Source organism: Spinacia oleracea, chromosome 4, assembly GCF_020520425.1.
Source record: "Spinacia oleracea cultivar Varoflay chromosome 4, BTI_SOV_V1, whole genome shotgun sequence".
Classification (NCBI taxonomy): Eukaryota; Viridiplantae; Streptophyta; class Magnoliopsida; order Caryophyllales; family Amaranthaceae; genus Spinacia; species Spinacia oleracea.
Genome location: NC_079490.1, coordinates 164,443,335 through 164,731,692, shown reverse-complemented (window position 1 = coordinate 164,731,692; position 288,358 = coordinate 164,443,335). Strand labels below are relative to the sequence as shown.

At 37.3% G+C, this 288,358-nt stretch overlaps 18 protein-coding genes, 3 long non-coding RNA genes and 2 other non-coding genes across 36 annotated transcripts; 9 read left to right on the top strand and 14 right to left on the bottom strand.

Annotated features, from left to right (window-relative positions):
• The first annotated feature begins 11,702 nt into the window (after positions 1-11,702).
• On the top strand, positions 11,703-36,713 carry LOC110803075 (1-acylglycerol-3-phosphate O-acyltransferase). 3 transcript variants are annotated; one of them, XM_022008542.2, is made up of 4 exons: positions 11,703-12,440; positions 30,852-30,941; positions 31,630-31,697; positions 36,322-36,713. In XM_022008542.2, the coding sequence occupies exons 1-4, from the start codon at positions 11,790-11,792 to the stop codon at positions 36,461-36,463; spliced, it is 951 nt and encodes a 316-aa protein (XP_021864234.1). In that variant the 5' UTR covers positions 11,703-11,789; the 3' UTR covers positions 36,464-36,713. The 3 variants fall into 3 exon arrangements, with proteins under 3 accessions (XP_021864234.1, XP_021864235.1, XP_056698020.1); XM_022008543.2 differs by lacking the exon at positions 31,630-31,697; XM_056842042.1 differs by lacking the exon at positions 36,322-36,713 and having other exon boundaries at positions 31,630-31,725.
• On the bottom strand, positions 19,820-21,769 carry LOC130471751 (uncharacterized). The gene is made up of 2 exons (XM_056842043.1): positions 20,864-21,769; positions 19,820-20,783 (listed from the first exon to the last, which is right to left on the bottom strand). The coding sequence occupies exons 1-2, from the start codon at positions 21,497-21,499 to the stop codon at positions 20,505-20,507; spliced, it is 915 nt and encodes a 304-aa protein (XP_056698021.1). The 5' UTR covers positions 21,500-21,769; the 3' UTR covers positions 19,820-20,504.
• Positions 36,714-38,695: 1,982 nt separating the features above from the next.
• Positions 38,696-42,951, bottom strand: LOC110803079 (uncharacterized). 2 transcript variants are annotated; one of them, XR_008918770.1, is made up of 8 exons: positions 42,697-42,951; positions 42,259-42,456; positions 41,678-41,743; positions 41,510-41,564; positions 41,310-41,418; positions 40,647-40,767; positions 40,504-40,557; positions 38,696-38,985 (listed from the first exon to the last, which is right to left on the bottom strand). XR_008918770.1 is itself a non-coding variant. In XM_056826742.1 (8 exons), coding segments are annotated over exons 3-7 (306 nt in total). In that variant the 5' UTR covers positions 41,689-41,743; positions 42,259-42,456; positions 42,697-42,944; the 3' UTR covers positions 38,696-38,985; positions 40,504-40,555. The 2 variants fall into 2 exon arrangements, 1 of the variants encoding a protein (XP_056682720.1); XM_056826742.1 differs by having other exon boundaries at positions 41,510-41,572; positions 42,697-42,944.
• A 5,700-nt stretch (positions 42,952-48,651) lies between these two features.
• Positions 48,652-48,724, bottom strand: TRNAR-ACG (transfer RNA arginine (anticodon ACG)). Its single transcript has one exon. It is a non-coding gene; the product is annotated as a tRNA-Arg (tRNA).
• A 2,454-nt stretch (positions 48,725-51,178) lies between these two features.
• Positions 51,179-53,864, bottom strand: LOC110803076 (protein RADIALIS-like 3). The gene is made up of 2 exons (XM_022008544.2): positions 52,722-53,864; positions 51,179-51,398 (listed from the first exon to the last, which is right to left on the bottom strand). Exons 1-2 carry the CDS (start codon positions 52,997-52,999, stop codon positions 51,371-51,373), a joined length of 306 nt encoding a protein of 101 aa, XP_021864236.1. The 5' UTR covers positions 53,000-53,864; the 3' UTR covers positions 51,179-51,370.
• A 23,073-nt stretch (positions 53,865-76,937) lies between these two features.
• Positions 76,938-93,533, bottom strand: LOC110803081 (uncharacterized). Its single transcript, XR_002537388.2, has 5 exons — positions 93,328-93,533; positions 87,439-88,323; positions 85,080-85,193; positions 84,793-84,955; positions 76,938-79,820 (listed from the first exon to the last, which is right to left on the bottom strand). It is a non-coding gene; the product is annotated as an uncharacterized lncRNA (long non-coding RNA).
• Positions 87,158-90,205, top strand: LOC110803061 (transcription factor HBI1). The gene is made up of 7 exons (XM_022008522.2): positions 87,158-88,251; positions 88,423-88,668; positions 88,787-88,921; positions 89,012-89,083; positions 89,187-89,396; positions 89,486-89,588; positions 89,994-90,205. Exons 1-7 carry the CDS (start codon positions 87,646-87,648, stop codon positions 90,029-90,031), a joined length of 1,410 nt encoding a protein of 469 aa, XP_021864214.2. The 5' UTR covers positions 87,158-87,645; the 3' UTR covers positions 90,032-90,205.
• A 14,056-nt stretch (positions 93,534-107,589) lies between the features above and the next one.
• LOC110803085 (universal stress protein PHOS34) lies at positions 107,590-111,300 on the bottom strand. The gene is made up of 5 exons (XM_022008550.2): positions 110,912-111,300; positions 110,741-110,820; positions 108,349-108,467; positions 107,890-107,966; positions 107,590-107,781 (listed from the first exon to the last, which is right to left on the bottom strand). Exons 1-5 carry the CDS (start codon positions 111,147-111,149, stop codon positions 107,756-107,758), a joined length of 540 nt encoding a protein of 179 aa, XP_021864242.1. The 5' UTR covers positions 111,150-111,300; the 3' UTR covers positions 107,590-107,755.
• Positions 111,301-111,638: 338 nt separating this feature from the next.
• Positions 111,639-115,634, bottom strand: LOC130472122 (uncharacterized). The gene is made up of 2 exons (XM_056842568.1): positions 114,056-115,634; positions 111,639-113,947 (listed from the first exon to the last, which is right to left on the bottom strand). Exons 1-2 carry the CDS (start codon positions 115,632-115,634, stop codon positions 111,639-111,641), a joined length of 3,888 nt encoding a protein of 1,295 aa, XP_056698546.1.
• A 5,869-nt stretch (positions 115,635-121,503) lies between these two features.
• LOC130460531 (small nucleolar RNA U30) lies at positions 121,504-121,588 on the bottom strand. The gene has a single exon (XR_008920387.1). It is a non-coding gene; the product is annotated as a small nucleolar RNA U30 (small nucleolar RNA).
• An 11,164-nt stretch (positions 121,589-132,752) lies between these two features.
• On the top strand, positions 132,753-142,081 carry LOC110803083 (putative pectinesterase 11). Its single transcript, XM_022008548.2, has 5 exons — positions 132,753-133,153; positions 137,675-137,834; positions 138,653-138,841; positions 139,772-140,016; positions 141,714-142,081. Exons 1-5 carry the CDS (start codon positions 132,819-132,821, stop codon positions 141,904-141,906), a joined length of 1,122 nt encoding a protein of 373 aa, XP_021864240.1. The 5' UTR covers positions 132,753-132,818; the 3' UTR covers positions 141,907-142,081.
• A 4,005-nt stretch (positions 142,082-146,086) lies between these two features.
• Positions 146,087-154,540, top strand: LOC110803068 (protein THALLO). 2 transcript variants are annotated; one of them, XM_022008535.2, is made up of 17 exons: positions 146,087-146,309; positions 146,407-146,572; positions 146,736-146,830; positions 147,068-147,176; positions 147,973-148,100; positions 148,275-148,421; positions 148,651-148,796; positions 149,425-149,512; positions 149,853-150,032; positions 150,840-151,010; positions 151,098-151,175; positions 151,279-151,415; positions 151,517-151,649; positions 153,533-153,798; positions 153,884-153,944; positions 154,047-154,115; positions 154,205-154,540. In XM_022008535.2, exons 2-17 carry the CDS (start codon positions 146,461-146,463, stop codon positions 154,328-154,330), a joined length of 2,046 nt encoding a protein of 681 aa, XP_021864227.1. In that variant the 5' UTR covers positions 146,087-146,309; positions 146,407-146,460; the 3' UTR covers positions 154,331-154,540. The 2 variants fall into 2 exon arrangements, with proteins under 2 accessions (XP_021864227.1, XP_056698006.1); XM_056842028.1 differs by having other exon boundaries at positions 146,154-146,309; positions 151,285-151,415.
• A 1,580-nt stretch (positions 154,541-156,120) lies between these two features.
• Positions 156,121-160,095, top strand: LOC110803087 (probable pinoresinol-lariciresinol reductase 3). Its single transcript, XM_022008552.2, has 5 exons — positions 156,121-156,371; positions 156,482-156,616; positions 157,942-158,179; positions 158,302-158,505; positions 159,512-160,095. Exons 1-5 carry the CDS (start codon positions 156,153-156,155, stop codon positions 159,676-159,678), a joined length of 963 nt encoding a protein of 320 aa, XP_021864244.1. The 5' UTR covers positions 156,121-156,152; the 3' UTR covers positions 159,679-160,095.
• A 2,218-nt stretch (positions 160,096-162,313) lies between these two features.
• On the top strand, positions 162,314-167,509 carry LOC110803073 (phenylcoumaran benzylic ether reductase Pyrc5). Its single transcript, XM_022008540.2, has 5 exons — positions 162,314-162,582; positions 162,829-162,963; positions 165,079-165,316; positions 166,242-166,445; positions 167,100-167,509. Exons 1-5 carry the CDS (start codon positions 162,400-162,402, stop codon positions 167,264-167,266), a joined length of 927 nt encoding a protein of 308 aa, XP_021864232.1. The 5' UTR covers positions 162,314-162,399; the 3' UTR covers positions 167,267-167,509.
• A 2,034-nt stretch (positions 167,510-169,543) lies between these two features.
• On the bottom strand, positions 169,544-176,451 carry LOC110803062 (protein RER1B). The gene is made up of 4 exons (XM_022008523.2): positions 176,254-176,451; positions 175,673-176,058; positions 170,023-170,203; positions 169,544-169,945 (listed from the first exon to the last, which is right to left on the bottom strand). Exons 2-4 carry the CDS (start codon positions 176,014-176,016, stop codon positions 169,886-169,888), a joined length of 585 nt encoding a protein of 194 aa, XP_021864215.1. The 5' UTR covers positions 176,017-176,058; positions 176,254-176,451; the 3' UTR covers positions 169,544-169,885.
• A 9,625-nt stretch (positions 176,452-186,076) lies between these two features.
• On the bottom strand, positions 186,077-191,333 carry LOC110803088 (uncharacterized). 3 transcript variants are annotated; one of them, XR_002537391.2, is made up of 8 exons: positions 191,087-191,333; positions 190,860-190,956; positions 190,572-190,731; positions 190,070-190,168; positions 189,155-189,259; positions 188,035-188,083; positions 186,619-186,709; positions 186,077-186,531 (listed from the first exon to the last, which is right to left on the bottom strand). It is a non-coding gene; the product is annotated as an uncharacterized lncRNA (long non-coding RNA). The 3 variants fall into 3 exon arrangements; XR_002537390.2 differs by lacking the exon at positions 190,070-190,168 and having other exon boundaries at positions 190,860-191,007; positions 191,087-191,329; XR_002537389.2 differs by lacking the exon at positions 190,070-190,168 and having other exon boundaries at positions 191,087-191,326.
• Positions 191,334-201,221: 9,888 nt separating this feature from the next.
• LOC130472121 (uncharacterized) lies at positions 201,222-205,082 on the bottom strand. The gene is made up of 4 exons (XM_056842567.1): positions 204,902-205,082; positions 203,689-203,777; positions 202,577-203,206; positions 201,222-202,495 (listed from the first exon to the last, which is right to left on the bottom strand). Exons 1-4 carry the CDS (start codon positions 205,080-205,082, stop codon positions 201,695-201,697), a joined length of 1,701 nt encoding a protein of 566 aa, XP_056698545.1. The 3' UTR covers positions 201,222-201,694.
• A 1,672-nt stretch (positions 205,083-206,754) lies between these two features.
• Positions 206,755-212,739, top strand: LOC110803067 (uncharacterized). 4 transcript variants are annotated; one of them, XM_022008532.2, is made up of 5 exons: positions 206,755-207,031; positions 209,571-210,815; positions 210,955-210,980; positions 211,419-211,709; positions 211,802-211,968. In XM_022008532.2, the coding sequence occupies exons 2-5, from the start codon at positions 209,645-209,647 to the stop codon at positions 211,817-211,819; spliced, it is 1,506 nt and encodes a 501-aa protein (XP_021864224.1). In that variant the 5' UTR covers positions 206,755-207,031; positions 209,571-209,644; the 3' UTR covers positions 211,820-211,968. The 4 variants fall into 4 exon arrangements, with proteins under 4 accessions (XP_021864224.1, XP_021864223.1, XP_021864222.1 ...); XM_022008530.2 differs by adding an exon at positions 212,524-212,739 and having other exon boundaries at positions 206,761-207,031; positions 211,419-212,219; XM_022008531.2 differs by having other exon boundaries at positions 206,760-206,995; positions 211,419-212,739.
• Positions 212,740-215,250: 2,511 nt separating this feature from the next.
• LOC110803086 (glucose-1-phosphate adenylyltransferase large subunit 1) lies at positions 215,251-219,925 on the bottom strand. Its single transcript, XM_022008551.2, has 15 exons — positions 219,581-219,925; positions 218,732-219,027; positions 218,485-218,607; positions 218,184-218,354; positions 217,974-218,066; positions 217,780-217,863; positions 217,636-217,691; positions 217,432-217,525; positions 217,149-217,334; positions 216,986-217,066; positions 216,777-216,863; positions 216,590-216,694; positions 216,009-216,115; positions 215,816-215,876; positions 215,251-215,720 (listed from the first exon to the last, which is right to left on the bottom strand). Exons 2-15 carry the CDS (start codon positions 218,954-218,956, stop codon positions 215,619-215,621), a joined length of 1,575 nt encoding a protein of 524 aa, XP_021864243.1. The 5' UTR covers positions 218,957-219,027; positions 219,581-219,925; the 3' UTR covers positions 215,251-215,618.
• A 662-nt stretch (positions 219,926-220,587) lies between these two features.
• On the top strand, positions 220,588-226,582 carry LOC110803080 (uncharacterized). 5 transcript variants are annotated; one of them, XR_008932130.1, is made up of 5 exons: positions 220,588-223,465; positions 223,548-223,675; positions 225,512-225,727; positions 225,813-225,886; positions 226,130-226,582. It is a non-coding gene; the product is annotated as an uncharacterized lncRNA (long non-coding RNA). The 5 variants fall into 5 exon arrangements; XR_008932128.1 differs by having other exon boundaries at positions 220,592-223,465; positions 226,154-226,581; XR_002537385.2 differs by having other exon boundaries at positions 223,548-223,643; positions 225,813-226,582.
• Positions 226,583-227,205: 623 nt separating this feature from the next.
• On the bottom strand, positions 227,206-233,555 carry LOC110803072 (pentatricopeptide repeat-containing protein At2g01860-like). The gene is made up of 3 exons (XM_022008539.2): positions 233,317-233,555; positions 230,622-232,267; positions 227,206-227,670 (listed from the first exon to the last, which is right to left on the bottom strand). The coding sequence occupies exon 2, from the start codon at positions 232,165-232,167 to the stop codon at positions 230,632-230,634; it is 1,536 nt and encodes a 511-aa protein (XP_021864231.1). The 5' UTR covers positions 232,168-232,267; positions 233,317-233,555; the 3' UTR covers positions 227,206-227,670; positions 230,622-230,631.
• An 8,109-nt stretch (positions 233,556-241,664) lies between these two features.
• LOC110803094 (uncharacterized) lies at positions 241,665-243,785 on the top strand. The gene has a single exon (XM_022008557.2). It carries the CDS (start codon positions 241,665-241,667, stop codon positions 243,783-243,785), a length of 2,121 nt encoding a protein of 706 aa, XP_021864249.2.
• Positions 243,786-249,881: 6,096 nt separating this feature from the next.
• Positions 249,882-252,063, bottom strand: LOC110803084 (40S ribosomal protein S25). Its single transcript, XM_022008549.2, has 4 exons — positions 251,979-252,063; positions 251,814-251,888; positions 251,583-251,717; positions 249,882-250,193 (listed from the first exon to the last, which is right to left on the bottom strand). Exons 1-4 carry the CDS (start codon positions 251,979-251,981, stop codon positions 250,062-250,064), a joined length of 345 nt encoding a protein of 114 aa, XP_021864241.1. The 5' UTR covers positions 251,982-252,063; the 3' UTR covers positions 249,882-250,061.
• Positions 252,064-288,358: the final 36,295 nt, after the last annotated feature.

Sequence of the window (288,358 nt, the reverse complement as noted above, 5' to 3'; positions counted from 1 at the left end):
AGATTCGTTAAATAAAAGGAGAAATAGCAAAGTCAAAGTGGTTAGTTTTCTGAGAACCGTGACGCACCTCTCAAGGGTGCGTCGTAATGTGTCCCTTTTCCATGGTTTAATTGCTTTCCTCGCCCTTTTATGAACTGTTAAACTAATTAAATCTGATTGTTCTATCACGACTAATAAAGATAATATGTTGGGAAATTGGATTATCATGCTAGGTCCCTTAAAACAATCTAAATCAGATAATCGCGACCGATCTAGTACTATATGTTGCATATTGTTAAAATCAACTCAGATTAGTTTAATAGTTAACGCATGTCCCTTCAATTATTTATGCTGAGCTAGTAAGGATATCCTGCCTCTGGAGTTATCGAAGAGCGAGTACTCCTCTCGGTAGTTACAGTCCCCCGAACCCTCAATCTCTACCTTGCGGGTGTATGTTGAGAGATCCCACACCAGGGATCACAAGGGAACCTACGGCCGTCGTGGTCAAACATAATTGCACTCCCTTTATGTCACGATAACCGGGTTTTGTCAGTTTTTCTCATTGTCGTTAAAAACTGAATGGCAACTCCTATATTACTAGTCAATTGGGTGTAAACTCACAGGAATTCCAATTACACTTGATTTGACAAAAAAGAAACGTCACACCCACGAGGGACAAGGTCACGCATTAGCCTCGCGCTTTTTCGACCCCCTCACAGAATGTCAGTCACACTCTTGGGTGTAAGCCATTCACTAACAGCTTTGATCTTAGCAGGGTCAACTGCCACACCTTCCTTTGATACAAAATGTCCCAAAAATGCAACCCTTTCCAACCAAAACACACACTTTGAGAACTTGGCATAAAACTGGTTATCTCTCAATGTACTCAACACCGATCTCAAGTGTTCCGCGTGATCCTCTTCACTCTTCGAATACACTAGGATGTCATCTATGAAAACCACTACAAACTTGTCCAAATAGGCATGGAATACACGGTTTATTAAGTCCATAAATATTGCAGGGTCATTGGTTAACCCAAAAGGCATAACAGTGAACTCATAACGTCCGTATCTAGTCTTGAATGCGGTCTTTGGTATGTCATGGTCAGCGATTCTCAATTGATGATAACCCGAACGCAAATCGATCTTTGAAAAGATTCCTGCTCCTTTTAGTTGGTCAAATAGGTCTTCTATCCTTGGTAATGGATACTTGTTCTTGATTGTGACCTTATTGAGCTCCCTGTAGTCTATACAGAGCCTCATACTTCCATCATTTTTCTTCACAAAAAACACTGGTTCTCCCCAAGGCGATGCACTTAGCCTAATATAACCTTTCTCCAATAGATCCTCTAGTTGGCCTTTTAACTCATTCATTTCTGCTGGAGCCATTCGATAAGGTGCTTTTGAAATAGGGGCGGTTCCAGGCACTAAATCTATGGTAAAGTCAATAGGTCGATTGGGAGGCATCCCCGGGATCTCCTCTGGAAATACATCAAGGAATTCATTGACTACTGCAATATCCTCCGGCTGATCCTTGATCACATGATCTAGGTTTCTCATATTACATAAGAAGGCTGGGTTCCCTTTACTGACTAGCTTCACGAGTTCCATTGCCGTGATGATTCCTATGTTCTTAAGCTTACCAAAACGACGATATGACACTACTTTGACTAGGCTAGACCTCAAGTGAACCTTCTGCTTCTCACAATCTATTTTGGCTTTGAACTTGGCCAACCAATCCATCCCTAGAATTACATCTAGCTCTCCTAACTCAAATTCGATTAGGTTAGATAAGAACACGGTCTTGGCTATGGTCAAAGGCACATCTCTATGGATTTTGGTACACTTCACTATACTACCAGTAGGTATGACTATAGGCACTTCAATTGTTTCAGGCTCTTTCAACCCTAGTTTCCCCAAAGCATCTACTGATATAAAAGAATAAGTCGCACCAGAATCAAATAGAACTTTAACTAAAACGGAATTAATAGAAAAAGTACCCGCTATGACGTCAGAGGAAGTCTCCGCTTCTTGCCTAGATATCACATTCAACTTTCCTTGGGCAACTCCTTTGTTATAGCCACCTCCATTGGTGTTCCCATTGTTGTTTCGGTTCCCATTCTGCTGTTGGTTTCCTCCAGGCTTTCCATGGTTCTGGTGGTTGCCATTGCTGTTGCTATTGTTACCACCTTGGTGGTTCCTTTGGTTTCCACCTCCATTTCCCCCATTTCGGTTCTGATTGTTCCGGTTATTGCCTTGGTGGTTACCTTGGTTAGGCTTTCCATTCTTAGAATGGCCTAACTTTTGACAGAATCTACAAGTCACCAAATTTCCATCACAATCCTTTCTAGGGTGATTCATGTTACAGCGCCTACATTCGTAGGTCCGTACTCCATTCCTTCCAGACTGATTTCCACCACCTTGGTTGTTGCGATTACCACCATTGTTAGGAATTACAATGCTCAAACTTCACAAACCGAAACCTTTATTGCTCTTGTGTTCGCTCCAAAGCATTTATGGCAATTACAGCGTTCAGCATGGAGAATATACTCCCACGGTGCCATCAGGAGTTGAGTGTGAACATGTCAGCATATAACTAAGGAAGTTTATCATAATTACTGAGGTTATATTGAGAGCTAAAGTTGATTACTGATTGTATAGTATCACTCCAGAAATTAGGCGCTCGAATCATCATATCATAACCATGACCTAAACAGTCGATTGCATGCTATCTTCACACCCCTAGAGAAGATATGTGTGTGTGTGTGTGTGTGTGTGTGTGTTTGCACGCAAGGGGGTGGGGGTTAACTTTTATCTTCTACAAAGAGGCATATATTTGGCACTAATTGCCTTCTAATTTCAATTTTATCAACTTGAAGAACAGAGGAGGAATTTGAGAACAAAGAGAGTATTAGATGGCTTCCCATGACATAGTTCATTAATTCAAATATAATTTAAACATTTTCCAAGGAAAAAAGGAATATCTATCCATTTGAATAGATAGCTACCAAACGCAGATGATTTGGATGCTAAATTTCGTGACTATCTCATCCAACATCAACGCACAAGCAAAAGTGACCAAGTGAGGACAGGCGTTTTTGTTCTTCCACCTACAAATTTGTCCTACAAGGCTATAATGCTAAAAGCATAAACCAACAGTCTAAAGTTGATTATGTAATAAAAACAAGAGAACACGATATTTGGTAATGCACTTGCACTACTGGTTTTCCGCATTTGAATCCAGGGATATATCAACTAAGCAGTGAGTCAAATCGGATTCAGCTTCTGCATTGTCCAAGTCCAACAATATATACAAGCATGACAAGCACATTATCCTTCTGATGTCCCCATTAGACCACTAATCATTAACATAATAGCAAAATTTGTCCTACTGGAGTCTAATCCTAAGAAGATATACCTAATTCCACCATAACTTGGAACATATCCAATTATCTCCAAATGTTATTAGCAATCCCAATATCTATAGCCTCAAATTCAACAACCATTAAACCCCACTAAAAACTTTATTGCTTGACCATACTCCAATTCCCGCTCCTCGAATCCACAACACAACCAATCATACTGAGATGAAACCTCATCCCATTCTCCAACTCTCAACAATGAATGAAAAGGGTTAACCTCTAATTTGGACAACATGCAACAAACGGTTGGCTGATTCCTTTCTTCCAAAATAGGCATACATCGATGAAAGAATCAAACTTTCCCTAAACTGAAAATTCCCATTTCCTTTGTGCTTCTTAAAATTCCCCTGATTCTGATGGTTATTCCCTTGATTCGAGCTTCCACCATCAGCACTACCATTCTTCCTTTGCTGTAACCCATACAGGTGAGCAGCTTTTCCGTACAGGGTTTCTAATGAGGTAAAGGTCTCTCCAGACAACAACAGCTGTAAGTCCATGGTCAAACCATTCTCAAATCTTTGAGCCCTGAGCTCTTCCGTTGCCACCACTTCAGGTGCAAACCTAGACAGCTCTATAAACTTAGAATAGTATTCCGTCACAGACAGACCTCCCATTTTGAGTTCAATGAACTCTTGCGCCTTTTGCTTTTTCATATAAGGTGGGTAAAACTTGTTCCTTAGTGCGGCTTTGAATGCTTCCCATCCAAAGTTAGGTGTGGCTCTAAGGGTATTTTCACATCGTTGCCACCATAAATCAGCTTCACCTCTTAGGTAGTACACAACACTATTCACCCTAAGGTTTTCGGGGCAATTCACAGCTACAATGAGTTTATCAAACTCTCTCAACCAGTTCTTAAGCACACTGGGTTCAATCTCTCCGCTATAGAGTGGAGGCTTGCTTTGAGCTATTTTCTTAAACATTTCCCCAGCCGGATCATGCATTGGGTTGGCTCTGGTTTGAGCTAGGTCTCGAACTACCTCAACTAGTTGTCTAACCACTTCAGAAATCTCTTGGTTAGCCATATCCCTTCTCCTGAATAAATAAAAAGGCTAACTTTAATATTGGTTGGACATGACATTACAAAGGCACTAGTTCAACAACGAACCTACTCACAACAAGAACACATTTAGGCGCAACCTAGGGGAAGAGTTGGCGCCATTCTTGGGCCTTCTCACCCCACTATTCGATGCAAGTAAATTTAGATGTTTGCTAACCACCTTGCACATAAAATTTCATTGAAGAAATAACAAGTAATCCCTTTGCGATACCCACAAGACTTAGAATTGAGAATCGAACTTAAAGGATAACGAAAAAGGAAATTCTATTCTTTTATTAAAACTTCAATGAGTAAGTCTTACATCCACTAATGCCATAGCATTTATTCTCCAACTATGATAAAACTAAAACCATAAATAGTAGCTTTGCCACTTTATTAATCAACGAAAAATAAAACTAAGGATTACATTTCTCTAGAGACTAACGTCCTCACGACGATCATTTCTTTCCTTGTATTGCTCTGGAGTAAAGTCTTGATCATTAGGATCATCCAAGTCTTCTTCCGGATCCGAGTCTTCATCCATAGCCTCATCATTTTGCTGTGCCTCACTATCAACCACAATATTCTCTTCAAACTCATCTTCAGATCCACTGGATATCTCAATGGTGGGTTCAGGAACTATAGGGTTAGGATTTTCAATCTCTACCACATCATCATCACTATCCTCCTCAACCTCACTAGCTTGCTCATCATGGATCATGTCATCCTCACCATCACTTTCTATTCCTCCATAGCCCATACCTAGACCCGCAGAGTATTTCCCATCCTCATAGCTATTTTCCGCAACCTCTAAGATAGTAGCAAGAACCTCAGAGTCATACTTCCACCTACCATCACTAGTCCCATATTTGTACCAATTAGGGGTACCATCACCAAAATTCATGTCACTGAACTTGTTCTTGAGGTCTATGTAAGGGTTCTTATGGGGTAAACAATGTATAACCATACTAGCCATCATATCTTTGTGCCTAAGGTGGGGCATATTCTTGGTCGAAGCCAAATAGTCACAAGCAAACACGATCTTCTGAACATACGTGCGAGGAGTCTCATTATCCATCTTCTCTAAGTATCCTAGACTGGTGAACTTAGAAGGTAGCATTCTTAATTCCTGAAAATTCACAACTCAAAAGTCTTACTAACGCGTTTCCATAGAAATTCCAACCCCAAAAGGATACAATAAATAGTTCGTGGAGCCATACAATTTCAATGCACAAATATATGCTCAACATGAAATATGATGCAATTAATCACATAAAGCAAGATAAAACATGGTTAGAACAAAATCATGGCACTTAATAAATCAAATTGTTACATAATATGCACTCTTAGACTAATATGCCCTTCTTAGTCTACCCAATTCTCACTTGAAAATAATATTAATTTTCGAAATTAATTAAGAAATAACTCCTAACTTAGTTGAAATTATTTAAATTAAAATCGAAAATTAATAAGAATTATTTATTAATTAAATAAATAAATAAATAAATTTCGGATAAATTAAAAAAAAGAAATCCGAAAAATTTAAACATAAATTCGAAAAAAATATTCGAATAAAAATAAATAAATAAATAAATAAAATAATTCGGATAATTAAATAAAAGAATTTCCGAAATTAATAAAATAAATTCGAATTATTTTCGAAATTTTCGAATAAAAAAAATTCGGAAAAATTGATTAATTTTACGTAATAATCCAACTTTTCAACTCATTTCAAACGACCCAGAATAATTGATATTTGACCTTTGAAATATTGAGTACTCAAAATAATACGTTTTGACTTTAGGAAATTAATTTTCGAAAATCCTAAAGTTCCGCAATCGTAGTTTAAGGATTTACCAATTTGCACTACTAGTTAATGCAAAGCAGCTCTCAAACTAGAGCTCTGATACCACTTTGTAACACCCTAATAATTCCTTGCTTTTATAAAACCATTTTCCAACTTAAAATAAAGGAATTACTAAAGTATTACCGCCACCGTGATAACGGTTAAGGCTATTACCAGAATTACGCAGCGGAATTAAATGTCAACTAACTTTTAAAAACATAATTAATGAAATATTGAGGCCTCCTACAATTTGGAACCATAATGGCCCAAAACCCAAAGTATAAATAATTCAAACATTTCAAACATAATTAAAGTAAAGTTAAATAGTTCAAAATACGAAAACATGCAACTCTCTCGATCATCCCAAGCCACATGATTCCGATCAACCAACCTGCTATTTTATTCTACTCCCCACCAATGCAAGTGCAAATGATAGATCATCATAGGGTCATTAAGGCAACGACCATGACCAAAACACACAACGCACGTAGTTAGGAAAAGCTGAGTACTTACAAGCATAGAGTGAATGAAACTAAAACATGCATCACTCACTAAGTACTAATCAACATGAAAAAGTCATATAATAATAAACAATCAATCATGAATACAAGACTCGACTCTTGACTCGACTCTTGACTCACAATTTAATTAGAATAAGCTTCGAACGGGCCAAAAGAATAATCCACAAAGGGAAAAGGTGATGGGAGCCAACCATGCACCAAATATATAATAATAAAATCGGGCCATACCGAGTGTCGGGCCATACCGACGGAATTCCTGCGCATAATATAAATGAAACAACGTCTTGTATCATTAGTAGGAGTACGAGCTTTCCGGAATGACTCCCCCCATTGTTCATACTCAAGGTATATACGTTCCAAGAGTTTTGAAGCTTGTTCTGGTTGCACTTTACGTTTATTAATATTTTTATTAAAGGTGAACTCAAGACTCGACAATATGCACACAATTAATTAATAAACAACAACCAAAACAATCCTATTTTAAATGCTTTAGGACTTGTGATCAACAAGGCAAGACACTTGTGATATTACTACCATGTTCCTCCTCACCAAAGTGAGACTCCACATCATGCACATTAACATGAGGGTTGTGCCCTTGCACGACAAATCCTAATTCATTTCATACATAATATTTCCAACTGAACCCTACATGTGTGGTGGCTTACGTGAGCTAACCCTTCACATGTGGTAAAATAAATAGTACAACGAAGTACGAATAATTGGCTCAAAGTATGCTAGACATCCCGTACAATAGCATACAAATAAATAATCCATCCCTTGTATGTGAAATAAACCATACATGCATAAATATTGAACAACGTGATTGACAATGAAATCCATACTCATAATAATCCCAACATGCTTGTTCAACAATTAATCCAATAAATCCAACATCACAAATCACATGCTCGTTCACTAAAATAAACATGATTTCCACATAATGTAATTCACATCATCAACAATCATGTAATGTCATTGACAAAAGGTGTGGTCTCCCTAGACTTGTACGTACCTTGAATAGCTAAGCGTAGGGGCCACTTTACAATAACGAGCACTCAACTAGCAATCACCTCCTATCATAAAAATAATGAAACTTAAATTATTTCCATGTTCATTAAATTTCCAGCAACTTTATAAAATTTAAAACCTCCTTTAGACTTTAGAATTCAATCGTTTTTCAATAATAAAATCGTCTCAATTTGCAAAATCAATCCCTAGTACGAAAACATACTTTTTCCGCCTGTAAAATCAATAAAAATCAACACTTTAAATCTTTATTCAAATCTGAAAATATAATTGATTATCATAATTAAAATCATCACCTAATTATGCTAATCAATTGACTCATTAGGTCTAGGTTAAAACCCTAACTTGAAAATCCCCATAACACTAGTTTATTATCATAAAAATCAATGCTTTATTCAATAAACAAATCTGAAAATTCATCCTTTAATAATTAAAACAAGCCTAATGAATCACAACACGCAAATCCTCAAACCACGGTATTCATAACCGGTTCCCAGCATTTTAATTACTCAAAACAATATTAATATAATAATTTAAAATACGGAATTTAAATAGAATAGGTAAGGAAGAAGAGGATTATACCAATCCGGCCTATAGCACGGAACAATCACGAATTAGAGTGATTGGGCGAAAAAGGATTGAATAACAAGCACGAATAACACACACAAACACACGTCCGTGAGTGTGCGCGCACAACAAGGGCGACGAACAAAGGGGCAGCGACGAGGCAGCGCGCGCGGGGCTGGCGCAGCGTGCGAGTGAGAGGGGCGAGCAGGGGTGTGCGCTGAGCACACGAGTAAGGGGACGAGCAAGGGTGTGCGCGAGCACACGAGCAACAACGGCACAGCAGCAGCGCAGGGCACGAGTGCTCGCTGCGGCTGCGGGCGAGAGAGGAGAGGCGAGAGAGTGTGTGGGCGAGAGGCGGGCACGAGGCGGTGCGGTGTGCGGGTGCAGCACGAGGGCACGAGGCCTTGAGGGCGTGCGGGTGCCGAGCAAAGAGAGGAGAGGAGAGATGGAGTGAGGGGCAAGCAAAGCAAAAGAGGCTTTATGAAATTTTAGTGGTTCATTTAATGATGAGGAGTCCTATTTATAGGCTCCCTATTTTCAATGGGCTAGGCTTAGGAAAGTAGAATTGGGCCTAGGGAATTAAATGATTGGGCTAGCTTAGGACTTGAATTAAATTCTTTTGATTAGGCTCATTTAATAAAACGAATTGGACTTTTCATTTAAAACCCGAAGCCTTTAAAAATCGTTTGCAACTTATTTAATTTCCCGACTCAAGAATTAAATTCGTTTCGTAATTAATTAAAATAATAAATATTCTAATTAATTAAAATACATTAAATAAAATACATTTAAATATTATTTAAATGCTAATAAATCGTAAAATGCTTTATAAATATAATAAAATATACTTATAAATATTATAAAAATACAAGGTATTACAATTATTGATGGGATTATATATTTTTCATATGTTCTTCAAGAACCCAATTTCTCTCTTCTTTAATGGCCGGAATACCTGCTTCATTTTGAGTATCCTAACTCCTTAGACAGTGATGCAGCTCAATGCAATCGTGAATCACGACATCCCTCGCAGACCAATCTGGTGGGTCGGGGCGGATGCCTAACAAGGAAGGTTCTAAAACATCTACCTGAGTATCTGAGAGCCGAAACGCAGCATAGAGGTGGTGTTGTGTGGGTGTAAGTTAGGAAATTGAACTTCTGGTTAAAGGTGGGTCGTTTTGGGTGAAATCTTGACGGTGAGGAAAATCATGAACTTAAAAGCTTGTATTGCAAAATCTACGAAGGTTTAGATCTGTTGATTTGGAGCGAGAAAGGGTGGTTGTGGGTGTGGTTGTGGTGACAATGGTGGCGGAAGGTGGCGGTGGAGGCGGCGGAGGCAGAGCTTGGTGGTAGGGTAGAAGAAAGATGACTACATTATTGGAAAATTTGTTGGTTTTTGAGAATTGAGGCGTTGGGACGGTGGTGACAAGGAGGTGTGGAGGAGAGGAAAGAGAAAAGATAAAAGGGGTGGTTGACTGCCATGGAAGCTCCAGTAAAATGGAAGAGGAAATGTGGAGAAAGAAAAGTTAATTAAAAAGTTGATGATTCACAAAATATGACCTTCTTAGCCGGTTACTAGTCAGGTGGGTGTAATAAAAGTTGATAGGGTATAAAGGTTGGATAATTAGATAATAATCAAAAGGTTGGATTATTAACGGAAAATCGTCGAAAGGTTGAATTATTAAAAGTAATTTTTCCATCTCTCATATGAATATTTATGAGATTAATATAAAACTTGACGATTAAGTACTCAATCCGTATATGATCTTTAGGTATAATAAAGCTGTAAAACTTCTCAAAAGCTTGAACTGCGGTCTACATTTTGTTTTTCCATTCAAAGTTAATCCATCCATTTTTTTAAAAAAAATCTTTTTTTTCATTCATTTTAAATTTTTTAACCGGTAACTCCGTCAATTTGACAATTTGTACACGATAAATCCACTCCTTATTTAAATATCCCTCAATTATACATTACACATAGTATTCACTAATTATATTCACTTAAAATTATGCGTATATATCTGTGTATGATGTAATTCAATTCTATGCAAAACAAGCAAAAATAGTGCAAAAGAATTATTAATCTGAAAATATTTTTGACTTATGGAAATAAGATAAATCGATCATATATTCTTGATTCTTGAAGTCTTGATAATCATACTGTTACATCTAACCATTTTTTTTTAATATGGTCAAAAGAAATATGGATTTGGCCATATACTTATCATAAAATATTTGGGAAAATGAGTGTCATAGAGAACCATACGTCAATGCAATATAGATTTGACCAATAGACAATAGGTATCCAAACAAAGCTAAGCATGACATTACATTGACGAGGGTCAAAATTGAAAAAAAAAAAAAAAAGTATTACCCAAACGAGGGGCCGAGGGGGTGAGTGTTTGGCTTTTGTAAGTAGTAGAGAAAAGATTAAAAAAATACAAGTGTTTATATTAGGAAAAATAAATAAAGGGAAATTGATATGTGAGCATGGTAATATAGAAAATAACAAAAAAAAAAACTAAGGGGTATAATAGGGGAAAAATGATGCAAATTTAGGTGGAGTTGGTACTTTTTTTTCCGTAAGTAGAGGATACCCAAGTGTAAAGGAACTTGGTTTCTCAGGAAGTGTAAAGTAACTTATGTATAATTATCCCCTTGTTCAGATTTAGCTTGTCACGACATTATTATTAGTTCAAGTTTCACTATGAACATCATTATCAAATACCTAGATATAAACACATTGTCAACTTATTACGTACCAATGATTCAACGAGTCTTGTCACAGTGGTTATCTAAGACTTATTGTACACAGATTACAGTATAATTATGTAATCTGTGTACAATAAGTCTTAGTTTTAAATCTTTCTCCTATTTGTAATTTTATTGACCGTTGTGACTCATTCCTGAAAAAATATATTTATATTGTTAACTTATTACTTCCTCCGTTTCGCAATAGATATATCATTTCTTTTTTCACGTTTCCCAACATGTTTCTTTAAACATTAATATCTCTAATTGCGTGTAAGTAAAAATTATAAAAAAAAAAATTGATATTTGGAATCCTCACATTGATAGGAATTTAACAATATCTCACTTGATTATGTTTGTTTCTACATAATGTGAAAGAATAATTGTCAAAATTAGTTAACGAATAGTGTCCAAAAGAGAACGATGTTTCTATTACGGAACGGATGAAGTACTTGGTACTCCAATTATTATTGGAAAGCCGACGTGCACATCAATTGGACAGCTGTATTAATTGGCATATAATTGACACAAAGAAAAACGTGTAGTAGTACGGAGTAACGTAGAAACATTGAAACTGATTGAGAATTTGAGAGAGCTAGAAAGATAAGTTTAGAGTTTAGAGAGAAAGACTGAAAGAGAGAGATGGTGAACATAGTAAGTTGCTACATGTCCATGCTACACAAAATTATGAAGTTAGCAGGGATGCACCCTAAGGAAGTAGAGATCGAGCCCGGAACAGTCATTCATTTCTGGGTTAATAATAATAATGACAACGACGACGACGACAACAACGCGAAGAAGAAGTCGAGGCGGCGGCCGGCTCTAGTTCTAATCCATGGTTTTGCAGGTGATGGTATACTAACATGGCAGTTCCAAGTTTTAGCCCTAAGGAAAAAATATTCCCTTTATATCCCTGACCTTCTCTTCTTTGGTGGGTCCCACACAACAAGCAAAGCCAAGATAACTCCACGATTTCATGCAGATTGTTTTGCAAAAGGGCTAAGGAAATTGGGTGTTGAGGAGAAGTGTGTGGTGGTTGGGTTTAGTTATGGTGGGTTTGTAGGGTTTCAAATGGCTGAACACCACCCGGAATTGGTGGATTCAATGGTGGTTACCGGGTCGGTTTTGGCCTTGTCTGAGTCCATTAGTAGCAAGTCTTTGGAGAGGATAGGGTTTTCTTCTTGGCCGGATTATTTGATGCCTAATTCCGTTGAAGGTGTCAAAGTTCTTCTTGATATTGGTTCTTATAGCTTTCCTTGGATGCCTAAAGTCTTCTATAAACACTACCTAGAGGTATCTAATTGATTCTCTCCTCTCTATACTGAAAGTCTACTTACTCGTACCTTATATTTTATTTATTACACAGTATTTAATGAAACATTTAAACACAAATATTTCACATTAATATGTTTTGAAATATATTAATCGATAAAGTATTGGATTTCAAATAGGATAAATATAAAAATAGAAGGACTACTATGTGTGTTAAGTTTAGAAGAAATGATTTAGAGATCCCTAAGTTGTGATAATTGTCGTCTCTTTTGTGTGAACAATTTTGACTAAAAAACTTGTCTAGTTGTCTTGGAGGTTTAATTTTATCTCAGAGTAGGTGTATCCTTTAGTTATGGTTGGGGCCATTGGGGGATATATATCAAAATTAATCAATCATTATTATCATTTTGCCTAAAGTATGTGTACGGGTAGCCCTACCGGTATGCCGGTAGGACAACCCATAACAGCTGTAACATAGACATATACTCACAAGAAGCACCAAAGGTGCAGTCGGCATCCAGGGTTTACAAACCCAGTCGGCAGTTCTCTGACATCATCTGCCTATCAGAGCCGAAAGGGAGGATCCGGAACCAACGGGTAATAACCCGGGTCCTCCGTACAAATAACCCGTCTATATATACGGACCCCCATCAATGCCAAAGGTAGGCAATTCCAATCCAATCATTCTTATGAGCATTTATTACAGAGCTATCAGCATAATCTGACTTAAGCATCGGAGGGGTAATTCTCGGATCACCCCCGAGGCTAGTTAACGGCTTCACTGTGCAGGATCCAGTCAGCAACCTCAGTCGGGAGTCAGTCATCCTTTTCCTGTTCCGAGTCCGCCGCCGGAACAATTGGCGCTAGAAGGAGGGGACCCCCACTTGTAAGCAGAACCCACAGCCAGGCAAAACAAAAAAAAAAAAAAAAAGAAAAAAAAAAAAAAAGAAATCAATCATAATCATCACCCTTGAAAATGGAGAGTACGCAGTCAGATTCGTACAAGAGAAGCAAAAAGCAGGCCTCGAAAGCAACCCCACAGAGTACGCAGACGACAAAAACAACAACCCCATTGAAACCCACGCTATTCTCGGCAGAACCAATAATAACACCCGTCAATGACCAACCCACCCCCCAGCTAGGGAGCCAGTCGGTCGTCAGCAAAACTACGACTGCAGCAACACCCTTGCATGTTCTGGGATACTCAGTCGAGGACGACGACTCAGAAGGAGAGCCCAAAAGCCCAGCCCAGGACGATACGCAAATGCCGTCTGAACTCGCCGGTCAGTTCTCGGAGGAACAGTTGGCTACAGCAAGAGCGGTGATGGCCGCGTTGTCGGCCTTGAAGCCAGCAAGAAAGGCAAACACAGAACCTGTACCCAGGACAGTCATACACCAGACTGCAGAAACACCAGTCGGCGAAAAACGGAAGAGATTGCCGATAAGAAACCTATTCGGAGAACAGATCCTAGTGCAACAAGAACAACACCCAAATACAAACCAGGCGATTGCTCTCCGCAGTCGGCCGGAACCCATGGTCATCGAAGAGACAAGAGAAGCACCCCAGAGATACGCATCGCGCCGTTACACCATCCAACCTGCAAACTCCCCCCTGTGCGCGGACATTCTGGAGGAACCAATGGAGAAATTGAAGTTCCCACTCTGCAAGTACGACGGATCCACAGATCCGGAGGTCCACTGCAACACATTTGAGCAACATATGATGTTGTATACAGATTCCGACGCCATGTGGTGCAAGATATTTCCCTCAACGCTGCTGGGAGTGGCATCCGGCTGGTATAAGGGACTACCAAAGGGGTCGGTATATAATTACCGACAGTTAGAAACAGAGTTCATGCTACGGTTCATCAGCCGGCAGCAGAGAAAGAAAACGTCGGGAGAGCTGATGGCAGTCACCCAGAGAAGCGGAGAATCCTTAAGAGATTACCTCACCAGATTCAACAACGAGTCCACCAGCATACCAAACTTGCAGCAAGAGATAGCTGTGGTGGCCCTGATGAGAGGAATGAACCACTGCGAGTTCAAAAAATACTTGGGAAGAAAATCCTTCACCGATTTGGGAAGTGCACTGATAAAGGCCCACGAATACATCAAAAGCGACGAGCTGATGACAATCCCAAATCACTATCAGTCGGCACAGACCAGAAATGTCGCACCAAGGCCGGTTCAGCCGGCGCAGCAGAATCAGAACAGGGGGTTCAAAAAGGATGAACAGAGGAATAAAGACCCAAGAGGGAGGGATTACCATAAACAATCAACCAGCATATACCCCACATTCCATGAATACACTCCATTGAACGCCCCAAGAGCCGCAATTTACAATGTCAACAAGAACGAAAACTGGAAGAGGCCTCCACCAATGAGCGACAAACCCCGACCACAGTCGAAGTACTGCGCATTCCATGATGACTGTGGACACTATACGGAAAACTGCAGAGATTTGAAGGATAACATCGAGGATATGATCAGGAGAGGCTATCTGACACAATATAAAGCCCGACAGAACAACAACAACCAACAGAATAGCAATTGGCAAAGCAATAACACAAACAACAGATTACCATCCACCCAAACACCGCTCCGAATAGAGCAGAAAGCACCAGAAACCAGTCGGAATGGGGAGGCTAGAAACAGTGGCCAGAAGGGGCCGACAGTATGGGTCATATCTGGAGGACCGTGCCATGGAGGAACAATCAGTGGAGCCGGCAGAAGTCTGGGCGAACACCGCCACCTGGTAAACTACCACAGCACCATAAAATGGCCGGCAACCCAAGTCATGCCAAATATTTCATTCACCCCAGACGACTGTCGCGGAATTATATACCCTCACGACGATCCACTGGTTTTGGGCCTCGAAATAGCAAACTTCCCAGTGAAACGAATACTGGTGGATGGAGGGAGTTCAGCGAACATTATCTTTTGGGAAGCCTTCGTTCAGCTGAAAATAGACGAGAAAGAACTCACACGAGTCAACTATCCTGTGATAGGATTCTCCGGAGCCACAGTCTTCCCGGAAGGTAGCATCAGGCTACCAGTGCAGATTGGAGAAGGTAGAGCCGCAAGGGACCTAATGGTAGACTTCTTAGTAATCAAAGTGCCTGCTGCATACAACGTAATAGTGGGCCGGCCATTCATCCACGATGCACAAGCAGTGGTATCAACATACCATCTAACTATGATATACATGTCTAACTTTGAGAAGGCTGAAAGAATCCGAGGCAGTCAAGATTCAGCAAGATCATGCTACTTGACGGCATTAAAAACACCAGGCCGACTGACCCCATCCAGGAATATAGCAAGAGAGGCAGCAACGAAAAGACCGGCAAAGGGTCAAGCCCCAAGATTGGGGGGCGAGTCATCTCTTTTGCCCAAGAAGGAGAAAAGGCAGAAAATGGAGTCACCCACAATCGAAAGCATCGAAAAGGGGACTTCTCTACCTAGGGTAGAGGCCGGAGGAAGGTCAGAAGAAGTCGAGCTGGTAGAAGGAGAAACTGGCAGAACAGTAAAATTAGGAACCGACATTGACCCCCAGTTGCGGGTAAACATGATCGGTCTGTTGAGAGAACATGCGGATGTGTTCGCATTTTCCGCAGACGAAATGCCCGGTATAAGCTCGGAGGTAATCGAGCACCGACTGAATGTCGACAGAGCAGTCAGGCCGGTAAAGCAAAAGAAAAGAAACTTCTCAACAGAAAAAAATCAAGCAATACAGGAAGAGGTAGAAAAGTTGTTGGCAGCAGGATTTATTGAACCATGCGACTACCCAGAGTGGTTGGCCAACGTCGTAATGGTTAAGAAGTCAAACGGCTCGTGGAGAATGTGCGTAGATTTCACAAACCTTAATAGAGCATGCCCAAAAGACTGCTACCCACTGCCAAGAATCGACAGGCTAGTCGACTCCACATCTGGCCACGCGCTGCTCAGCTTCCTTGACGCATTCTCCGGGTACCACCAAGTCAGCCTCGCAAAGGCCGACAGGAAAAAAGCAGCATTCATCACTGAGGGGGGAGTATTCTGTTACAAGGCTATGCCGTTTGGGTTAAAGAACGCTGGGGCAACGTACCAAAAACTGGTCGACAGAGTGTTCGCAAACCAAAAAGGCCGCAACATTGAAGTATACGTCGACGACTCCATAGTGAAAAGCAAATTGGAGACCGATCATTTAGATGACCTCAGGGAAACGTTTGAAACTCTGCGCCGTTACCAAATGAAACTAAACCCCAAGAAATGTGTGTTCGGAGTGAAATCGGGGAAATTCTTGGGTTTCCTTGTCAGCGAGAGAGGCATAGACGCAAACCCAGATAAGGAAGAAGCGATACTCAGTCTGCCTCAACCAAAAAGCATCAAAGATGTACAAAGGCTGACAGGAAGAATGGCGGCTCTGACAAGATTTGTTAGCAAATCAGCCGACAGGTCGATTCCATTTTTTAACACTCTTAAGCAGAACGGAAAATTCCGGTGGGGGGAAACCGAGGAAAGGGCCTTCGAGAAGGTAAAAGAACATCTTCGTGCTTTACCGACGATAGCCAGGCCGGAAGAGGGCGACAAGCTACAATTATATGTGTCCGCTTCAGCCCAAACCGTTGCTGCCGTACTAATCAGTGAAAAAGACAAAGTCCAGCAGCCGATATACTTTGTCAGCCACATTTTGAATCCGGCAGAAGCAAGATACTCGCTGATAGAGAAAGTGGCCTATGCAGTCCTGATAGCCGCCAGAAAGCTCAGACCATATTTTGACGCACATACCATACAAATTCTGACGAACTTTCCACTGGAGAAGGCTTTGCAAAAAATGGATACAGCCGGCAGGCTGTTGCGATGGGCAATAGAGCTGTCGGAGTACGATCTTGAGTTTCACCCGCGCAATGCAATAAAAGCACAAGCTTTGGCTGACTTCGTAGTTGAAGCATCCTATCAAGAAGAGGAAACCAAAGCAGAATCCTGGAAAGTATCAGTAGACGGTTCAGCCGCTCAGTCGGGAGCGGGAGCCGGCGTTGTCATGATCTCTCCGACAGGAGATAAGTTCGAATACGCAATCAGATTCACTTTCGCAGCTTCGAACAACGAAGCAGAATATGAAGCAGCCATTGCAGGGGTACAGCTATGCTTGTTGGCAGATGCCAAGAGGATAGTAATGACAACGGATTCTCAGTTGGTGGCAAATCAGTTTTCGGGAGAGTATGAAACAAAAGAGCCGTCAATGCGGCGGTATCAAGAAAAACTGAAGACGCTGACAGCGAAATTAGAAGCTTTTGACATCGAATTGGTCCCCAGAGCGTTGAACACTGCCGCAGACAGCCTAGAAAAACTGGCCAGTTCGAAAACAATCGAGCTCAGTCGATCAGTAATGATAGAAATCATGCACAGAAGGAGTACGGAGGAAAAAGGAAAGGAAATAATGGTCATCACGGCAAACAAAGAGTGGTACGACGATATCTGGGCGTACAAGACGACTGGAGTTCTCCCGGCCGATATCAGGGAGGCAAAGAAAATCAAAAAAGACATATGCTGGTACGTCATATATCAGGGGCAAATCTATAAAAGAGCCTTCAGCCTCCCCCTGCTGCGGTGTTTGACGGCATACGAATCCGCAAGGTTAATCGAAGAAATGCATGAAGGAATATGCGGAAACCATGTAGGAGGAAAAACACTTGCTTTGATCTGCCAAAGACAAGGTTACTACTGGCCAACCATGCTGGAGGACGCACAGAGCTACGTCAAGAAATGCGAAAAATGCCAGCTATTTGCCCCAGTAATACGTATGCCAGCAAACGACTTGATGCCCATTTTGAATCCAATCCCATTCGCCCAGTGGGGAATGGATATCGTGGGACCCTTCACAACAGCCTCAGGAGGCAGGAAGTTCTTGATTGTTGCCGTCGATTACTTCACAAAATGGATTGAGGCAGAGCCGGTAGCAAAAATAACAGCCAACCAGGTACGGAAGTTCATCTGGAAAAACATCATAACAAGATTTGGAATACCGACAGCAATAGTATTCGACCACGGATGCCAGTTCGACTGCGAACCTATACGAGCATTCTTGGCAGACTACCGGATCAAATTCGCATATGCCTCAGTCTGCCACCCGCAGAGCAACGGGCAAGCCGAGGCTGCAAACAAACAAATACTCGTAGCCCTTAAGAAAAAGTTGGATGAGTTCAAGGGCAAGTGGGCAGACACAGTCCCAGAGGTTCTATGGGGTAACAGAACGACGGTTAAAGAAGCAACAGGAGAGAGTCCTTTCAAACTGTGTTTCGGATCAGAAGCAGTCATACCGGCTGAAGTAGCACTACCCACCTTTCGCATCCAGCATTATGAAGAACAGGGAAACGACAGCTTACTCATACACCAGCTTGATTTCCTACTAGAGGTCAGACTGCAGGCGGAAATCAGGTCGGCCGCATACAAAAACAGAATGAGCAGGGCCTACAACAAGCGAGTAAAACATAGGAAGCTGGAGGTAGGCGACCTTATACTCCGCCGGACGGCAGCAACCGGCAAAGCTCAAAAACAAGGAAAACTGACTGCAAATTGGGAAGGGCCCTACCAGATATGGGAAGAAGTGGTAGCTGGATCATACAGACTAATGGAGATGAATGGAACACCGCTGAAGAACTCATGGAACGCAGATACTTTAAGAAAATTCCATGTGTGAAGTTGTATGAAAACATGATGTAGTAGGGCCGACAGTGCCATATTTTGAAATCTAATATATGAGCTACAACTATATTCCAGGTAAACTATACGGCATAAACAAAACGAAATAAAAGGTTGAGCACATTGGCTCAGTCAGCAATGTTGCAAGATACGACAAAACGAAATAAAAGGTTGAGCACATTGGCTCAGTCAGCAATGTTGCAAGATACGACAAAACGAAATAAAAGGTTGAGCACATTGGCTCAGTCAGCAATGTTGCAAGATACGACAAAACGAAATAAAAGGTTGAGCACATTGGCTCAGTCAGCAATGTTGCAAGATACGACAAAACGAAATAAAAGGTTGAGCACATTGGCTCAGTCAGCAATGTTGCAAGATACGACAAAACGACATAAAAGGTTGAGCACATTGGCTCAGTCAGCAATGTGGCAAGATACAACAAAATGAAATCAAAGGTTGAGCACATTGGCTCAGTCAGCAATGATGCAAGATACGGTAAAAGTTAAAATCTAAATTTGAGCACATTGGCTCAGTCAGCAATGATGCAAGATACGGTAAAAATTAAAATCTAAGGGTGAGCACATTGGCTCAGTCAGCAACGAGGCAAAATACGACATAAGCATATGCAAGGGTTGAACACATTGGCCCAGCCGACAAGAGGCAAGATGCAATATATAATAAAATCAAAGGCAAAACGACGCCATTACGTGACAAATTGAATAAAAACAAACGGATAATCCATCAAGTGCATCACATAGATTTTAAACAAATACAGGGACGACAGCCACCACCCAAAAATAACTAAATGCGGAGTGAGTAGCTGCTAAAAGGCACAAACATACGCCTCAGACGGCGCAGCCAAGACGACAATAACGTTCTTGAAACAGTTAACACACGGCAAAAGACAAAGTGCCACAAACAGCTAAAAGGTACCAAAAAAGGAAATTGTTTATAAGTTACATCCGCTAAATGATATTCAAAAGCTACCAACAGACATTAACAAGTATGAGGCCGGAAAAAACTGTTGGAAGAACCACAGGAAGAGCCTGGTGATGACTGCCAAGACCGTCAAGCTGAGTAGTCTGCATCACTCCAGTAAGCAGACTCGGGAATCTCCCTGTCGGGCAGAAGGCGAGGGTCAGCATTCTGAATGACGATGTCTGGGAAGGTCTGGGTCTCCATGCCAGTCGGATCAATATGGCCACCCTCTTCATAGGATCCCTCCACCTTACCCCAGGCATCCTCAGTCAGCGTCAAGGCTTTGACGGCACAACGATGAGCTGCAGTCCACCCACCATTGTAGCGCCCCTTCATCTCCTCGCAGTAGAAGTCAGACTTCATAAATTTCTGCACAGCCTTCAGCGCCACAGCCTTGCGATCATCCTTAGCAGCTTTCTCAGCATCTTAGGCCGCCTGCAGCGCCGCATCCAGCTTGATCTGCAGCTCAGCCGTCTTCTGCTCTTCGGCCGTCAACTTGGCTGGAAGAAGCTCTAGTTCAGCCTTCCTATTGCCTGCGGCAATAACATCCAGCTCAAGTCTCGCAATCTCCTTCCGGCAGTCACCTTCAGTCCTGACCGATTCAGCAAGGTCCGTCTGAAGCTTCTCTTTCTCAGCTTGCGATCGTTTTAAACGACGCTGATAGCTCCGATAGCACTCCACAAGCTCGGTAGCAGATTGCGTCACCTGAGGAAAGTAAAATCGCTCAGAGCCGAAAATAAAAGCAAGTATAAAAAACAAGCAAGTCAAAGATGGAAGTAAAATACCGAGTACAGGTCATGCATCAACTGTGCAGCCGGCGTCTCAATCTCCTGGGGCATACCGTCGGCGGGTGTAACAACTTGGCGCAGAGACCGGTAGCCCAGTGTACCTCCGTCTTTAGGACGGTCAAAAAGGATAGACTCACCCCTCAGAACATCATTCTGCGGCTGCCAGTGCTCTTCAGCATGACCGGGAGCAGCGGCTAGACCGGCAAGAATATCCGGAGATAGCACAACAGTTTTGTCCTCGATGAACCCCCCAGAACGAACTATAACCCCATACTTAGAGGCCGAGCTGGCAGACCGGTTCATGGAAGGGCTATGCCTCGACACAGGCACAGGATGGATCGGATCGCTAATCAAATCGCTCAACACCTGCTTCCGGTTCAATTTGGACAAAAGGTCAGCATCCAAAATCTCAACCGACTGAGCAGGCTGTTCAGCAATCTTCTTTCCAGCGCCAGATGTCTGCAAGGGCTTGTCGACGCTGGCGTAGACGTCTTTCACCTTCTCCTGCGCTGTCTTCGCAGCGTCATTTTTTGACCGTTTGGGAGAACTGGCCTTCGCCTGGCTGGAAGACCTCTTCCGAGTAGCATGTCCCCCCCGACCGGTAGGAAGAGAAGCAAACCTGCCAGTAGTCATTTCGTCTTGGGCTGAGGATGTAGCCTGGTCAGCTGCCGGAACCTTTGTTCGAACAACGCGAGGAACAACACCTCGGTCCACAACGGCAGAAGGAGTCACAAAGCTGGCTGACCGACCACGACAAGCTTTCGCGCAGAAAGTAGAAACAGTGTAATATTTCTCAGCAGGACCCGCCGGACACTGTTCAGCAACCCTCCAATTCTTGTCAAGGCCGAGTGAAGCCTTGTTTAAAAGATGGTGCCCTAAGAAAAATAATATAAATAAATAAATAAATGAACGAGGAAGTCAGAAAAAATTTTTAACAAACGCAACACGACACAACAGAGATCCAAAAAATATAAACAAATACAGCAGATAACGAGTGCAGGCAAACAACTGCATTTACCAAGGGGATGTGTAGGTGCAAGACCGACTGCGCCCAAAGCGGCAGGACTAAGAATATAACCGGCAGGAGGAAGCCAAAAAGCCGGCAAGGTTTTAGGCTTAGACAGCCCAACGTCAACATAGTCAACCAGCAGCCTGTCGTACGCACGTTGCTCTCAGGGCCCAAGGTCGGCTTGGTCAAATTGTTCCATCCTAGGTTTAGGCTGGTAGAATGTACGCCGAAGGGGGTAATCCTCGGGAACAGCCATGAAATAGAAGTGGTCCTTCCAGTCCTTGCAGCTGGAGAGCCGGGGGCTCACAGTCTGACGCTGACTCTTGGTAAAGATCGTCCACCAGCCGGTATCTTTCCCATCACGCTTCAGCCAGTGCAGTTTTTTGAAAAGGTTGAGGGTCAAGGGCCACTGTTTGAATGAAAATAACCAAGTGTACGCAACCAGATTGCGAATAACTATGGGCGATAATTGAACGAGGCCGACATTCCAGGCCCGCAGAACCTTCTCAATGAACGGGTGCAAGGGAAAGCGCAACCCATAGTCGAACATCTTCGTGTATACAACAACATGACCTACGGGACAGTCGGCCACCGTTTGCTCTTCTTTCGGCACAGTCAACTTGTAGCCCTCAGGTAAACCCAAAAAGCGACCACCAACCTCAGAAATGCCGGTTGGCAACGGCCTCTTTTACAAAGTCACTATCTATCTCAGTGGTGAGGGCAGCAGAATCATTAGGGGGAGGGGCCGGAACCAAGAACGCGGCAGCCTCACCTTCGAAATTCACATCGGCGTCCAAGGCCTCTTCTTCAAACACTTGCTGCAAAATCGCAGCATCCTCCTCATCTTCATCAGAGTCGGCAATGGGCGGCGCCCTTAGCCCGGGAGACCCAGACTCAGAAGACTCCAGTATGGAGTCGCCAGGGGTGGAAGGCACATCACCACTAACGGCGGCATCAACCTCACCCGCATCATGGACGGCAGGATCCTTCCCGGCCCGTCGATTACTTGTAGACGGTTCGGCGTCTGACGGCATGACCCTAGAAACATATATATTGCCGATGTTAGTACCGTACTCCCCAAGACCAGAGCCGCCAGGCTGAGTAAATTCCCGATAATCCCGCAAATGGTACCTAACCGAAATCGGATCTACGTCTAATATCGGCTCCCAAGCCGGCACGTTATGCTCATTCGGCCTAAGCTCTCTCTCCATTCGTGCCCGCAGGCCATGTAGCTGTTGTGAGCGAGTAAACTGAGCCGCAGTCATGGGTATAAAAGGGCCGGTAACAGGATTCCCACCCATAAACTCCGCAAAAGGAGGTGGCGTGTTCGATTTTACCCCCCACCCAGCATTCTTAGCATTACTACCGGCCGTATTCCCGTCCATATTTAGTTCTATACCAGAATCGCTACTTGTGTCTGACAGATCTATCACGTTACTAACCCCAACCCTACCAGTCATGTTTTGGCTACCCCCACTCAAAACGCATGCAAGCAAAGAACATAAACACCCGACAAAAAGAGAAAGTAAGACCAGAAACCGTACCTAATTCTGGAAATTCACTCTCAAACAGCTGCAAAGTCCCTCAAACAACCCAACTGAAAGAACAACACGAGAAAATCAGACAGCCAAACCTTAACAAAACAGCAGACAACCTAAAAAAACCAGACTAAGTTCAAAACTTACCAAGAGAGACAACCAAACCCCAACGGAAAAGTACGGCAGGAAGAAACGGACAAAAATTAAGAGGAAAAACAAGAGAGAGAAAGAGAGCAAATTGGCAGCGCGAAAATTGGCAAAGGAAAATAAGAAAGAGCGGAAATGAAGAAAAAAAAAGAAGAAACGGTTATTTAAAAGAACGAAAGGAAGTTGAAACGACAAGAAGCAGATCTGGGCGGTTGAAAATATCACAACTCCCCACACTTGCCGGATGGCCGACACGTGTCCAAAACACTTTTCAAAATCTCCCGCCACGCGCATAAAGAAAAATGAACCGTCACCACGTGTCAGTCAAGGGGGCTAGTCAGCCTAAAAAGTCAAGGGGGCTAGTCAGCCTAAAAAGTCAAGGGGGCTAGTCAGCCTAAAAAGTCAAGGGGCTAGTCAGCCTAATAAAGTCAAGGGGGCTAGTCAGCCTAATAAAGTCAAGGGGGCTAGTCAGCCTAGAAACTCAAGGGGACTAGTCATTCAAAGAAATCAAGGATAACAGTCAGCCAAGAGAATCAAACACAAACATGGGCAGCCGGCATACAAAAAACCTTCCACTTAAAGCAATCAATCCTTGTCCTAATGGGGGCTAGTCGTGACATCAGAACAAGTATTGAGCTAAAAACCGCACTGTAAAACAACCATCTATAGAACAATCACACCCGTGGGGTGTTGATCGTCCCCGAGGGGGCTAGTTGTATAGGGGGCTTACCCCCAGCTTTCGCTTTTTTCTTTTTATCAGAGCAACTACAGACCGTAAAAACCAGATGTAGTCACTCTGAGGGGGCTAGTTGTACGGGTAGCCCTACCGGTATGCCGGTAGGACAACCCATAACAGCTGTAACATAGACATATACTCACAAGAAGCACCAAAGGTGCAGTCGGCATCCAGGGTTTACAAACCCAGTCGGCAGTTCTCTGACATCATCTGCCTATCAGAGCCGAAAGGGAGGATCCGGAACCAACGGGTAATAACCCGGGTCCTCCGTACAAATAACCCGTCTATATATACGGACCCCCATCAATGCCAAAGGTAGGCAATTCCAATCCAATCATTCTTATGAGCATTTATTACAGAGCTATCAGCATAATCTGACTTAAGCATCGGAGGGGTAATTCTCGGATCACCCCCGAGGCTAGTTAACGGCTTCACTGTGCAGGATCCAGTCAGCAACCTCAGTCGGGAGTCAGTCATCCTTTTCCTGTTCCGAGTCCACCGCCGGAACAGTATGTGTAAAACTCCGTTCGTGAATAATCACAAGACTTTTCTATTTCAGTCCTTGAATACTTTGTAATTATATTGCCACACTTCTTTATTTTGGTTATGAGACCACCATTTTATTCATTGTTTCTCTTCCTACTAACCACTTGCATAATTTTTAGTGTTTATCTCTCCGACTAACCACACTTAAACCAGTTCAACAAACAATAATTAAAATATCCACGTACATTAACTCTACGTGCACAATAGACCTGTTCAACGGGCCAGGTTAGGGCCAGGCCGGGCCGAAATAAAATTGGTCGGGCCGGGCTGCACAAAGATTTTAAATGGGCCAGGCCGGGGCAGCCCGTTTTAAAAAGATCAAAAAAACAATGTGAACGTCAATTTGGTTCAATTCAGCCTATATAAGTAAACAATCTTGACTTCAATTCTCTAATTGATTCAAATAAACTCTTCTCATTTATTTATTTTTAAAAAAAAAATCTTATCAAATCCGTTTTTCAAAAAATCCACCCAAAATAAATTATTCTCATCAAATCCTCCGTCTAAATCTAACAAACTTCCATTCTACATTAATTCTTCTGGTACGGATCTCTCTTGTGCCTCTGTATCTGATAACTTGTGATTCCCTATGGTAGATAATAGGACGACAAATCTCTCCCAATTTGCCCGTTTTCTTTGAACTTCAATCCCTATGGAGGCCACAAGAGAAAACCTCTACGCAAAATCTGTCTACCAAGCTTCAAGGAAGCCGGGTTAGAAGATTGCGCTGTCTCTTTTTTTGCCGGGTTAGAAGACTACGCCGCCTCTGTTTTCGCCGGAGACAATGACGAGGTTAATGGTGGATGTATCAGTGATCCTTGGATTGAAAAACCTGCACCATCGGATACGTTGGTGGGGATCGAATCTGAGTTTAGACATCCGGGGAGCTGCGCCACCGTAAAAGGTGGCGGCTTTGATGGAAATGGATAGCCGGCAAGGCGGCAAGTGAGGCAGAAGGGAGGTAAGAGGAGAGAGAGATGAGAAAGTGAGGGTGATAGGATTTTTAAAAAAAAAACACATACCCTTTATAAAACATAACCCCATTTAAGCCCTTTTAGGGCCAAACTGAACCCTTTAATTATCCATTAATAGTTAAGCCCTCTAAAAGCCCAGCCCTTTTATTAAATTAAAGGGTTGAGCCTGTTATCAAACGGGCTGGATCTGGGCTTTTAATGGGCCTCCAGCCCGTTGAACAGGTCTAGTGCACAATAGTTGATTCATTTTCAATCTAATCTAATATATATATAAAGGGGAGTTTTTTTAAGAGTTTTCGGAGCGCCACGTAGGATTTCCACGTCATCGAGTATAATTAGATTATAATTAATTAAATAAATAATCTAAGAGTCTTAATATGACAGAAATGTCAAGCAATAGATAAACATGGACAGATAATCGTATAAATATAAGACTCTTAATATGATAAAGAGATGATAAAAATTATCGTCAAGCAATAGATAAACATGGACACTTGAAACTAATATAAATCCAAATTAAAAGATCAGATTTCATCTTAAATATTTGCCTCAAAAAGATTTTAGATCATATTTCATCTTAAATATTTGCCTCAAAAGGATCGTAGAAGACATTGAAACATCGACCAAGTATAAGTTCCCAAATTTTATCTTAGAACGTTTACATTAGAATTCTACTTGCATTAAACTATATTTTTTCCGGTTATAAATATATGACTTTATATGTTCAACCCATATCTAACTATCAATATAATAATTTCCAAACAAATTCTCAAGTTTTTGTCATCATGGCTGCGTAAATTTATAAAACTATACTCCTCTTTTATTATATTTGATTTTCCTTTTACCTTGTATTTGTACTTGGATTTAACAATTATTTTTCACAAATATTTCAATTATGATTTAAGTACTCCATATGTTTATCACAATTATTATAGATGGATACGAATTATTTTTTAACAAAATTATGTATACCATGTCAATAATTTTGGATTACCGTGCATGGCACGGGTCCTATAATTGTGTCAATGGAGTAGTAATTTTAACACAATTATTATAGATATACTCAATATTATTAATTGATGAAATACAATAAAATTACAAAATAAATAATAAAATATCACAAATTAGTTATGCTGATAACTAAGAACAAAACACAAAGAATTTGCTAATAATGCAATATGCATGCGGAGCAATGGTAGGAGTATAATTTATAACTTTTTCGAAGGAAATGTAATTCCATCAACTAATGGATTACGATTCCACAACCTATATCGTATGTAGTGGTAAATGAAACAATCTATAAAAATACACTAAATAGAATATGAGGCGAAAAAGTAAGGACAGAGTGAGTCTATAGTTATACAAATTATTTATAATTATTCTGTTTAGATCACATGCATAACTAACTCGGGTTTTACCATTATCGAACTAACCATTTTATAACTTGGTTTTTCTATCAGTGACTTATGCATAAACATTTTAAATAAGGACCTATTTTAACTTTCTATTATTGCTATAATTACCTATCTGTATACGATGATATAATAAGATAAATATGTACTTTTCATTACAAACCCGTGCATCGCACGGACTTCAATACTAGTAATTATACAAATTTATATATTTTGTGGGAAACACGAGCTAGCTCATCGATCAAGGAACAAAATGCCCATAAATACATACAAATAAATTTCTGAAGGAAAATGATTTTTCAAACTCGTTCTAACCAGAGCTGTCAAAAACTGACCCGACCTGAAAACCCGACCTGAACCGACCGAACCCGTAACCGACCATGACCCGAAATTACGGTAAAATAGGTAACCCGAAACCCGACCTGTACCCGACCCGAAAAAACCGATAACCGATTTTAACCCGATTTTGTAACACCCGAACCCGAACCCGACACCCGACCCGAAAATGACCGATAACCAAACTGACCCGACCGAACAATGACCCGAACCCGATTCGATACCCGACCCGATGTCAACCCAAAACCGATTGTAACTCGATGAAACCTGCTATTGACCCGACTTGTGACAACCCGCTACCCGATTTACCCGAGTTATCAATGACACGACCAAATATTAACTACATTGATAAATCTATTTTAATTATTTATTGCTAGGTATTGAAAATTTTAACTCTAAAATAAGTTAAACAAAATTTTTTAGAATATAAAATAATTAAAATGTATAGGTTAATTATCACACCCGAGTTTGACCCGTCCTTGAGAGTGACCCGATCTGAATTCTATTTGATCTGATTATTATCTGATCCAAACTAAGACACGAACCCGAAAATAACTGTGTTGCAAACCGACTTAAACCCGACTCGATAAGACCCGAACCCGAAATTATCTGCTACAAACCGACTTAAACCCGACCCGATAAGACCTGAACCCGAAATCAAACCTGACCGAAATGTAACCCGACCCGAACCCGACCTGAACCCGGGATAGGAAAAAACCAGATATGACCCGACCTGAAATCGACCCGACCGATCCCGAACTCAACCCGAATGAAATATTGACCCGACACGACCCGACCTGATCATGACCCGAGACCCGAGATGATCCGACCCAAACCCGACCCGATGATCTGTTTTGACAGCTCTAGTTCTAACCCCAAAAGTCATTAACTTTGACAAGGTGCATGACCGACGGGCTACAACATTGTTATCTTTTATAACATATTAACATGAGATCACCTAATAGACTTCAAAAAGTGCTTAAGGCTAAAACATCAGGTCGTAAAAATAAGTAACAAGTTAACAACTTTCGGCATACGAGAAATCAAGAATTGACAATGGGACACCCAAATCACAAATATATACCGACCCCATATCTTCTTGTTAGGTACAATAGTAATTATGACTTATGAGACATTATTATGAGAACTAAATTTGGTCGAATTTAGCAATGCGTTTTACGGTTTTATTAAAAGTGTAAATTGACAAATTAGACCTTTTATACTGAAAAACTAACTAAATTACATTTATAGGATCTTTACCAAACTAGCTATTTTTAAAATTTTATTTACCAGAACGGCTAGTTTTAAATTGTATTTCCCAAAGCAGCTACTCTTTAGTTTAAAAAAAAGCTACTTTTTTTACTTTAAATTAAAAACCAATAATAAACCGGTTTGGGCTTTTTAAAAACTAATGAACCGGTTTAATTTTTTTTACATAGTGAACCGGTTTGAATTTTTTTAATAGTGAGCCGATTTACGATTTACTTATACTTTTAGCCTCTTAGTAACTTCAGAAGTTTTTATAGGGATTTGTTCGAAAATATTACAAATATAAAGAAATTAGCTGAACCGTTCTTGCGGATATGTTAATTCGACCGCTTAGATACGCGAATGCGTTGTGTTAAACGAATTTGCTTGGCAAACTCGATCAACCAAGAATTTGACATACTCTAAAACCGTGTGCGAGAAAGCACTACAAATTATGCATCAATTAGAGATGGATTTTGAGACGGATACAATAAACGTCTCAAACTTGAGACGGGTTACTAAATTTTCGTCTCTAAATTAAAATTGAGATGGAATTTTATATGGAGTTTCAAAATTTCCGTCTCAAATTTGTAATGGATTTGCAAGAATTCCGTCTCAATTTTTTTTGAGACGCCCTCCATGGTGACGCCCTATTTTCGTCTCAAATCCGTCTCTAAGCATCATTTTGAGACGGATTTGGACTATATAGAAACGAAATTCCTCGTCTCTATAAAATGATTATTTTGTAGTGAAGTGACGTGAAGGAGAAGAGTAGCGCGTGCAATAAAGGCGCCTAACAGTGCAAATTGTTGCGTATATTATTCTACAAGTCGGACCACTATCTTGCTATAGCCAATTGTATTTTTTTTAAAAAAATTACTGTATTTTCTCATTATTAAGTATGAAACAATGAATTGAATTAAAACTAATTAAAATAATTAATTAATAATTAACTTATCAATGGAGCAAGAAATAGGTAGCAATGGTGTAACTTGAGAAGGTGATGCGTCATAACAAGCATGTATAATAAAAATTTGCCCGCCATTGGAGTTGTCAAAAGTAAACGAAATTAAAATATTAAAATGGATGAAAAACCAAACCAGTTTAATTGTTTTTGCCACAAAATGAAAATAGTCATTTTGGTAAATAAATGATAGGTAGTAGCTAGTTTGAGAAATATATTTTAAAAGTAGCTATTTTGATAAAAGATCCTACATTTATTGGCCCACCTTTTAGGATAGGGTTTTTTTTTTTTTGGATAAAACGATAGGTTAATTTTAACCTCGTTACTTTTAATAAAATGGTTAATACATCTTCAGATAACTAGCTAAGCATGCATGTCTCAAAATTAGATACTTGGAGTATTTTATGTACTACGCGCGTACTTACGTAGTACTCCCTTCGTCCCTTAATACTCGCACCGGTTTGATCGGTGCGGAGTTTGAGACATTTGAATTGACTTATTAATTTAATGATGTTACTCCCTCTGTATTTATTTAAGGGATACATTTGCCTTTTCCGGCTGTATTTATTTAAGAGATACACTTGCCATTTTTAGTAACTTATCAACCCCACCATCTAATTGAATAATATATATGCACCCCACTCCTACCCCCACTCCCTAAAATGAGATGATTCCCACTTGTTTTTCTTATTAAAATATCTACTAAACCCCACTTGTTTTATTACTTTATTTCATTCAATTCTTTTTCTTAATACCCGTGTCCGACCAAGTGTATCTCTTAAATAAATACGGAGGGAGTAATTGATAGTGGGGTATTTTTTTAATATTGTTAGTAAAAATGTGTAAGAGGTGGGGAGTGGTAAGTGGAGGATGGAAATTTTTAAATATTTTTTTTGTAAAGAATAGGGGTGTAGGTGGGGTAGTAGGTAAGTGTGAGAAATAATATAATATTGATAAAATTTTCATTTATAGAAGCGGTGCAAGTATTAAGGGACGACCCGAAAAAAAAAGCGGTACGAGTATTAAGGGACGGAGGAAGAATATATGTAATTGTTGTGAACTGTGACGATGGCAGGTCATGTTTGGCAATAGGAAGGAGAGAGTTGAATTATTAGAGGCTCTCGTGGTTAAAGATGAAGACGTCACCAACCATCAATTTAAACAGGTCCGTAATACTATATACTTTGTATTTGATATTTCTTCCGTTTAATACGTACATTATTTTGAATTTTTTTTTTTTTTAATTCTTTTTTTATTTTTATCATGGAGCATTATGTACGGTCTTCACCATATTTTATTACCAATTTTTAAACTATTTTTATTATTTAATTTTTTATTTAGTTGATCTCAATATACAGAGTATATTTTTAAAGTATAAAAGTCAAAATAATACATGTATTATTGTATTTGAAATTAAAAAAATATTAATTTTTGCGATTTTGATTAACCACCATTCTTAATTGGCGATCATCATATAAATAATCCTAGCAAAAATTCCAAAACATTTTTTTATATCGAGCAAAATTATACTACCTCCGTTTCAAAAAGATCTTTACACTTACTATTTGCACGGACTCCGGTGCAATGTTTGACCGTTAATATATCCAATTATTTTTGGCAAAAAATTATAAAAATTTACATTTATAAAATACATTTTGAGACGAATCTAACATTTTGAGACGAATCTAACAAGATATCTCATGATAATTTTTGATAGGATATAATAGGGAGAATTCATGGTCAAAGTTTTGATTTTTGTACACATTTTTCAAAGCGTAAAGATCTTTTTGAAACGAAGGTGGTATGACAATAATGATTGATTAATTTTTTTTTTATCCCCCAACTACATCTAGAGGATACACCTACTATGGGGTAATGAAGACGAAATATTCAATCTAGAGGAAGCTAACAACCTAAAAGGGTACGATCCTTAACTTTTTGTTTACCTTTTTATCTTTTATTCTTTAATAGGATCTCCTACCTCCGATTCATAAATTTTTTTACAGTTTCGGAGTATTATTTGCACAAATATTAATACAAAAGTAAAAAAGTTGATTAGATATAATAAAATATGGATAAAGTAAGATAAATGAGTATAAAGGTAGGTGTGTGTAAGAAAAAATGAATAAAGTAAGGAAAAGTTAATGGAAAATTGTAAATATTGAGGGATAAGAAGGACAAGGTATGTTAAACTCACACACACACAAATATGAGGAGAAAAATATATCCTTGTATTACAATATGTACAACTATTTATACAAAGAATAGGAAACTTAACTTACCAAAACTCCTAAAAACCATAATGGACAACATTAATTCTTACATCAATTTCCTACATCAAGTCTTAGTCAATTCTTAGGTTACATTATGTTACAAGAATTCTAGCTAGTAACTCTAGAATTCATAACACCCCCCCTCAAGATGAAGCATGTAAGTCACGAATGCCCAATTTGCACAACAGAAAAGTAAATTGTTGTTTCCCAAGCGCCTTAGTCAAAATGCCAGCCAATTGATGACCAGTAGGAACGTATGAAGTATTAACATTTCCGTTAACCAACTCATCGCGGATAAAGTGATAATCCACCTCAATATGTTTCGTACGATCATGAAAAACAGGATTCTTAGCAATGTGAATGGCAGACTGACTATCACAAAATAACTGCATCGGCTTGGGATGCAAAACACCAAGAGAGAATAACACTGATTTCAACCACTTAAGCTCACATATAGATACAGCCATAGAACGGTACTCAGCTTCAGCAGATGAACGAGACACGGTAGGTTGTTTCTTTGTCTTCCAAGATATCGGAGAACGCCCCCAAAAAACCAAATAACCAGATAAAGAACGACGAGTTAGCGGACAAGTCGCCCAATCACTATCACAAAATGTCGTAAGAGAAATATGAGGCATAGGGCTTAGTAAAATCCCTTGGCCAGGGCTACCTTTCAAGTAGCGTAAAACACGAGTTGCTGCATCCCAATGTAACACTTGTGGTGCACTTAAAAATTGAGCGAGAGTATGCACTGAATAACTCAATTCAGGGCATGTCACAGACAAATAAACCAGTCATCCTACCAAACGACGACATTGCTCAGGATAAGCAAACGGCTCCCCCTCGGCATAAGCAAGCCTATGATTTTGCTCCATAGGCGTATCGATAGGTTTACAACCTAACATTCCTGCTTCAATTAAAATATCCAAAGTATATTTTCGTTGTGAAAGAAAAATACCTTCTGGACCTCGAGCAACTTCAATGCCCAAAAAATATTTTAACACTCCCAGGTCCTTCATACGGAAACAAGTACTTAAATAATCTTTAAATCTTACTACAGCAGCATGGGAAGAGGCTCCAATTATCAGATCATCAACATACACAAGGACATGCATGAAAATACTACCCTGGATATAGCTGAACAAGGAGAATCGACATAAGATTGTTTAAAACCAAATTCCTTTAAAGCGTTGGATAAATTAGCAAACCATTGTCGTGGAGGTTGTTTGAGACCATACAATGATTTTCCCAACCTGCAAACCTTCCCTGGAGTAGGCGTACTGTATCCTGGAGGAAATTGCATATATACCTCCTCAGTCAACTCACCATGTAGAAATGCATTATGAACATCCATTTGATGCAATTCCCAATTCAAAGAAACAACAACTGCTAGAAAAAGACGTACAGTCCCCATTTTTGCAACTGGAGCAAAAGTTTCATTATAATCCACACCTGGAACCTGCCGATTACCAAATACAACAAGACGCCCCTTTAGACGCTCAACAATGCTCTTATCTGTATATTTTATTTTATAGACCCAACCACTACCAATTGCCTTTTTACCAAGTGGTAAATCTTCAACCGTCCAAGTACCACTATTTTCAAGAGCATCAATTTCTTCCTGCATAGCCTTACGCCAACCGGGATCTTTAACTGCCTCTTTGAAAGAAGTCGGCTCTTTACCTTTTGTAATTGTTGTTAGAAAGCATTTGTGTCTCAATGAAAATTTATTATAATCCACATAACAAGCTATATTAAAAGGTTTACCTGAGGACTTTGATGGAGGAGGGTGAGCCTTAGTCGATGAAGTAGGGTCTATATTTTGTAGCACAACTGTATTGGTAACAAAATCACGAAGTTTCGTTGAAGGAAACTTTTGACGATGACCCCAACCAACATTCTCATTAACTATATTATTTTGTATGCCATCAACATTATCCACGTTTCCAATGGACACTGTGTGTGGATTGATTTGCTGGCTAGCATCCACTATTGCATCATCATCATGTATGCTACCATGCCTAGCATCAACAACAACATCAACATTGCTAGAATCACCCAACCTGCCAGTGCTACCCTCAACTATACTTGGCATACCATAGTTTCCAATAGTTCCACTCCCTTCAACGTCAATGAACTTCGTATCATCCCACAAATAATTTTGATTAAAATACAACTCCCATTGCAATTTTTGTTTATCAGGAAGTGACTCAATGTAAGGAAAAATATTTTCAAAAAATTGGACGACTCACAAAAAATTCATTCGTATCAAGATCATAAAGACGCCAGCCCTTTTTACCAAAAGGAAATCCAACAAAAATATACCGCCTAGATCTTGAGCCGAATTTGTCCTTAACACGTGGCCTATTTGCAGCATAACAAAGACAACCAAAGACACGTATAGAATCATATGAAGGAATTTGGCCAAACAAGCACTCATGAGGGGTTTTACCATTTAATACTTGGGTGGGAGTCCTATTAATAAGGTGAACGGCAGTGAGAACACATTCCCCCCAAAAGTACTTAGGCAATTTTGCTTGAACCGTAGTGCACGAGCAACATTAAGAATGTGCCTATGTTTTCGTTCAACACGACCATTTTGTTGAGCGGTATCTACACAAGAGGTTTGATGCAAAATCCCCTTTTTCTTAAAGAAAGACCCCATACTTAAGAATTCTTGCCCATTATCACTTTTCAAAATCTTAATTCGTTTATCAAATTGAGTTTTTACCATTGCATAAAATTCACGAATTAAATTTCCAACCTCATATTTTCCGCGCATCAAAAATACCCACGTAGCACGGAAAAAATCATCAACAATAGTGAGGAAAAAACGTGCATCGCAACTAGAAAGCACCTTATTAATTAGGTCCCCAAATATCACAATGGATTAACTCAAAAATACCAGATGCTTTATTCAAACTTAACGGAAAAGAGTTTTGGGGTTGTTTGCCCATAAAACAAACCGGACAATTAAAATCACAACCATTAGGCTTTTTACCACTAACTACCCCAGGTAAAGAAGAAATAACTTTCATAGAAGGATGACCTAAACGTCTATGCCATAGCATACTTGCATCTGAAACAACCACTTTATTTGCTTGCGGACGATCACGTGCACAAATTGGCATGAATATATAGACCCCATTAGACTACACCCCCGCTCCAATCAGGTTCCTCAAATTGTGGTCCTGAATAGTACATAGCTTGTTAGTGAGAAGAACAATAAACTTGTGACAGTCTAGTGATTGAGACACCGACAACAAATTACAGGTTAGAGCAGGGACATATAAAACATTCTCCAATAATAAACCATCGCACACCAAAATATTTCCTTCTTTCGTGGCGGTAGTACTTTTGCCGTTAGGCATACCAACAGGTGATGAAATATCACGCAAATTTGTGAATAAAGAGAGATTACCCGACATGTGATTTGAGCATCCTGTATCAATTATCCAATCACTGAAGAAGATGGTTTAGACCGATTGAATGCAACCATGAATTGAGCCCATTGCTCATCAGTCAGTGTTGGTGCACTGCTTCTATCAGCCTCACCAACTTCCTGGGTACTGCCACCACGGGAACTACCAACATTTGCAGTGAAGCCACGACCAGAATTGCGCCCACTACGACCAGAACCACGACTTCCACGGCCTGAGGCAGACCTGCCCCCACGACCACCACGCGAACCACCAACATACCATTCAGGAAATCCAACAAGTTCAAAGCACTTGTCTTTCTCATGACCTGCTCGACCACAATGAGTACATAGCCTACCACCAGAGTCTCCCACAACCTTACCAGATCTAGAATACGCCACACCATTGGTTGCAAACCCCACTGCATCGGGACGGGGGTTTTCTTGAGCCTCCGAAACAGTTTGCTTTCTCTCATCAACAATCACACGAGAATAAGCAACATTGAGAGATGGCAAAGGATCCATCATTAACAAAATGGAAACAACACTCCCAAATTTCTTTGATTCGAGACCAATACAAAATTGATGGAGCATCTCTGTTTCACGAATTTTATGTCCAAAAATAAAATAAAGCAAAGTGTAAAAGAATATTATGAAAAGAACTAAAACAAAAAATATAAAGATCATTTTGAAATGGAGGTAGTGCATAATACCTTGGTCCGGAATTAATTTGTTACTCCATATGTTATACAATGCATGATAAATTTGAACTGATAGAGTAACAACTAAATCCAAACAAAACGAGGTAATAATATGACACGTACGTTTAATTTGTCTGTTAATGAACGGTGCAGAAAATTGGGAGGGAAGACTGAGTTGCGAGTTGTAAAGAAGGCAGGTCATCTAGCTCCATTGGAAAGGCCGTGCGCCTTCACCAAATGCCTCGTCAAAATGCTAGACTCTCTGGCAATTGACAACAAACACGCTTCTGGCTAGCTTGCTACGGACTATAATTAGTTTGCTTTGTGAACTTTGTTATCTAAACTTTCTGTGCATGTCCAAGTATATAGAACCAATTCTTGTTATTCCAATTTCCAAATAATAAGTTGTACAATACATGTTTGCTCATGATCTCATTTTAGGGTAGCAACTAGCAACAGGTTTAACGTGGCCCACGTGGATTATTTTTATGTAGACCAGATTCATTTAACAATTTGTGCTTATTCAAGAGTTGCGATGACATAAACCGTGTAACTGAAAAGGAAACCCAATAATACTACGTAAGCATGAAACAAGTATTTGGCCCGAGCGATGCTTCGAATTACTACTTTTAATATATATAATAGTGTGGTGTATAATACGTAAAAGGTTAAATATGATTTCCTATTAGCATATACGCGCCCTTCAATTTACTATAACATGTCATGTCATCTTTAGTCACCATTTGGATAAGATATGGAGGAAGAAAGTTTTAGAGGAAGTGAGGGATATATTTCATTTTACAAAAATTCTTATTTGAAAGTGGTGCACCAGAGTAAAGTTAAGTCAAAATGTTTAAAAGTTACCTCAGTATAAAATATAATGTAAAAGTAATAAAAAATTTAGCAATAACATTTTTCGCTTTTATAAAAATTATCTCTTCAAGTTCACTAATAATATATAATTAAAAGTAAATATATAACCTTTTTAAATGTCTATTAATTAAAAAACATAATATAAAAGTTAATCAAAACATGTTAAAATTTACCAAAAACTGAGTAAAATTTGTCCTGGTGTACAATATATTTATTGTACACCTAGTACGTGCAAGACCTTTTGTTTTTTTTTATTTGGATACTCTCTCCGTCCCTAAAAGATTATTCCAATTCAATTTTCACGGTCTCTAAAGCACGACATAAAACGTAAAAATATCTATAATTTTACATACGTAAAATTTATAAAAAAATTGATATTCCAAAAATATACGTTGAAACGAATTAATAAGACTCACATGACTTTGTTATTTCTTATAGGAGATAATTTATGGTCAAAGTTTTTAAATTTTGATCCAAAAACTTGCAATGGGACAATCTTTTACTCCGTTAGTACAGGGAAAAAAGAAGAAAAGAATTTAATACATTATGCTAAAACAGACATCAGAAATGACACGTGTCACTTGATAGTGAAACATTTTCCCGCCAAATTTTTTTTATTCATTTATTTGTTTCAATTTTTTTTTTTTGGAAATGTATATATTTGACTTAAACTTTATTAATCTGTTGAAAATCTATCAAAATCTTTTTTACTCCATATAAACCACTTTATTTTCAAATAATTATTTGTTACTCAAAAAGTCAAATATTTTATAAAAGAAATGATCAAATTATAATTTATAATATCCTTACGTGTACGAGACCTAATCTAGAACTCATTTAAGAAATCGAAATCCTCCCTCATTGACCAAATTTGAAAAGAAAATGAAAGTTTATTTGTTTCTTTCCGCTCCCTTTCCTCACAAATGTAAACCAAACAAGGTGTGAACTGTGAAGTCTAAAAACGTCTATGCCAACGCAGAGTGAGGGGTAGGGATGGCAATCACATCCGAATCCGAACCGAGTCCGAGCCGATCCGAAGGAACAAATCCGATCCGAATCCAAGAAAAAAAAGTCCCACTCCGGATCCGATTAAAAACATCCGAATCCGAATGGATATGGATCGGATATGGAGTCTGCGGAGACTCCGACCCGAATCCGACATGAGTCCGAAACCGAGTCCAAATCTGACTCAAAATTATTTCAAAGTGTATTATTTTTCGTAGATAACTTTTTTTTAAAAGGAAATTCCTAATTTAACACTAGAGGAAAAAACCTCAAGTGCGGGCTCATTTTAAGGGGTTTAGTGCGGGCTTTTACATGTGCAGGACATGGCCTGCCCGCACTTGATGTTTCTCAAGTGCTGCCAAAATATTGGCAGCACTTGATGTTTCAAGTGCTGCCAATTTGGAAAATGAGCCCGCACTTGACATATTTTGTGCTGCCAATTTTAGAATATGAGCCCGCACTTGATATATTTGGTGCTGCCAATTTAGAAAATGAGCCCGCACTTGACAAATTTGGTGCTGCCAATTTTGAAAATGAGCCCGCACTTGACATATTTAGTGCTGCCAATTTTGAAAATGAGCCCGCACTTGACATAAAAATGGGCAGCACAAGCATAAAAATGAGCTGCACTTGATATATAAATGAGCCGCACTTGATCTAGATTTGTTATATAACCGATTTCCCTACTACATATATTATACAATTGGACTACGCCACTAGTTGATCTCCATACATCGCATAAAAAGTATCTAAATAGTATACAATTGTAAATATAAAAGTCGATTACATTATAATCATATAAAAAACTAGCATCCATAATCTAAGATTCACTACAAGAAAATATAAAAGACAATAAATGGTAATCAAGTTTGCCAGCTTTTCTCAAACTGCATTTATCTCCTCAGTGGTGAAAGACTGCTCCCTCGGATTGTTGAATACCTTAAGAAGATCGACCATCAAAAAAATATATATACTTTAGTTATATTAAAAATATTGAATCGTACAATAAACAAAAACTTAATTTGTTCATAACAACGAAATAATGAACCGTATAATAATAAAAATGATTTATTTTGCTACTAACTTTCAACTAATGAACTTAAATAAGTATTTAAACCCTTTACATACTTAGTTTTATGTTTCAAATACTCATTCTCACCTACTTTAGCCAAATTATGCACATTTAAGACTCGTTGATCATTATAGGTCACATATTAACTAAAATGGATTATTTCGGTCACAAGTTTCAACTAATCAACTTCATTTCTACTAAGTTCTTAGTGACCCCGTTTTGTAGCATTTACCGTCTCGACCTTATTTCCGCTAACGCCTCGCTTCTGTTTTGAGATGAGTGTTACAACAATATTCACCCCCCCCCCCCCTAAAAACACATTCCAGTTGTTCGATGAACTACAACTACATTCTCATACCAACTCCAAGTATCGGGAAACAAACCACATTCAGATATCAGTAGTCGTATGCATTACATGGAAAACTTCTCTAATAAAAATATAGGTAGTGGATGACTTTCCCGCCATACAGACTTTTCGGGCATAAAGTTCCGACTATCGATTAATATTAGGCATGTTAACATAAAGTTTTCATTTTTCCACATAGGCACATACAAGATCAGTGGGCATCTAATTTCATCTATTCATGCATTCACCCAGAATACAATAAAACATTAGAGTCTACCATCATAAAGCAAGTTGCTCCGGGTATACAAGGCAACAAAGCAAGTAGTTGAAGATACAAACTTACAAAGCCACAAAGGTCCACACATCATGTGTAGAGAAGTATCAAAATAATTTATTGAAGTATTGAACTACTGATATATTAACATTTAACACACATTTCCAACCAGCTAGCTAAAGATTTTACACAGAAAAAATAAGATTGGCACTCTTGACAGAGTTGGCTGATTTGCAATAGATTGTTTCCAGATCTCAACAGACTAGCTGGAGCCTGGAAGTACAAACTACTACATCACCATGCAATTCATCAGGATCCAAATAAGAAACTAACTCACTGGACAAGGGTTATCAACTTATCACTCTTAGCAGCACATATGCATAGGCAGCATAGCCACGTATAGATTTACAATTACACGCCACAAGAGTCGTTAAGGGAGAAACAGTTATCACCACAGAGATATAACCCTCAGAAATCCAAATTCAGCCTAGGTAATGATAGATTATCGATCAGTTTTGCCCTTGTGGACTCTAGGAATCAACTAAATCAAGCACGCAAAGTATCCTCATCATGTGAATGATTTCAGCCTTATTGACAGTATTAATGTTAAGTTGTTAACATCAGAAAGAGATCATTAACGCAACTTAGTAATCCGTACTCATATTTTGATTCCTCTTCAGTTTTCCTTCAAATTTTTTCAACTTAGCCATAATGATCAAACTACTTTCTACATAAAACAAAGGAACATTTAAAAAGGAAACTTACTGGTCCACTTTTGCCTTTTGCCTTGTTCATGATTAGCTCACAGAAACTGCGTCTCTGTAGGAAGAAATTAGAAATGTGAGAGACAAAATCAGGGCGGCAAAAAGGGGAACTTGTAACATAAAAAAGAGAACAAAATAACTTACATGTGGAATGATTAGATCCTCTTTTAAATATAGTAGATTTTCCACAGAAGCAATCCAGGCTTCCCGGAATTCTAGAGCAAGCTGTTGCTGAACAGCTCGTAGAAATGTCACCTTTGTGCACCTGGAGAAGCCAAGTTATATTCAGACTCTTCAGAGAATACAAAGGGAAGTACTGAACCACTATTGCTATAAATCATAAACTGGCTGAATTCTTTTTACTAGTCTGGATTACTCATCGATGACTTGTTCCATCCCAGAAGCTACAAGTAATTTCAAGAGGCTCGTCTGATATAAAAGAAACAATACTAATAATCAAAAAAACAACAAAAATCAATAAGTAAAAGATATAGGTGAAAAAGTGTATTGGATGGAGAAACAAATTTAAAAAGTTCATATGTCCTTCTCTTCCCAGTGAAAAGTCATCCCACAATGTAAGCCAAATTGAATTACTTCTTAGCATAGGGTCATTGGGAGTGGACCGTGTGGTAATAATTTAAATGAATTTCACAGAGAGCACAGAACGAATGGAAAAAACAAATTCATAGCATGCCTCAAAATCAAAAGAGAGAACAAACAGATGTATGAGCAGAGAAAATCAAGTAACCAGCAATAACAACAATAAGCTAACAGAAATCCCAAGTCCAATTAAGAAAGAGTTCTCACTGCTTTCATCTTCTTCTTCAGTTCCATTGTTATATCATCAGCAAACGATAATCGAGCATTCACTTTACTCTTCCTCTTTGAACAATTTTCTAACTGAATCTTTGCTTCCCTGCATGACAAGACAAAAGAGAACATAAGATACATGACTGGAAGGAAGAGAAACCACAAAAGTCCCTTTAAGCATACTATATTCTACTCACTCTTCCTGTAGCTTCTGCAGTTCATTTTTCACTCCCTCCATAATTTTCTTCTTAACTTTTGACCTCAACAAATTCAAAACAAGATAAATGTCATGGTTACACAACGCAGACTTCTAAATCCTTAAGAGATGGTAGAAATATTTAAAAGAGACCACAAAACTCATATACCTTCTCAACATATTCCTCCCTTGTAACAAGACCTGCAATTTCTTTCTTTAATGCAGCCTCTAGCATCTACGACAATTACAAAAAAAAGAATCAGGAACATCTACATACTCATCTTACTATAAGTAGATAGTTAGTCAATACAAAAGATTGTCATAGTTTTTTCAAACTCAATTCTGACAGATTCAGAAAATGAGTACAAGGGAGCTCAATAGTTCACATTTGGATCCAAAATTTTTTGAATTCACATTCGAAAGATTAGCAGCAGCAATGGAATGCAGTCAGTACAGACAACGCTAAACATAGAAATCATATTTTCATCACTTCACCAGAATCCCCACAATCCATCATTCAAATTATAAAAAATAAATAAGAAACAATTATGTGTGTCTAACCAATATAATAGAATACAGAAAAATTAGGTTCAACGAAACTTCAAAATCTAATAATCACAACAAAAAACCCAAAAACGATTCCATTTTGATAAACCACACCCTTCAATCGCGAAGAACCCTATAATAATAAATAAACAAATAAATAATAAAAAAAAATTGAAATCAAATGGACATTAATTGCAACATTACCTAGGCATTACTGGAACCGAATTGAAGAAGAGAATCATTAGGTTTCATAGTGGAAGCAGTATTGTTCCTGAGCTCCTCAAATTTGCAAGCTGAATTTCTCTCTGCTTCTGAAGCTTCCTTATTCTTAGTGTATCTCCCACCCCCGATGTTATTCTTTAAACGAATTGAAGAAAGCTAACTATTGATGTACGGGGTGTCCTACTCAAAATTCAATTCCAAAACAATCAACAGAAAACCTAAATCGCAAATTGCAGCACAATTGATCCTAATTGTTCCAATTTATCGGGAAGTAGAGACCTAAGTTACGTAATTTCTCATAAATCTATTCCAAAAACAACAAAAATAAAACCTAAATCTTTCAAATTAAACAAAAAAAATTAATTCGTCATTACAGTAACCAGCTTATACTAAACAAGTAATTAAATTTAAATTACAAACCTAGATAAAGAGGAGAGTCGCGGAGCTGAGGTGGAGGAACAGCAACGGCGGCGGGGTGGGGGAAGAGCAGCGCGACGCGACGGTGGGGGAAGAGCAGCGGCGATGAGGCGGTGGGGGAACAGCAGTGCGGTGTGTGCTGTTGTGGGTTTGAATTTCGCACCCAGTGAAGAACTAGAGGGGGGGAAGGAGAGAAACCGGATAGGGGAAAATGAAGTTAGGGTAAAGCAATAACCAGAGAAGAGGAAGGAGAGAGAAGTGGGAAATTAATATTTTTGGGAAATATTTTGTGCTGCTTGTTTGTAAAATAGCCCGCACTTGAGTTAAAAGGCCGTACTTGAACTAAGTGCTGCCAATTTTTTAAAATGAGCCCGCGCTTGTGAAAAAAGTATTTTTTAATTTTTTTTTTATTCTCTCAAGTGCTGCCAATTTACTAAATGAGCCGCACTTGAAGGGAAGCACATGGCGATTTTTCCTCTAGTGTAATCTAATATATTTAATTAAAGCGTATATATTTGTAATTTATTAATTTATTAGAAACTCATTAGATTTTGGTAAATGAGAAATTGGATTTCTAATTTATTTTAAAATTAAGAAATACAAGTTCTATGTAAGTAAAGTTAACGCATGATTCGGATTTGGATATAGATATGATTATGGCTTCGGATTTGGATATGGATACAATTTTTTGAGTCCGAATTTTAAATGGATATGGATGCAATTTTGGAGTCCGAATCTTAAATGGATTTGGATATGAATGCAATTTTGGAGTCCGAATTTTAAATGGATCGGATTTGGAGTTTACTACATCCGACCCGAATCGGATCCATTGCCATCCCTAGTGAGGGGGGAGTATAAACTGCATTTCATTACATTTTAGCGAGGGAATCACAATCCAATATGATCCACAAGGACCACCAGGCACCAGCATATATTCTTTGAGACTTGGGAAGTTGAGAGGAGAGAAAACCCCGCCAAAACAAACAAAAAAATAAAAAACATTTGAAAAAAATTGAAAAATGCGAGCGAAAGACGATTGAAGCAGACGATCTTTCTCCTCAACATCTATATATTGTACTAAAAGAGAGGAAATCAATGTGGTGATGACAAATATCACTCATTGATTGGCCTCTCTTATAGTATAAAAAAAATTAAAAAAAAATTTATTTTGTTAACTTTCACCTTATAAAGTATATATTTGATTACAGTTTCCTAAAAAAAAGATATCATTATATACATGGAGAATATTTTGTAAAATATTTTCTATATTTTGTTAACAAATATAAACAATATGATTATCTTTTTATAAATATTTAGTCCATTATACGAAGTATGTAGTAGGATATTTATGTACATAAATTTTTACAGTAATCTACCGATTTGTACTTACATAATACGGAGTATATTAGATTACAAATAAATTAGGAAATCAATACAATATGAATAAGATTGTATAAAAAAAGAAGTTATTGCAATACTCTATAATATTTTAACAACTAAATTCGATAATTATAGCCGCCAATTATTGTACTATTTTATATTTTAGACGTATTATATTTAGCAAATAAATTCGATAATTATCACCGCCATTGATAGAATAGTAATATTTAACTACTTTAAAAAAAGTAGTAACTTCCTTAAACATGCATGAGCAAAACTTGCGTAATCTAATCTATCTACTACGTAATTCCTCAATTTTTTAGATGCAACTCTTTAATTGTTACATTATATTTTATATTCACACATCACTCTACTTTATTTTTTTTATTTTTATGATTATTAATATTGTATGATGAACATAGTTACGTATTCCGTAGCCTTTTTTTGAGTTTGTTTAAATATTTACATAATACTACCAAGTTATCTATTAATCTATATACTATAGTAAAAGAGAGGAAATCAATGTGGAGCTGACAAATGCCGCTCTTTAATTTGCCTCTCTTATAGATATACAAAAATATTGGAAAAAAAAGTATTTGATTCTATAATTATTTTGTTAATTTGAACCTCATAAAATATTTGATTCTATTTTCCTCAAAAAAAAAGTCATTCTTCATATGGGAATTATTTTGTAACTTATATTTTCTATAATTTTGTAACAAATATGACAAATATAAGATTATCTTTTAAAAAAAAATTAATCATTATACGGAATACATAATAGGATATTTATAAAAATTTAAATGTAGTCTACTGATATTGGATAATTAGAATACAAATAAATTTGAAAATCAATCAAGTATATGTGATTAAGAGTGTATAAAAAAATTATAATATTTTAACAACTAAGTTCGATAATTATAGCCCCCATTGGTAGTACGATTTCATACGTAATATATGTAGCAACTACATTTGATATTATCACCGCCATTGATAGTAATATTTTACTTTTTTAAAAAAAAAATGTAACTTCCTTAAACATATATGAACAAAACTTGCGTAATCTAATGTATCTACTACAAAACTTGCGTAATCTAATGTATCTACTTATTTCCTCAATTTTTTAGATGCAACTCTTTGATTTTTGTACTATCTATTATATTCCCTTATCCCTCTACTTTTTCTGTTTTTTTGGTGATTATTAATACTATATGATGAACATAGTCATGTACGGAGTACCCCGTAACTTTTTTTGGATTAGTATAAATACTTGCACAATATTGTCATTTTTTAAAAATAATTTTTACTTATTTGATAGTTTAAGATTTTAACAGTTGTTACTTTTAACAACCGTGGAAATAAAATTGGCTAATCCAAAAACATGGAAGAAGTAGAAAAACAAGAAAATCAATGTGCAACTAACATATGGTCCTCTCTACTTAAAAAAGCTCCACCAATATTTTAGGTTAAACAATTGAATTATATTTTAGTCAATTTTTAACAATATCTGCATACGTAGTACTATACTAAAATAGAGGCAAATCGATGTAGAGCTGACAAAATGATATTCTCTGATGTGCCTCTCTTATAATATAAATAACTATCTTATGATAAAATAATTATTATATTTCGTTTTTATTTTACCTACAACGTACCTTCTAATTACTTATGGTAATAATCGATTATACTACAAGTTACTTATTTACTTATGACCAATAAATTTATGGAGATGTTTAAGTATTAGATGATTACTCATATGCTTAAGAATGAGTCAAAACAACCGATTATACTACTAATCACTTATTTACTTATTCTACCTACAAATGTGTATACTCTGTACTATAGTTTGTGGAGATGACAAACTATATATGTATTTATATCTATATGTTCCGTACTATACCAAAAGAAAGTCAAATCGATGTGGGGATGACAAAATGTCGCTATATGATTTGTCTCTCTATCTTATAACATAAATAATGACTAATTCTAAACTACTAGATGCAGTATCAAATTTTGTTTGTATATACTGGATGCGGATATGTATAACGAATGTTTACCTTAGATCATTTATGATTTGTAATCCAATGAATCTTTGCATGCATTTTCTGATAACCGATATAGAAAATCTTATAATAATTGAACATATACTATCAATTATATTATTATAATACTAACATCTTTCTAAGAATTAGTGTCATATAATGAGTACGGATATGAATAACAAACTTGAACTCTTAATTTTTATATTTTACAAGGTTGTCTCGAACATTTTATATGCCCAATTTTAATTAACAAAATGAGACCCGTAGCAATATTATTTTTTATAACGGGCCCTAGCCTATACTTAATCTTAAATATCAAAAATAAATTTTGCCACATTCTCATTATCGTAATATTTTTCCATAATATTTAAAAGTTAGTTGAAAAGAAAAGTGGGTTATTTATCCAATACATTGATGTCAATATTGCCAATGGGGCAGGTTTTTTGGGAAACCCCGTGTATCCGCCCCCAAATGGATTATTTGTCGAAAGTAGTGACTGGAACGAGGATAAATTTTAGATTGGACATGCACACGTTGCTAATCCTTCATCTAATTGATTATGAATATATAAAAAAAGTTACTACTAACTTACACATTATAATGTTTTATGTATTTACTCAATTACTCTAATCAGATAAATGGATTGTCAAAAACTCTAAAATAAGTTTTAAAATTCAAATTACCAAAAAAAAAAAAACTGAGTAAAAGGGGTGGGGTATTTTAGGCTGGGGTACTGGATGCACCGGAGGGGAGTCATGAAGCATGGATAAATTTTACTTTGTACCTCTCGAGACGGGAATTGAGAGTCGTGGGTATCGTTCCTATCGTGGATGGAGGGGATGGAGATGAGAATTATAGGCGGGTATGAGTATGCAGGCCTCGCCTCGCCTCAAATTCATCTCTAACCGAATAAAATAAATGGTGTAGTTAGGTGTTAAGTGGTCGGGTAATGAAGTTAATGGGGCGACTGTGCAAGTTTTCAATGTGTATTACTGTCGAAGTGAAGGGTGGATGAGATAATTAAGTTTATTCTTGACACAAGAGGTGAATGAAAGAGAAAATAAATTTATTTATTACCCTTATTTGTTTTAACTATTTTGATAAATATGACACCGAATGCGAAATAACAAAACCAACCATCATTAATTATAATTTGGAGGATAGCTATAAGATCTATTTTGATGATAATTGTCTACTGTATTTCATACTTCCTCCATATTTTGTAATTACACCATCTTAGATTTCACGTTTGTCAATGCAATATTTTAACCATTAATATCTCTCATTATACATTTGAAAAGATTATAAAAATTTGATAATTTGAAAATGTATTTCGAGAAGAATCTAACAAGATTCCACATTTACATATAAATCACAAAAAATAACTACATAAGAATATGAGAATAGTCCTAAAACCTAAGATGGTGCAATTAAAAAAAATGGAGGAAGTATAAATTTATGTTTAGATTATAAATCGTGCATCGCACGGGTATTACACTAGTCAATCTCTAATATTCAGGTAATGTATGTGGTTGTAAACCATTTGTGCTTCATGAATTTGTTAAATCGTATGTTTAATTTTCCCTGTTGATGACCTTAATCACAACTTCTAACCCTAATTTTCTACTTAATTCCAGAATTCCGCGGTTTCCGACTACATTTAGGTCTTACGAATCTATGAAGAATGAAGATAGATCATTTGTGATTCGACGGAGTTCGAAATTCGAAAATCAAGGTCAATTCAGTGATTTTCGCCTAATTGACCGATCATTAATCTCTAATATTCAGGTAATGTATCTGGTTGTAACCAATTTGTGCTTCATGAATTTGTTAAATCGTATGTCTAATTTTCCCTTTTGATGACCTAAATCACAACTTCTAACTCTAATCTATACTATATATTAAAAGCCGTTTGCAATCAAGTTCATCTGTCACGTTGCGCTCTCCCTCTTTCCTCTCTAAAGAGTCTTACTCCATGCAATTACATACAATAAAAAATAAAAATATTGTTTAATATAAGACTCGAACTCTCAACCTCAAGTTTCAAACAATAAAGACTTATCCACCAACCTATATGTCACATTTGATTTTTTTCTTTACAAACAAAATATAATAAATGACAAAATAGTAAAGAAAGAAAATAATAGACGCATTTAATCACGTTCTTTTTATGTAGTAGCATAAATATGATTTTTTATGTAATGACCCGGGATCAAAAACTAGTTTTTTACTAAATTCCAGAATTCCTCGATTTCCGACTACTTTTATTCGACGGAGTTCGAAATTCGAAAATCAAGGTCAATTCAGTGATTTTCGCCTAATTGACCGATCTTAGGGTTTTGGCTGTCCGATTGTTCGTCAATTATAGGTTAGTTAACATTTGCTTTGCATCTGTTGGTAGTTTTCTTACACAAATTTGATGAATTTTTTTAGTGATTCATTAATTTGATCTGCCTTCGATGTAAATGTATATATTGCTTTGTTTCATGCTAGTATAACTGCGTGACTGAGTTTGGTAAAAAAAATCAGACGACTTCGACTCCACTGGGGATCGAACCCAGAATCTCTGGTTTCGTAGACCAGCGCCTTATCCATTGGGCCATGGAGTCCTTGTTGCTATACTTTTAGTGCAATAAACTAGGGAGCTCAGTTTAGCTAGTTCTTCCGCTTCTTTATTGTGGTTGACTTCTAATGGGGATTGACCGATTGAACCAGAATCTATTGGATTAAAGTCTTGCTCCTTTATTACTTTCTCTACCTCCGTACTTCGTATTTCATATTTCTAGTTTTGTGAGGTTGCCCAAACATATTATGACCGGTGGCGGAGACAAGGGGTGCCAAAGGTGGGTCGCCGACCATTCAATTTTATAAAAGAAAAAATGGAAGTATTTTTTAGAAAAAAGTAAATTAATTCGCAGTAAATAACTGTTTTAATAACATGTCAACACCCCAATTAAAAAAATACAGACACCCCGGTTCCGCCACTGATTTATGACTTGTTAGTCATTGCATTGACTTTCGAAATGGACTTAAGGATGCATTCTTTTCCTAAATCCCTATTCATCCAAACTTACCTAAACTTGCATGTTAGCGGTGAACTTATCTTACTTTATTGGCACCGAACTTATTGTGGATGTAAATTTAACTTAGGTAGCCCTTAACTTATTTGAACTCGTTAGCCCTGGGCTAAGTCACTAAGCTTATGGATTTATTTTTAACTGCAAATATGGTGAGGAGAACAAGAGCTTCGGAAATTTAGAGTACATGTATTCAATATCAAAACAGTTAGTATAATGGACATGTAATATGGAAAACAGGAGATCATGTTAGAGGATTGACTTAGGACATACATGGAGCAACATGTATGCAGATTTATGGTATCCAAATATTTAAAATACTTGCTTTTGAAAACAGAAATGTTCTACTGGGAATCAATGTTGAGACGTTTAAAAAAATAGGTTAATAGAATTTCACCGTGTGGAGTTATGATTCAAGTACCGAATCACCAAATCAGATCTCCCATAGATAACCTACTCGAGATGATTTAAAAAACTCCAAAGTTTTCAGTGGGTAATCTGGATTTGTACTATCGTGAGATGTGATTCCTGAGGATTTGGTGGAGAAAGGATATTCCATGATCAATCAATTTGGAGTCGTAAACCATGTAAGGGGTATTTTTCTATGGCCAATCAGATTTGAGATGCTTCACCAAGTTCTCAAATTAGCTTTCACTTGTTAGGTTGAGGACTAGAGGGATTTGCGAAGATTCGTCCAATAAACAAATTCTGAAGAGAACTTGTTGGCTGAGTTTGGATTTCATAAAGGCTCAACTTTCAGTCAGGTAGTCTTTCACTCTTTCTTGGGACCAATGGTTTGCTAATATCAACTGTGGTTCGAGGATGTTGATATTTGGCATGTGCAGTCATATCTCATATGCCTTTGAGCCTCCACTGTTTATTAGTCTAATACAGAGTAATGATTTTCTGTCAAAATTTTGCCTGCATCATTTTACAAATGTCTCTGCTTACTAGTACATTTACTTGTGATTCTTGCTCCCAAGCCTCTACTGTACTGTATGTGCTTACTAGATTTTGCAACTTCTATACCTCCAAAAATAGTTGTTTTAATGGGTTAAAACTTAAAAATACCAAGATACATACTCCCTTGCACTTATAAGTTATAAGTCACACCACTATTATAACTTTGTGGTTTAAATTTAATTTTCTTGGAAAGGCAATTTGGAAAACAAAGAAGGACATATTGAGTTTCAGATAAGATAATAGCCCTTTCTATGATGCCAAGTATTGATTCGAATTACACATTTGAGTTCTCTGATCTCAGCCTCTGAAGTGATACACCATAGCTAAACTATGTAGTATCATAGACCTCACCTTGTTGATGGTAGCTGTTAGTGATTTGTCCTTTTGGGTTATGAGTGTGAGACTTCTTGTGTAAAAAAGGATATACACCTGTGGTTATAAGAACTCTTTAGGTTTCATGTTTTGGGTGCAACGGGTCTTGTTTTTACTTCAGCAGCTTCCTGTTAGGAGTAGGCTGTGCCTTCATTTCTTTAGACATTCCATGCCCATGGCTCATTAATGTTTTTCATCCAGTGAATGTGTGGAGTGGAGTTCTGCTTTTTGTGGTTTTGCCGAATATTTGGTCACACTGCTATTGGGTGCCTGATTTATAAAAGCTCTATCTGGATGAGGAATCTTTGTCTGATATAATAGGAGAATTTCATATCATGATTGATAAGTATCTGTTGATCATCAATAGTTTTAGGGGATTTTTTTTAATGCCCCTTTTGACATGAGGGATATGCCAACTAGGAAATTTTAACATGGTCCAAAGCAAAGTTTTTATGGGAAAAAAAAAAGACCTCTTGGTCTATTGGAGGCCAATATGACACATAATACAGTGAACTTCAAAAACATCTAGTACTTTGACTAAGGTTGAGAGAAAAGAAAAAAAATTTGAGTTCTAGATATGCTCATGTTCAAGCCTTCTCCCTCAGTTTTGGTGTCGATTCAAGGATTAAACTTTTACAGTGGATTTTAAAGTACCAAGGATAGAATGCAAGTTTCATAAAATCAAGTCACTAGAAAATCGTAGTTCTATGATACACATTGATACAACATTACAACAACCGTGGCCAAGAAATACCATTCAAACTGCAGTTGCAGGAAAAGGATAAAGGAACTTAAAAGGCTGCTCCAGACAAAATCGTAGTCGTTGCACTTGGAGTTAGGACTTCAATGCAACCTGAGATACCTGGGATGCCTGGAAAATTATGCAAAGCACAATGTTAATATTACGAACAAATTACTCCACTTATTTATTGTTTTAATTTTGTTTACATTTGGACTTTTCAGATACCTTCTTTTTATGTGTGTGTTTGTGTTGTGTTGTGTTGTGGGGTGTATAAAATTAGGGATTAATGTGCTAGATTAGGCTTCAACTACTGAATATGCAGCAATCCAGATTCCACATTGCATGCATGGACTTTCAAGGAACCTTTAAATTTAGGCCTCTGAAAGTTTTACTTGGATCGTTTATCCTGTTTAGTCATGTATAATACCGCTATTTTTCTGCAGTTCAATTTTTTTTGGTTGCAAATGAGCCACAACGGCAATATAAATTACAAATGGGGGAGGGGGATTTGAACCTGAAACTTATCGTACACAGACCCTCAATCTTAGCCATTAGGCCAAGACCTAATTGGTTTTTTCTGCATTTCATGGCAGGCCTATATTCTGTCTTTGGGATCACTTATGTATCCTTAAGGTTTTGTTCAGTTAATCATCATCTCCCTCCACCCCAACTTCAAAGAAATAAATAAAACATTAAAATAGAAAGCCGTACCATGTGTTTGCGTATTTTTTTCTCTCCTTGTCTGCTGGCTAATGCAGAGATATTGTGCTCATGAATAATTAATTGGGGTCCTTTTTTTAAAAAATAAAATAAAATAAACCTAAGAGCTGGTTTGAGCCTTCTTTTAAAAGAAATATTTTGTTAGACCTTTTCACAAATATAAATATAGAAAGTGGCGCAGACCAAAACTTGGTGGGATCTGGAATCAATTTAGGATGAGATCACATGTGAACTTTTATCTTGGACTTGAGACAGGATAAGCAGGTAAGAAAAGAATATTTTTAGATTCAGATTCTTTCTGTTAAAGTAAAGAAGCTATATTTGATAATCAAGACAAAACCATATGGGCCATCTAAACTCTCTAACTTTCCAAAATTTTGCCTATCAACGTAACTATCCTGAACTTAGTAGTTGGATCTCTGGTCCCCTTCACCCCTGTGGAATTGAACTTGTGCAACAAGGCAAATGCAACTTTAATTAACGTTGCCGTAATTACATGCATTATGTATACCGTAGTAAAAAGTTGGTTAAGGTAACTAATACATTGAATATGGATTTAACTATGTAATTACATGCATTATGTATACCGTAGTAATTGTATTATGTTATAAATTAATGGTTGTTTGTTCACTAGTTCTTATTTCTTACGGCTTTATTTTTGAATTAGGGTTGATTTGATTACAACCATATTCTATGTTTGGTGAAATGTTGGTAGAGACTAGAGATATATACCTTTGCTCTTGGTTGAAATTCATTGAGTTTCCGGAAGATTGTCTGTAATTAGGAATGGGGACACGACCTGCCTCAATCCGATTGAGATCCTCAAGTAGGATCTCATAGTGCCTCTTAACTTCATCAGCTGATTTTCCTTCGACAAGCCTGGCAACATTCTGCCAACGATCCTTGGTATCCGTGTCATACAAAGCTAGAGCCCTCTCGAATTGCTTGTTCTGTTTTGCGGTCCATGATGAGTTTATATTCCTGCTTGAGCTTATAGAGCCTGATGCCATTGTTCTATATGAGACTCGAGCTCGAGAGGAAATTATATAAGGAGATCGAGGATATATTTTAGTGGAAGATGGGAGGGTGGCTTTCACTTGTTGAAAGATGTTTCAAATGAAGGCTACTTATAAGGAATTTGAAAAGGGGTGTCAGGGGGGAAAACAGAAGAAAGCCAGTTGGCGAATCTAGTTATAAGCGAAAGAGGGGAGAAAATTGAGTGACCCGTCTCTTTTGAAACCACAGGATCCCGAATTCCACAGGGGAAGCTTACTAAAAAAGGGGAAAAGAGATAGGGGGATCTCTTCTTGATTTCTATGGACTCTTTATTTTCAACTTACAACTTTTTTTCCAAGGGAAAAACTGTTTGCTTTTCTTATTTAATTTGTTTGATATTTATACAAAAAAAAATAATAATGCTTCTTTTGTCACTGTGGTTTTAAGTTTTGTTCAAGTGGGGAAATGGTTTAAGAGAGTACTAACTTATGCTCTAGGTGGGTCACTCTGATAGACCAAAAAAGGGATGATGGCTATGTTTATTCCTTCTTCCTCTTAAAGAAAATATTCTTTTTATTTGCATCTAAGGTGAAAATAAATACTTTACTTTACTTTGTTTTGTAGATTCGTATAATTGAACGAAAATCTTATGTATTTTAAGTTAATATTGGTCACTGATGATGAAGAAATACATTTATTTCTTCTGCTGCTTTTATTCTTTCTCTATGAAGTTATCTTTCTAAGATTTGCTGGTGGAGTGGTTTTGTTGGGAGTAGGTTATTATCATTTTCTGTTATTGTCTAGGGAAATAGACTTTTTACTATAGTAACGGGAGAGCATTCCAGAGTTTTGATAGAAAGAAGTGGTTATATCATATTGCATCTTTGAATTAGATCTTACTTAATTTGGAGCTTAATTATGTCAAATTGTTCCTCGTTCTATTACCTATCACCTTATGCAATTATTTTGTCTTTTGTTTTATGGGTAAATGAGTTATTATGTAACTCGTTGTTCGGAATTGAAATAGTTACATTGGAGATTCAAAGAGCCTCTATAAAATAGTTAACGCTTCAATATAGATAGAAGTTGTTGTTCTTATAGGATATTTTGCGAGTTGGTGTGTGTGTTTGTGGGGGTAGGGGGCGGGGTTCGATCATTAGGAGGCCTTTTTTTACTCCTTGAACCAGTACGGACTGCAAACTTAACAGTTGGATGCTCGATCAAACATGCCTCATCTTACGGTTTAACAAACTTTTAATTGCAAGAGCTTTTACGTGTTGTTGTAATGCGAAGTGTGAATTTAATAGTAGTACGAAGTACTATATATTCATGAACGTGGTTACATTGAGTAGATAAATATTAATACTAGTGTTAAGATTGTTAGTTAGGGTGAAGTTTTGCAAAGTTTGGGTCCTTTTGGTTGGATAAATACGATAGTAGAAACTAGAAGAGTGGTGATTGTTGAAATTATACAATTTGTTTGTTTGTTTCTTATGTTTGTACAATATTGATCAATTTCTTTTGTTGCATGTCAGCATCTTACTTTGGCTTGTACGTGATTTCTGCAATCTTCAACAAGATTTTGTCCTGATAACTTTAAGATGAGGTAAATGCCAACAAACTAAATACTCAACCATGCAGATAATGATATTTTTATTGTTATATAGTAGCATATCGTTGGTATTTGAGATATGGATTTATTTACTCTGAAACAACGTACATTCCAAAACCATTTACTAACAAGCTTGTGTGGCCTTGGTAACTTAAATCTTGAGCCAGTTTCATGAGCATATTGTTGTCTACTTGTGAAATTAGATGTGCATGTCTTCCTTTTTGCTGACCCTATGAATTCTATTACGTGGCATAATTTTGTACATACTTAATACCTCTGCACAAGAGATGGATAAAAAGAAAACAAAAATTTCACATCTATCTCTTTCTTACATATAATTTCTTTTTATTAAGGTTATGTTGTATTCTTAGGTAATAGATCGAGCACTTAAGCTCAAATTTTCAAGGTCATTTTCTTAATACTGAAAGGAGCAAACTGTGTATCTTAATTTGAATGTAAAAATTATGAAGTTTAGGTGACAAACCTTGAAAATGGACTTCCTTAAATGATATATTGGATAATATCAATGGATATATGGAACACAACTTCCTAAATTTTTGTAATTTCCTCAAATATCACTACAAAATTATGCATCAATTAGAGATAGATTTTGAGACGGATACAACAAACGTCTCAAAATAGAGACGGATTACTAAATTTCGTCTCTAAATTAAAATTGAGATGAAATTGTACAGGGAGTTTCAAAAATTCCGTCTCAAATTTGTAATGGATTTGCAAGAATTCCGTCTCAAATTGTTTTGAGACGCTCTCTATAGAGACGCCTTATTTTCGTCTCAAATCCGTCTCTAAGCATCATTTTGAGACGAATTTGGACTATATAGAGACGAAATTCCTCGTCTCTATAAAATGATTATTTTGTAGTGTATATATATACTTCCTACATCCAATCATAAACCACTGCTTTCTTTCACTCAAAAATCTTCAAACTTTTCCAATTCCTTATAATCTTATATCTTGATCTTTAGGGATGAAATCAGGCTTATACGGGGTTGATTTTGGAACTTTAAAGCAACTTTTTCTTTCACTGTTAAATTTCAATTGATCAAGGTCATGAACTTATGATTGCTTTTATCTTGAGTTCTTGACTTATATTATTTTTCCTAGACTCTTTATATTATTTTGTGTATTCCAAGGATAGTTGAAGTGCATGAAGCTATGAACATATGTTGGAGAAAGAATATTTGATTTAATATGAGAGTATGTATTCTCATGTAACATAATATCAATCTAATGTTGTTGCTAGACTTGGAAAAACTAGTACATAATAATGTATGACCCAACCCTAATTCACCACCAATTTATTGTCCAAACCGGATTAAGTTGAGCCCAACCTACTCAAAAGTTCAAAACAACTTCTTTTCCATCTTTGGCTACTCCTAACCAGTGGCGGACCCAGCTAAGGGCCAAGGGGGGCACGTGCCACCCCCACGAAAAAAAAGAAAAAAAAAAGGAAAAGAAACCTGTGTTTCTACAGCAAGAAAAAATAATAAATCTGGAGAATATATACATATATTGAAGGACGTTGCAGTGGTTAGCCGGTTTTGTAAACTCTGTTCTCACCTAGAGGTCCCAAGTTCGATACAAACTCACCAACCTTTTTTTTTTTTTTGGGTAATTGTTTACTTCTAATTTTTTTCAACTATCACTAACCTTCTCTTCTTTTTTAAAAAAAACAAACATTTTTCTTTTTTCCACCATCATATTATTCCTAGTTCGTACTATGTATTTTAATTGGACACATTTTTTTCAAAAAGAATCACTTTGACAAGAATAAATATTAAGTACTTCAATCACCATAGTAATCATCTTATTTCATTACATTATTTCTAGACTTTTAGTGATACATTTACAAAAAAAAAAATCTCAATCCATTTGAACTTTATGGTGTCTACAATCAACTACATTAATTTACCTTATGAAAAAATGCCTTACGAGTTACCCACTTTTTATTTTTTATAACAAAAAATTATAACGATGTTTATTTACACACTAACAACTACAAAGTATTTGTATAACTTTCGTGCCACCCCTGGTTTACAATCCTGGGTCCGCCACTGCTCCTAACTATGCCTAATCGTTTGCCTATGGCGAAATATTGAGATGAACCTGGAAAATGACAAATCCTATTGTCCCAACTTTGCGTCTCTTTGTTTTTCACTCATATTTTCAAAAACTGACATGTTGGTCCAAGTTTTACTATTTGCTCCCTTCCAATATTATTGCACCATTTGTCTTTTAAGGAAGTTTCACAAATATTGCCCACCTACGAAATAAAATATTTGTTTTTACACTACAAATACCCAACATACCATTGCATGTTACTTAGTTAATGTTTCAATCACATGGGTAAGTTTGTATTTTTGCTTGTCTCTCTTACTTTTCCATTCACCAAATATCTAATGACAAACCCCCATGGTGCAATAAATTTGGAACAGAGGAAGTATATTTCCCGTATTAGGCCCAAGACTTTGAACTAAGCAGTTTCGTATAATTCCGTATTAGGCCCAAAGTGACCTCTTACCAGGGATAGAAGAACCTCGTAGTCTAATGATGTAATGACTTAGGAATTGAGAGCGAATTAAAGAAACTGACCATATATAATCTGCTCGTCATTTGATCCTTTTGATTTATTCTAATTAATAAACTTTTTAGTTTTTAGTGAAGTGGAAAGGCAAAGTTTTTAAAGACGCAATAAAGATTTATACTAATTGTAGGCTGTTATTCATAATTGTATTCCCTTTCCCAATTTATGGTATGTGGTCCTGGCTCATTATAAAGCCCTAAACAAAAAAGGTTCCTTAGAGAAGAGGATACTCCGTATAACTATAAGGGTTCTCTGTAAATCTGTAATGCTTCATGTATTCTCTTTCTTCTAGTGTCAAATCACCCCAAAAATTTGGATAAGAAGATTTACGAGTCATGTCCTTTCATAGGGCCTAAAGAAATTACACCACTAGGACCTGGTCCAATTCAGTTTCTACCCAATTGCCATTTATTTATTTATTATTAAGAGCTTTTTTGGGAAATATTTTGGCCAATATCATGCGAATAGGAATATTGATATTAGAGGATATTAGATGCAGATCAGGAGATAATAGAAAACAATGCCATAGCAAGAGGAATCATTCAATATCTTGTTGCGAAAAGGTGACAGAGATACTATGATGTTATGCTACATTCATGTATTTGGCTATTTGCTCTTAAGTAATCAGCACCCTTTGTGTATGCTACATTGATCCGCCCCTGATACGAAGTGGTAACATAATAAAATACAGAGTATATATATATATATATATATATATATATGTATACAATTGTGTTAATAGGAGAATTTACGGAAAGGAAAGGGAAATATTCTAGAGACGATCTCCCTAAAGAAGTACGTAGTATACTAGTATCATTCTCATTTATAAGGCCATTGGAATTTTTCTTTTGACTCTTGTGATTCTTTACCATTCTTTTTTTCCTCTTTCTCATAATGCCTATTCTTTCAACTACGTCTGGTATAATCCTTTTCTTTCAAAATTCTTTGTCGCTTGGATGTTCGAAAACTATCTCTTTAATCTTTATTAGTTTATTACTTACACAATTGATTAAGTAGAAAATTTATACAAAATTACACCCTGCATCGTCCATTGTTAGAAACTATGAATTCAGTGACTACTGAGTACTGACTGCCTATATCAAGTAGCAATCTCCTATTGATATATTTTGGCCTATTGCTATTTGTTTCATGGCATAAATCTCGATAGATCTTTGGCTTATTGTTTGTAGCAATTCAGGTGTCAATATGCCATTTTGAATCTTATTTGGGATTTTACGAGTCTTACTGTGCTTATGGGCTTGGTTTCATTAGTGTTTTAGTCGTACAGAGTATAAAGAATCTTTTTGCATCTTAGATTGAATAATACGGAGTACTACGATAAAAATACTTCCTCTACGTATCTTTAGTTGCAACACGAGGAAAGACATGAGTTTTTGGGTATCCATGTGATGAAGAGAAAGAAACAAAACGGACTAGCCAAAAAAAAAAAAGGAATGTTGGAACTATTTCAAAATGTCCAGACTAAAATGTACGGACGGATACTTTGATCCTTTTCTATGTGTATAAAATGTAATGGGGGTAGGATATCTAAGCCAAAATACAAATAATCTATTAATCTCTAAGCTAAGGCTATGTTCCAAACATATCTAAACTTATTAGACCGAAAATTTACTCCACATCTAGAAATTGGGTGTTGTTATCATTTGTAATACAAAGTATAAATTACAACCCTAAACTTTATACCTCACTTTAAATTACAACCCAGTAGAGTTGTCTTGATTGATTAGCCCGAAAATGATTGATTTTGGCGAAATCAATCGAATATGATGTAATTTAAAGTGGAGATGTAAGTTTAATGTTGTAATTTACAAAATAGTTTGAGGTTGTAATTGGTAAAGAGACAAAGGTTGTAATTTTACTAGGTGATGGTAAGATGGTAACCTAGCCTAAGTCTACATTGGTTCCAAAAGCATTAATACTATGGTCTCAGCTTGGTGCAAAGGATGATGGACATCATATGCTAACAAAGTTCAAAATTCTTTCAAGCCCTAGACTCATTTTACCCTAGAGCCCAATCAGGTGAAGAAAGTTGTTGTATCATCGTTTATGGGCTGAGATTGGAGTACTTATTCACTTTAGACTTATTCACTTGGGTGTTTGGCTTGTCAGTATTCACTTTTCAGTCCACTACTGTGACGAATCCAATGGTTGCCTAATTGGTCCGAATTTCCCAGGTTCTGTTCTGTCTCAAGATTTTATGTCTGTGTTTTTAATCAAAACTGTTTTCACTTGATAGACTCATCTAATTATTTGGGAATCATCCTTTATATAATTAAATTTACATAATTCAAAATTTTGCATTTGTCTACTTATCTCGTTAAATATACTATCCTCTCATTATATTGCTCTTAATTAGATTTATCTAAAGTAGCCTTAGACTTATCTAGAGCTGTAAATTAGTCCTCCTTGTCATAGTGCTAACTATCGATATTGAGCGGACAAAGAAAATATGAGATTATGTGTAGGATCTAAGGAGGATAAAATGAAACAAAAACAAGAACAAAGGAATCAGCTAGTTACTTAGTCTCTAATAATTAAGTTACAACAACAATGTTGTTAGTTGCTTTTTACATTATCAATAAAGTAATACTAACGAATCATCAACAAAATGGCTGAGTTAACTCTTATTTGTAATAAACTTGAGGTTATTTTAGGTACACTTAAATAACACACTAGCATTTATTATGAATATTTCATGTCATTAGCAACAGTACGTGTTCCTTTTTGTAACAAATTTGATATTTGTTTGAAGATCTTTCTAGACACCAATCTCGAGTTCATAATTTAAATTATTTAGATGTATACTATTGGGGCCAATTCTTGAAATGACATGAAATTAGGCAAAAGAGTTGGTTTTACATCATATCATGTTCCACTCCGAAATCCTTAGCATCTTTCCAAGGATGCATGGTAATCTTCAAATATGATTGTATGTATGTATCTGAGTTGTCCTCTTTTCTCCTTATTGTACTTCCACTACACGAATGGGCTCTAAAAAGTAATAATTTTGCAATAATAAAACATTTATGTATGTATATCAGCTTATGAAAGTTGCTAATGACATGAAATATTCATAATATATGCTAGTTTCTGTATAGATATTACCAACTATATATGCATGAAATGAAATGATTATATCCCAGCTGGATTTTCAGATTTATCTTGACTTTGTTTACACCCTACACCAGGCACCATCATAATTTTGAAAGACTAACTCTTCTAAGTGTATTGTCTTTACAGTTGGGAGGAACCCAAGCTAGCCCAATTATCACAATTCACAAGCAATGGGGGGGGGGGGGGGGGGGGGGGGGGGTAAGATCCCTTTCTTATCATTTGGCAACATCCTAAAAAGATAAAATGTTCAATGCAGATATAATTTTTGCACCAAAAGGCTGTAGATCTTGCAATTAACTTGGATCCATGTCAACTTTTGAAAAAAAATATCTCTCTTAATTTGTGATGAATTCTTTTATTTTTTGACTTTTATGCTTTGTGATGAATTTTCTTCAAGGGGAAATAATGTTCACACTCCCAAAATTGATCTCTGCACTCCCCCGTGTGAGAGGAACATTATATGATTATACATTTATACTCATTATATTGTGTGCGCACATTTATACCCGCCTTGTAAACTACAGATCGAGTAGATTTTTCTATGCTTCTGTATGAGCAACTTTGAACTCGGCCTCTATTTCTTTTTACTACAAGATGCAGCCAGTTAAATGACCGCTTTATAATAAGTAAGCCGGATTTTAGATTGAACATATATGCAAATTAAGGATTGTAGCTAAGTGGTTTCAGATTGAGCATATGTGCAAAATAGGGTTGTTTAATTTGTTGTTTGATCCCCCCACTCTTCAGGTAACTTTAGGTATGTGATCTCATAAGCCACCTGAGTACAGTGGCGGAGCCATGATTTTTGAATCGGGATGTCAACATTTTTGAATTTGGGTGTCGACATGTTGGTAAAACAGTTATTTAGTCCGTATCAATTTACTTTTTCTAATAAATACTTCGTACAAGGTATAAACATTTTTTTTTACAAAATTGGGTGGTCGATGGCCCACCCTTGACACCCCATGTCTCCGCCACTGCCTAAGTATCTGACAATGCCTTGTGAGACCCCAGACATTATTTTGAGGTTTGTTTCCAAAGTAAAGGAAATGTATGACAATCATGAGTTACATGTTATATCTAAGAGTACTGCTAGTTAGTGTATAATGTTCCGGTGTAAACTACAAGTACTTAGGCTCGGCAGTGCTAAGATGAAGGAGACTTTAAAGTTTAAATGGTCTTTCCTCCTACAAATTTCGACCTTTTTCTCTAAGCAACTTTAGACCTCGAGTTAATTTTGGCATTGGATAACACCATGAGTGACCCAAAATAGCCTCCCCACTCTAAATCATTATTACTCTGTGATGTAAACCTTAAAGTTGAAGTGATTATGACAACTCACAGCTACAAGATGCTTTGGTATGGACAGGGTTGATAGTTGAGTTTTTCGTTCTTACAAAGTTTTGGGATTTTTGAGTCCTTATGACTTACTCTACAAGACTTACAATCTTTTAAGAGTTCCAAGTAATGCAATTCTCTTATTTGTCAAGACTAGACGACATTTGTTTTCAATTGATGGCGTATCTGGCTGTAATTTCTTATTAGTTTGGTGTTATCTGGTCGTTAGGTGTATTGAGTTTCTACTCTTTTCACTCCATAATAATTGAATCATGAAACACAATTATTTAGAATGAAATGCAAGTTTATGAATGAAGAAGTTGGTAAGAGGGCCGTTGATATGATTGATCTTTGTGTCCTAAAGACGTACAGGCAAATTATTTGAGGATTTGATTTCTTGTCATGCTGTCAGTTGTTGCCTATAGCTAGGGTCCTCTCTTCCCGTCTTCATAACCCATCTTAGAGAATTTGCTTAATTGAATTTAAAACTTAAATTAAGACTTGTTTAGAAACAAGATGATCCATTGTTGCCTTGCTGGCATACGTATCGTTTCTTGCTCTTTGGTAACAAAATTATAATACTAGTTCGAGATATATAGCTCCATACATTTGTGCTTCTGATTAGATGACAGAAAACAAATCTATATCAACTCTTGAATTGTTATATAAACACCAATTTCACCTCGTAGCTGTCTAATAATATGATGATTTCATTGAGATATATTAATTAAGTAGAGGAGATTTTAAAAATATGGTAATGCAAAAAATGCTTTTTGAGTTTTGAGTGCATTTGTTATGGATTGGCTTTTATGCTCAAATGAAAAGGGGACAAAAACATATGGTGTTAACTGTTAAGTAATCTGGGTTAGAGATCCCGTAGACACCCTTTAAAACCACTGTCTCCTTTCTCACAATCACGTACCTTTAAAAAGGTGTATAATGGTAGTAGCACATACATAATGCATGTACTCCTAATAAGATGCTTCAACAGTATTTTCTTGTTGAAATAGTTAATTAATACTCCATTTTTTCATTAATTCTTGCCTATATAGTGCATGTATCCCACTTATTGGGGCTTGTTTTTTAGTGTCTCATGTCCATCTAGATGTTGTTTACAAGCCCTTCTCGTTCCTGAAAGATAAACCAAATTATTAACCAGGGGAGTTTAAGAACACGTATTTGTAGGTATATCAATAATTGTATGGTGTATACCTATACTTCTTATTAACGCTTTTGAGTTACTCTCAAAACTTCTCGTGAGTAAAAACACTACGGGGTATTATTTTGGGACATGAATAAGAAAATTTAAGGAATGCCATCAAACTCGTGGTTGGAATTGAATGAGATAGATGTTGTCTTTTATGTCGAGTAAATTGTCGTCTTCATGAGTTTATGACCACTACAATTCTTTTCTTAAAACTTATTTTAACACCTGAAAGGAATTATTAGAATGGATGCCATAGTGTGCAAAACCCTAAGACAAGACTACAGTGTTCGAGGAGATTAAAATGTAAGTATAACTAAATCATCTCTTATAAACCTAGCTTGAACAAAGCCTTGCATCATAATGTACCAAGTAATGGTTTAGTTCATCACTAAACATCTTGCTAGCATAACTAAGGGCGTTTTAAAGTGTTTTAAGAACTTAAACACAAGTCACACATCATTTGCTATGAATGCTAGAACTGTCCTTGTTTATTGAGTTGAGATAACATTGGTGTTTTTACTGAAACGATGTAAATTGTGCTTTTTGTCCATTGGAAATATGTTGTTTTAAACGATGCGTTTAAACAAAGATGAATTGTGGTGTGTCACAGGTCTCTGCTACACAACTTTGCAACTTATTCAGATATAATATTATATCTGAGGACCAACTTGAGCTTCAATCATTCACTTGAGGTTTGGATTTTCTGACTATAAGTTCAGATTATGTAGAAATTATAATTATACGTTGAGTGATGAAGAGGAAGGTAGGTTAGGAGGGTTTTTTGTTTATAATGAAAAAGCTTCCGCTGTTCTTTATTGATGAGTACTACTTCCGTTTTATAAAAATCTTTATAGTTACTATTTGCACAAATATTAAGGCAAAAGTAGAAAAGTTGGTTGAATATATTAAAATATGGATAAAATAAGATAAATGTGTAAAAATTAAAGGTGAATGGGTATAAGAAAAATATGAATAAAATAAGTGAAGTAAGTGAAAAATTGTAAAGATTGTGGATCATGAAGGGTAAGGTAGTATATTTTCATGTTCAAAAGTAGAATAAAATAAAGTGTAAAGAACATTATGAAACAGACTAAAACGAAAAGTGTATATAAAGATCATTTTGAAACGGATGTAGTATAAAGGAAAAACAGAAAGAGTACTAGTTACGAGTAAGTGTCGGTGCCGTTAATACATATGATTAACAACAAAATAATGATATTAGTAATATGGATGGATGTTTGCAACTTCAATAATTTTGTGTCAATAACTTGCGCGTAACTTGAAAATTATTTTCAACAAGGTTTCCCAACTTTTTTTTTTTTAAAAAAAAAAAATAAAAAAAAAAAAAAAAAAAAAACTTACTAAAACATCATACAGTAACTATAGAAATTGCGGCAGTTAATTCATCACATCTAGACTGGGATGATTTGACAACATTAGGAGAAGAGAGAGTTGGTCACCTGGTCATATCGTTTTCCAGTTCGATCCTCCTGTCACCCCTGGTGTTAATGTTTTTATTTTGGCATCTTCACGTGATCTTTGACAATACATGGATTGTAGGCCAGTTGACTCCTAATTTTAATATTCTGTTTAATAATTTCAATCATAAACTCCATAATAGAACTTCGTATACATGCATGCATCTATCCTCTACAGTTCTTCAATCATAAACTCCATAATGGATATGGGGAAGTTATTATGTTTCCCTTAAACTGTCTTTCCTTAAAGGGAAAGCCTATATCTTTATTACACTACTTTGTTCCTAATCCACCAACCTTTAACGGAAACAATGTAGATGGCCGACTTGCTAGATCGAGTCGAGTCACTGTATCAGTGTATTCCTACGTAGTGATATAATATTCTTAAGAAATCAACACAATTTAACATTATTGTTGGCTACTCCTTATTTTGAAAAGTCATCATGGAGGAATAGTGTTCATGTTCATCGCGAGTTTTGTGGCTGTCTACCAATCAACCTTCATAACACGTCTCAGGACAATTGTGGAGGAAAACGGGTGAAAAGAAATGAAGAACACCCCTAACACTTATGTTTGAGAGGGGTTGGCACTTTTTAGAAACCCTTGATGGTATTGTTCCTCACTAAGTACCGAAGCTTGGCAGGTGCTCTATAATACCTTATTTTTACTCGTCCTGATAAAGCTTATGCAGTACAGCTAGTGTTTTTTTTATGCACGATCTCCGGGAGCCCCACGTTGATGCATTAAAGCGCATTCTGCGATATGTTCAGGGCACCATTGATCGCGAGTTACATTAATTAGCCTTAGGCAAGACGGGCCACGTTGATGCATTAAGGTCGGCCCTCGTGCCTAAGGCTAATTTTACTAAATTTAGCTGCTTTGTCGTGTCGTGTTGTGGCTTGTCGTGCTTTTTCCAAAAAATTAAGGCCCAGGCTCGACCCACAACTTCGTGCCCGTGTCGGGTTTTTTCATGCTCGAGTCGGGCCGGACTTTTTTTGTGCTGAATCGGGTCGGGCTTCGGGTCGGCCCGGCCCACAACCATCTTTATATGAGTGGGTCGAAAAATAGGCGTGGTTATTGAACGACTTTCCCACGGATGTGGAAATCTTTATTGATTAAAGAGGGACTAGCTGGGTGGCCATAGTCGCCATTTTACTAGATCGTAGAGTCGTCATTCAGTTTTCAATGACAGTGGAGAAAACTGACAAAGCCCAATTATTGTGATATGCAAGCAATCGAAACTCAAACTTATGTATTTGACCACAACGGCCTTAGGTTTCCTTGTGTTCCCTGTCTGGAGATCGCCCAACATACATCAGCATAGTAGAGATTGAGGGTCCTGGGGACCTTTACTAATACGGGGAGTGCCCAGCATTAGCCCATGTGACGGTCCATGTGATGGTCCTTACTACGCATCGTAACGAACAGCGAAAGGGACATGTGTTATATCTACATTACTAATCGATCTGGATTGATTTTAATGCACAAGTATTAACTAAAACAACATCACAAGATGATTTAGATTAATGCAAGGAACCTATCAAGATCCAAATTATCCAGAGATTATTTTATTTGGCGTGATTAATCAAGAAGATTATGTGAACAATTTATAAGAGTGATGAAAGCAGAAAAATATAATGCACGTTACAATATACTGGAGACTATATTGCGGTTCTCAGGAACACTTACCACTCGCCTTAGTAGAATCTCCTTTTAGCTTTAGAACAATCTTTGTTGCTGATTATTAGATCCTTATTCTTGCTTTAATTCCGGCAGAGTAACCTTACTATTATCCCAGAGTTCTTACTAGATCCCCAGTTTAGGCTAGAGATTTGACTAAAAGGCTAGGCTTAGAATAAGATCAGAAGAACAATATTCGAGACGAGATTTTAGCACAGATTCAGAATACAAAGAAAAGAGAATAGAGAATTCAGAATGTCCGATAAGTGAGACTGAATATGGGATTATTGTGGATGTAACAAATCTGATAGAATTGTACGCTGAAATGTATTTGAATTGAACGGAAACGGTGGTAAGCACAAGAAATAAGCCGCGCCTGCCTGTCAGCGCTAGACTTTTCTAGCGCTGGAAGATCTATTATGCTGATTCCATAACTTTGGTTTTCAACAACTCATAATTTCTTCATACAAACTTGAATTCTAGCAAATAATATCTTGTTAGAAAGCTACGGAAAGTAGCTACCTAATGCCACCGGTTCTACATCAATGGACTTAGTAAATCGAGAGTTATGACCTAAAGAGTGGAGATCGGTCCGTTTTGGCAAGCCCAGGTAAAAGCCTTATAACTCATTCGTTTTAAGTCGGATTTGGGCTTATGATAAGTCTACGGAAAGCTTATTCCAATGCCTATTCAACAATATATAATGTGCATGATCCAAATCATAATTTATAAGACTAGCTTTGATTTTGTAAGGACGTATCATTTGCTAACGTGCTAACAAATGTATTATAAGCACTCGTCAGCATGTTTAAGTGAGTTGGGTTTACATGTGTTGTGCCCAAGAACTCTGAGCTCGGGAAATGTTATCATTCGAGCTATGTTATTATATAGCCTGAAGGAAAGCACGACATCTGCACGCGGACAATTACATTCGATCTTTCTAACGATGTAGAAATATGTATTAAGACGTATCGGGATGCAAATGCGACTAAATAAGTGTCTAGTCTATTTTGGGAAATTTTCTATTTTGGGAAGTTACTATATTTAACAGGTTCTCGTTTGACATCTTCAGTCAGTCGATGGTCGTTCTTCAGCTAATCAGAATACATGTTTAAAAGTGGGTTATAGTTTCATCATTGAACCATCTGACACATGACGAGAGGTCAAATGTAGGCGTCTACAAACTGCAGGGTTCGGTAGAGAATATAATTCTCTTAAGATATAAATTGTACAATTCTAGTCACATTAGGTTTCCTAATATAACTTGTATTGTTATAATACTATAAATATGATCAATAAAATACACTCCAATTTAAGGAATTTTCACAAATCTAATAGTTATGTGTTTGGATTGTTGTGTGTTCTACGGTGCTTTATTTTTATTTTCTTCTTTTTTGTCTTTAAAGGAACATGCCTTAGTCTCGCAATAGAGAAAAAGATTTCCAATGAGATGAAAGTTGGGCCATTAAAAACTTACATGTTTATCCTTATACATTGAATTAGAGTAGTGAAAAATGACGACCGTGACAAAAAAGGCAGACATTGCCTATTCCTGTTTTAATTTGCTTTACAAGTGCATTTTGTATTTTCTCTTCGAATAATTGTTACTACTTTGTTAGTATATTGTTTTTTTTAAGTTATCCACGTGCATATCCTTATTCTTCATTATTTGGCCTTCGTTCTCCCATGAAATAAATCTTTAAAGGTAAGAAATCAACCTCACCTTAATGAATACATTGGCTTTGCCTAAGTAGACTTAAAGCATAAGTTGGTGTTTCTTACTTGCTTCGAAGAGGGAATATGTTGTTAATCATGAAATGCTTTTGTTGAAAACTACATTGAGACAAGAGGTTTTTTAAACTAAACTACTAAAGGCTATTAGGTCTTAAATCACAATATTCGAGCACTCCCAAATGAGCATTAGGTAGTCATAATTGATCTCGATAAATTGAAGGGGTTTCAATATGAAAGACTATTTATAATAGTCTTTCATTTAGAAAAATTTATCATTTTTCAAAACGTGATGATATATGCAGTATAAAGTGTACAAATGGATTTTAAAAAACACTCGTAGATCGAGTGAATGATGAAAATGGTTCGCAACATAAACTTGCAACTATATAAATACCAAAATTTGTGACTCTTGATTTATCAAGATAGGAGGCAGTTTCGTGACTACATATGACTACCAAATTTGAGGCCTACAGTGAGACTGACTTGGTAAACAAGAATATGATGGATATAAAAGGCCACCAAGTAATCAACCGGAGGATCTTAATTATGTTATCATAAGTTGCTTTCAGTCGCTTTTTATTTTTACCACTTGATATATAATCACTGCTGGAAAGGATAGCATCATAGCATATCGATATCGTTCCTCCACCAGTAATTGGACCACATTGCCCTAAAAGTTGGGGCCCATAAGGGAAGCATAGGGGTATACATGGTCCACTTAGTACAAATCAATTCAGATCTCTCAAGTCTCAACTGTTGGTCTCGGTGAAAGAGTGACTTGGAAGATATATTTGGAGTTAAGGTGGTTAATTAGAGGCTTCAAGGCACATTTCACTTGTTATTTTAGAATTTTGAGGCTTCATTGCTTCAAGGCACATTGCACTTGCACTTGTTATTTTAGAGGCCTCAAGTCTCTAATTAAAAAAAAATGCCGATTATTTTAGAGTAAAATTACACTTGTAACCTTTGACATAAACTTACCGCTATAATTAAATTGACATCTACAACTAGTATTTAAAAAAGAAAACCAATCTTTCTAAGATGACACGTGTATTAAATCTAACAAATATGTAACTTTACAAGTGTCCCATACTCCCATCTATTACTCTCATGTACTCCCTCTGTCCCTTAATACTTGCACCGGTTTGACTTTTTGCACTATTCACATAATTCACTTTGGCCCTATTTTATTTCTAGTATATGAAAACAAATGTTAGTATATAATATAATGGTGGGTTCATTTTAATATATATTTTCAAAATATTAATATTTTTATAAATTTTATAATATATAGTTAAAGATATTGGTGGTCAAAGTTGTGCATTGGCAAGCGTGTCCAGTCAAAACGGTGCGAGTATTAAGGGACGGATGGAGTACTTCATATTCCCCATCCTTCATCTTCCTCATCCTTCACCTTCTCATTAATTCTCCAACCTTAATTATTTTTAATGCCAATTTAATTCAATTACCATTTCTTCTTTTTCCTGTAGCATTCATTCAAAAATTAACCACCTTCCACTAATAGACTTTCTAACTGATCCATTTCAAAACGGTAGGAGTTTGTAGGGTATTTTAATTGTACCCTGCAGGAATTCAAGTTGTAGTACCATCTTCCTTTTCTCTCTCTCTCGAAGCATGTTGTTCTTGATTTTTCTTGCTTAATGATGCAATTCATTTTGCAGAGAAGGACAATTTTAATGTATGGTTTCCATGCAAATAATTAAAGGTGGGGTTTGAGACTTTTAGGTGGATTTTAGTTGCATATTTTTGCTATTCTTATGGAACTTACAATAAGTTTTAGTTCTCCTATAAGAAAATTTTTGTCAGTATAGTTTAATAATTAGAAGTTTCGTCAGTAGTTCAATAGTTAGAATTTTTGTCAGTATAGTTCAATAGTTACAATTTTTGCCAGTATAGTTCAATAGTTAGAATTTGTTAATTAAGTCTTCAATTTCCTTAATTGGATAACATGAGTATAGTGGTAAATTGTAACATTTGGTGAAATAGAAGGTTTTCTCTATCTCCATCTTTCTTTGATGATTATTGCCAGAGTTGAGTTATTATTCATCCTGCAAGTTCTTACCTTGCCAATCATAACTTAAAGGGTATGACTTTTACCCAATCCTACATATGTCAATTTTTTTCTGTTTATGTTTCCTATCTCGATATACATCTCCCCGTACTTTCAGGATTAAAATGTAGATGCGGTCCAAACAAAACTAAATACAAACACTCACCCACCATCCAAATATTAAAAAAGTAAGACACATATAAGATGTCCTATATCCTAAGAATAGCCCGTGACTTGCACGGGTCAGAAGACTAGTTAACTTGATTACGGAGTACTATAGAACAATCAGGCAATCATATTTGGGTTACCAGAAAAGGGTTTACACGCTGGAAAATCTAGTAAACCCCTTAAAATAAGACGAAAATAATTTTTAAAATTAAAAATCTAAAAAAAAAAAAGCAACGAATAGCAAAATTATATTTCATTCGTTCAAAATTAGTTGATGTGTTTCTTTTCTCTAAAATAATGAGTGAGATAAAAAGGCAAAAGACATAGAATGCCCTTATCCGCCCCTAGCCCTTGGCCAACCACCCCCACCCCTATCCCAACCTCTCCTTCATCTACTTGGCTGCCACCCCCACCCCACCGACCTCCTTCCTCGCCAAAAACCTTCTCTCCTCCCAGAAAGATGGCATATTAGAAAGTTGATGTTTGCTCTTTTCTCATCAATTATTGAAAATATTGCTAAAACAACACGAGGATAGTTTTTTTTTTTAATGAGAATGTATATAAAAAAATACAAACTTTTAATTAAGATTGTCTTATGAGTATAAGAATACACTTACACTAATTTTGTGTTAATAGTTATAGTTTTCTTGTTAATATTAGCGATCTTATACGGGTCTTATGAGTCTTACAAGACTATTTTACACAAAATTAACTTTTTTTTATTATTTAAATGCCTTTTTCTCAAACATGGTTATAAACTGGAATAGTTTGCAAATAAGAGAAATTTTAAGCTGCTAACAAATGGAGTTTTGACAAAAAGGAGTGCGTTAGGAGAGCTACAAGCTTGGCAAATTGGATGGGTTATGCTTAGACTTGTCAAAAATTGACCTGATTTAAAACCGAATCGAAAATAATGGGTCTTGAATAAGATTTTGTGACCCGTAACCTGATTTCCGAATCTAAACCCAAACAACACGAAAAGTAATGGGTCAAAAACACATTGCATCTATAGTGATAAATGAGATTACAAGGTATTTTAAGCACAACAAACATGTTATTACTATTGTTGGATGTAATATGTGTTAACATTATATGATATACTTGCTACTTGTTCTATTTATGAAGCTGAAACAAGGCATACAACATCAGCATTTCAACATCTCAGCTTGAAGCATTGCAAGCTCGATCAGTTTTGCACTGTCAGCATACAGTCAGCACCCTAGGTGCACTTTCTGTTATTCTGTTATTGAAATGCTGACATCATGATCAGTTAGTTATAACAACTTATAGATGCTTCTAGAATTCTAGCTTGTATATAAGCACTCCTCACTGTAATTCTGTTATTCATTCAATCTAATATACTAAAATTCCCAAACACTCTTTGCATTCTTTTGCTCTCAAACTGCTCATCAGTTGTTCTTCTTTCAAGTTTTGTCATGGTATTAGAGCAGGATTAAAGATCCTTAGCCCAATTGTTTCTGAAATTCCGCAAAATTGTTTTGTTCTAAATCATTCTATGTACTTGTTCTTTTGAGTTTCGATCGTTCTGAATCTATCTCCTTCTTTGCTGAATCTGTTTCTTGATTTCAAAACCTGTTCAAGTTTTGATAATGGCTGCTGGTGATCACAACACTGACAATTCACTGAGAAACAATGTTTTACCTCCAAATCAAGATCCAGCAAGCATATACTATATACATCCTTCTGATGCAAACTCAGTACAATTAGTTTCTTTCAAATTCAATGGTGAGGAAGGTTTCACTAGCTGGAAGAGATCAATGCTACTTGCATTGTCTGCTAAGAACAAAATTGGTTTTGTTGATGGTAGTTTTATCAAACCTGATTTTGGCACAGCTGAACACAAGGCCTGGGAAAGATGTAATGATCTAGTGTGCTCACTGATTTTAGGGAATCTGAATGACACTATAGCCAAAAGTGTTATGTTCATGAAATCTGCAAGAGCTATTTGGACTGATTTGGAAGACAGATTTGGTTTTGCATCACTAGCACAGATTTATTCTCTTGAGCAAAAATTGGCTGAAATAAGCCAAGGAGATAAATTTGTAGCTGAGTTCTTCACTGAAATCAAATCTGTGTGGGATGCAATTGAGGAAGCAAATCCTTTACCATACTGTACTTGCAATAATTGTACCTGTAATGTGACAAAGAAATTTTTTCAGAGGCAACAAGAGAGAATGGTGATGCAGTTTATGATGAAACTCAATGATCATTTTGCTACTATTAGAGGAAATGTACTGATGGTTCCAACTTTGCCCAAGGTATCTGAAGCTTACAGGTTATTTGCTCAAGAAGAGAGGCACAAGGAGGTTTCTCAAGCTAGTAATCAAGTTGAAACACTGGCTTTTGCAGCTGAGAAAAGGAGGTTTACTGGAGATCATTGGAACTCTAGCAACAAAACTTACAAAACTGGTTTTCAGACAGGTTATCAATCTGGTTCTCAGAAATCTGGAGGAACCAATAGATTTAGTAGACCAGGATCCAACTACTACTGCACACATTGTCAAACACAGGGACACAGTGTGGAGAGATGCTTCAAAATTCATGGTTATCCACCTGGCTACAAGACTGCAAGAGACAATAAGGTTGCAGCAGTTTCATTTGGTGACAATTCTAATGACAGTGTGCCAGAGTTGCCACAAACTGAAGCATCTCCAACTATCACAGTGGAGCAATATCAGCAGCTTATGGATATGTTGTCTAAACAACAACAACAGAATGCTAATACCAATCCTAACCTGGCTATGATGGCAGGTAATGTCTGTTTACTCTCTCACACTAAATCTAAATGGCTGTTAGATAGTGGAGCTTCAGACCATTATTGTCATGATTTGTCCCAATTTTTATGTTATAAGCCTGTTGACAATCAGAATACTTACATTACTATACCTGATGGGAGCAACATTGCAGTGAAACACATAGGTTCAGTAACACTGAATGATGGTATAATTTTGAACAATGTCTTACATGTTCCAAATTTTAAGTATAATCTGATATCTGTACATAAGTTGTGTCAAGATCTGCAATGTGAGATTCATTTCACTCATGATAAGTGTTTTGTTTGCTGCCAACAAGGGAGGCTGATTCCTCTTGGTGATATGAAATCAGGTCTATACAAGTTGGGAGAACAAGAATCTGGAAAAGTCAACCCTATCCAAACACACATCTGTAATGTGGCTTGTTCATCCACAGTAGATAATGCTAAATTGTGGCATTTAAGACTTGGACACTTACCTTTTAATAGACTGAAACTAATAAATCCTAGTTGTGATGTGTCTGCTTGTTTACAAGACACCATTTGCCAAGTGTGTCCTGCTGCAAAGCAAACTAGGTTGAGTTTTTCTCACAGTAGTATTAAGTCAACTAAGCCATTTGATCTTGTACACATAGATGTTTGGGGTCCTCATGCTGTAAAAACACCTTCTGGTTGTACGCAGTTTTTGACTATTGTTGATGATTATACCAGATTTACTTGGATCCATTTTCTGAAAAACAAAAGTGATTGTGTTTCTGTTATGGATAATTTCTTGAATATGGTTGAAACACAATTTGGAGTGAAGGTTAAATGTATTAGATCAGATAATGCCAAGGAGCTTTGTGAAGGGGATATGAAGAAATTGTATCTGAAGTTAGGCATTCTAATCCAAACCAGTTGTAGCCATACACCCCAACAGAATGGTGTCGTAGAAAGGAAGCATAAACACTTGTTAGAAACAGCAAGAGCCTTATACATACAGTCCAAAGTACCAGAGAGATTTTGGGGGGAATGTATACTTTGTGCTGCCTATTTGATCAACAGGATGCCTTTGCAATCCTTGAAACTTGAATCTCCTTACTATAGGTTGTTTGACCAGACTCCAAATCTCTCACACTTGAGGAATTTTGGTTGTCTTTGTTATGTGTCCACAACCAAAGTAGGGAGAACAAAATTGAACCCAAGGGCCACTCCCAGTGTGTTCATGGGTTACTCAACAACACAGAAGGGATATAAAGTTCTGGAAATAGATACAAACAGGTTCTTTGTATCAAGAGACATATATTTTCATGAAAAACACTTTCCATTTCACCTTTATCACAAACACAAATCCACAAATATCTCTCCTTACACCAATGCCATCTATCTTCCTACTTTTTTATCCCCTACAGTTTTTGATCCACCAGATTTTTCTTCACCCACTACCATTTTTCCTCCTCATTCCATAACACCACAAGCTAATGTGTCACCTGAACCCTTCACTCCATCACCATCACCATCCACATCTACTACTCCTTCTGTACATAGTACAGAAACTTCTTCATCTTCTTCTCCAACAAATTCTTCCACTCACTCTTCTACTCCTTCTGTACATAGTACAGAAACATCTCAATCTACTTCTAGTTCCACTTCTGAACCACTTCCTTATCCCATCATCAGACAATCTGCAAGATCACACAAACCACCTGCATATTTGGATGCTTATGAATGTTTTACTGCCTCAAATCCAGACACAATACCAGTTGCTCAACACTGGTGCAATCTGGTTTCATATGTTACTTTTCCAGAGGAATTTCAAGCTTTCCTTACTCATGTTTGTGACATCAAGGAACCTTCATCTTATTCTGAAGCTGCTAAACACCCTTTATGGGTTGAGGCAATGACAAAAGAACTGTATGCTTTAGACAGAAACTACACCTGGGAGTTGGTGGAACTACCTAAAGGGAAAAGAGCTATTGGTTGTAAATGGGTATTCAAAGTGAAGCTGAAATCCACTGGGGCTTTAGAAAGGTGCAAAGCTAGATTAGTGGCCAAAGGATACAATCAAAAATATGGGATTGATTATGAGGAGACTTTCAGTCCAGTGGTGAAAATGAGCACCATTAGATGTCTTCTTGCAGTTGCAGCAAGCAGGAAATGGCCCCTTTTTCAATTAGATGTCAACAATGCTTTTTTACATGGTGATTTGAAGGAGGAAGTGTACATGCAAGTACTAGAAGGAGTTGACAATCCAACCAACAAAGTGTGTAGATTGATCAAGTCTATATATGGGTTGAAGCAAGCTTCAAGACAGTGGCATGAGAAGCTATTAACTGCTTTAGAAAAACAAGGGTTTATGCAGTCTAAACATGATTACAGCTTGTTTATTAACAAGCAAGATGGGCATATCAATGTTGCAGCAGTCTATGTTGATGACATAATCTTGACAGGGACTGATTCAGATAAGCTACACTCTTTGAAGGCTTATTTACACCAGGAGTTCAGCATCAAAGATTTAAGAACTCTTAACTATTTCCTTGGCATGGAAGTAGGATACACTTCTGATGGAATAATTCTTAGCCAAAAGAAATTTACCAAAGAACTCATTGAGTGTTGTGGTTTGGATGTATCCAAGAGAACAGTTACACCTTTACCAGTAAATGTCAAGCTCAGTAACACAGAAGGTGAACTTTATTCTGACACAGAAAAGTACAGATCACTAGTTGGAAAGTTGAATTTCTTAACACACACAAGACCTGATCTCTCATATGCAGTACAAACACTGAGTCAGTTTCTGCAATGCCCTAGAGTGCCACATATAGCAGCTTTGCACCACACTTTGAAGTATCTGGCACACACAGAAGGTCAAGGGATTTTGTTAAAAAATTCAAACAATATCAGCTTACAGGCTTTCTCAGATTCAGATTGGGCTTCTTGTCCAGATTCTAGAAGATCCATCACTGGATACATTCTTTTACTTGGTGGTTCACCAGTGTCTTGGAAGTCTAAAAAGCAAGGAACAGTTTCTAAATCTTCAGCAGAAGCAGAATATAGGGCAATGGCAGCTGCTGCTTCTGAGGTGACTTGGATAGTTAATTTATTGGAAGATTTGGGTGTTTATGATCTCAAGCCAATCACTTTGCACTGTGATAACCAATCAGCCTTACACATTGCTAAAAATCCAGTGTTCCATGAGAGAACAAAACACATTGAGATAGACTGCCACTTTACAAGAGATAAAGTCCTAGAGGGATTGTTGCACCTCACTTATCTACCTACACAGCAACAATTGGCTGATATTTTTACCAAACCTCTCTCATCTGTGCAGTTCCAGACTCTCTTGTCTGTTAACATTATATGATATACTTGCTACTTGTTCTATTTATGAAGCTGAAACAAGGCATACAACATCAGCATTTCAACATCTCAACTTGAAGCATTGCAATCTCAATCAGTTTTGCACTATCAGCATACAGTCAGCACCCTAGGTGCACTTTCTGTTATTCTGTTATTGAAATGCTGACATCATGATCAGTTAGTTATAACAACTTATAGATGCTTCTAGAATTCTAGCTTGTATATAAGCACTCCTCACTGTAATTCTGTTATTCATTCAATCTAATATACTAAAATTCCCAAACACTCTTTGCATTCTTTTGCTCTCAAACTGCTCATCAGTTGTTCTTCTTTCAAGTTTTGTCAATATGATTTTTATTTTTATTATACGATATTTTATGATTGAATTTGACTAAACATAACTTGTGTATGAAAGTTAGCTGATTTGTACGCATATTTTGTATATTTATTACCTAAATTAATGAAAATATAGTAATGTGATTAAAATCTTTCAACCCGTGGGTCGACCTGAACCCAAATGTTCTGGATCTTGGACAAGCATTTGAAAACCCGAACCCGAAAGTGAATGATCCCAACCCGAAAGTAATTTTTTATAACCTAACCCAGACAACCCATTTGATAGGGTTTGGGATCCTCTAGAGTTCTAAAATAACTTTACAAGGTAGAGTTTGAACATATCAACCATTGAATGAAAAATCAATGGTTCATATATTATCTTTCCAAAATTCCCCCTATTTTTTCTCATCAATATGAGTCATTGATTTTAAAATGTATGGTTTAGATACAACTCTACCTTGTAGAGTTTTATTAAAACTCTAGAGGATCCGGACTTAGAAGGCTAGACGCTCATGCATTTTTATTTATTTTTTAATTTGCTTTCCAATGTTAGATTAGAAAGGTTGTAATTTGGAAATTTGACATGTTACCAAGTTACAAATGTTGTATGGATGCAGAATTCAGACGAGTGAAACGCTCTACGGTCATAGAAAAATGTCAATAATCTTGCTTAATTACCAAGTTGAGTTGGTATCAGTTACTCTGATCCGTAGATAATATCGACAAGGACCTTCCTACAAGAGGGGCTAAGAGCACACATAACATTGACATGTAGTTTGTGTCAAGTAATAATTGACAGGACAAAATGATTATATTTGACCCATGGTCAAGTTAATAAAAATGAGATGTGAGGCCGAATTAAGCGCAACTTGCATGGATGTGGGGCACTTGTAGAAAATTAATAGGTGCATCCGGAATCACCGTGTACTCAAGGATATTTTTATGCCCGTGGGTGGTCTCTCTCATATTTTCTCCTTACATGTAAGGGGAAAATGTGAGAGAGTGCACCGTGCACCCGGGTGCACCTAATATGTTCTAGGGCACTTGTTGCTTCATGTTTTGCATACGGAGTATAATTTTAGGTATATTTGTAGGATATCATTTTGTAATGTACGGATTAACCAATAAATATGGGTTTACTCTGCTCATGTGGTGCTGCCGTGCAATGCATATTATTTTATTTAAGAAAATTTTGCATGATAATTTTTTTACAATGACACGTGTGTTCTTCTTTATTTATATGTATGTTAATTTAATTTCATATTTTTTTTTTTGTTAAAATTAATAATTTATTTGAAGGTGAATTTAAATACATAAAAATAAAAAAAGTAGGTAAGGGGAATTAATGACCTTGAGTCTAGATTGTACAAGAAAAATAAAAGATTTAAGTAAGAGGTATGTCAAGTTAGTGGAAGATGGGGTGGAAAATGAGGTGGAAGAAGGAAAAGGATGAGAGAGAAATTATTTTTCATTTGACCGAAGGTCAAGGATGTACATAGTCTAACAATTTATCTTATGTCAACTGGTAATAGCCAAGCATGTGTTACTGATACGAAGTATGAAGTATCTTAAATATAGATGTGCATCCGTGTATGACTTTTTTTTTTTTTTTTTTGGCTGGAGTGTATGATGATCTATTACCCTTCCCCTATTAAATTATTGAAAAGGCCATTCTTGCGTAAGAGAATTCTTAGCATGTCCTGACTCCATTAATAATTAATGACGTTTCAATTGATAGCGTTAAGAAACTTGGGAATGTAATCTTGATGTAATTATAGGATGAAGATGATGATAACATAGAAAACAAAAGCAGGGATAATTTTAAGAATCAGACGACAGTTGCTCCATGTTTTTCTGGTAACAAGAGGCCATGAAAGAAGGAAACCCACAAAGTATGGTCAATTGATTAAAAATTGATCGCTTAAACAACTAAATTTATTCGCGATCACTTGCAGACACTTGCAGAGTATGAGTCACTTCTTACGTTTTTATATACATGCACTATTCATACATTGACTTTTACTAATCTCTCCGTTTTTTTATTGGTTACACTTTTTATTTTTATCTGTTTTTTTGTTACATTTCTATTTCATTCCTATTTTAAAAACCAACCAAAATTAGTGTTATTATGTATAGTGTTGGTAAGTTTAGGTCTCAATACTCTCAAACTATCAATGTATATTTTCAATTAGTACTAGAGTTTTACTAAGAGATAATAAAATATATAATTGGTCATTGTGCGGTAATATACTTAAAAGTCCATATGTTACATGTTGACCAAGTACTATATTAAAAGACGAAAAAAGTATAATTGCGTAGAATTACTTTAGCAAACTACAAAGAAAGACAAAAATAGAATAGGTCAAATTTTTGGAGTTACTAGGAGTCTATATGGAACTTCCATAATGGAAGTCTAGCTAAATATGCAACAATCGGAAAATCTACACTATCCAAAACAATCAGAAGCCTAGTTTAGGACATTAAAGTCGCTTAGGCCCTGTTCTGATCACCTTGTTTCCACTTATTTTAGAAATATTTCAGTTAAATTAAGATCATTTCATGAAAAATAAGGGTTATCCAAACACATATAACTAAAATAAGTTTTAATAAGTTCTAATATGTTCAAATAAGTGAAAATCAGGTGAATAAAACGCACCCTTATATTTACCGGTCTATAAAAATGAGAGAAAAAAAATGATTTTCTCAAAATTTATTTTTGGCATAAATAAAAACATTTTCAAATTATATTACTTTCTTATTGAAATGGTGTATACTATTACTGCTACATAACCGTATGGTTAATTTCAGCTTAATTTACCCACATGCATCGTTGCTATGACATGTTACAATCCAACTAAACATAATATCACTCCATATATAACATGACCTATCTAGAATAATGGAATATTTTATGTTTAAATTTTAACTTAGCTAAATAGATTTGACACTGATAATGTCAAACCAAGACTAAAAAGATGTGTCTGCGTTGTGTCATGCCCACGCCTAAAACCAAGGCCTTATAGGTATGGCACAAATTGCACAATCCACCCTCTAAGAACTACGAAATTATTGGACGTCACGAGTTGATTTAAACTTCAAAACGCTCCCCTATAAAACATTTTTCAATGTCTTACGAAAGAAGTGCATGCATCATCAACTCCAGTTGCAAATTTTACCTTGATTGTTATCATTTTAATCATGTTCGACGACTGTTCAAAAATAAAGCATGTGCATATATAAAGGATTACCAGTTTACGTCAGCAGCGGCAAGAAGGCCACAAACATCCAAAAGCCATTCGCAGTCAAAATAATGCTGCTCCGGAGTTTTGATGACAGGAGCACTCTGTGTTGTGATTATTGTCCTAGAAGGGTAGAACACCAAAAACAGAACTCTTATCATGTTGTGCGCACCGATATACTGTGATACAATACTAAACCATTACTCCTACATGAAATGTGCTTTTGGCTATTACTAAACCATTACTAGAAAAATAAATGTGCTTTAGGCTATTATCTTCCCGTAGTGTCATTTCCTATCAATTTCACATGAAATATGGGGTAAAACTTTTTGCATTTGTCAATCAAACAACTCCATGAATTTTCACTTGTACATACAACCTCATGCGTAAAAATATTGCTTATATTATTGAATACACAAAGACAAAAAACTTAAAGCAATCAAATGAAACGTGATTCTTCATGAATTTCCATTACCAATCAATACTACAATACCACCTCTCAAGTAATAGGAGTAATGAATAGAAATGAAAATGTATGAAAGAATGTGGTAATGAACTAATAGGGAACGGATCAACTCACAGACCATGGATAATGACATGAAATTTTCTTACCACATACCAAACGGGCTGTACTAGAAATTTCAATTCGAAAACCATGAACAATCCACAAAGATCCTCATATTCATAATGATTATTAATCATACAACTAAAACTAACTACCAGGCAACAAATAAAGTTGAAACGAAAACAGAGGATATTTTTTCAAATTATATCCTGGGCCTCCCGGCAAATTGGCAATCCTGGTCACCTAAGATTACTAGCTCTATGCATTTAATCATTTATCAAATGAACTTGAAAGGGTTAAGGAGACAATTTATTACTGGTCATGGCATAAACGAATTCAGTCTCCCGCACATCACTTACAAGATCAATTCAGAATGACACATTCTTCAAGGTTTTTGGTGCGAATGAGCCACAAGGGCAATATAAATTACAAATTGGGGCGGGAAATCGAACCTGAGACTTATTATACACAAGGCCTTAGTCTTAACCACTAGGCCAAGATTTCATTGACACACATTCTTCAAGGTGAACAAAGAACCTAGGCGTTTTCCCAATCATATACCAACTATGCCCAAGAAGAAAGAGAAGTCAAAACAATAAGAAGTACTCCGTATTTCCCAAACGAAAGCCTTTCTAGAAAAAATATTTAGAAATTATCAATATTATTTCACCGTAATTCTAGCTATTTTCTATGATAATAGTTTATAGTAATACACTTCTAGGATAACGAGCAAAAATGGGAGACCATAACCTAGAAAGGCAAGGAAATCACAGTACAGTACAATGTAACGAAGTTAACAAGGTTGCTTGACCATTCCTAATTAATGTTTGCTCACATTCACCCATCTCTGACACGACCAACAAGTGAAATGGGCAAAAGATGACTTCCATTGTGGTCCTACGTCAAATCTTGCACATTGCTACATATTTGAACATATTGATGAGAAATTATTAATAGAGTAGAAATGAATTAAATGATTAGATCCAGCAACTCCTACCCTTCCCCACAAGTCCACGACTCCTCCCCCTTCTCTGATATGAATTCTGTTATGTAAAAATTTTAGTTCAAATCACTTATTTGTTCGATTCTTGTAATGATTTGCTTTCTTGTATCATCCATATTATTTCTGTTATGTAAAATCTTTAGTTGAAATCCACTTATTGGTTCGATTCATGTAATGGTTTACTCTCTTAGTCTTTTACCATCCATAATGATAATTAGATTGGAATTCATAAAGGGGTCTAACCTTAATTTATTTCCTTACCAAACATAAAATCTTGACCAATAATGCGAATTGCTAAGATTCTTGTTTCCAAAAATAATTGGTGTCCCTTAATCTATAAGTATCACTCCACGGTATAAGTATAACAATGACTCTCACAGTCTCACTTTATAAAATCAACAGTATATGCAATCAGTAACGGACCCAGAACTTTGGGTCAGGGGTGGCACAATGCCATAAATTTGGGTATTGACTGTTAAAAGAGGCCGAGTAACTCGTATGTAATTAGTGTTGATTGATTGCATGATGCTTCAGATTGGCTGAGAATTTTTTTTTTTTGTGCGAGGAGAATTTTTTTATCAATATATATAACTAATGTAAAAAAATTTGTACAAAATTTAAAGCAACTAATTAGGGTAGAGCATTAAATGATAAAATTGAATTTATTTTGTTCTCGACGAAGTTTTTCTTTTTTTTAAATAGTGTAATCCAAATTAATTTTGAAGGTGAAAAAGAAAAAAAAAAACAGACAATCTTCAATTGGTGTAAAATAAATAAATTTTAAAAAAAAACTAAAGCTAGAAACAACATATGGAATTATTAGGAAAGGAAAGGAATGAAAAAAATAATATGAAATGAACAATTAATGGTCAAGAACTTTTATTTTTTTTAAATTAGGGCCAATCAAATATAAAGATGGAAAAATAGAAGCAGGAAATATTTCGATTGGTATACAATTAATTAAAAACAACTAAATAGACAACCAATAAATTGGGTAGAAAAAACAAAGAAAAGAAACAAATAAGCTGATAAATGAACCAAAATTGTGATTATTAGTCCTTGAACCCCTGACTTTTGGCTATTACAATCAAGAAAAAAAAATCCTCCTAGACCACTACCACACAAGCATTTTCTCTATTTAGTTAGTGCTGGTTTTGTATATATACGTTCTACGTTTTTTTAATTTTGCATCATTTCAATTTTTTTTTTTCCGGGCGTGGCACGTGCCTCCCTTGTCCCCAACGTGGGTCCGTCAATGTATGCAATTATGCATAAACAATTTTGACTAGATTACTTAGAAGTTAGAACTAATAACTTTAAAAGTGGTTAAATATGAGTCTTGATAAGTGTCAAAACGAATTTCTGAGACAGAAGAAGTAATTGAAAGACGCAACTTTTCTGTGAACGCTATTATATTCTACAGCTGTATATCCTATAAGGAAAATATCAACAATCTAAAGGGAAGTCAATAGCCTGAATTAATGAGAGGCCTCCACTAATACTAATTAGTCAGTGTAGCTTTTAACCAAAAAGGGAGAAGAGAGGGGATCACATAGTGTACTATTGCTACAATTGCATATGATTAGTAATAACTGTCAGCCACAACAGAGGACATAAACAAGAAGAGTAGTCCCATGAAACCAACACACTCTCTCTCTCTCTCATTTAAGCCACAGGTGAGGGGGATGAGGGGTAGTAGTTAGTACTGGATTCCCTTCCCATCGGATCTGATCTGGTGCTTGTCTTTCACTGCCTCCCTCCCTCAATATTCCATCTCTAGTACTCTACCCATTCTCTCTCTCTATTATTAAGCTTCCATTCAGATCATACTAGAATAAAGATAAGATGATATATTGATATGATATGACTAAATTTGAAATAAATAAATAAATAATACTTTGTAATATGCAGTACTACTTCTACTACTAGTAGACACGTGGTATACATACGGGGGCATTTTGGTAAAAAAAACACACACAAAAAATAGCATTTTAGTAATTTCGCACAGAAAGGGTTTTTGAAGATGACAAATGTTGTTCTTTCTAACACAAATGTTGTACTTTTTAAAAAAAAAAAAACTTTGCAATGATTTACAAGTTTACCATTTTGCAATTACGAAGTATACACCTTCGTAAATATCTGATATTGATATTGCTTTTGAATTTCTCCTAGTCGACATTAGTTAAGCATCAGTGACTCGTCCTAGACTAGTATCTTCCCAAAGATTATTAGCTCTAGAAACAATGAGATTACATCGAAACTTGAGCTCCAATCACAAGCTGACATGTGTTACATGTGTGACATGTACTTAAGAGCATACATACCAATACCAATACAAAAACCAGTAATACCAAAACGTTCTAGTTTATATACTTCCAAATTTATCAATCATATTGCGTGTGTACTGTATTTTACATATACTAATATATTATACAATACTAACTTAAAGTGTATTAAAAGAAAATTCTCTACTAGGAAACTTACAAAAACTCTGCTATTATGATTTACCAGCCACTAGTGCAGAAGACCTGTTTGGCTATTTACTTCCACCATAGATTTGAACTGGACCACTATACTTTCCAAAATTGACGACTCAAACGTTTTTCCATATATTCATAGAAAGTTCTTTGCTTAGCACTCTAATATGTTTTTTAATGTAAATTATAACGTCATCATTTAAGCATTATTCCTCTGGTCTCACTTATTTTATCTATTCTCGAAATTGTACAATTTTTATTTTTGCCTTAAAAAGGGAAACCCCCTAATAGGCCCGTACTGTATTGTAAGTGTGATAAAAAGTATTTTAAAGGAGATTGTATCATACTCCGTAGCAATACAATAAACCGGACAAAAAGAAACATTTGAGTTATGCTAAATATAGCAACATATGGTTCTCAATACTAGGATTTTTCTAATTGGTTTCACCTTAAACTGTCTTGTATTCTAGACTATTAGTGGCTCGTATGGAGTATAAAGAAGCACCCTTTACTGACTTTATAGAGCATTTTTCTCTGTCATTCTGTACAAGATTCCCATCTTTACCATTTAGTCTAACCATTCATCACTACACACCTACGGAGTACATCATCATTATGTCAAAAGTAATTGCAAACTCAACCCTGCTTAAAAAAAACCCTCACTTGGCACATAAAACTCAGTATACAGTCCAAATCATGATTCCATGAATGATCCTAGGTAAAACTGGACAAGCATGCACTTCCATAATTAATGGTCATTACCCATTCAAATGTGGAAGCCCTGATTATTGTTTTGACAATTAGGGGAAAGGAGAAAAGTATCAGACTCATAGTCGGAAATGCTACGAGCTAGGAAGGGGCAAGTGAGAAAAAAAGATAATCTTTTAGAGTCGATCAAGCCCACAGATATGACAGTGATAGAAAGGTAAATATGAGAGAGAGGTCCCCTAATAATACCTTTATTTTTTTTCTTAAGGATCATTATAAGCGGCTATTTTCCAACTTGGAGAAAGAGAAGGGGGGGGGGAGAGAGGGAAGAGAGAGACTTACTAACAATAAAGGTAGGAGGGAGATTGACACTAGAATTTTCAGGGCCCAGGAGCTTGATAATGGAAGTACCCTTCATCCTCACTGGACTTGCTCCCCACCATATATCCATTTTATCTTCAACATGCCTCTACGAATACAGTATTTGAGTGTAATCTAAGACATCCTGTAAACAAAGCGAGACATATGTACGAGTAAAGCTTATATCATATAGCGTATTAACAATATATAGCATAGCAAAATATGTAAAACATCCATAGAAAAAAAATACTCCGCAAAAATCTAATTACCTAAATACGAATCAGTAACACAATAAGCACACGAGAAAATAGCAGGACGAGTGGGAAATAGGAGAGTGCTAAACTGGTAAATGTTGTTAAGCACGGAAGCGTTATCATCACATCCTGCAATTGATCACAGTAATTAAATGAAAATAATATAACATGTTAAAAATAATCAGTCTAGTATCCCTCACTCACTCACTGCACTACAGTGATACAGTTGTCAAAGGACCAACTCAACCAAAAGCTTAAGCTGATGGTTGAAGCCCCAAGATTATAACTCTATCACGCCCCCTCACATTAAAGCCCTTTGGGCTTGAAGTGTGGATGCAGCATAGGCCTCCTCATACCTAGCGCGAAATATTCCACTTTGAAAGGAGGGGTGGATGAGATTCGAACCCGTGACATTTGCGTCACGTTGGCTCTGATACCATGTCAAAGGACCAACTCAACCAAAAGCTTAAGCTGATGGTTGAAGCCCCAAGATTATAACTCTATCAACAGTCTATACATATTTTGTGCAGGTTAAAGACAAAGTAGAGATCAAGTCTATTAATAAGCCACTTAATTACTCCGTATGAAAGTACACAAAGGAGGAGCATAAAGCACTGAAGGCCACCAACTAATAGAGGCTTGTATGCTAATTCCTATCAATCAATTTAAAACAAGATGACGACACAACCTTAATTTTTTGCTAATTAGACTGAGATTCCAGGAATTGTTTTTGAGCTTTCAGCTTAAAGTGAAGTCACTTCAGCCAAACCAAATGGGAAAACTTATGTTAATCCATCAATCACTCTCTAAGTAAGCCCACAATGGGAGACATAATTAGATTGACACAATCTGCAGAATAAGTACATGAAGTAGACATCTTATCCTTCGAAAAACGGAAAAGCGAAAAAATCCTATTCATTAATTCCAAAGCGCTACGTACTAATCAATCCATAATCCTAGTAACTAAAATCGTAATCTGATTAACTAAGCTTAAGTCATTCTGATTGAAGACCTAATCTTAGTATCAAGAATGGTCCAAGATTATTTCCCTTTCATCTCCTAACATTAGTGAAAGCACAAGTGGTAAACATCAAAATTAAATTTAATTAGACAAAATAAATCATATACTCCGATCCCCTAACCAACCAAATTAAAGCTGTAATTGTTAGACGAAAACCACTGACTGACAGGATGAAAGCTATTTGTAAAACACATAATCTATATCATGATACATGATTACCAACATGACATTATGATTAGATAAAGATTTTTGTCTCCTAATTCCTAATTATGGGCATAATTAGATCCTACACCTGGAGCCAATTACATGGTGGATGAAATAAAGTTGGATTAAGATTGCTTTAACGAGCAGGTTAATAATGAAATTATCAATAAAATGAAATGCAAATTTTGGTAGATTCCTCATTGTACATTCCCATTCCCAAGTTCCAGCAGAATCTTTAACCCTAGCTCAACAAAATACCAGACCTCTCACAGCCCGTTACACCTCATCACCTTACACATCATCAAGCTGACATGTCATTAGATGGAAGCTCCTAACACCTGCCACATGTACCTAATCATGTGGGCATAAACGTAATCAAGGCCCAGACTACCCTGCAGCCTGATCACAGTGGGGCCACTACCTTACCAAAAAACCAAGTCTTTAAACAAACATGACCACAATCTGAGATGAACTCATTAAATAATGCATGCAATTAATCACAAATCACAATAAGCTTAAATTTAATCATACGAGTATCTGAAGTTCTGAATTCCGTCCAAACAAAACTATCTCTAACCCCGTTTTGCCGAAGGACAAGCCCACGCGGCAGCCATATGTCAGGAAGGTCCCACAACCCACAGCCTCTAGTTATGGATACATTCGATGGCTCTCTGCCCCAGTTGCCCCTTTCTATCTCTCTCATCTATCTACTTCATTTCTCTACTTGCCCCCTTAGGTCCCCCAATAACACAATAAATATATTTACAAAGTTTTAGGTGTTCCGGTGTAAAAAAGCTCGGTGTACCCAAGGTTATTTAACTACCCATTAGTTTATTTGGAGCTAAACAAACGAACCTAGCTTTAGGTAAATCTATCTCTAAGTGTACTTAATAACATAATAGACATACATTGGTGGAAAAAAAAAAGGAAAAAAAGGAGATTAGATTTTTTTTCTCTCTCCTAATTATTTAGATTAGTTACGTCAGATAACAGCCTCAAGGGTCGGATATCTCAAGCCAAAAGCAACTCTTTTTCTCTCTTTTTTATAAATACCCTCACTTCCTCCCATCTTTGGTCACTCAAATTTCCAGCCACAGCTTAAACTGCATCAAACAACAAAAGGGGAGATAGAAAGAGTCAGTGTAGTACCTTGCTCATGAAGAACTTGTGTTAGGTACCAAAGCATTACAAAAGCTTGCCTAATCCCTTGCAGCACACACCAACTTCCCCCCCCCCCCCCCCCCCACCTTCATTAAAGCAAAAGAACAACAAACTGTTTTAGTAGTGCATATTAAGACTTCGTAGCAACACTAAAGCAATCATTTTTCCCTTACTATTTTTGGATTTGGTAAGGCAATGAATAGAGCTTTACCAGAGATGCTGCACTACCTAAACACACCGGCGAATGTCATCGGAGTTAAGGGCATGGAGATGAGTGTTTTGGAAAGACAGAAAATGGTTCTAAAGTGGCAACAAGAGCAGCTCTTCCAAGTCCAGACAACACAGCAGCAGCAACTAAGTTGCTTCAATGACCTGAGCATGCTCTCTTTCTTTCCTGCTGAAGCACACGATTTTCATGGCGCAGACATGAACTATGGTCCGAGCTCAGTTACAACAGGCCCAACCCTAAATGAGCTTCTGAATCGACCCATTAAGGCTGATCCGGGAGGGGAAAACGGGTGGATGGATTTCGGAATGCCAAAAAGTGGGGTCAATGTCGGTAGCTTGGGGATTGAGACTGCTGAGCAAATCCATAACAGTCCTGGCTATGAGATGAATTATGGCATTTCAAGAACAGCCAGTTGCCCGCCATCAGTAGCAGAGGCAGCAGAAGCCACTGTAAAGGCAGCCCGTGATGCCAAAGGAAGAGAATCCCTCCTATCAGATCAGAAGCTGAATGGAGCAGCTGGGAGAGAGAGTTTCAAGAAGAGGAAAGCAGAAAAAAACCTCAGAACACCAAAGGTATTGAGTGATCCCACCGTGACTTTATATTTAATTCCACGTTTGATGCCAAATACGTTGGCCGAACAAAACCTGAATGCAAAAATTAAATAAATTAGAATAGAAGAATTCAGCAAATTGCAGGTCTTTGACTCATCCCTGAAAAAATCCACTCTGAATGATATGTTGCAGATAGTCGATACAGAAGAAGACAACAAATCAAAAAAGAGCAAGGGATGTGCTGAAGAGGAAGAATCAAAAATCACAGAACAACATAGCAACAGCAGCCATAACCAAAAGGAAAGTAATGGCAATAACAATGACAAGAAAAACAAAGAAAATTCAGGGTGTACGTCGAAAGATAATTCCAAGCATGATTACATTCACGTTAGAGCAAGGCGCGGCCAGGCCACCGATAGCCACAGCTTAGCGGAAAGAGTAAGCAAAACACTCAAGCCTAAATTACAAAATGTCTTCATTCTTATAAGCTTTAAGGGGGAAATTATAAATGGTGTCGCGAGTAACTAATAGTCTGCACTTATGGGTTTTGATACAGGTAAGGAGGGAAAAAATAAGTGAAAGAATGAAATATCTCCAAGATTTAGTTCCAGGGTGCAACAAGATCACAGGGAAAGCTGGAATGCTGGACGAAATAATCAACTACGTCCAATCGCTTCAGCGACAAGTCGAGGTAAACCAAGTTGCTAATGAAATTGTATTAGTATTCCTGCAACATCAAATTCTTTACTCCGTACTGATTTTTTACTTATTCATGGAACAGTTCCTTTCGATGAAACTGGCAACAGTTAATCCCAGGCTTGATTTTAACATAGATGACTTAATTGCCAAAGAGGTAAATACATATGGAAGAACTAGTCATGCAGAAATTTTCAAACAAAAAAAAAAAGACACAAAAAAGGCTGAACATAACTCATTTCTGCAACTCTTATTTACAGGTTTTTGCAGCATGCTCTACCAGTATACCAGCACTGGGGGTATCACCAGATTTAAATAATCCCAGCTACCTACAATACAATCCTATTGAACAAATGGATCCAGTTTGCGGATCCACGGTTGCAGTAAATCCAATTGATTTGGGTCTGAAAAGAAGCATTAGTGCTCCTGTATCAATACCAGAGACTTTTTTTGACACGTCCTGCTTTAATGTAACGTCCTTCTTTTCAGTTCACTGCAACCAATCTTTTCTCTATAACACTTTTCTTTCACTAATTTTGATTTGATTTGATATGAACAGCAAATTCCAAATTCTTTACAATGGGATGCCGAATTACAAAATATCTACAACATGGAGTTTCAACAGGGAAGACAACCATCATTTCCGGTACAGACATTCACAGGTAGAACACCAAAACGTCGTATTCCATTTCCCATATGATGTTTATACATCCTCATGTAGTATTATCTGCCTATTTTTAACTAAAAATATCCAAATTTTCTTATATGATTTTGGCTTGAAAAGAATACTAGTGATAAACAAAACTAGCTCATGAGGGCATATATTTTCCATGATGTTTCTTAGCATGAATCAATAACTTAGATTCTGCAGAAGGAAAAAACCTTTAGACACATGAATATGGTATTTGGCTTCGAAAAGTAGTTGATCTTCTGAGCATAGAATCAACAAGAGTGAAGTTTAAGATAAGATGGGCGACAGTTAAAATTGGGGCAAATGATCCCACACTAATTGCTAGTATCACCTCCATAGTCTCCTTAGTCCTGACTTTCATGTTTTACTTATGCAGGCACCATTGAATCAAGCAGTTTAAAAATGGAGATGTAAATCAGTTGGCCAAACGTAAAAGTTACACCTTCATTGGAGATGGATCAGATTACTTAACTAGGATTCTTTTCTGATTCTGTTTAGTATATAGGTAAATATTTGTATGTATAAAGTCAAAGGCATCGAGGTGTAAGTAATAATTTAAGCATCCATTGGCATCTGCCTTCTGCTAAATTGCAACAATTGGGAGTCCATTACTATAGTAGGTTTCATCATCGAGCCTGGTGACTAAGCCAGGACGGGGACCAGAGAGCAGAGACTAAAGTTATAAAATATCCTGATGGGGGCAGGGGTGGAGCAACAATATAGGGAGTACGCAAAGGGAATGTGAAAGTTGTATTCAATCATCCATATCTAATCTGTTTCGCGTTCCTTTATGAACTTGTGAATTAAACAACCAAGGGGACCAAGCAAATAGACACAAGAAGAATTGTGACTTTACAACAAAATGGTCCTTCAAAAATTATCTGTGGGATAAGAGACGTAGCTGATAAAGTTGCAGAATATAGCTTTTTTCGCTAGAACTTAATGATAAAATTCAATAGCGATAGAAGGGAAGATACTAGGACAGTCATGGATCAATTAAAATAAGATTTGACAACAACTTCCAAATAAAACCTGAAAACCAATGAAAATTCTCCAACAGTTCAATGCTTACTAATGGATGAGGTTGAACTGCTGAAAATCAAATTACGAGACCAATTTTGCACTAACTTATACTGACCAGCAAGTGAGGGAGGTAACAAATAGAAATCCAGTCACATAAAGCTTTTGTAAAGCTTTAACATAGAGGTCTAACATTTCAAAAGTGACCTAAAACAGAGAAGAACAGAAATGGTGAAAACCAAATAGACAAATCGAGAATTATTTAGATAAGAGAAACATGTTGCTTCTCTAAACTGTTACTTTTATCCAATCCTACTTTAGTTTTCAGTTGTCTGAAATCTCATGCAAATTTCAGTAGGTCCTTCCAGCTATGTCTCATAATTTTTTAGTAAGAGTTTCCAATCTATTCAGAATTACTGAGATTTTACTTTTTGTGCATTAAACATTTACAGAATGTATAAATTGTTGGTCTGAAGCTGTAGGCACCCTGGGGCCAAAAGCATAGGAGACTGCTTTTAACCGCGTAATTACTAGTGGAAACAATTATAGAGTAGTTGATACTGGCAACTGACATGCCACAGTAAAGGTAGCATAGTGACCCTTCGGTCATACCAACTTACCAAGGTCCTGTAAGTCAATTACTTAGCACAGATGCATATAGGAAAACACAAAATTAATTACAAACTGGATTAAACAGAAAGTGTCATCTATTTTCTCCTTCAGAGTCTTGCACGGTTTACACAATAGAACTGGCCAACTTGAAATCTAATGAAAAGCAACTCACTATGAGGGAAAATGAAAAGCAACTCACTATGAGGGGAAATGAAAAGCAACTCTTTGTGCACGTAACATCAGAATCCACAAAAACAAAATGAACAGTAACTAACTCTATACCTTAATCCTCAATTCTATCCATATCTAACACAGGGCTGTACAAAGTAAGACCTAAGGACAAGAATCTACCAGTGAATATAAACAAGCTTTCTAAATTATAGATCATCTTAAGTAGATAAACAGTGATCATCTCAAAGGTAAAAATTCTTTCGAAAACTCAAGATAGATGCTGTCTTCTATATTAGACACAAATAAATCCGGGGGGAAAAAAACAGGTTAAATAAGAACCATCAATCATCAACCGATAAACAGTGATCATCTCAAAGGTAAAAATTCTTTCGAAAACTCAAGATAGATGCTGTCTTCTATATTAGACACAAATAAATCCGGGGGGAAAAAAACAGGTTAAATAAGAACCATCAATCATCAACCATCGTCCTCTTCAAAGGCAGTTGTCTGAATATATTTATAAGAGTTTGCTCGATGATCTTAGTTTACCTATATACCTTGAGTACCAAACCTAATATACATCAACCAAATAACACACATTTTGCTTGATTGATATGTCATCTTTTGTTTTGAAAAAGTAGATAAGCCAAGGAAAGGTACAACTCGAACATAGTATATGGTTATAGCAAGTTAGCAACAGCAGAAGGCCCACAACCATAGACTGTGTTCAGATAGCATCATCTTCTTCCTAAACTGAAATCATAACAGCCTCACCTTCCCTCCCTTACAAGGCAAATATTACAGTACATAAGTGGTCCTCTAACCCTGTCAATGTTAATCACACTCTATTCTCCTGGTTTCAGCGAACATTTCGGGATGATGTTTCCATTCATTACAGTATTCAAGCACCATTAATCACTTCAATAGGATATAGAAAAGGATCGCCCTTGTTGTGTCTAATTCATGGGTCCAAGGACAGATTATGTTCCCTCTGTAAATCTACCAGTACAGAGAAAGAGTAACTTCTCTAAAACAAACACAAGATACCAAAAACTATGTGATTTCTTCAAAATATCTTTACAAAATGCAAGGAGGGTGACGGAAAAAATGGAACAGTGATAAATATCTTAATATGTATGTGCTATTAAACCAAATTCATAGCACAAACTCTTCAACAATATCAAACAGGTGCGTAAAGTGTACAAGAGTGCTAGTCCAATCTCAAAACCTAATGTTTGAAAGTTATGATGACACAAGTTTCTCAGTACAACACTACACGAGAAATATATACACGATTGATCAACTGATCACAGATACAACACCTCAAACAATAACATCGGGTAGAAACTAAAAAAGACGAATACACATGACTACTACATTAGCTAAGGTACTGATCTTATAGGTAACTTTAGCATTATTCTAGAGGGAAAACACCAAAGAAAAACTATAACTAGTTATCTAGTAAAATAAAAAAATCCATTATGCATCGTTACCATGTAGGTGTAGTTATTTGCGAATTCGCAACACTTTACAATGCAATGAGTGATGAAAACAGATAAAATTAAGATATCGACTGTGATTAGTGAGTTAAGTAACAGAAATCAACATAAATTCTATGTTCTGTAATAGAAATAGACGATTGTTAAGCTACATCGACGATCAATCACCTCAAATAAAACAGTCAAAGCATCATGAAAATTCTCTAACAACATCTGTTAAGTTCCGCATTTTATCAAACACCTAAGCTACATGCTTCCTAGCTCGAATTGTGAAGTAAAATTGTCAAATGAATAATCATAAACGAAAATTAGAACCGAATTCAGGCAATTGTTCTATAATATCACATGATTAAACAAAAAGAGAAATCGAAAACGAAAACTGAAAGCTAGGGTTTGAAGAAATCGAACCTTTGATAGAATGATTCTTGATTTTTTGATGGATAATAGCTTCAATTTCTTCCAAATTCATGATGATCGAATGTGATATAGATGTTGAGATGCTTGTGATGAAGCGATGGAGAGAGAGAAAATGGCGGGAAATTTGTCTTTGAAATTGGGGAGGAAAGCTTCCATGGTCAAACCTTTTATCTGACTTCTGTTTTTCTCGACGTAAATTGGTCAAATAGATTGGAGCCACTAGAAGGGAGAAGTTAAGAGTTGAGAACAACTGCAGAAACTTTATGGACCTTGAACAGTGATTGGGCTTGTTTGAGGTCCAGTATGTTTATAATCTTTATACGATACGAGGATATAGGGTTTTAAGTTGGGCAAAAGTTAAGTCCGGTTATTTTTTCATTTAGTCAATCCTAAAAATTGTCCAAGTATCATGTAACCCGAATATCCTATGTGGGGAAATGATAAATCCAAGGAATAATTCACTTCTTCCAAGGAAATCATCTTTGAAAAAATATGGATTTCCTTGGAAGAAGTAAAAATTTCCTTGGATTTATCACTTTCCTCCTATGTGTACTTGACTCACGGCACTCACCTAAGTCTCGTCGGCTTAAAGTTCTAAGGATTGTTATCGATCAAAATTAAGATTAAAGACTGAACATGTGCAAGATGTCATGTCATGTAGCTGATTTATTGTTATGTACATGAGAAAATTATCTATCTTAGCTATTATTGTTAGTTTTAATTTTTTAAAGTAGTGTTGTCATTCTAAGTTAATCCTCGTTCCATGTCACTGCATAGATGTTGCCTAATTGGATAAATATTGAAACCTCCAGATTCTTAATCAGATTATAGTGTTTGTCAAGTATCATAAGGCATTATTTTTGCAGAATACTAGGCTACTGGGGTATTCACCGCTTACATACACTACTATTCGTCTCGTTTGAGGTTTTCCACTGATGAACTATGTAAAGGTTTGACCAATGATTTTCATTCTCAAACGTCGAGAATTGGTTAATTGACGAAATGAGCAATGATCGCTATGCTAAGACCAATTTGGTTGCCGTAAGGCATTTTTGCCGAGTCAATTCAATGGGTTATAAATAAATTACTACTCCTTAGTAGTACAATTTGGTAAAAGAATTTTTTTGCTAATCAAAGACAACTAAATTTAGGAACTAGTCTAGGTTGATATGGGCAAGGGAAGATCTCACACCTACAATAGGTGGGTAGCTGTTTACACCGAGATAATTCGGGGTCAGACTTTGAATTTTTTTTAAATTATTAATCATACTACGTACTAGCTAAAAATACACATACGAAAAGTTGGCCGCATTGATTTTTAATGTTTTTATACTCAGTAATACGTTGAAATTTTAAATTTTAACCCCTCAACAAAAATTGGCCAAGATCCGCCACTGAATTTGGGGATAAATGATTAAACCTATTGTAACGCCAAGGTGGTAGGACGTGCAAGCACTGTGAGAAATTAAAACATGACCGACTTGCAACAAGTAAGAATCAAGAAAATATATCCTTGCATATATAATGAATATCCTCATATGTTTTTTTTTGTGCGAATGAACCATAAATGGCAATATAAATTACAAAGGGGACGGGGGGAATTGAACCTGAGACCTATCGTGCATAGGCCCTCAGTCTTAATCACTAGGCCAAGACCTCATTGGTATGAATATCCTCATATGTGTGTGTGCTGAACCAAGCTCTAATGGATCGTAAAATGAATTTCTAGTATGTGAGGCCCCTGCAACTTCTAGTGCTTTATCCGTAAAGAAGGGGTTCTTTTGCAACTATATCAAGGCCATGGCTCAAAGCATAATATCTTACAACAAAGATATGTGTAGGTAAAATTTCCAGCAACAGGTTCGCGCGTTTCTCTCTCTAGCCCTCTCTCTTGCTCAGCTTGCTTAGCAGTGACGCCATAGCAATGAAGGCTAAAGCTCGGATGAAAGCAACCAAATCGAACCATGGAAAAGCTAAAATTCACTGCACTGGACCTACTGCATCAATTCTGGATGATTCGGATACGGAAATTGGGGATTTGGCACAACCCATTGTTGATACCCAGATTGTTGGAGACGATGGATTTGGGGTGATTTTGTCACCAACGGATTCATTGCTCGAATTGCAACAACAAGCTAGTACTAGACGATCTTTCTCTGAATGGCTATCAGCAATTCATTCGAGATCATCCCCAATCCCATGGGTTGAGTAAATCGAAGGTAACCCTGTTTCTCCCTCAACTTTGCGTTTTGGTAGTATTAGGGGAAATCTTAATACGGATTTTGAATGTGCTGCAAATCATGATACGATTGTGAATAATGTGAACACTGTAAATGGAACGATGAGTGCAATTAATGTCACCATAAACAGAGTACCCATGTACTCTGGAGAATCTGGAGAAATATGGGGGTGGAGAAGGTGGTTGTTGCTGCAAAAGGGGTGTTCCTAGTTAGGTTCACAACCATGGCTAGACGCGATGAGGTGTTGGCTTCTAAGAGGCATTTTTTGACAACAAACCTGTTGTTCTTAAGGCATGGACACATGATATGGATTTCTCAAAGGAGGATTTGAGATTTGTGCCCATTTGGGTTAAGCTACATCAGCTTGATTTTAAGTACTGGGGTGAGAAGAGCCTCACTAAGATTGTAGGGAAACTTGGCACTCTTAAGCATGTAGACAGTGCTACTGCAAAGAGGGATAAACTCTTGTTTGCAAGGGTACAGGTTGAAGTGAGTGTGGAGCAAGATTTTCATGATAAATTGCAGTTCATTAATGAGAAGGGGAGTGTGACTGAGATTGGGGTTGAGTATGAATGGAGACCAGTGGTGTGTTCTCAGTGCAAGGGTATGGGACATGAGTTGGCTAAATGCAGGAAGAACATGGGTAGAAGGATATGGGTGCCAAAGGTTGTGGTTCCTCCACCAGCTAATCATGGTAGTGTGTAGGTTCAACAATTCCAACCTGTCCAAAATCCTAGTAGGAGAGTGAGTCCTAGTCCTGCTGGTATTAGTGTTGGTAATCATTTTCAGGTGCTTGGAGTGGATCCTGGTGAGGATTGATGAGTCATATTTGTATAGGGTATTTTAGGCGCATTTAGGTTGCATTAATAGGCATTTATATCATTTTAGTTGCATTTAGGATCACATTTGCATAAGTTATCGTTGTCGTACTCTATTACGCCCCGTTTGTGTTTTCTTAATGTTTCAGGTGATTTTACGGTCATTTGGATGCTTTCGGAGTGTTATGAGTTGATTTGGATGATGAACGGATGGAATGTTGACTCGAGGATCATTGCATGTCTCTAGGGATAATTTTGAGTCAACAACGAAGCTAAACGCTATTTTTCTAAGCATCAAAACGGACAAGCGTTCACTCTTTTGATGATATCTCAAGTTCTACATGTCGGAATGAGACGAATTTGATTGGGCTAGAAAGTAGACTTCAAGAGCTTTCCAACGACAGGTCACACGTCCTTATAGGCATTGTAGAACAAGAGTTATGACATAAACAAGATGGCTCGACTATCCGATTCGCCTACGGCCCAAAACGCAGGCCCAACTCTCCTCCTTGGGCGCGAAAACCAGCGACCAACCAGCGGGCCCGCTGGTTTCTGCGCCCAAGTGATTTCCGCGCGTGTTTTGGTCTTCGTGATCGTCCAATTAAATCTTAGCTTATGTAATTGTTATTTTTTCCTATTTTGTTTAGAATTTGAGAAGCATATAAATACTTCAAGGGAATGCTTTTATCCCTCATGCTTTTATTTCCTTTAGGTTTTAATTCTCTTGGAACTCCTCTCTCACGTTTTTTTTCTCTCTTTTCTTTTTCATGAACCATAGTTTTTCTACAAACTCCATTAATGTAATTCTTTGAGGTATTATTGATTTTCGTTTTTATTTTATTTATTGCTTTTAATTATGTTTTCATTCTTAGATTTGATTTTCATTGTTCGTTTCATGATTGAGTAGTTTCTTTTCTAGGGTTTGGGAATCCATGTTTATATTATGAATCCTTATTATTATTGTTGATGGTTTGATTATTCATTGATATTTCTAGTTGATTAGGTTTATATTGTTAATCTTTGCAATCTGATCAATTGTTTGATTAAATCATGCTAATAGGATTTAGAATCGAAAGATCGAATTTTAGAGGCTTACCTACAACTAGCAATTCTGATTATGTTAGCGATCGTACTGCATATGTTGAATTGAGAGTGTTAAGACCCGACCGTAGGATTAACTTGTGCTCTAGATAATTTGAATATTTGAGTTGTTGATGATGTTTTGATTGATTCTGAACTATGAACATGGTGAACCGTTGCCCTAGATCTTTTAGTTTATTTTTCTATTTATTTTAGTTTAAACATTGAATCCTAAATTTCGTGACATTGTTAGTTTCGCCATACCTTGGAAGCTAGATTTAAATAGCCATCTCTCTGTGGATTCGACCCTGCTTACCCTACTACATTGTTAGGAGGTTTCGTTAGGATTTTATTTTTGACGGGTGTACGACAGCCTATCAAATTTTGGCGCCGTTGCCGGGGAGACGGTTTTATTTTTCTTTTTAGCTTTTATTTTTGGTGAGGCTACGTTGTATATAGTTTTTTGGTTTGTGTATAGAATTCCTTTTTTTAAAAAAAATACACATGGCTTCTATTTGTTTTCCTCAATTCGAGAATGAAGTGTTTTGGAGGTATTATTATAGACTCGGAGATTTTCTTGGTCCAAATCATCTTTTTGAACAATGGGAACTATGTATGGTGATTTATGAGGGATTGAATGAAGATACAAGATTGTTGTTGGATTCCATGAGTAGTTATATATTTGTGGAGAAGACTCCAGAAGAGTGTTGGGATTTGATTGAGCAATTAGCTAGGGATACATATGAGTGGGAGATGACAATGCTTGTTGAACCTACTCTGCAAAATTTCTCTTTTCCTATTCCTCAAACTCACACCCCTCCCCCGTATTATTGTTCTTGGTGTCATTGTCATGACCATGATACTTCTCTTTGTCCCTATAGCGAGTCATATGTTAGAACTGTCAACCCTTTCCTTCGATTTAATACGCAAAATTTCCAACTCGAACCATCTTATTATGACATGAAAATCCTTTATAATGATGATGATGATGATGATGGTGGATTTTTTGAGAATCTTAGTTCATTAGAGGAAGGTTATCATTTGGCTTTTGGTACTGATGAGGAAAAGTTGGATATAACGGAGACTTTGGAGGATGAAGAATCACTAATGGTTGTAGAATCGATGGTTGAGAAACCGTTGGTTGCGAAACTTTTGGTTGACGATTTTAGTGACGAGTTTGTTCACGAGGGTGGAATTATAGGTAAAAGCATCAATGTTGAGCCTATATCTCCTTCCGCCTATGTCCCGTTCTCGCGGAGGCTTGATCTTTTTCCTACATCCCCCATGTTAAGTCTTTCGCACTTTATCAATAGGTCTCCATTCCATGATACATTTGACCTTGCCGACCTTGATGCTCATTCTAAAACGTTTACATTGCCCGAGGAGCAATTAGAGGGAAGTTGTAAATATTCCCCTTTTTCTTTTTCTTTTGATTTTTCCTCTACTTCTGATTCTTTTTCTTTTGGTTTTATTTTTTCTGTTTATTTATCTAATACCCTATATGCGAGGATGAATTTGGTTTTACTCAAGCCATACGCAGTGCTCAATGACATGTTTGCAGGGGCATTTGATAAATTACTCAAGGCGTTGGATTCTTCTGATTAACAATTTGAGTGGAGTCAAGCTAATGACTTAAAACGAGCGCTTATCGGGAGGCAACCCGATTCCTATCTTTCCCTCATTTCAATTTTCTTTATCTATTTCCATTTTATTTTTATTTGGTTAATTTATTGGGAAAAAAAAAAAAAAAACAACAAAAGCACAAAAATATTTTCCTTTGAGTTCACTTGAATTCATAATTTCCTTTTTAGATTAGTTTTCGTTAATCGTATTTATTTATTTATTTTGCGTTTAATTTTACTAACGATTTTTTTCCTTTGAGTTCGCTTAAATTCATATTTTTATTTCATTTTTAGATTAATTTTTCTTTAATCGTATTAATTTATTTATTTTTGTGTGTTTAATTTTTATTAACAATTCTAATTTTTGAGTTTAGTGGTGCTTGATTTTTTTTAGGATGTGTAGGTGCACGATCAAGTTAATTCCTAGAATTTTGATGCATCGACAAGCCTTAGCAACTCGCCCCAACACACGCGCTAACCAGCCCCCTCGTTGGCTCAGTCGCTGCTCGTGTGCGCGTTTTCCAGCGCGTAGGCAGCGGGCCCGCTGGCTTGTTAGCACCCAAAACTTGCACTTACTGCCACACCCGCTGGCGGACCAGCGCCCTAGCTGGATTTCCCTCCCAACCAAATTCAAAAAAAAAAAAAAAAAAACTCAGTCTTTCATCACCTACTACCTCCCTCAGCCTTCTCCAACATCAGTGAACCGCACCACCATTACTCGCCGTCAACTTCTCCCCACCATCAGCGAACTGCCGGCGGCGCTGCACCGGTGGTCGGAGAAGCACCAGCCAACCACCTTCCATCACCCACGACGCCCTCGCCTTCTCTCCTCGCCCATCCGCCGCACCGACAGCACCCCACCGCCAAACTCCCTCCTGCCACCATCCCCGTCTTCACCAACCAGCAGTTACGCCGGCTCTCCACCTTCACCACCGGCGGACAGCGCCACCACTTCTCCCTCACTCGCGCACGCCCAGCCATTCACCTCCACTCGCGCATTCTCCTTCCTCACCCACCTTCCCTTCGCGAACCACCTTCTTTCCAGCCACACCAGACCACCGCCGCCGGCCGCCTGCAATTCGGTGGTCGGCGCGCCGCACCACCAGCCCGCATCTGCCACCTTCCCTCCTCCTCTAATCCTCTCCAATCTCCCATATTCACCATTATTTTGTTTTTGAATTTTAAACCCTAACTTTTGAAATCAATTTGGGGGTTTTTGATTCTTTGTGGGCATTGACAAATTGTGTAGTATTGTGGCTCGTTTGCGGAATTCACGTGAGTTCGCAACTAAATTATGGTCTTTGCGATGCATACAAGATATTAAAATTTTAATTTTTCTAAAGTTTATTCACTTGAATCATTTTTTGAAAAGAAAATTGAAATTTTGATTACAATATTGGTTGTTGAATTCAAATGGTTGTCGTTGTTGTGAATATTATATGAATTATTTGTTGAGATTGGTTAACGTTTGTTGGTTGTTGAGTTTGAATTATTAGCATTGGGTGAATATTGTCATTGCTTGGATTGCTTGTTGGGATTGATCGTGGAATCTTGAATTATGCACCATCTTGGTTGATTGGAGTATTTTAAATCGTGGTTGTTGTATCATGAAAACAACTAAACCCACTAGCTATCACCCAAATCCACCACATCTATGGATAATGGTTCTTTGCGTCGTCAGTTTGAAGCTTCTGGCCACACTGCTTCTATTGTCGACAGTTCTACCGAGTCATCCTCGGCAGACGAGCCTCATCACGAGTGAGCACTTTCCATCCCTCTCCCTTGTTTGAGTTATATTGTTGCTATTTTCACAGTGAGGGCACTGTGTTTTGCTTAGCTTGGGGGAGGGATATCTATCTTTGTTGCTTTCTAGTATAGTTTTATTGTTTTGTTTAGGTGTTGTACGCTTTGTACCATCCATTAGGGGTGGGAGTTTACGTGCAACGAAAAAAAATGTACTGCTTTCCTAGTGTTATTGTTCAATTTAGTTGCATTCTTACTTGCATTCATATGTCTTTATACCCTGCATTGTGCAATTGACTTTCAAACTATGTTCGGGCTTTATTTGACTCTCTTGAACTTCTTTTGAACTTAGTTATGATTCTGAAATTCAGTCGGTCATGCTATACATTGATAACTGCTTGGCATTGTGTGAACCAATTGAATGGTATGCGGTAAGATGTTGGTCTCGTGTCAAGAATAGCTAGCCAATTATCTTGCAGGTCACCTTACTATGTGTTTGTGTGATTGATGTGACTTGTTATCGTATGATTTTGGCTTGAGATTCATTAGTAGTTTAGTTGCAACTCACGCATGCCGCGTATGACAGATGCCATTCTCTTAGGAAGCCTTCAGACGAATTTAGAAACATCAGTTCCTGCCTTTCATACCCATGTTGTAGCCTTGTCTGTTTATTGTTTTAACTCCACAAAATTGAGCCCTATTAGCCCCGTTGGTTACTTGTCCCGAATCTAGCTTGGGGGAGCTTCGGTGTTCGTAATGGTTTCATTGATGTTGATTGATTGGCACACTAAGCCAATAGTTCGTGGTTCGAGGCTATGTTTGGATTTGTGGTTCGGAAATGGTGTATATTATTGTTGGCACCCAAGCTTGTAACAGTTAGCATTAGATTTATTATGTACTTTCGATTTCATTATCTAGTTTCATTTTCATACCAAAATAAATAAATAAAAAAAAAGAAAAAAAAAAAAGAAAAAAAAAGAAGAAAAAAAGAAGAAAAAAAAATAGAAAAAAAAAGAAAAAAAAAGAGAGAAAAATCAAAAAAATATGTTTCGTTTTTGTATGTAGTCTGAAAGCTGGGAAAGGGGAATGAAGAAAGATCATTGACATTATATTATGTTTTTCCCTTGGTTATAACTTGGTTGATTGTTCGGGTTTCATGGTTCGAAGGAGTTGGATTTGCGGCATTATCACGCCGACGCATATAGTTCACATTTGCTCCCCAAGTTGGACCTTACTCTCACTTTTTCCCAAATTATACCCTACCCTTCCTTTTCACCTAGCCCCATTACAAGCTTATTATAAAGACCTCTTGATCGGCATGTTTGTTTTGTGATTGAATGAAAATCGTTTCTTGCTATTGTCATCTTACCCCATGTTGCATCATATATTTATATTCTACAAGGTATGCGGCGACGACTAGCTTGATTGAGAATAGTTTGTGGCTAAGCTTGGTTGTTTCGATTGTGGATCACGATGCTTTGTGGTTCTATTTGTATCTGAGCTAGATTTCCGTCTCAATAACTCTGTTTGATTGTTTGCTCGAGAGTTAGGTTGGTCTTACCATGGTTTTATGAAAGTCATGTGCGTCTCGTTTCTCTATCTTTGGTTTAGTGTTGCTTGGGGACAAGCAACAGTCTAGCTTGGGGGAATTTGATGAGTCATATTTGTATAGGGTATTTTAGGCGCATTTAGGTTGCATTAATAGGCATTTATATCATTTTAGTTGCATTTAGGATCACATTTGCATAAGTTATCGTTGTCGTACTCTATTACGCCCCGTTTGTGTTTTCTTAATGTTTCAGGTGATTTTACGGTCATTTGGATGCTTTCGGAGTGTTATGAGTTGATTTGGATGATGAACGGATGGAATGTTGACTCGAGGATCATTGCATGTCTCTAGGGATAATTTTGAGTCAACAACGAAGCTAAACGCTATTTTTCTAAGCATCAAAACGGACAAGCGTTCACTCTTTTGATGATATCTCAAGTTCTACATGTCGGAATGAGACGAATTTGATTGGGCTAGAAAGTAGACTTCAAGAGCTTTCCAACGACAGGTCACACGTCCTTATAGGCATTGTAGAACAAGAGTTATGACATAAACAAGATGGCTCGACTATCCGATTCGCCTACGGCCCAAAACGCAGGCCCAACTCTCCTCCTTGGGCGCGAAAACCAGCGACCAACCAGCGGGCCCGCTGGTTTCTGCGCCCAAGTGATTTCCGCGCGTGTTTTGGTCTTCGTGATCGTCCAATTAAATCTTAGCTTATGTAATTGTTATTTTTTCCTATTTTGTTTAGAATTTGAGAAGCATATAAATACTTCAAGGGAATGCTTTTATCCCTCATGCTTTTATTTCCTTTAGGTTTTAATTCTCTTGGAACTCCTCTCTCACGTTTTTTTTCTCTCTTTTCTTTTTCATGAACCATAGTTTTTCTACAAACTCCATTAATGTAATTCTTTGAGGTATTATTGATTTTCGTTTTTATTTTATTTATTGCTTTTAATTATGTTTTCATTCTTAGATTTGATTTTCATTGTTCGTTTCATGATTGAGTAGTTTCTTTTCTAGGGTTTGGGAATCCATGTTTATATTATGAATCCTTATTATTATTGTTGATGGTTTGATTATTCATTGATATTTCTAGTTGATTAGGTTTATATTGTTAATCTTTGCAATCTGATCAATTGTTTGATTAAATCATGCTAATAGGATTTAGAATCGAAAGATCGAATTTTAGAGGCTTACCTACAACTAGCAATTCTGATTATGTTAGCGATCGTACTGCATATGTTGAATTGAGAGTGTTAAGACCCGACCGTAGGATTAACTTGTGCTCTAGATAATTTGAATATTTGAGTTGTTGATGATGTTTTGATTGATTCTGAACTATGAACATGGTGAACCGTTGCCCTAGATCTTTTAGTTTATTTTTCTATTTATTTTAGTTTAAACATTGAATCCTAAATTTCGTGACATTGTTAGTTTCGCCATACCTTGGAAGCTAGATTTAAATAGCCATCTCTCTGTGGATTCGACCCTGCTTACCCTACTACATTGTTAGGAGGTTTCGTTAGGATTTTATTTTTGACGGGTGTACGACAGCCTATCAAGGATCAGGGAGATGGTGGTGGTGGGGTGAACCCACAACAGTGTGCTACTGGAGGAGGAGACTCCTCTGGAATCAATGGATAGGATCATATCTTAGAATGTGAGGGGGATCAACACCCACAAAAAGCAATGTGAGGTGAAATATTTCATTCATTCTCACAAAGCTGGGTTGGTTGGTCTTCTGGAAACTAAGGTCTCTCAGTCTAAACTGGGGGATTTGTATATAAAAATGTTTAGTGGTTGATGTTTTACAACTAATAATAGCAGCTATAAGGGTGGTAGGGTAATGGTGGCTTGGAACCCTAATGCTTTCATTGTGTCTGTGTTGGGGATGTCTAGCCAGATGATACATTGCCTGGTCTGTCCTAGAAATAGCCATAAAGAGTTTTTTTGTACCTTTGTCTATGCTTTCAATCACAATAATGAGAGGGTGGCATTGGGGAAGGATCTGTGTGGGATTGGTGGGAACATGAGTAAACCCTGGGTGGTGATGGGTGATTTTAACTGTGTTTTGAATGTGGAGGAGAGGATTGGTGCACCTGTTAGGCATCAATTTATGGTGGACTTTAGGAATTGTGTTACTTGTTGTGGGTTAGAGGATGTGAAGTCAGCTGGTCATTTCTTCACATGGAATAACAAGCAAGAGGGTAACAATAGAGTGTTTTCTAAAATTGATAGGGTCATGGCTAATGATCTGTGGATGCAACTCTTCCCTAGTGCAGAAGCTGGTTTTCTCTTTGAGGGTTTGTTTGATCATTGTCCCATGGTGTTGTCTGTGTATCCATGTAATAACACTGCAAGGAAACCTTTTAGATACTTTTGACATGTGGAAGCATGCTGATGGTTACACTGAGTTGGTTAAAGCTAATTGGGATAAGCCTGATGTGGGTACTTCAATATATCAGGTGGTAATGAAGCTAAGAAGAATGAAAGGGGTGTTCAAGCAATTGAATAAAGATGGCTTCAATGATATCCAAGCAGCTGATTTGAAAGCATTGCATGAACTGGCCCAGTGCCAGAGAGAGTTGCATATGAATCCAAATGATAGTGATATTGTTGATAAGGAAACTGCAGCTGCAAATCAATACATGATTGTGCATTCAGTGTACCTATCTTTTCTGAGACAAAAATCTAAAGAGGCATGGGCCAAGGGGGGTGATGAGAATAGTGCTATTTTCCACAAGAGTATTAGGGCTAGAGTTCTTCAAAATTCTGTTTATGCCATTCATGACATGGAGGGGAACTGGGTCTGTGATGAGCAGTCTGTGGCTAATGCCTTCTTGCAGTATTATTAGAAACTCTTGGGGTCCAATACAGCTCATAGAAGCTGCATTATGCCTGAGATTGTTGCTGCTGGACCTGTTTTGAATAGTGTACAAGGTCAATGTTTGACTACACAAGTCACTGGTGATGAGGTGAAGGCTGCTATGTTTGCCATTAATGGGGATAAAGCACCTGGACCAGATGGTTTTGGGAGCCACTTCTTTAAGGAAAACTGGCACATTGTGGGTGGGGATATTACTAAAGCTGTTCTGGACTTTTTAGGACGGGAAAGCTGCTGAAGGAGATAAACTCTACAACCATTACCTTGATTCCAAAGAACAAGTGTCCTGCCAGTGTTACTGAGTTCAGACCAATCTCATGCTGCAATGTAATTTATAAGTGCATAACTAAGATCTTGTGTGAAAGAATGAAGGTGGTTTTACCTGAGTTGATTGCTGAGAATCAGGGGGCTTTTGTCCATGGGAGATTCATAATGCATAATATCATGATTTGTCAAGAAATTGTGAGATAGTATGGTAGGAAGAATGCCTCTCCCAGTTGTTTAGTTAAGCTAGATATGCAGAAGGCTTATGACACCATTGAGTGGGATTTCCTGGAGGAAATGCTACTTGCTTTGGGGTTTCCTGTGCAGTTTGTTGCTTGGATCTTGGTTTGTGTCACTACCCCTAAATTCTCTTTGATGTTCAATGGTACTTTACATGGTTTTTTTGCTCCAAAAAGGGGTTTGAGACAAGGGGATCCCCTTTCACCCTTGCTGTTTGTGGTTTGCATGGAATACTAATCCAGAATCATGCTGAAATTGGGGCAGGAAAAAGGCTTTACATATCACCCTAGATGCAAAGCTACTAAACTCACTCATCTGTGCTTTGCAGATGACTTGATTCTTTGCTGTAAAGGTGATTCTCACTCCATTCTCATGATGATTCAGAGTTTCAAAATCTTTTCTGATACTTCTGGTTTGAAAGCTAATGTGCAAAAGTCAGCCATTTATGTTGTTGGCATGAAGCAAGCTGATTTTACAAAGGTGGTGGAGATCTCTAGGTTTACTACAGGAAGCTTTCCTTTTAGGTATCTTGGGGTGCCAATCTATTTTAAAAGGATTACTAATGCTGACTGTGAGTGCCTAGTTGATAAAATGATGGCTAGGATTAAAATCCGGAGTTCTAGGAACTTATCTTTTGCTGGTAGAATTACTTTAATCAATTCTGTTTTGATGAGTGTGCATACATACTGGGCTCAAGTGTTTGTATTGCCAAAACACACTCTTAAAACTGTGGTGGCCATCTGCAGAGCTTTTCTGTGGCAAGGTTCTTATTTTAGCTCTAAACCTGGGTATATAGCATGGGATAAAGTGTGTACAGCAAAGAAGGAGGGTGGTCTAGGAATCAGGAATGTTCAGATTTGGAACATTGCAGCTTTGGGGAAGTATGTGTGGGCAATTGCTAGAAAGCAGGATATTATGTGGGTTAGATGGGTTAATGCCATCTATGTGAAAGAAGCAAATTGGTGGGGGTATCAGCCAAAGGCTGATAGTGGGTGGTATTGGAGGAAAATTTGTGTTGTCAAGGAGCAATTGAAACAATACTATGATGAGAATAGCTTTGCTCAAATGCCTAAGTATTCCGTGAAGAAAGTTTATCAGCAAATGGTGGTGCACCACCAGAAACTTCCTTGGTGTTCTGCAGTATGGTGTAGAGCTGCAGTCCCTAAATACAGAGTCATATGTTGGCTCATGGTCCATGGGAGATTACAGACCAGATCAAGGTTGCAAAAACTGGGGATATGTGACACCTCCATGTGTCTGATTTGTGACAGTCATGAGGAAACTCACCCTCATCTCTTTTTTAAATGTTGTTACAGCAAGGCTTGTCTGATGGAGATCAAAAGATGGCTTGGCATACCAGGCCAAATTGTTCACTACATGGGTTTGATCAGATGGATTCAATGGAAGAGCAAAGGGAGCAAATTCCAGAAGAAGGTTCATTATACTGCAGTTAATGATGTAGTGTATGCCATTTGAAAAGTCAGAAACGATGCACTATGGAACAACAAGGTTCCTACTGTAATGCATACTTTCAATTTTGTGAAACAAAGTGTTATAAATAGAATTCAATGTATAGGGGTGCCTGATAGTGATACTGTACAGCAATGGTGGCAGGAGAAAATTGTGTAGTAGTGGTCTACTTGGTCTGTTTTCATGGCTGGTGCCATGTTTGGTTTTGGTCTGGCCTTAATTCAGTTGGCTAGGGTCCTTCCTAGAAGGTTCTTAACTTTGTTTCTTGGCTGCTGTTTGTAAAGGGTGTTTCTTAATCAATGAAATGATTGCTCTGATTTATCAAAAAAAAAAACATGTGTAGGTCTTTGAAACAACAAATTTAATTATAGGAAAATGAAAATTTCATTACACAGAATCTTAATTAAATGTTCTGCATACACCACACTAAACACATTACACTGATTACAGTAAATACAAACACAAGAGATCATCACAGTCTGAGGACTCGGGATCTTCTTCCCCGACTAAACTACTGATTGCTCACCAGCTTCTGCAAAGTGCAAAACAAACAACTAGTAAATCACAAGCTGGTGGAGAATTACATTCTTGGGTAGTTAACTTAAAATAGTCAGTAACTTAAGAATGGTACAGTACATACCTTTGCCAGGAACAATTACGAATGGTACAGTCTTACAGTGATGGATGCAATATTCACCAACACTCCCTTGCAATACACTGGTTGACACAAAATTGGAAATTGATCAAAGAAGTTCAAAGGATAGGAAAAACGAAAATGATAAAGGTCGCAAGTTGCGACCTTTAAGCCGTGACAATGATGACATGACAAACTTATGTGTCATGATTTAAATTGGAAACTAAAATATTTAAATTAGATAACCTATTATACATGTTACATAAATATTTAAACACATTGATTTAAATTATTTTCTTCTTTGTATCGACTACCTTTTTTACATATTTTCATAGTAAAAATATTGAATTGATAGTAAAAATAATTTGATGACGCATGGCCTACGTGGCGCTCATATGTACCAATTAGAATCTGAACTAGGAAAAAAAAAGGAATTCACGAAATGCAATAGAGACGGGAATAGACCTTTGAAGCAGTCCTCTGCCTCTGGAACCAATGATCACAGCAGCAGGCCTCAACCTCTCTGCTTCCTTGCATATCACCTTTCCTGCATCGCCTTCCACTATCCTAGCCACAGACTTCACCTGAACGTAAATATAATCCAGCATTAGTTCTCAAAATGATCCCTCAAGATAGAACGTAACAGTTGGCTTCCGGCAAAGACCATGTGGACACCCTATTGGCAACCAGTGGTATATAGGGAGTAATAAACTAATATTTATTCTTGTGCTATCGGAATTAGTTGAAGTGCTTGTTTGCTATGCAATTCCTAGGCAAGATGTTTGGTTGACATCATGGAAATTTGGAAATTCATGTGGCTTGTTTATTTATTTTCCATGTTTTGTGGGAAGTCTTATTTCCCATGAATTTCCACTTCCTCTGTTTTTAACTTTTTAGTATCAATCAAACAAAAAACAAAGTAAAATCCTCATTTCAAGGTAGTACAAAACATATATGATCCTCTAAATCAAAAAAGTGTTGACAACTCTTGCGTTTCCCAGTCCCATAATTTTTATTTCTAACAGTAGTCTTGCCCTCAAGTGACTTGTGCCCATGCGGACACAAGTAAGTACCAATACAGAATATGTTAGTATCAATAACACAAAATGACTTGTATTGGTACTTCTTAGCAAGTTTGCGTTTTTTGTACTGACATATTATATGTTGGTACTCAAGATGGTTGTATAGGTCACTTGTGTCCATATGGACAACAAACCATTGTAGGTTTAGAAATCCTCCTAGTCTTCCCTCATATAACAAAACACGTGAATTTTTTGCTATCTTAAGATGCTTAGGATTCATGGACTATAAAGACAACGATTTGGTGCCTACTATCTCTACCCGACTAGTTTTGCAAAGAAGACTTAAATCATGATGAGGCTGTTCTGACTTCTGAATGCACAATGGAGTCAGTCTCAGAATTATAATAGATGCAATTGTCAATCATGTGTACTCTTGTTCGCAATAAATTTTGGTTGCTCGTCAATCATTAGCAATACAAGAGCATAAATTTGTGTTTGTTTATTACTCCAGTGATTACGATTAGCAATTCAAAGCCACGCAATCTTTGTGGGGTTAAGGAAAAATTTAGAAACTACCCATCCACTGAATACATCATACGTAGCACATGTAATCAACCTCCAAACAAATGCGGAGTAAGGATTAACCCAAGAACTAAGGGGTGTTTGGTTCGCAAACTGGTATGAGGAATGATATCAATGTGGTATAGGTTTGCAACTTGATTCTTGATACCATGTGTTGGGTTCGATTTGGGAATGTGTTTTTTTCCTTTTGTTTGATACCTTGATATGAACCATAACCACCTCACCTAGTTTTCCAAACCCCATACCCGAGGTATCAGGTATGGGTTTAAACTCTTAAAATTTCCAACCAAACCCATAGTATGGGTTTAGAACATTCTAAACCCATACCTTATCCATTAATCCGCGAATCAAACACCCTCTAAAACATCTAATATCATACTAGCTACAAATTCCCGAAACAAACTTAAATCCTACAATCGAGATCGTAATATGCATCATGCTCTTGGTTACATGTTATTTATCGTAGCATGTTCTTTTAATTTAAAATTTAAATGGTCCCTAAGACCATGTGCATATACTACACTTTAAATTCACCTTCAAACATAATTATTAATGTTAACAAACAAATAAATATGAAATTAAATTAACATATGTGGCATTGTAAAAAACGTATCTTGAAAATTGTACACACGTGGCATTGTAAAAAACTTTTCATGAAAATTTTCTAAAAAAAGAAAGATGCATTGCATGTGTGGCAGCACATGAGCCCAAAAAAAAAAATGCATACAGTACAAAATGATTTAGCCAATATTAGCCTAAAATAATATTCCGTATGCAAACAGATAACAACTATTGCCTAGGATCCATGCAAGTTGCGCTTTATTTGGCCCCACATTTCTTTTTAATTAACTTGACCTTGGGTCACATATACGACCTGGGTCAAGTTAATAAAATTTTGACCCTAACTTGACCTTGTGTCACGTATACGACCCGGGTCAAGTTAATAAAATTTTGACCCTTACACACTGTCAACATTGTAATTATTTTGTCATGTCAATTGTCACTTGACCCAAGTAACATGTCAAGGTTGTGTGTGCTCTAATCGTATGATCAAACAAGTTACGCCACCTTATTAATTAGATCACCAAAAGGTGGTCAATTCATCTTGTTAATATGCAAGTTTGAACATATCAGGTTATCCGGAATCAATAGTAACACACATTGATGCAATTTGAAATAGGAACGTGACTATTGCATCTGGATTCTGGACAGGGAGATTTATAGTTTAATAAAATCAACAAAATGAATCTCACCATGACCGCCTGGAAAGCCTCCACCGCTAGTTTCTCCATCAAAACCTGGGTTGCTTGATAAACCTCCTCATTTTGCACACCTAAACCAAAAAATCAACAATCAAACATCCCCAATTTATTATTAACAAAACAAAAAAGTAATTACAAACAAAATTGAAGCAGAAAACGAACTGGAAGCAGCATGAACAAGGTGAATAGTGTCGGCGAGGCGGCAAAAGTGAGCAAGAGCCCAATCAAAGGCGTGCTTGCTATTGGGGCCATGATCCACTGCAATTATGACGTCACGGCCTCTCCTTCTCTCTCCAGTTTCTCTCTCTAGTTCTGGTTCATGTGCTATTGGTATTAGCGATGGTAGTTGAACTTCTCTCCAGTTGTACTCTCCTTCTTCTCCCACCATTGTTGTTGTCATTTTCTCTCTCCTTTTGGAGATTACTGATTACTGGAAATTGGAATTGGTTGTTGGTATGAGTTCAGGGTGCGCGGCCGCGGGGGTTGTAGCGTTAATTGAAATGGAAATTGTAAGGGGTGATAAATTATAAAGGAGCCGACATGGTAGACTTTTCACGCGTTCGAACTTTTTTTTTTTTTTTTAACGCAAAAGGACGATATATATATATATATTAATTAATTAGGGATAGAACCCTAATACTTACAAAAGCGAGCATGATCCAGAAAAAAATCAAATCATCTGAGCAAATCATCCTAGTCATACTAACTATTTTCCTTAAGCCCACCAAAGATAAAACTATCAAAATGAGGATGAAATGCGATTTCTATCTTAGCACCATAATCGATATTACGAAAATACTTATATTTTAAAACTAGAATTATATACATCCAAAAAGACGCCATATATATTCCTGTGAAGAATGCGTCGCCTCCAAAGGAAAGGTCCAAATTAGTTGTTGGTGACAGTATTGTTCTCGTCATCATCTTCAACTTCAACAATTTCTATATCCTTTGGAATTGTTGAACTACCAACAACAAATGAAACAAAAGCCTTTCCTTTTCCTTTATCTGTACTGTTTCCATCCTTTCCTGAAGCTTTATCCTGCATCACTTGATTGATAGTAGAAACTATGGAACCGAAGACAATTTCTGAAGCTGAAGAAGTCTGAGCTATATTGTTGATCTTTGCTGCATTTTCTTTTCTTGCATTGCACATCGCCAGAACTTGATCACGGGCATTTCTTCTCATCTCCTCTGCATATGCTGGATTTGCTTTTTCAAAATCCCCCTCATATTCCTCTTTTGCACAAGATGGAATGATATAGTGAAGCTTATGTTGCACCACCATAATCAAAGAGTGAGCTGCTAAAGCATGAGCAACTCTATTATAGGTCTTTGGAATATGAGAAAAACTAATGATCCAGTTTTCCCCCAAAAGCTGAGTAACCTCTCTAAGAACAGGACCCAATTCATGATGAGTATGATCTTTCACTTTATCCAGCAGGAGCTTAAGGTTCAAAGCATCTGTTTCCACCTCCAACTTATCAATTAAGAAATTCTTCGCAATTTTTAGACCCTCTCTCAAAGCATAGAGTTCAGAAGCCAAAGGAGAGTGAACCCTAAACTTAGTAGAAAAACCAACAAACCAGGAGCCAGTGTGCCTTCTAAAAACACCTCCTCCTCCTGCTACATTTCCTGATTTCCAGGCACCATCAATATTTAGCTTCATATAACCTTCCAAAGGTGGCATCCACTGCTTCCTAATAGGGGGGAGATTTGTTTTGATATCTGTACTCTTACCCTGCAAAGCCAAGTTAGTAGAATTCCAGTCTATAAAGAAAGAGTTATAAAGAGAGAAAGCACTTTTCATTTTGAGATCAAAAACAGCTTTGTTTCTAGAGATCCAAATATGCCAAATAGCAACAATAAAAATTACTTTCCAAGAAGCAGAATTATGGAGATTGAAATTAATCCAATCCTTCCAACTTGAATTATAAAAAGCACAGAACTGGAAATGCTCAGAGTTCCAAACCCTCTGAAAAATGAAGGACCACAGAACACTAGATTGGGGGCAATCCCTAAAAAGATGTAAGTGGTCCTCTCTTTGATGTTGGCACCTAGAGCAGATAGGGCTAATGTTCGGAATTCTTTGATTTAAACTTGCAGCTACTGGCAAAATTTCATGACAGCAATTCCAAAGAAGCATTTTGTATTTGTATGGGCATTTTATTTTCCAAATTGTTTTCCAAGGAAAGTTAGAAAAAGAAGTGGGAGAAGGATCATATAATTGAATATGATAAGCTGATTTAATCTCAAAATCACCATTTTTTGAGTACTTCCATCTTATAAAATCCTCTTCATCCATATTATTTGAAAGAGGGTAAGCAAGAATGAGGTCCCTAATATGAGTAGCAAGAAGATGTTGGATCTCATCAAGATACCACTGACCATTTCTAATGATTCTATTAACAAACCAGTGGGCTTTCAACTCCGGAATTTTAATCTCCTCAAGGGTATAAAGAGGTGCATCCCCTATCCAATGATGATACCAAATAGAAGTGTTCTTACCATTGCCAATTCCTATGATTAAACCCTTTTGAAGAATATGATTGCCCTTTAGAATATCTCTCCATAAGGGAGATTGATTGTAATTAGGCATAGAGTTTAAAAGGCTCGAATTCTTTAAATATTTTTCTTTTAAAATTCTTACCCATAATTTATCTGGTTTATCAAGAATAGTCCAACCTAGCTTTGCCATAAAGGCCAGATTCCAATCTTTCAATCTTCTTATTCCCAACCCTCCAACATTAGTAGGAAGAGTAACTTTATCCCAAGCTAATCTTGCCATATATTTACTTCTATCCACCTTGTTCCATAAAAATTTTCTACAACATTTTTCAATAGCATAGGTAATGGTGGAAGGAATTAGAGAAGTCTGCATGGCATAAAGGGGAAAAGAGCTAAGCACTGATCTAATTAGAGTGCACCGTCCAGCCATATTCAAAATCTTAGCTTGCCAACCCCTTATTCTATCCATCGTTTTATCCAACAGACCTTTGTAATTATTAATTTTTAGTTTATGAGGTCTAATGTCCACCCCCAAATATTTACCAAAAGAAGAAGAAATTTTAATGCCATACTCTCCAGCTATGTCTCTTCTTATATTATGATTAAGGGATTGGGGAAAAATTAGGGTTGACTTGGTGAAACTTAATTTTAACCCTGACATATTCCCAAATTGTTCCAGTAATGTCATTACTACATTCATATTATCCACCGAAGCAGTACTAAAAAGAAAAACATCATCCGCATAGAAAACATGAGAAATTTTGATATTTTTGGTCAAAGCTATAGGTTTCCAATGACCCTGATTAACCAAATCTTCAATCATAGTAGAAAGTCTATCCAAACAAAGGACAAAAATATATGAAGATAGAGGATCTCCTTGCCTAATTCCCCTGGAAGGAGTGAAAGAATCACAAATTTCTCCATTCCAGAGAACAGAAATAGAAGATGAGGTAATACAAGACATGATCAAATTAATGAAAAGCTTTGGGAAATCAAAAAACAATAAAGTTTCCCTTATGAAATCCCATTCTAAACTATCATAAGCTTTCGTAATATCCAATTTTAACGCCATAATTTTATTCCTCTTTTTTGCCTTATGAAAATGATGAGCCATTTCCTTGACCAAAATAACATTATCCTCTATTCCCCGGCCCTTGATAAAACTAGATTGCAATGGACTAATAATCCGATTTAAAATAGACTTTACTCTAGATGAAATAATTTTGGTGATTAATTTATAAATAGTGTTACAAAGCCCTATCGGCCTAAACTCCGTAATAAGAGATGGATTAGCAATTTTCGGAATTAGGGCTATATAGGACTTATTGATCTCCTTAGGAATTGAACAACTCCTAAAACAGGAAACACAAAAATCATAAATGGTTGCTCCCAGATCGTTCCAGTGTTTTTGGAAAAAGATTGGTTGGATACCATCAGGACCAGGAGTCTTAATAGGATCCATAAAAAAGAGATTATGTCTAACCTCCTCTATTGAAATCATGATAGATAAATCTTTGATTTCCTCTTCAGTAAGTTTTAGGTTGCTTTTTTTATTGAAAATAAAATTGCCTTGAATATGTTGAGAAGTAAAAAGACACTGAAAATAAGAAGAAGCCATATTCTTTAAAAGTAATTGATCAGTGACCCATTCATTTTGATCATTTTTTAGGGTTAGAATCTTTCCTTTTGATTTTTTAATCTTTGCTATTGTATGAAAATATTTTGTATTATAGTCAGCATATTTACGCCAATTAATACCCGCCTTTTGTGCCCAAATAATTCTCTCCTTTTTATAGATATCATTTAAATTAGCCAAAAGATCAGCTTCTAAATTAATAAGAAACCGAGAGTACTTATTACTAAGAGCAATTTGTATTCCCTCAATTCTAGCTATGATGATTCGTTTTTGTTTATTAAGGTTCCCAAAGATATTATGATTCCAGCTACTAATAGTATTTAAGAAGCAATTCCTACCATTTAAGAAGTCATTGTTAGGAGGTTTCCAATTTTGAACAAAATAATCAGAAAAATTCGGATGAGATAACCACACCTCTTTGCATCTAAAAGGGAAGGGGCCATTCACAGCACAATTATCCAAAGAAACTAAAATTGGAGAATGATCAGAGTGTATACGAGGAAGATGGTGAACCTTAGTATGAGGAAAATTGTCCAGCCATGGAGAATTGGCTAAAGCTCGATCCAGACGCTCCTGAATCAGCTCCATTCCATCCCTAACATTAGTCCAAGTATACTTACACCCATTGTAGCCAATATCCACCAGCCCCGCAGCATCCATAAAGTTGATAAGGTTACGACCTTGCGATCCTCGAACTGGTCTCCCTCCCATCTTTTCAGGTTGAGAAATAACTTCATTCATATCTCCAACAACCAACCATGGAGAATTAGGGGGGGCAAGTCAGAACGCATTTGATCCCAAAATTGGCCCCTTTTAGCTGGATTACTCGGTGCATGCATTGCAGTAACTAGGCCCTCCTTACCCAAATTCTTGAAATGGAATAATGCATGGAAATGATGATACTCCGCGTCAAAGAGAACCAAATCGACTGTATTTCTCCAGAAAACCCAAATGCCTCCCCTTGTATTCACCGGACGCACAACTCTATAATCGTGAAAATGTAACTCCATCATCACCTCTCTAGCCCTACTCCCATCCGCTTTAGTTTCCAGAAAGATAAAAATCTCTGGATGTTGATTAGCAATAATATCCTTTGCATTGTCCATAAACACATTCTTATTTGCCCCACGAACATTCCAAATACACAATTTCATTTGGGGATTGGGTTTAGGAAGAACGGAATTGATCAGAATCGGTTGATTAGGATTCCAAGACTGGCGAATCAAGTAACTCTCCCAATCCTTCCAAAACTGCTGGGCTCCCGTCCGATGAATGTCCTCCAACCTCACCGGAGTCATATAAGTGAATATCTGTCTTTGTTCTAGTGGTGGATTCCAATATTTTGCTCGCACTTGCAGTCCCACCACCTCCTCCGTCGTCTCGTACATGGCTATAAGGCGATCTTGATGCCCCATATCTTGACCTCGTGTTTCTGAATGCAAGGGTGTGATGAGAACCCCTCTTGGTAGCTGCGGTAGTGGTTGTCTGTGAGTAATCTGAGCTCGATTTGGAGGGGTGAATTCCCAATTCTTTCGATTTGCATGGAGCCTTGGTCCCACCGAGATCGGAGAGTAAGGGTCCACTGAGATGCTGAGTTTGAGAGTCGTCGATGATTCTCCTTGATACTTCAGTGAATTGAGAGTTGTGATGCTGTTCCTCAACTCCTCCCAGGTTGGTTTCTGACCCCTGGTTGTCCTGCATGCAGTGTCTGGATAAGCTGGAAAAAGATTGAGAGTTCGTGGTGGATTCATTTCCCACGGATCGTCCGGCAATTTCGGTGGGGTATTGACCGGAGCTTGACCGAAGTCTTTCCTTTTCCGTTGTTCCGCCGGCCGCCTCTGATAGGTGGTTATCGGCAGTTGGTTTAACTCCATGCATGTCGATTTGTGGGGTTGTTTGGATCCATTGGGAGAAAAAGAAAGAGAAGGAGAAGGTGAAGAATCAGAAGGGAGGGAAGGAATGGAAGAAGAAGATGAATTAAAAGATGAAGAATGAGGAGAGAGATTGGAATTTCCTTGATCCCCTTGAACTGTATTTAATAGTGAAGCAGCTGAGGGAGTTGAAGGGTTTAAAATTTCGTCCGCCAATGGAGATGCTTCCATTTGCTTTGAGAATTGAACCACGTGTTGTTTAATGTCTTTACTTTGTTCAGCTACTTTCCTTGGGAAAGTGGGTAAAATATTTTGTTCATTATTGTTAGGATGCTGTTGCTGTTCTGAGTATTGAGAGGAGTTTTTTGATTGGGCAGAAGACAACAAGGGATTATCTTTCCCATGTTGGTGAACATTAACCGAAAAATTTTTCGAGCCATTAAACGTCCCAATTTTATTTTTTCCATAGTCATTTATTCTAGAGTTATTGAAAGCTGCTCCAGGATTTCTTCCTCTTGAATTTTCCAGTTTATGCTTAATATGATAACTACTTCGTTTATTGGTGACTATTGTCCATGGGCCATAATCTTGATTATCTCCAAAATCCTCCCCCTTATTATTTATGCTTTCTATATTTGGATTAGCATTGCAATTAGGCTGAACTGTATTTTCTTTGATATGACTATTATTGTTGGTATCATTATTCTTATCTGGAAAACTACTACTACCGATATTACAAAATTGCTTAACGTGACCTATTTTCCCGCATAAGAAACACAGAGTATCAATATTCTCATAAGATATTTTTTGCCAGTCGCCTCCCACCCAAACCTTTGTAATTAATGGTTTCTCCAAGTGTATTTCAACGCACACTCGAGCATATTTGGCCCTAGTTAATTTATCTGTAGCATAGTCGACCCTTATAGGGTTACCCACTAATTTAGCGATATTAAATAAAGCATCCTTATCATAATATTCTATGGGTAGTTCTGGAAATCTAGCCCAGATCATAATTTTATCGAAATTGTTAACAGATGAACGAAAATTAGGTTTCCACTTAGTTATCATTAAGTAATGATCCAAAATAAACCACGGTCCTCCAAATAATGCTCTTTCATAATCCTCTTCCAAGGTGAATCTGAAGAAGAAAACTCATTTTCCTACATCAATGGTTTCCATAGATCCTTTGATTCTCCACATGGATCTGACCCTAGAATCCATATAAGCCAATTTAACATTAATTCCTAAACATTTGCCCATCAAGGTTAATTTCCATGGTGATCTCAATTTGTCTAAAGTATTTCTATCAAAACTCACAACAAGATTACTATCTGGTGGTATGTTTTCCTCCTCATCATTCCAATCCTTAGAAGATTGAATAATATTTTTAGCTTGATCAAACCATTGAGATGATTTTGATACTGCATCACGAAAGGAAATAAGACTTACCTTGGCTGATAGGGATTGCATAGGAAGCCTGTGATTCTCCTGCTGATTATTCGTAGTGGCTATATGATTGGAAATCAAATCCTGCATGCACTCATCTTGAGGTGAGGAAGGAGACGGCGTCTCCTCCTCCATGGGTTCTAGGTATTAGATTGATAAAGGATCAGTGTCAAGGTTTTTCTCTCTCAAGGTTTTTCTCCCTTTCTTTGAGAAATATGTTAATTATTCCTCCGTTCGAACATCACGAGTTATGCCTATCAAGGTATTAGTTCCCCGAAGTTATGCCAACTGCTGACGTGCTACTTCTATCTCCACGTGGTATAAGGAATTCATTCTGGGCCTGGGTTGAATTGTGCATGTGTTGGTTGGGGACTTGAGGGTGAGGATGACCCATCTTCAGTTGGGTCGGAGGTTAACCGGAATGTCTGCTGTGAAAAATCGGGTGGTTTGAGAGTCCAATCTTGAGGCGGGCACGTGACGGGACCCTGGTGCCTTATACCCTAGTTGGTCGTGCCTAGACCTGTCAGAAATCGACCTAACCCGAATTCGACACGGCGGAAATATTGAGTCTTGAACAAGATTTTTGTGACTTGCAACTCCATTTTGGGTCAAAATCCAAGCGAACCCTTTTTTGAACCAACCAATTAAAAATCATTGTACTAATCATTGAGATTATGAGAAATTTTAAGTGTAACACGTTGTTTTTACTATTGTTGGGCGTAATATAATTTTAACTTAGAATTATACGCCATCTAATGGTTGAATTTGACTAAATATAAAATTGTGTACGAATATTTGTTATTTTGCGCCCATATTTTGTATATTTATTACCTAAATTAATGAAAATATAATACGTGAATCTCTCAACCAGTTGGGTCGACCCGAAATCGAAAGCTCTAGGTCTCGAACAACAAGTATTTGTAAACTCGAACCCGAAAGTGACCGACTCGAATTAACCCGAACCCATAAATAATTATTTACAACCCGACTCTACCGACCCGTTTAACAAGTCTAGACGCCTAATTGTGCCTAAACGGGCCATAGAAAAGTCGTGCCTTATCGAACTCGTTCCTCTCTTCCATAAATGAGTACCATGCACAAATGTGCCCCCCGTGTCATGCTAGGCCCAAATTCTTATATGAGACTGTCTTCACCATCAACTGATGGTGAGACCAGTTCACACTTGCGAATTTAGGTATGTTACTTCTATAGTTTAGACATGTTACTTTTTTTTATAATGTTAGAGGAAGTACTTTTTTTAGTTTAGTTATGTTACTTCTATAGTTTATACATGTTACTTTTTTTTTTAATAATTTTAGAGGAAGTATTTTTTTTAGTTTAGGTATGTTACTTCTATATTTTAGACATGTTACTTTTTTATATAATTTTAGATGAGATACTTTTTTAGTTTAGGTATGTTACTTCTATAGTTTAGACATGTTAATTTTTTTTATACGGAATAATTTTAGAGGAGGTATATTTTTAGTTTAGGTATGTTACTTCTATAGTTTAGACGTGTTACTTTTTTTTATATATATAATTTTAGAGGATGTACTTTTTTAATTTAGGTATGTTACTTCTATAGTTTAGATCTGTTACTTTTTTTATATAGTTTTAGGGGAGGTACGATATTGGTTTCGCGCTCGTCACACCATCAAGTTGATGGTGTGACTGGTCTAACAGGAGACGCGCTGCATGCTAGGTCAGATCGTGTCGCGCTAGTGGGCCCTCTTACAGTCTTACTATAATTTTAGGAATTTTAGTTTTTCTTTTATGGAAATAAGGAATTTTAGTTATGGTTTAGTAATAAGCGATGTGTGGCTCAGCATGTCGGGCTCAAGACAGGTTTCTATAATATGATGTCCAAACACATCCATGGCCCATCATCATGCATGCCGTGCTAATGCTGTGCTTGACCAACTTTGTGTCGTGCTCACCCAAGCCTAGCTCTAGTCCGATCTGTCCGGAAGCACATTTGGGTTTCTTTTCCTTTTTTGCGACACGGATGTGGACTAAACTTTTACCACACACATAACTCAACTTCGTAGATGGGTTAGGTTGGATCCGTGTTGAGTTGACTACATGTCTAACTCGAATAACCCATATAGTTCTCCCCTTCTTTTTAAGTTGAACCATTTTGACATTTAAACTATTCATATATTCTACTTTGACCGGCTGACCGACTTTAATGATTTATACGAAGTAATTAAACTAAATCTAGCCATGTAAAATCTTATTAAATGAGTTGACTCAATTCAAAAATTGATTAGACTTTTTTTATTCAAGCGAATGTAGGAGCATATCAATTTACGTTTTGTTTTATGCAAGCTTGAGACGATAATCACTGCAAATTTGTTAGGTTTTTTTATGGCCAAGTAATTCCGGGTATAGATCAAATTTAGGCCAATTTCCGTTTACATTAGTTTCAGTATGTCTTGCATACAATTTGATCAATACATATTTCAAAAACGAATTTGTGGTTGTGAAATAGGGCCCCGTTTGGTAGGGCGTAAAACGTTTTCATGGAAAACGATTTCCCCCTTTTTAATCATTTTACATTGCTTGGTTGGGTAAAGGATGTAAAACAATTTTCCATGATTCCCTCAAAGGTGGAAAACACTTTTCCATTTGAAAGGGAAGAAACCACTTTTCCTTCTTTCCTCCTTACCTCCCTCTCCTTACTTCCCCTCAATCTTCACCATTTTCTCCCATTTTTCCTTCAAGTTACCAAACAAGTTTTCCCTCGAAAAATGTTTTCCATAGAAAATCATTTTACAATGAAAACGTTTTACGCCCTACCAAACAGAGCCTAGATCTCTTAACATTAATTTAATTTAAACATGATAGTATAATGGGTTGAATTTAAGACACTCACATTCTGGAGTTAATCAAACGGTGACATCATCTCTTTCCAATTAAGTTATCAATTGCTCCAATTTTTACATCAAAAAAAAATTCATATTGAACAGTTGTCAACTCCAGTTTAACCGATATAAAACGTCAAACATCTATATTAAACCATACTCGTAATAACCAGTATTATCTATCGTGTGTAAGCTTCCTTTCCACAAGATTCCAATAAGATCACACATGAAACTAGATTTAATTGGAATCAACAGCATAAAGATGATTAATATTAATTTCAAAAATATGTTTTCCGTAAAATATCTATGAATTCAGTTGAAAATCACACTTCAAAACATAAAAGGTTGACAGAAATTTCCATAAATTCAAGGAAAATGAAGTAAAAACATTGACATTTGACAAGTCAAAATGATAAATGAGATGAAGGTGCTCAGAGGTAATTAAGAATGGAATTGAAAAATATCCGCAGCTTAATAACTCGGATTAACGAGATTATATTCAATCATCATCGCACCTTCGACCTTTAGTTAATTACAGAAATTATAAGAACAAAATATAATTTGAATTCGAAGAGGAGAGATAAAGTGTGTTATTAACACAAGAAAAAGTATCGAAGCGGCTAGACATAGAGCTGGCAATGGGTTGGGTTGGGTCGAAATCAGGTCGACCCATTTATAAACGGGTTGAGATTTTCCCAACCCAACCCGACCTGTTTAATTAAACGGGTTGAGATTTTCAACCCAACCCAACCCAACAATAAACGGGTTGACCTGAAATTGACCCGTTTAAATTTATTTTCCACTTTTAAGTGTAAATTGACTTGACTATAGAATTGTGAGGTGATATTTTTGTGGTATATCTCATAGCAAAAAATAATACTTCAATATGTATTTGACATGAATCAAAACTTCAAATAATTGTTCAATGTTGAAGGAAAAATGAGAAATAAAATCTTTCAAATAACATTCAACAGATCTATATTACATACTTGCTTGAACTTAAACGGGTTAGGCGGGTTGTTTCCGGGTCGAACGTTTCAACCTGACCCAACCCATTTAATTAAACGGGTTGGGTTGGGTTGACCCATTTAATTAAACGGGTTGAAAATCTTAACCCAACCCTTTATTATTGGGTTGGGTTCGGGTTGGGTTGGTGGGTTATGTCAAATTTTGCCAGCTCTAGCTAGACATGACAAAGGGTTGCAGTAGGGTCTATAATTAGGGTTTTGGATGGGAGGTTTTATAGAGTGTGACTGTGTGAATGAGTTATATGGTTCATAATCTTCTAATGGGCTTTTTATTGGTTAGGGCTTACTTTTCTCTTTGGACCTTTGGTAAATCTACTCCGTATTTAGTTGGTTGGGTGATGTGATTATCTCTATCTCTATTATATAAGGGAAGAGCTGATGGTAATTTCGTAATCACACTTTTAGTGTCTCCAATGGAAAAGACAATAATATCCTCAGTTAATTCACAATTTAATTAATTAATGCCCCTACTAATTACAAAGTTTAACTTACAACTCCATTGATTATAAAAGGCAAAAGAGAGTGTTTAAGACTTTAAGTTGATAATCAATCTCTTATAATTACGTTAAAGTATTAAAAAAAAAATTGGTGGAAATATTAGTTAATTACGGAATTATTATCGTTTCGTTTTTTAAGTTTTCAATTTATGCATCATTTGCGTTAGTTTTCAAACTATGATCATGCATAATTGTCTCAACAAATTTGGTGGATTCAATCTATCGTTTCGATTTTTTAAGTTTTCAACTTACGCCTTTTGTTGCTATAGATCTTTCATACCATTTTCTTAACTATTTGATTAGTTACGAAGTCTTGAAATAGGTATTAAGAAATTGGTTAAAATGCTTTCAAAAAAAAAAAAAAAGGTAATCATTTTACGATATTAAATATTAATTTCTCAATATCGGCCTACATGCATTCTAAAAATCCACGCACGCATCGTGTGCATAAAAGACTAGTGTGTTGTATGTTATGACTCCATGAGTACTATCTAGACCTGTCAAAAATCGCCCCGACATGAAAATCGATCCGAATCCGACCAGAAAATAATGTGTCTTGAACAAGATTTTGTGACCCGAAATCCGATTTAATCCGAACCCGAACAACCCGAAAAGTAATGTGTCAAAACCCGACCGAACTCGTTTCTGACCCGACCGATTGAAAATCATTAAATTTATAGTAATAAATGAGATTATATATGAGGAATTTTAGGCATAGTAAGCACGTTGTTGTTACGCCATTTTATGGTTGAATTTAACTAAAATATAAACTGGTGTTGGAAATTTTTTGAATTTGTGACCAATTTTGTATATTTATTACCTAAATTAAGGCAAATATAATATGTGTTTTAAAATCTCTCAACCCGTTGGGTCGACTCGAACCCAAAAGTTATGGGTCTTGAACAAGCATTTGTAACCATCCGAAAGTGGCCGACCAGAATTAACCAGAACCCGAAAATATTTTTTTAGAACCCGACCCGACCGACCCGTTTGACAGATCTAGTACTATCTGTGCGTTAATGACACATTTTCTCTTCCCGGTGAAATCTATGGCAATTTTCCTTTGGTTATACCTTGTGCATTTATGTTCATCTTTTTTTCACTTAACCAATGAACTCTTGATCTAGTGGTTAACATTGAACTAGTGTGTGGCCCGGGCGATGCCCCGATCGCTACATTGAATAGTTAAAATTTTAGATTTTTCTTGAGCTCAATATTTGACGAAATGCATGTATACCTTAAAGTGAAAAACATCAATTAAGTTTGTCAACTACACAGACACACTACGTCAATTATCATGCCAAGTAATTTTTCAATTAGATCATCTTACAATTGTATAATTTGTTTTCTAGTGGAACTAAGTGCTTCAAATTAATAACACCAAATTAGATATAAGTGTTCCGGTAGCGGACTGGCATTTTTCACATTTCTTGACGTAGCTTTGTGCGTCCTCGAGCATGGTTGGCCAGTAGTAACCTTGTCTTTGGCAGATCAAAGCGAGTGTTTTTCCTCCTACATGGTTTCCGCATATTCCTTCATGCATTTCTTCGATTAACCTTGCGGACTCGTATGCCGTCAAACACCGCAGCAGGGGGAGGCTGAATGATCTTTTATAGAGTTGTCCCTGATATATAACGTACCAGCAGACGTCTTTTTTTAATTTTCTTTGCCTCCTTGATATCGGCCGGGAGCACTCCAGTCGTCTTGTACGTCCAGATATCGTCGTACCATTCTTTGTTTGCCGTGATGACCATTATTTCTTTTCCTTTTTCCTCCGTACTCCTTCTGTGCATGATTTCTATCATTACTGATCGACTAAGTTCGATTGCTTTCGAACTGGCCAGTTTTGCTAGGCTGTCTGCGGCAGTGTTCAACGCTCTAGGGACCAACTTGATCTCAAAAGCTTCTAATTTTGCTGTCAGTGTCCTCAGTTTCTCTTGATATCGCCGCATTGACGGCTCTTTGGTTTCATACTCTCCTGAAAACTGATTTGCCACCAACTGAGAATCTGTTGTCATTACTATCCTCTTGGCACCTGCCAACAAACATAGCTGTACCCCTGCGATGGCCGCCTCATATTCTGCTTCGTTGTTCGAAGCTGCAAAAGTGAATATGATTGCGTATTCGAACTTATCTCCTGTCGAAGAAGTCATGACAACGCCGGCTCCCGCTCCCGACTGAGCGGCTGATCCGTCCACTGATACTTCCCAGGATTCTGCTTTGGTTTCATCCTCCTGATAAGATGCTTCGACTACGAAGTCGGCCAAGGCTTGCGTTTTTATTGCATTGCGCGGGTGGAACTCAAGATCGTACTCCGACAGCTCTATTGCCCATCGCAACAGCCTGCCGGCTTTATCCATTTTTTGCAAAGCCTTCTCTAGTGGGAAGTTCGTCAGGATTTCTATGGTATGTGCATCAAAGTATGGTCTGAGCTTTCGGGCGGCTATCAGGACTGCATAGGCTATTTTCTCTATCAGCGAGTATCTTGCTTCTGCCGGATTCAAAATGTGGCTGACAAAGTATATCGGCTGCTGGACTTTGTCTTTTTTGCTGATTAGTACGGCATCAATGGTTTGGGCTGAAGCGGACACATACAACTGCAGCTTGTCGCCCTCTTCCGGCCTGGCTATCGTTGGCAAAGCTCGAAGATGGTCTTTTACCTTCTCAAAGGCTCTTGCTTTGGTTTCTCCCCACTGGAATTTTCCGTTCTGCTTAAGAGTGTTGAAAAATGGGATCGACCTGTCGGCTGATTTGCTAACGAATCTTGTCAGAGCTGCCATTCTTCCTGTCAGCCTTTGTACATCTTTGATGCTTTTTGGCTGGGGCAGACTGAGTATTGCTTCTACCTTATCTGGGTATGCGTCTATGCCTCTCTCGCTGACAAGGAAACCCAAGAATTTCCCCGATTTCACTCCGAACACACATTTCTTGTGGTTCAGCTTCATTTGGTACCGGCGTAGAGTTTCAAACGTTTCCCTGAGGTCGTCCAAATGGTCGGTCTCCAATTTGCTTTTCACTATGGAGTCGTCGACGTATACTTCAATGTTGCGGCCTTTTTGGTTTGCAAACACTCTGTCGACTAGCTTTTGGTATGTTGCCCCAGCGTTCTTTAGCCCAAACGGCATGGCCTTGTAACAGAATACTCCCCCCTCAGTGATAAATGCTGCTTTTCTCCTGTCGTCCTTTGCAAGGCTGACTTGGTGGTATCCGGAAAATGCGTCGAGGAAGCTGAGCAGTGCGTGGCCAGATGTGGAGTCGACTAGCCTATCGATTCTTGGCAGTGGGTAGGAATCCTTCGGGTATGCTCTATTCAGATTTGTGAAATCTACGCATATTCTCCACGAGCCGTTTGATTTCTTAACCATTACGACGTTGGCCAACCACTCTCGGTAGTCGCATGGTTCAATAAATCCTGCTGCCAGGAACTTTTCTACCTCTTCCTACATTGCTTGATTTTTTTCCGTTGAGAAATTTCTTTTCTTTTGTTTTACCGGCCTAACTGCTCTGTCGACGTTCAGTCGGTGCTCAATTATATCCGGGCTTATACCTTGCATTTCGTCTGCAGAAAATGCAAACACATCCGCATGTTCTCTCAACAGATCGATCATGTTTACCCGCAACTATGGGTCAATGTCGGTTCCTATCTTAACTGTTCTGCCAGTTTCTCCTTCTACCAGCTCAATTTCTTCCAACTCTCCTCCGGCCTCTACCCTGGGCAAAGTAGCCCCTTTTTCGATGCTTTCGATTGTGGGTGACTCTTGTTTCTTCCTTTTCTCCTTCTTGGGCAACAGAGATTTCTCACCCTCTGATTTTGGGGTTTGGCTTTTTGCCGGTCTTTTCGTTGTTGCCTCTCTCGTTATATTCCTGGATGGGGTCAATCGGCCTGGTGTTTTTAATGCCGTCAAGTAGCATGATCTTGCTGACTCTTGACTGCCTCGGAATCTCTCAGCCTTCTCGAAGTTGGACATGTATATCATGGTTAGATGGTATGTTGATACCACTGCCTGTGCATTGTGGATGAATGGCCGGCCCACTATGACGTTGTATGCAACCGGCACTTTGATTACCAGGAAGTCTACCATTAGGTCCCTTGCGGTCCTTCCCTCTCCAATCTGCACCGGTAGCCTGATGCTACCTTCCGGAAAGACCGTGGCTTCCGGAAAATCCTATCACAGGATAGTTGACTCGTGTGAGCTCCTTCTCGTCTATTTTCAGCTGAATGAAGGCTTCCCAAAAGATAATGTTCACTGAACTCCCTCCATCCACCAGTATTCGTTTTACTGGGAAGTTTGCTATTTCGAGGCCCAAAACCAGTGGGTCGTCGTGGGGGTATATAATTCCGCGGCAGTCGGCTGGGGTGAACGAGATGTTTGACATGACTTTGGGTGACGACCATTTTCTGGTGCTATAGTAGTTTATCAGGTGGCGGTGCTCGCCCAGACTTCTACCTGCTCCACTGATTGTTCCTCCATGGCACGGTCCTTCGGATATGACCCATACTGTCGGCCCTTTCTGGCCATTGTTTCTAGCCTCTCCGCTGCGGCTGGTTTCTGGTGCCTTTTGCTCTATTTTGAGTGGTGTTTGGGTGGATGGTAACCTGTTGTTTGTGTTATTACCCTGCCGGCTGCTATTTTGTTGGTTGTTGTTGTTGTTCTGTCGGGCTTTATATTGCGTCAGGTAGCCTCTCCTGATCATATCCTCGATGTTATCTTTCAAATCTCTGCAGTCTTCCGTATAGTGCCCACAGTCATCATGGAATGCACAGTACTTCGACTGTGGTCTGGGTTTGTCACTCATTGGTGGAGGCCTCTTTCAGTTTTCGTTCTTGTTGACATTGTAAATTGCGGCTCTTGGGGCGTTCAATGGGGTGTATTCATGGAACGTGGGGTATATGCTGGTTGACTGTTTCTGGTGATCTCTCCCTCTGGGGTCCCTCCTCTGTTCATCCTTTCTGAATCCCCTGTTCTGACTTTGCTGCGCCGACTGAACCGGCCTAGGTGCGACATTTCTAGTCTTTGCCGACTGATAATGATTTGGGATTGTCATCAGCTCATCACTTTTGACGTATTCATGGGCCTTCACCAGTGCGCTTCCCAGATCCGTGAAGGATTTCCTTCCCAAGTATTTTTTGAACTCGCAGTGGTTCATTCCTCTCACCAGGGCCACCACAGCTATCTCTTGTTGCAAGTTTGGTATGCTGGTGGATTCGTTGTTGAATCTGGTGAGGTAATCTCTTAAGGACTCTCCGCTTCTTTGGGTGATTGCCATCAGTTCTCCCGACGTTTTCTTTCTCTGCTGCCGACTGATGAACCGTAGCATGAACTCTGCTTCTAACTGTCGGTAATTGTATACCGACCCCTTTGGCAGTCCCTTATACCAACCGGATGCCACTCCCAGCAGCGTTGAGGGAAATACCTTGCACCACATGGCGTCGGAATCTGTATACAACATCATATGTTGCTCAAACGTGTTGCAGTGGACCTCCGGATCCGTGGATCCGTCATACTTGCAGAGTGGGAACTTCAATTTCTCCATTGGTTCTTCCAGAATGTCCGCGCACAGGGGTGAGTTTGCAGGTTGGATGGTGTAACGGCGCGGCGCGTATCTCTGAGGCGCTTCTCTTGTCTCCTCGATGACCATGGGTTCTGGCCGACTGCGCAGAGCAATCGCCTGGTTTGTATTGGGGTGTTGTTCGTGTTGCACTAGGATCTGTTCTCCGAATAGGTTTCTTATCGGCAGTCTCTTCCTTTTTTCGCCGACTGGTGTTTCCGTAGCCTGGTTTGTGATTGTCCTGGGTGCGGGTTCTGTGTTTGCTTTTCTTACTGGCTTCAGGGCCGACAACGCGGCCATCACCGCTCTTGCCGTAGCCAACTGTTCCTCCGAGAATTGACCGGCGAGTTCGGACGGTAGTTGTGTATCATCCTGGGCTGGGCTCTCGGGCTCTCCGTCCGAGTCGTCGTCCTCGACTGAGTATCCAAGGACATGTAAGGGTGTTGCTGCAGTCGTAGTTTTGCTGACTACTTACTGGCTCCCTAGCTGGGGGGTGGGTTGGTCATTGACGGGTGTTATGATTGGCTCTGCTGAGAACAGCGTGGATTTCAACGGGGTTGTTGCTTTTGTCGTCTGTGTACTCTGTGGGGTTGTTTTCGAGGCCTGTTTTTTGCTTTTCTTATACGAATCCGACTGCGTACTTTCCATTCTCAATGGTTATTTTTGATGGTTCGGGGGTTTTTTGTGTTTTTTTTTTTTTTTTTGTGTCTGGCTGTGGGTTCTGTTTACAAGTGGGGGTCCCCTCCTTCTAGCGCCAATTGTTCCGGTAGCGGACTTGGAACAGGAAAGGGATGACTGACTTCCGATTGAGGTTGTTGACGGATCCTGTACAATGAAACCGTTAACTAGCCTCGGGGGTGATCCGAGAATTACCCCTCCGATGCTTAAGTCAGATTATGCTGATAGCTCTGTAATAAATGCTTATAAGAATGATTGGGGTGGAATCGCGTACCTTTGGCATTGATGAGGGTCCGTATATATAGACGGGTTACTGGTACGGAGGACCCGGGTTATTACCCGTTGGTTCCGGATCCTCTCTTTCGGCTCTGATAGGTAGATGATGTCAGAGCAATGCCGGCTGGGATTGTAAACCCTGGATACCGACTGCACCCTTGGTGCTTCTTATGAGTATATGTCTATGTTACAGCTATTATGGGTTGTCCTACCGGCATGTCGGTAGGGCTTCCCGTACAACTAGCCCCCTCAGAGTGACTACAGCTGCCTTTGACAGTCTGTAGTTGCTCTGATAAAGAAAAAAGCGAAAAGCGGGGGTAAACCCCTATACAATAAGCATCCATGCAAGGTATTTCTATAGTTGATGCTTATGATATTCATGACATAATGTTTCTTCATAGTTGTCCTAATTATTTATTTTTATTTTTTTTCAAAATATTCCATAGAAAATAAAAAAATCAAATAAAAATTTAGTTGGTTTAGACTTCATGTTAACATTTATTTATAAATTAATGTGAAGAAATAAACCACAATTGGTGGTTGGTTAAGATGGTAATGAGAATTATCATTCAGACATGAGGTCTAGAGTTCGAACTTCGTTGTATTGAATTTTGGTGAGTGAATGATGTAGCGCAAAGGGAAGAGTACTACGTGACACATAGACGTTTTCCAAAACGAATAACTAAAATAAGTTATAATAAATTTAGGAAAAATGAAAGAAAGTTAGGTGTAATGTAACTTTATCTAAACATCGTAATGTCATCTCATATAATAGAGATTATTTTGCGTGTCACGTAGAAAATTCCCCCCATACTAAACACACGTAGTCCTCTTTTGGTTATCTAAATAAGGACAATTAGGTTTTTGTAGCGCCATACAAGCCTCACAACTCACAAGTCACAACTCTTCAGAAGAAAAGAATTAAAAAAAGGTTTTAATTGTAAGTTTAGAGTTGAGTTTAATCAAAATCCTAGTAAGAACGTCAAACTTAACGCAATATCTGGGATTATAACTTTATAAGTTGTTAATTGTAATCAACTCATAAGGACCGCCATTTTCCCTGTCAGATTGAAGACTTTAATTAGGAATGCAATATATTACTCGATCCGTAAAACGTAAGCTTAGAATATTCACACCCTTAACACAACTTGAACATTAAGCAAAACATCCAATACTGGTAGCTTCTTCGGATTGCAGCAATATCTTTTATCCATTTCCCCTCTGCCCCAACAATCTATGTACGACATGATCGTGAAATATGAATTCAATTTCATTAAAAAATCAATGTTTAAGTCGAATGTACATACTAATCAACTAAATTACTTTTAATTAAAATGGGGAAAACCCATAGAGACATGCCGCATTGGAGTTGAGCTGTTGAGCTAATTACGGAATAATTAAGAAGCATATAAGGTGTATGCGTTATTACTTATTACTTATTAGTATAGATTCGAAGGTGGTACACAAGAAAGGCTTGAAATCAAATCTCATTTACACATTATTTGTCATGATATACTACCTCCGTTTCAGAAATTTCTTTACGCTTTGGAAAATGTATCTAAAGTATGAAAACTTTGACCGTAAATTCCCACTATTATATGCATCAAAATGTTACATGTAAAATCTTGTTAGATTGGTCTCGTTATTCATTTTCAGAACATCAACTTTTTATAATTTTTTCACATATGAAATTGGATATATTAGTAGTTAAATATTGCATTGGAATTCGTGCAAATAGTAATTGTAAAGAACTTTATGAAACGGAGGTAGTATAAGCTAATTCCTAGTTGCAATCTCAAAAATTAGAATTTCGTTTACAAGGTGTTTGAGTGTCCAATTGGCTTCCAATTGGGCCTAGTCCCCAAAAGCCCATTGCCTAAAACATGACATAAGCTCCAACCAACAAATGGGTCTAAGCCTTATCCAAATGGCCCAAGGCCCATTTGGCAATAAATTCCCTAAACAACATTTATTACTCAAACACTATAAATAAGTCGTCAAAGCTCACAACTCAAGGTACGTCAAATTCATTGTTTTAACACTTACAATTCTCTAGAGAACTCTCTCTAGATCAGAACAAGTGATTACTTAGGCATTGAAGGGACTTTCCTCGAAAACACCCATGAGACTAGTAACTATGTCATTGTGCAGGTACATTTGGACTCTACACAATCAATCAAACAAGATTGTCCACCTCAACAAAAGGGCCTTCTATCCGAAGGCCATTGTTTCAACGCCGGAACACAAGGTAAGTCTCCTATTAAATCGCCATACGCATAATACTGCTAATGTTAGAATTATTTTTAAAAAAAACGTATATTATCTGAAACTAAAACTATTTGATTAGAGAGCATAATTTATAATGTTACAATCTAACTATTTGATCACAATGGATCAATATAACTATTTAATTAAAAAAATATAATTATTTGGTAAGAAGCTAGTCTTAATTATACATAAACCATTATATATACGGAGTAGTAAGTTTTTGTAAACATAGTTAGCAGCCAAAAAAAAAAAAAAAAACTCAAAACATGTTCATGCAGAGAATTAAGATTCATACTTCGTATTAAAAGAGCATCATTATTAGATGGATCGTTAACCTAACCAGAAAATTAACTTATGAATTACGTAAGTTAAACGTAACGTAACTTGTAGTAGTAACAGTTGAATTGGTTCAACTATTGAAGCAGCCATGATAGCACATTGCCACTTATGTCATCCTCTAACAAGATTGAATTGAAGTAGCCTTGATGACTCAAAAACGTAAAAATGCTGCCATACTCTTGGAAGTTATTGGTAAGTTATCGGCTAACTACAAAAAAGACGACCATACTTGGTACGTAGTATAATAATAACCGGCCATATATATCATAAAAGGCCAGCAATTAATCATCACATACTATCTCCGTTTCTTAAAGATCTTTACAGTTACTATTTTCACAAATATCTTTACAAAAATGAAAAAGTTGGGTGAATATAATATCAAAAGGTCTTGTGTACAATAAATTTATTGTACACCAAGATAACTTTTATGCAGATTTTTTGTAACTTTAACCTACGTTTTTGTAACTTTTATAAAATAAAATTAAAAAGTTGATAGATATACATTTTAAAGGATTAAATGATTAATTTATACATTATTAGTGATTTTGAAGAAATAATTTTTATTCAAATGAAAAATTTTATCACTAAAAAATAGATAACTTTTACATATATAAATGTAATTTTTAAGCATTTTGAGTCAACTTTTATTCCTGTGTAGAATATTTATTTTACAACACTTATAAATAAAAATTTGTGATATAATAAAATATGGATAAAATAAGAAAAATATGTAAAAAGGTAGGTGAACGTAAGAAAAAACATTAAAGTAAGAGAAAATGCGTTAAAATTTGTAAATAGTATGGGGGTAAGAAGGGTAAGGTGGTAGATTTTCATGTCAAAAAATAGAATAAAACAAAGTATAAATAACATTATGAAACAGACCAAAACAGAAAATGTAAAGATTATTTTGAAACCGTAAATATCATTTGTCAAACCCTAGCTATAGCTTGTTTCTAGCTTACGTATAAAACTACTCAAACACGCGGTATATAATACGTACATAACCACCTACCTTTGCTCAGCTCGATCGATTTGTGTACTTTCCTTGATTCTTCCTTTTTGCACTTCCATCGAGTAAGGAGAATTTTGTTTGCAAGAAATCAATCACATGCGCACATGCATGAGAGGAGCGTGTGGTCGTCGTCCTTATATTAAACATCATCTTCAACGTTATAATCCTCGCTACTACTACAACTACAACTACTACTACTACTACTATATTTTCATATTGTTTGATAATATTCTACTCTCTTTCATTTTTTACGCGCTTATTATGGCTTCTTCTTCCTCTTCGGCCGCCCCCACGGACCCTTCCACGGCGGTCCTTATTCGAGTTGATCAATCGGGTCAGGGTAACTATGAGAAGATACAAGATGCTATTGATGCTGTGCCTTCTAATAATTCGGAGTTCGTTTACATTTGGGTTAAGCCTGGTACTTACAGGTACCTACTACCTCTGTTTCATTAATTTTTTTACGCTTTGAAAAATATGTCCAAAATTAAATTTTGACCATAAATTCTCACTATTATATCTATCAAAAATTATCATGAGATATCTTGTTAGATTCGTTTCAAAATGTAATTTATAAATATCAAAATTTTATAATTTTTTGTCGTACAAAATTGAATATATTACCAGTCAAACATTATACCAGAATCCGTGTTAATAGTAAGTGTAAAGATTTTTTTGCAACAAAGGTAGTATTTTTTACATGTTTTAATGCATGATGTGTGCCCTCTTGAGGTTGTTTTTTCGCATATCAGACAACACACATATCAGCTAAAAGACAAATAGCTAAAAGACAGTCCAGACGCGGCGCCCTTTCTCATTATCATCTACCGTAGAAAGTACCATTTTGCAAAAAAAAGTATCATTTTATAAAAAAAGTACCATTCTGTAAAAAAAAAGTTTCATTTTTGTTTAAAAAAGTACCATTTAATTTTATTTTTGCCATTTTTCCTATTTTGTCTTTAGCTATGATATGTATTTGCAAGTACATATCTGATATCCGAAAATACTTCCTCGTGTCCTCTTGGCCTCTTGTAGTGTTTTTTTTAGAAGTGTATGACAAAACCATCACCTCGGAAGAACCCAATTCACGCTTAAAAAATTCTTCCTTTGGGCCGGTTTTTAAAACAACATTTCAACATTTAGCCCGGTCCATTAACGAACTGTTTGGTAAATACGCAGTAATAATAAATGTTGGTAACAAGAATGTATTTTATTTTACGGTTTTTTCATGAAATGCCCCTGAGGTTTGCAAAAACGCACCAAATACCCTCGCGTCTTTTGAATCACATAATATACCCCTATTTTTGCCTAAGTTTGCACCAAATACCCCTAAGCCGACCTTCCGTTAGTCCTCCGTTAAGTCATGTTTATAATTCATCAAATGCACCTATTTATAAACGTATTACACAATATACACCTACTTGTAAACTTATTTGCACGAAATACCCAAACTGCTTTTAAACGACAGAATTTGATTCAAATGGCTAGTCCAGTAAGTTTTATACTATCAAAAGAAAGAAAGTTGCGTAACAACCATGTTTAATACAAGTGGTCTGCAAAGTAGCTTCTACCAGTAACATTTTGAATTCTAAGCAAAGCTACAAACAAAATGAATTCACTAGTAATTCGGCCTGCTGTGCTAGGATAAAGAGTAGCAGGAGATTGTGTATTCCAAGTTGGAAAATCGAACTCACTGCTGCTGCTAGAAGAGTAAATATTTTCATAATTTGATGCAGCATTACTTAATTGGTACTGAGCATATTCCTCTGTCAAAGTATCCCCAGAAATGAAGAGCAAAAGTAACATAGCCAGTGACATATCCGCTCACCATCACCTTATAAAAATTCTAGAACTGCATATTGATTTTAAGGCCAAAATTCTAGAGCTGTATATTGACCACCAATCCACCAGAGCCACCAGCATGTTACAACAAAAACATCAGACCACTCGTTATTGAAGCTTGGGTTCCTGTTATGAAGATTAGATATCAACCAATCTCTAAATGTACCCCCCAACCTTATATCTTTGTCACTCCAATTCAGCTTCCGCCACACCAAGCGTGCAGCAGGACAAAATGAATCTCAGGTTGCACCCTTGCAAACTTTGCAATCAATCTCAATAGTTGCACCCTTGCAGACTTGCAATCAATCTCAGGAGAAAAAACCAAATCCATCCCTAGAACAGATATAGAATTCAAATTCTGGCAATTTTGTAAAGCAAAGCAAACCCAGTTTGAGTCACGAAATTGCAATTGTTTACTATAATCTCCTCCAAATTTAAGCATTTCTCAGAAAGATTAATAAGAGATTTATCAGAAATGAAGTAATTACTAGACAAATTAACTTTTCTGAGATGAGGGAGCTTCGAAGCAATCAAATCAACGCCTTCATCAGTGATCCCTAAAGCAGCACCACCACCACCAGAAACACCAGTAACGCAGTAATCATCCTTTGGATTACTTACATCCAACTCCTCCAAATTTGTGATGAACTGGGAAATAACCCCCAAATCGGAATCAGTAACAATTGAAAAATTGTGCAACTTGAGCGATTTAATCGACTTGAGAGATGAATTGGGAAATTGTTGAATCGAATTCGAAGGGAAATCGGTGTGATTAGATAGGCCAAGGAAAGTGAAATGAATTGAAGAATTGAAGTGGGTTCGCCATGGAAATCGGAAAGGGAGATATGTTTGAGGTTAGGGAATCGAAGGAAGAGTTTGGAGAGAAGTTTGAGATTTTTTTTTTTTTTGATTTTAGGTCGAAAAATATATATTAAGGGCAAAATGGTAAACTGCAGCTAACGGAGGACTAACGTCCGTTAACTCCAAGTGCATCTCATGAACAGTATGAAAAAATAGGGGTATATTATGTGATTCAAAAGACGCGAGGGTATTTGGTGCGTTTTTGCAAACCTCAGGGGCATTTCATGAAAAAACCGTTTATTTTATGGAGTAGTTGTATAAGAAAATCGTATGTCATGATGGTAATACTATTAGTTCCCTTCACCACCAATTTTTTTGTTACCTCTTTTTTCATTCCCTCGGGAAATAAGTACCTTTGTTTTCATAAGTTTCATTACCTCACCATAGGTCGGTTAACATTAGCATATACGTACTACCTCCTTTTTTAATAGTTGCATTATTTTGACTTTTGACTTTTGATCATAACTTTTTTACTGATAAATAATTAAAAACAAATATAATTATGTAAAATCTTATTAGGTTTGTCTCAATGTATGTTTTAAATATTTTTTATAATTTTTACTAATACATAATTATTAATATTGATGGTTAATTCTACGGATATTTCATGAAATACCCTCGAATTTTACCGTAATTCACCAAACGCCCATCAAGTTTCAATAATTCATAAAATACCCCTCACAAATAACTTAATACCCCAAATACCCCTTCATGACGTCATCATCTTTATAATCAACCGATTACGATCTAATTACCCACCTAAACCCTAATTAACCCCCCAAATCCCTAATTACCCCCTAATTCCCCATTAACCCCACCCATTAACCCATTAATCCACCCATTTCATTTTCTTTTCTCTCTCCCCTTCCTTCTTCCATTAACCCACCACCAACCTAAAAAGGATTTCAGCCTCACCGCCCACGAACCACCAACACCCACTCAGAAAACTACCTCCACCCAACCGAAATCAACCAATACCACCTGAAATCCAACCTCACCACCTCAATTTTTCTCGATCTCTCATCACTTCGCCCCTATCCAAAGCACATTTGTCTTCCATGACCTCCATTAACAACCAACAAAACTTGAGCATAAACCCATAAATGAAAGCAAATCAACCCCAAAAAACACCCACCTATCAAATCTCTCATTAAATCAATATCGAAATTGAAATCAAATAACAGAATTAGACTTGTAATTGAGACCGTAATTCATATTTTCACTCCTTAATTTCATTTTCTTTTTTTGTTTTTGCTCGACTGATTTCCGTTGTTTACAAAACCTCTTTTGCTGAGGCAGATACGAAACTCGGAAAAAAGCATTTTGAAAGAAGATAATCACACTCAGATAGCAACGAATGGTCGGACCAAATATATCGCCAATATCTGGAAAATAATTATTACTTGACAAACCCAATAACCTGAGAAAATCACCATCATCTTGATGATCGAAGAACATCCCCGGCTTACAATCATCAATGAACACGTGTCCACCATCACTCCCAAAACCCGGTTGCTCAAACAAGTCGGGCGCGCTAGAGATAATTCTTTAAGAATGGGGTTGAATTTCGGACTTTTATTTTGGAGGCTATTGAATTGAAGCAGAGAATGTATCCAATGATTTGGTAGAAAAAGATCGTCGTTGTCGTCGAAAAATGAGGTCGAGGAGGAAGAAGATGGGGGCGAGGTGGTGTGAGGTGGTGGCGGCGGTGATGGGGTCGAGGAGGGAGGGAAAGAAGAGGCAGTGGCAGAAGATGGGTTAGTTAGGGAAAAATAGATTAATTAAGGTAAATGGGTGGGTTAATTAGATGTTAATTGAGTTAATTAGGGATGATGACGTCATGAAGGGGTATTTGGGGTATTAAGTCATTTGTGAGGGGTATTTTATGAATTATTGAAACTTAATGGACGTTTGGTGAATTATGGCAAAACTCGGGGGTATTTCATGAAATATTCGTTAAATCTATGCGTTGACACACGTAAAAGTCAAAACGATACACCTATTTTAAAATGGAGAAAATATGATACTTCCCTTCCAAAATTACACGATACATAAACTCGATAATTATATCTCATTAGCTTCATTTTATTATCACCTACTACGTAGTCTATTTTGAAATGGAGTACTATATTGACCGTAAGGTAATTAACTAAGGAAAATGATAATGACTTTGCATTTAACTCTCTTAATTTTTTTTAAAGATTGAGGCTTAATTATGTTTTTGGTTATGATACCCGGCCTTGTTGCAGGGAAAAGATTGTTGTGCCAGCCGATAAGCCTTACATAACCCTTAGTGGTAATCAAGCAAATGACACCATTATAACATGGAACGATGGTGATCACATCTATGATAACCCTACTGTCTCTGTGCTAGCTTCTAATTTTGTGGGGCGATACCTTACATTTGAGGCAAGTTATTTTCTATTTTTCTGTCCAAACTTAATTACAGTTTACCCTTCAATGCGCAAATTAATTATTATACTGTATCTACTTGGCAACGTCAAGAATCAAGATGGTGCATGTCGTGGTTTTGGATCCTTTAGAGTTCTAAAATAACCCTATAAGGTAGAGTTAGAGTAAAATCGATCATTGTTTTAAAACAATCAATTGCTCATATGTTATATACCTTTCTAAAATCCCCCATATTCACTACAAGAAATTGTACCATTAATTAACGACGGGAAATCCCGTCGCGGAAGGTCAATAATCGTCGATTAACGACGAGATTTCTTGTCGCGAACCCGTCATAAAAGGAGCCGTCATTAATGGAAAATCCCTTCGTTAACCCATCGTAAAATACATTTGCGACTGTTATTCCCGTCTTTGTTTGGTTGTTAGCCCCGTCGCAAAAGTTTTTACGACGGAATTTTAGATATAAAATTTTGTAGTGAATTTTTCTCATCAATATCCACATACTGATTTTCCCTTCCCGCTACTACGAGCCATTAATTTTAAAAATGTATGGTTTAAATACAACCCTACCTTGTAGAGCTGTATTGAAACCCTAGAGGATCCGGACTCGCATATCATACAATATGTGGTCCCGTGGAGTACTAGAGTACATGCCCACGTACGCGCCATATTTTTTTTTGGTGTTAGCACCCGATTCAAAGGGACTAATTCGAATTCGGGGTAAGTCCTGGATACATACGCGAGTGTGTGAATAGGATCATGACTTAATTGGTATTATCACACGGAGTTGTAACGATTCTGTTGAATATGTACAGAATACGTACGGAGCACGAGGAAAGGGAGTTGCGTTAAGAGTCGCAGGGGATAAGGCTGCATTCTACGGGTGTAGGATGCTGTCGTACCAAGATACTCTCCTGGATGATGTTGGAAGACATTATTACAAAAATTGTTACATTGAAGGAGCCACGGATTTCATATTCGGCAATGCTGCTTCTCTTTTTGAGGTAAGTTGCTTACCAGCTTAACTTAGGTCTTAGGCTCGGCTAGTCTTTTGAATTCGTTCTGACGCACTGTTTGACACTTACTTAACTGTTAGATCATGCTCAATGGTATGCTAGTTAAGTAAGAAGAGGATGACGTGTCATGTGGTCTGACATTTCAAGAATTTGTTATTGACCAATTCAATTCAACATCGTTTTTTTTATTTTGATATTACTAATCACTACTCACTAGTGGAGGAAGTATTTTCCCATCTCAGATATATTATTAAAAAAACATATCAGACCAAAATAAGTTCGAAGATGATATTCATAAGTTCAAAAATGGTACTCAAAATTTCAAAAATGGTACCTAGAAGATAAAAAATGGTACTCAGAAGTTCAAAAATTGTGTTCATTTCTCAAATATAATACTCAAAAAATTCAAAATAATGGTGAAATTACCGCCTAACCCTCAGATATGTGTTTGGAAACATATATCTGAGATGGGCCTCTCCGACCTCTTAGTTAGTGCCGTTTTAATGCTAGTTACATTAGATTAATTAATTTGAGATTTTTTTCGAAAAAAAAATTAAAATGAGATTATTTATTTCGAAAATGATAAAGGTCGCAATGATGACATGACATGTTTATGTGTCATAATTTAAATTGGAAATTAAAATATTTAACTTATATAACCTATTATACATGTTGTAAATAAATGTATTTGTTTCCTTTTTCATATCGATTACCTTATTTACATATTTTTATAGTAAAAATATTGCATTGATAGTAAAAATATTATGATGACGCATAACATACGTAGCGCCTATATGTACCAATTAAACTGCAACACGTAAGATTGTGACAACTAAATGTTGTCCCAACTCGCGACCTTTATCATCGTCCTATTTATTTATCTAATTTTCATGAGTATTTATTTGTATAATTTCTTAGAGAAGCCATATACATTCGGTGATCGAAGTCGGAAAAGGAGCCCTTACAGCCCAAAAGAGGGAGACACCATGGGAAAATACTGGTTTTATCTTCTTAGGTTGCAAGATCACAGGCAAAGGGGTTGGAACAGCAGACCTTGGAAGGCCATGGGGAGCACATTCAAGGGTGATTTATACACTAAGTTACTTGTCTAATGTAGTTTCGCCCGATGGATGGAATAATTGGGGTGACTCCAAAAAAGAGAGGTAAAACAATTCAATATACTTTGACTTTGTACAATTTTTTTTTTGGTAGTTGATCATCTTTTACTTGATAATGTATTGAGATAACGTAGATTGAGGATAACGTAGTTATCATAGCTGATAGAATATCGTGGGTTTGTTGTGAGCTGAAATGGCTACCTATCTTTTGTAGGTGGGTAGCTATTTCAGCTCACAACAAACCCACGATATACTACCTCAACATAATGTTTACATGAGAATGATACTTTGTATAAATTAATGTACAACTCTATAATGGAAATGAAATAAAAGGCACAATAAGAGTAACAATTAAAAAAAAATCAAGTAAGTTTATCGAGGGTGAGTCTAATAATATGATTTTCACTTATCTAAATTATATCGAGGATGAGTCTAATAATATGATTTTCATTTATCCAATTTTTTACTCGTAAAAAGTATCTAGTTGTAAATAAATTGACTTTGGGTATTCCATTTCTATTCTTCTAAGCTGTCATTCTTCTGAACTTATTTGAGTTTAATTTGACTTGTATGTTTTTTCTAAGATAAATAGAAACAAGGTGAACAAAACGGGTCATAAGAATAATGCACGCGTGTAGAATCCCTACTTTGTGAGCTGCGACTTTTAGGTCGTAAGTTTGATTTCGGTTGGTTAATTGATCCCCAAATTACTTGGGTTTTGTAGGAAAGATTTTGATCATGTTCTTTAGACTTTACTAGTTGTTGGATCGTGCGCTAGCGCGCACGATCCCCCAAGGTATACAAAATTATTTTTGTAAAAATGTTACTTAAAAGCTAGGAACTTACAATTTATGGTAAAATGCTAGAAATGATATGTCAAAGTTAGATGTTGGATTTACATGTAACAGGAAATAGAAACCATATGCGTTTTAATTGATAGTTCGAAAGTACAATATATAGGAAATTATACCCAAAGAAAACAATACATTTTGTATAGCAATGGAAGGGTGAAACCGTAAATGATCTATTGTTAAGAATAAGACAAAATAAAATAAAGAAGGAAACGAGGGACATGCACGTAAATGCACTATTAGGTGAATAGTAATCAAAATATGAAGCTTTATAAGTGTTAGGATTACTGTATCATATATTTAAGGCAAATTTGCCAAAAATGACCTTTTATAATACAAATTTTGCGAGAAAGGGCCTTATATAATTTTTTTTGTGAAAACACACCTTAAAGTAATTTGTTTTGCGAGAAAGGACCTAAGGAAAGTTTTCGGCATTGACTGAGCTTTTCCGGCCATTGACTTGCACGTGAGCAGCACGCGTGGCTTACGTTGGCTAAAGACACTGATTTTCCCGAGTCTTGAATTTTCAAACTTGATTTTATTTCGATTTTTTTTTTCAACTTTAGGTTTTAAAGCTTAGAATTTTGGAGGAAAATTGGGTGTAATTAGCAAAATAAAGCCACACGTGCTTCTCACGTGCAAGTCAATGGCTGGAAAAGCTCAGTCAATGCCGTAAATTTACTTTTGGTTGTCTTTCGCAAAAAAAAATTACATTAAGGTGTGATTTCACCAAAAAAAATTTATATAAGGTCATTTCTCGCAAAAAATTTACATTGAGGTGTGATTTCTCAAAAAAAATTATATAAGGTCCTTTCTCGCAAAATTTGGGTTATAAAAAGTCTTTTTTAACAAATTTACCTATATTTAATGATTTTTTCGGATTTGATGCAGTAATGTGGTGTATGGAGAATACAAATGCTATGGGCCAGGGGCTAATAGAGCAAAGAGGGTGACTTGGTCGAAAGGGCTCACAAATGAGGAAGCTACGCCATTCTTAAGCAAGGATATGATTGGTGGAAGGGCCTGGCTAAGACCCGCACCAACCAAATTTAAGAAAGGCTTTTCAGTCAACTCGCATCTTTAATTTCCAAATTCACTAAATACGTTATACGTAGTACCTCTAAAGATTTAATTTTGTATATATACGATATAATTTAATTTTTTAATTATTGAGTTATATTGTTTGTATTTACTCCTTTTTTTTCTCTTTATGTTTTTTTTTTTTTGGTATTTTTAAATGTTCTTTACATTTCCTTTTATATTATCACATAAATGTTTTAATATTCTATTAAAATTTGTGTCTAATGATTATTTTAACCAAGTAAATACGTAGTACATCTAACTAGTATAGGACCCGTGCGATGCACGGTTTATATATTTTAACTTTAAGTGTAAAGTTAAATTAATTTAGAAAAGAAACATAGAAAAATACGTACATTTTTTTTCTTCTTCTTTTCACGCATCACCCATAATTTCATGTTAGGTATAAAATCAGTTATCATCCTGTAATATGAGCTGAGAGATGTCAATTCTTAACCTTAATCGTTGGACCCGTTGGGTTGGTCTGATCATTTAGAACCCAAATTGTTATTAACCCGCGAGTTGTAACCCAAGACCAAATCAGATTATATTCAACCCAAATCGACCATAAAATCTTAACCCCATTAGGATCTGAAACCCGATAACAAACTCGTTCTGCAGCAACCCGATCCGTTTCAACCCAAACCGATCGAATGGATCTGAAACTCGTTATAATGCCCCAATCCAATCCAAACCGTTTGAACCCGAGGAAAACGATTTTACAAATCCAAACTGTTTTAACCCGTAACGCGCTTAATCAGAAACGTTTACAACCCGTAACCCGCTTAATCAGAACCATTTACAACCCATAACCCGTTTATTTTGAATCTTTTACAACTCATAACCCGTTTAATTCCGCTACTGATCCTAAATTCTTAACAATTTTAAAAGTTAGTTCTTACCTGTGTTCCCTAATTAAGGCCTCAATATTAGAATTTATAAACGTACTAAAATTTGTGATTTTATAATTTGGAACTGAATTCACATGACCCGAGTACAACATCATCTACCCATTTCACTACGCTGCTGATTTATCCACATTGTATGCGCCTAAACCAAGATAAACTTGAACCCGATGTAGCCTAGCGATACTTGTTCAATCCGACCCATTTCAGATCCGACATTAAGTTCAAATACTATCTTTTTTTTTTATTATTGTGTTACCTGTACCCATTTAAGTACCCATCCAATCTCAAGTTCATTCTCTTGAAAACAGGTCTTATCAAATCCATAAATTTCATTAGATTTAATCAGGTCCAAGTCCAATAAGTTTATAAAAGTTCAGATAAGTTTGAAAATTTTATTTCAAATAAGGTGAAGAGAACTCACCCAACCTCCATTTTTCTTTGATCCATTCACTTATAATATATGTGGTCAAAATAATAAATAAGTAAATAAATAATTGATTGTACTTTTTGGAGTATTTATGAAATAAATAAATTATGTTTGCTAAAACTCAAAACCAAAACAAACCCACCACATCACCAAGAAGAATACAATTTTATCTCTATATCCATCACTCGTCGAGTCACTACATATATATTATCGTCTAATAGGGTGGAGACAGACAAATGTTCATTAAATCCGCTTCACCGATTTTATTATTTTAATTGTGATATAAAATATTTTATAGAGATATTGAAGATAATAATATCATATAATTTCATTTGATCTTCATCCTTCTCATCTACTCCTTCGTTCCACAATGATGTTCCAATTTAGAATTTTGACTGAACATAATCTTCTAAATTACTTCCGGTACATAAGAAAAAAAACATATTTATGTGGGGGTCTTTCTTGGTTCTCTCAATTAATAATTTAATAATATCAAAAAATTAATATTTTTTACAAATACATAATTAGAGATATAAATGATCCAAAATATGCATTGGTAAACGTGAAAAGTATAAATTGGAACATCAATATGGAACAGAGGGCCGGAATATTACATACCCGTTTAATACCCATTTTATGTATCCACCACTCATCTTATTATGATTCTTTACATAATTGTGCAATAACTTTCTTTTATTTTATTCTTGACGATATAAACATAAACAAAGGGAGTATTTATTTAGTTACCTTTTTGTGTCAACATTATGAAATATAAACCCTTAATTATAAGATATAACCATTATAAAATCTACGATGGCTTATCGAGTTAGAAATTCCAAAATCATATTTGCCCCTTCACCCCCAATATGATATAATATGATATATTGTTAGTAGATCAAATATGTTACATTACGATGTGTACCCACTTTATTCGACCAAATATTCATTCAAAAATGTCATACTCCACCCTCTTAACTCAATTGACTCATTTAAAAATTTATCTTATTCATCAACTTTTAAATCGAACTTAAAATAAATCGTAAAATACAAAATTAATTTTTTTCACAGTTATATGTATGTATATGCTCACCTATCTTATCTTATTATGTCTTTTTTATATTATCTTTCGATTTTTATTACACTTTTTTTCAAAAAAATTTAGAAAACAATATAAATCCAATCGATCTTCATCCTTCTCATCTATTACTTACCCGGCCAATGCCTATTTTATGTATCCCGGCCCTCCACTTATCTTATTATGATTCTATCCATAATTGTGCAATAACTTTCTTTTATTATGTTCTCGGCAATATAAACATAAACAGATGGAGTATTTATTTAGTTAAATTTTTGTGTCAATATTACGACATGTACTTTTATTAAATTAGTTTTGCATGGACATAATATGAAACCGATCAGTTGCGTTGACATTTACACCGTATGTCGTAATAATACCATTTAATGTTTACTACTTCACCTACACATAAATATAAAAGATAATTTTTAGTTTGGCAACAATATCTTTTAAAAATATACTTCGGAATAAGATATTGAATTGAAGTATTTATCATCCACATAAATGATTTGTTTAATTAGGAAGGGGAAAAGAACCAGAAATTTTTTTAGTATGTTTATTATCAACATAATCTTTAGGATTTATAATGAAAATCAATAATATTTTTCATTAATTAAAGTGTTTTAGTTATTTTTATTTAATTAAAAGAGAGGTCAATCAATGAGTGACAAATGTTATCACCACATTGATTTCCTCTCTTTTAGTATATTATATAGATTATATAGATATGTAGATATATAGATAGATAGATAGATAGATATATTAAGTTTATCAATTATTCCGTGCTAAAGTTTAGTTCTTATTCACAATATAACCTTTTTCTTAGTTGAATTCAAGTACTCCGTATTCAATTGCATGCCTATGTATTAAATTGATCTTAATTCGACAACTGCTCGATATCTCTTTTCCTCTCTCCTCGTTGTTTACATAAGCACGGAATAAAATCTAAATATTAATATTGAATATTGACAATTTATATGTCAAAAAAAATATTAACAATTTAATATATACAAAGTACGTAGTAGTATATAGGTAGTTTAACATAAACACTCTTATTACAATACAATTTAATTAGATTATAAGTTTTGTTTACGTACATAACGTTTACATAAGCGTGGGAATATAATATTTACTTAACTATATTTTTACTTTTTCTATTTTTATTTAGTATTTTTAGGATGTTAATAGAATCTTTAAGATTTATATTGGCAAACAATAATATTTTCTCTGGTACATATTTTTCCTTAAATAAGACAATTTAGTTTAGATTATTAATTTTAATTATTTTTTAATTTAAAAGAGAGGCCAATCAATGAGTGACAAATGTCATAACCACATTGATTTCCTCTCTTTTAGTATATTATATAGATGATTATTTTAACCACACTAGTTGTAATAGCAACACATGTTCGAAACCTACCTTCTACTAGAGACGACAACATATGACTTGAGACGAATCAGACACGAAATTGAGTTATTTTCAAGGATTTATGACTCAATTAATTATATGGTCAACACGACTCAAAACATTTAATTACGCAGGACGAGTTAGTATCAAGATTACCAACACAAAACTAACACGACTCGACCTGCTTAAGTAACCAACCAACATTTTAAACAGATACGACAATTTAACACGAACCAGAATTAAAAAAACAAATTTATCGTAATACCATTAAACGGAGCAAAGAAATACAATCCATTTAATTAAATTGGTCAAATAAATACTATATGTTCAACTAGATTAAAGTTAAACGAGTCAGGTTAGTAGTCTAATTTTCCAACCCGTTTATCCTCGATACGAACACGACCACGACCACGACCACCTCGACTCAACCCACGGAACGTTGCCAACTCTACTTCTACAGTTTTACCCCCGTTTTTTGCAGCTCTATCGACTACTCCATATTTCACAGACACAAAACCCCTCCGCCGTTTGCCGCCCCCTTAAACCCCACTCCTCTAATCCGCCGCACCTTTCCCATCTCTAACCTCTGGTAATGTTCGGAAATTTCTCTATTCCATATCATCTTACTCAATTTAATCTCCCTTTAATATTTTTCTTGCTAATATTTTTGGGTTTGATTTTTACAGGGGTTTTAATTAATTTTTAGTTTGTTGAGGTTTCTGCAATTTGTTTTTGAGAAAATGGGAAAGCGTGGAAATAATCAGAAGAAAGGCCCTCAGAATTCGAAGAAAATCAAGCTGAATAACGAAGATGTAAAAAGATTCAATAGTATGGAGGATGAAATTGATGTCTGTAAGTATTCTCCTTCTTATTATTCTTAAAATTATAGTATGTTTTTTATGCATTAGATTTACGCCCTTTGCACTTGTATTGTATTAGTACTTTTTAGTTTTTACCTAAGACTCTAAGAGTGAGAAACGGGGTGTTCGTTTTGATTATTTGTGATAAATTGCAGTTCATAAGAAAAGGGATATGATCCCATTGGATATAAATGACGATAATGTTGATTCTGATTCTGATGACGATGAGCAGCCAGTTTTTAATTACGAGGTTTGTTTCTTACATTTCTGTGTATGGTTTAATTGGACTAATTTGTGAATTTTTAGTATTACTTGAAAAGGATGAACTTTTGTTGAATGGTTAGTTGTTTATCATATTGCTGCTTATGAAGTTAGATTCTGATAAGATTTGAGTGTTGAAGGAGAGTTTATTTGCTGCCGGTTACTAGGGTGCTAGGGGTTATTCTCTTGAGACTTACTGATATTTCGTGTCAATGCTTTCTTCTAGGGTATTGATGGGGATGAGGAGAACGAGGACGAGGACGAGGACGATGAGGAGGACGAGGACGATGAGGATGAGGATGATGATGTGAACCAGAGAGGCTTTGTTGGGAAAAGTAAGATATAATTCGACGTTGTTGTATGTGTTTGTTTTGATGATGATCGTTTGTTGGTATGTGTTTTCACGGCTGTTCTCCACCCTAAAGTTGAAATTGAAAATTTTGTCAGGAAGCTATGTTCTTATCGAAAATTGAAGTAACCGCGTCCTTTGTTGCTGGGACTGTGTTTATCACATTCTTAACCGGTGATGTGTTTGTGTGATCTGCATGAGAGAATCCTTAAGTAGTTCTTGTATAGTTTTCTCTTTATTAGAACACTTCAAGAATGTGCTTTTGTTAAAAGACAAGGGTTCTTCCAAGTGTGGAATGGGTGACACTCTTTCAAGCATTATGTTTGTTTATCTGATTACATGAGTGTCTGGCATTGATATTAAGATGAGATATGAGAGGTATGCCACCTTGACTTCCGGCAGGAAGCTTATATGTTTCAGGAAGAGGGGAATCCAGGTCATGCAACCTTATCCTGTTGGGAAATTAGGATATTTGATAGTTTATACACGAAACTTTTGAATTTGAATGTATTTCAAGTGGTGCATGCCGTGCGTCACTATGTGTTTTGTATTTTCATCAACTAATCAGCTGCAAAGGTCTATCCTACGATACTATATAAAAATATTTTTAATCTAAAGGACTAAATAGTGCATGTTTTCGGCTGCATATTTTTGTGCTGTTAAATGTTCAATACATATGTGTTTCTTATTGTCCGTGACTCATTCTTCTCTGTTACATTAGTTTTTATTAAGTTTTATCTGGTGTCAATATGATTAATGATAAAACGATGGGTTATTCTCAGTGGCAAGGCAGCTTAAATATTTGCAGGAAAAGACTGGTGGTGTTGATGATGAGATGGATGACGGTGAGGAAGATGAGAATAAACGTAAGGTGTGGCCTAGTAAACAGAGTCTCCATGGCGCTGATGAGGTAACACATTAATAGGCTCTTAAATCATCCCAGATAGAAGCTGTAGAAATTGTTGTAATATAGAACAAAATTGTGTGATGATAATTGAAAAATCGGCTTTTGGAGTTTAAAAGAAGATAGTCCTCTGAGAGGTTAATGAAATATGTTGATCATGTATTTGTTTGTATCTAACAGTTTCATTCAAGTGGAGATGATACTGCTGGAGAGGAAGAGGAAGAAGTAATAAAAATGCAGAAAGAATGGGCAGAGTCTTTGAGGGCTGAGGATTTTGGTCTCCAGAGTGATGATCAAGATGACAGTGATGAAGAGCCGACTCTAGAGGTAAGTTTATCGGTGCAGGCCTGTATAATTTATAACTTTGTCATCTTATGATCGTCAATCTACTCCTTCCCTAGTTTCTGATTGCTTGTTTATCTGTCATCTCGAGCAAAGCTCTAAAACTGTAAGCACTTTCTCATTTTTAATGTTGGAGAACCTAGAGCTGTAGTTTGGATGTTAAAATTTGTTTAGAGTTTCTTGGTTATTTATGCTATAGTACTGATGGTATTAGGAATTGATGGTCAAAGGGAAGCCTAAATCTAAATCTAAATCTTCAAGTGACAAAGAAGCTGAAGTCGATGCTGCCTCGATGTATGAAGAAGTGAAGAAAGATTTGAGTGCTTTATCAAGGGATGAACAAATGGATGTTGTATATAGGTTAGTATGTTACTCTCTTGCAGTTGTCTTTATTGTGATTTTGTTACAGGGTTACCTCTCAAGCACCTTATTTTTCTGGATTCCGATATTTTGCTAGTGGCTCATATTATTCTTGGAGCGCTGGGGCTTAATGTTTGAAGCTGTCATGGAATATTATTTGGCTTAAATTTTCGTTATAGGATGTAGTATTGATAAACCCTTGCCTTCATGTGTGAAACACGATCAGAAGACATAAATGAAAGAGTAAATATGTGGAGTTTATGATTCCTAGTTTGGTTGATACATGACTAGTTGTCTAGACTCCAGTGTCCAGGTTTGTAGGTATTACACGTGTTTGATTGAGTATTGTATACATGCGTTTTTGTGTTACCTATGCTGCACAAATATATTGCAGAAGGTTAATGGATTAGGAAATATTACTTTTTGAGATATTCAGACTTCGTATATTTGATTGTGCATTGCACAAAGCAAGCAAATAAATCACTGTTTTTCTGGTAGCTGTGAATTCTATTGTTCTGGTTTTCTTAACTTGGCACTTATTTCTGATGCCAATGGTCATTTTGACTGACTCATGTTTCTGGTAGCTTGTGAATTTGACTGACTCATGTTCAATTGCTTTTTGCTGCAGTTCGGCTCCGGAATTAGTTGGCCTGCTAGCTGAGTTGAATGATGCCACGAATCAGCTTGATAGCCACGTTAATCCCCTTCTTTCTAAGGTACATACATATATACATACACACTCACATACATATGTACATATGTGTGGGCTGTGTGACTGTATATATTACATATACCTTTAGAATTTTTTAATATGTAAAGTGATTTTCTTTATTTAATCCAACTTGGTACACTTCCAGACATGTAAATTCTTTCTGAGTCAGGATAGCATGTAAGAAATTAGAATGATGTTGTGGCCTGTAAGGTTTTTCTTTAGTATTCGCTCAAAACTTTCACTACTGTTTAGTTGAGGCCCAGCCTCCTGTCGATTAACTGGTCCTTCTAAAATTGAAACATGCCATTTAGCATGCTTTAAGCTTCATTTGTTGCTCTCTGCAGGTTAGGAAGGGGGATAAAGCGAAGAAAGAAGGTTTACATTACTTGGAGGTGAAACAACTCTTGCTGCTCGCTTATTGCCAAGCTATTACTTTTTATCTTCTTCTGAAATCTGAAGGGCAGCCAGTTCGTGATCATCCAGTTATAGCCCGCCTTGTGGAGATCAAAAGCTTGTTGGACAAGGTTTATTTTCTTTACTGTAACATTTTGCGTCACTCCAGAATGCGGAGAAATGCATGAAGTGTTGTTAAATTAGCAGGCCTCTTCCTTTATTCTTTTCCGTAGAGGGTGCTTGTGCAATATGTATGGCACTTGGCTGTTGTGGTTTCACTTTCTCAAGGACAGCTTTGGACTGGGAGGGGTAATAACGTCATATACACCCAGACAATTCTTGATGGGATTTATACAGGGTAGTTGTAAGATTTGCTGCGACTAGTCTACTGTATCTTAGCTTAATATGATTTATCAAGTGAGCTACTTGCATCTCTGATCTGATAACTTGCATCTCGTCTCATCAGATCAGTTGGCGATTGCATTTTTTTCTACTGTAATGGCATCTGCTGTTGCTTCAACAGTTACAAGTGTGCTTGTAGCTGCTTTGTGCTTATTTCTCTCCCTTAGCTGGCTTCCAATACTGTCATCTTAGTTCTTAAAATCTTAACAGTTCTGTGGTTAAGTGAAGCCTACTTTCACCGCTCATATACGAAGTATAAAATTTTATCCAAGTTATACCATTATGTTATTTCATTGATTTGTGTTACAGGCTTCAAAATTTGGTCCATGTACAAAAACATTGACCAACATATCGGTTATGTTTGTTTGTCTTATGCTCTCTAGAGTAACTGAATCATGTTTTCCGCCTAGAGTAACTGCGATCTGTTCAATTCTATGATCCATCTCCATCTTTCTTTTTATGCTCTGATATGTAGCTTTCATCTACGCTCATGATTCAAAATTCTCATTTTATATCATTCTCTTGTTCTTGTTTAGATGAAAGAACTTGATGGGCATATTCCGGATGGACTTGAGGATTTATTGGTCCAAACAAGTGATATTGCAAGTGCTCAGAAGCCAGTTGCGAATGGACATGTATTATCATCTGATCTTTGTGCTGAACTCAACGATCTCACTGGGTCAGCTGAGAAACGAAAACCATCCAAGGTGATCACTGTCTCAAACCTGGTTCCTTAGCTTCATTAATTTCTTGTTTGCTAAGCTTAAGCTCCGAAATCTATACTGTACTTGCAGTTAAGGGAGGTTGTTGAACCAGTTCAAAAGCAATCTGTGGAGGTTAATGAGAAAAAACGGAGGATGGATAAATCCCAGGTAGAATGTCTTGCCTTTATTTCTTTCAGTGGTGTCTTCCCATGTGTGGTTTTTGTCTCACAAGCCATGGGTAATGAATGACCTGAAAACTGTTTTATGAAAGGATCAGCCAGTGAGCTCAGAGAGTGTGAAGATGTTGCAATACAGGGCAGCGCTTGAGGAGAAATTGAAGCAGAAAGCTGGTTCTGTTGCACCAAAAACCGACAACAGCAAGAATAGGAAACTAAACAAATTTGCTGGGTACGTTCTGTTTTGCTAGTTATAACACATGTTTTCTTTGTGAAATGGACCTTTCTTTTTTATTTATGGTTTTGTTGTGGTGTGATTGATAATTTAAACAGAACGCTTGAAACGACTGATGATTTTGATGATGATGCCATGGGTTTGGAGGGGGCAACTCTTGACGTTAGGCGTTCTTCTACTCTTTCCAGTAAACTCTCCCAGATTGTTCCTGCCAAGGGAAAGATGCTAAAGGTTCATTGCTTTCTTCTTCTTTTAAATCCCTTTGTCAATATTATAAATATTTCGTATGTCAATAGCAATTGTTTTGTGGTAGCATTTGTACAGTGGTACTTTGATAACTTAAATAAATATGGGTGTCTCATACCTTGGGAAGCATGTTTTAGCGATTACGGTGGCCATAGGATTCTAAGCCTGGCGTGTCAGATGCTTAAAAAAAGTGGAGCATGGCATATTATATTTTTTCAGAATTGTGCCCTGATTTTAATTGAATGGAACAGTCCCCAGAGACTCGGAACAGTGATATATGAAATAAATAGAAGTAATGAGATTTGATAACGTGAGAGGAAATCCTGATTGTAATCACTGAGTTCACGACTTTCTGATCTTTTGCCACCTTCCAACCAGTCCATGGAATGAGAGTGAAGTAGTGAACAAAATATCTGGTCTAAATTAAGGGCCCTTTTCGTGAGTAGACTTTGAAGAACTTCATAGTCACTTAAATTGTTTTTTTTCCGCGTTTAAAGAGAATGCTTGACATTCTAGCTGCAGAATCGCTGAGGGACTGCCCACCTTAACAAACTACTCTTTATAATTACATGTGGAGTACTATTTTAGGATGTCTGGAAGAAGTTGTCTCATTTCCTAAATGGTTTGTTATTGGTTTTATAATTACTTCATTACCAAGATTGGTTGAAGGGGAGACTGGAAGGATATGGGCAATTGGGAATGATCCAACTATAATACTGGGTCTTTGAGTAAAATTGTGTTATATGCTTGATTACAACGTGTTGCAAGTCTTGTAACTACTCCCTCCATTCCACAACGATGTTCCATTTTCTTCTTTTCACGTTTGCCAATGCACATTTTATTTCATTTTTAACTTTAACTATGCATTAGTAAAAATTACAAAGTTTCGATTTTCTTAAAGTATGCATTGAGACGAATTAAACAAGACCTCACATGAATATGTTTTTTTCTTATATGTTGAGGAAATTTAGAAGATTCTCTTCAATAATGAATAGTATCAAAATTCTAAATTGGAATATCGTAATGGAACGGAGGGAGTATGTAACTATTAAGGTCTTTTCATTTTACTACCATGCTCTCTCCAATCTGTGCCCTATTCATTATGTGTCTACATTGTCCAATACTTACAGGCTTTCCTAGTATGCTTTGTGTGTGTGTGTGTGTGTGGGGGGGGGGGGGGGGGGGGGGTACATAGAGGTTTTATAACCAAAATACGCCGCAGTAAGCTTACAAGCTAAACAATTAAACTCAGCATCCTACAGAAGGAAATCAAGAAAAAAGCAAATAGGTTTAACAAGAAAAGCTTATGTCTCAGACCATTACTACCTCTCTGCATTATCTTGAGAGTTTTTCACTGAATAACATCTACAAAAGTAATAAACTGATATCTAGCAGCATTCTGGGAACTTCTGAAGATTCCGTAGTTCCGCTGCTGTAAACTGCTACCAAGTACCAACAGCTCCATCCTATACACCTGATGTTCAGCAGCTTCGCCATTGTCTCGGGAAGCAAAAAGTAGCTCTCTACTCTAATTATCAATACCCGACCAATGCAGAACCTCACTCTAGATTCCAGATAAATAAGAACAGGAAAATGATAAGTAATTCACCTTTTCCTCTTCTGTCTGACAAAACACACAGCGTATCACAAGTAGCAAGCCTGTTTAATATAGCTAGCCAACCAATAATACATCTTCCTCCAAGATACTCTCCCGATTCCTCTCTGAGAGCATAATTCAGCTGCCTTATAGAGAATGTAAATTTATTTGTTTGAGATGCTTTTATGAATCGATATCAGACTTGTACTGTCTGTGAATATCATGCTTTCACAATCTGGCATTAACTGTCATTTTCTTACAACTTTTGAAGGGTGTTTCTGGTGATGATGACCTGCCAGAAAGAGATGATCTAGGAGAAAGGAGATGGAAACACGAGCTTCGAGTTCTGGCTGGAGCCGGAATCAAGTCAAAAGATTATGATGATGCTGAACTTGAGAATGAGCCAGAGAGTTTGGGTGGCAATGGAGCAGATGCTGGAGAAAGTGATGAAGATAGCGGATCCGAAGATGACTACTACAATCTAATAAAACAGCAAAGAGAAGCTAAGCTTAAATTGAAAGCAGATAAGTATTCAAGGTGAGTTACCGAGTTCCCTTCATTTCATGTTTTTATCCCTCTTAATTGGCATATTTCTAACAGTGATCTGTATTATGACGTGCAGAGACCCGGTAGATGAATATGAACCAGAAACCACTGATGGAAAACGTCATATCACCACTCAGGTATCTACAGGCTCACTATCTCCTGTAAGCACGAGGCATAAGTTTTCCGTTATGTTGTGCTCATATCTTTATTTTTTTATTTTTTTTTTAATAATATTTTAGATTGAGAAAAATAGAGGGCTCACTCGTAGTAGGAAGAAGCAGATAAAAAATCCAAGGAAAAAATACAAGGTACTTGATTAAAACTTTCATCTTCTTAAGCTCTTCAGTGAATTACTTGTTTCCCCTTCCTCTGATATGCTTTTTACGAAATTCTGCAGTTGCAACATAAAAAGAAAGTCAGTAACCGTAAAGGTCAGGTGCGTGAAGTTAAGCGACCGAAGACTAGTTACGGTGGGGAAGAAACTGGTATCAATCCCAGGATTAGTCGAAGCACTAGGTTTTAGGGACGACGCTGCGTTGTTTGTTGGGTGTTTTCGGGGTTCAGTGGAAGAGCATTTTTAAAAGTTATGCTACGGGAGTTTGGAGAATAGAGATCTTATTATTATTTTTTATAATTGTATTTGTACCAGTAACACTTTGATAGAATCACATTATAAATTGAACATGCATGAAATTCTTGGCTCTTATGGAACATTCTTTTAAACAAGACAGAATTTTTGTTTAGGAAAAAAACTTAAAACGATTTACGTAGAATGGATGATTTGAGTTCACTTTTGCCTACTCGGGCAACATTGCAAGACTTTTTGCGTGAAGAATAGGAATTTATTACAAAGAAAAGTTTAATCATGTTACTAATATGATCTTTAATGGTATTAGGCCATACCCCAAATTCATTCGCGCAATGCAACACGAGGAATATTTGTTTAGGCTTTCTAAGACCCAAAGCCAGTGTAAGATCAGTTGACCACACTTTCATACAACACTTCCATCCCGATCGCTTCCATCACCAAGGAGCTTCAATCTCTCAGCAATTCCAAGGTCCATGTCCTAGTGTGTTCTTTACTCCATCGTCATCCTTACTCGTCCCCGTCATTGTATGTGGTGTGTGGGTTCCAGTTCTAGCAATAGCTAGGTTCAGTCCTTCATGGTTTTCTAGGCTCCGGGCCACTGGTTTGAAGCAAGGCATATCAAGGCATTACCTCGAGCTAGTTCGTCGTCCATCTCTGTTATGCTTATTATGTATGGTTCTAGTTGTCCCTCTTATAGTGTCTTGTTGTACTTGTTTTACAGTTGTAATGGGTGTCGTCGTGTGTCGTAGCGTCTTTTAGTTTATAGGTTGTAATAGTTTTTCGTTGAATGAACTTCTTGTCATAAAAAAAACAAAAAAACAAAGGAGTTGGAGGAAATATTTCTGAAGGTTAAAAGAACTTTTTTTTACCCTTCTACCTAGCATTTGATTAACCTCATCCATTATTTGTGTTTCCGATTGCATATAAAGAATTGCTTACAATTCAGCAGTCTTGTATGACATGAACTTATGAATTTTGAAGCAGTGAAGTACGAACCCTATTACTTCAACTCTTCACTGGAGTGTCGGTGTGTGGTACGAATTTGAAAAATCGGAGTACTCCGTACTTATTAGACACTGATATCAAACCAAAATTAGGGGAAAAAATCTAATACTTGGACACCGGCCACATTGGTGTCTAATTCTTTAGGCTTCTCCCTTGGAGGAAATCTATGTTAAAAGTGGTTTGTGGTTAAAATGGACGCAAATGACTCTTACTGATATTTGTTAATTTGTACTCCGTTGGCATACCAATACATTACTAATTAGTATTAATAAGAGTCACTTGCGTTATTGGACTGACACATTCTCGTTGATGCTAAAAAGGGATATATTTGATAATTTGTGTCTATTTTGATCACAAAACCCTTGTAGCCGAGTCCAAGCAACAATTTTTTTGTTGGTACCACCTGATTCTAGGGCTAATTCGAATTCGAGGCGAGTTTTGGGTGGATATGTTTCAGTCCCCCTACAATTGTTGTTGCAGAGATTGAATACACGGTGCGCCTATCAAGTTCAGCCTCAATCACCATTAAACAAAAGCGAGATAGACTGGCGTATGAATGTATTATTGATCCCAGCCTCTCAAAAAGCGCCAAAGTTCTTTTTAGCGCGAATAACCTACAAGGGCAATATAAATTATAAAAGGGGGAGATTCGAATCTGAAACATATTATACGCAGACCTCTCGGTCTTAACCATTGTCTAACCACTGGGCCAAGAGATTATTGATTAAAAAAACGCCAAAGTGCTACCCTCATGATAAAGGGTATGACACACATCACCGTTAATCGGAAAATGGAGAAAAGCCGAGTATTAATAATCGGAGCAACCGGAAATCTAGGTTACCATATTGCCAAAGCCAGCATTGATGCATCACACCCTACATTTGCTCTCATCAGAGAAACCGCATTTTCCGACCCTCTCAAATCTCAAAAACTCAGTGTTCTCTCAGATGCTGGCGCCCTTCTTCTCAAGGTCTTTCTTCTACCCTCTTCCTAATTTTTTTCTGGGTATTTCCGGGTAATTCTCAAAATTTCGTGGGTTTTATTTATTTGATTTTTTTGTTTATATAATTTTGGTTGTAGGGTTGTTTGGAAGATGAGAAGAGTTTACTTGAAGCAGTGAAGCAAGTTGATGTTGTGATTTGTGCAATCCCATCTAAGCACGTTCTTGCTCAGAAGAGCTTAATTCAAGCTATTAAGCTTGCTGGCTGTATCAAGGTCTTTCTTTTTCTGTAACTTTTTATTTGTATGATATTTAGAAAATTGTTCAATTCTTAAAGCAATTCTTTGCTGGGATCATGATTAGAAAAAGTAATTCAGGTGTAGAAGAACTATACTTAATTGGATTTGAGTAAACGTGCATTTTGTTGTGCTGATTTTTATATGCTTAATCACCATATGATTATAACATTAATGTTGTATTGGCAGTACTAGGAAGTAATGGCGAGTTTCGTTCTTTTCACTTGAATTCCCCCTATCTGATCTTTGATGAACTTCTGAATTAGCTCGAACTTATATGAGCTTATTTTTATTTGTTAAGTGAACTAGGTAGTGGTTAATTGAACTTATTGACCTTTATATGACTGATTCTGAATTTATATTTCCTGAAACTTATTTTTTCAAGGTGAACAGAACAAAGTCATGGTTATTGATTCAGTCTCACACAATGACACAAAGGCCATATTACCCTCCGGATCATGTGTTTGTAGCCGAATCTGTACCAAATATGATTGGATCCCTATATTTATCTTCTTTTCCCCCCCTTTGGTAGGGTAGTTTGTAGTTAGAGCTAGATGATGACTTCTTTTTGTTGTTCTAGTAAACCCTGACCCTTGACGGATCCCCCAGTTCAGCCGAGCTCAGACCCTGGGGAGTAGAGTGGCAATGCTAAAGAACTGCCCACCAAAGTGTCTCTAGTGAAATCTGGTTTTATGACTTCCAAGTTACGGGATACAAACTTTACCACCAGACCAAGTACACGTACTACTTGGTAGAACTCAAAGAAGGTTTATATTAGTTAGTCACCTTATTTGAGAATAAAAAGGTTGGGTTTAAATTTATTTATTTTAAAATACTTTCCCAAGTAATTATCTTTTGAGCGAAGGATTCTTTCCATGCCAATTATTATATGTTAAGACAAGGGAAAAACCATATTACCATGACTTGAGGCCCTACACTTCAATGCATTGTCATGGATATGGGTTGCTGTTTGAGCATGCTGTATTTTCATATCTAAGGTATTTAATCTATTACGCCATATCCCATTGAACATGGACTATTTATTGCAACCTCAACGGAGAGGAGAAGGAAAAAACTGCTAGCTATTTGAGTCTTCCTAAACGAATATATGAAACACGAAATAGAAAGTAGGATAATGTGTTTTTAGCTACCTTTTAGAACAATGCAATTTTGTCCATGGAGTCATGTTAGAAGAATAAGAGTAGTTGGACTGACAAAGCTAAATATTTATGCTTTATGCCAGATCATGCTTCTATATGTTATGTTGTAAGCTTGTAACCTATAACAATCTTGTAATTTTACAGAGATTTATACCTTCGGAATTTGGATTAGATCCAGACAAGGTGCAAATATCTGGCATGGACCACAGCTTCTATTCAAGAAAAGCTGATATAAGGCGGCTTGTGGAAGCTGAAGAAATACCATATACATACATTTGTTGCAACTTCTTCATGAGTTATTTGCTTCCATCTTTAGTTCAACCTGGGATAAAAGTTCCTCCAAGAGACAAAATTACAATATTTGGGGATGGAAATGTCAAAGGTCTGTTAAATTGCAGTTCACTTCCTTTAATTTATCCAGTATAAGAGATTTTGCTAGATTGATATTTTTGTAATTTTATCAGGAATGCTGAGAAGTAATTGTTTTCTTGTTCACATGTATAGGCGTATTTGTGAAAGAAATTGATGTTGCTGCCTTCACAATCAGTGCAGTGGATGATCCACGTACCTTGAATAAGGCGATGTATTTGAGACCAGCTGGAAATGTTTACTCCATGAATGAACTGGCCGATGTTTGGGAAAGTAAGATCGGGAAAGAATTAGAGAAAGTGTTTGTTTCAGAAGAAGAGCTCCTTACCAGAATCAAAGGTAGCTTAAAACTCTTTCCTATTTAATTCCATACGAGGTATTTTGTAGATCGTGTTCATGGTTTTACAGAGAAATGGAAATGAAATAATACTTACTCCGCCCCTAAATAACATGTCACACTTACTTATGAGTCATTTTCAGGAATTAAGTTACAATTACATAACTGTGCTTCACTAGTTCAATTTCTACAATTGACTCTTAATATAATGTGGCATATAATGTAATAAGATTTTCTCTCCCTCCATATAAATTAGGCTAAAATACAAGGCCATAACTACTTTTCAAATATTAAATTACTAGATTTAGATAGTGGCTTACTATTTTGGGACGAGCTAGACAGAAATGTGGTATTATTTTGAGATAGAGGGAGTCAGGGAGTATAGAGTTTTGGTATGTAGTTGTGATTATTGAACCAAGAAGACCGACCCCCAACCTTTAACTATGTGTTTTAACACGCTGAACTGAGACCGAGCCCATTTAAGGTATGCACAGCGGCACTAGGCTAAGATGATTAAAAGATCTCTATTTCTGAAGGTTGGACTGTTAAAAGGTCGCCGGATCCTTGTGTGACAAAACGGTTCAGTTGACTAATTAGGATGATAGGATTGAAGTCGGGGAATTCACCTTAAGGTTTAAATGGTTTAATTATAATTAAGGCAGTTGACTAATTATGTTTTAACTTCCTAGGAATTGAGTATTCTTGTTTGGTTCAGCATAGGAAGTTAGGATTCCCAAGGGAAGTTCTACTTAACTAGGGAGGACTAGATAAGCAACTTCCCCCATTTTAGGGGAAGTTTCACTTCCTATGCACATGTCAACCAAACAATCTCTTTACTCTTCACTTCCTAGGAAATGAAACTTCTCATGAATGACAACCAAACTAGCCCTAAGCCTCTGATATGGTTTTATTGTACGCTTCAGTAGAAAAGGGAAGTAGCTGTATAGTTTTATAGTCTTATACCACATGTGCTACAAATTGCACTAAGACAATTCCTGTGTGTTGCAGAAACCCAATATCCAAACAATATGGAGCTTATCTTCATATACTCTGCTTTTGTGAAGGGAGATCAGACTTACTTTGACGTGGAGTCATCTGGTGGCGTGGAAGGAACTAAGCTATACCCTCACCTTAAATACACCACAATAAGCCAGTATTTGGACACCCTTGTTTGAAACTTAATGGTTAGTTTGTAGGTTGAGTATGTGTTATGCTGGTGAATTCTTGAAGAGTGGAAGTACCCATATTAAGTTACGGAGAAGGTTGTGAACACTGAACAGCTCATTGTAGAGATTTCTATGGTGGTTCTATAAACTTGTTATAGCATTTTGAAGCTTGATACTCGTACAATCTCTTAGGTACACAAGTGTACTTTGAAATTTGTGTTCTAGAAGGTGGATTTAGTTTAAATACTCAGTATATTGGAAGGTATATCATAATCATATACTTGTATGAGACATCTTGAACATGGGCGGAGCTACATCATATGGATCCCGTATAAATCGAGGCTTTCTAAATACTCCGTATTTTGTTTTCACAATGTGGTAAATTTGGATTGTTTTCCATTTTATCCCTATGAAAATCTTTAATTATTTTTGCTTCTAGTGTACCTTTTTACTTGGATCCGCCACTGGTAATATTTTAAGGTATTTTATACCCCGTATTATGCTTTTGATTCACTTTCCTGCTTACAGTAGTGTTCTTTAGACTAGATTTTAGCAACCAAATAATGGTTCCACAATGAATGGCAGGGGCGGAATTAGGGGGTTAGCGGGGGTCATAAGTCATAATCCTCCTCATGATATGTTTAAAAATTAAATATGTACTACAAAAGCACATATCTTATAGCTCAAGTGGTTATTTTACCTTAAAAATTAGAGGTGGTTAGGAGGTACAAGGTTCAAATCTTAGCTCTCTCACTTTTATACTTATTTTTTTAATTTTATTTTTTGTTTTCTGTCGTTGTAAAATTATAGGTTAAGTTTTGCCTCCCTATACGTTATTTCTGGTTGAATGGGTGACTCAATACTTCGTAGTCATGAATCAATGTTGGAGCACAGCACCGAATGATGATGAAACTGCCTTCTTTGTCTAATTCCATATTTTGCGTGTGCTTTAAGATGAGTAAACATTAGTCAAGCTTTTCGATCACTACCCACAAGTAATTTAAACCAGACACAACTAATTTAAAGTAATTAATATAAGGTCAGAAGTAGTCGTTCATGATGACAACCGGCTAACATCTAGTCAGTTTCCTCTTTTGGTAGCGAATTTTTTTTTTTTTTTTTTTGGTAGCGAAGTTAATAGTTATGTTGATTGCGCAATTTGAGCTTATAACGCCACAATTAAATCTGAGTAGAGGATGAAAATATAGTATGTCTCGACCATGGTAAAATGGCCATTTATAGTCTCAGTACTGGAGGATTTAAGGTTGTATTTCGACCCCTTAATTTGATTAGCAACATTTTAGAAAGTGTAAATACTAGAAAAAAGCATATGTTACTATGTTTTCCGGACAAAGTGAGATGTTAAGATTTGGAATTTTTTTTAAGTATAATCGTTTTGTACATTTATATTTGTATTTACAATTTATTCAATTCGTGGATTATGGACTGTGGTGCACATAGAGAATGGTGCACCAAAAGAACATATGTGCATAAGCAAAAGAACATGACACTACGGCAAAAGAACATGCGATATAATATTTCACTTTTTTGTTATAAAAATAATATATTAATTTACTATTTATTAAGAGCCTAAATAAAAAAAAATACTCATGTTTTTTTTTCGTAACCAGATGTTCTTTCAATTATATACTAGTGTTCTTAAGGTGCACCATGCTCTATGTGCACCATGGACCACCTTCTAAATTGCGCAATTTATTTAATGGTACTAAAAATTAACATCAGTAGTGAAGAGAAAGGTGATTCACAAAACTGTATTTTGACAAGGTAGTCTTTTTTTTTTTTTTTTTTTGTCGAGGAATAACGATATCATTAATAATCAGCCATACGGTATCTACAATGATAAAACAGATCTGAATACCACAGATTCAAAGAAAATACATAACTGTTATAATCAAAACAATTACTACTCTGCATCCTAAACCCAGTGATTTTCGATGATTTCTCATCTTTCCAAGTAAAGCCCTTCGCATTCCGCACACGAATTGTTCTGATCGACGAGTTGATGCTAAACATTAAACCTGTATGAATCCAAATCTCCTTCCCAATTATTGAAACCTCTAAAAAAGTTCTCATCCACGGATGAGAATCAAGAACCTAGAAAACTCTAGGAAAAACCCAAATAAATTGGGAACGAATTAACGAAAAACAAATCAAAACTAGAGAAAACATGAAGAGAAAACAATGAAAAACAAGAAATGCGAGATTGTATACATTAAAGGATAAAATGCTAAACATTTGGATTATTGATGTCATAAATTTTTTAAATTATTGTCTAATACTTACAGTAGTAAACTGTCAAACGACGTTAATGTGTATTAGAAGGTTTGGTAGGAGATTATTTGTATCTTAGAAGGTTTGGTAGGAGACTATTTGTATTAATGTGGCTTTTTTCTAAATTAAGTTTACAAGGACAACTATACCCTCAGAAAGTTGACATACAGACGACGCTATTGTAGACTTATTATGGAATTAAAGAAATGAAAATGGACGGCATTCATTAGCAAGTACAGTACTAATCAGTAATCATACATGCATTACTTAAGCAACAAATAAAACTAGTACAAAAGGTCAAAACCGTAATTATACCTTCCGTAGACACTTTTAAATAGTGTGGCATGAAGTTATACCAGTCAGTCAGTCACCCCACTAGCTAAGTTTTGACAAACTCTTCTTCACAAAATATCTTTACAAAAATCTCCTTAGACAACAATGGCCGGAAAGAGCAAGATTCTGGTGATCGGAGGCACAGGCTACATCGGAAAATTCATCGTTGAAGCAAGCGCCAAGGCGGGCCACCCTACCTTCGCCCTCGTTCGTGACGAGACGCTCTCTAACCCTGCTAAGGCTTCCATCATTGACAACTTTAAAAGCGTGGGTGTCTATTTGGTCACGGTACGTTGCAAATGCCAATCCGTAAACTCATGTTCTTTTTATGTAACCAGATGTTCTTTTAATTATATACTAGTGTTCTTAAGGTGCACCATGCTCACTGTGCACCATGGTCCACCTTCTAAATTGCGTGCAAATGCCATTCGCTTACTAATAGTTTTCTATGTTTTTGTTGTTGTAACGTTTCAACTTTCAAGGGATTTTGATATGAAGTATATTAATTGGTTGTCAATAATTTGCTGTTTGTAGGGAGATGTTTATGATCATGAGAGTTTGGTGAAAGCAATTAAGCAAGTAGATGTGGTAATCTCTACAGTAGGGTACCCTTTGTTTGCGGATCAAGTGAAGATCATTGATGCAATTAAGGAAGCTGGCAATGTTAAGGTAGTATACTCGTATGTTATACTCCCTCCATTCATTTTTTATTTTACTGTTTTAAAAATAACGTTTCTATTTATTTTTCCTGTTTCTATTTTTGGACATGATTTTTTACCCAAATACCTTCTTTAGCTTTCTAATTACCAAAAAGTACCTAAAAATCTCTACATATTTTACCATAGATTTCCCCTAACATCCCTTAGTTAATTCATTCACATTTCCCCCATTCACCCACCCAGTCCACTTTTATGATTTTTTTTTTTTAATAAAATATCTTCTATTTTTGAATAAAAATATCTTCTTTTTTCTTCATTTCTTTATTATTTTCTCTTACATCCAATCACTACTTTTACAGCCAATAATTACCCGTACACCCAATCATTACAATATTCCATTTTTCTTAATTTTCCATCCCGATCCTATAATACGAAGATAAAAAAGGAATAGAGGGAGTATGTCAAATCTCTTAAATTGATACTAAAAACATTTATGGGAAGGGAAAATAAGGGATCTATTTTCAGTTCCAAATTTGGAGAAATTTGAAGGGAAAATGGATCTCACATTTCCCTTTCTCCTCTTCCCCTCCTCCTTCCTTTCCATCCTATCTTGCAATCCAAACATTCTGTTAATAATTTCACTAACTTTTTGCATTTTTACTTGAATGAATATAGTCTCCAGAATGCAGACTCTCCACATTATCCTAACCTCCAATAATTAAACATGTGAATTTTTATTTTTATTTTTTATATATAGGAGAACCCTTCATTGTGAATTTATTTTGAACTTATATTCTACTTAGCATCTCCATTATTTACAGTGCAAGGACACATTAGAAATCTCATCAAAAAAATATTAGTCCTACTTAATTCCTTATATTTTAAGAAAGGTGATAGCTTTTTCCGGACATTTTAAAATAATATGCTTGATTATTAATTCCGGACAGAGAGTACAACCCCAGTGTGATCTAAACTTAGTCCTTGTAAACTGTTGTTGCCGGGTGGAATACTGGAATGTCCGGAAGTTGATTAAATATTGCAAACTTGTTCTTGTGAGAAGCTTGTTTGAAGTAATGAGCAAATGGAACCCAGTATGAATAGATTGGTGTTGTTGTTGTTGTCTATAGTCCACGGATTGTGTTGCGCAATTTAGAAGGTGGACCATGGTGCACAGTGAGCATAGTGCACCTTAAGAACATTAGTATATAATTAAAAGAACATCTGGTTACGTGAAAAGAACATGAATATATTTTTTATTTATATTTTTAATAAATAGTGAAATAATATATTATTTTTTATAACAAAAAAGTGAAATATTATAACGCATGTTCTTTTGTCGTAGTGTTATGTTCTTTTGCTTATGCACATATGTTCTTTGTTGTTGAGAGATTTGAATGATTCACTGATTTCTGAGTGCTTTTCTTTTTCAGTCAATTTCTCTGTCTTTTTCAATGGTCCAAGAGTGAGTGTTTGTGTCATTGTGTGTGACTGTATGAGTAGATAAGCTAATAAAGACTAAAGACTGAGTGTATGGGACCAATTAGTATCTTCCTTTTTGTTACTCCATATTCACTCTAATGTCAATCTCCTTTTCTGTTTCTGTTGTTTGATTCGATCCAAAATTCATGTGTCAGTAAATGAGATATAAATAACTATAAGGCACGCTTCTCAACTTACTTTGAATATTTTAGAAAAAATAAATTCAGACAAAATAAGTCTTTTTTCATACAATTCCAAGTACAAAATAAAGTTTTTTTCCATACAATTTTAAACACAAGCTTTTATCAAATAAAATAATAAGTTGATTCAGACAAATTAAGTCCACTAGAACATGTGAGAATGCTTGGGAAATCTATATAACAAAGATCAATAACCTATTTTTTTTTTTTTTTTAACTGATTGGTTTGGTAAATTGGATAAGTAGTACATATGGTTCTATCTTTCCTTCCTCTTCCTTTCCGTTCTATCTTGCTATCCAAACACATTGTAAGAGATTTCTTAGCTACTTCTCATACAGTCACAACAACTTAAAAGATCGAACTTTTTTGGATACACTAAAAGGAACAAAACAGTCCCTTGATTTAATCATGTCTAATTATGTTATTCATGTTTTTGGGATGTTTAGAGGTTCATCCCCTCGGAATTTGGTGTGGATGTGGATCGTTCGAGTGCAGTGGAGCCTGCAAAATCGATGTTTGAACTCAAAGTCCAAATCCGGCGAGCGATCGAGGCTGCCGGAATTCCTTACACTTATGTGTCATCCAACAATTTTGCTGGCTACTTTCTCCCTACTTTCTCTCAGCCTGGAGTTACTGCTCCACCAAGAGATAAAGTTGTCATCTTAGGTGACGGAACTGCTAAAGGTAATCTCTTCTTGGGTTTTTCTATGTTGTACGACTTGTACCCTTTTAGTTTATTGATTTCTATGTTAGTACCCAAACGTTTTAAATTTTACATATTGTACCTTTTTAGTGGCAAAAGTTAATCATTTTTATCCTTGTCGTCAATCCAACGTTAACAACTTCCGTCATATTATTATTATCATTACACCATTGCCTCAAATAGGCTCCCCCAAGAAGCGGGGTAAAGGGGGTCGGACGTACGCAACCTTACCCCTGCAATTGCAGAGAGGTTGTTTCCAATTAATCCTGAAGCGATAACGGGACGCCCATCTTCTGCTTCATGGAAAGGAAGCGAAGAGGTTTTAAGAGCCATTTTGATTTAGTCGATTACATCCCACAGCCAAAAGAACAAATGAATCATTGGCTCCATAGGAAATGAACAAAAGAACAACTTCCGTTATATTTTTTAAAAATATAGATTTGTCTACTTTAGCGTTGGGTTAACAACAAATATAAAGTTGATTATAATACAGAAAAACCTTAGTTGGTTTAAGAAGTAACAGAATTTTTAAACGTTTGATTAACAATAAGGATACGGTTGACTATATTTTACAAGTACGACAAGGGTACAATGTGGAATATTTTATATGCATGGATACAACATAGAAATCAAAGAAATAACAGGGGTACACTCTCCTTTTTTCACTTCTAAATCCACAGATTTAAAGGTTCTCCTTTACTAACATTCAGAAACTTGGTTCAATCATAACAGTCTTTTACAGTTTTTGTAATGTCTTTACCATGCGTATGAATTGAAGTTGTGAAGTGTGAATTACCTGCGCCTTATTATATGTAAAAAAGAACATGAATCAGTAAAATCTTTGAAGGAAAATCCAATGATGATCTTTTATTGCTAATGATAATGTTACGTATGATGAATTAACAGCGGTGTATAACAAAGAGGACGACATTGGAACCTACACCATTCGAGCAGTGGACGATCCAAGGACCCTAAACAAGACTCTCTACATTAAACCCTCTGGTAACACATTGTCCTTCAATGAGCTTGTTTTCTTGTGGGAGAAAAAGATTGGTAAAACCATCGAGAAAGAGTATGTTCCCGAGGAACAGGTCTTGAAGAACATCCAAGGTATGTCACTTAATCTTGTTATAATCCGTTAAGGTTCCGTTTGGTTTGACATAAAACGTTATCAGTGAAAAATGATTTCCCTAGGAAAAACACAATTTCAAATCAGTTTTCCTTTGTTTAAGTTCCTTACAAGAAAATATATTCATAGAAAAAAGGAAAATGAGAGAAGATGGGTGAAGATTGATGGCAAGAAGGAAGAGAGATGTAAGGAGGAAAAGTGGAATGTGTTTTCCCTTCCTTTCAAATGGAAAAGGTTGGTTCCACCATTAAAAGAGTTATGGAAAATTATTTTTCATCCTTTGCCAAACTAAACTTAAAATGATTGAAAATGGAAAAACCATTTTCTCATCATTATCATTTCCATTACCCCATTGCCTTAAAAAGGCTCCCGCAAGAAGCGGACCTTACCCCTGTAATTGCAGAGAGGTTGTTTTCAATTGAACCAAAAGCGATAACGGGACGACCATCTTCTACTTTTCTATGAAAACGTTTTATACCAAACCAAATGGAGCCTAAGATATTGTGTGGCTTGTTGTCGAGTTACACACTTATAACCAATACTTTCTGTAACATAATAAGCTTTGATTAGGATGGTCGTTTAATTGATAAGTCTAACTTTAAGGTTGTTATATTGATGTAATGCTATAATTGCAGATTCTCCACCTCCAGTCAATGTATTTTTGGCAATTGGACATGCTGTTTTTGTGAAAGGTGATCAGACTAACTTCGAGATTGAACCATCGTTTGGAGTGGAGGCTTCTGAGCTCTATCCTGATGTCAAGTATACCTCTGTGGATGAGTACCTCAACCAGTTTGTTTAGCCATCAAAATATCCCTGGTACTAATTCCTGTTCAAGATCCAAGTGTTTCTCCAACCTGGTTTTAAAGAGAGAAATTCATGAAAAAGTGTATTATGGGATCACATTTCCCAGGTTTCCCTTTTGATTTTAAGAATGTAAACGTTTGCTTTGTGTTATATGGATGGAAGTCTATATATATCGCCGTTAATTAGTGTCTTCATATGAAGTACTCCCTCCGTTCCGTAATATAGTGTTTGTTTTCTATTCTGGGTGTCCTAACATGTTGTGTGGCTTGTGCCTGTTTTGAAGCTCTCATATTTGATCTATTATCCATGTCAAACAATTTAAATACCACCCAAGTTGTCTTACTTTTATCTGCAAAATATGTGCACCGTTGAATTTTTTATTCCAAAGTCCACCCATCTCCTTTATGTCTTTGTTGTTTTTTGTTTTTATATTTAAAAAAAGGAAATTTTGTGAAACACTACCTTTAAGTTCGGTGGTTTTGTAAATTGCTACCTTATAAAAACTTTTTTTAATTTAACTACCTTATAAGTTTGGTTTGTTTGACTAACACTACCATTTGACGTTTTTCGTTAATGTTTTCCGTCGTGTATTTCTTCTATTCTTTTAAATATCTCTGTTCATTTGTCATTTTGTGCATTTACCATATTAAATAACCGTTGTAGTGGAGTCCAAAGACGTAAAACATTAACAAAAAACGGCAAATGGTAGTGTTAGTCAAACAAACCAAACTTATAAGGTAGTAAAATATAATTTCCTTTTTAAAAGGTAGCAATTCACAAAACCACCAAACTTAAAGGTAGTGTTTCACTAAATTTCTTTAAAAAAAATAAAAATAAATAGTATACTTTTGGAGTAAAGTGCAATAATATTAATGATTAATCATGCCACTTTTCAAATTCTTTAATTGTCCGTGAAAATATCAACCAGACACTATGTCAAGGGGCAAAGGGAGTTTTAACTAACTTGCTCATGATGAGTAGATATGATGGCCAACTCAAAATGTGTAGAAGACTCAACTTTGACACGACTTGAATTTCTTCAAGATAACATTTATGTATCTGCATGTACTGCTCATTGTGCACCCTGTTTTTAAATGAACATATTGTCTATACACAAATATTATATACTAGATGAAAATATAGTTCAAATTCTAGAACATAGAAGTATTATTTTTCACTTATACGTGTACATTGAAATCTTTTACTGTGATAAATAGATGCTCAATGAGTGTACATCGGAGTGCTCAGTGAGCTCTAAATTGCGGAATTTCAAGCCTAGATCAAAGGACTTGCCATTTATCAACTACAACTCTACGAGCATGTAGTGATACCAAACCGAAGTGATCCGAAATAAATTTGCCCTTGAATATCAACAACTTTAAACCATACATTCAATATGAATTCTTGCAGTATTGCTTAACCTTCCCTCCGCACTGCTCCGTTGGCTCGTAAGTCGCAGGGGTGGAACTAGCATACACCAAGGGTGTGCACCTGCATACCTTGATGGCCTGATTGCATCAGATTAAACATATTTTGAAGCAGCTATGCATCATAGAATTAATTTGGTTTGATGGTTGAAGGTGATATTTAAATAATTATGTAGCCAAGTGATCCGTGTTCAAACCCAACTATAAACATAAATAATTTTCGTACTTTGTGAGAACGAAAAACAACCATTAATTTTTAGCTTCATAATTTACATACCCTACGTAAAAATCCTGGATTCGCCACTGGTAAGTCGTATCCATCCGCAACTGCCTCTGTGGTTCGAATGTTACTGAACTTCGTAGCAACTGTAAGAGTAGACCGTAATTCTTTAATTTGCGTGATAACTTGAACAAAGAAGTTGTTTTCACTAAAGCAAAAGAAAAGAAGGGGTTACTCAATCGGAACATTATTTACACCATGTATTATTACTCGACTTTAGGTTATGAGTCCCAATCTTCATGGATAAATAAAAATAAAAAATAAAAAGAAGCTTATGTATCCATTTTCAAATTTTCACGCAACATAAATAAGTGTTGTACAAAAGCTAAGTTTGCGCATCTCATTTCTTAATATGCTTATCTACACCAAACCATTGGTAATCAACTTATTACTACAGTACAGTACTTTGTCGTCTGTGGATTACAGACGAGACGATAGTTACGTGATAATATATGTAGATGAAAAAGAGAGATGCTGTTTACACATGATCTATAAAAATGTTAGAGCATACAAACGATTGCACTTTAATTCAGGTAATGCAGTTAATAAGAGTGTATTCAGAATCTAGAATAATCAAGTAGGATGTATTCAAGGAGAAAAAGGGAACAGTACAATAAATGAATAGGGATGTGGCCTTGCTAATATAAGAGCTTTAATACACCGTTAAATCACTACGGTAAATAAACAAGCCCAGGTCCGAAAACTAAGCAACAACAAATTTCCTGGCAACCGGAAAAGCTGCAATGCAACCGGATACCGTATATACTCCTGAAAAACGCAGATAAAAAGATATATTTGGACTCAATCTTCTCAATACGTACGCCCCTTCACTCTTGTCCTAAAACTAAATTTTCGAGGAAGGATTCATCTTTCTTACTTCTCCAATACCTGCAAATTCTTCATGTTTTTAGTCAGCACGAGAACCACCACTGGAAGATGCACCGTGTTTATTCTTCCCTCCATATTTCTGTGTCAAAACGTTTTCAGCAAGTTAGTAATGTAAAAAACAAGACTGTCAAAGTATAGAGTACGACGAACACCCACCTGCTTTCCGAGGCTGAAAGGAATATATCTGTACTTGATCATGTGTGTTATTTGGCGTTTCATGGTGAGAACAAACAGCACAACCCAGTAACACAGCAATATTGGCCAGAATACAGGAACATCAAATACAGAGAAGAAAGTCATTACAAACGCAATGCAAAATGACTTAGTAATGGAGTGCCTGCAAGGGAAAACAGGACGTTGTTAAACACGAGCCTACCGGTGTTTACGCGAGAATACAGGAAAAAAAAAGGGGCAAACTTTAAGCAGACGGTAATCTTGATTCATTAGACAGTAAGAAGAATGTGTTAGATTACAGTTACTAGAAAAGTAATTTCCAGAATTTGACACCTAACAGACCTTAGGCCTAGGTTCTCATGATATGATATTCCCGGGTCAAAAACGATTCCCATTAACCAGTGAATTATTTCAAATTCATTTCCCTAAGTTACAGCCACAGGCTTCCTCACATCATACCTTCTCGTCGGTAGGCAAGACCATACCAATATGGCCATATATCACATAATCACATATGCCAAGAATTTACACCTAATAAGGGCAGTATAAGGCTATAATGCTCCAAGGAATTAAAATAAGCAACTGTAATACAACTATAGATTCAACTAGTCAACTGCTTCTATCTTTTAATCAAGCTCCTTGTTTTTTTATTGGTAGAACAAAAAGCGTCTAATCGGGTTCACAAAACAACTTCAACCAAACCAAGTGAGGACTTCAAATAGTAGAATATTAATACGGAGTATGAGTTTTTTCCAATTTCCTTCACTAGAAGTATTCATCTTGAGTAAACAAGTGACCAATATCATACAGCCGTTCATAGTCCATTATTCAAAAATAAAGAATCGGTTTCATAAGAAAACGGTTCCGCTTTTACAAGTTCCAGATTGCAATGTACCTTGCGAAACAGTCCCTCCATCACAAAATGAACATCAATTCTTAATTTTCCTCATGTCATCCCCATTCAAGACTTTCCAAATTAATAGATTCAACCTCCACTCTCCAATAGCCAATGATATCTATTGTAAGCCACACATTTCCTTATATTTCAAACACAGGACCATGGTAAATTCCTTCGATGATAAAACCCAAGTCTCTCCTCCAGATGACCAAGAAAACACCACCGGGTTATATTCATCACCAAAATCTTGTTGTCAAAAGTCAAGACCACATCCTTAGATTGACTGTATACCAAGAACTTAAACCTATGATGTTATAAGGTAAATAAAATAACCAACTATAGAACAAGGATCAATAGAGTAACAAGCCAACTAATTATATCCATTCTCCAGCTCCCTATATCACAGGTACAATAATACGAGTCTGGAAACACTTCACAATAACAACTTTCACCAACTTAGAAGAGAGGACTACGACAAATAATCAAAGGAAGTCATCAGATAATAATGCCAATCCTTGGTAAAGCTCACCGTGTTCATATCAACCACACATATTTGAACATGTACTGCACAGAGAAGAGTACAAATTTCAGGAAGCACCACAAACATTGAAATATTATAATATATATTACGGATATTTCATGAAATACCCCCGAGTTTTGAAGTAATTCACCAAATGCCCATCAAGTTCCAATAATTCACCAAATACCCCTGACAATTGACTTAATGTACCAAATACCCTTACTTTTAACGGTCCGTTAGTCCGCCGTTAGCCTAATTTCATAATTCACCAAATACCCCTATTATTAAACTTATTTCACCAAATACCCCAAACTTAAAAATAGTTATTCTGATATTCCAACGACTAGTCTTTTCGTTTGAAAAGTAGCTGTTGATCTTGCTTGGCTATAAAAACCCACTTTCTGAATGTTTCTTGTAATTTAGATATTGTTTTTCTTTGCTTTGCTAATTGCATTAGATTTGTGTCATGAGTTTTGTTTCCAAATCATCATCCATACACAATGAGTCCACATATATTAGAGTACCTAACCAATTTTGCTATTGTGATAGGAAATTTGTCATCTGAAGCTCCGATACAACACTCAATCCACAAAGGTTGTACTACAAGTGTAATCCTTGCAACAATCTGAGATGGTGCAAGGGAGTAGTTGAGCAAGAAAACAGGGGGCAGTAGCATGAAGGACAATACAGGGGAAGCTTAGACGAAGGAGAAAGTACTGAAAACAGGGGAAATAGTAAGATGCAATAGGACTTGAAACAAATGAAGAAAAGGATGATACTGTAATGTCAATACAAGGCATCTTACTTTGATTTTGAAATGAAGAAAGGCTAATCCTATTTATGTCATGGTTTGGGATGGACAGGCAGAACTTAGGACTCAGGAGAGCAAGCAAGTACTTTTAGCAAAGAAAAGTTAAGACTTCAGAGAACTCTTAGCAAAGCAATTGGGAGGCAAACAACATGTGAAAGAAGTCCGAGGGCAGGGTCTTATTATTGGTATAGAGTTGGATGTACAAGTTGGCCCGATAGTTGATGCTTGTCGAAATTCAGGAATGTTAAATTGTTAATATTAACTGCTGGAAAAGGAAAATAGTGAGATTGGTTCCTCCACTGACCATATTAGAACAGGAGCTCGAAACAGGTTCTGAGATTCTCCTCAAGTGTTTCCCGTCCCTAGGTTGAAGCAGTGGAGTTGAATTTGTGTACGATGAGTAGATGCTTGTCAAATTTCCTTGTGACATCAATAGATCCAAAGCTCATAATTGGCATTGTAGCTGTAAATTAGGAATAAGTTTCCTACTAGCTTCTCTTTGGATTATGCCTTGAGTTTAATGTACAAATTGTCATTTCAAGATATCCCACTCGTTAATCAGAACATTGATTTTCTTTGTTGCTTGGATTCATTTCATAAGTATCTTTCTTCCTTATTATAAGGCTTAGTTTGTTATTTTGATACCTATAAATTGTGTAGCTTTGTATTGAGTGGAACACACAATCAACATTATTATTTTCTCTTCGTACTACAACGTTTGTTCAAAATTAGCCTTTAGATATTATCACGACTTTAGTGGATCAAGAAGGCATAAGCAAACAATAAGCAACGACTAATTTTCAAACGAAAAAACTAGACGTTGGAACATCAGAATAACTATTTTTAAGGTTGGGGCATTTGGTGAAATAAGTTTAATAATAGGGGTATTTGGTGAAATAAAATTTTAAAAAAGGGGCATTTGGTGAATTATGAAACTAGGCTAACGGCGGACTAACGGACCGTTATCAGTAAGGGTATTTGGGGCATTAAGTAAATTGTCAGGGGTATTTGGTGAATTATTGGAACTTGATGGGCATTTGGTGAATTACTTCAAAACTCGGGGGTATTTCATGAAATATCCGTATATATTAATACTATTCAAAGTCCTGCAACTAAATAAATCCATCTTCATAAAAGTAGCAACCCATATCACGTCCACTGTAGTCCTCTATATTACATATATTCACCTATGGACGAATCAAGAATCCGTTTCACAGGAAGGCATATTCTATTTCTCAACTTTTAGCTGATTCCGTACATCCAATGCAAACTACTCCGTATTTATTGAACTGTCTACCTTCTAAGTAGGCCTTTTGTGGCTCCTCTACACAAACAAACAAAAAAAACTACTGAATCTACTTCGTGGCTCCTCAATACAACAATCTAGGGATCGACCCATACAATAAATTTGTCTATTCATCAGGAACAGTTTGGGTCCAAATACATATCGGAAAACACAAAGACATTAACTTCATTAAAAATGAAATATCCACTTTGTAGGTTTTGTCACGCATATAACGCTTCATTGAAGTGTAATAAAAGCGAAATATTAAATGAAGCCAGCAAAGTCCCTTTCTTAAAAGACACAATCTGCTCTTTTTCAGCAGCCTTTATCAACATCTTTGCATCTAAAGAGCGCCAAAGCTCCATATATACTTCTAAGAAGTTAGAACTTCTTGATCAGATAGCAGATCTGACAAGGCTAGGTGTTAACTTTTTAGATATAAAATCTGTTTGTGCAGCAGGTGTTGCATGACTTGCTGTACAAGGTCAGAACTTATAATATACATACAAGTATACAACACATCAAACAAGAAATTAAGCAATATATAATCATCATCTACCAAGGATCCCTTTTATCGTCAAGTAACAGTAAGCTACAAAAGAAAACATATCCTTAACCCAGAACAGCAAAAAGGAGTACCGACTACCAAGTGACTCTAGTCATGAAATGCAATAGCTTTATGGATAAATTGTGAGCTATGTTACTCCGACTCTTTGTTTTACCTCAAGTACCCGTGTCGGATCCTCGACACTCGGATATAGGTATGGACACTCCGACTCTTCATTTTGGTCTAAAATCAAGGAAAGTTTTTGCAATTTAGTTGTGTCGGACACTTGGACGCGCACCCGTGTCCGACGCTAGTACCCGAGTCTGAGTAACATAGATTGTGAGGCATAGACAATAGCTTTATGGATAAATTGTGTTGCATAGCGCAATAGCTTTATGGATAAATTGCGTAGCATAGCAATAGCCCATGAGAAACAAAGTTATTAGCGCAAAAAGGCTTGTCAATTCATAGCGATTTCAAAACTTCTGGGGCCCTATCTATTCCATGTATCGAGCCTCACCAAGGTTAAAAGAGGACAGCCTAGCTTTTAAACCATATGCAAGTAACTTAGCTTGGCCCAGTTAACCTAAGCAGCAATGCAGCATACTATCTCTCCGCGACTCCGCCTTGATCCAGAAAATAGCCAAAGTAGTTGCACCACTTTGACTTTGACGTTTGCCATCACATTACTTCGACAACCAATACTTTTAACTATGTATTAGTAAAAATTATAAATATTTGATATTTGTAATATAAATCGAGTCAAACCCAATAAATTTTACGGAGTACATAATAATATTTGTTTTTAGTTATTAGTAGAAAATTATGGTCAAGGTAAAATAAGTGATTAGTGTCAAAAGTCAAAATGATGCAACTATTTAGAAATGGAGGTAGTATTTGTAAACAAACAACATGACTGTTGTGACAACTAAACACTTTGACAAGATTCCCATGACATGTATATCAATAATATAGCGTCCAAAAGCATTTTTCTGGTAACTTTCTCACACAATACAAGTCATCATCCAACAACTACTATCGTTCATAAACAAAAACCCACAAATCCCAGCTATCTCCCATTGCCTCGACAACTATTTTCAGATTTTCAAGGGTAGAAGCTCCTATAAAGATCACTTTGCTAAATCATCAACTAGAACAAGGCAATGCAACTATCAATAACCAACTAATCAGAAAACATGTCCCGTTACTTTGTTCTCCTAACAACCTACCCCATTGACAAGCATTCTCTATAAACGCCACACGGGCATAGTCCCTTTAACCCCTTATGCCGCATAAACCAATGTCACATTCTCAAACCTAGAAGCTTCAGCAGTGCTAATCATCTGGCTAAACCATTCAACGACAACATTAACAAGGGAATATAACAATAACATAACCAAATTACAACACACATTCTTCATGCCAGATTGAGAACCCCAGAAACCAAATCCATAAGAAAGTCAAATCAAAAATCACAGAAGATTACAGCTGAAATAGCACAAATTGACAGTACCCGTATAGATAGCAACACAAATCAATAAAAAAAAAAAGCTTAAAAGAGAATCATTTACCAGAACTTAAACTCAGGAAGTCGGCGAATAAAGGGTTTGAACTCATCGGAACCTTTGGTGGGTAAAGTGGGACCATCAGAAACCTCAAGCTCAGGATCAACCAAAGGGGTTAAAAACCCAATTAGCAGATTCAAGATGTAGATCCCAAGAGCATAAGTGATGACATAAAACCCTTGAACAAAGAAAACCCTCAACCCATAAAGCACGGCAAGAACTAGGGTTCCTACCCACCTTGGAACCGCATGTGGGGTCGTCTTATCCAAGTAATACTGATAAATTCTCGAAAGTTCATGAAGTTTCTTGCTTGCCGGAGAGTCTGATGACGGCCCACCTAATCCCTCCATTGATATACCCTTGGATTTATTAGGTTTACACCAATTCAAGATCTGGCCACCAAAAATTACACAACATTAGGGGAATTTCAAGGTAAATCGGTTAAATTAATTCAATTTAGCGATGTGGGTTTCTTAAGTTGAGGTAAAATAAGTGTGATCTGGCCAATCTGGGTAGTGTTCACGAAAAAAAGATGAGTTATGTTGAATTTGTGATTAAAGGGGATGAGAGAGAAAAGTTCGATTTACCTTAGAGTAGAAGAGTGCGAATTGGAGCTTTGGGAATGGCGTGGGAGGGCCGACACAGTTGTGATGATGGAAATTGCGATGCTATGAGAATTGAGAAGGTTGAAAGGTCGTCGAGTAGAATGGAAAGAGAGAGAGATTTGGGGGTATTTTTTCTTCTTCCTTCTTTTTATCCCTCTCTGCCTCTTTCTGTGTGTTACTGGCTATTTAATTTTCTGTACTTCTTTAGATATTGTTTTTTCTATTCAAAAGGTCTTGCGCGCACAAGGTGTACACCAAGATAACTTTAACCATTTTTTCTTTGTAATTTTAACTTAGTTTTGATTAACTTTTATATTAGCAAAAAAATTAATAGATAAATATTTTAAAGGGTTAAATTATTAATTTTATACATTATTAGTGAGGTTGAAGACATAAGTTTTACTAAAATGAAAAAATTTATCACTTAAAAGTAGATAACTTTTACATATATATGCTTAACTTTTAAGCATTTTGGGTTAACTTTTACTCAGGTGTACAATATTTATTGTACACCCATTGTAAATAAGAATTTGTGTTTTCTATTTTGTTTGAGTCATTGCAATTGCTAGTGGCGAGGAGTTCAGACCAATCCCCATTTGCAATTTATAATGTCCTCCCGGCTAAGCCGAGTATCCAACTGGAAACTCAAAATTCGATACGATGTCAAATTCGAAAAAGGAAATGCCTGAACTTATATGATTATCGGATTGGGAACCCTTTATGAGAATTTGGATGTTGGGTGCGGTGGTCGGTGGATATCATATATCTTTGAAAGTTAAGGATATGATTATCGGATTGGAAACCCTTTATGAGAATTTGGATGTTAAGGATAGCCATTGGTTCAAGACTCGAACCAAATTCTGATGGACCCGCACCATCTTTTAAGGTCCAGTTTTATTTGAGACTCATTGAATCTGGAGTAGATCTAGGTCTACATGCTTAAAAATGAGTCTGGGGCCAATATTCTTTGACCCATAATCGGTCCTAATCCACCACGTAGATTCAGACCCATTCAATTATTAAAATAAAAGTTATTACTCCGTATTACCTTAACTTACTTTTAGGCTTTTTTTTTACTTTAACTTACTTTTAGGCACATTTTTTACTTTGTATTGTAAGGGAAGTATTCATTAAAGTATGATATTTATTTATACAAATCTCAAAGGCAAGCCATTCCATTACGCCATGTGTCGCCTCTTTATACATTGACATGATAGCCAACCTCGTAAGTTGTAATCAACCGCCTCCAATCGGAAGCAAGACTCAAGAAAGGATCGAACAACGACCTCCATTTGTTTGGTGAAATTCTTCAAGATCACGAACAATTGCATCAAGAGCTAAGATTTGGATTGATTTTCTATGATTTTCTTGAACGGAAGAAGTGCATCGATGTATTGAAGATGAATATAAGACGAATGTTTAATTTGTTGTTTCGTTTAGATTTTTGTGTTTTGGTTAGAGAAAAATTGTACAAGTAATGCTATTTGGGAGAATTTGGTAAAAAATTTACTACCATTGAGAATTTTCCAAAATTCATTGCTACCAATGAGAATTTTCCCTTTTGTTTTGTCATTCGACCTAACATTGATTTAGAAAAATAAAAAAAGTACAACATCTATTATGCTAGGTTTTTTCTAAATAATTAAATGTATCACTTTCGGATACTACAAGACTACAAGTAACTTAAACGTGTTCATTTTTAATTCTTATTTTTTATTGACTCTTTAAACATTTGTATATCTTATTCGAACTAGCTACTTCGCATTCCCTCCCCCCCCCCCAAACCTTGACCCATCGGTCGGTAGCAAGACCCCGTGTTGGGTCGTTCAATTTGTATTGGACATATTGTTTTAAGGCATGACTTAGCACTAGTTGAGCTTAGCACTAGGTTAGACTAAGTCGACTAGACTAAAGTACTAAACTAAACTTAATACAGAGTATGCATGTATATTATTAACCCTATTATTGCATTGCACGTAGTGTAAAAATTATACATAGACCTGCAACCAATCGGCGTTTTTATCGAGCTAAGCTTGTTAAAGAATATTGAGCTTGAATGATCTTTTTATTTTGTTGGTTCGAGCTGTGTATATTTTTTTTTTTTTTGTTCGAGTTGAGCTCGTCTAGAAAAATACTTGTTTGGGTTCTCCTTGAGCTTGCTTGTTTGTATTTCGAGCTCGGGCTTTAAATCGTACGGGTTTTAAACGGTCTTTAACAAGTAAGCTTTAAATGGCACTCCGTAAAATTATGGAATTTATAATTATAATGAATAATATATTTGATAATATTTAACTATACATACGGTTTTTAGGGAAAACATATATTTTTCATATTATTCTGTTAAAATATATGAGCTAATAAACAAGATGTCCGTGAACGTTAATGAGTTGAACACGATGGTGTTCGAGTAAAGCTCGTTTAGTAAATGAACCTTAAACATTTGCTCGAGCTTGTTCATTTTCTTAATGACCGTACCTTGACTGAGCTTCTTTGCGAGTTGTTCGCAAACATATCGACTAATTTGCACCCCCACTTAATAGTTATACAAATACCCGTGCGATGCACGATTTATAATATATACACAAATTTATATGAAATATGGTAGACAATTATCATCAAAATAGAGCTTATAGCTATCCTCCAAATTATAATTAACGATGGATAAATTTGTTATTTCCTATTCGGTGTCATATTTATTAAAACAGTTAAAACAAATAAGGGTACATAAATAAATTTATTTTCTCTCTCATTCACCTCTTGTGTCAAGAATAAACTTAATGATTTCTTCCACCATTCACTCGACAGTAATACCCAGTTAATACTTGCACAATCACCCCATTAACTTTATCACCCGACCACTTAACACCTAACTACACCATTTAATTTATTCAGTTAGAGATGACTTTGAGGCGAGGCGAAGCCTGAACACTCATACCCGCCTACAATTTTCATCTCCATCCCCTCCATCCACTATAGGAGCGATACCCACCACTCTCAATTCCTGTCTCGAGAGGTACACAATAAAATTTATCCCTGCTTCATGACTCCCCCTCCGGTGTATCCAGTACCCCGACCTAAAATAACCCACTCCTTGACTCAGTTTTTTTTTGGGTAAGATAGTTTTGAATCTTAAAACTTAGGCAAATTTGCTAAAAACAACCTTTTATAACCCAAAATTTGCGAGAAACAACCTTTTAAAATAATTTTTGTTAAGAAAGACCTTAAACTAAATTTTTTTTGCGAGAAACAACCAAAATCTATTTTTAGGCGTTGACTAACAAAAACCGGCCATTAACTCTTCAATTTTGCTAAACACACCCATTTCCCCTCTAATCTTCCCTCTTAAACGTCTATCCTTAACCGAAATAACCAAAAAAAAAAAAAAAAGTCACTGACATTTCGCTTCTCTCTGTTCTTCTTTCCCAGAAACGATTTGCTCTCTTCTTAATCATACTGAATCGAAGAAATTGCTACTCCAAGGGTTGTTTCTCAATTCAACATACTCTACTGTAATACCTCGTATTTTTATAATAATTATAAATATATTTTATTATATTTATAAATCATTTTTTGATTTTTGGAATTTATTTCGCATTTAAATAGTATTTTAATGTATTTACTTAATTAGAATATTTATTATTTTAATTAATTACGAAACGAATTTAATTTTCGAGTCGGGATATTTAATGGGTCGCAAGTAATTTTAAAAGGTTCGGGTTTTAAATGAAAAGTCCAATTCGTTTTATTAAACGAGCCCAATCAAAAGAATTTAATTCAAGTCCTAAGCTAGCCCAATCATTTAATTCCCTAAGCTCAATTCTAATTTCCTAAGCCTAGCCCATTGAAAATAGGGAGCCTATAAATAGGACTCCCCATCATTAAATGAACCCCCTTAATTTCATAAACCCTCTTTTTGCTTGCTTGGACCTCACTCCTCTTGCCCCTCTTCCTCTCGGCCGGCCCGCACAAGCACGAGTGCCCTCGTGCTCGTTGTCCCCTCGTGCTCGCCGTCCCCTCTTGCTCGCTACTGCTCGTGCCTCTCGCACGGCACAACCCTCGTCCCTTGCTCCCTTGCTGCGTCGAGTGTGAGTGATGTGTGGTGTGTTGCTGCCCCTCGCACACCCACACCCTCCCTCTCGTCTTCCCCTATCGCCTCTCGCTCGCACACAACGCCCAGCCCAGGCGCGCTGCCCCGCTGCTGCGTCCCCCTTCATTGTTGCGCACACACGCACACGAGTTGTGCGTTGTGTGTGTGTGTTCGTGTTTTGTTCGTTCTTGTTCAATCTTTTCGCCCAATCACATTAATTCGTGGTTGTTCCGTGCTATAGGCCGGATTGGTATAATTCTCTTCTTCCTTACCTATTCTATTTAAATTTCGTATTTTAAATTATAATATTATTATTGTTTTGAATGATTAAAATGCTGGGAATCGGTTGTGAACACCGTGCTTTGAGGATTTACGTGTTGTGATTCATTAGGCTTGTTTTAATTATTAAAGTATGAATTTTCAGATTCGTTTATTTAATAAAGAATTGATTTTTACAATGTTAAATTGGTTTTATTCGGATTTTCAAGTTAGAGTTTTAACCTAGACCTAATGAGTCAATTGATTAGCATAATTAGGTGATGATTCTAATTATGATAATCAATTATATTTTCAGATTTAAATAAAGACTTAAAATGTTGACTTTTATTGATTTTAAAGGCGGAAAAAGTATGTTTTCGTACTAGGGATTGGTTTTGCAAATTGAGACGATTATATTATTGAAAAACGATTGAATTCTAAAGTTTAAATGAGGTTTTAGGTTTTATAAAGTTGCTGGAAATTTTATGAACATGGAAATTAAATAATTTAAGTTTCATTAATTTGGTGATAGGAGGTGATTTCTAAGTGAGTGCTCGTTATTGCAAAGTGGCCCCTACGCTTAGGTATTCGAGGTACGTACAAGTCTAGGTCGACCACACTATTTGTCAAGAGAATTACATGATTGTTGTTGATGTGAATTATATTATGTGGAATCATGTTTATTTTGGTGAACGATCATGTGATTTATGATGTTGGATTGATTGGATTATTTGTTGAACAAGCATGTTGAGATTATTATGAGTATGGATTTCATTGTCAATCATGTTGTTCCCGTCAAAAAAAAAAATCATGTTGTTCAATATTTATGCATGTATGGTTTGTTTCACATGCAAGGGATGAATTATTTATATGTATGCTCTTGTACGAGATGTCTAGCATACTTTTGAGCCAATTATTCGTACTTCGTAGTACTATTTATTTTACCACATGTGAAGGGTTAGCTCACGTAAGCCACTGCACATGTAGGGTTCAGTTAGGAATATTATATGAAATGAATTAGGATTTGTCGTGCAAGGGCACAACCCTCATGTTAATGGGCATGATGTGGAATCTCACTTGGTGAGGAGGAATATGGTAGTAATTTCACAAGTGTCTTGCTTTGTTGATCACAAGTCCTAAAGCATTAAAATAAGATTGTTTTGGTTGTTGTTTATTAATTTTATGTGTGTACGTTGTTGAGTCTTGAGTTCACCTTTAATAAAATATTAATAAACGTAAAGTGCAACCAGAACAAGCTTCAAAACTCCTGGAACGTATATACCTTGAGTATGAACAATGGGGGGAGACTTGCCGGAAAGCTTGATCTCCTACTAATGATACAAGACGTTGTTTCATTTATATTATGCGCAGGAATTCCGTCGGTATGACCCGACACTCGGTATGGCCCGATTTTATTATTTATTATTTGGTGTATGGTTGGCTCCCATCACTTTTCCTTTATGGAATATTTCTTTGACCCCGTTCGAAGCTTATTCTAATTAAATTGTGAGTCAAGAGTCGAGTCTTGTATTTATGATTTGTTTGTTAATTATTAAATGGCTTTTGCATGATGATTAGTACTTAGTGAGTGATGCATGTTTATAGTTTTGTTTCACTCTATTCTTGTAAGTACTCATCTTTTGCTGACTACGTGCTTTGTGTGTTTGGTCATGGCCTTTGTCTTAATGACCCTATGATGATCTATCATTTGCACTTGCATTGATGGGGAGTAGAATAATATAACAGGTTGGTAGATCGAAATCATGTGGCTTGGGATGATCGAGAGAGTTGCATGCTTTCGTATTTTGAACTATTTAGTTATACTTTAATTATGTTTGAAATTGTTGAACTTTTTATACTTTGGTTTTTGGGCCGTCATGGTTCCAAATTGTAGGAGGCCTCGATATTTTATTAATTATGTTTTTTTAAAAGTTAGTTGACATTAAATTCCGCTGCGTAATTCTGGTAATAGCCTTAACCGTTATCACGGTGGCGGTAATACTTTAGTAATTCCTTTATTTTAAGTTGGAAAATGGTTTTATAAAAGCAAGGAATTATTAGGGTGTTACATCTACTCTCCAGATTGGCAGTATAAGAGCACAATGCCGACTTTCATCTTTTTCTATGGTGATGCATTTGGCCTTTTTCATCATCTAGTTGGTCTTGATATTGGCTTTAAGTTACACTATATGTTACTGTGTCTTCTTGGCATCCATCGGATGTACAAGTATTATATCCACACCAGTGATGTATGTGCTAAATGGTTGGAGAAGTGGTACTTAGTGACACTACTTCTGGGTAGTGTTTGTTGGTTTGTGGATCAAGAGTTCTGCAAGAAATTTTCTAGTAGGGATTTTAACCCGCAGGGTCATGCCTTATGGCATGTTTTCATGGGTTTCAATTCAATTGAGAAAACAACAACCTTTGGAGCAGCAATTTTTTCGATTCTGTAAAGAAGAAATAGTTTTTGGGGGAAAAAGAAGAACAGAGAAGAAAAATGTCAGTGATTTTTTTTTTTTTGGTTATTTTGGTCAAGGAAATTGGAGGGGAAATGGGTGTGTTTAGCAAAATTGAAGAGTCAATGGCCGGTTTTTGTTAGTCAACGCCTGAAAATAGGTTTTGGTTGTTTCTCGCAAAAAAAAATTAGTTTAAGGTCTTTCTTCGCAAAAATTATTTTAAAAGGTTGTTTCTCGCAAATTTTGGGTTATAAAAGGTTGTTTTTAGCAAATTTGCCTAAAACTTATTCTAGAGTTTTTGACAATCCGTTTGTCTGATTAGAGTAATTGAGTAAATAAATAAAGCATTATAATATGTAAGTTAATAATAACTTTTTTTATCTATTCATAATCAATTAGATGCAGCATTGGCAACGCGTGCATGTCCAATCTAAAATTTATTCTCGTCCCTGTCACTACTTTCGACAAATAATCCACTTGGGGCGGATGCACGGGATCTCCCAAAAAACCTGCCCCATTAACAATATGACATAATAATCCACTTTTCCTTTCAACTAACTTTTAAATATATGGAAAAAATATTACAATAATGAGAATGTGGCAAAATTTGTTTTTGGTATTTAAGATTAAGTATAAGCTAGGACCCGTCATAAAAAAAAAGGCTATGGTTTTCATTTTGTTAATTAAAATTGGGCATATAAAATGTTTGAGACAACCTTGTAAAATATAAAAATCAAGAGTTCAAGTTTGTTATTCATATCCGTATTCATTATATGACACTAATTCTTAGAAAGATGATAATATTATAATAATATAATTGATAGTACATGTTCAACTATTATAATATTTTCTATATCGGTTATCAGAAAATGCATGCAAAGATTCATTCGATTACAAATAATAAATGATCAAAGGTAAACATTCGTTATAAATATCCTCATCCAGTATATGACATAATTTTTAAACAAAAACTGATACTGCATCTAGTAGTTTACAATTAGTCATTATTTAGTTATAAGCTAGAGAGACAAATCATATAACGACGTTTGTCATCTCCACATCGATTTGACTTTCTTCTGGTATAGTACGGAATATATAGATATAGATGTAGATACATTTATAGTTTATCATCTCCACAAACTATAGTACTGAGTATAAACATTTGTAGGTAGAATAAGTAAAAGTAAATAAGTGCTTAGTAGTATAATCGATTATTACGACTCATTCTTAAGCATATGAGTAATATTCTAATACTTAAACATCTCCACGTGGTATAGTCGATTATTATCACAAGTAATTAGAAGGTACGTTGTAGGTAAAATAAATACGAAGTATATTAATTATTTTATCATAGGATAGTTATTTATATAATAAGATAGGCACATCAGAGAACATCTTTTGTCAGCTCTTAATTGATTTCCCTCTATTTTAGTATAGTACTACGTATGCAGATGTTGTTAAAAATTGACCAAAATATAATTCGATCAATTGTTTATTCTAAAATATTTGGTGGAGCTTTTTTAAGTAGAGAGGATCATTTGTTATTGCACATTGATTTTCTTGTTTACTACTTCTTCCATGTTTTTGGATTAACCACTTTTATTTTCACGGTTGTTAATCAATAACAACTGTTAATATCTTAAACTATCAAATAAGAAAAAATTATTTTTAAAAAATGACAACATTGTGCAAGTATTTATACTAATCCAAAAAACTATTATGGGGTACTCCGTACATGACTATGTTCATCATATAGTTTTAATAATCACAAAAAAAAAAAAAAAAAGAGCGATGTGTGAATATAACAGATAGTACAAAAATCAAAGAGTTGCATCTTAAAAATAGAGGAATTAAGTAGTAGATACATTAGATTACGCAAGTTTTGTTCATATATGTTTAAGGAAGTTACATTTTTTTTAAAATAGTAAAATATTACTATTTGGCGGTGACAGTATCGAATGTAGTTGCTACATATACTACGTATAAAATTGTACAACCAATGTCGGTTATAATTATCGAATTTAGTTGTTAAAATACTATTACAGAGTACTATTCTTTTTATAAAAAAATATACACTCTTAATCACATATACTTGAATGATTTTCAAATTTATTTGTATTCTAATTATCGAATATCAGTAGACTACTTTTAAATTTTTGTAAAAATCCTACTATGTATTCCGTATAATGGATTAATTTTTTTATAAAAAGATAATCTTATATTGGTCATATTTGTTACAAGATTATAGAAAATATAATTTACAAAATAATTCCAATGTGTAGAATGATTTTTTTTTTTAGGAAAATATAATCAAATATATTTATGAGGTGCAAGTTAACAAAATAATTATAGAAAATACTTTCTTTTTTTTAGTACTAGTTGTTGGCCCGTGCGCTAACGCGCACGGTCCCCCAAGATATAAAAATTTCTTATGTAAATAGATTTACGTAAAATATTGTGTTAAAAAAACTTTATGGCAAATTATTAATTTGAAGATTGTGAACATGTCATGAGATTGTTGTTTATTAATGCAATAGCAAATATATTGGTAATTGGTATTACTTTTATATATAAGCGCAAGTTTTCAAGTACGTACTCCATAGTAGACAAATACGATTAATAAATAATATTATATAATTATTTTTACACGTAAAAAGAAACCCTTTAGGCTGCCCTCGCACAAGGCCCTCTCCAACAATTTTTTTTTATTAACTTCATGTTAAAAAGATTTTGAATTTTCTCCCCTTCTTTATGGTATAAAAATTAGAGGCATGTATCGACCACCTATAGTATAAAAACCATCTCTTTAATACAAATGTCTAGTTTTGTGAATCACTAAGATTATAGTATTTTCTCGATATTCGTATAAATTAGTTAGCACTACCTCTACTCTTACATTGTTTATAACATTTAAAGTAACGCCTGAAGTACACAACAATGGCAAGTAAACACGTATTCTTGTATTTCAAAAGCAAAGAGCTTTTAAGATTTAGTAGCAGTAGTATAAAATTTCAAGGACAACTGAGATGTAATAATTTTAATATATACAAGACCACAATGCTTTACATGAAAGCGAGTTGTATTTTAACATTCGAAACAATCCTAATTAATGTCTACAATACAATACGAAAGGAGGCTTATTTCGAGTCTCCTTGAATGCCTACAATCAAATAAAAGGCAGATTTGAGTGCCAAAAGAGTATAGCTAGAGTAATTCACACAACGCAGTAAATAAGTAGTTAGAAAAAATTTGTAAGTCACTAATCTACCAAGACAGAAAAGGATAAGCAACATCATTTGAGTTCGATCAAGTTCAGTTGGATAACATGTGGTACAAACTAACGATCGTGCAAGAACCAACGACCAAACGGACATATGACTCTGCAACAGGAGCATCTCTGGCTGCAAATTCTTCCCTGCGTACGCGGAGTACATCACAAAGGTGAAGGTATATCCTTACCTGAAACGGGAAGCAAAACTTTCCTAGTCAATTTAATTTAACTACTTAGGCTCGTAAAATTGAGAATCCGATTAAAAGAAATCTTACCATTGGAATAGCCAGTGCTAAACCATCATTTGTTCCTCTCCATAGGCTATATATGCTAAGAGGTTGCCATATCCCCTCCCAAACCGTCAATCTAAAGCAGATATTACACGCACAACTAAGTAATAGCATCTTAATACACGCCAACCACCTTCGTGTAAAATAACCATAAGGATTACATGTACAGAAAATAACAAGTAATCTTACTATTTTCAGAGATACAAGGATTCAAATGTTTATTATTTTTCATCTTGCTCATAAGTCATAATCATATGTCCATACCAAAAAAAAAAAAAGCATGTAAAAAAGATGATTACAAGCAAGAGCATTGTTAGGTCATGCACTTATGCATGATTAGCAGCAAACTAATATAAGTTGTGATAAAAAAAATATCGTAAATGGAAATCAAATATCTATTTCTAAATCAGGACTGTAGAAAGAAAGCTTCAATCTTCACAACTGGTAAGGATAAAAGAAAAACAGCTCTTCGACAGGAAAAGCATTACATGAATAACTGAATTTTCTGATACATAAGCACACGGTTTCATAGGCAGTTAAGGTTGTTAAGTTAGTAAACATCTTCAATCAGCCTAGTTCCTACCCACCTCCCTCATATACCTTATTCCATAGATAGGAGGAGAACTATGCAAGTATGTACGATCCAACACCATTACTCCCCCACCCCTTATAATCAATCTACCCCTTGTCTATAATTGAAAATCACTCTGACACTCTATTCCAAAGGGAAAGGAGCAATTGTCTAGGATCATGCAATAATTACTCACGCAGGCATTGTTGTAACTTGTAAGTCTGTCAACGGAAAAAAAAACATTAAATAGTACACAACTCCAAGAGTTACAGGAAGTAACACATCCTCCTTTTAACCCAAAAAAAGTCAATAAGAGTCTTCTCTTCCCCAACCATTTTAGGCTGAAATAATGCAGTCCATACAAAAACCCATTTTTGGAAATAAGCTCCCAATTGCACTCTGTCTGACTCTGAATCTATCCATACTACAAGATAGAAAGAAATGACTTTTGTATCAGATTGATTGATTGACTGTTTCTCAACTAAAATGCTATTAGTGTTATCAATGTCGGAATATCCATAGTAAATTACATACCCACAAACCCCAAATTAAAATGCCACAACTTTAATCTCATGAATTTCATTCCCACAAACCCTAATATTCTGCAATCAATAAATTTTTTAAAATTTAGGGAAATTCATATGCATCATCAATTGAAAGGATTCAAAGATGAAGACCAGTATAATCACGGCAATTCGGAGAATTCATCTCTAATTCCCAAAACCCTAAAAAATTTACAACTACAAATAAATATAGTAAAACCCAAATTGAATATACAAACAAGAGGGAAATTCAAAAAGAAAAAAACAATTAGAGAAAAAGGGAATTACTCATTGCCACAGCAGAAAGCTCAACCTCGGTGTGTTGCTGCATACGCCTCTGCAAACAAAACATCACCAAGCATTAACAACAATAAATATCCCAATTAGACCCTAATTATATATGCAAAAACCAAATGTTCATTTAAGAACAAGCTCCTTAATCATTGAAACGATTGTTGCACAGTAACAGGCTAGGTGCAGTCTTTAATCTCCTAAGTCCTAAAATTAACTATAGGAGACAAAATGATGGAAACATTATTACTAAATAGAAAAACATTAATTTCCTGTCCTGCTAAGGAAGGGAAAGTAAGAAGGCTACTCTCGGATCTGTCCAGAGTAACGGTTCCAACTGCAAATCTCTTATCCTCAGCCCATTATTTTTTATCTTATACCTCACAAACAATGCAACCACTTTGTGTAGGCGTATTTCGGCAGTGATGAAATTTCCTACATTACAGAGAAACAGAACCCTTCTAAAGTTTAATTTCGGCATGTTTTACTTGCATAAAAGCATAGTTTTCTTGCTTAATTTAAATAGAATATTACTTGAAACTTTAGAGTTGTGATGCTGGATGTTGGCCAACAATGCACACGAGCAGGCAGTGCAAGCGGCAAGTCATGAATCAATATTTAAGAGTCAAGTTTCATGTTGCCATGTTGGTGCAATTAAAACCCACATGTAAAGGAGGGAAGAGGCTGACAAAGTAAAGACCAGCGTAATAACGCATCTGAAGGGCTAGCCCCAAGCATAATCATGCAATTTCAGATCCATACTCCAATCCTTCAATTATCATTAATAATCAATAACATTGTCAATTAATGCATTAAGACTTTTTGGGTATATATTCATCAGGATTCAGCAGCGGAAGATTTGGAACTTTAGAAGTTCTCACTAAATGTCTACAAGATCCAAACATTATGAAGGGAGTAAGGAAGTTGTTCATTTAGAACAAGCTCCTCCATCATTTAATAAACTATTGCATATTCAGTTCAAGTTAAAATCTAACGGAAATGGGCATGGTAAAATGAACTCAGGTAAAAAATAATCAGGAAATTCCCACTCCAACACAAAAAGAAGTCTGAACTCTCTGAAGGGGAAAGGAAAGAGAAAGAGGGGAAGGAGAAGTACCTTGAACCTCTCCTCGACAATAACATCTTTCAAAAGACTCTTCAAACAAAAAACTGGCTCTTCGTCTTCAAATACTCTCAATAAATCACGTAGTCTTGCGGCTTTCTTAAAATCATGAGAGAAAAACAGGAAAAAATCAATCATTAAAATTGTTTAAAAGATTTATTTTTTGGGTAAATACGAAACATTTTATTACCAAAAGATAGAAACCAAACAACAATCAAACAAAGAAACAAGAAAACCGCTAAGGGAGCACAACCCGCCTCTCAAGCTAAACACACAGCAACAACAACAACAACAACAACAACAACAAAAAAACAGCCAACAACACACTGGCCAAACTGCAGAAGCCACAGCAGAGCACGCAACAGAGAAAGAGCAGCAGAGCACGCAGCAGAGAAAGAGCAGCAGAGCACACACTAAGCAAAATAGCAGCAGAGCACGCAGAAAGAAAACAGCAGTAGAGCACATCAACAATGGAACAACCCCAACCAGTATAGACACAAAGCAGTAACGGAGGCACAAAGCAGCATTAAAAAAAATATGTTTCTTGTGTGTTTAGCATGTTAAGCGGAAAATGTTTCTTGTGTGTTTAGCAGTTTTAGATGCAATCATTATTTCATTAATGCTAAAAAGTAATTTTTCAGGGGCACCTCTTGTCTTTCCATTAGTTATAGGTAACAAATCCTGACCAATAACAGTAGTAATCCCTACCTCACTGGTTTCTGAAGCCAACTGATAAATAATTCATAGGCACTAAACCAGGTCCGTTTGCTCATTAGAAATCTAAAACATATTACGGTATAAAACAGTATTCATCTCATACGAAGTGGCCCGGTGAGAATAGTTAACAAGGAATGAGAGGATTCACACAGAAAAGCTGAGAATTCACCACAAGAGCATTTAAAAACTTACTGAGAGGCACAAAAATTTATCAAGAGAGTCAATTAGAGACTACGTCCATCATGCCAGCAAAGCCAAAGATAATAACAGTGGATGCCAAGGGAACCAAGTCTACAAATGAGCAAAAGACACTCATTACAAAAGCAGAAAACATGTAACATTCATCGATTTCCCTCTTGGATAACAGTCATTTGCACAGTGCCTCGTCAAATAGACGTTTATTATCAAGAAATAACAATACATAATATGTGTTGCAATCTGATTCTTGAAGAGACAGACTATCAAAAGGGTAATCTAACTGATTAACAATCTTATAGCTAAATGTGATTAAAAAAACATACATGTGAAGCCCTTTTTTAACCAAATCACCACGAGGCTTGCTTTCAATTAGATTAAATTCCAACTAATATAACAACCACAATTTCAAAGATTATAGATATTAATACAATCAACGATCAAATCTCAGCAAACTTCAATCAATTAGCAAAGCAAAAAAAAAAAAATCAACAATTACCTTAACAAATCTCTCAAAGTGATCTCTTATCTCTATGCGTATTCAATTCGCTCCATCTTCATTCACTGCAAAATCTTCAACCTTAGCCGCAGCTTTTCTCTAACGACTTCTCATATGCCCAAACACAGCTCGAGCAAACTTAAACCCTCTTCCACATAAGCTGCAGACGAAATTCTCATCATTTTTTTTTCAATTCAGAAGATACCAACCAACAACCTTTTGGGCATTTCTTGCAAATTATGTCTCAAATAATATTGTTTTCTAACACCCAGTTGAATTTTGTCTTACCAGCAGATATCTCAAACTCATCTTCATCAAGCCCGACCTTCAACGGAGCCACAAAACCTAAATCTCCACCACGATTGTTCGATCTAATTCGTTCAAGCTGATCCATGAGAAATGATACAATCAACAGAACGACATGAACACAAAATGGCTGTTGAGAAATCAAATTTTTCAAAAATTAAAAAAAAAATCAAACCAAACCCTAACTTTAAATTGAGATTGAAACTCACCTCATTCAGCCCGAGGAAGGTGAGAACTGCCTTGTTTCAACTAAATGTCACTGGAATAGGAGACTATGTCCTGAGTTCCATTTATGAAGAATAGATCGAAGAAGGCAACGCCGAGAAAAGGAGGAAAAGCGGCGAAGAAACCAGAGTATTATGTAGAATGAAAGAGGAAGGCAGCGCCGTGGAAGAGAAGGGGAGAAGAGCGAGGGTGAAGAAACCAAACAAATCTGATCGAAGAGGGGGTGAAGAACCAAAGCATGCGTGGCATCATCAAGTGAAGAGGGGTAAAACAGACTATGCCCTATTGATAAGAATAAGACAAAAAAAAACCAAGAAGGAAATTAGGGGTATATAGGTAATTATACTATTTGGTGAATAGTAATAAAAGTACGAAGCTTTATAATTTATTTGTATTCTAACATGTTACTCCCTCCGTCCCAGATTAGTTGTTACATTTACCTTTGCACAAAATTTTAGGTGATAAGTGGTTGTTTGGTTATCAATTGTTATTTTATTGAAAAAGTAGATGTGATAGGAGTTAGTGGAGTATTTTTTTAATTGAATGAGAAAGAGTGTAGGGACAAAAAAAATTAGTGGGAAGAGAGAGACAATATAATAATTGTGGGGTCATTCCTAATTTAGAAGTGTAACAACTAATCTGGGACAAACGAAAAAAAGAAAGTGTAACAACTAATCTGGGACGGAGGGAGTATGTAAGTACAAATCGGTAGATTACTGTAATTTTTTATTTTTTTTTAATAAATATCCTACCACGTACTCCATATAATGGACTAATTTTTTATAAAAAGATAATCATATTGGTTTTATTTGTTAACAAAATATAGAAAAGATTTTACAAAATATTCCCCAGGTATAGAATGATATCTTTTTTGTAGGAAAATAGAACCAAATACTTTATAAAGTGAAAGTTAACAAAATAATTTTTTTGTTTAATTTTTTTTATATCTATAAGAAGAGGGGCCAATCAATGAGTGACATTTGTCATCACCACATTTATTTCCTCTCTTTTAGTATAATATATAGATATAGATAGATAGATAGATAGATATAGATAGATTTCTATGGTATACATGGCTGTTATAAACCGTATAAATTTCAAATATTTATCCTGATCTATGCGATGTGTATTTGAATTAGATTATGTAAAGAATTTGATTATGTATACATATATATAGGAACATATATTACGTGATATCATTGTGTTGTAAAATATTTGTTGCTTAATTTTATTTTTTAAACTTTATTTTAATATTAAAAGAGAGGCCAATCAATGAGTGACAAATGTCATCACCATATTATATAGATACTACGTACACTTTAGCTACTTTATATACCGTGAGTAAATTGAACACCTCGTTTGGTATCACTGCAAGTTTTTATTTTTTGGCTTTTTGGTTTTGAAAGACATATGACTTAGATTAAATCATGAACTAAAAACCATTCATACTTGATAATGCTGATTTTGAAAATTGACAACAAAAAACTAGAAACTTCTTTTTGTGGTTTTCATATTTTGATTTTTAGTTTTGAAAAACTAGAAAACTGAAAACACAAACGATACCAGATAGACCCTTAACTGGTAGTGTATTCTATTTGAATTTATTTGTCCTTCTTAAAATTTATATGTGGTAAGTAAATTGAACTTGGCATTAAGACCTTTGAAAATTAATATTCCATTCGTTCTGAATAGATGTATCAGTTTGACTGTATCAATTGTCTGTGCACAACTTTAACCATTACTATATCTATTTGTCTATTAATTAAAGTCATAAAAATTATTATTATAAAAAAATACATTATGATTAATCCAAAAACATATATTAGTTAAAAATTAAGTAAAAAATGAAGTATAAGTCTAAGTGATACATTTATTTTAGAAACGGATGGAGTATTAAGATAATGTACTCATGAAGGTACCGGACTACGGAGTACAGAGTGTTAGTTTTAGGACTAGATGAAGAAAAGGAATTGGGCTTGTGCCTCCTTGGAAGGGCTTTCATTACTCTCTCCGTCTCTTTTTTTTCTTTAAATTTGTTATTTTGCACGTGTTTTAACAATTAATTAATGTGTATTGAGATTTCTCTAATTTTTTTAGACAAAGAAAATTACGTTTGTTTATATTTTTTTTACTTTTATCAAAATTCTAATATTGCGTAAATGAGAAAAAATTGATGTCCCAATGGAAATGTGTGATATTAAACGACCCAATGAATTTAATTGGTTAAAATAGTCATTGGACACAAATTTTGATAGAATATTAAAACATGTATTTGATAATATAAAAGAAAATGTAAAGAACATTTTGGGACACCCAAGAAGGAAAACGTAAAGAACAAAAAGAGACGGAGGGAGTGCGTTATAAGAAAGTTTGATATATAACTAGTTAGCGCCTCAGGCGATGTCCTGGAGTGTTTTATATTTAATTGGAAATTTCTTTATATATGCAGATTGAGAATAATATGTGCTTCATATATGCAGTTTAAGAATAAAATTGGTTAACCAACAATTGATGAACTGAATTTTTGAGTAATTTTCTTTGTTTGTGTAAAACTTTTTTTTGTGTGTACTACTTTACATATAACTTAAGAAATACATGTGTTAAGTTACAATTGTATATTGAGTTACAAAGTCGATAGAGAAAAAAAACACATTTGATTAGCTAAAAGAAAGCGCGTCATCACTTGTTTTCCTATTCTTTTTTTTTGTTTTGTTAATTTCATGGTTTTATGTTTGATCTAAATCAATTTCTAGAAAAGATATATGATTTGATTAGTAAATGAATAAAAATTTGGGTATTACATTAAGATATACTTCGTATGATTAAATTCCTATGCTAGTATTTTTCTAAATAAATTAAGAAAAAAATTATTATCATAAATAAATTTTTATACATTCAAAATAACGATTTTTCTCTTTTTAATTGTTTGAGTCATAAGCTGTGTCGTTGGAGTGATGGATAAAACTTTGTATTAAAATATGAGAGGCCATGGGTTCAAGGATGGGTATCAATATTATTTTTTTGCGAGGACACAATAAACATTTATGTGTGCGTATGACATGGCGCGACGATACCATGTCATTTGCCAAGTCACCGCGACACATGAGTGGAACTAATTTCACTTGTGTTGAACTCTTATTAGGGATTTTGAAAGTTTGAGGGAGCAGTTCCTCTTACTATTCTCTCCTACCCCTGACGAAGTGTTTAGACTGCTAACTCGAGTCGGTTGACTCAAAGAAATTATAGCCTTAAATTAAGTAAAGAAGTGGATGGAAAAGTCGATGGAATTAAGCAGTTAAGTGACGGTGGTTTTCAAAGTTTTGAAGTATAAAGTGGTAATTTATAAATTTTTATTATTTAACGTGGTAAGTTAATATCATCAAAGTGGTACAATCAAAACGTGGTAATTATCAAATTATCCTTATTTCTTGTTTGGGCTCCCAATTGATTCTCAATTGGGCCACTAAGTCCAAAGCCCAATGGCTCTAAACAACAACATCAAACCTACCAATGGCTATTCAGCCATCCATTAAGGCCCAAGGCCCAATAACAATAAGTGACCTATGGGCATTTATTATGCAAACACTATAAATAGGCCGCCAAGGCTCACACCTCAAGGTACGTCCAATTTATCGCCTTAAGACTACTCTTCTAGAGAACTTCTCTCTAGAATCCGAGCATCATTCTTACTTAGGCATCGGAGGGGCTTTCCTCGGAAACACCCCCGAGGCCAGTGACTTTGCTCTTGTGCAGGTGAATTCGGACTCCACTCATTCAAACAAGCAAGATCTTCAACACATACAAAAGGGCCTTCATTCGAAGCCCATTGTTTCCATCTTTACAACACCGGAACAATTTGGCGCCGTCTGTGGGGAAGAACACTTCAAAGCCTTTGGAAGACATCAACCACCTCTTTCCGCGAAAATGGTGAATGATGTTGTTAACAATGACGACGATATGATGGTGCGGTCAGATTCAGAATCTGACCAAGAGGGGCACCCTCAATCGATGGCGAGGTCACAGCCAAGCAGAGCTACGACCGCCACAAATGCAGGACCTCCGATTCCAACTAGGGAAGAGCTCACTGCGGCCATGACCATCATGCAAAACTTCCTCTTCAATGAGAAGCAGCAAGGACTGGCAAACGACCGCAGAGAAGAGAGGAGGACCAGGCGAAGGCTGAACGAGCCACCCAGTGCGGAAGTGTCCAGACCCGAACGAGAACTCCTTCCCTTGACAGGAACACACTTGACGTCGAGGTGGACGGAAAGCACGTGGGACACCCAAAAAAGGGCACAACAGCAACCAGATTGGTTTGCGAGACCATCGCCTACTCCAACAGCTCTCCAAAGCGAATCAACTACTCGTAACACTCGGATCCGAAGCTCGGTGCTCAGCAGGTTGAGGCCCTCGGTCCACTCAAGGTTAAGACCTTCGATCCACACGAGACTCGGGGTAGGTGAGTCGAGCAGATCTGGCGAACGACCCGAGGTCAGTAGCCGAGAAAGAAGAAGAGACAGGAGGCATGATCGAACCCCTAGCCCCCATCGTACGCCCGAACGTTCTAATCATAGAACCTCGGCAAACGAAGGCATCAGGGCTAGACTCGGGAAAAGAATCATGACTCCTACGTCATCCCCTTTCTCGGACGAGCTGATTATGGAAGAAATACCGAAGGTAAGACTGCCAGCTCACCTAACCTACAGCGGAATCACAGATCCGAGGGATCATGTCATCTCCTACGAGCAGCAAATGTTCTTGAGTCCCTACTCCGAAGCATGCTGGTGTAAATACTTCCCAACCACGCTAACCGGAGTGGCGGGAGAGTGGTTTAGATCGCTGCCGAAGGGATCGATCAAGAGCTGGAAAAAGCTGAAAAAGAGATTCTGCACACAGTTCGTGAGCAACAATCGCCCCGAGCGAACCACAGCAGAACTGACCTCAATCCAACAAGAAAGAGACGAAAGTCTGAGAGAATTCATGGCCAGATTCATGAAGGAATCAACAAACATACCAAACTTGCAGCCAGACGTGGCCATCTTCGCCTTGAAGCACGCGCTCCAGGAAGGGAAGTTCCGTGACGAACTCTCAATGAAGAACCCCTCCAGAATAGCTGACGTGCTCCAAATGGCTGACGCGTTCATCAGAACCGAGGAGTTCAACAAGGCCGCTGCAAGACTGAAAGGATCGTCGGATCCGAGAGACACAAAGAATACCCAGAGCAAGCCCGAGGGTAGCTCAAGGAAGGGGAAAGAGAAAGTAGGAGCTAGAGAGATGAGCCCGAAGAAAGACGGGAGAAGGGGTGAACTTCAACCCAAGTACACCAACTACACTCCACTAGCTCTGCCCCGAAAGGAGATATTCAGCCTCAACAGAAATGACGAAAAGTGGAAACTACCTGGGAAGCTCAAGTCCAACCCAGCTCGGAGAAACAAGAACAAATGGTGCGAGTTCCATGATGACTTCGGTCACCATACCGAAGAATGCAACTCGCTGAAAGACAACATTGAGGACCTCGTTCGCCGAGGCTACCTGAAACAGTACTTGTTAGACCGAAGGGAGGAAAAAGAAAAGGCCGCAAGCGGCAAACAACACGAGCAACCCCAGAAAAGGGTCTACGAAGCAACAGGGCACAAGAAAAATGACATCCTAGTGGTGTTCGGGGGACAGAAGTCTGGCCAGGCCAGCAAAAAACACCTAAGAGCCCTCTCCCATCGGGTCAACTTCAGCGCGGTGGGAGACAACCAGCCACACCCCCCGAACATGACCTTCACTGCTGATGATTGCTTCGGAGTCCAGTACAAGCATGATGATCCTCTGGTCATCTCCATGGACCTCAATAACCACAACGTACATCGAGTATTAGTCGACGGAGGAAGTGCCGTCAATATCATCTTCAGAAACTGCTTCGAGCAGCTAATCCTCGAAGAGCCAGAGGAAGCACTGACGAAAGTCAGTTATCCTCTGATCGGATTCAACGGATCCGCAGCTATCCCTCGAGGAAAGATCACCCTGCCAGTCACAGTGGGCGAAGGCCAGGCAGCAAAAACCCTTCGGGACGAATTTTTGGTGATGGACTGCGACTCCGTATACAACGTAATCATGGGGAGAACCATGATTCACAAGATGCAAGCAGTCCCCTCCACATACCACCAGCTGATGATATACGTCTCGGATGCAGGATTCGCCGAACGAATCAGGGGTGATCAAGAAGTGGCGAGAAGAACCTGCCACACTGCTGTCCGAAAGCCCAAACTAGAGGACGGCCCCGAGGAAGAAAAAGGAGCTAAGGGAGAAGAAAGCGAGGCAAAAAGAAGAAGAGCAAGCACGAGCAGCTTGTCTCCCGCAGAAGTTGATGCTCGCCCCGAAACCCTATCTCCCGAACCAGATCAAGAAATGGAGGATATCTTCCTCGAAGATAATTCAGACAGGAGCGTCCGAATAGGCAAGGGCCTAAGCTCGGGGCTCCGAATCGATTTGATCCGACTACTCAGGGATCACAAAGACATCTTCGCATGGTCAGCAGCAGATATGCCAGGGATAAATCCGAAGCTGATTTGTCACAAGCTGGATGTCAACGCTGAAGCTCGGCCAATCAAGCAAAAAAAGAGAAATTACTCCTCGGAGAAAAACAAAGCCATCGCCGAGGAGGTTAAAAAGTTGCAAGAGGCCGGATTCATCGAACCATGCATGTATCCGAAGTGGCTGGCCAACGTGGTGATGGTCAAGAAAGCGAACGGCTCATGGCGAATGTGCGTAGATTTCACAGATCTGAACCGAGCCTGCCCCAAAGACTGCTATCCCCTGCCAAGGATAGATCAACTGGTTGACTCCACCAGCGGCCATGCACTGCTCAGCTTCATGGATGCCTTTTCAGGCTACCACCAAGTATTCATGCACCCCGATGACAGGGCAAAGACAGCGTTCATCACAAGCGCAGGAGTGTTCAACTACAAAATGATGCCTTTCGGCTTAAAAAATGCCGGAGCCACCTACCAGAGGTTAGTTGACCACGTCTTCGCCGACCAGAAAGGGAGGAACGTGGAGGTCTACGTGGATGACTCCATCGTAAAAAGCATCAAGGAGGAAGACCATGTCAAAGACTTGGCAGAGACCTTCGGAAATCTGAGGAAATACAGCATGAAGCTGAACCCAAAAAAATGCGTCTTCGGGGTGAAGTCAGGGAAATTCCTCGGATTCATGGTGAGCGAAAGAGGAATTGATGCGAACCCAGACAAAGTCCAAGCGGCATTGGATTTACCCGAGCCGAAGACCAAGAGAGATGTGCAGAGGCTAACCGGCAGGTTAGCCGCACTAACAAGGTTCATATCAAAAGCCTCGGACAAGGGAGCCCCCTTCTTCAAGGCACTGAAACCAAAGAACCTCCCCGGAGGAGAAGCAGAACCAGTCAAGAAAAAGGGGGTCCCGAGGAAAGTGGATCCCGAACTGATATGGGAACAGGAGCAAAAAGAAGCTTTTCAGCAACTCAGAGCCCACCTAGCTCAACTGCCGACACTGGCCAGACCAAAGGAGGGGGAAACCCTGTACCTATATGTCGCAGTTAGCCCTGGAACCGTCAGCGCAGTGCTTATTCGGGAAGAAGAAAAGAAGCAACAGCCAATCTACTTCACCAGCCGAACACTTACAGGAGCCGAAACCCGGTACCCACTCATCGAGAAAGTCGCATATGCAGTAGTGGTAGCTGCACGAAAACTGAGGCCATACTTCGACTCCCACCAGATCACAGTGCTAACTGACCAACCGCTCGAAAAAGTACTCGACAAAATAGAGAGGTCAGGAAGATTGGCTGCCTGGGCCTTCGAACTATCAGAGTTCGGCATCAAATATCAGCCGAGGACAGCAATCAAAGCACAAGCATTGGCAGACTTCTTGGCCGAGTGCTCATACCAGGAAATGTTGGATGATACGAAAAGCACTTGGGAGGTCTTCACTGACGGATCTTCCACAGTAAACGGCTCAGGGGCAGGAGTTGTACTAATCCCCCCGACGGGGAAAAGCATAGAGTATGCATTGAAGTTCGGCTTCAAAGCAACCAACAACGAGGCCGAATACGAGGCCGCAATCGCAGGGATAGAGCTTTGTTTATCCCTGGAGGCCGAACATGTTCGCCTCAAAACTGATTCCCAGCTTGTAGCCAACCAGATCCGAGGAGAGTATGAGGCCAAATGGCCCAGCATGACAGCCTATTTAGCAAAGATTAAATCCTTAACGTCAAAGTTAAGATCCTTTGAAGTCATCCTCATTCCCCGAGGACAGAACGCGCAAGCAGACGCACTGTCAAAACTCGCAAGCTCGACACTCATCGACCTAAACAGGTCGGTCCACGTGGAAGTTCACCAGGAGTGAAGCATCGACTTGCTACCCACCACAGTATGCAGCTTACGCACCGAACCGAGCTGGATGGACGCAGTAGTTGCATACAAAGAAAGGGGAGAACTTCCTGAAGATAAGCTGCAAGCGAGAAAACTGAAAAGATTCAACAGATGGTTCATCATCAGCGCCGAAGGAGAGCTCATGAGGAAATCATTCTCTGCTCCGCTGCTAAAATGTGTGGGTCCAACAGACGCTGACTACATCCTAAGGGAAATCCACCTCGGGATATGCGGAAACCACATTGGAGGTAGGACATTAGCACATAAAGCCCTTCGGGCCGGGTACTGGTGGCCCACTATGGTTTCCGAGGCAAAGCAGATGGCAAGGAAATGCGAGAAATGCCAAAAGTTCGCACCAGCCATCCATCAACCAGCTCAAGCCCTACAATCAACACTGTATCCCTTACCATTCGCACAGTGGGGGTTAGACATCATTGGTCCCTTCCCCTCAGCGACGAACCAGAAGAAGTGGTTGATTGTAGGAGTCGACTATTTTAGCAAATGGATCGAAGCCGAAGCTGTCTCCTCCATCACCGAACCTCAGGTCCGCAAGTTCATATGGCAGAACATCATCACAAGGTTCGGCATACCAAGACTGATGGTCTTCGACCACGGGAAACAGTTCGACAACACCCCGTTGCAAAAGTGGTGCAAACAGTTCGGCATACACCTAGCATACTCGGCAGTCTGTCACCCACAAAGCAACGGGCAAGCCGAAGCCGCTAACAAACTCATCCTCAACGCACTCAAGAAAAGAGTCGAGGATGACAAAAACAAATGGTTAGAAGAGCTACCCGGAACGCTATGGTCCCTTCGGACCACTGAAAAAGAAGCTACCGGACAAACACCGTTCCACCTTGTATACGGATCCGAAGCTGTAATTCCTGTGGAAATCGGAACAGAAAGCCTGAGGATCCAGGCATACAACAGGTATGATGGGCTCCAAGGAGAAAGCAACAACCAGCTTCTATCCGAAGCTCTCGATCTACTGGATGAAGCTCGGAACGATGCAAGGACACTCAACGCAGCCTATTTGCAGAGGGTCAACAAGCATTACAACCGAAGAGTCAACGCCAGACCCCTAAAAGTCGGTGATCTAGTACTCAGAAACGCCGCCTCGGTTCAGAAAGGACGGATCCATGGCAAACTCTCAGCCACTTGGGAAGGACCATACATCATCCATTCCGAAAAAAGGCCAGGCACGTATATGCTGAAACAGTTAGATGGAACAATTCTGAAGAACCATTGGAATACCGATGTTCTCAAGAAATATTTTGTATGATCTCTGTCTGTAAACCAAGTAAGTTGTTTAATGAGAAGAGGAAAGCCATTGGCACCATGTGTTTCATTAAACTTATCTCTACATTTATTGTCCCTTTATATATATATGCAGCCTCGGATCTGATCAATCCGAGACCAAAAACAGGTTGACTTTGCCCATTCCTTGATAAAATGCAAGAAATGACCAAATCATACACTTCAGGGAACCGTCCAGAATCCTCGGATTCGCGGTACCCTAATAAAATTTGTTCGCAACAAACAGTCGCTCGAATCAAGTTATAAAACTCCGGCTCAGATCCACGGATCGCCGAAGGCATAACTAAAGAGGCAGACTAGCGATCTCTTGCCCAGGTTTCCGAACCACAAGAGATCGGAAGAACAATCCAAACCTCTGAGCAGATCGACGGATTTGAAGAGTCTGGAAACTAAAGAGTCTCTTAGCAGATCTACGGATTTGAAGAACTCGCAAAACTAAAGAGTCTCTTAGCAGATCTACGGATTTGAAGAACTCGCAAAACTAAAGAGTCTCTTAGCAGATCTACGGATTTAAAGAGCTCGCAAGATCAAAAGGTTTTTAGCAAGTCTACAGAAAGAGGAGCTCGAGAAATCTACGGATTTAAAGACCTAAAAATTGCGAAAGAACAAGTTGAAAAGAAGCAGCCAAGTAACAAACATTCATTTTTTATTCAATATTTGGGGGAAGTACAAACACATCGAAAACCTCAAAAATTGAAAACAAAATGAAACAAGTTAAAATCGGCAGCCATCAACAGACAATACCGGCCTACCGAAGTACTAAAGAAAGCAAAAAGAAATGAGTACAACGCAGCGCCGAGGCAAAAGGGGGAAAAGCAAGCACATATTCGGAAGTCCTCAACTGGAACCGACCGACTCTGAAGAAGACGACTGCCCGAATCCCTAACTCTTGGGAGTCTCAGAAGCGGCCCCTAGGGGAGCATCCTTCGAAGAACCCCCAGCAGTGGTATCACCTTCGGAAGTTGCCTTCTGGGCCCGAGCCTCTGCAAGAGCAGCTTGGCGTTCAGCTTCAGCTTCATCTCGATCAGCTTGGCATTCCACCAAGTGGTCCTCGGCCTGCATCCATAGAGGAACTTTCTCGTTCCAAGGGAAGTGAGGCATGTGCTTCGCAAACATGCGCCGAGCACCCAGGATGCCGTTCCAGTACTGCTCTCTACACTGATCAGCAGTGTAGAGGTTGACTCGCTCCTGCTCCAGCTTCCGAATATAGTCATCTTTTTCCCGAAGCTTCAGCCGAAGGACAGGCACCTTATCAGCTTGCTGCTGGATCAGCTCCCGATGCTGGACAAAATGGTGGAGCCTTAACTCCGCCTCTTTACGCTCCTTGTCGGCCGCTTCAAATTTAGACTTCATCTCCTGGAAGAGTCTATCTTTTTCCTCAAGTTCGCTAGCGAACTTAGCGGCCATATCCTTCTTCTCCTCAGCAAAGGAAGCGATCTTCTCAGCATCCTCTTCAACTCGGAAGATGAGCTGGCCAACCTCGGTCCCGATCTTCTCAGCAGACTCTCTAGCCTCGCGACTATAGTGAAGGTACAGCTGCTTGAGTTCCGTAAGCTCGGAGAGGAGTTGCCCAGCCTTCTGGTCCAAAATGGGAATATCACGAGCATAAGCCTCACGATATTTCCTCAGTTGTTTCTCCTCAACCGAGCTACACTCGGAAGCGAACGAAGACCAGAAAACAGCCTGGGAACGAGAGAAAGATGAGCAAAATAGGAAAAACATAAAACAAAAACACAACTCAAAGAGAAAAATCTAGCAAATTACCTCGTTCAGATAGTACTGGGCCATCATTGCCGGATTCCTCTCTTCGGCCCCAGGAACCCTCCACTGCGGGTTAGCACGAAGCAGATTCTCCCGAGCAGCCTCGGGGCCCACCAAGGATCCCACGTGAGCCAAAGGGTCCTCTCCCAAAATCGGAGCCCTGGCATATCGAGCCATCGCCTCCCTTACTTCTTCGGGGATCCGTTTTAGCGGAACATCCGAACAGGGATCAGCATGGATCAGCCTATCCAGGGCCGAGGTAGAAGTAGAACCCAAAGTTGAGTGGCGCCTCTTCCTCGTCAAACCTTGCTCGGGCTGCTCCTCCTCTCCAGCAGAGGGAACCTCCTTCTGAGCCTCGGGGACCGCAGCTTCGGGGCCCGAGAGATCTATCATCTCCTTGTCTGGACTCTTCTCCCTCTCGAAGGGAAGATCAGCAGACTCCTTCTTCTCCCCAGCTACCTCAGGGACATCCGAACCAGGAACAAAATCGGCTTCAATCGCCTCCATCACCTCGGTGATATCCTGGATTTCGATCCCCAAAGCAGCAGATGGTTTAAGGGGAGAAGGGATGATATCTTCCTCGATCAGCGGCTGATCCACGGCCGGCGGTTCAGCAACCACCACACTCTTTAACTTCTGCCCTGGCAAGGGCATGAAGTGAAGAAGATTCTTAGGAGGAGGCATGACTTCCGAAACTGCTTCCTGCATAGCAAGCATTCAAAGATTAGTTTCCGAAAAGGGGAGAAACGAACTACAAAAACTCCAAGTCAGAACAAATACCTTCTCCGAGGGCTGAGAAGCCTTCGCTTTCTTCGGATGCGTGGAAGGCCTCAAAAGAGTGCTACCCTTCCTTTTGCGTTGATCCTAAAAAGGGGAGACCAAGGGTCAACGAATGTAAAAGAAGAAAAAGGAAGAAATAGAGAAAAAAGCGGGAAATACCCGGTTCCTAGATAAAGAGATATCTATCCGAGCCGGAGATGAAACCGAAGGAACGGCACGCGGCACAGCGTCAGTCCCAGGACCCTAAAAAGATGGTCCAGGACCAAGACGTTAGCCGACGGCCAACCGAAAAGAAAAAGATAAACAGAAAATCGAGCCTATAAATGAACACTCACCGGATCCGAAGTCGTCTTCAACTCAGGAAGCACAACCTTCACAGGAACAGCTTCAACAGAAGAGGCGGAATCCCACGGATCAGCTCGAACTTCGGATATCCGAGCAACCCCCAAAGGAGACAACACGTAATCCTTCAGACGAGGATTACGAGGGTTATCTTTTCCGAACTTGTACTCGGGAGCCGGGTCGTGAATAGTCTTCAAATCCAAAGAAATGCCCAACTTCTTAGGATCAATGCAGCTAAAGCCGTACTCTGCAAAAACAAAGCACAAAACATGTCAGCAAAACGAAACAGGAAAGAGGACAAACTCACTGAAAAAACGGTCTCAGCCGAAAGACACCTACCCCTGTCAAAAATCCTGCTGAGACCGGCAACATCAAGAATGTCCTCCCTCAGAATGTAATTGAGATTCGGGAGCCAGCTAGACGGCAGTCGGTGGTTATCCTCTTGAGCCAAGAACCACTGGAGGAGGTCCACATAGTGGCGATGGTTCCGATCTGGAGCCGCCACACCCCTCATATCAGGATCAGGAGCCACGAACCACTTCGGAGGACGATAAAAGTTGGGATGCTTCGGATCCGTCGGCACACGGACGAGCAACCACTCCGTCTTCCAATTGTGGTCAGAGCTAAGGTAGGGGTACGCCGTGATGTAGTTCGGATCCCCCCTCTTTCGGGACTTCTTGTTGACAATGGTCCACCAACCATACCCATCACCCTTGGAAGCATGGTTGAGAACCAGATCGTGAAGATCCCGAAAAATAGCGACAGAGCAAGGGAAATTGACGAAGTCACACACCCATCTAAATCCGATTATGTGCCTCATAGATTTGGGTGTGAGCTGGGCCAAACTAATGTTGTACGACACCAAAACCTCGGATACGAACGGATCCAAAGGAAAGCGGAGACCATTCTCCAAATGGTGAGTATACACGGAAATGAACCCCCTCGGTGGATGAGTCACCCGAGGACGCTCTTGTTCAGGAAGCTCGCACCAGTACCCCAAGGCATGCTGAATTCCGTATAGCTCCTCGGCCTTCCGATGATAATTCCCTAACTTCGCTTCCACCAACCAGTCACCGCTGACCGATTTCTCCAACGGACCGTCGATCTGCGTGGTCTCATGCAAAATTGAGGCATACTTGCCCTTCGGATCAGCTTCCGACCAATGAACTGGAAACTCGGAGTAACGACGACGAACACCCGAAAAACCAGCTCTCTCACCAGAGGTTGCACGTTCATCTTCGGAAGCATCCCAACCAATCGAACTCTTCTCCAACGGCCTCTCCGAAGGTCGACCCCTCGAAGATTTCGGTAACCTCCCCGAAGGCACGTTCTCTCTCTCACTAGAGGAGCCAACAACGAACTTGTTTTTGCCCCTATTTTTTGCCATGGTCGCGAAATCTCGATCTAGGGTTTAGATTGAGGGGTAGAAGGAAGAACTCAGAAACAAATTACCTTTTTCCGAAGCGGAATTCGCCGATAAAGCGAACAACACAAGTTCCCGAAGTCTAAAGTTGGCCGAATTTCGTAGATCTGAAGAAGCAAATTGCACTGCGATCGCCGGAATTTAGAGAGAGAATGGGTTTGAAATAAGGAGTAAAAAGTTTAAAAGGAGCAAGGCACCCAGTATTTATAGAAAAGAGAAAGGGCGCATCAACTTCCTCAAACCCACGATCTCCATGACACAGTACAATTCCCAACACTTGTCATCAATGCAAATCATCCCTTTTCAAAAAAGAGAGGGAACTTTCGGACTTCTGACAGCTGGAAACCCACCCATTTAATTCTAAATGGACCGGGTCTGGGGGGCATGTTGTTTGGGCTCCCAATTGATTCTCAATTGGGCCACTAAGTCCAAAGCCCAATGGCTCTAAACAACAACATCAAACCTACCAATGGCTATTCAGCCATCCATTAAGGCCCAAGGCCCAATAACAATAAGTGACCTATGGGCATTTATTATGCAAACACTATAAATAGGCCGCCAAGGCTCACACCTCAAGGTACGTCCAATTTATCGCCTTAAGACTACTCTTCTAGAGAACTTCTCTCTAGAATCCGAGCATCATTCTTACTTAGGCATCGGAGGGGCTTTCCTCGGAAACACCCCCGAGGCCAGTGACTTTGCTCTTGTGCAGGTGAATTCGGACTCCACTCATTCAAACAAGCAAGATCTTCAACACATACAAAAGGGCCTTCATTCGAAGCCCATTGTTTCCATCTTTACAACACCGGAACATTTCTTATGCACAAAGTTACAGTAATATGTGCCAAAATTTAACGTACATGTGTCATGTACAAAAATAATTTTTTCATACGTAGTTTATGTTGACTTTGTAGCTCATTTGTACAAAAAAAAAAGAAAAAAAAAAGTTCACCATACGTACAACTTAAGCCATGTAAATTAAAATCGAGATCAGATCCAACAAACACATGACCTAGTGAAAAAAGCAGCGAAGGAAGGATTTCATTTTGTCTCGCCATTTGGTATTAGACCTGATGGTTAATTTTTTACTTGTTTTATTTCTTATAATTTTATCCTATGCCAAAAAAAATAAAATGGGAGTAGGTGTTTCTAAAGACACCATTATCGGATCACGGATGCATATGGCCATGAAAGAGAGCACCAAAAAAAAAAAGGACATGAAATTCAATGTGGAAAAGAAATGCATTTTATTATACGAAGACGAAGACAAAGTTAGACTACAAAAATTGTACATCTTAAGAAAGTTACACGTACTACCTTGTGTCCTTATGTAGTTAATTAATATTATATTATGTGGTCTTTTGGAAATGTAACTCGTTTCAAACTTTCAATATACCATAAAAAAAATCTTATGGGCTTATAATACGGCTAAAAAACCTTCTATTATAAACGAAAAAAACAACACACGTTAATTAAATACTAATACCTCAAGATCGATATTAATTCACAATTTTGTCTTGTATTATCAATTTCATGTGATCTTTTAAGTTGAAAAATTTACGAACGGATATTTAAAAAATTCTGGATCCGCCCCTTTAAAAAATGATGTGTAACGAGACAAGCAAGTTGTTTGTAGTAGAAGCATATGAATTGACACCCTGCCTTTTTTTGCCTCCATCGCCAAAACAATCTCATCCACAAAATGAAATTGTTCCATGTAAGAGTAGTAAGAACCATACAATATACACTTAATAAAAAGGTCCCGGATTCTGCACCAACCCGAATAACAACTTGTACAACTGTTCTATGGAGTACTAATTACTTGAAAAGGAAATTCAAATCCCATCTCTCAAACTCTTGAACAATTATTTCTGTGGGTACGTTCAGCAAATTCTCAACTTTCTTCTTCTCAGGTTTGTTTATTGTTTTCTCCATTTTTATTCTTATACTTATCTGTCAAACTCATAGAATTTCTTTGTACTATGAATCTTTTTTGGGATTTTTTTTTTTTTTTTAACTTTCAGATTCTGGGTTTTGTGATTGGGAGTTTAATTGAGCTTATATGATCTGAATGTCTTATGTCTGCAAGATTTATTTGTTCTAGTACCGGAATTATGGTGTTTTGTGATCAATTCTAGATTGAGTATCGGAGCTTGAAATTTATTTGTTAACTGTTATATACAAAATTACAAATGGGTTTTTGTGATCTTGTTTGAAATTGAGAGTATTCCATCAAAAACTAATACTTTGTATATGGGAATTTTATATGCTTTAAACATAAAAACGTATTGCATACTTCCTCCATTTTCTTTTTTACTTGCAACATGTACTATTCATCCCCATTTTTGGAATGCAAGTAGATGTATACGTAGTAGTAAATTACATTTATGCCCCTATTTTTCGATAAAATTAGGGGAGAAAGTGGGAATATGGATGAGAGTAGTTTGGTAAAGGCAAGTCAATAAAGTTGCAAACAATAAAAATATTGCAACTGAAACAAAAACATTGCAACTAAAAGAGAACAGATGAAGTATTTTGTTTTCAAAAGGGGAAAGAAAATTAGTTCATTGATATAGGGAGCAATATCTGGAGGACAATGTTCTCCCGCTGCACTTGCTAGCGAAAGTAACATTGTCATCCCTTCTGACATGTGACCAACTAATGGAAGTAAAAATCTCTACGGTAAATATCACTTAACATAGATGATCGGAAAAATAAATGATACCCTTCAACAAACTATATTAATCAACAATTGACAATCAGACCATGTATTGTACTATCTCCGTTTCAAAATGATCTTTACACTTTCCAATTTAGTCCATTTCATAATGTTTTTTACATTGTGCTTTATTCTATTTTTAGACATGAAACTTTACTATCTTACCACTCTTATCCCGCAATCTTTACACTTTCCAATTTAGTCCATTTCATAATGTTTATTTTTACATTTACCCACCTTTTGTTCACTCCCTCACTTCCTTTATTCATATTCTATTTACATCCACCCACCTTTTTACACGCTTTTTTTTTTTTTTGTCTTAGTATTTGTGCAAATAATAACCGTAAAGAACATTATGAAACGGAGGTATTATATTGAATTAGGAATTAGATGAAAAGGGAAGGGGACACGTGGCTTTAGTGATTTGTGTTTTTGTAGACTATGTATAGATAGATGTGTGGTATAATTATTTTTGGCAGTGGTAAATCGATTTAGTGTCCTAATAAGTCATTCAAAACAAATTCTTAGTTTAAGCACAATATGAACCTCATTTAAAATCGTTATGTCTAATGAGGTTTAATACGTTTAGAATTGACCAGAAAGAGGAGCAAATGTGGGGTTATTCTTGAAAAAAGCCAAAAACACAAGGTTACATGATGTACAATCTCTTTTTTTGGGGGGGTCTGTGGAGGAAGTCTGTGTTAATATCCGAAAGTAATCAATCTCAATAAAATGCCAAGTCCTTTAGAACACATGTACGAAAACATTTGACTTCAAGGTCTAAGGTTGGTCTTCTGGAGGTTCAAATGCATGCAAATGTATGCAACCTTACCCCTAAAAGTCGGGACTAGTTGAGGACCGTTAAATCTGCTAGTGTTGAAATTTGAGCTTCTATAATGGACTTAATCAAATCTCTCTCCGAAGATGTACAATAGTATTTTATATGTATCTCAAACTAGTGGAGTAGTTGATGCATTCTCAGTAAAGGGGATTACAGAGTAATATTTGATGTGAGAAGATCGAGTAATTGGTGGGAGGTTTTGTACTTGATTGATGGTTGTTAGAAAGTAAGTGTGAGTATCGTGTCCCACATTGAAAGATGAAGCAAATAGCTTATAGTTTATAACCTAAGTAGGGATACTCCTCCTATTGCCAATTGGTTTTAGGATGAAATCTCATTTAGACTATGTTAGTGGGACTCTATTTCCTCCTTTATTTCCCCATCAATTATAACAAATTGGTATCAAAGCTGGTCTTTTGATCAATTGGGAAGTAAATGTGAGTATTGTGTCCCACATCGGAAGATGAAGCAAATAGCTTCTAGTTTATAAACTAAGTAGGGCTACTCCTTCTATTGCCAATTGGTTTTAGGATGAAACCTCACTTGGGCTATGTTAGTGGATCTCTTTTTCCTCCTTGATTCCCCAATCAGTTATGACGTAGGTGACATGGCTCTATTCTTTGGCTTCTTGGATGTTAATCTAAGGCTTCCGTGAGTTGTGATGCATATCAATGTCAATCCTTAATTTGTTTTGTCTGATTCAAGAGTTTCATGGATGTGCTCCGTGTAGGAAGATGGTTTCCTTGTCATGCTAAACTGCTCTCCAGTAAACTGATGTTGAACGCATCTGTTGTACTCGAGCTAAATAGTTCATTCAGTACAGTATAGGCCTGACCACCTAATGCATGGATATAAGCTTGGATTGTTAACTTCCTTGTGTCTGCATTTTCAGGGAGCAACTGCATCTGAGAATAAGTAAAGCATTCAAAGGAAGGACAACAAAAGGATAATTATATTGTCAGAAGCATGTCTGATCATGATGCAAGGCCTTCTCATGATGAGGATGTAACATCTATGGTATCCTCTCAAGCTTATCAGCCGACCTTGATGTCTCGGTGGATTAATAATAGTTCTAAGCCAGAATCTACAGTTGACAATTCTTCATTCAAGAGTTTCAATAAAGGACATGTTGATACAAGAGGTTTCCTGATGCAGAGTGGGTTTAAGACAGAAGATAGTCTTCAATCTGGGAAAGGAGTAAGTAAAAGTGCTGCAGAAATGAATACCGGGGGATGTGTTAATCCGGATTTGACTAAGAAACTGGGGGAATTTAAGACTAAATTCGGTAATTTATCTTTTCCTACTCTGACCCTTGGCCAATACAAAGAGACTGCTTCCACAATCGGAACAGAAATTGATCATGAGTTAGGCAACAACTCTATGGCTCTAGCCTTAGTTGGTAAAGAGGATACTTCAAGGGATTTCAATTCGAGGAGTAACAAGCAACAAGTCATGTCTCATTGTACATATAACAATTCTGATGTATCAAAGCCAGTTGTGGTATTTGGAAGACACTTTTCGAATGATAATTTCACGTGCTTTAATCAGGATCGTTGCAAGTTTCAAAATTCATCTTCAGTCCTGTTTCATGAGAAGAAGATGGAAAGTGACTTTTGTCATGAATCCGGACCGAATGGTGGAGTAAATCTGCAACATGGGAAAAAGAATTTCCAGTCCTTTTTCCTCAAGCAGCCGTCACAAAATGTTCCAGGCCAATCTGTCGATGGAGTCCCATGTTCTTTCCGGAATGTGGAAACTATGAGGATATGTACAATGGTTGATTCTATGGAGAATTCACCTGGAGATCCTCCCAAAATTTCTCAGAGGGCCCACCACATTTTATTCACCAAAGAAACTTGTGTTAATTTGTCAAAAGGACATCATCAGGTGATCATAGAACCAACTTCAGCTCGTCAAGAAGAGAAGTCATTTGGTGGACCTTTTAGCATGTTTACTAATGTTGTCCCTCGTTCAAGAGGAGTGAAGATCCAACCTCTGTGGACCTCCACTGATGATAGTGAAGAAAAGGAAAATACAGGAAATCCATCCATCTGTAAAACAAGTTCAAGGAATGAAGCGTCTGCTGAAACTGATGGACTGCAAGTCGAAGCTCCAAAGAAGCGGCATATTTTATTTGGTATTTTGCAGCTCCTTCTTTATAATTTATACTTTTCTGAACATGCTTATTTTTCTTGTCTTTAACTAAATAGGAAGATAAGCTGTTCTAGAGCACTTCTCTTTAGCTAATTTTGCATGTTTTCTTCTTTTTGTCATAGGTATGGAATCGTCCCCATTTACTGAGGTATCCATTTCATTTTTTTTACCTTTTATTATGAATTGCATGATAAACTCACCAGGCCATACACAAGCCTGTACATGAGAAGGGATTGACCACATACTAGCCTGACGGGTTTCCATCCTAAAACCAATTGGTGATAGGTGGAGTAGCCCACCAATCTTATATGTTAGTCAATCTCTTTTTATTTTTTCAGTGTAGGATAACCAGTCTAATACTCACATGTGGAATTTTACTCTTAACATTGCATGCCTTCATGGTCAATTATGCATGAATATTGTTACATGTAAAATACACATCCAAGTAGATCGAAGTAATATTTTCTTTAAAATTGATTACGAGGTTTGATGGTGAATTGATGTTTAAAAGCATTTCATTTGGGGTTGGTACTTCAATTTATAGAAGTTCAGTAGTTCACGGACTTGCCTGATGCTTTGTATGTAGGATGATACAATGGATGAAAGTAGCCCACCAGCTGCCTGTGATTCAAGCACAGAAAAAGCTAGAAGCAAAAGACCTATAACAGAGATACCTGATATAAATGAAGAGCTACCTGGGCTCCAACCTGCAGTAAGCTCAACAGATGGGAAAGATCCAAGTACCTCAAGAGTCTGTAGTTTGAATGCCAAACATCTCTTTTCATCTCATGAACAGACCTCAAGGTCTGAGTACAATGCCCAGCAAGAACATTCTCCTGGCGCAGACTCTAGTAACAGATGGATTAAGCGTCTGAAGGTAAGTTCTTCAGATTCATTTGGGATTGATACCAAGAGTTCAGATATAGGAGAAGGCTCATCACATGAGAAATTTAATACATTCTTCAACAGAATAACGAAATGCGATAAAGAAAGCTTTGATTCCAAGTTACACAAACAAAATGGTCCTGCACATATGGCAATAGATCAAAATGCAGAGTCACTGAGAAATGGTGAATCCTCCTCGTCACTGGGTTTGACAAAGAGAAACCAAAGCTCAATGCTAGGTTGTTCTTGGATTCAGAGGTGGTGTCAAAACTGTACGGCTCCCCCACGAAGTAATCCTGAGCCATTGGTGATATGTGAACCCCGTCATTTAAAGACTGGGCAGGATGAGCTTGTAAAGAAAGAGTTCCCAAGTATTGCTGCCATGGCGCTGATGGGTAAGGCCATGAATGGATTTCGTTCATGCGAATTCAAGAAAAGAGGGTCCATCGTAGTTTGGAATACCAAGGAGTAGTAAGATACATCTGCAAACACCTACCAAAAGGTAAATTGTTGGGAGATTCTCTTGTTGATTGTATAATATGGATGTTCAGAACTATCCTTAATTTATTTCTTAATCGGACAAGATTAATGGCCATGCTTATATTTTAGAGGCCACTGGCATTCTACATTTCCCCCTGTTTTTTTTTTTTTTTTTTTTTTTTTGGGGTGTTAAGGGTGGATCATCCTGTGGAAGTGGTTTTCCTCCTGGATGCAGCCAGGTGCTGGCAGGACCTCTATTTAGGGTCTAGAATTCAAGTAGGCATCGCTTTATTGCAACTCAATGATGCATCTTTTCTGAACGGCAGGACATGATATCATGTATGTGTGATTTGATCCTTTGGCTGCTATTTGAGGCATAAACTTCTTACCTTGGCACTACCAAACAGGTATGTATGGAGAGTGCCCAGATAATCCCCAGTGTTTCTGCTGTAGTTTGATGTGGTCAGTTATCTTTTGTCAAATATTTCATTTTATGAGATTCTTGTTGATATTTTTCAATTCTATAAAAAGTGTTTTCTTTATTTTTCTTGAATTCTTGATACTTTACTGTATGAGCCGTGTCAATTGGTTAATCCAGCATTACGCATTATGAGTAATTCATTTGCTAAGTTTGTGGTTTGAGACTTTAGATTAACTCCCTTGGCAATATTAGCATGCTAATTTTCAATAGATAGGTGTTTTATTAGATGGTTGAGGGTTATAAAACTCAAAACATCTGATCAGAGACCCTAAATACCAGAAACAAGACAAGTAGCTGAACCTTAACTAAACATCGTTAGAACAATCATCTGTATACGGGGAGAAAAGAAACAGGACAGTTGGTTACTGGTCAGACACCAAGGTACTGTTTTCTATATGGCATCCAGTGTATTGTAAAGCGGATTCAAAGAACGAAGCGAATTCTGTGATTATGTCTTTTAAGGTAAGTGTAGCTATAACTCTGTTCCACTTATCAACTATGAAGCTGGATTTGCTGTTTGTCTCTGCCATTTTCACCATGACCTGCTTAAGGATGTCACTTTCTTTGTGGGTAACTGGTGAATCCCATTCTCAGGACAAAGCTGTGTTTTAGGCCAAGACTCTGGTTATCCTCATTGATGCTCATTTTCATGAACTCTGACAAAGTTGTTGTCCTATAACAAGAGCATGAGAAATCTGCATCAGCAACACTCAATAAAAAGAGAGCCGAGTTTCTGGTTTTTGACGGCTGTAATATGCTTGCAGTCTACAGGTGATGTTAGTAAGGGTAGGTTCATATAACTCACTGGGATTTAGAAAACAGTTGATCATTTTTTAGGAGAAGAGTGATGTCTTCAGTTTTCCGGTCTATCACAGCTACTGCAGCAAGTCTGTTTTCTGACAGAAACTAACAATACCTCTGAAATACTTTGGTCTCCATATACTTGATAGGTAGAGTATTTCCTTTGAAATCTGTCAGGGAGAAAAATGTTGTTTGGATTAGATTAGTGTTTTATATTTTTTCTATCCTAGTATACAATGCTGTCAAACCACTCTAGCACACTTGATTGAAGAAGGAACTTGACTACTGAATTCTGCTACTCCCTCTGTATTTATTTAAGGGATACACTTGCCTTTCCCGGCCGTATTTATTTAAGAGATACACTTGCCATTTTTAGTAACTTATCAACCCCACTATCTAATTAAATAATCTATATACACCGCATCCCCACCTCCCACTCCCTAAAATGACATGGTCCCCACTTGTTTTTCTTATTAAAATATCTACTTAACCTCACTTGTTTTATTACTTTATTTCATTTAATTATTCTTCTTAATACCCGTGCCCGGCCAAGTGTATCTCTTAAATAAATACGGAGGGAGTACTAAACAGGAGATAACAAGTTCTCTGCAGTTCTAACTTGTATTTTACAAAGATTTGATTTCTTTTTTGGCTCAAAAGTACCTGTATAATGAAACCAATAACTTGATAGGAAGTATTTTGCTACCTCTCCAACCTGTTGAATTAGTATATGATGCCATAGCATGTTAAGAAAAAGGAGAGATGTAAAGTTAGCAACTTCAGAATTCAGTCTTCTATACAGGGTGAAGTATAATTTCCCCTCTGTCCGGAAAAGGCCACATTGTCCCAAAAGTCCCAAGTCCAAACACGCATATGGTCATATACTGATATACTCCATACTTCATAAGTACTAGTAGTATCTATGTTACCTGGACTCGGATATCCATATTGGACACGGGTACATGTATACACAAATATTGTACATGTACATCAGTACAAACGTCAAACAGAGTATATTATATATATTCCATATGTCCCAAATTAACACCGCATTTGACTTTTCAAAGTCAAAACTTATAAACTTTGACCATGTTTACGTATAAGGAAAAGCGTTACTAATACTTTACCAAATTTTATTTGAAACATTATGTGAACAAGAAGACTAACAAAATCAAGTGTACCATCAAAAACATTTTAAAATTCATTACTCCTTCCGTCCAAAATTATTAGTCACGCTGATTATATAATTTTGAACTACTAATGTGACAAATAAATCCAAACGGAGGGTGTAAAAATTACCAGGGGGCACGTAATTGTCTGAAACAATGAAGAATACTAACCAGGTGAATCTCTAATGCCAGGCAAGGAGGAGATGGAGATGCTGTTAAGGTAGGTTTGAAGGGCCGAGGCGGAGTCTTTCGAATTATTCCCCATCTTTCTCTGTAACTGAGAAAATGATGGTTGCATTGCTGCAGATTTGGATACTGAATAACAAAGCCACATAAATTGTTGTACATATTTTCCTCAGAACTTTCACATCAGTATATCAGCAGAAATTTAATCCCACAAATTCTGCAAAAATTAGCTAAATTTAGTATAACATAGCACTAATTGAATAAATAAACAAACAAACAAACAAACAAATTACTTCATTAAAAAAAACTCCACAATGTCAAGCAAAGAAAAGCCGACCCCAAATCATTTTGGGACTAACGCTTTGTTGTAATGTCAAGCAAAGGAGGAAAAAAAAGAACATGAAGAATTTGTACAATTCCAAAAAGTGTACAACTTTTATTGAAGTATAAACAAAAGTTTGATACAAGATTTCTATACGATTGGTTGACATTTGATCACATTATTATTCTCTACTCCAAGAACTCTCATTGTAGACAGAAAATGTTGCTATTATATGTCTCATTCCTTCTCTTTGTACGCAAACATAGCCAAGCTGATCTTTAGTTTTACATACGACAGTAGAGGATCCCTGGAAACTCATTCTCTATAGCCCGTGTGAGCGGCACTAGCCACCTTTGACATAATAATAATGTCTTCTAAAGCTTCTCAATTCGAATCCCCTTTAAGACGGCTTTATGTAATTATGTTTGTAATGATGTCTGACAGTTGAACTCGGGAAGATGATTATATGACGGTGCCATCTTCTATAGTTGCCTTCTCTACTATGACGGTGATTCCTGATCGAATATAGAATCCTTGCTCTGGTCGATCAGCTTCCACGACACCCTAAATTTGTGGCGAAAAAAGATATAGACAGTTCAGTCTTGTGCTTTACAATGATAGAAACAATAAAAAGAAAACAAATATAAGTGTGTGCTCACATCTTTGTTGGTGATGATCACATTTTTTCCTATCTTGGCATTCTTGTCAATGATACAGTTTCTGCAAAAGGAAAGAATTCACCTTTGAAACACAGATGTTCCAATAAAATTGTTTCTGGATGCAATAGTTATGATTGAGCAACAAAAGTATTTGTTCCGTTTGATCAGTTATCCAATTTGGTAAAATTAATACCTGATTTTTGTGTCCTGTCCGATCCCAATGGGTACCTTACCCTCTGCCAAAAGAGATGCGATCTCAGATTCAGTTTGATAGTAGTCTGCACCCATCATCAAGGTGTCCTAGAAGACCAAAGAAACAGCTATTCAGAGATTGATATATCATATGTGCAGAAACAAAGGACACAAATTCTTATTACAAGCTGTGTACAGGTAAAAGTTATCTATTTTTTCATTTTAATAAAAATTATTTCTTCATAATCACTAGTATGGTATAAAATAATCATTTAATTCTTTAAAATGTTTAGCTATTAGCTTTTTTTAATAATATAAAAGTTAATAAACACTGTCGGCTGCTTCAGTCGTTCAACCAGGAACGCTGTTGCGCTGAGGGAGTGGTTTTGCAAACTCAACAGTTGAAGTATTATAAGTTACCAAAAAATAGGTAAAAGTTACAAAAAAAAAACTGGGTAAAGTTATCTTGGTGTATAATAAATGTAGTACACTTTTTGCGTGCAAGACCTTTTGAAAGGAGGAAAACGAGATTTCTGTTCTACTTGACAAACTGATGATTAAACAGTAACTTCTGTTGTGTACCTTAAGCTCTACACCGGTGTCCAGACGTGACCTCTCTCCCACGATAGAGTGTTCAACTGTACATTCTCGCAGGAAGCATCCATGTGAAATGATAGCATCCTTGATCTGTATAATCCGAATAAGATAATTAAATTTACTAGTTACTGCATTTACTATGGAACAAAAGTTTTATACTTTATTGCAGTACCTTGCATTTGTCCATTTTTGTAGGTGGTAGGAACCGAGGGGATGTGTAGATGGGCGTCTTTGGGTTATAAAATTCAAAGTTTGGCGACTGTTTTTAAAATAAAACAAGATCACTTGTGTTAATCATCGCATTCATCTCAATGTCAACACAGGTATGTTTTTTATATAGATTATGTATCAAATTGTAGGCTAATAAGAAGCTTGAATCACCTCTTTAGCAAGGGCCAAATTAGCATCAAAGAAAGACTTCAGGGTTCCAATATCTTCCCAGTAGTCTCTGAATAGATACGCCTGGTAAAACATTCAAAAAGCACTTCAGATGCTGAAACAGACGAAAGAAAACCCAGAAAGAAATCATCTTTTAGAATTATACCTGAATATTATGATCCTTCACAGCAGAAGGAAGAATTTCAGACCCAAAGTCATTGGATCTTGGGTATGACTGTGTCAGAAGTTTAAGTAGAACATCTGTCTTAAACACATAAACTCCCATGGATGCAATGTACGGGTTACTTGATGCATCTTTTTGAGATAATCCGAGGATTTGGGTGTCCACTTTCTGCAGAAGTTACCGGACATCAAAAGGTTTTAGTGTTCATCCTTTTCAGTTGTATAAACAAAGAAAACATAAGCACATAATAGAATGATTATGTCACCATAGATTCCAAGTCATCCCCCTTGGGTTTTTCACTAAACTGGACAACTCGGCCTCTGCTGTCTATCTTCATCAATCCATAATCCGATGCACGACTGGTATTAGGCGTAAATGAAGCCAAATACAGGCAGGAAACTTAAGTAAATATATGGATAAAGAAAGAAAATCAAACAACAATGATAGAAGTGCCACTGTGCCAGCATACCTCTCACCCACAGGAACACAAGAAACTGTGATATCGGAGTTTCTGTCAATGTGATTCTGCAAGTGATTAAGCGAAGATAAATTAAGATCATTATGTGGTGTTAAAATTACATTGATTCAAATCAAGAAGAATCTTATCCAATACCTGCACAAGATCCATATAATCCATTCTATAGAGCTGATCACCAGACAATATCAGAACATTCTCGATATTCTTATTCCTCGCATCCTGTATATATTACAGACATTCAGCACATACCCTTCTCACACAGTCCAATACTTTTAATTCTATAGATTCCTAAACATAAGTAAAAGAAATAGAAAATCAACTATCTCTACCTCAAACAGCCATATAAATTGTCTAACAGCATCAGCTGTTCCTTGAAACCAGTTCTTTCCGGTTTCTCCTTGTGTTTGTGTAGCTGCCAAAACCTGTTAATCAAATAAGATTTGACAGAATTCTATGTCAATTTTTCTATTCTGATTTGATTAAGGCAATCCAAAGTCACATCTCAAGGCGGACTAAGGTATGTTGCACCAGGAGTTTACCTCCACAAATCCGTCTCCAAAGTTGATACCGTTTCCATGATAAGTGCGGTATATGTGGCGATTTAGTGAAGCAGAATTGAACTGAGTTAATATGAATACTTTGTTTATACCACTGTTGATGCAGTTACTCATTGGAATATCAATAAGCCTGTAGCATCCTCCAACATTAACCTGTATTCATACTTGAATTAATATACCGAAAAATCTGATTCAAAGCTTTATTTGTTGCACATCATTTATGTTCATAATTCATAATTAGTTCATGACTTCCTATCTTGCTTATGAATTCAAATTTACTTACAGCAGGTGTTGCTGTTCTGCTGGTAAGAGGAAATAGTTGAGCTCCTGCACCTCCTCCCAATATAATTGATGCCACATTTTTCGGATCAGCTCGTTGTCTTTCGATAATTGGTGCCTCTCTAATCTGCAATAAAATTAACTTCAAACACTTAACTTTCTTTTCTTTGAAGCTAATCACACACCAATAAGTTTTGCAAAGGCCAGAATCAAACAATTAAATAACTAAATAAGTGTATAGTTGAACTTACAAGGGTTTCAGTGACATTGTTTGATGTCAAAACAGAGAAAGCAACCCCAAGTTCAATCTTTCTGGGTTTTTGATCAATCTTCAAGCTTTTTGACAACTGATTAACCAACACATTGTTGTTCAAACTTCCTTTAATTTTCTCTCCTAAAAAACCACTTTTCCCATCTCTTTTCCCAGTTCTTGTCAAATGGGGTTTTGCTCCAAGTGTTGCACAATAAGAATCCATCCCTAAATAAATTCAAGTTTCTTCTTTTTGAGAGTAGTTGTTATTCAGAACCGACCCACAAAGCAGAAGACCTGAATAAAGATGTTGACAATTGTTAATTTTTTACGAAAATCGTATTCCATTGATTGTATTTATAAGGGTTATAAAATGAATTGTGTTTGGAAAGCTAATATGACAAGGAAAATAATTACATTATAATTTATTATACAAATTCTAAACCCATTAGGAAAATTTAAATTTATAAGATGTTGAATTGTTGATATGAATGTTGAAGAATCCGAAGTAATTAGAGAATCAAATAAAGTAGCAACTCATAAATCAACCAAAGTAAAGCATTAGATCACGAAATTGTACAACTTAATTTATAAAATAAAAGAACCATGTGTTATATTAGTACTAATATATAATCATAATTCATAAATCATAAATCATAAATATACTCCATGTCTCCATTAACAAAGTAAACCCACTCAATCAAGCAACATTATAAACAATGCTCCTAACAACAACCCAAATCACAGAATATCGATTAGTTTAGCTGGTAAAGTCATGTCATACAATACCCAAGACGTGAAATCCAACCCTGATCAATAAAAGAAAGTTTAAGAGGGAAAAAGTTTGTACCTTTCAAATAGGATCACACCCAGAAACCAAAAAAGACGCAAACTTTGATAATACAGCACAGACTAAATAAGCATGAATGGACGTGAAATGATGATCGAAAATATGGGCTTTATTGACATGTGAGCCTTTCTTTGCACGAGAATTCCTTCTTGTGATAAGTGGGAAATTTTTCTTGTATTTTTATATTTCTTGAGAAACTCAATTTATTGACAGGGAAATCTTCATCCTATTTCTATGATTTTGTTTCTCTCTCTTAGAATTTGAACGGTGTTTATGGTTACACTCAAAGAGAAGAGTGAAGAAGTCTTATTTATTTTATTTTTTTACTTTATTGGTTCCTTTGAGTTTGACTCACGAAATTTAAGGTAATGTAAAATGTAAAATGTAAAATGTAAAATTAATTTGCTTTACGTGTAATATAGGGTGCTCAAAATTTCACTCATTAGGCATTAGTAGCCATACACCTGTCCAGTTCATAGACATGCAAACAAATTTAGCGGGGAAATTTTATAATGTTTAGTGTATCCGACGTATTTAGAGCTAGATATACTATATTGAGTTTTTATATTTATGGATAATTTATAAATCAATAGAAGTTTTTATCTTCTCCATTTACAAGAGCATGTGAGGGAGAAAATATAAAGGACTGCACGTCGTGAATCTAATTGGATGCATTATAGATATGTGGTACGTACGTTGAGAGTACTCAAAATATTCGTATGTGTAACTTGTACAAGTATAATTACTCCCTCTGTCCCTTAATACTCGACCTGTTTTGACCGGACACGCTTGTCAATGTACAACTTTGACTATCAATTTCTTTAACTATATATTATAAAAACTTATAAAAATATTAATATTTTGAAAGTATATATTAAGATGAAGCCAACAATATATTATATACTAATATTTGTTTTCATATATTATAAATAAAATAGGGTCAAAGTGAATTATGTAAATAGTGCAAAAAGTCAAAACAGGTCGAGTATTAAGGGACGGAGGGAGTAGTATGTTAATTTTCCTTTGGGTCTTTGGTGCATGAATAATGTGTTGTCTTTTGTTATGAATAAGCACATACTTGTACATTTCATTTATTTTTTTTCCCTTGTCTCATTTATTTGCTATTAATGGCATTAGTTATTTCTTCCTTCAAGCATATACGACACAAACAATATGCTCACCTAGCAAAGTTGTTGGTTCCACCTCAGGTGTTTGATTGTATTTGTGATATTTCCTCTCGTTATAATCACTTATTTTGATTTAGACATTGGAGAAAAAATCACATTTCTTGATAGGCTTTGTATTGGGATTGGTATTTCCACGGTAAGATTGGGTGATGGCAAGAATTGACAATGATCCAACTATTATAAAGGGTTATTTACAAGAAATAAATTGCAGTAAATCCTTAATTATAAGGGGTAGGGACAATTTCTGACGAATAGGATACGCCCCTATTTTTTTTATATATAGATAAGAAAAAAAACTTAAGAGCTCATACGCACGAGGGTAACTCCTAAGTAGTCATCGTTTACAATAGACTCTAACTGCGGACTAACACAAGTGTCGATACATAGGCTGGGCAAGAAGATGTCCTACATTTGATATCCAATATGCCGCTCTATTTGCTTCTTTAAACATGCTGAATACGAACGCTATGGAAGTGCTGAAAAAGTAATATTATATCCTTAATAATATTTTGTAGCTTCTATAATGTTTTCCAAACATTTTTAAATGTATTTATGACAAGGATACGCCCCTATTATAAAGCTATAAACTTCTACAGTTTTAAACTACACTCTCTTAGTATTGTATTGATAATAAATTTCTTGATTTTAGGTTATTTTGGTGGCTTAATTATTCTTAGGGTTACAGGGTTACATACTTACATGATGTTATATCTCTAGCCCTTTACTGCCATGTGAAACAAACTATTACACGTACACCTAAAGTAATTTTACTTATAAAAAAACAATAATAGTTCATCCGGTTTTGTATTTGCACAATTTGAGTTAGTTTGTGCAGTTAGGATATGATAATTGAAAGAAGTACCCTGAGATTGGGACAAAATTTAGATAAATTATAAATATCAAAATTATCCAAATGATAACAAACAAATAAATTGAGGAAAACGGATTAGGTAACATTAGTAAATGTGAAATTTATTAAGGGTAAAGTGGTTATTTAACATGTGAACACAATAAAAAGAAATGGTCAACTAAAGATGCAATTTTCATAAAAGAAAAATAGTGTAAGTTAAAAAACGGAGAAAGTAAGATTATTTTACTGAAATTAAGTTAATTTTCGACTTAGTTTTGACATTATTTAATAGTTTAAATTACATTATCAACATAACTAAGCTTTTTATTTCGGAAGGAAAATGCAACATTTACATAGAACAACACTAGGAAACAATTAAGCAATATCCGAATTGCCCGTTTGAGGTCGCTGCAATATGTTCAGAGGTGTATAGGATAGCTTTAGATATGGAAAATGTAATAGTTAGGAAGAGCCCTAGGGATAATATCAGAAGAGCCCATGACTTAGCGGTGGAAGCCAGAAAGAATGGGCCGTAGGAGTTTCTTGTTGTTTTGGTCTTTTCTTTGTTTTTCTTTGCTTGTTTGTATCTACTGTCAAAAAAAAAAAAAAAAACTAGGAAACAAGGTATTGAGTCAAATGAAAAGATAAGAAGCATCAATTATACATTATCTTTGTATGATTTAACATTTCCACAATTACAAAACGGAGGTCATCGCAAGGCTACAAAGTACAAAGGTTAGAATTTGACGGTGGTCGATGAGTGCCAATAATTTTCTGCAAGTATCTTCCTAACCGCACACGTGTAACAAATTTTACGGTTGACAAGTTTCTTTCCCAAAAAAGAATCCGCTTTGAGCCGTTTATTTCCACTGGGCCGGACATGTCACAAAGGTGGGCCCAATAAGGATTATAGCCCATTGGTTAGGGCTGGCGTACATATGACTACGTTTAGTGGAAGTCCAATCCTAACACATATAAAGGCTTGAACTCTCATTACTATTCATTTTATCGAATTTTTAAGTTTTCTGTGACATTTGAATTCTAGAATTTGTAACCTGAACTTTTAAATTTGGATTATAGTTTTAATTTTGATTAATTCAGATCATGATATGCTATAAAATCCCGACCTTTCTATAGTAAGATGCTTTGTAATATGGGATCAATAAGGTAGGTTAGGTTATTCTAGAGGAATTATAGGTGTGGTATGCAATATTTGCGTGTTTGGCGAGCTTACATATCATTCCAGTAAGAAAGTAATGCAATTCTTGGTGTTTAGGAAGTTATGTAATGCCATAGAAAGAGTTAAGCAATTTTAAATTTTCAAAGTAGAAATGCAATAGTACAGGAACTTGAATTCAAAGTTGATACTGCAGAAAACAAACGGACAATCTGAACAAGTTTGTATAGCTTGCAGCAGGTAGATCAAACACACAATGTAAATTAAAATCAATACGTAAATTCTGAAGTTACAACGATAGAAGAAACTGATTTCATGATTGCAAGAAAATGAGTTTCAAGAAATACAATACAATTTGACATTTAGAAACCGATAAAACTACAATTTACTAGGCACCTCCACCTCATTATGGTCGTGTGGTAGGTCTGGGGTGTTTGCAAATTGCAATGGCCAATGGGAGAGAAACCTACTGCTGGAAAGACTTGTTGTCTAAAGAAACTAGCATCTGTTGCACCACGGATGATATCCGGGTTTTCAAGTTTCTCACCAGCATTCTATTCTGAAGAGCTTCTTCTAAGAGAAACCACCATGGATTCGAACTATCAGCAATGAAACTCAATTTGTAGTCAGGGTTTGATTTTGATTTTGATTTTCCGATTTCGTTCCATGAGGTAATTTTTTCTTTTTTAATTTGGAATAATTAAAAAATTAGAACTGAGTTAATTTCTGATTGTTTTTGTTGAATTGTTGCAGTGAGAGAATATCAGAGAGGAGATGAGGTATCGGTATCGGTATCGTGGTGGTATCCAGATGGTGGTATCCAGATGGTGATAAGACTGTTCGAAGCGGGTATAGTCCGGCAACTTGTGCTTATGCATTTGGTAATTATACGGTTCTATTTTCAGGTTTTGATTGTTATTAGATTGTTTATAATGTAGTTGATGACTTGTGAATTAAATGTTGTTCATTTTGATTTTGAATTTGAATATTGTGATCGTCGCAATCGGTTGATGTTGTGATTATATTGGTAATGGCAGCGTATGGATTCCTTATAAAGTCATCTTATCCCTTTTAATTTTAGGATGCTTGTGATATAGGCTGGGCTTCCTGCCCTCACTTCCAGAAAGTCTATTACTTTAACTGTTTTCTATCTTGGAGGAAGTCTCATTTCTTGCTAATCCAAGCAGCAAGCAGACTATAGTATCCCAATCTTTTGTATTATTTGAACTGTTTTCTATCTTGGAGGAAGTCTCATGTGCTACTAATCCAAGAAGCAAGCAGACTATAGTATCCCTATCTTCTGTAGGCTGTAGCAGTTGAGGATATATTTTAGGGAGAGTATCTAAGAGTTGGCTTAGTTGTCCAAAGCACCAAATCACTTCATGAATTTGATGTTAGCATTGCTCAAAGTTTTCTCAAACGAAATGATAGGAGGCTGCCTTTGATGTAACAAAAATCCTTGTCTTCATTGATCAAACAAGTACATCTGTCTGAAATATAATTTTGCTTGAGAAGTCTAGGCAATAATCTTGTCTCATTTTTTTTAACTTTCAAGAGCTCAACGGCTAGCAAGATGTACTGATAAAGCCTCTTTGCAGCTCTAAACGTTATTCAGTTTGGGTAACTGTTAAGTGTTGGATAGGGAACGTAACGTTTCTCTTTTTCGTACAGTAACAATCAATTGAGAGATCATTTTCTCTCCCCTGCCTTGCTTTTTCTCTCGGCTCTTCTATTCTTTCTCTAGACTCTTCTAATTCCTTACAACTTCACCATTCCTTTCCTGGCTAATTGTTCTCCCTGGTTTTGCGGTTACTTTCTCTCCTCTTTTTTTTTCTTTGTTTATCCATAATCCTGCATTATTGTTTAGCTCAAGAAATTGATGAGATTATAATGATGAGTTGAAATATTGTTGATTAATTTAAGTAGAAGCTTGATTTCTACATTTCCTTGTTCTCGATTTTTCTGCTTACATAGAAATTAAGGAAGTCAAAGATGGTTTCGTCTCTGGGTTGCTGTGAATTTGAGTTTATTAAAGAATGATTGTTTATATTTTTTCCGATCTTGTGGTGTGTGTGGGTTAATTTTGTTTATGATGCATAACATATTTGCTTAATTTGGGTTCAAAACTTTGATTGTGATGTTGGAGATGTGGAAATGATGATTGTGTGATAATGTGTGAGTGTGTGACTTAGCCTAGCCACATTGATCACAATAGATGCTCTTATTCTCTCTTTTTCGGGTTGGTATAGGTATGTTTTCCTACAGACCACCGTTAGAGCTTTGTTTAGACATATACCTAATATAGAGCTTGTATGACTTTCGTTTGTTGTTTGGTTTTAGACCATTCTAAGAGTTCGTCAGATAGATCATATACTACTTAAGTTTTCATCACTTACTGAAAAAACATACAGTATGATCTCTGAGGTGTAAAACACAAAACTCTTACTGATGGGGATTACAGGGGAGTGTTCCTCGTGGATAGCTGACACGATACTACTATTTGTATGCAACTAAAAGTTATTTTTTAGGATGCGATTATTAGAGAAATAGCGAACTAGCAGTGATATATAATTGTAAATTTGTAATTATCACGCCCATTTTCTGTCTGATATATATCTTTTGCATTTCCTCCGCCTCTAAGTAACATATTTGAAGATGCTTTCTTTGTGATTTGTGAAGTCCCTTCTGATCCTTTTTCTTTGTTGGTACAATGTAAGGTTCATCGAGAAATAGCAAGAAGACATACCTGCTGAAGGAGTGAAAGGAAAGTTGCAAGCACTCTGTGGTATCTACGCGCGTTTGATCCTGGGGAAGCATCTTGGTGATTTCCCGTCCACTGCCTGCATCAAACCTAAGTAGGTTTTGGCTGGGTTCTTCAGATGTAAGCTTTTGACTGTGTTCTTGAGATGTAAGCTTTTGATTGTTCTTGAGATGTAAGCTTCTTCTAAATAAGTTGATAAATTTGTTTACTACAACAAGGAGTATCTTGTAACCTCATTCGCTGTTATGAATCTGTAGGTATGCCTATGTTGTGGCGTCTGCCTTGCATGGTGTAAAGAACATCGATCTTGTAAAAGGATTTCATGATTCAGGTTTAGTTAATCGATTCAACCTTTTTTTCAACTATCCTGATGTTGATAACTTTTATCTAAAGCTTGACTATATTTCCCCCATGTTTTTCTCACTTACACACTAATTGCTTTGAGAAATAATAGTACGTGTTAGGGTGTTACTGTAAGTTCATATAATATCTCAATGAAGGCCCGAAGCTTGAGTTTTATGTTATATGTTAAAATGCTACTCACCAGTCTGCATTATGTCACTGACAAGGGCAGTTGGGTATTCAACCAAACTTTCAGTGAATCTGAAGCCCCTGCACCAACCCAAGAACCAAGGCAAGCTCTTACACCATTGCAAGAACCTAAGAAAACAGCAAAGAAAGCAATAACACCTAAGCAAACAACATCGAAGAAATGTGCCAAGACTGCACCTTCATCTAAGAAAGGTCCCGTTCCAAAAAAGGGAAAGAAGACCAGTTCAATTTCTGCTCTAGTTCCACAGTCACGGCAAATTCAGTCTTCACAAGCATCCACTTCTGTGGCAATGTCGTCTCATGTTACAGATTCAGGAAGTTAGATGCTAGTTTTAGGGTGCTTTTAGATGTTTGATTTTGGTTATAAACAACTACATCAGTTTATGTAACGCAAATAGCCTTTGGACTATGTTTTTTGTGATCAATGGAAAGTGTTTTCCTTTTGACTAAAATTCCTGCTTCTGTTGCTGCAATAACATGTTTAAATTGGATGTTTGGTTCATTTTTTTTTTTGAAAAGTAACATACCTGATGCAGACTAATCAGAGCTTTATGATTTGTGCTGCTGGTTTCTTGTCGGTTGAACTGTTGGTGATGGTTGATTGGTTGGTTGTTGTTAGCTGCGGTGGCATTTTGTGTTTGGCTAAGGAAACTTGATTGGCAGTAGATGAGTTCAGAAGAAGCTACGAAAAACAGATGAGTTCTGAAGCAGTTACGGAGATCCTCCTGGCTTGATCAAGTCGGTTTAGTGTGGGAGAACAACCTGCAAAGAAGAAGAAAAACAGGACATAATCTGCAGTCTATTTTTTATGCTTACACGCTCTTGCCCCTGTTCTGGAACAACACGAGACGAGAAGTCTGGTTCATTTCTTTCCAAAAATGAAGTCAACTTTGGTTCATCTCATTCCAAAATTGAAGTCTTACATCGCAAATCAAAGTTTTACATCGCAAATTGAGGTCCTTCATTTTTTATGCTTACACGCTCTTGCCCCTGTTCTGGAACAACACGAGACGAGAAGTCTGGTTCATTTCTTTCCAAAAATGAAGTCAACTTTGGTTCATCTCATTCCCAAAATAAAGTCAACTTTGGTTCATCTCATTCCAAAATCAAATTTTCATTCCAAAATTGAAGTCTTACATCGCAAATCAAAGTTTTACATTGTAATTTTGAGGTCCTACTTTGCAAATTACACCTTCAAGAATCTACATCACTAAACATTAACCTAACCTAATATACTACAATAAACAATAACACAAGCACCAATAACTCCATTGCCCTTGTACTTCCAGTTCGACAACTACGTCCTAGACGATCTGTCGATAGCTTCTATTCTGACCTCTCAGAGTCTCAGAATTATCAACTGAACAAACATTAGACAAACATATCAATCACATCTTCAACATTTCTTGCTCTCTCTCGAATCTCAGAATCTCAGTAAGCTTTCTATCCGTGTGGCCATTTTGCGAATTAGCTACTGTGTCCTTCACCTCAGAGAATGTTGGAGGCTTATCTCTGAGCCAAGATTCATCCTTTGAGCAGTGGAGTAGACTCCAAATACATCTCCTGATGGCATTTAACAAACATTTTAGACAGAAATCAAACAAAATTGAATACAAAATAACAAGGTTGTAGTGAAAGCAGTTACTTCTTCAGTCTCAAATACATTGTCCTGTGAAACTATGTAGAAATATTAATGACTGAATGTATCAAGTGAGATTTAGCTAATAGTATACTAATATGCATTAATTAAAGCAAAAGGACAATATCAAGTGGGATTTAGCTAATAATATACTAATATGCCTTAATTAAAGCAAAAGGACAATAAACTAGGACATAATAACATGTAAAACATCATATTATCTTGGAGACAAGGAGTTCTACAGTTTTATATTATGAGAGTATTATAATTTGATATTACAGTGACTATTGGTGAGATAGAAACTTTGTCTTGGTTTAAAACTCAAAATGTCAGGGTATGGAAACTGTCATTCGTGGAAATAGTGCATTAGTGTGTAGAATTCTTTGTTCAAGAGTGGCGATGATAGCATATCAATATGTCATTGGCATTTTCAGAAATTTAGTCGAATTCAATTCTTGCCCACCAGAACCCAAGAAAAACACGATCAACTCAATTAACTTTTGCATTCATCAATCAAGCTGTTGTAATTAGCAGACTATAATACCTTCAAATGGTTTACCCAGCAAAGTAAATAGCTTCCCCTATCAAATCACATCCCAATTATATCTGCTCTATAGGAGTACTCATCCATTCTGTGAGCTAGCTATAAAGCAATCGTGAATTAATTGTGGTTAAATCATAAACATTCTCTCATCAAATCTATACAACTGTAAACCAACTGACAATTTTATGAATCTCTTTCTCTTCCAAAAACAACCATGGGAAGATAATAATCAGTGAGGTGGATATTAGTCTTCAACATTATGCTGAATTACGAATTACAGTACTCTTAGATATAACCAATCTATAATTAGTTAACAATTGCAAATTTTATTTTCGCAATTACAAAACCTAATTTAAAAAAACAACCACAAACCACCAAATTACTTACAAAAGAGTAAATTTAAGCAATTATGTACCTTGATTATGTGTGAATTGTAGTTCAGAGGTAGAATGACTTTGCATTTTCTTGATAAAATTGAAGCCAAGCAAGTTCAATGGAGGGGAAAATAGGGGCGCAGTGAAGACAGAGGTGAGAGAAAGAAACTGGAGTGAAATTAAGGGAAATTAAAAAAACGATTTATTTTTTCAAGGTCACGTGCAAGTCACGTGCAAAGTCAACGTCGGAAAAAATAGTCAATTATCGGAATCCGGTTAAAGGTGGTCTCTCGCAAAAATATTTATGTATCGGGTTTCTTCTCGCAAAATATTTTTTAAAAGGTGGTTTCTCGCAAAATCTGTAATTTTATGCTATGTTATAATGTAGATGTATCAAATTTATACTTCATTGACCACTATATTAACACATATTACTTTATAATGATATTATAAATAAAAGTTGACGATGCTTTTAATTTCACCCGTTAATCACCCGATCCACCCGATTCATCCGCGGATGATGGATGGGTCGGATGTGGATGGGGTTAAATCAGGTGATGGATGGGTTGGATGATGGATGAAAATTTGACGGCTGGAGGCGGATGAAGCTACACCCGATCCACCTCCGATCCATTGCCACCCCTAGGCACTATAGACAGGTGGTGAGGCAGCAACATGGGTCATTGGAGCGCCCCTGGGCACTGACAGCACGAGGAGCACCTTCCTCCCGTCCAACTATAGAGGATTGTTTTGGATTAGCCAGAAATTACTAATGAAGACCACTTGACAGTAACTGCATAAAGGGGTTGTTTGGTGGGTAAATGAACATGGATTGGGTTGAAACTTGAGGGTCTCACATATTCTGTCCCAATAAAGACAATGGTCGGGCCATAATTGGTTTTTGAGACCCGCAAAGTCAAGATGGTGCAGCCAGCTTTTCGAGATGTCTCCGGAAGGCTCTAGAGTGCTTTTAGGCAATCTAAGGTGGATTTCTCTAGAGTTTTATAGCATGGAAAAGCCTATAACAAGTGGGAACTCTCTAGAAGTTTAGAGAACACTCTTTAGAAGAGGTTATGGATTGTTCTAGAGATAGAAGTCTCTAGGACTTTAGGAGCCTATAAATAGGCCAACGCATACATTTGTACATATCATCAAATACTTGTACAATTTTCTCAAGCAATAATACAAAACATTCTTAAAAGCCATGCACACTTAACTTTGACTAATTATTCCGACTAGTTAGTACGACGGGAGTGTGAGGATAATAGCTAGGAATTATGTTAGATGGGGACACCTCTCTTCTAAAGGAGCATGTGTGTCGTGTGCCTTATGTATTTGGTATTGTCAATATTTTTCCAAACATAATGAATTAGGTCTTGGCTAGTAATTAAAATGCCGAATTCGCGTGGCTATTGGATAGGTATAGAGGTTTATGACTTACAAGTAAATAAAATTATAGTCACTTAATGTTTTATTGAACAATGAACACCCAGGTAGGAAAGGCCGTCAGAAAGAATTTAAGGAACATTAGATGAAATATTATGTTCGATCAAGAGTGCAGAGAAAAAGCAGCATACTCCATTTTATATCTACTACTAGATGAGGGAAAAGAAGTTGCATGTGTTTATAACCAAAAACAAAAGCAATAAACTAAATTGAACATATTCATTAGGAGGTCTCGACAATCAACTTTTAAGTTTTAAATCCAAATAAGCATCACAATTGTCGAGCCATGACTCATTTTGAAGTGGCGTGAGATCATTCAATAGTAGTTGACTGCTACGTGACTTAAATAAACACAACATCAAAAGGTCAGAAGGAGAGTCATTAGTTCTGGAGATGTAAAACTAAAGAAAGGCATACAAGAAACAGTAGACATCCCAGCTATATCATTTTGTAGCAACTGTTAGCAATAAAGTCAAAAATTTACCGCGGAAATATCACAACAATTACACACCTGACAAGTTTTATCTCTCCCGTTGCAGCAAATAGGACTTCAAGTTAGCATCCAATTTGTATCCTGCCAACTCTACCTCCTTGCACACTTCCTTGCACTTAGCCAACCTTTCAGAAAGCAGATATATACTGATCATGTCCCTGTAAATATCATATGTTGGAGAAAAACCTGCCTCCTTAATCTTTGAAAAATATCGCACTGCCCTCGGGAGGTCATTGAGAGCAACAAATAGCTTAATCACCACCCTATATGCTGGCATGTCTAGGACATAATTTAAGCGTTCCATTTCCCAAACCAAAGCCAACGCCTCCCTATACTTGTTATCCGATAAGCGACTATAAATCACAGTAGTATACATAACAACACTTGGCTGATTTCTATTCTGTTGAAACCAGTCAAACAAGGACTCCACGAAATCAAAGTTCCCAAGCCTAACACAAACTTTCATTATGGCAGTGCAATCCTGCAAGCTTACGTTCAGACTGTCTCGCTCCCCAAGCTCTTCCAGTAAGGGTAAAACAAATTCCTCTTTATCAGGATTTTTCCCCAACTCTAATAATAACTTGACATAGATGCTGGAGTCCAACAACCGTTTACCACGCCTAGCTGCAGATAGAAACTTCAACGCTAGATTCAAGCTTCCTCCTTTAATAAAACCCCTAGCAATTGCCTCTAGAACACCCCGACTAGACAAATTAACGAACTTCTCCAGGTCGAAGGGTAATTTTAAGTCATGGGTCCTAGCCAAAATTTCCACAGTAGTTGCCAGAATGCGATCATCCGGGAAAAGGTGGGTTTGTTTCTGCGCCCAACAGAATGTCAACAATGCTCTATCAGGAAGACCCATGTGACCCAGTTCCTTGATGGTCAAAGACAAGGACCCCTTGCGTAGATATCTACCCCATTTGTTGAGTACAAGTGATACATTTTCCTCTGCAGGAAGGCTTCTAATTTCTCTAGCCAACTTGAGTAAGAAAACTGGGTCCTTGTAGATTTGCTTGGTTAGTGATAATCTTGAGAGTGCTGCAGGTGAAGAAATTCTAACATGCTTCTTTGTCGTCGGGAGTTTTAATGGTCGAATCTGATGTGGAAGAGGAAGTGGAAGTGGCCTTTCCCTATTCAACTTCCCAGGTTTTTGATGTATTCTTCCTTGAAATAGAGATGATATTGCCTCGATTTCATCAGCTTCCCAAACATCATGCCCATCTTCAGCTTCGGTTTCATCATCACTGAAATCAACTCTTGTAACTTGATCATCAGAACTCCAGTCAATTTGCACATCCATTTCAGAGTGGTCTTTGACCTCGTTCCTTGGTTTTATGAATGTATCAACCCCAAAATCAGGAGGAAGCTTCGTGCGGCGTGGATAGCGTAGATATTTAGGAGGTTTTCTGAGGTGAACCGCTGAATTACAATTCACCTTAACAACCCTGGACAAGTTGACATGCTTTTTGTCCACAATTAAGTTATGATATACACCTTGTGTGAAAAATAGCATGCCGAGTAGGGGATGATGTAATTTAGACCTCAGAAAAGTCGAATCCATATTGTCACACTAAAACACATCAACCTATCACAATTAGCTGTGCACCTAGAGTGATGGTTCTCATACAATACTACCCTTTCTGAGGCAAATTTGATTCAACCTGCAAAAGAAACCATAAAATGAGTGGCATAAGCCGCATAACCCTATGAAATCCAAGATAAATATGGAAACTAGTATGAAACAATTAACCACCTATAGAACCCAATAATAGAACCTTACAAATAAGGGAACCTATATGAAATAACAGTCAAACCTGTTGAATACGTACAACCTACATTGTATGAAGTATCAGAAGAAATACAACAGACTAATATGAGACAAAAAGGCAGAAACTGTCAAACATCTCGCAAGTCACAACAATATTGAATATTGAGATAATTACAACAATTCAAGCCAAACAGCGGTTGCCGCATCCATCGGGACAATTAGCCAATTAATTAAGGTTGTAAGTTGTATGCAACATCAACTAAGGTTTCACCTCAGGTGAATATTGATTCAGATAAGAGTCTACTACTCTGCATTCTGCAGATATGACCATCTCCCCTTCCCCAACATATTTTGGTACCTTAGGTAGACCTCTTACTTGTCATACTCCTACAATCCGGTCTTACCACCTCCACACTCCTACATACTTCTACAAATACCAATTGAGGTTGGCATGAGTGGTTAAGGGTCTCTTGCTCCTTAACCAAGGTCTCGGGTTTGAGACTTGGGAATGGAAAAAATCTCAACCGGGAGGGATGCTGCCCATTGGCGTACCCATGCAAACTCCCACGGGAGATTACCTCGCCAAAGGCGGTGGGAACTCCTCGTAGTAGAACCAAAAAAAAACATACTTCTATAAATGATATGTAATGGCTTTCTCAGAACTTTCTCTTCCTCAAGCAATATGAATAATGAACTTTTCATAACCTTACAACAGACACTGCTCGTCTTGTTCGATACAAAATTACAAAGGGCAAAAGCATAAATGTTTGTCACCCATTAATCACTGCTAAAATCACATTTTCCTTTTCAAAAATAATTCATGATATAATCAATTACACTAATAAAAACCAATTGGACCACATGCATAATTGAAATAGACCCTAATCACCCAGAAACCGATAAACTACGAAGCACGGAAACGCCAAAATAATCACGACTTACCGTTTCCGAAACGTCCTGGAACGGGGAAACCGGGAAACGCGCGCCGAAACCGTTTCAGAAAAATAGAGACGTGTTTGAAACTGAATTCATCCCGGAAACGAATGGGAAACGAGATTTCAATCTAATATTCACGTTTCCCAAGCAAACTTGCCGATTGTATGAAAAATTTTCCGTCAGAAAACTGAAATTAGGTTGAAGAAGATAGGTTGAAGAAAATCTCAGTTACTCTGTATTTTACACTTGCATAGCCTATATTCGAAACCGTGCTACAAATTTGGGCCTGGCCCAAGTAGACAAATGGAAATTAAATCATTAAGGGTGTATTTGGTTTATCATATTTTGAAATCACCTTTGAAATTATCTAACCCCATATTTGATGTTTGGTTTACTATTTTTATATGAGTAAATTTAAAATTCGGGGACCCACCTTCAAAACCTCTATGGTATCGAGTTCTCATACTCAAGGGCGAGGTGGGTATATGGAATTATATTAACTGAAAATAAAATCGACAGTGCAAACTCGATCAAACAAACACCATGACAGCCTAACTAATGTTACTCCACCACCGCCGCAGCCCAAGCTACCCAAAAATCAATATCATAAAAATTATACTACAAAGTTACTACCCTGACGATTCGTCATCAAATCGCCAATGCTACCTAACGCCACCTTCAACACCCCGTAAGAACCCAAAATGACGAAATTAGAATACTGAAAAATAATTTAACTAAACATATCTTTGAATAAAATACCTAGATATATTGTTAATCGTCGAAATTTTGGACGTTGAAGTCTAGATTTGTAGCTTCAATTGTAAAAAAAACAACCACCAAAAATCAAATTTCGTCTAGTGACAGAAGAATGTGATGGTTAAAGTTGAAGCAAAGCGAGCGATTGTGGTGGAGATGGTGCCATATATCAAAATATAATGTCTGCCTTTTATATTTTATTGAATTTTAGTTTTTTTTTCCTTACATCTTTAAGTAGAAGGAGGAGGGGAAGGTGTAAAAAACTAAAAGATGAGAATAAGGAGTATGATAGTATATTATCGGTAGGATTAAATTCTAAATTTATTTTACCAAACAGGTTGAATAAGTTATGATTTTCTATGTATCGTTGATTATAAACCCATGGGTTTAATACTCAAACATATACCTTATACATGTGGTCGAACCAAACGGGGTCTAACTGAATAGTCAACAAAATATGGATATGACTGTATGCATTAAAAGTATCATAAATGCCACTAATTAGAACATTGTATACAAAACTTTGACGTTAAATCTGTGTTTACAATGACAATGGATTTTTATTTATTTTATCTCTTCTCATTACTTTACATCTTAATAACATTTTAAAAATTATTCATTAATAATTAATCATATGTAAATCAACAATTTTTTTATTATCTAATTAAATATATATTTTTTAATCAATCAATAACTTCAATAACTATATACTAAAATACACATCATGATTGACACATGTCATCTCTCGATGTGTCTTTGACTCTTATTTTTTAATTTAATTTAATTTTATTTTATAATCTCTACTCCATTAAAGAAACTTTTAAAAACTATAAATTTTTTAATTTGTTTCCTTCCATATCATAAAACAATATACGGAGTATATTACAAGTAATATTACGAGTTTTATTTATTATGGCAAAAATCGAAAATAATACACTGCACTATTACTATTGATTTTCTAATATTAATATGAAAAATATCAATCACGTAACATGGAAAAAATTGCAAATTATACACTGTACTATTACTATTGATTTTCTAATATTGGTTTATATGTTACTAATTACTATCATAAAAATATATGATTTTACAATCTTAACAAATGAATTTCAACTGCAATATAAAAATTTAGAGAAATCATTTAACTCTTATGATTCTTAAACTTAACTTATTATTAAACATAATTTCAATTCAATTTTCCCGAAAAAAGTGAAAATAAATTAAAAATCCGATGTTCAATTTGTAGTTTACGTACGTATTAAAATTCATGTTTAATTTACCACTTTGAACTAATTGTGTCTTATACAAATTCAAAATTTTACTACGTCGTAACAAAATATTAGTTCATTAAAAATATTTCATATTTATAATATTATTTACGAGTAATTATAATACTCCGTAAACAAATTTTAATTTCATATGTGCGTTACATGAGTCCTAAGCTAGCTATTTATGTATTTAAGACGTTTCCCCGTATTTTACAATTATGAAATTTGAAGTTTCCCCGTATCTCCGTTTCCCGCTTCCGTTTCCGTTTACTGTTTTCATGCAACCTAGCCGATAAATAACAAAGTTATAATCTTAATTCCCATTTCACCAAAAAAATAATCTTAATTCCCAGATTAATACTACAATTTGCAAAACTAACCAAGTAACCAATAACAAAAGATGTTATACCGTACCATAAATTTTCAAACGGAAAACAACAAAACCAGGGAATTCAACAAATTATTAACAACATAGAATTGAAATTAAACTTTAGAACTAATCATAGTCAGAATATCGAGCATCCAAGAAATGAAATTCGAATAAGTGTACCTAGATTTGAGGAAAGAAGGAAATTTTCTTACCAGTGAATGAAACGAACTTTGCCCATAGAACTCGCGATAATTGCAACCAAAAGGATAATATTATCCCTCCGTCTCAAGTCTCAACACTCAAATTACTTGCTTCATTTGGAATTTTGGGTCTTGAAAAATGAAAAGTGGTGGCAATCGGGTGTGAGTGACAAATTTGAGTGAGCCGTACGGACAAAAAGAAAATCTTCCAGGGCAGTCAAATAGAGTTCTCGGTACCGATTGAGTTTGGTACGAGTGAGTAAGGGTTTATTGTTCATAATCGAGGTCTCACGTTCGAGCTTTGAGTATGGAAAAAAAATTAATGGGAAGGGATGTTGCGCCATCGAGGTAGAGGTGGCGCTCGACCTTAAGTTTTTAAACAACAAACTTTTTACCACTTAGACATGCAATGTTTCATGTTCTCATTGCAAAAAAAAATCGAACTAAATGTTAATGTTATTAATGTAGTATCTCGGGGAATCGCCATGGCCCAAAAACTAATTAGGGTGAAAATGAGTCAATATGTTTGTGAACTACTCGCGAACAAGCTCAGTCAAAACTCGTTTGATAAGCTACTACCTCCGTTTTAAAATGATCTTTACACTTTTCGTTTTAGTCCATTTTATAATGTTCTTTACACTTTGCTTTATTCTATTTCTGGACATGAAAATTTACTGCCTTGACCTTCTTACCCACAATGTTTATAATTTTTCACGCACTTTCTCTTACTTTATTCATTTTTTTCCCTACGCTCATTATCCATATTTTATAATATTCAACCTACTTTTCAACTTTTTTTCTTAATATTTGTGTGAATAGTAACTGTACATATCTTTATGAAATGAAGGTAGTAATAAATAAGCTTAAACAAAAAATTTAAACTCGTTAAGTAAACGAGTCAAGCTCGAACAACTTCATGTCTGGCTCGTTAATGTTCTTGAACAACTTGTTTAAGTTCTTTTGTAAGTGTGGTTATGTTCAAGGTTAACTCGTTAAAAACTCGTTCAAGCTCGAAAAAATATATAAATTTATAACTATTTTAGTGTATTTTTATATCTTCTAAACTAAATCAAAAATTCCGTTCAATATTAAAATATGGCCATAAAATTTTATTATCTCTTATAACATTTTTATATATTGTACATAAAATTAAATGGATGCATAATGTTTTTGGTTTAAAGTTAATTTAAGACTTATTTATTTTATCAAACTCGATTTAAGCTTGTTCAAGCTCGATTTCAAACTCGGAATGCAGACAAGCTTGTTCGTGAACAAAGCTCGTACAAACCAAATTCTTACAAGCCAAGCACGGACAAAAAAAAATTAAAGTTCATTCAAGCTTGAGTTAGCTCGTACACTAATATCCTTATCAAGCTCAGCTTGAACAGACTAAAACTCAACTCGGCTCGACTCGTTTGCAAGCCTAGTTACGATTTGAGTATACTAGTCTTATATGCACGCATTGCATGCGAGATTATATAAAAATTAAAACTTGTGATTTTACATCTAATTACCCACAAATAATAGGTATGAAACGAATAAATCGTGACAGGAAAATTTAGCCCCGTATAAACTTCTCGGAATGGTTGTTTGGTACATGGGAAATGAGATGAAAATGAGAGTACTCTGAAACTGGTGAGAATGAGAGTACTCTGAAACTTCTGTGTTTGTTATGTGGAAGTGGGGTGAAAATGAAAAAGGAGATGGGTGGATAATGGCACATTTATATTAATTCCTTACATATTTGGATCAACCACTAAACAAGTATTTACATATGTGACATGTGTCCACTTCTCCATCATCTCTATCTTTTTTCCTTTATTTTTCTTTTTGATTGACTACAAATTAATTAAAACCTAGAAACGTAAATAAAACAGGCAATTAAGCATCAAAGGAACTGCTACCAGGAGAGAGAAAGTGAAGTGTGGATATAAAAGGGAAACGGAATTCAAATGAAATCAGGGTTTTGCTTCAATATATACATGCTCTCTAGGTTTTTTCTTTGTTGTTCTTCTTGGGCCTTGGGCCAAAGGGAGAAGGTGAGTTTATAAAACTAGGGCATACTGTTATCTGAGTTTGGATCGGGTTGGAATTAGAACGGGAATAAAGTATTAAACCATTACTAGAAAGATCCAAGTAACAAATTCTCACTTCGGCCTAGTTTTCTTTAACTTGTCTCCCTACGACCTTATCTACCTATTACTTTATACTTTGACTCAAATAGACACCATAAATGACAAGTGACATTTCCTGGTGCAAAAATTTTCCCCCAAAACCCATTTTACTAAAAGTGTACCTTATCATACTGTTTTATTTTATTTATATTCTCTGCCCTTTTTATAAACTATGTATGCATGGAAAAAGTGTTACTCACTACTACAAAACATGCTATATTTGGACGCCATGTCCTCGACACATGCGGTAGCGCGTCAAGGGGCAAAAAAAAGTTCCGTGTTTTTTGGAATTCGCTTGGCGTCGAGATTTCCTTGGCTACGTTCAGCGTCCATAGTACATGTGCACATCGTCCAAAAATCACGTGCCCTGTACATAAGCCCGCTGAAAATTTCAGATCTTCTAATTCCCTGTTAACCGCCCCAATCGACCCACTACTACCACTCTCCCAACAGAAACCCTAAACTAATCGATTTAAACTCTGCAAATTCAATTCAATCTTCTCGTCAATTCACCACCTCTTCGCCAATTCCTTCAGGTTCGTCACCTCCTACGTTTCTGGGTTCTGGTTTCTTTTGCTTTTTTTTTTTCTTTCTTCTCTTGTTTCTCAATATGATAATTTTAAATTCTTTATCTTTCTCATGGTTTCCACGAGTCACAGTTGCGGAGAACACCATTAGAGCTTCTTCAATTCACATTCAATTTCGCGGCTTTGTGTTGGAATTTTCGAGGTACCCCATAAACGACTAATACATGTTATCTTGTCCATTCGTGTTTTCCTTTTTTTCAATTCTCTTTGATATTTTCAGTTTGATTGCTATGTGATTATGTAGAATTTTCGTGTTTGATTGCTATGTGATTGATATTTTCAATTCTCTTTGATATTATGCAATTGTCTAGGCTGGTAGTAGTTGTTCTAGTGTTATGTAGTTCTTGGTGGAGCAGGACTAGGTGAAGGTGGTGGGTCGGGTATATTTTGCGGCTGAGGGATTAGAATTGATGCCATAAAAGCTAGCAACACTGTCAACAGGAAACACACCTTGAGTTATAAAACACGCTTCTGAATGAAAATTTATTATTTAGGGATAAGACTATGTTTAGTTCAGCTAATATTTAGTTTTTGATCCTTCTATATGACTCACTTCTGATCTAATATGATTTTTTAAAACCTGAATTAAGTAATAAAGTGGAACAAAAGGAACTAAGCAACTAGCATAGCCTAAATTGGTAAGTCTACATGTAATAAAGATAAACACTATCAGAAAATGTACTTGAAACAAACTCATTCTAGATTAATTAATCCCATTAAACGTATGCATATTTTCTAAGTTTTAGGTCGTGATCAACGAAAATGTTTAAAGTTGTTAAATGAAAATAACATTTTAAAGCTGATAAGGGTACCTTTTTGGTTTCGGTAGGGAAGATGCTGATGCATCCACTTTGCAGGAACGTTCTGCAAAAAAGAATAGTCAAGACATATGCTAGAAACTGAAAACTGAAAAATGTAGTATTGCCGATAATCATTACCAAGAAAAACCTATTGTAAACACTAGTAGGTCGCATTATTGCAATGAAGCTATTTTCAGTCTGTATCTGATTTGCCCTCTGCAAAGCTTGCTCTTTCTCCTGCTCAGTTACTGGCCTTCTATTTGGCATGTACTCCTTCGAGAACTTCCTTTCATCTGAAACTATTTCCCAGCAAAATTTATAGTGAAAAAGGAAGAAAACAAAAGTTTGTTAAGCCATTCTGCAGAACATAGCACATGCATAACAGTTCACGGACTCAAGAGTCATAAATTTTGGTACCATACCCTAGTTTCAACTCAGTAATGAATTAAACTAACAACCCAATTCCAGAATAATCAGTATTATCTTGTGGCAGATCCACCCTTTAGTTTACAGTTAGGTAATAATAAATTTAATTAACTCCCAACTTATCATATTGATTTCAAGCAGCCAAGCAGATTGGTGTATAGTACACACATTAGAAACATGAAGTTCATAAGGTCTAGTCTTTGGGAACCCATATAAAATTCTTCCCACACTTAACCATCAAATATTCAAAATAACCCCTTTTTTTATGAATTCCACTACCAATCTACCATATCGTTCACAAAATATATAGTGCACGCAAGTTTCTTGGATTCACCACTAGGTTACTAGTATCGTCTTTTATACATATGCATAGAGTTATTTTCTAAGTTTTAGGTCGTGATCAACGAAAATGTTTAAAGTTGTTTAATAAAAATAACATTTTAAAGCTGATAAGGTTTGACCACAAAAGTCATATCTAGTTTGGAGCCGTGAATAGTATTGCAGATCAATTTCTGAAACCTGGATAAAATGACGTAATCAAATTCATAAGATTTACCGTGCTTTGAAATGGGAAACCAACCAACTTAGATCAACTGTTGGTGCTGTATAATGCGAAACAACCAAAAATAAAACCATTTTATACAAAGAAAAAAATCAGTTTGTTAGGATTAGGAAAAAATCAGTTTGTTAGGGTTAGGAAAAAATCAGTTTGTTAGGATTAGGAAAAAATATTGTTTGACTAGAAACTATAACTTTTTGATTAGAAAATATAACTAATTCGTATTTGATTGTAGATTATAATTAATAGTAGAAATGAAGAATAATGTAACTATTTAATCATGTTGAGTAACCATTTGGTAAGAAATTATACTACTTCGTATATAAGATCTTCATATATAAGTCTTTGGACCAAAACATAGTACGGCTAATCAATAAGGAGTAATATGTTTAGTGGAGAATTAAGTGTTTCTGATTTTTTATAAAAAGATAAAACTGCTTGTATAAATGGAGTACAGTAAAATTAAGTGTTTCTGACTTTTTATAAAGAGTAAAAAATTATAAATGCAGTACAACTGTCATCAACCTTTTCATTAAAAACAAAACTAAAAAATAAGTTACAAAGGGCGGGATTCGAACTTGACCCATCTCAGCATTGCAACCTTAATCATGAATGGAAAAACTACTTAAAAAATGTAGAAATAATAGTTGCAAAATAAAAAAAACCATGGTCAATACATTCGGGGTTTTATTAAGATAAAGTCCTTGATTGTCATTTGTTACCTCTACTCCTTGGATACAAAAACAAACTTTTGTTTTGTATGTTCTTTATGTGTTATGATAAAATAAGAGAAGTATTATGTACTGATCACCCAAAAAACTAAACGAGAATGCGATGTTAGTTATTTGCAAATTAATTAGTGTGGTTTAATGGTTCTTTGTTTTCTATAAGTGTGTTTATTTATAATTATAGTTTTTTTTTTCTTAGACATGGATACTAGTTGGATTGACTTACGAAAAGGGGATACTCGTTATTATAACGGTTGCATAGAATTTTTAGAGGTTGCAAAGGAGACTCTTCTAAAGGGAAAAACTCGATCCCCGTGTAATAAATACAAGTTAAATAAATGATTTGACTTAGGAGAGGTAGGAGGACACATTTTATTTAACGGTTTTTATAAGAATTATAGGCAATGGATTTTCCATCGTAGAGTTGAAGAGAGTAATACCTTAGATATCCCTAATGATCAAGAAAATGTAGTTGGTCGAGATGATATGAATGGGTTACTAAGAGCAGCTTTTAAGGTTGACAATAGTCCACAACCCACCAATGAACCCCAAGACCCATCATTAAGCGAAGCTGATTTTGAAGATGAATATTCGTATGACATGCATGAAGAGTTAAATTTTGATTGTGAGGAAGATGATGAATTTCCATCAACCAACACCAATGAAGAAGAAGCGAAGTATAAACGACTTAGGGAAGCTTCTGATGAGGGCCTATATGAGGGGTGTACAACTTTCTCAAAGCTGTCGTTTCTATTGCACTTGTTTCACCTCAAGTGTATGTTCCATTGGTTTGCCGCATCATTTAATAAGCTGCTTGAGCTTCTATTAGACGCATTTCCTAATATTAAGGAGTTTCCATCGTCGTATTATGAAGGCATGAAGATAATGAATGATTTGGGATTGGGTTACGAGAAAATCCATGCATGTCCAAATGATTGCATGTTATACTGGGGTGAATTTGCAGAAAAAACTGACTGTCATATCTGCCACACATCAAGGTGGAAGAATGTGAAAGAAAAGGAGGGTGATGTAAAAGAGAAAGATAAAGAAGCATGTAAGAAGGGTGTTGCAGCTAAAGTGATGCGGTACTTTCCTCTGATCCCAAGACTAAAGAGGATTTACATGTCATCTAAAACAACAGAGGATATGAGATGGCATTTTGACCGTAAAGATGGAAATATCATAAGTCACCCGGCGGATGGTGAAGCTTGGAAATTGTTTGATAAAAGATACGAGGAATTCGCCAAAGATCCTCGTAGTGTTAGATTGGGTCTAGCAAGTGATGGCTTTAATCCATATCGTTTGATGAATACTAGTTACAGTACATGGCCGGTGATCCTGATTCCTTATAATTTGCCACTGTGGCTTTGTATGAAGTCGACATCATTCATTTTGTCTTTGCTTATTCCGGGGAAACAGGGTCCTGGTATGAATATTGATGTGTACATACAACCACTAATCCATGAGTTAAAATTGTTGTGGGAAGGTGTAGATGCTTTTGATGCTCATAGCGGAAAAAATTTCAAGATGCGAGCAGCCTTACACTCTACTATAAATGACTTTCCAGTATATGCTATGTTGTCGGGTTGGAGTACAAGAGGTTATAAAGCTTGCCCTTCGTGTGCCGATTCTACTTATGCGTATAGCTTTGGCGGTAAAGTTGTCTACCCTGGATGTCGAAAATGGTTACCAATTGACCATCCTTATCGTTCTCAAGCAAATTTATTTGATGGGACAGAGGAACATGGTCTTGCTCCGGTTCGTGTAAGCGGGTCAGAAGTTTTGAAGCAACAAGAAAGAGTTAAGTATGTGTTTGGAAAGTCAAAAGTTGTTCCGAAAAAAAGAGGGAGACTAGAAGATGATGAACTTGATGATGATGATAATGATGATAATGACGAGGACGAGTCTAATCCTGTTCTATGGAAAAAGAAAATTAAGCTTTTTGAATTAGAATATTGGGAACATAATCCTCTTAGACACAACTTGGATGTTATGCACATTGAGAAGAATGTATGTGACAATTTCTCAGGAACTCTTTTAGATATGAGCAAGAGTAGAGATGATAAGAATGCTAGATTGGCCCTTAAAAAACTGAACATAAAACCTCATCTTTGGCCTCAATCTCATCCAAGTCGTGTTAACGACTATTTGCCTCCAGCTGCATACACCGTGTCTAAAGAAGACAAAGAAAGATTTCTTAAAGTCCTACAAAATCTTAAAGTTCCCGATGGGTATGGATCTAATTTGCAAAGGTGTGTGAATTTGAAGCAACGAAAACTTATTAATCTGAAAAGCCACGACAATCATATGCTCATGCAAGATATCCTTCATGTTGCTTTAAGAGCATCGAATGCTACAAAAGTAATTGATGTGCTCGATGAATTATCGTACTTTTTCAAGAAGATATGTCCAACATCTATTGAAAAAAGTGAATTAGATACCTTTCAGTCGAATCTTGTGTTGACTCTTTGTAAGATGGAGAAAGAGTTTCTTCCAACATTTTTCACAATCATGGTGCATCTACTAATTCATCTAGTGGATGAGGTCAAACTCGGCGGACCTGTTCATTATAGGTGGATGTATCCCATTGAGAGGTCAATATCTTAAACTTCAATATTTTTTTAATCATTTTAAAATAAGAATACATCACAACACTTGTCTTATTCTTTCACGTTCACAATCTTGTTCATTATATTTCAAGGTATTTGGCCTTTTTGAAATCTCATGTAAGCAATAAAGCGCAACCAGAAGGATCCATAGCTTGAAGGGTACCTTTTATGGGAAACAATTGCATTTTGTTCGAGATATTTAGAAAGTGTCGAGACCGTATTCAACAGACCGAAAAGGAATGAAGATGGTGTTCCAGACATCAACAACTATTTATATGACTCTGCTGGTCGTGTAGTTGGGATGAAAAAAATGTCCGCGTTGATGACAAAAGTTTAAAGCAAGCACATCGTTATGTTTTGCTTCCTTCAGATGAGATGAAACCGGTGCTTGAGTAAGTAGCGTTATGGATTATTTTAGAGCGTATCGGTCATTACGGTTAGTAACTCGATTTTTTATTTCTAAAGGGCCTTCCTACAAGAAAAACGACAAGAAAATCAAGCTGAAGAAAGTCAAGAAAGTCGGTGGATAATCAATGAATTTTCCGATTGGTTCCTAAACAAGGTCATATGCTTTTAAATTTGGAATTTCCTTATTTATTTTGTATATTTACCATTCTAAAACTTATGTTTTTCGAATTATAGGCCTATAACCTAGATGATAGCACAAAAGAAGGAAAATTGAGAAAAGTCTTGGCCTATGGTTTAAGCAATAGCGGCAAAAGGATGAAAAGTGTTATTATCAATAAAAGATACGCCATAATAATAATTTTGCTAAATGTTTTTTGGTAATATTTTAGTCAAATTCGTACATTAACAATGGAAAACATATTCACTAAAAATTTTGGTCAAATTACGCATTCAGAATATTAGATGAATAAATATAAATGAATATGTTCAAAATCTATATGAATTTGGGATTCAGTTTAATATTTTGTTAAAAAATGATCAAAATCCGTGCATGAACGGGATTTAATCTAATATTTAAATAAGTGTTAGTTTTTATAAGTTAAGATAAATTCTAATAAGGTTCTATAAGTTCCAATTTGGTCCTATAGGTTTCAATTAATATATAATTACGTGTGTTGTTATATTACATAAATAATAAATGGCTACTAATTAACGTTAATAATTATCAATGATACGTAAGTATTAATTAAATATGTTATTACGGAGTATTTATTATTATCAATATAAATTATAAGGGAAATTCTTAACAAAAACACTTTTAAAATTATGTGTACATCACAAATTAATGAACGGTATTTTTGGTGAGACATGTGTAACACCCTAATAATTCCTTGCTTTTATAAAACCATTTTCCAACTTAAAATAAAGGAATTACTAAAGCATTACCGCCACCGTGATAACGGTTAAGGCTATTACCAGAATTACGCAGCGGAAATAAATGTCAACTAACTTTTAAAAACATAATAAATGAAGTATTGAGGCTCCTACAATTTGGAACCATAATGGCCCAAAACCCAAAGTATAAATAATTCAAACATTTCAAACATAATTAAAATAAAGTTAAATAAAATAGTTTCAAAGAACGAAAACATGCAACTCTCTCAATCATCCCAAGCCACATGATTTCGATCGTACTTGATCTACCAACCTGCTATATTAATCTACTCCCCAACAATGCAAGTGCAAATGATGGATCATCATAGGGTCATTAAGGCAAAGGCCATGACCAAAACACACAAAGCATGTAGTCAGCAAAAGCTGAGTACTTACAAGAATAGAGTGAATGAAATTAAAACATGCATCACTCACTAAGTACTAATCAACATGCAAAAGCCATATAATAACAAATCAAACAATCATGAGATACAAGACTCGACTCTTGACTCGACTCTTGACTCACAGTTTAATTAGAATAAGCTTCGAACGGGCCAAAAGAAAGTTCCATAAAGGAAAGGTGATGGGAGCCAACCATACACCAAAGAATAAATAATAAAATCGGGCCATACCGAGTGTCGGGCCATACCGACGGAATTCCTGCGCATATTATAAATGAAACAACGTCTTGTATCATTAGTAGGAGTACGAGCTTTCCGGCAAGACTCCCCCCATTGTTCATACTCAAGGTATATACGTTCCAAGAGTTTTGAAGCTTGTTCCGGTTGCACTTTACATTTATTAATATTTTATTAAAGGCGAACTCAAGACTCGACAACATGCATACATACAATTAATAAACAACAACCAAAACAATCTTATTTTAATGCTTTAAGACTTGTGATCAACCAAGCAAGACACTTGTGATATTACTACCATGTTCCTCTTCACCAAAGTGAGACTCCACATCATGCATATTAACATGAGGGTTGTGCCCTTGCACGACAAATCCTAATTCATTTCATACATAATACTCCCAACTGAACCCTACATGTGCGGTGGCTTACGTGAGCTAACCCTTCACATGTGGTAAAATAAATAGTACGACGAGGTACAAATAACTGGCTCAAATTATGCTAGACATCCCGTACAATAGCATACAAATAAATAATCCATCCCTTGCATGTGAATTGAACCATACATGCATAAATATTGAACAACATGATTGACAATGAAATCCATACTCATAATAATTTCAACATGCTTGTTCAACAATTAATCCAACAAATCCAACATCACCAATCACATGCTCGTTCATCAAAATAAACATGATTCCACATAATGTAATTCACATCATCAACAATCATGTAATGTCATTGACAAAAAGATGTGGTCGCCCTAGACTTGTACGTACCTTGAATACCTAAGCGTAGGGGCCACTTTGCAATAACGAGCACTCAACTAGAAATCACCTCCTATCATCAAAATAATGAAACTTAAATTATTTCCATGTTCATTAAATTTCCAACAACTTTATAAAAATTAAAACTTCCTTTAGACTTTAGAATTCAATCGTTTTTCAATAATAAAGTCGTCTCAATTTGCAAAATCAATCCCTAGTACAAAAACATACTTTTTCCGCCTTTAAAATCAATAAAAATCGACACTTTATACCTTTATTCAAAACTGAAAATATAATTGATTATCATAATTAAAATCATCACCTAATTATGCTAATCAATTGACTCATTCGGTCTAGGTTAAAACCCTAACGTGAAAATCCCAATAACACTAGTTTAATATCATAAAAATCAATGCTTTATTAAATAAACAAATCTGAGAATTCATCCTTTAATAATTAAAACATTCCTAATGAATCACAACACAGAAATCCTCAAACCACGGTATTCATAACCGGTTCCCAGCATTTTAATTACTCAAAACACTATTAACATAATAATTTAAAATACGGAATTTAAATAGAATAGGTAAGGAAGAAGAGAATTATACCAATCCGGCCTATAGCACGGAACAACCACGAATTAATTGTGATTGGGCGAAAAGAGATTGGAAAACGAACACGAACAACAACACACACACACACGTGATCGTGTGTGTGCGCGCAGCAACGAGGGACGAGGCACGGGGCGCGCGCTGCGACGAGGGGACGAGGGCAGCAGGGGCGCGCGCTGTGCGCGAGGAGAGAGCGAGAGAAGGCGGGAATGTGGCTGGGCGCTGTGCACGCGGGCACGAGCGAGAGAGCGAGGGAGGTGTGGGCGCTGCGCGCGAGGGCACGAGCGAGAGAGTGAGGGAGGTGTGGGCGCTGCGCGCGAGGGCACGAGCGAGGGAGTGAGGGAGGTGCAGCGCTGGGCGAGGGCAGCGAGCACGGGCGAGCACGAAGGCTCGAGGCCGAGGCCGTGCGGGTTCCGAGCAAAGAGAGGAGATGAGTGAGGTGCAAGAAATCAAAAAGGGGCTTTATGAAATTTTAGGGGTTTAATTAATGATGGGGAGTCCTATTTATAGGCTCCCTAATCCCTTGGTGGGCTAGGCTTAGGATATTTGAGTTGGGCTTAGAAATTAAATGAATTGGGCTAGCTTAGGATTTAAATTAAACTGTTTGGATTGGGCTTGATTAATAAAACGAACTCGACTTTTTATTTAAAACCCGAAGCTTTAAAAATCATTTGCAACTCATTTAATTTCCCGACTCAAGAATTAAATTCGTTTCGTAATTAATTAAAATAATAAATATTCTAATTAATTAAAATACATTAAATACATTTAAATATTATTTAAATGCTAATAAATCGTAAAATGCTTTATAAATATAATAAAATATATTCATAAATATTATAAAAATACGAGGTATTACAACATGCAACAAATGAAGATGTACTTTGTAGCAATCATAATATTTTGCCACACAGCTTTTTTTGGCAAATAAATGATTTTTGTCACCAAAACCACATAAACCAAGCACAAAGGCTTGGCCTCAACAAACCAGTATGTCACGTGTTGATATTTTCCCGATGCTAAGGCCTAGCTTGTCCCAAATGAGGTAACTCCCTTGAGCCTGTATGCTTTACTAATGCATTATCTTGGTGCAGGTTAGTATCATTACGTGTTGTTTCCTCTACTATTGTTGTGTTCGATGCTTGTTGCGCGTATGGGGTAGACTTGCCTGAATCAAGCCTCGGGGTAAGGCCTCGCGCGGGCGGTCAAAAGACCCTTCCGTGACATGTGGTATCAGAGTCGCCTCACATCGTCAAGTGGGGAAGGTTCCTACACCATCAAGAACCACCAATGGGGATTGTGATGGTTGCGTCCCCCGTCACGACTCGATATGGCGCGAGTATAAAGGGCTGTCAGTGGGATGCTTGGTGGGAAACAAACCAGCGTGGTTGGTGCGCTAACCATGTGAGTAGGCGATTGAGCTCAAGCAGTAGCGCCCCCGACGGGCCGAGGGGTGTGTCGTGACTACTACATGGCGGAACCTGTTATGAAGGAGACATGTTGATCGATCAGGGGAAAATACGTACAACAAGCGAGGTGTCTAAAGAGGAGACGCGTTTTGCTGCTAAGGAGTGGGGTTCGTTGTGTTAGTATCCTTGTTGATCGTTAGGCGAGCGGGGTGGATGCATGTCACTTGTGTTGTGCGAGAGCAACATTTATGACATGTGCGTTGGGAATCGACGAGCGGCGAGCCTCGGAGCGCCACACAAGGGCGTTCGTGGCTTAGGTGGGGGAGCTTGTCACGTGTTCCATTTTCCTGATGCTAAGGCCCAACATGTTCCATATGAGGCAACTCCCATGAGCGTGTGTGCCTTACTGATGCATGTATCTTGGTGCAGGTTAGTATCATTACGGGTTGTTTCCTCTACTATTGTTGTGTTCGATGCTTGTTGCGCATATGGGGTAGGCTGAAATGGATCAAGCCTCAGGAATCAGGCGCCGCGCCGGCAGTCAAAAGGCCCGTCCATGACATAATCCAGCCCATCCTACCCCATATGCGCAACAAGCATCGAACACAACAATAGTAGAGGAAACAACACATAATTATACTAACATGCACCAAGATATATGCATCAGTAAGACATACAGGCTCATGGAAGTTGTGTCATATGGGACACGTTAGGCATTAAAATCGACCGGGAAAATGTCAACACGTAACAAGTAGCTATACTAGCAGTCTAGCACTTCATTACAATCAAAGAGCAGCCGCTCACACTACGGAAACAACGACAAAAACAAAGCAAGTGTAAAACTAACTATTTACATGGAGATGTTTCATCTGATCATTGCTTTGGCATGCCACCTTGAAGGTAATAGACAACAATATCAGTACACTTACAATTCTGCTGAAAAGTTTTTTCATTCTTCCGCAATCAAATTTGATACATGTTTGTACATGCTAGCCTACACCAACCGAGTTTTGTAAACACCTTATTCCATATTCTAGAAAAATAAGTACATTAAAAAACATTCAGTGTTCAGATGATTCTGGGGCAGCACCACAAAGACAAGATAATTTATCAGTAACTATAGAGTATAGACTAAAGTTAACAAACATCCAAACAACATACTAGGTCACCTGAAAACAATTCCAGAAACCTAACTCACATAGAACGAGTTTCACAATCATTGCAAGTAGAATAGACTTTAATTGAACGACGTTGAGACAACTTCAAGGAAGTAAATAAACGCGAAGTCTAAACACATAAATTTTGAAGAGATCAGGACAATCCATAAAAGATGCAACAAGAAACATAACATCAAAAATAAATCAAGAACATTTTGTAGTCGAAAAATTGCATTCTCAAGCACTTGGCATACATGGTTCAACTGTCAAAACAAAACAGTGTCTTAAAAGAAAATTATCCTACAAAATCATCACAAAAACTAGCCAGCAACTATGAGATATCTTTAAAAAGCATCAAGCAGCAGCTTGAACTTTCTCGTTCGTTGCCCTTGTGTAGATCTGGAGGCTGGAGTGGTGTGCCACCATCTTGATAGTTCCTCTGGAGAGGAGCTCACTGATGGCCCTCCTTGCCAAAGAACCGTTGATCTGAATGATACAAAACAAAACATTATTAATTATTCAGATAAAGAAATGATAACCTAGTTTTATTTTACATAGAAATAGTTAAGATTGAAATGAGCAACACAATTATCCCAATATCGGCAGGAAAAACTAAACCACTACTCTTCAACAATGACAAACGAGCTAACTACATATTTATTTTAGTGGATATGAAATGGCTAATTCTAACAATAAGACCATTGAAGGACACAGCATTGAACATTTATTTCAGTACATAGCACGATTGAAATAAACCCTTAATCCAAAAAGTATGCAAGTAGAAGGTGACACAGAAGGAAAAGGTACAATGTGTTCGAACTATCCTTAACAACAACAACAACAACAACAACATTTAATCCGTAAAACATCCTAACATTTGTCAGCTACACCACTCAAATTTCAATTCCATTAATTTAAAGGTATCCTAGAGACCTAAATATCTGACAAAGAAGCAACAGGTACACTACCTTGAACACTGGGGTTTCAGTGATACAACCACAACAAACAATGATAGTTAGTCGTCACATGATACAGTATTCATTGATAAGCTCATTCTTTATCCCTTATTAAGGCTCTGTTCTATTTACCTTATTCAGTTAAGAAAAAAAAAAGGGTTTACCAAGTACAATTTACAACTAATATAACTTTTGATAAATTCTGATAAAGTGAGTTTAGGGAAAATAAGTGAAATCAGGTGAATAAAACGCAACCTTAGGGGGCCGTCTATAAACTTAATCACAACCATTAAGTCAACATTAAGTTCAAAAATTGCATCTAGAAAAACCACTCTACATGTATCAAAAATCATGTCCCACGTTTGTACTACAATTATCCAATAACCTACAAATACAAACATGGTTTCTGGATTGATCAAGAACGTGAGGATCATTGTTCCATTGAATTGAGAGTTTTTTTTGTTAAGAAACTACTAACACATTATGTGCACTCTAATTCGATAACATGCGTAAAAGGAACAATTGTTAGGTGAACCCAAAAGAGTATGCCATATTTCTACCCGGGTAGACCTTACCTACCCATAATCCCAGATGAAGCTACACATTAATTCGTCATAATATCAGATAGCCTAATTACCCAATGAAATCAAAACCAAAACCCGACCAGAGCTCAATAAATGGATAAAAATCACACCAAAAGTCTACATATACAACCCACAACCTGCTATTGATATAACAGATCATAAAACAACAAATCAATGCTCTTAAAACCCTAAACCAAACCCAAATCTCCACATAAAACAATTACACAGTCGAATCGAAATAACCAATTGATTAACCTAACAAAATTCTGCAGTTTAAAGTGTACAACACTCAAACCTATTAAAAAAAAGAGAGAGAAAGAGGAAATAAATCATACCCTGAAACGCTCGGAGAGAGTAGCAGCAGTGATGACCTTTTGTTTGGCAGCTTCAGAGACAAGCTTGTCGAAGGTAGCGTTATCGAACAACACCAAGTTGTTCACCTTTTCCTTTTGCTTTCCCTTGCTCCACTTCTGCAATTTTCAACCAAAAAACAGAAATTTATTTCTGTTAATCCCCAATCGAACAAAGATTTAAGATAAATAATGTGAGATTTGTAAGAAATTAACCTTCTTCTTCTGCTTTCCACCAGATTTAGCTGGTTTTGATGAAGGCGGTGGAGCCTTACTATCTTTCTTCGGAGCCTACAAATCAAGTAAAACCCATAAACGTAAATCAAACGAACAAAATCAGCAATTAAACATCAAATTACATAATCAGGGAAGAGATAGTACCATGGTTGGAGAGAGAAGAGGAACTGCAACAAAGAGGGAGAAAGTGAAGTGAAATTAGGGTTTTGCTTCAATATATACATGCTTCAATATATACCCTAGGTTTAGAGTTTTAGGTTTGTTGTTCTTGTTGGGCCTTAAGTCCAAAGGTTGAAGGTGGCTTAGGACGGGATTACAGGGTATCAACACCCTTTTCCTTTTCCTAGCCCAAGTTCCAACTAAACGCATCGTTAAGGAGTTGAAAACGGGTATACGAAGTATAAGAAATTATACTATATAATAGATTTTTTTTTTTTTTTTGAGGGATACTATATAATAGATTAATAGCACTAAAACTAACTACATATATTTTTTTTTCTCCGTGCAACGCAAAAATAAAAAAAATAAAAATAGTCAAATTAAAAATGATGTTGATATAAAAATAAGTAGCAATAAACTAAATAATTAAGCATTGATTAAAGGAATTTTTAAAATGTTAAAAGTCTTACTGTTAAATATTTAGCGAGAGTTGCACAAAATAAGTTAAAATATATAAAAATAAAAAATATTTTAAGGTGGTGACAAATGGTCATGCAAATCTTCCTGATTTAAAATATTAAGATAGATAAGTTGCTCAAATAAAAAGATAGTTGATTGAATGAGGTACTCGAATTTTGGTGGAATAAGTTGTTGTTTGCTTTTATTCATTGTTCACCTTGTGGTTCACTGGTTCTAGACTTTAGTTACATACTGTTTGGTCTCCCAATTGGATACCAATTGGGCCATTAAGTCCAAAGTCCAAGGGCTCACAACAACACCATCGAACCCACTACATTCCAAATAGGCTATTCAGCCGCCAACCAAGGCCCAAGGCCCAAGGCCCACTCGCAATAAATGACCTAAGGGCATTTATCATGCAAACACTATAAATAAGCCGCCAGGGCTCACATACCAAGGTACGTCCATTTTATCGCCTTAAGACTACTCTTCTAGAGAACTTCTCTCTAGAATCCGAGCATCGTTCTTACTTAGGCATCGGAGGGGCTTTCCTCGGAAACACCCCCGAGGCTAGTAACTTGTCTCTTGTGCAGGTAAATTCGGACAGAACACACTCAAGCTAGCAAGATCTTCAACACACACAAAGGGCCTTCATTCGAAGCCATTGTTCCATCCGCTTCAATACCGGAACACATACCATATTAGATCAACCTATTGGAAAGAATTGCAGAAAGCTCTTGGGACGAAACTTAACTTCAGTACCGCATTTCATCCAACGACTGATGGACAAACAGAACGTACCAATCAAATTGTCGAGGATATGTTGAGAGCATGTATTTTGGATTTTCAAGGAACGTGGGAAAAGTTTCTACCTATGGTTGAATTTTCGTACAACAACAGTTATCAGGCCACTATTGGTATGGCACCTTACGAAGCACTTTATGGAAGGAAATGTCGAACACCATTATGTTGGAGTGATATCGATGAAGCACGTGTTATAGGACCAGAATTGATTCAAGAAACTACTGACAAGATTCGTTTAATCCAATCAAGAATGATGGCAGCGCAAAGTAGGCAAAAGAGTTATGCGGACCAACGAAGAAGACCACTAGAGTTTGAGGTTGGAGATCACGTGTTCTTAAAAATTTCGCCAACAAAAGGAATAATGAGATTTGGTCAAACGGGAAAGTTGAGCCCAAGATACATCGGGCCATATGAGATACTAGAAAGAGTAGGTGCAGTAGCATATCGACTAGCTTTACCAACCGACTTGGAAAAAGTGCATAATGTGTTCCACGTGTCGATGTTAAGAAAATATGTTCCTGATCCTAGCCATGTGATTACGCATGAACCCTTGATGTTGCGAAACGATTTGACTTACGAGGAGAAACCAATTGAAATTCTAGAACGAAGAGAGAAACGACTTAGAAGCAAAGTAATTCCAATGGTTAAAGTCTTGTGGGCCAATCACTTGACATCTGAAGCTACATGGGAAGTCGAAGCGCAAATGAGATCGAAATATCCCCAGTTATTCGTTTAGAAACGATAAGATGTATGAATTTTAATATGTTATTTGAATGATTATGTTATAATGTTATTCCGCCATGTTTGTATAGCGAATAGAACGAACAAGTATGAATCGTATGATTTCTATGAATGGCTAGTTCTACTGGGCTCCAGTTTCGAGGACGAAACTTTTTCTAAGGGGGTGAGGATGTAATACCCTGAATTTTTAAAACACGATTTTACTATGTTTAATAATTTAATTTAATTTAATTTAATTTTTATTATTTGTTGAAAATCGTTTTAAATCTTAATTTCAGACTTTAATTTTAATTAGCAATAATCGTATTTAACTCGAAAATTTTAATTTCAGTCGTAAAAATAAAATAAAATAATACTTCGAGTTTTATTTATTTATTTATTCAATTAGTTCTCTTATTTAAATTATAATTATTTTCGAATTATCTTTTGAAGCTTAATTAGGGAATAAAATTCTGAAAATTTCTCTAACAATTCACAACCTCCAAGATATCCTTATTCTCCTAAATAAGCCAAAGTTAGTTTGTCTCCTTCCTTCCCTCTTCTTCTGCTTCACGCAGCTCTTGCCCATGGAAGTCAAACTTCCCTTTACACTTGTCTCACACATTCTCACAATTTGACCCACGTATCTTTGCCTAACTCCCTTAGTCACCAGAATTGCAGGTTTCTCTTCACATTTGTCATTCCAACCAATCTCAACTGAGTCAATGAACACCAATTCACACTAGAAATAGCTCTCAAAATAGGCAGGAAATGAGAAAAAAATCAAACTCAAAATCGTGAGTAACAATCAGTTTCAACCTCATTGAATTCCAACAAAACTAAACACAATTCAATTTTTATTTCCTGCTTTTCTGTAATTTAAACCACCACCACCAACGACCACCGACGGCCTACCACCACCAACCACCCGGATTCAACCACCCAGCACCACTGCAACCACCACCTATCCCCTGTTGCCTCGCCCATCAACCACCACCACGTGCACCATCCACGCCTCCCCTGCCCTCCTCTCCTTCTTCACCCACCGTGCCATCAACACCACTCAGCACCACCGACGCAACGCCCTCACCACCGACCAGCATAACCCCATTGGCGCAACCCTTACGCGCCGCCCAGCCAGCCACCAACGACCCTTATTCCTCCCCAAAATCCATCGAAAATCCACTCCCAAACTCCTCTGTTTTTCCGCCTCCTTCGCCCTCCCTACTCCTCTCTCGCCTGTACCACCGTCGCGAACCACCGCCCACCATCACCGTCGCATCAGACTGCGCCACCTAGACAGCCACCTTCCTTCCTCTCCTTCCCTGTACCGTGCTCCCTCCTCCCCTGCTTCCTTCGTTTTCCCTTCCCCTGTCGTGCGGCTCTTGCCTCAACCAAAACCCAAAACCAAAAATCAGATTCTTTGGCCTTGTTTTATTCTCCTCAAACCCCTATTAAATTGGGCCAACTAACCATTTGGGCCTTTGGTAAGACCAATCTGAATTTTCAGATTTTAAATTTAGCAATATTTATGTTTTAATAGTTTTATGATATAATTATTTACTAATAAATTGATTTTATTTTCAGGTTTAATTATCAAATATCGATTTTACTAAAATAAGTTACTAAATGGATTTATCAAGGACAAAATTTAAATAAGATTTTCGTGTAAATTAACTAAGGAAAATATATATATTTCGATTGAAATTTCAATTAATTATTCTTCACTAAAATTGGCGTTTAATTATATTTTCATTAAAACTATGAAATTATATATTATTTTTAACATTATTATTAGAAAATTGGTTAATTATAAAGTTTTGAAATTATTAAGTTAAATTATTTATCAATTTGGTACTAATTCAATTATTTAATATTTTTAAAGAAATTGGACTTGGAGCTCAGGACGAACGAACCAACGAAAATCCTTAGCAAATCGCGGAAGTGAGGTAACGGCTATTGCTAGTACCCGCAATTCCCTTATAAATGCGTTTATGAAAATACAATGTTATGATTTATTTATGAATTGAATGCTTTGACATGTTTTATGAATTGCGGGAAATGAAATGTGATTTGATTGAATTATTTACTATAATATGATTGATTGAAATTCTTATAAAACGATCTTTATAAGAAACCATGAATGAAATGATGTCTCTATGATGCCAGGAAAGAAATGATATTTTATGGATCCCAGGATCTAAATGATGTTTTATCATGATCTCATGATCTAAAGGAATTATGTTACTTCTACTGAAGTAAAAAGGCTAAAATGTAAAATTAAACGAAACATGATAAATGAAAGTGAAATTCCTAGTCCGTTTGGCAGTATATGTTCACAGGTTACGATTCTCGGTCATGCATGTACCCATGGGGCATCCGCCCATTGAGCCAAGGCTCTCATGTTTTTCGGGCCAAGGCCCCATGTTTTATGGACAGCGGTCCATCGTGGAAGACGTTCCACCATGTCATACTTGCCACGACTAGCATGTGCACCCTAAAAGTTGAAAATGAATTAAATAAAGGACTTTATAAAATGTTTTACATTATTCTATTCTCCCTGTGTTGTTAAATAAAATGAATTGAAATGAATTTACGTCGCTAGAATAGTTCGTTACTGAGTCTTCGGCTCACCGTTATTTTGTTTTCTGTTTTAGGTACCGCTGGGAACGATGGGAACGAGTAGTGGCGAGGAGTTTCACTTTATTATCATCCACCTAGTTTATGCTTACAGTTTTAATAGTTTAATAGTTTTAATTAAAGACTCTTAGTAAGTTATGTAGTTTCATTTTAATAATATTAAAGGATTATTATATATATATTTTGGAGTATTTAAAGGCTTATGATTGATGTTTGCCTTGTAATTTCCGAAAAGGAAGTTACGGCAGGTAATGTCCCGACCAATTAGGTTAATCCCGCTGCTAATTTTGCTTTAAATTATTGAATTAGAGGTCGGGGCTTTACAGTTTGGTATCAAGAGCAAAGGTTCTGGACCATAAGTGCTAAACCTTACGGGTTTTCGCACGAATAGAATTCATTAGGCTTTAAGTAAAGAATTTTAAGGAATGAGTTAAAAAGAATGTTCTAAAATCTTGCTAAGTTAAAATGAATATGAGTGTGAGTGTAGGAACGGGATCAAAGGGTTTATTTTATATTATTATTTCGCTTCAACCTGATAAGATATGTTATGCAGAATGTCGACCATCGATGCTATCAACGATGTTACCAACGGAGCTCGCAACGAGCATCATGTTCACGATGATAACGACATCACTCATGAAGGGTATGTCCATGTTAATGGCCACGAGGAAAGGATGGAACGATTGGAAAATGTGAGTTCAATGTTGGCAGAATTAGTCCATGATTCTCGGAAAAAGAAAGATGTTAGTGGAAACGAGAGCGCAACGATGTTCAAGAACTTTTCGTCACTCAACCCACCATCCTATGATGGCAAGCCTGATCCAGTTGAGTTCGAGGATTGGATAAGTCGCATTGATCAGTTGTTTGAAACCCTGCAGTGCCCTGAGAAATGGAGAGTTGATTTCGCAATGTTCTACCTGTCAGGCCAAGCAGGATTATGGTGGAAAGTTAACAAGGAACGAAAGAATGGGCCTGGATTTGGTTGGAACGAACTACAGAAGTTAATGAGAGACAAGTTTTATCCACCATCCTTGAGGAAACAAAAAGAAGATGAATTTCTACACTTGCAACAAGGAACAATGAGCGTGTTGGAATACGCAAATAAGTTTATGGAGTTGTCAAGGTTTGCACCAGACTTGGTGTCGACAGAGCAGTCCAGGATGAACCGTTTTGAACGAGGTCTGCACCTTAAGTACCAGGATAGGTTGTCCACTCAGAGGTTTACTTCATACCAGGATATGGTTGATATTGCAGCTAATGTGGAGCGAGTGGTACTACTTCGAGAAGCGAAGAATGTTGGGTATAAAAGGAGAAATGATAACCAAAGCCAAGGAGGAGCAAAGAAGCCCAACCAAAGTTACCAGGGAAATCAAAGGAGGAATGATGGTAATCAAGGAAATAATAGGGGACAAGGATTTCAAGGAAGGAACAATCGGTCGCAAGGATGTGCCAAATGTGGAAAAAGGAGTCATGTGGAGAGTGAATGTCGTGTTGGCACGAATGCTTGCTATCGATGTGGAAGCCATGATCATTACGTCAGAGATTGCCCAAATCAAGTGACGCCAACCATGAGAGGACCAGTTTCAACTAACAACGATCGTGGTCGGAACAACAATGTAGGAGGTTCAAACCGCAACCCACCTCGACCACCGCCAACTGGAAGAGTTTTTGTGATGAGACAAGATGAAGCAGATGAGGATGATAATGTTATCACCGGTACCTTTTCTATCCATTCGTTACCTGCCCATGTTCTTTTTGATTCTGGAGCTTCACATTCCTTTATTTCACCATTGTTTGCTAAATGTTTAAGTTTGAAACCATGTTGTGACTTTCATGCTATGAGTGTTTCCCTTCCTAGTGGAGAAATAGTGAAATGTAGAACCATGTATAGAGATTGTCCCATTGTAATAGAAAAAGTAGAGTTTCTAGCAGACTTAGTAGCCTTTGACCTATCTGAATTTGATGTAATCTTGGGAATGAATTGGTTGACTAAGTATGAAGCTAACCTTAATTGTTCGAGGCAGAGTGTGACCCTTAGAACACCAAGTGGAGATAGAGTTTCATTCCATAAGTTAGTAAGAAAACCAACGATTCAAATTGTCCATGCTTTGAGAGCACGTAAAATGATTGAGAGTGGGTTATCTGGTTACCTATGTAGTGTTGTTGACCTAAATACCCCTGTACCTTCCATTACTGACATACCTGTTGTTTGTGAATACCCACATGTTTTTCCAGAAGAAATACCTAGTATGCCCCCACCAAGAGAATTAGATTTCAGCATTGAATTAATTCCGGGATCCACCCCTATTTCTAAGGCACCATATAGAATGGCACCAGCTGAGTTACAAGAATTAAAGAAACAATTAGATGAGTTACTTGAAAAAGGATATGTTCGACCTAGTGTTTCACCTTGGGGAGCCCCTGTCTTATTTGTGAAGAAAAAGGACGGAACTATGAGGTTATGCATAGATTATCGAGAGTTAAACAAGATTACCATTAAGAATAAGTATCCTTTACCCCGTATTGATGATTTGTTTGACCAACTTCGAGGTGCAAAGGTGTTTTCTAAGATTGATTTGAGGTCAGGTTACCATCAACTTCGAATTAAACCTGAGGATATTCCAAAGACAGCCTTTAGAACTAGATATGGTCACTATGAGTTTGTTGTGATGCCTTTTGGGTTAACCAATGCGCCCGCTGTATTTATGGATTTGATGAACCGTATTTTTAAACTATACCTTGATAAGTTTGTAGTCGTTTTCATTGATGATATTTTGGTATATTCTAAGAGTAATGAGGAACACGAGGAGCACCTGAGAAAAGTGTTAGATATGTTGATTGAAAACCAGTTATATGCTAAGTTGTCGAAATGTGAATTCTGGCTTAAGGAAATATCATTTTTAGGACATATTATCTCTGAGAAAGGTGTATCTGTTGATCCTGAGAAAATAAAAGCAATTGTGGAATGGTCTAGACCAACTAATGTACCAGAAGTACGGAGTTTTATGGGTTTAGCTGGATACTATCGAAGATTTGTTCAAGATTTCTCTAAGGTTGCGTTACCCATAACCCGATTAGTTAGAAAGAATACTAAATTTGTGTGGAATAATGATTGTGATTGTGCATTTCAAGAACTTAAGAAACGTCTCACCACCGCCCCTATTCTTACCCTTCCATCTGGAACTGACGGATTTGTAATCTATAGTGATGCTTCCAAGAATGGGTTAGGATGTGTCTTGATGCAAAACGGAAAAGTTATAGCTTATGCTTCACGCCAACTCAAAGTCCATGAACAAAACTACCCTACCCATGACCTCGAACTTGCAGCTGTTGTTTTCGCCCTCAAAATTTGGAGACATTATTTGTATGGAGCTTCGTGTCAAATTTTCACTGACCATAAAAGCCTTAAGTACATTTTCACCCAAAAAGAACTCAACATGAGACAACGTAGGTGGTTAGAACTTCTTAAAGATTACGATCTTGATATTCAATATCATCCCGGAAAGGCTAACGTTGTTGCAGATGCATTAAGTCGGAAGTCTCACCTAAATTCTATCCTAACTTTTTCCCGAGCCAACCAATATGATCTACAAGAGATGGAAATTGAGTTTACCATGAAAAGAAACCCTTGTTTGAATGTGTTGGTAATGAAGCCAACTTTGATTGATGAAATTAAGGAAGCGCAATGTAAGGACTCACAATTAGAAAGAATAAGGAGTGAAGTGGAAAACGGGAAGTCACCTGGTTTTGTCATTCAAGAAGATGGCACGTTAAGGTTTCAGGGAAGATTATGTGTGCCTAATGATGAGAAGTTGAAAAAGAGAATTTTAGAAGAAGCTCATAGTTCACCATACTCGATTCACCCTGGAGGAAATAAGATGTATAAGGATTTAAGGCAAGTTTATTGGTGGAGCAACATGAAGCAAGAAGTGGCAGAATATGTGGCTAAATGTTTGACATGTCAGAGAATCAAGATCGAGCATCAAAGACCAGCAGGTTTGTTGCAACCTCTGGATGTGCCAGAATGGAAATGGGATTCAGTTTCAATGGATTTTATCATAGGATTACCAAGATCAACCAAGGGAATGAATGCTATTTGGGTCATTGTTGATCGATTAACAAAGTCAGCGCATTTCTTAGCCATGAAGAACAATTCGAGTTTGGATCAACTTGCTGAACTATATGTGAACACCATTGTGCGGTTGCATGGAGTGCCTAGTTCGATCGTTTCTGATCGTGATACGAGGTATCAATCAACCTATTGGAAAGAATTGCAGAAAGCTCTTGGGACGAAACTTAACTTCAGTACCGCATTTCATCCAACGACTGATGGACAAACAGAACGTACCAATCAAATTGTCGAGGATATGTTGAGAGCATGTATTTTGGATTTTCAAGGAACGTGGGAAAAGTTTCTACCTATGGTTGAATTTTCGTACAACAACAGTTATCAGGCCACTATTGGTATGGCACCTTACGAAGCACTTTATGGAAGGAAATGTCGAACACCATTATGTTGGAGTGATATCGATGAAGCACGTGTTATAGGACCAGAATTGATTCAAGAAACTACTGACAAGATTCGTTTAATCCAATCAAGAATGATGGCAGCGCAAAGTAGGCAAAAGAGTTATGCGGACCAACGAAGAAGACCACTAGAGTTTGAGGTTGGAGATCACGTGTTCTTAAAAATTTCGCCAACAAAAGGAATAATGAGATTTGGTCAAACGGGAAAGTTGAGCCCAAGATACATCGGGCCATATGAGATACTAGAAAGAGTAGGTGCAGTAGCATATCGACTAGCTTTACCAACCGACTTGGAAAAAGTGCATAATGTGTTCCACGTGTCGATGTTAAGAAAATATGTTCCTGATCCTAGCCATGTGATTACGCATGAACCCTTGATGTTGCGAAACGATTTGACTTACGAGGAGAAACCAATTGAAATTCTAGAACGAAGAGAGAAACGACTTAGAAGCAAAGTAATTCCAATGGTTAAAGTCTTGTGGGCCAATCACTTGACATCTGAAGCTACATGGGAAGTCGAAGCGCAAATGAGATCGAAATATCCCCAGTTATTCGTTTAGAAATGATAAGATGTATGAATTTTAATATGTTATTTGAATGATTATGTTATAATGTTATTCCACCATGTTTGTATAGCGAATAGAACGAACAAGTATGAATCGTATGATTTCTATGAATGGCTAGTTCTACTGGGCTCCAGTTTCGAGGACGAAACTTTTTCTAAGGGGGTGAGGATGTAATACCCTGAATTTTTAAAACACGATTTTACTATGTTTAATAATTTAATTTAATTTAATTTAATTTTTATTATTTGTTGAAAATCGTTTTAAATCTTAATTTCAGACTTTAATTTTAATTAGCAATAATCGTATTTAACTCGAAAATTTTAATTTCAGTCGTAAAAATAAAATAAAATAATACTTCGAGTTTTATTTATTTATTTATTCAATTAGTTCTCTTATTTAAATTATAATTATTTTCGAATTATCTTTTGAAGCTTAATTAGGGAATAAAATTCTGAAAATTTCTCTAACAATTCACAACCTCCAAGATATCCTTATTCTCCTAAATAAGCCAAAGTTAGTTTGTCTCCTTCCTTCCCTCTTCTTCTGCTTCACGCAGCTCTTGCCCATGGAAGTCAAACTTCCCTTTACACTTGTCTCACACATTCTCACAATTTGACCCACGTATCTTTGCCTAACTCCCTTAGTCACCAGAATTGCAGGTTTCTCTTCACATTTGTCATTCCAACCAATCTCAACTGAGTCAATGAACACCAATTCACACTAGAAATAGCTCTCAAAATAGGCAGGAAATGAGAAAAAAAAATCAAACTCAAAATCGTGAGTAACAATCAGTTTCAACCTCATTGAATTCCAACAAAACTAAACACAATTCAATTTTTATTTCCTGCTTTTCTGTAATTTAAACCACCACCACCAACGACCACCGACGGCCTACCACCACCAACCACCCGGATTCAACCACCCAGCACCACTGCAACCACCACCTATCCCCTGCTGCCTCGCCCATCAACCACCACCACGCGCACCATCCACGCCTCCCCTGCCCTCCTCTCCTTCTTCACCCACAGTGCCATCAACACCACTCAGCACCACCGACGCAACGCCCTCACCACCGACCAGCATAACCCCATTGGCGCAACCCTTACGCGCCGCCCAGCCAGCCACCAACGACCCTTATTCCTCCCCAAAATCCATCGAAAATCCACTCCCAAACTCCTCTGTTTTTCCGCCTCCTTCGCCCTCCCTACTCCTCTCTCGCCTGTACCACCGTCGCGAACCACCGCCCACCATCACCGTCGCATCAGACTGCGCCACCTAGACAGCCACCTTCCTTCCTCTCCTTCCCTGTACCGTGCTCCCTCCTCCCCTGCTTCCTTCGTTTTCCCTTCCCCTGTCGTGCGGCTCTTGCCTCAACCAAAACCCAAAACCAAAAATCAGATTCTTTGGCCTTGTTTTATTCTCCTCAAACCCCTATTAAATTGGGCCAACTAACCATTTGGGCCTTTGGTAAGACCAATCTGAATTTTCAGATTTTAAATTTAGCAATATTTATGTTTTAATAGTTTTATGATATAATTATTTACTAATAAATTGATTTTATTTTCAGGTTTAATTATCAAATATCGATTTTACTAAAATAAGTTACTAAATGGATTTATCAAGGACAAAATTTAAATAAGATTTTCGTGTAAATTAACTAAGGAAAAAATATATATTTCGATTGAAATTTCAATTAATTATTCTTCACTAAAATTGGCGTTTAATTATATTTTCATTAAAACTATGAAATTATATATTATTTTTAACATTATTATTAGAAAATTGGTTAATTATAAAGTTTTGAAATTATTAAGTTAAATTATTTATCAATTTGGTACTAATTCAATTATTTAATATTTTTAAAGAAATTGGACTCGGAGCTCAGGACGAACGAACCAACGAAAATCCTTAGCAAATCGCGGAAGTGAGGTAACGGCTATTGCTAGTACCCGCAATTCCCTTATAAATGTGTTTATGAAAATACAATGTTATGATTTATTTATGAATTGAATGCTTTGACATGTTTTATGAATTGCGGGAAATGAAATGTGATTTGATTGAATTATTTACTATAATATGATTGATTGAAATTCTTATAAAACGATCTTTATAAGAAACCATGAATGAAATGATGTCTCTATGATGCCAGGAAAGAAATGATATTTTATGGATCCCAGGATCTAAATGATGTTTTATCATGATCTCATGATCTAAAGGAATTATGTTACTTCTACTGAAGTAAAAAGGCTAAAATGTAAAATTAAACGAAACATGATAAATGAAAGTGAAATTCCTAGTCCGTTTGGCAGTATATGTTCACAGGTTACGATTCTCGGTCATGCATGTACCCATGGGGCATCCGCCCATTGAGCCAAGGCTCTCATGTTTTTCGGGCCAAGGCCCCATGTTTTATGGACAGCGGTCCATCGTGGAAGACGTTCCACCATGTCATACTTGCCACGACTAGCATGTGCACCCTAAAAGTTGAAAATGAATTAAATAAAGGACTTTATAAAATGTTTTACATTATTCTATTCTCCCTGTGTTGTTAAATAAAATGAATTGAAATGAATTTACGTCGCTAGAATAGTTCGTTACTGAGTCTTCGGCTCACCGTTATTTTGTTTTCTGTTTTAGGTACCGCTGGGAACGATGGGAACGAGTAGTGGCGAGGAGTTTCACTTTATTATCATCCACCTAGTTTATGCTTACAGTTTTAATAGTTTAATAGTTTTAATTAAAGACTCTTAGTAAGTTATGTAGTTTCATTTTAATAATATTAAAGGATTATTATATATATATTTTGGAGTATTTAAAGGCTTATGATTGATGTTTGCCTTGTAATTTCCGAAAAGGAAGTTACGGCAGGTAATGTCCCGACCAATTAGGTTAATCCCGCTGCTAATTTTGCTTTAAATTATTGAATTAGAGGTCGGGGCTTTACACAGAGGCACCAAGACAGTCAGGGGCGAGATCGCAGCCAACAAGGGCCACCGCCACGACCAGTAGACCACTCCCTTCTCGAGAAGAGCTCGTTGCGGCCATGACCATCATGCAGAATTTCCTCTTCAACGAGAAAGAACAGGCCCAGGCAGTGGCCCAAAGAGAAGCGAGGAGGGCCAGGCGTCAGATCTTGTTGAACATGCCCCCAACTGATGGAGACACTGCAACTGCAAGACCCGAGCAAGATCTCTCCACGATGTCGGGAACACACCTGATGACAAGGTGGAGAGAAAGCACGTGGGACACACAGCATAGAGCTGCACAGCAGCCAGAATGGTTCGAAACACCGTCTCCAACACCGCAAGCCCTTCAAAATGGAGCAAGTGACCGTACTCGGATCCGAAGCTCGGTCCACAGAAGGCTGCGACCTTCGGTTCATGACAGGTTGGGCAGCCCCTGTGGATCCAGCAGACAACCCGAAGACAGTGGCCGGTCGAGAAGGAGAAGGAGAAGTGACCGAACTCCTAGCCCCCTACACGCCCCCGAGCAATCCCTCAAAGGAAACTCGAGGAGCGAAGGTATCAGGGCGAGGCTAGGGAAGAGGATCATGACTCCAGCATCTTCCCCATTCTCGGATGATATTGTCATAGAAACAATTCCCAAAGTAAGGCTACCGGCTCATTTGACATACAGCGGGGTCACGGATCCGAGGGACCATGTCATCTCCTATGAGCAACAGATGTTCCTGAGGCCCTACTCCGAGGCCTGTTGGTGCAAATACTTCCCAACCACTCTGACAGAAGTCGCAGGAGAATGGTTCAGGTCATTGTCGAAGGGATCAATCAAAAGCTGGAAGAAGCTGAAGAAGAGGTTTTGCGTGTAATTCGTGAGCAACAATCGCCCAGAGCGAACCACTGCCGAGCTAACTTCTATACAGCAAGAAAGGGACGAGAGCCTGCGAGACTTCATGGCAAGATTCATGAAGGAATCCACCAACATTCCGAACCTGCAGCCGGACGTAGCAATCTTCGCCTTGAAGCACACGCTCCGAGAGGGGAAGTTCCGAGACAAAATGACAATGAAAAACCCCTCCAAGATAGCGGACGTGCTCCAAATGGCAGATGCATTCATCAGAACGGAATGGTTCCACAAGGCAGCAGCAAAACTAAGAGGCTCCTCTGATCCGAAAGATACCAAGATGAATCAGGGTAAGCCCGAGGGCAACTCAAAAAAGGGGAAAGAGAAGGTGGGTGCGAGAGAAGCAAGCCCAAAAAAAGATGGGAAGAAGGGTGAATTTCAACCCAAGTACACTAACTACACCCCACTCACCATACCCCGAAGAGAAATCTTTAACCTCCACAAAGACGATGAAAAGTGGAAACTGCCAGACAAGCTGAGGTCAAACCCCCTTCGCCGAAACAGGAACAAGTGGTGTGAGTTCCACGATGACTTCGGCCACACCACTGAGGAGTGCAATTCGTTGAAAGATAACATCGAGGACCTCATCCGCCGAGGCTACCTAAAAGGTTACCTGCTCGACCGAAGGGCGGAGAGAGAAGAAAAGGAAAAAGCAGCGTCTGGAAAGTTACAAGAGCAAGCCCAGAGAAGGGTCCATGAGACCGAAGGGCAAAAGAAAAAACCAATTCTCGTGGTGTTCGGAGGACAGGGATCCGGCAACGCCAGCAAGAAACACTTAAGAGCTCTCTCCCACAGACTCAACTTCAGCGATGTAGGGGAGAACCAGCCTACCCCCCCGAACATGACTTTCACTGCTGATGATTGCCTCGGGACCCAATACAAACATGACGACCCGTTGGTGATCGAAATGGATCTCAACAACCACAACGTCCACAGAGTACTAGTCGACGGAGGGAGCGCCGTCAACATCATCTTCAGTGTTATTCGGATGGAACACTACAAGAGGGGGGGGGGTGAATTGTAGTATGGAATTTTCTAGCCAATTTTGCGAAATTATAAAGAAACTTTAAGCAAGTAGAGAAACAATGCAAGAGAGATTTTACAAGGAAACTTTCTAGGCCCAACTAGAAAGAAAACCTCGACCCACTAGGGATTTCAACTTAAACTCTTTTCACTATAGGGCAACAACTCAGTTACAAACCTATAAGGAACTCGGGCATTACTTGAGTTCCTCTACGAACTCAAGTTCCCAATAGTTGTTCCTCAAACAACTACGCTCTCACTGACTTCCCTAGAAGTCTCTCTTGACTCTTTTGCTTCACTCAAAGCCTCTCTGCTTCTTTCTCATAGACTTCACTCAAAGCCTACCCAAATACAACAGGAACTCACTCAAGTTCCTACCCCATACACATCAGGAACTCACTCAAGTTCCTGCCCAAAACTTATACAAGAATTCACTCAAACCCTTGACAAATTATCCATTACAAGAGCTCACTCAACCCTTGAACAACTCTTAAAATATAGACATTTGATAATTGATTAAACTCTAATATGTAGAGAGTGAATAACTGTAAAGGAACTCGGAACTGTCAGGAACTTGGAACTGTAGGAACTGACTCTAAAAACGTGGAAAACAAAATATAATTTCTGTAAAATTATTCCACATAAACCAGACCCTTTTTGGAATGACAACGCAAGTCAGACACTCTTGAATGAATGAGAAAGCTCTCCTTTTATAGAGGAAGAAACCTCAACCACTTTCTCCATAATCTTCTCCACTAACAACCACTAAGCCCTTCAATTTAGGCATGATCCCATGACTTTAGTCAGTAGAGAAAATCATGGAGTTAGGGCTAAGCATAATCAGGTTTTCCATGATCTCCTATTATTTCTCCACTAATGTAGTTTTTCCAAAACAACGTAAAACAATGATTTTAATTTTCTAAAACAAAACCTTTTAAATCTGATTTTAATAAAATAGAAAAATAAATTTTATTAAAATAAAATAACTAACAATCAGATTTTATTTTACAAAAAGATTAATTATTTTTTATTTATTAAAAATAAAATTTTAAACACATTAAACTACAAAAGATATTCAAAACAAATCCTAGAATGAATAGGACATTATTAAAAACGAATTTTAAATAATAAATAAATAAATATATGATATAAAAATCAGAATCCTAACTAAAATAAGATTTTATAAAAATTATCTTTTATTTTAAAAACATAAATAAATAGAGTTTTACTAGGAGATAAATACTCAAAGTCAAAGGTAAATCCCTAACAACTAGGAGTGTTAAAAGCCACGTTATTGACACTTAAAATTACCTTAAAACTAGGAGTATTCTAGGAAGATAAACTGACGTTATTTCTCATAAGTTCCGACAAGTTCCTTTTGGCACCGTGTTCCTCAATTATTCAAGTTTCTACATACTTACATGAATCCTAGAAAATAAACTCTTATTTTCTTCTTCATGCTTCATGATGCTCCAACTCAAGAGCCTCATGTTGATAGTTCCGCCTCTGGAACTTCTCCATGCTTGTTCCTACTCAGGAACTTTATACTCGTTGTTCCTCGTAGGATCTGCTGAGGAACTGATCTGTTTGTGTTCCTTTGAAGAACTTTGTTGCAGCTTGGATACTTGATTTATTGACTTGAACTCTTCATGTTTGTTTCTTCATCAAACCTATATTTGTTTCGTATACATATTGGAACTCAAACATAGGTTAGTCGTTTGCTAGTTGTCATCAAAACCATAAAGTCAGTGATGACAACCAATACAAGCAAGATGAAGAAAACTAAACTAATAAACAAGTATGCAGTAGTTAAGGACACAAACTCTAAGTCTAATGGTATACTTATATAATTAGACTTCTCTTCTGAAGTTCCCTTCACTTCTTGAGTTCCTTTCAGGAACTTCACTTCTTCTTGTATATATCTTCAGAAATTTCCAACTAAATGATCTTTATTGACCTTCATTACTTGTTCATGCACATCTAAACAATACACACATTAGTTAGATAATCATCATTTGTTCATAATCATCAAAACACTATATTACTCAACATTCAGGAACTGTTTCGAACAGCTCATCCTCGAAGAGGGAGAAGAGTCACTGACCAAGGTCAGCTACCCATTGATCGGATTCAACGGATACGCAGCTATTCCCCGAGGAAAGATCACCCTACCTGTCACAATCGGTCAAGGCCTGGCGGCAAGAAACGTCCGGGAAGAATTCTTAGTGATGGGCTGCGACTCAGTATATAACGTCATCATGGGACGAACCATGATCCACAAAATACAAGCAATCCCATCCACATACCATCAAATGATGATGTACGTCTCGGACGCAGGTTTTGCCGAGCAGATAAATGGTGATCAGCAGGTGGCAAGATCAACCTGTCACACGGTCATCCGAAAGACGAGGCTAGGAGACAGCCCTGAAGACGAAGATGAAAAAGGCCCTCCCCCAAGCGGAGAGAAAGAGGCTAAAAGGAGAAAGGCGGAGTTGAGCAGTCTGGTGAAACCCGCAGAGGTTGATGCTCGACCAGAGACCCTTTCCCCAGAACCAGATCACGAAATGGAAGATATTTCCCTAGAGGATGACTCAGACAGGAGTGTCCGAATAGGAAGAGGCCTAGGCTCGGGACTTCGAATAGAGCTGATCCAGTTGCTAAGGGATCACAAGGACATCTTCGCATGGTCAGCAGCCGACATGCCAGGGATAGATCCGAAGATGATCTGTCACAAGCTGGATGTCAATGCTGAGGCTCGACCAATCAAACAGAAGAAAAGAAAATACTCCTCGGAGAAAAACAAAGCTATCGCCGAAGAGGTGAAGAAACTACAAGAGGCAGGCTTCATCGAGCCATGTATGTACCCTAAATGGTTGGCCAATGTGGTCATGGTCAAGAAAGCGAATGGCTCATAGCGCATGTGCGTCGACTTCACGGATCTGAACCGAGCCTGCCCAAAAGATTGCTATCCCCTCCCGTGGATAGATCAACTGGTGGACTCTACCAGTGGCCATGCATTGTTAAGCTTCATGGACGCCTTTTCAGGGTACCATCAAGTGTTCATGCATCCCGATGATAGAGGGAAGACCGCTTTCATCACAAGCGCGGGAGTGTTCAACTACAGAATGATGCCCTTCGGACTGAAAAATGCCGGAGCCACCTACCAAAGGCTAGTTGATCACGTCATCGCCGACCAAAAGGGAAGGAACGTCGAAGTTTATGTGGACGATTCCATAGTAAAAAGCGTGAAGGAAGAAGATCACGTCAAAGACTTGGCCGAGACCTTCGCCAACCTGAGGAAATACAACATGAAATTGAACCCGAAGAAGTGTGTCTTCGGAGTAAAATCAGGGAAGTTCCTCGGATTCATGGTGAGCGAAAGGGGAATAGACGCAAACCCGGACAAGGTCCAGGCCGCGCTAGATTTGCCCGAGCCGAAGACAAAGAGAGACGTGCAAAGGCTAACAGGCAGGTTAGCCGCACTGTCGAGATTCATATCGAAGGCTTCGGACAAAGGGGCACCCTTCTTCAAAGCTCTCAAACCTAAGTCCCTCCCAGGAGGAGAAGCGGAACCCATCAAAAAGAAAGACGTCCCGAGGAAAGTGAACCCCGAGCTGACATGGGAACAGGAGCAAAGAGACGCATTCCAGCAGCTCAGGGCTCACCTAGCTCAACTGCCGACGCTAGCCAGGCCCAAAAAAGGGGAAACTCAGTACTTGTACGTCGTAATCAGCCCCGGGACCGTAAGCGCAGTACTCCTCCGAGAGGAAGAAAAGAAGCAACAACCAATCTACTTTACCAGCCGAACCCTGACAGATGCCGAAACTCGGTATCCACTCATTGAGAAAGTAGCATACGCAGTGGTGGTAGCAGCTCGAAAATTGAGACCCTATTTTGACTCCCATCAAATAGTGGTGCTAACTAACCAACCACTGGAGAAAGTGCTAGACAAGATAGAAAGGTTGGGAAGATTGGCTGCATGGGCTTTCGAGTTATCTGAGTTCGGAATCAAGTATCATCCGAGGACGGCCATCAAAGCACAAGCACTCGCAGACTTCTTGGCCGAATGTTCATATCAAGAGGTGCTAGATGACACCAAGAGAACAAGGGAGGTCTACACTGACGGATCTTCCACAGTGAACGGCTCGGGAGCCGGAGTGGTACTGATACCCCCAGTGGGAAAAAGCATAGAGTACGCCCTAAAGTTCGGTTTCAAAGCAACCAACAATGATGCCGAATACGAGGCAGCAATCGCAGGGATAGAGCTATGCTTATCTCTGGAGGCCGAACATGTTTGTCTCAAGACTGATTCTCAGCTCGTAGCCAACCAGATCCGAGGGGAGTACGAGGCCAAATGGCCAAGCATGACAGCTTACCTAGCAAAAATCAAATCCTTAACTTCAAAGTTAAGAACCTTCGAAGTCATACTCATTCCCCAAGGTCAGAACGCACAAGCAGATGCACTGTCCAAACTTGCAAGCTCAACGCTCTCCGACCTAAACAGGTCAGTCCATGTGGAAGTACACCAAGAAAGAAGCATTGACATGCCACCCCCTAAAGTTTGCAATGTGCGTCCCGAGCGACGCAGTCATTGCATACAAGGAGAGAGGAGAACTTCCCGAAGACAAGCTGCAAGCAAGGAAGCTGAAAAGGTTCAACCAGTGGTTCATCATTGACGCTAACGGAGAGCTCATGAGAAAGTCATTCTCAGCCCAACTGCTGAAATGTGTAGGCCCAACCGATGCCGATTATATCCTAAGGGAAATCCACCTCGGCATATGTGGAAATCACATTGGAGGCAGGGCACTGGCACACAAGGCACTGAGGGCCGGATTCTGGTGGCCCACCATGGTTTCCGAAGCAAAGGCGCTGACAAGAAAATGCAAGAAATGCCAAAAGTTTGCACCTGCAATCCACCAGCCAGCCCAGACCCTGCAAGCAACACTCTACCCCTTACCATTTGCACAATGGGGCTTGGATATCATCGGCCCATTCCCCTCGGCTGTGAATCAGAAAAAGTGGCTGATTGTAGGGGTTGACTACTTCAGCAAATGGATCAAGGCCGAGGCAGTCTCATCCATCACGGAGCAGCAGGTCCGCAAGTTCATTTGGCAAAATATCATCACAAGGTTCGGAATACCGAGGCTAATGGTCTTCGACCATGGGAAGCAATTCAACAACACACCACTGCAAAGATGGTGCAAACAGTTCGGTATCCACCTCGCCTACTCAGCAGTGTGCCATCCTCAGAGCAACGGCCAAGCCGAAGCCGCAAACAAACTCATCCTCAATGCACTCAAGAAGAGAGTTGAAGACGAAAAGAGCAAATGGCTAGAGGAGCTCCCAGGAACACTCTGGTCCCTTCGGACCACCGAGAAAGAAGCCACAGGACAAACGCCCTTCCACTTGGTCTATGGTTCCGAAGCTGTCATCTCTGTAGAGATGGGAACAGAAAGCTTAAGGGTCCAGGCATACAACAGGTATGATGGAGTCCACGGACAAAGCAACAATCAACTTCTGTCCGAATCCTTGGATCTACTAGATGAAGCTCGGGACGAAGCCAGAACTCTGAATGCAGCCTACCAGCAAAGAGTCAGCAAGCACTACAACCGAAGGGTCAACGCCAGACCTCTAAAGGCCGGCGACCTAGTGCTCAGAAACGCTGCTGTAGTTTAGAAGGGAAAGATCCATGGGAAACTCTCGGCAATATGGGAAGGACCATACATCATCCACTCTGAAAAGAGGACGGGCACCTTCATGCTTAAACAGTTAGATGGAACGATCTTGAAGAACCATTGGAATGCCGATGTTCTCAAGAAATATTTTGTATGATCTAACTTCCTTCCTTTTGTAATCCAAGTAAGTCGTTTAATGAGAAAAGGAAAGCCACTGGCACCATGTGTTTCATTAAACATATCCCTATGTCTTTTTATTCTATCACTATGTTTTCATATTCATGCATGCAACTTCGGATCTGATCAATCCGAAGCTAAAATCAACCGGAAGAAGCTACCCCTTGGGATCAAAAAACCCAAGAGATAGCTAACTCAAAACAACCCGCAAGGTACCGTCCAGAATCCCCGGATTCGCGGTACGCAGGGATATTCCGTTCGCAACAAAGTCTCTCGAAAACAGTTATAAAGAGTTCGGCTCAGATCCACGGATCCCCGAAGCTCATAACTAAGAGTCAGACTTGCGATTTCTTGCCCAGGTTTCCGAACCACAAGAATTCGGAAGAGCGGAAGTAGACATTGAAATAGCTCAAAAGTAGACTCAACAGATTCACGGATCTGATGAGCTCAAAAGCAGACTCTAGACATGTCTACAAACGATAAAGAGCTCAAAAGCAGATTCAACAGATTCACGGATCTGATGAGCTCAAAAGTAGACTCTAAAAATGCCCAACACTGGAAAAGAGCTCGATAAAGAGCTCAAAAGCAGATTCAACAGATTCACGGATCTGATGAGCTCAAAAGTAGACTCTAAAAATGCCCAACACTGGAAAAGAGCTCGAAAGCAGACTCTTAACAGATCTACGGATCTAAAGAGCTCAAAAGCAGACTCTAAGCATCTTCAATGCTACAAAGGAGTTCGAAGCAGATTCAGAAGCAAACCGAGTCCCTTAACAAATCTACGGATTTGAAAGACTCACAAGCAAAGAAACGCCTTAGCAAATCTACGGATTCAAGGGCAAAGAACTAGATACTTCGGAAGTAGCGAAAGAGATAAAGAAGAAGCAGCCAATTAACAAACAACCATTTTTATTCAACGTTTGAGGGGAAGACACAAGCACATCAGTCAACTCGGACATACCCGAGGACCCTCAAAAATTGAAAGTAAAAATAAAACAGTTAAATCGGCAGCCATCAACAGATTAAAATCGGCCTACCGAAGTACACAGAAAGCAAAAATTATTAAAGTACAACGCAGCACCGAGGCAAAAGGGGGAAAGGCAAGCACATATTCGGAGGTCCTCAACTGGAACCAACCGACTCTGAAGAAGACGACTGCCCGAATCCCTAGCTCTTAGGGACTTCGGAACCACCTCCCTGAGGAAGGTCTTTGGAGGAGCCTCCAACAGTGGTATCACCTTCGGATTTCGCCTTGCGGACCCGAGCCTCCTCAAGAGCTCTTAGGCGCTCAGCTTCGGCTTCGTCACGGTCAGCCTGACACTCTTCCAGATGATCCCGGGCCCTCATCCAAGTTGGAATCTTCTCATTCCAAGGAAATGAGGCATGTGCTTCGCGAACATCCGCCGAGCACCCAGGATACCATTCCAGTACTGCTCCCTACACTGATCAGCAGTGTAGAGTTCAGCCTTGCTCTGTTCCAGCTCCCGAATGTACTCGTCCTTCTCCCGAATCGTCTGCTAAAGAACAGGCACCTTGTTGGCCTCATTTTGGACCAGCTCCCGATTTTTGACAAAAGTTTGGAGCCTGGTCACTGCCTCTTCACGCTCGGCCTTTTCCTTGGAGAGCTCGGATTCCTTGTCCTTCAGCTTGGACTCCATGTCTTTGAGAAGCTTGTCTTTTGCCTCAAGTTCGGTAGCGAACCTGGCAGACATATCTACCTTCTCCTTCTCAAAGCCGGCGATCTTCTCAGCATCCTCCTCAACCTGGAAGGCAAGCTTACCAACTTCCTTACCAATGGTGGTGGATAGATCCCAAGCTTCGCGACTATACTTAACGTATAGTTGCTTAACTTCAGTAAGCTCCTTCAGAATCTGCTCAGCCTTCCGATCCAGGGTAGGAATGTCACGAGCGTAAGCCTCCTGGTACTTCTTCAGTTTCCTCTCCTCCACCGTGCTGCATTCCGCAGCAAACGAGGACCAGTAAACGGCCTGCAGAAAAGAACAAGTTAGAGCAAAAATACAACAGAATTTCTTAGAAAATATGCGGCATGCGGAAATATAGATCCGATGCTTACCTCACCCAGGAAATACTGGGCCATCATGGTTGGATTCCTCTCCTCGGCCCTAGGAACCCTCCACTGAGGATTAGCCCGAAGAAGAGTCTCCCTAGCAGCTTTGGGACCGACTATGGAGCCAGCATGGACCGAGGGATCCTCTCCCATAGTCGACGGACGAGCATACCGAGCCATCGTCTCCCTCACTTCCTCGGGAATCCGCTTCAACGGAACATCCGAACAAGGATCCGCAAGGATCAGCCTATCCAGGGCCGAAGTAGAGGTAGAGCCTAAAGTCTCGCGAAACCTCTTCGTTCCCCGACCCTGCTCGGTTTCTTCCTTCGCAAATTCCGCAGAAGGGACCACCTTCTCGGCATCTGGCGCCACGGGAACCTCAACATCAGGGCCCGTGAGATCCACCAGCACCTTTTCTGGATCCTTCTCCTTCTCAAGAGGGACTTCAGCAGACTTCTCTTCCACCTCGGCCGTAATGGGAACATCCGAACCGGGAACAGAGTCGGTCTCCAGCGCCTCCACCACCTTGGTGATGTCTTCTACCACGACCCCCGAAGGAACAGATGGTTTCAACGGAGAAGGAATAGCGGCCTCCTCGGCCAACGGTTGATCAACGGGCCGACCAAAGTGAAGGAAATAATGCCCTTGGTCCAAGTATGCATTCAATGTTAAGTCTAATAAATGCGGTTCAGTATTAATTAACAAGTTAATAATTCAGTGAGATCAAGTGAGCTGAATGCCTAGCTAGAGGCCGCTTCAGTTCAAGTGGAATTAATGATATTAATCCACAGCTTACTCTTGACTGAACCCGTAGGGTCACACAAATAGTACGTAAACGGATCAAGTATTTAATGGCATTAAATACTCCATCTATGGATATTCGGAATCGACGGATCTTGGTTTCAGTGGGAGCTGAGATCGTCACAAGCAAGTGAATACTCCGGAAACGATGATATTGCCGGAAACGGAAATATGGATCGTATCGGAAATATAAATATTATCCAAGTCGTAGATGTTGCCGGAAACGGAAACATGGTACGTATCGGAAAATATTATCGGAAATGGAAATATTGCCAGAATCGGAAATATTGCCGGAAACGGAAATATTGTCAGAATCGGAAATATTATCAGAATCGGAAAATAGTTCCGGAAACGGAAATATTAAATATTTGTTCGAAACGGAAATTAATTCCGGAATCGGAAATATTAAATATTGTTCGTATCGGAAATGAATTCCGGAACCGGGAATTTAATCGGAAGCGTATCGTACGAATAAGCATCGGACGAGGCCTGCCGGACGAAGGGCCAGCACGTAGCCAGGCCATCGCCCAGCAAGCCAAACGCGCACCACACGCCCAGCCAAGGCAGTGCCCAGGCCCACCGCAAGGCAGGCCCAGCGCGCCCCAAGGCCACGGCTATGTGGGCCTCGTGGCGTGGGTTGCTGCTCGCACGCACGCGCATGGGCGGCCCTCGTGGCTGCCGTGCGTGTGTGTGGTTGTGTCCATGCACGATTCCTAAAGCTATTAGGATTTGGTATATGATTAAATTCCTATTCCTAAAAGGATAAATTAATTAATTAGAGTTCTTATAGGATTCTAAGTTTAAATTAATTCGTATCCTACTAGGATTCCAATTCCCTTTCCATACCTCTATAAATAAGTTCCTAGGGTCATTATTTACAGACACGATTGAAGTATTCTAAAGGTAAGTTTTTGAAAGAAAAAAACAGCCATACACTTGCACTACAATAGCCGAAAATTCCTAGTAACCTTAAGGGCGATTCTAGTTGGTCTAAGTTGAGGCGGATCCGGACGTACTGTGGACTATATACGGAGGGACGACATTTGGAGTCCTAAAGACTTGTTCTTGTTCGGTTCGGGCGCAACTAGGGAGGGCACGCTACAAAGTGTATGCATCTATACTATGTTAAATGATTATGTGTAAATAATATGCTTTCCTGACTTTATGGTTTTTCCGCATGATTTATGTATTGTCATATGTATCATAACCTAACAGTGGTATCACGAGCCTCTTATTATTTTCATAATCCAAATTGCATAAACATGGTTAAATTATACAAATTTTCAAGGAATTAAAAGGGGTGATTAATTTTCGTAATTGTTAATTAATTGCAAATTGCGTTTATTTAATTATATGTACGCAGTTTTTTCGGCAGAATGTTCGTTACTCAACCAAATCGAGTGATTTTTGTGTCAATTCCGCATGTAAAACGCATTCTAAAATTTTGACAAAACAACTATTTTTCGCCGAAATCCAGAATTCCCAATTTCGAAGCCTAACTATGACTTTTCGGAGGTTTTAGTTTTTCGAAACGCAAAAGTTTGTAAATTTAAGATGTTAAATTAAATATTTGCGATTCTTGTTGATAAATCTTGAATTTTTGATTGACCTACTGTATATGTTTAACAAGTTTGAATGCCTAGCCTTGTTAATTATGCAATCTAATTTGTAATTATGATTAATTTGTTGAAACGAATAATTTAGAATTGATTTGATTTTCATAATTAATTAATAATTTAATTAGATACCTATGATTAAAAACCACCATAAAAATTGTTAATTTGTGTTAAATTTTAAATTTTTATGACCTAGATTTGAATCCATGTTAATCGGAAATTAATTAATTAATTAATTTTTAATTTTTCGCCCTAAAATTATGAAATTAATATGATTTATTAATTTGTCATTAATTTTGAAAATAAAAGTTTTAATTTTTATGCGACTCGCTCATAAAACTTGCACGCACAAAGCAATGGACGCTACGTGTTACCCTTAAGGGTTGTTGTATAGTGCGGGCATGCGACGACGAGCAAGGGAGCTCGTCGCCCATGCGGTACGAATGCAGCGAGCAAGGCAATGGTGCGCGAGCACAAGGCAGTAGCCCTGCCTTGTGTCGTGTGCTATGTGCGATGGGCGAATGGGCGAGGGCGAGGAGCAAGGCAGCGAGCAGTCGCGTGTGGGCAGCAAGCGAGCTGCGCCACATCGCGCACTGCCTCGCGCAGCGAGCGATGCCTCGCGTGCGACGAGCGCTGGCTCGCGTGCGACGAGCGCTGGCTCGCGTGCGACGAGCGCTGGCTCGCGTGCGACGAGCGCTGGCTCGCGTGCGACGAGCGCTACGCCTGCATCGAACGATATCGCAGTGAGCGCTGGCTCGCGTGCATCGAGCCCTGGCACGCGCAGCGAGCACTGACTCGCGTGTTCGATTGATGCCTTGCGATGGTGAGCAACAGCAGACGCGACGCAGCACAGAGGCTGCACGCACGTGGCCAGCGATGGCTGCGTGTGTGTGGCCTGTGGCTGTGCGTTGCGTGGTGATGTGCGTACCTTGTGTTACGATTAAATCGTTTTAAAATTTTAATTTGAAATTTTCAGTTAATGTAATTTTAATTAATTTTAAAATTAATAATTTAAATTATTTTCTTGGATTTTAATTTTGAATATTATAATTATAATAAATTTTATTTATTCTAATTATTTTACTAAAATTAAAATCTTGAATTAATTTAAATTCGACTGAAAATAAATTAAATGAATGGATTCAATGATAAATTTATATGAGCTTTAAATTTTAATTAAATTTGTATGTTTCCGGTTAGACTAGAAATACATTTTTATGTTTAAAATTAGTAAAGCATATGAATTTATTGGTTTAAGTGGGAGCCCTTTTTAGTCATAGACTCTTGATTAGGTCTACAAATCCTTTAAGGTTAAAACAACTTGATTAGAATTAATAAGGACTGAATAATTGGTAGATTATTGGTGCCCTTGATTAATTGCTGCAAATGTTTATGTGATGCATACAATGTGTTTTAACTAACCAATTATGTGGGCCATTCATGATAATGAATGGGTGAATGGTATATATTGTATATGTACTGTTTTGCAGGTTATGAAGTGACTAGTATGGCCCAAATAGGATAGAAAATATGGTCTACGTACCATTAATTTGAATGTAATTGGTCTAATGCACCAAATTTATTTTTCAATTTAAATATGGTCTGCGTACCATCAACATAGTTGTAATTAGTTTTAATTATAGCTTATCCTATTTGGAGAAAATGGCACCTCCCACGGTGAAATTCAAGACGAAGTTTCCATTTTCGAGACGGACTTTGAAGTTGAAGCTTCAAGATGAAGTCGGGCCATACTAGATCACATTTATCTTATGCATGCTTTAAGTTATTTATTGCTTTAAATATGTCTTAATTATGCATGAGATTGTGGCTTGATTATGTTGCATGATTAAGGATTTTAGTTCACTTAAAATCTAACCAACATAGTGAGAGCCTTAAGTTCCAAACTTAAAAATTGAGTTAAAAGGTGCCATGCCAAAATATACACTTGCTTGGATATCCTTTACATCAATTTAGTAATAGTTTTCGCTCAGCGAGGTGTTACTTATTGGTCCTAAAGGGGCAAGGTACACAAATAAATGTGAGTACACGTTAGTTTTGGTGAAACTCAACGATATAAGTAAGGAGTCCTTTTATGTCGTGGCAAAATCGATAGGTTTACCTAATAAGTTCTTAGACGTACCTATCAACCAAGAGTAGTTTTTAGACTATTAGCAAAAGGTTTTTGCTTACCTAAAATGTTTTAGGATTGAGTCAACAAATGTGCTTAATTCTTCAATGGTTTTAGGATCTTGGAATCATTTTATTCACACCTGCCGGAACACATAACTTGAATAAAATGCTTAATAAACCTTGAATTATGCATGTATGCTAGAATTTAAGTTTATTAAGAGAAATTGTGAATGCTTATTTATTTGTTTATTCTTTTCAATTGTAGTTTTAACTATGGCAAACAATAATCAAAACATCATCATGGGTTCTGAGCTTATGGTCAAGCTGAACCTAACAAATTTTCTTGAATGGGAAGCTAAGCTAGTTGAAATAGTCAGACTCAATGGACTTGAGTATGTACTGTTACATCCCATGCCAAGCTACTATGCCAGAGACATGACCCCTGAAAGATTTTCCGCCTGGGATGCGGATCTCAAAAAGGTTATGAGTCTCATGCTGAACAATATCCCAGATGAATGGGCTAGAAGGTTTGTAGCTTATGAACCTTTTATGCTCATCAAGAATCTGAGGGATATCTGTCGTGGAAGCACGGAGGACAGGGACCTGAACGTCCATGAGTTGATTGAACCAATGTCTGGTCTAAAGGTTAGTTCTCCCAACAGGTGTTATAGGATGGAAGTCCAAGAAACACATGTTCAGCTCCTTCGCACTAAACAGAGGGTAGGAGTCCCACTGAGGTTCCATGTGGATCTTATGCTTTCATATTTCGATCGCCTAAGTCTGCTAGGAACACCAATAAGCGAAAGGATGGCAGTCTATATCTTGCTCAATTCACTGCACAGTGGGTTTGGTCGCTTCAAGCAACTATACCTAAGTGAACCAAGAGAAGAAACAGTTGCAGAATTTGTTCACCTTGTCAGAAAGGCTGAGATAATACTGGACTGTGAAGCCAAAGATTTACTCAAGGCTAAAGGGAAACCGTTCAAGAAAAGTGGAAAGTTCAAGGGCAATGCTAAATCAAAGCAGGACAAGTCCACATCAAGCTGTCTTTATTGTGATGGAATAGGCCATTACAAAAGAGAAGGTCCAAAGCTAAAGGAAGATCAGAAGAACGGAACAATCGTTCCATCTTCAGGTATTTTCGTTATAGACTGTATACTTGCTAATTCAACTTCTTGGGTATTAGATACAGGTTGTGGCTCACACTTATGTTCCAATCCATAGGGACTAAGAAGAAGTAGAAAGTTAAGCAAGGGTGAAGTCGACCTACGAGTGGGAAATGGAGCACGGATTGCTGCATTAGCTGTAGGAATTTATTATTTGTCGTTGCCCTCTGGGCTAGTTTTGGAGCTGGAAGAGTGTTTCCATGTTCCAAGTCTTACTAAAAACATCATTTCAGTTTCTTGCTTAGATGCTAAGGGATTTTCCTTTTTAATAAAAGACAATAGTTGCTCGTTTTATTTTAAAGAGATGTTTTATGGATCTGCTAGATTGGTCAATGGACTTTATTTACTAGATCACGACGAACAAGTTTATAACATAAATACCAAAAAGGCCAAAAAGGATGATTCAGATCTCACCTATCTGTGGCATTGCCGATTAGGCCATATTAACTTGAAACGCTTAGAAAGACTTCAAAAGGAAGGAATTCTAGAACCATTTGACTTAGAGGATTATGGTAAATGCGAATCATGTTTACTTGGCAAAATGACAAAGCAACCTTTCTCTAAAGTTGGAGAAAGAGCAAATGAACTATTGGGTTTAATCCATACAGATGTATGTGGACCAATGAGTACAAATTCTAGAGGTGGTTTCAGCTACTTTATCACTTTCACTGATGACTTTACTAGATATGGTTATGTCTACCTAATGAAGCATAAGTCTGAATCCTTTGACAAATTCAAGGAATTTCAGAGTGAAGTAGAGAATCAATTAGGCAAGAAGATTAAGGCACTGCGGTCTGATAGAGGCGGTGAATATCTGAGCTATGAATTTGATGACCATCTGAAAGAATGTGGAATTCTATCAGAATTGACTCCTCCTGGAACACCACAATGGAATGGTGTGTCGGAACTGAGGAACAGAACCTTGCTAGACATGGTTAGGTCAATGATGGGTCAGGCCGAACTTCCATTAGAATTTTGGGGACATGCACTAAAAACAGCTGCACTCACTATAAATAGAGCTCCGTCTAAAGCTGTCGAAAAGACTCCATATGAATTATGGTTTGGAAAGCCTCCAAATGTGTCTTTTCTTAAGATTTGGGGATGTGAAGTATACGTCAAACGATTAATTTCAGACAAACTTCATCCAAAATCTGACAAATGTATCCTTGTGGGCTAGCTATCCAAAGGAAACAAAGGGGTATTACTTCTACAATACATATGAGAACCAGGTGTTTGTTGCTCGAGATGGTGTCTTTTTGGAGAAGAATCACATTTCCAAAATGACAAGTGGGAGAAAAGTAGACCTCGAAGAAATTCGAGTCGAACAACAAACTCTAGAGAATGCTCAGGATGACATTCAAGATGAAACTCAAAGATCTTTAGAAGTATCTGGTGAGAATCATGGTCAATCTAGAAATGTAACCCCGCGTAGATCGCAAAGATATAGATCTCAACCGGAAAGGTACTTAGGTATTTTGACGAACGAGAGCTATGACGTTCTATTACTTGAAAGTGATGAACCTGCGACTTACAAACGAGCTATGACGAGCCCTAGCTCCAAGCAACGGCAAGAAGCCATGCAATCTGAATTAGACTCCATGTCAGAAAACCAAGTATGCGATTTGGTCGATTTGCCAGATGGCTACCAAGCCATTGGAAGCAAATGGGTTTTCAAGCTGAAAAAGGACAAGGATGGAAAACTTGAAGTTTTCAAAGCTAGATTGGTTGCAAAAGGTTACAGGCAAGTCCACGGTGTGGATTACGATGAAACCTTTTCACCAGTTCCAATGCTAAAGTCTATTCGGATAATGTTGGCAATCGCTGCATATTACGATTACGAAATATGGCAGATGGATGTCAAAACCTCTTTCTTAAACGGCGTTTGAACAGAAACTGTGTTCATGACACAGCCTGAAGGTTTTGAGGATCCAAAGAATGCTAAAAAGGTATGCAAGCTAAAGAAATCAATCTACGGATTGAAGCAGGCATCAAGGAGATGGAATATACGTTTTGATGAAGCAGTCAGTGACTTTGGTTTCATCAAGAACGCAGACGAATCTTGTGTATACAAGAAGGTTAGTGGGAGCAAAATTGCTTTTCTAGTATTATATGTCGACGACATATTACTTATCGGAAATGACATTCCTATGTTGAACTCTGTCAAGATTTGGCTTGGAAAATATTTTTCGATGAAGGATCTAGGAGAAGCACAGTACATATTGGGCATCAAGATTTACAGAGATAGATCTAAAAGGATGATTGGACTTAGTCAAAGCACTTATATCAATAAGGTGCTTGAAAGGTTCAAGATGGAAGACTCCAAGTGAGGCTACCTACCCATGTCTCATGGAATGACTCTAAGCAAGACTCGGTGCCCAAAAACACTTGATTAGCGTAGACGAATGAATGGGATTCCATATGCATCGTTGATTGGTTCAATAATGTATGCTATGATATGTACACGCCCGGATGTTGCGTACGCACTCAGTGCTACGAGCAGATACCAGTCAGACCCAGGAGAGGCACATTGGACTGCTGCCAAGAACATTCTGAAGTACCTGAAAAGGCACAAAGATGACTTCCTGGTCTATGGTGGAGATAATGAATTAATTGTTAAAGGCTATACGGACGCAAGTTTCCAAACCGACAAAGATGATTTTTGATCACAGTTTGGGTTTGTCTTCTGCCTCAACGGAGGTGCAGTAAGCTGGAAACGTGCTAAGCAAAGCACCACTGCGGATTCTACAACTGAAGCGGAGTACATTGCTGCACATGAAGCAGCAAAGGAAGCTATATGGCTAAGGAAGTTCATAGGCGAACTTGTTGTAGTCCCCTCCATTAAAGGACCAATAGCCCTATATTGTGATAATAACGGAGCTATTGCACAGGCAAAGGAGCCTAGACACCACCAAAGAGTCAAGCATGTACTTCGTAGATTTCACCTTCTACGAGAGTTCGTTGAAAGAAAAGAAGTCGAGATAAGCAAGATTGGAACTGATGACAACATATCAGATCCATTGACTAAACCTCTGCCGCAGACGAAGCACAACTCGCACACTGCAGCTATGGGAATCAAGCATATTGGAGAATGGCTTTGATGTCCTTATTTAATGTTTTAAAGTTTTATAGTTTAAATCTTTGTAAAACATTATTGGTTAATCATTCACAATAAATGAATAGAATTCATTTTTCCATTTAATTTGTGGTTTATTAAATGATGAGTCCCTTCAATTTGACGATATATTCAAGATAGACTGTCAGGACCAGTCCTGTGACTAAGAAATGTCTATCAAGTGAACTTGAATGTCAAAGGTTGAAAAAGGTCCCTGGTCGGAGTTTTCTATAAAATTGGACGCATAGAAAACGTTAGACGACTAGAATGCAAGATGACTAGTAGTTCTGTTTCTTGAACTATGTGGACATGGCAATGTCATAATCATTTGCATAGATACTTACTTCGGGAAGACTAGTATCGGACAGACCTATGAAACTTTACTGTAAGAGATGAAAATCTGTCATAAGTAAATTTCATTAAATTATTAGACACGAAATCCTCACACTACAAGAAAATAACAAAATTCTGACCGCAAAATGTAGTCGGAAAAAGAGCGTTTTTGGTCGCTAAAAACTTTACCGACTAAAAATGGTCGGAAAAGGGTTGTCGATAATATTCTGGTCGGAAATTGGCCAAATTCCGACTAAAAAGTAGTCGCTAACAATTTACGACTACTTTAACGACTATAAATAGTCGAAATATTACCGACTACATAAGTAGTCGTAAAATTACCGACTATTTTGTTAGTCGGTAAATACCGACCATTTTGTTAGTCGGAAAATTAACGACTGCTAAAGTAGTCGGTATTTCGTAATTTTCCGACCGGAGAGGTAGTCGGTAATTTTATAACAAAAAAAAAAAAAAAAATCAAATCCATCCACTTGGAATACCCAGCGAATGGTGCGAACCAAAACATACGAATAGTTTGATTTCCTAGCTTCAATTATGTGGAGTGGAGCATATATAGATATACAAAATTGAATAATTAACTACCAAAAGTTATATTAGCAAATAAATTATAAGTAATGTCAAAATTTTTATTACACACTAGATCTAAAAATTGAAAATTCACCAAAATAAAGTTTGAATATATCTAAATTAAAGTGAGTATTCTAGAACAATGTAAGCTTCAGCAACATCTTGAAGAGCAGCAGCAACTCAGACTTTGGAGCATGAAAATAGCTTGATTGCCTTGGATGAGTTTGACCTACCTACGACCAGTAATTTCTGAAATTTTCGATGAAGCACGAGACCGAAATTCAGCAGCACTTAACTCATGATGAATCACTGAATTTATGTTGCCAAGTAAATGATAAGGAACACCAAATTGTTCCCCCAACGTTATGTACCTGACTATCACCAACATAAATAAATTCGAATCAAATAAAAAAATAAATCCCCACAATCAAATCAAAATTAAAGTCCAAATCAAATCTCCTAAATCAAATCGTAATTCGAATAAAATAAATCCCCAAATAAAATCAAACCCCCCAAAATCAGATCCAAATCAAATTAAATCCAAAAAATACAAATTTCATGATGAAAATTTGAGGAGAAAATATTTTTTAAAAATCAAATTTTATGACAGAAACAAATAAAACCCAAACAAATTTAAGGAGAAAGTATTAAAAAAACGGAAAAAATAAAACAAAAACCCACCAATATCCGATGATAATGAAGATATCCGATGAATCTCTGAAGTTACTCTAGTATTTTTTAACTTGAATCTCCGAATTCACTCGAAAAATCTTTACGGATCTTAAAATCGAGAAGAAGAAGAGGAGTAGAAAGATAAGAGATTAAATATGACAGGAAGATGACTAGATGAGAGATTAAAGCATCAGAAAGGAGAGAGAAGGAAGAGGGAGGAGAGAGGAGCGGCTGGGAGGAGAAGAGGAAGGAGAGAGGAACGGTTGGGACTGGGAGGAGAGTTAGGGTTTTTCCTTTTAAATGGGCTAAGCTTAAATGGAAAAAAGCCCAAGTAGTCGGTTTCTTTTTATATTTTAAAATAGAAATATCCCTAGTGGTCGGTAAAGCGGAAAAACAGTCGGAAATTTAACGACCACTGCAAAAATGGTCGGTAATTACCGACTGTTTTATAAACGGTCGGCAAATAATTTTTTACGACTACTTACAAGTAGTCGTAAAACTTGCTTTCAACGACCACTCACAATGTAGTCGGAATTTACCGACTACAATAAGTGGTCGCTAAAAGAATTTGGTCGGTAAAAGTGGTCGGTAATTTTTTTTCGAAATTTTGTTTTGGTCGACTTAATTCACGACTATTAGATAGTCGTAGTTTACCTGTAAAGTAGTCGTAAATTACCGACCACCAATTATTAGTCGGTAAATATTAAATTTAACGACCATCTTTTATTTAGTCGGAAAAACCAAATTTTACCGACTATTTTCATTTCGGTCGGAAAATTCAGTCGCAAAATCACTGTTTTCTTGTAGTGTCAATACCTGAGTGATTTGAGATTACTTGTTTGAGAACTGGTTGCTTTGACGTTGACCAACCGTCGCACCGTAAAAGGAGGCTATAAATGCAACGCTCAGGTAATCACCTATCAAACGAAGTCTAATCTCAAGATCGCAAGATTGGGATTGTCCTCCCATAAATCGGGATGAGATGCTTAAAAGTTGTACAAGGCCACTCGGAGAGCTAGAAACTGTGAAATGCATGGCCGTGCTCAGATGAATCATAGGCTATGATTATCTGTTTTATTTGATCAGTTGAACTCTGAAACCGAGAAACACCTCTGGACATAATAAGGATGACAACTCTTACCTTATGTTCAAGAGCAAGCATCGAGCGACAAAGGAATTAGGTAATGCACACTTGTCCCTAAGGACAAGTGGGAGACTGAAGGAAATAATGCCCTTGGTCCAAGTATGCATTCAATGTTAAGTCTAATAAATGCGGTTCAGTATTAATTAACAAGTTAATAATTCAGTGAGATCAAGTGAGCTGAATGCCTAGCTAGAGGCCGCTTCAGTTCAAGTGGAATTAATGATATTAATCCACAGCTTACTCTTGACTGAACCCGTAGGGTCACACAAATAGTACGTAAACGGATCAAGTATTTAATGGCATTAAATACTCCATCTATGTATATTCGGAATCGACGGATCTTGGTTTCAGTGGGAGCTGAGATCGTCACAAGCAAGTGAATACTCCGGAAACGATGATATTGCCGGAAACAAAAATATGGATCGTATCGGAAATATAAATATTATCCAAGTCGTAGATGTTGCCGGAAACGGAAACATGGTACGTATCGGAAAATATTATCGGAAATGGAAATATTGCCGGAATCGGAAATATTGCCGGAAACGGAAATATTGTCAGAATCGGAAATATTATCGGAATCAGAAAATAATTCCAGAAACGGAAATATTAAATATTTGTTCGAAACGGAAATTAATTCCGGAATCGGAAATATTAAATATTGTTCGTATCGGAAATGAATTCCGGAACCGGGAATTTAATCGGAAGCGTATCGTACGAATAAGCATCGGACGAGGCCTGCCGGACGAAGGCCCAACACGAAGCCAAGCCATCGCCCAGCAACCCAAACGCGCACCACACGCCCAGCCAAGGCAGTGCCCAGGCCCACCGCAAGGCAGGCCCAGCGCGCGCCAAGGCCACGGCTGTGTGGGCCTCGTGGCGTGGGCTGCTGCTCGCACGCACGCGCATGGGCGGCCCTCGTGGCTGCCTTGCGTGTGTGTGGTTGTGTCCATGCACGATTCCTAAAGCTATTAGGATTTGGTATATGATTAAATTCCTATTCCTAAAAGGATAAATTAGTTAATTAGAGTTCTTATAGGATTCTAAGTTTAAATTAATTCGTATCCTACTAGGATTCCAATTCCCTTTCCATACCTCTATAAATAAGTTCCTAGGGTCATTATTTACAGACACGATTGAAGTATTCTAAAGGTAAGTTTTTGAAAGAAAAAAACAGTCGTACACTTGCACTACAATAGCCGAAAATTCCTAGTAACCTTAAGGGCGATTCTAGTTGGTCTAACTTGAGGCGGATCCGGACGTACTGTGGACTATCTACGGAGGGACGACATTTGGAGTCCTAAAGACTTGTTCTTGTTCGGTTCGGGCGCAGCTAGGGAGGGCACGCTACAAAGTGTATGCATCTATACTATGTTAAATGATTATGTGTAAATAATATGCTTTCCTGACTTTATGGTTTTTCCGCATGATTTATGTATTGTGCACTAAGGGAGAAAAGCCACACCTCCGCCGAAGGCTGAGACGCCTTTGCTTTCTCCGGATGCTCAGAAGACCTCAGAAGAGTGCTACCTTTCCTCTTCTTCTGATCCTGCAAAGGAGATCAAGCGTCAATAAACCAGAAGAAATAGAGAAGGAACGCGAAAAGGCAGAAAGCGAAGTACCCGGTTCCTAGATAAAGAAATATCTATCAGAGCCGGGGACGAAACCGAAGGAACGGCACGCGGCGCAGCGTCAGTTCCAGGACCCTAAAAAGATGGGTCAGGACCAGGACGTTAGCCGACGGCCAACCAAAGCATGAACAAGGACAAACAAAAACCGGAAAGTTAGAAACACATACCGGATCCGAAGTCGTCTGGAGAGGACGCAACACGGTCTTCACAGGAACAGCCTCGGGAGAAGAGGCAGAATCAAACGGATCGGCTCGAACCTCAGAAATCCGAGCAAGAGCGGTAGGAGACAACACGTAATCCTTCAGACGAGGGTTGCGAGGATTCTCTTTCCCAAACTTGTATTCGGGGGCCGAGTCGTGATTGGTGCGCAAATCCTAAGAGATGCCCAAAACCTCGGGGTCGATACGCTCGAAGCCGTATTCTGCAAAACAAGTTGAAAAAGCGGTCAGATAAACAGAAAAACAAAAAGGGAGGACGAACTCACCAAAACACGGTCCCAGCCGAAGGAAACCTACCCCTGTCAAACACCCTACTGAGACCGGCGCAAGCAAGAATGTCCTCCCGAAGAATGTAGTGAAGGTTCGGAAGCCAATTGGCGGGCAATTTGTAATTGTCCTCCCGAGCCATAAACCACTGGAGGAGATCCACGTAGTGC

Coding starts and splice junctions, on each gene's coding strand:
- LOC110803075 (XM_022008542.2), top strand. CDS start 11,790: ATGGTGAACATAGTAAGTTGCTACATGTCCATGCTACACAAAATTATG. Junction 12,441..30,851: donor TCTATAAACACTACCTAGAG/GTATCTAATTGA, acceptor TGACGATGGCAG/GTCATGTTTGGCAATAGGAA. Junction 30,942..31,629: donor CCAACCATCAATTTAAACAG/GTCCGTAATACT, acceptor AACTACATCTAG/AGGATACACCTACTATGGGG.
- LOC130471751 (XM_056842043.1), bottom strand. CDS start 21,499: ATGACTACTGGCAGGTTTGCTTCTCTTCCTACCGGTCGGGGGGGACAT. Junction 20,784..20,863: donor TGATGCATGACCTGTACTCG/GTATTTTACTTC, acceptor TACTTTCCTCAG/GTGACGCAATCTGCTACCGA.
- LOC110803079 (XM_056826742.1), bottom strand. Junction 41,419..41,509: donor CTGCAGAAGCTACAGGAAGA/GTGAGTAGAATA, acceptor CTTGTCATGCAG/GGAAGCAAAGATTCAGTTAG. Junction 40,768..41,309: donor TGAAGAAGAAGATGAAAGCA/GTGAGAACTCTT, acceptor TGGCTTCTCCAG/GTGCACAAAGGTGACATTTC.
- LOC110803076 (XM_022008544.2), bottom strand. CDS start 52,999: ATGGCATCAGGCTCTATAAGCTCAAGCAGGAATATAAACTCATCATGG. Junction 51,399..52,721: donor AATTTCAACCAAGAGCAAAG/GTATATATCTCT, acceptor ATAATTTTCCAG/GCATCCCAGGTATCTCAGGT.
- LOC110803061 (XM_022008522.2), top strand. CDS start 87,646: ATGAATAGAGCTTTACCAGAGATGCTGCACTACCTAAACACACCGGCG. Junction 89,084..89,186: donor ATGACTTAATTGCCAAAGAG/GTAAATACATAT, acceptor TCTTATTTACAG/GTTTTTGCAGCATGCTCTAC. Junction 89,589..89,993: donor TCCGGTACAGACATTCACAG/GTAGAACACCAA, acceptor TTACTTATGCAG/GCACCATTGAATCAAGCAGT.
- LOC110803085 (XM_022008550.2), bottom strand. CDS start 111,149: ATGACAACAACAATGGTGGGAGAAGAAGGAGAGTACAACTGGAGAGAA. Junction 110,821..110,911: donor CCTTGTTCATGCTGCTTCCA/GTTCGTTTTCTG, acceptor TTTTTGGTTTAG/GTGTGCAAAATGAGGAGGTT. Junction 108,468..110,740: donor AGGCTTTCCAGGCGGTCATG/GTGAGATTCATT, acceptor ATTTACGTTCAG/GTGAAGTCTGTGGCTAGGAT.
- LOC130472122 (XM_056842568.1), bottom strand. CDS start 115,634: ATGAATGAAGTTATTTCTCAACCTGAAAAGATGGGAGGGAGACCAGTT. Junction 113,948..114,055: donor TGAAGATTTGGTTAATCAGG/GTCATTGGAAAC, acceptor ATATGAATGTAG/TAATGACATTACTGGAACAA.
- LOC110803083 (XM_022008548.2), top strand. CDS start 132,819: ATGCGCACATGCATGAGAGGAGCGTGTGGTCGTCGTCCTTATATTAAA. Junction 137,835..138,652: donor GGCGATACCTTACATTTGAG/GCAAGTTATTTT, acceptor GAATATGTACAG/AATACGTACGGAGCACGAGG. Junction 138,842..139,771: donor ATGCTGCTTCTCTTTTTGAG/GTAAGTTGCTTA, acceptor ATAATTTCTTAG/AGAAGCCATATACATTCGGT.
- LOC110803068 (XM_022008535.2), top strand. CDS start 146,461: ATGGGAAAGCGTGGAAATAATCAGAAGAAAGGCCCTCAGAATTCGAAG. Junction 146,831..147,067: donor AGCCAGTTTTTAATTACGAG/GTTTGTTTCTTA, acceptor GCTTTCTTCTAG/GGTATTGATGGGGATGAGGA. Junction 148,101..148,274: donor GTCTCCATGGCGCTGATGAG/GTAACACATTAA, acceptor TGTATCTAACAG/TTTCATTCAAGTGGAGATGA.
- LOC110803087 (XM_022008552.2), top strand. CDS start 156,153: ATGATAAAGGGTATGACACACATCACCGTTAATCGGAAAATGGAGAAA. Junction 156,372..156,481: donor CTGGCGCCCTTCTTCTCAAG/GTCTTTCTTCTA, acceptor TTTTGGTTGTAG/GGTTGTTTGGAAGATGAGAA. Junction 158,180..158,301: donor TGGGGATGGAAATGTCAAAG/GTCTGTTAAATT, acceptor TCACATGTATAG/GCGTATTTGTGAAAGAAATT.
- LOC110803073 (XM_022008540.2), top strand. CDS start 162,400: ATGGCCGGAAAGAGCAAGATTCTGGTGATCGGAGGCACAGGCTACATC. Junction 162,583..162,828: donor TGGGTGTCTATTTGGTCACG/GTACGTTGCAAA, acceptor TGCTGTTTGTAG/GGAGATGTTTATGATCATGA. Junction 162,964..165,078: donor AGGAAGCTGGCAATGTTAAG/GTAGTATACTCG, acceptor TGGGATGTTTAG/AGGTTCATCCCCTCGGAATT.
- LOC110803062 (XM_022008523.2), bottom strand. CDS start 176,016: ATGGAGGGATTAGGTGGGCCGTCATCAGACTCTCCGGCAAGCAAGAAA. Junction 170,204..175,672: donor CTTCCTGAGTTTAAGTTCTG/GTAAATGATTCT, acceptor TTTCCCTTGCAG/GCACTCCATTACTAAGTCAT. Junction 169,946..170,022: donor CTTTCAGCCTCGGAAAGCAG/GTGGGTGTTCGT, acceptor GTTTTGACACAG/AAATATGGAGGGAAGAATAA.
- LOC130472121 (XM_056842567.1), bottom strand. CDS start 205,082: ATGGCAAAAAATAGGGGCAAAAACAAGTTCGTTGTTGGCTCCTCTAGT. Junction 203,778..204,901: donor AACCTCTGGTGAGAGAGCTG/GTTTTTCGGGTG, acceptor GGATATCCGAAG/TTCGAGCTGATCCGTGGGAT. Junction 202,496..202,576: donor CCCAGTACTATCTGAACGAG/GTAATTTGCTAG, acceptor TCTCGTTCCCAG/GCTGTTTTCTGGTCTTCGTT.
- LOC110803067 (XM_022008531.2), top strand. CDS start 209,645: ATGTCTGATCATGATGCAAGGCCTTCTCATGATGAGGATGTAACATCT. Junction 210,816..210,954: donor GAAGCGGCATATTTTATTTG/GTATTTTGCAGC, acceptor TTTTTGTCATAG/GTATGGAATCGTCCCCATTT. Junction 210,981..211,418: donor AATCGTCCCCATTTACTGAG/GTATCCATTTCA, acceptor CTTTGTATGTAG/GATGATACAATGGATGAAAG.
- LOC110803086 (XM_022008551.2), bottom strand. CDS start 218,956: ATGGATTCTTATTGTGCAACACTTGGAGCAAAACCCCATTTGACAAGA. Junction 217,335..217,431: donor GGGATGACTTGGAATCTATG/GTGACATAATCA, acceptor TAACTTCTGCAG/AAAGTGGACACCCAAATCCT. Junction 215,721..215,815: donor TGATCATCACCAACAAAGAT/GTGAGCACACAC, acceptor CCACAAATTTAG/GGTGTCGTGGAAGCTGATCG.
- LOC110803072 (XM_022008539.2), bottom strand. CDS start 232,167: ATGGATTCGACTTTTCTGAGGTCTAAATTACATCATCCCCTACTCGGC.
- LOC110803094 (XM_022008557.2), top strand. CDS start 241,665: ATGAATGGGTTACTAAGAGCAGCTTTTAAGGTTGACAATAGTCCACAA.
- LOC110803084 (XM_022008549.2), bottom strand. Junction 251,718..251,813: donor GTGGAAAGCAGAAGAAGAAG/GTTAATTTCTTA, acceptor TGAAAATTGCAG/AAGTGGAGCAAGGGAAAGCA. Junction 250,194..251,582: donor CTCTCTCCGAGCGTTTCAGG/GTATGATTTATT, acceptor TGTATCATTCAG/ATCAACGGTTCTTTGGCAAG.